Source organism: Lycorma delicatula, chromosome 1 (genome assembly GCF_047948215.1).
Source record: "Lycorma delicatula isolate Av1 chromosome 1, ASM4794821v1, whole genome shotgun sequence".
Lineage (NCBI taxonomy): Eukaryota > Metazoa > Arthropoda > Insecta > Hemiptera > Fulgoridae > Lycorma > Lycorma delicatula.
In genome coordinates, this window is record NC_134455.1 from 360,708,919 (window position 1) to 360,997,276 (window position 288,358).

The window sequence follows — 288,358 nt, forward strand, 5'->3', positions numbered from 1 at the left end:
AAATTCTTTCCTTAAAACAAATTTGCAAAACATTTTCACACAAAGAAACATAATTTTTTTATAAGTATAACAAGATCAATAAAACAACAGAAATTCATTAATTTGGTATAACAAATACTATATAATACACATGATCACTATTTATTATTTTACTTTTTAAATAAATTTCAACCTCTATAAATTAACTTATACCAGTAAAAAAGTTATACATATTGGCACAAATATATTAGGAATTTGTAATTTAAATTCATTACAAACAGAAAGTAGAAGATAAATATTTACTACAACTTTATATAAAACAAAAATGTAACAATGATTAAGTAAATATAATGAATTTAATAAGTAAAATGTAGTTTAAGCTACTAAAAAAGTAATATTTAAGGTATCATCACAATAACTAAAACTACAATTACATTTCAGTTCACAAAAGGATTCAAAATGGTTATGTAAACTGAATGGCTAATAAAAACAGTACTGGACCATTTTTATCTAAGGGAAGAATCAGGTTAGCTTTTGATACTGGCAAAGACATACTACAATAACAGAATGTTTTTAAATCTAATTTCAGACAGGTGAAGTCTTAATTTAGCCACTGAGTGTAACTCAACATAGTGACTATAAGTACAGTGAGTTAACATTTAGTAGTGATCTACAATACTGAATTGTTCTTGGTCTCCAGATCACAATATTATTCATATACTACGTGTGCAGCAAGACATTGATAACCAGATATTAATAACATTAATTAACTGTATAAACTTCAGAACAATCTCTTTTTTCTTGTGGTAGAAACAATTACCTATACCCTGATTTTAGATTATCTTTTTATTTCTTTTAATCATTTTATTTTTTACTTTTTATTGAATTTAATTAAAATTCTATAAATAACTACAGTATTAACCATATGTTGAAATTAAATTAATACCAAATTTAAAAGAAATAAAAAACATTACTTCATAAAAATTAACATTTACAATGTAAGACTGAAAATAATTGATTTAATATAAAATAATAGTCACCCTGAAATTTTAACACTATCCTTAAAAGGTTTTACAAACACCATAAATCAAAAGAAAACTACTCAAAAGAGATATAACTCATTTAATTAGCTTCTGATTATGATGATAAAATATTTTCCTGAATTGAATAAGACTACTGAGAAAGCTTCTTCACTGATCTATGTATATTTTATAGAAATATTCTTACAACTATGTCACTTTTTATTATAAAAAAATATAATATGGATATGAGGAAAAAATATAACACTTTTACTTCAACATAATGTAATACAAGAATTGTGATTAAAAATATGAAGCGATAGATTCCAGGTGTAGATTTTATTACATGCTATTTCCTTCTTCCTTTTCTCATATTTAAAAGGCAATTAATTATACAACTAATCGACTCAAGCTACTAAAGAGGAAGAATTATGTTAACAGTCATCATAAATTAAAAAAAAAACATCTATCTCATAGACAATACACAAGAGGTAAGTAAAAGAATTCAAAAAAAGCACATTCTTTTACGATTCACAAATGATAGGGTTAAGTAATAAATAATTAGGTTTAGGTAGGGTTTCTGAGGTTTTTAATAATTCAGCAGAGAATGTTAATGAGTCAGTTATAATTACTGCAAAATATTAGGACAATAGTTTTCATTTAGAATATGATTTTTTATATATATATATAATATATATATATATATATATATATTATATATATATATATAAGAGCTTTAAAAATCATCGGTTATCATTTATGCTAAATACTTTACTTTCCATGAAATATTTTAAAAGACCCCTGCTATAAATATTATGCACAACATTTATTCTGAAAACAGTGTAACCAGTCCTTATTTAATACAAAATACTTTTATCTAGAACCACTGTCTAAAAACGTTTTATTAAATACAGCCTGACATTAATATTACAATTAAATAAAATTATGCACATATTTAAAATAAAAACACAAAAGATGATTAATCTGTAATCACAAACTGAACAACATTTAAGCTTGCTGAATATTAACTGTCAAAACATTTGCAAATATGTTAATGTCAACATTAATGGGACTAGCTACAGCTGTTTTCTACTATTTTTTTTTTTTGCAGTCATCAGATAATCAATCACTTGACGTGTTTGATGTTGTTATTCATCGTTTCATTCTGTACCAATATTTTAATCCCAACATATTACTACAATCAACATCTTCAATTGTTTAATAATATACTACAGTCGTTGCCTTCCTGTACAATTGTTATCTTCTATATGTTCCTTTATTATCAAATTCACTAAACCTGTTTCTTTTAATACAAGACTTGACGATCTAGTTTGTCTCCCATTTGTTTAAAGATGTATTCATCTTAAATATTATTGATACACCTAAATTTTAATATCCTTTATTAAACCACATTTCAAAGGTCTTCTTTTACTTCTGTACATTAATCACGATCAAAAATTGCTAAGCTCCACAGAAATATTTTCAAGAATTTCTTTGCAATTACTAGATCTGCATTTGATGCTTAGATATTTCTTTTCTGCATGAAAGCTTTCCTTGCTTGAGAGTGAATCTTCTTTTGATGACTGCATTACTTTGTCCATTCTTTGCAATTCTACTACAAAAATAATCAAATTCTATAACCTCAGAATATTATGTTTCCTTATATCATTCTGCTTTCTGTAAAATTTCATTACATTTATTTATTTATTTTTTTCAGAACTTGTTAAATACTGAAACCTTTTTTGTTTAAGATAAAACAAAAAATAAGATTCTACTGTGTTAGTAATTACATATTTTTTAAACAAATCAAAGTTAAAAAAAGCTAATTAAGTATTTTGTTATTTTGTTTCTCTTTTTCATTAAAAAAATAAAAAAACATTTTTAATTAATATAAATGGAAATGATAAGAATTATTAAAGATCATTTTACTCACAGATACGGATTCACAACTGAAAAAATACAAAAAAAAAATTACAAAAATATATTTGATTACAAATAAAAATTATTTTTTAAAAAAGCTTTTAACTAATATTAATATTAAGATTAATAAAAAAAAGGAAAAATTAGAAAAACCCTCTAAAAAGTAAAAAATATCAAATCAAATTGAGAATTTTAAACAAAAAAATATAATATATTAACAAATATAAAAATATATGAACTATCGTATGAATCATTTTCATATGATAGTTCATGAGAAATGAAAATTTTCAACTAAATGCATGAATTTAGTGTAGCACGTGGGGGCGTGGGTCATATCAAATTCCAACACCGTAGTGTTGTATTGTCACCGAAGTTACATACGTGTACCAAATTTCATTGATTTTCATACAATAGATCAAAAGATATAGCAGTTGCAAGATTTGATTATTCCTAAAATGAGTTACATAAAAGCTTTTAAAAACTATTTGAAAATGTAGGTAAAAGTTTTGTATTTAAAGTGTTAATTAAATAAGCGATTTCCAATTTTTTACTGATTATATTATATTATTTACTTTTTAGAGATAATTTTATTTCTACGCCTTTAATCTGTTTTTTCAATGACGATGATGTTAAACCTAATCATGTGACTTAATTTGTTAAATTGATGCTATCATCCTGTCATTACTATTATCACTCCTGTTGAAACAGAGGAATTTTTATATGCTAACCTATATTTCATAGGTTATAAGGTCATAGATACTGTATTATCAAAGTGTCATATTAGTTAGTTGCCTTTATAAATATCTGTGATTTGGCATAGAATAAAGTGCTATAAAAAACAACAAAAGAGCTGAGAAAATTATTTGTCATTAGTACTATAATACCAAACTGATTTCAATATTAATATTCTGCTAGTGATAAAACTACAATATTTGAAAATTCATTCACCTATCGTACAAAATTAAATTTAAGTGATTTATGCAGAAAATAAAAGCAAAAGATTATGCTTTTCACAAATTTGCTAATTCATTATTGTGACTTTAACACCAAAATAGTGGTAAATGCATTTCTTAAACTACTATACAATAATTATCAGTAAATACAGTATACCATATGTTATTTGTTTAAAAACAGATAAGAAAAATTCAGAGCTTTAATATAATACTCACAGTTAACTCTTAACAGCTTATGGATTTTTAAACAAATTAATTTACACATATTGTTTAAATACTAATGATAAAAATTAACAATTAACAATAACATTCACTGGCAGTGACAAGTGTAACAGTTTTTATTCTCAAACAGCTTATAATAAAACAAAAATATTACTTTGAGAGAGTAGATATTTTTGGTACTATAATACATGATAAAATTTTTCTTGATAACAAATTTATGATTCACACTCTAAAAGTATTATGTTTATAATTAAAAATTTCTTTCTCTGTGCACATTTTAGTTTACCAATGAGTTTTACTTTTGAACAGTTTTTTTATATTTACTTCATAAGTTAACTCTGGTATAAACTGAAAAGTATGATCTAGGTAAAATGCTGATAACTAATAAAGTTATCAAAACACAATTTTTATTTTACTCTAATTGGCAAAGGAGATGCATATAATTTCTAATCTAAATTTAATTCTAAAAAACATAATTCATGAAATCAAAATCCACAAAACATGATGTGTCCAGCGTAAATCATTGTTAGTCAGTAGCAGTAATAATCTGCTTAGTGATCTTTAAATCAAATTTTTTTCATTTAAATTGGTGGCTATGATTAAAACAAAAAAAACCATTAATTTTAACCTACTACTTCATTAATAGTTTCCTAAAATGACATAATAATTAAACTATAACAGAAATATTATATGTTGTACATATACTATACTATATTATCTCAAATTGCCACCATTAAAAAAAAACAAAAAAACAAATAAATTAGATGAACAGTTATGATTGACACCAATACATAAAAACAAATGAATAATTATGAGTAATATCAGTACATATGAGGTTTGATAAAAAAATATACTACACAATTTTTAATTTCCCATGCTGCATACATCCAATTGTCACATTTTTTATTGTGTTGGTACACTTGTCCCTAACGTATGTTACGTTGGTTGGATGCTTAGTTTAATGTTAGCTGCCAAAATGGTTAAACATGTTTTGATATGGTCTGTGATTTTTAACGTGTGGAAAAAAGGAATTGCATTAAATTTTGCTTTAATTAAGGATTACACACCTGCACAGCATTGGAAATGTTGAATGTTGCTTTTGGCGATTTTTCTATGAATAAGACACTTCTTTATTAGTAGGCTGTGAAGACATTGAAGATTATTGAGCGCCCTGGACATCCCATCTCATCAACTGATGACAACATTGAAAAAGTGAAGAAAATGATTACGAACAATTGTCAAATCACTATCAAAGTGTCAATAAAAATTACTACCTGGAAGTTCTGCACCATTTGTATGAAGCAATCCAAAGAAAACCTGCATTTGTGGCAAAACAATTCATGGTAACTGCACTACAGTAACACATCTACCTGCTTGCATTTTACTATTTGTTCATGAATTTTTGGTCAAAAACAACACCGTTATGATGCCTCAGCCTCTGTATTGGCCAGAAATGGACACCCCTGTGACTTCTTCCTGTACCTCAAGTTGAAAAGTACCATAAAATATGATGTTTACCAACAATGAAGAGATGAACACAAAATTGCTGAAGAAGCTACACCATACTGGAGACTGCATTCCAGAGGTACTTCAAAGATTGGAAAAAGTGCTGGCACAAATGTATTATATATGAAAAGGAGTACTTTGATGGTGACAAAATTGATGAATAAATGAAGATTTTTTGAGAAAAACTAAACTGCATATTTTTTTATCAAACCTTGTAAAAATAAAATAATTTAAATTTCAAACCTTAATCACTTCAATATCTACCAATTTCATAGAGTAAAAGGTAACTAATAATATGTAATTCATGAATTAAATAAAAAAAATTAGATTTATTCAGATGAAAAATTGTTTTGATTTGAGTAATTTAGTAGAGATAGCTGGAATATCAGGTCTAAACATTCTTTTACCTATTATTTGTTAAAAATTACTATTTATATAATATAAAAAAATAAAAACTAATATTTAATTTAATTTACTTCAAATTGATCTGATGATACAATCTTTGTATTAAATGATACTAAGTTCTACCCCTATTAATATTATAATTTTTAACATATAAGTAATTTTATAACAATAAAAAGTATTTTAAAAACTAAGTAAATAAATAATTAGTACAACTTAAATAACAAACAACAACATCAGACATTTATAATTTTTACTGTATCTTAAATAATAATTTAATATAATATCACCAATTATTAATAAATAGAATGCTAAAATAGATTCATTTACTTAGTTATGTAAAATGACAAAGTCATGCGACATTATATCCACATTTTTGAGCTTATTCAGGATTGTGTGAATTTTTTTACTGATATTAATAAACAGATACAAATTTTATTAACCAACTCTGACTCGGTTTGAAATATTTTTTACTTCTGTAGGTCCTAAAACCAGCACTGAACACTAAATTATAAATAAGTAATAATAAAAAATTAATTTTTCAATTTAATACTTTGTTTTCTTTCACTGTTTAGTATTTTTTATTTAACTCATCAGAACATTTTATGTGAAATTAAATTAAAAATAAAATTAGATAATCAATAAATACAAAGGTATGGTTATCATTTCAGTCAGTAATAAAAAAAAGTTCATATTATAGTACAGATATTTATGAAAACTAATGTCATAACAAATAAGTAAAATTATTGACAATTAATCGCCTGTGTTCAGTAAAAGTTATCTGGTGTTAAACTGCTCTGTAGAATATAAGTTTTCTGATATTGATGAATAAAATTTTAAAAAAATTCACTGTAAATGAATCCTTAACAGTAAATAAGTTGAATACACTGAGTCATTTCATTCCTGGTAATTCTATGAGCAACCAAAATGATTATCACTACAGTGTTTTTTCACTGCTACAACCAAGTATGTTGTGGGTAGTACATATGCTAAAGTTAGTATTACCTAGTGCATGAATCACTGTTCGCAGAGCCTTAACTAACTATGCCTTCTATTACGCAACAACATTGCACTCCAAAGCAGATAGTTTAAAACACAAAAATTACATATTTAACATTTGTATATTTTATAAAATTAAAAGGATAAGTTTTGTAAGCAACAATATAATTATAGAAATTGCAATCTTGTTTCATTTTAATTTTTATATGTAGACAAATTTGCTAAACTTTTACACACTTTAATTTGTTATTATTTACAAATTAATAACATTTTCGGAATATTTTTTACGTTAAAAGTAACAGTAATATTAATGCTTATTACAATTAACATTAATGTAATTTATGAACATACAATAAACAAATATATAGCAATGCTTAGCACAAAGTACATTGAAAAATAAAAATGTTAACTATTTATACTTGTAAATAAACAGTCTAACAAATTGCAGCTTAGTTGCAGCATATAATTATTTATAAAAATTAATTTTTCCACTTAGTGATAAATTAAATCTCTTACTTATGAAAAAAAAAAAAATTAATGATCAGTAATAAAAATATAATTAATGATAAACTAGTAAATTTTGAATACAATTGGATTAGGGAAATAACACACATTTAATTTGAATTATTTGACATATTAAAATGTTGGCACAAAAAAACAATGTTCCATTATTTGCTGTAGATTGTAACAGCAGCAGAACAGATTATTTCATACCTCTGATTGAAGTAGTAAGTACACTCCCTTAATATTATATTTTTTATATTACATTATATTTCTACAAAACGTTCTCATTTAGCAGAGATCTCTGCAAAAGTACTAAATGTACAGGAAAAATTAATCTTTATCAATATTATTATATATATATACATATATCAATAAAATACCAATTGCAAGTGCTTAATGGTATCTTCAAATAACACATAAGACATTAAAAAAACAAACTATAAAATGACTGAAAACCAACTAACCAAGAAAAGATTTCCTAATACAAAATTTATATTTAATATTTCATATTAATTGTGTCATCTAACCAACATTTTTATTAACCCATAATGTCACTGAACAATCCTTAAAGCAGCATAAAGTAATGTAAACACAATATTGAAGCTACATTTATTATGACATTTTCTTGAATGTCTAATTCCTGGGATTTTGGTATGTTTAGAATATTAAAAATTCAAGTTATGTAAATGAATGGTTGTCAACAAGCAAGACCTAAACATTCTCGCACTTCCAAATGATACTAAAACATAAATAATGCAGAAAATTGTCACTGACATTTTATTGATAATGTTTGGATTGTAATCATCATTGCTACATTTTTGTGTAGGAATTTTCTTGTAGTGATACATGTTTCACTTATACAAAATTATACAAAACTGTGAATGAAACTTAACTTATGTCTCACACATATTTTACTTTATCTATTTTATAATTAAGGCTCTAGTAACAGTTAGTTGGTACATAATAATTATCAAATAAAAATATTTAATTAGTATTTCTTTTTCTCATTTTTGAAAAACTTGTGTGCAATTCTGAGAGTTAGATACATTTTTATTTTTAAATGTTTAATTCTCAATGCCTACCGATTCAAACAAGATTCATCGTAGCATGTACATTTTGGATTCTATAACTAGCTTAATTATGTACCACTTTAGTCAGGAATCTGCAAAGATTTTAGAAGGCATATATGTATGATGATTAAAGTGACATAATAATACTGTAATGCAATTAAATTTGTGTAGTTAATATAATAATGAAAGAACACAATTCTTTTTAATGAATTTTCAACTTAAATGAAAAAAAAAATTATACGAGAAGGTATTTGTATGTAGAATATGTGTGCTCAATTAAGAAACGATACATAAAATGCAAATTTTAGCAAACAATAATAAATTCATTTACAATTTTGTGAAACTTTATAAAAAACAAATATTTTAAGGAATTATAATATTTTTGTTATCTCAGAAAATGAAAATATACTTTAAATAAGGTCCCCATTTGTCAGTCTCTAATTTTGTACACTACTAACTTGCAATGTGGTATAATCCTCCCAAAAATCAGTGATAATGTCCATTGAGAATTTAAAAAAAAAATGTTATTCACATTAATTAAATTTAGTATTAACACTTGAAAATCTCAATGCAACTGGTTTTTTCTTAAAAAAAAAAATTATATTGTAGGATATACATCTCAATAATAAATCCAACCTCTAAACCAGCCTGTGAAATTTGGTAGGGCACTGGTTAGTACTCACAAGATTTCAGTTTTAGTTAACTTAATCTTTTGTAAAAATAAGGTTAACATACTGCTATCAATCACCAACTACTTCAAGTAATAAATACAGCAAAAGGAAGGTTGGAGGTTGAAAAGCAACAAGAAGAAATATTTTAAGTCATGGTCACAGGACTTAATAATTTGGATTAATAATCAAACTAAAATTTGTTATTAACTAGCATATGCTGATTACATTTTTCCATCATGAGTTTTTTTGTGACTGTGAGACCAATATCATAATCACAAAAAAAATAATCACAATTTTTAATTGTATGGAGAAGGTAAAATAAGCAATGTTCTTTAAATTAACTCTTTCTTGGTACATACATAATCAAACTATAAGAATAGCATAATTATTTTCATAATTTTAATTTTAAATAAATAAGATAATACTATTAATACTATAAATAGTTATATTATCTTTTTTTTAATTTTTTTTTTTTTTTTAATAATCATTCATGAATATAAAAATTCCACATCAAGTTTCTGCGAATACAATTTACTGAGGGAAAGAACATAACTTCTGTGAAAGGGATTATATTTGTTAACTTTTGTGATCTAACTGAGACCATACTAAACCAGTACAATTTACTATTAAATATACTTTTTATAAATCTCCTGATCTCTCTGTAGTCTCAACCCATTATTGCGATGCCACTTTTAAGGATGTGTTAGTTGAAAAGCTATTGAGTGTTTACAATTAGTAAAATTACCAATTTACTCATATTCAGTCTAGTGCTTGTATAAATACATGTGTGTAGTTATGCAAATAATATAATAACAGACTCTATATTTATACTACCTAACTGTACTTTAAGTAAAAGTTCTTGATTGCAATTTAACTTTGTTGTATATGTATACACAAAAATGGCTTTAAAAAATAATAAAATTTTTATTAATAATAACATAATAAAAACAATATTATCAATAAATATACAATTTAAAACTTGCTTGCTGTTGATGAATGTGAACAGAAAATTGAATTTATGTAAACTACATACAGTCTTCATAATTTCAGGGATTTTTTTTTGTGACTAAAATTTTAAACAGCTTTAAAGATAGTATTTACAAAATAAAATTAACAATGAAAATAACTGTTAAGCATAATGAATATCAAACACTTTATAAATACCACACTATAACAATTTTCAAATCTAAATTTATAAGTTTTTACTTCTCATATATACTCCACTTTTTTGTGAAAAAACTGTTTATCATTAAAATTATTATTTTATGGTTCTTTGTATTATTTTAACTGGTGAATTAGTAAAGTAATCAATTTATTCAAAACTGTAACAAATCTCACTATAAATGTAATGTATTTCACAAGTACTTTCTTCATTCCAGTTAGTATAGAAAATAAGACAATAATTTGTTTTCTAAAGAAAGGTAATACGATACATAAAACTGATAGTGTGTGAAATGCTGAGCCTGTTATACAACTACGTAATAGAATTTATAAACTGTCAGTATTTAAGATTTTTGGGTCACTTTCAGTAAATTAAAACAAAAATAACATTTTTTAGATTTACAGTGGATGTATGATTTTAAGTAATCAACCATATTTACAATAATACATTTTATTTTGCCGTATTTTGCCATAGTATATTTGTTTTATTTTTATATTATATTATATTTTGTCATTTTATTAGCATGTAGAGGAAGACATAGAAAATCATATTTTGAAAATATCAAATGTCTGTATGTCTAAAAAGTATGTATCTCCTAGGTAGGTAAAATATTATGTAATTTCAATTCAAAAGTACAACAAAATAACAATGTAAACAAAAAATACTGTTTAAAAAAGGACTACTGTAAAATAGGATATAATAGCTAATCACTAATTGACTGTTATTTTAAACAAAATGTAATAATAACAGAGTAATGAGTTTTAAGTGATAGGTCACAAATGAAGGTACTGATTTATTCTAGCATCTAGAAGCAAAATATTACAACTAAATTCAATACACATAAGAGGTTTCTTTTCAAACAAGAATGTATGCTTATATACTGGATACTGGATAATGCTTGATGAAAAAGTTTGGTCTACAAAGTTTAGTGGTAAAAGTATACTTATTAAAATTCATATCAAATATATAGTATCTATACTTTTACTTGGATTCAAACTAGTTTTCTGTTAAATTAAACAAACTGTTATTTATTCTGAACAACAAAAAAGGGAGTATTTATCATTAAAATAGTTGAATTTGAAGAGATATTGGCAGTCTCTAATGTCATTTTCAAAATTAGCTAGTTTTGAGTCTAGCAAGGGTTTGATATTGTATACCTCTTGCATATGTCACATGTGTGTGTAGAAAATCAAAATAAATTCTCTCAAAACAATTTTGTGTGGATTGAAAAATAACTTAATAACATTCAACACTTTATGAAAAATGTAGAAAACATCAAAATACTAAGCAGATATAGAAACAGCATTCAGAAAAAATTCTACTAGTAAGGATGAGAACAATTTGATCACAGATAGATAAAACAAATCTTGAAGTTTATTTACATACTTTGATGTTCGTCTTAACTGTTTAGTCTAAGTTTAAAAAACATTTTTAAATAAAAATACTGTATGGAAGGAAATACAAAATTTTGTATTATATAAAACTACTGTTTCAATACGTAAATGTATTTTATCAATCTTGGAAACACTTATTCTTACACAAAAAAAAAATACAGTTATGTTTTACAAATTAATTTAATTTTAAGTTTTCATAAAATATATGTGAAAATTCTGTTGAAAATATTTATTAAACAAAATAAACATATGATTAAGGAAAAACAAACTAAACATAAAAATATCAAGCTAAATAACTGGACATAGATAAAATATATCATATTAAAAACATAAATTTCACTGAATATAAAAAAATAAGTTTGAGCAATTAAACTCATCTGTTGCCAGTATAATAATATAAATTTCATGATGCTTCTTACTCTTATAGGAACTTAGGGTTAATTATACTAACACTATGACACTAACTCTCTTGACTGTACTGCTATAAAATCAAAACAAAAATGCAACAAAATAAATAAAATGAAAAATATAAATGCAGAATAAATAAATAAACAATAAATAAATGAAATGCTAAAATATATTTCTAGACTGGTAACAAATTAAACAAAATTATGCAACACATATGGAAATAAGATATAAAATGTAGAAAATCTATTAGTTTTATAGATCTGTTTCATTTAAATCAGCATCAAGTATTAATTAAATACGTATTAATTATAATTTATAAATTTAATTTTATAATGTTATAGTGCAGAACTTGCTTCAGGCACTACTTTTGATGCTGAACTAGAGTTTTCTTTGTCTTTATGACGCTCTTTTTTACTTTTCTTTCTTCTTTTAGATCCTTGGTTACCTTTTGGAGATCTTTCTAAAAGAAAAAGCGCTTCATGAAAATCATCTGAACTGAGGTTGCTTTCCTGTACATGGAGAACAGAACTTAGAGCACCATCAGTAGATGATTTTGGGAATCTAAACATTTCACGTTCTCTTTCTGGTTCACTAGCTGATTTTGATTTTGGATTATCTGAGTGAGCAGGCAAAGGTGATGAGCTATCTGTCGAGTCATCAGCTGCCGTGCAGCTAGCTGGTTCTTGTGAACGACGACGAACTAGTGACAGTCCAAGAGCTGAAAGGGAATTTGATAACCCTTGTAAATGAGCTACAGATGATGACAATGGAGATGGTAACAATGGTGATGGTGGAGGCTGAAGAGAGGCAGTGAGACTAGATGATCTTGATTGTCGACCAGTATTTGAAGGTGATTTTGGTTCAGGTGTACGACTAATAGATACACCAGATATGAAAAGTGTTGGAGACTTTGGAATGCCTGTCTCCGATTCATACTCATTTGAACTGTCAGTTTCTAGTTGAATTTTATTAGTTTCATTTGAAAGGGGAGATTTATTACAAATTCTTATGCGCAAATTTGAAGAACTAGTTTTACCACCTGATGCATGAAATGCCTTACGATGCAATTCCAATAGTGAGCTAGTGTTTTCTGCGGATATTGGCTTATTGTCCAAATTATTTATTTTCTTTGGAAGGCTAGTTAATTTATTTATTCCGGTTAAAGTATCTTTTAATTTAACTTCTGTTATAATTTTGGAACTTTCTCTCCTAGTGTTCATAAACCGATTATTAGTAGAGAGCTTGTCTTTATCAAAGTCTCTGTTCCTTCCATCGAGTTTTGTCTGTGGATGAATATCAATGCTACAGATCTGATCTGATGACCCGCTACTACTCATGGACATTAATGTTTTCTCATGTCGAGAAGTAGACAACATCTCATCTGAGAGTGACTGGTGTGTTCTCGTGATAGTAAGCCCAATTATGTCATTATCCCCGTCACCAAGGTCCAACGCTGATTTTTTACCAATATTAATGAGACCATGATGTACTCTAGGTAATGTTGCTAAGTGAATAATGTCTCTCAGTTTACCAGTGCCTGAACCTTCTCCTGATGACAACATTTCTTCTTCTGTTGTATTGCCAAGAATTCCACAAACCTGAAAAAAGGAAGTAAAATACATCTCTAAGAGATAAGAGAATCAATCAAATAACTTGATAACTGAATACTGCTTTTAAAATTAAAAAAAAAAATGCAAACAGTTCATAAATCCTGATTAATTCTTTATCCATGTGGATATTACTTTAGAACCATTCTATGAAGCATATACTTTACCATGACAAAGTTCCCAAAACTGTTTAAAATAATTAAAAATTTATTTTATAAATCTCATTTTGGATTAAGGTAACAATTATCATCAACTAGGGTAATCGTGTAAGAAAATAAAAATTCTTATTTTCCTTTATGATACATACTTTATCTATTAAAAAGAAGTTAAGGAATTCTAATAAAATACAATGTAGTTGGTCTATCCTTGTAAATTTTTTGTGCTAACAAGTTGGTAAGGCCTCAATAAAACAGTTTTATACAATACATTTGTAAAGTATAAAAAATTTTTATTACCTGTAATTAAGAAATTTAAAATAATTATCAAAAAAAGAAGGGGTTGGAGAGAAGGCTTTTGCACTTTCACAAAGCTAACTGTGTCCTTGATGCTGCAATTTCAGTTGTCTCAATGGCAATGCAGTCTTCTGAGTAGTCAGGGATTCACTCAAGGAGCTGCAATCATGGCCTTAACACTTTCATATTACAAGAATGAGAAGTCAAAATAAGAAATGAAAGGTTTGAATATAAGCTATCCTTTACTAATAAGGTGATTTGTGAAGACTACTTCTTCTCTTGTGTCTAGTGGTTGTACCAGTTATTTGAGTCTATGTGTGTCTAACCTGTAGTGTGGTATTGGATGCAATTAGTGCAATTTAATTTGTATACTACTAACTTGTATTTACCAGCATGTGTTTGTTAATTTGTCATATGATCTTAAATTTTGTTTATAGTTTTAAAAAACTATAAACAGTAACTTACTTTTCTGAAAAGTTTTCTATTTATATGTATATTGACTGATTACACATTTTGCTTTCTGTCATTAAAGATGATTTTGTTCTCTACTTTCTGATTAACATGTGTGAAATGTTAATCTAAAATTTGAATATAAATTGTTGCCAACTAGGTGGCAGACCATATATTAAGGCAATCACACATGAAGCTAATTTGCTAATTCAGGGTAAAAATGGTATAGCAAGACAAAGATTGGAAGAAATAACATAGATGAGATTTGGAATGCAAAAATTGATTAAGATTTAAAGGTTATCACAGAAATCTAATTAACTCAATCATTTGATTTTTCAGTTGACATGGGTATATACAAGAGGAAAATGTAAAGTAGAAAAAAGTTTGAGTTGTGTGGAGAGAGGGATTAGATTTATTATGAATATAAATGTCAGTTTCGGAGTGTTCTCTGTTTATTTTTAAAGTATGCTTGTTGTCTACTTTGCATTTGGTGATATTTTATATTCATGTTGTGTAGTAAATTTTAACTTGAGATTTAATTTATTTTTTATATGCGAGGATATATGAAAAGTTCTTATCGAACTTTAGTTTAGGAATAAAATCAACACAATATGGCACTAAATATTTTGTTTGAATTTTTTTTCATTTTTACCACAGTACCATCTATAGTAATATTGATAAAGCAACTACACAATAGTTTTAACGTATGTTCTAGGAGTATATTCTGTGTTTAGAATATACAGAGAATATTCTGCGTTTATATATACTTATATATATATATATATTACGTGAATTTAATTTTAAATTACTTTTTTTTCGATTTTGGTGTTAAAAAATTTACTAACCTCAAGGTCAGCATTAAGGGAGTCAGATGTAGTTGTATCTTCAAGACTGCTTTGTCCTCCATAGTAGGCAGTACTTCCACCAGAATGTTGTAACATCAGTGAATGTCTATTACTGGTAGATGATGCTGATGCTGGTATTGCTAATATACGGCGAGCAAGATCTTCTGGCCGATCATCATGTTGACTAGAATGGTCAGAATCAAGGTGATACCTGAAACCATAATCACCAAATTTTTCATACAACTAAATAAGATTATCAAAATAATGATGGATTAGGGTGAAATTTAATTACGTACATAATTAAACTTTTACTTTTAATATCACAACTAAAATAACTATTTTAATAAAATATTTTGAGTGTTAACCTATTGAAAAATCAGTGGGTAAAACAGAAAAGTGGAAAAATGAATTATATAAATAGCAGTTCTGCAATGCTGCATACCTACATAAAAATCTAAACAAAGGCTTAGCTTTTATGTGGATTTGAATAACTAAATTATTACTTTACAATGATTGCTTGCATTCATTTAAAAACAATGCTTTTACTCTGGGCAGCCTAAAACTAAACAAAACTACCTTAACTTACCTCTGGTGAGGGGGAAGTGCTACTTCAAAATAAGAATAAACGAAGATAAGAATTAAAGTTCATAAATATAATTAATATAAATCCAAAAAGGCCTTTTTTCATGAGGGTTTAGTAGGCTTGGCTTGATAAACACTTCAACCAACCATTAGACTTTTTATGCAGCCACTGGACAGAAAACAGAGTCCGTGAGTTGGTCAATAGGTAGCTCATCCCCTACCAAATAACAAGGATGCACTGATTCTATCATCAATTGTCCTAGCATCCTTACCACGGAAGATTTAGTACGACCAGACCTAAACTCAAAGAATCAATAATGAATAATAGGGAAGAAGGGATCAATAAAAAGTAATTGGTAAAAAAGTATGGTCTATCAACAAGCTAGCTTAATGCCTTCCCTACCTCTCTGAAAGGTCATTTGTATAATTAATCTGAAAATGATTACCCAAAGGAATTATATCTAATAATTTTGACATCTTTTACCAATTTCAGATATCTGTAATTATTAATATACCTGCAATACAAGCGAATTAAGAGTTAGTTATAGACTCCGGTTTTTAGAATCATGGTATTGGCAAAAAAAAAGAACTAACTATCAAACACACTCAAGTTACCGAGTTCAAACATCAGAGGAAAGAGTTGAATTTAGGCTCTTCAGTATTAATAACATATTTTCACCTTATAAACTAAAATATGGTAACAATATTTTGTTCAGAAACAGATTCTAAAATTTACAATATTTACTTGAAATTAGATTAACATGGAAAGAACATCCTATTAAATTTAGTTTTGTAAACTGGTGTCTGTTTTATATCCTGCATTGTAAAAAAAAATTATTTGCAAAATGTTTAATAAAAAATTATTGCACCCATTATAAACAAAACCAATTTGAAAATCTATCAGAGGTAGACCTTAAAAAAAGTGCTACATACAAAAAAAAGAACTACCCAATATTTCTAGGATTCATTTAATAATCTGCAATCTGAGCAGGGTAGGTAACTACTACCTACCCTGCTAAGAAAGAAGAGTGCAAAAATAAGTAAATTTACTTACAAACATTCTGATGTTAATGTAACAAATGAAAGCTGATCTTTTTAAAATGATCAGTTAATTAAAATAGACCTTTAATAATTCCTCACCTTGGTTCTTCTGATCTAGTAGATATTCTACCCTTTCTCATTACGAGATCCCCAGTAGAATGCGATCTCTTCAAAAGTCTGATATCAGCATCTGAATTGAATTCATCAGAATCATTATATAGCCCAGTCTCATGAATATCTCCTATTTCAAACCTCCCATCCTCAGCAACACATGGTGCTTTCCATCTGGTTCACAGAAAAAACAATTGGGCATTAATTCATTATACAGTAACCAATGATATTAAATAATTTTTCAAAACTCTCTGGTAGTAAAAGATTCTTTTTTTTTTTGTTCTTATCATTATAATTCAGACATGCTTTTGCATACATTGTGACAAGAAAGATAATGGATGAAATGATTTGTAAATGACTTGATAATGATATGGCATTTCTACTTAGTCATAAACAGGATGCCAAATAATAAAAACAAATGAATAAAACAAAATAAGAAAGAAAACTTGTTAAATTATTCAATCATCTGATTATCTATATAAAAATGAAAAGTATTAATATAAAAATAGTGTATTGTTTATTGATTCTAACCTTATTTAATGGATTATCTTAATAGATTTATCAGCATCTTTTATTGATTTTCTTACGTTATCAAGGTTAACTGTGAAATTTTATACACACACAAAAAACGAAAATATTGTAATACACCTGAACATTATGAAATAATACAAACACACTAACTATAAATAAAAATAATATACTAAATGAACAAGTACAATTTAAATCCCACACAATTTTTAACCATACACTAGATATATGTCTGCATTAGATAATGCCAGTGGAAGTAAAGCAGCACCAGTCATTGAGGATGGTTGCAAAGATAAATGAAAACATTTTGAAGTAAGTTTTCACAAATCTTTAATTTAAAATTCGGTTTGGTTTGTCATTGATAAAGTTTATATTTTTAAATTAACATACAGAGACATTAATGGAAAAACACGCTAACAAACTATTATTTAAAATTAATTTAATTAATCATTGTTAATATTCATGGACAAAATTCAGCAAATTTTCGATATTGTAAAAAAAAATAATACACTGCAACAGTTATTATAATAGACACTATATAATAGTTATTACATAGTGTCTTATGAAGAAATGCAAAGAGTCTTTCAGGACATGTTCTACAAGCAAAAATAAAGAAAAAAGTTCATATAAACATGAAGTCCAGAAATGCTTTTTTGAGTTATGGTTTGTGAAAAATTTTTTTACTCTGATTTCTGGTGAGGCCATAAGGAAATTCTCAGAACTTAAATTAAGACATAAATCTCTTACGGTTTTAAAATGAAAAAGTTTATAAATTAGGTTCCAAAATTATATCTTTAATAATTTTTGAAAAAATATTGTAAAACAAAAAAACTAGTCTTGTAAAACTGTTTTTTAGGTCTGACATTCAATAACTGTTAAATTGGGAGTAAAAAAATATAATGTGTAAAGAATTTAATTCTGAGGAAATTATGTAATAAATTTAATTGAACATAATTTCTAAAGAGAATTTTGCTACAGTATTTCCTTTCAGTACACTATTCCATTATTAGATATTTTATTTTACATTGAGCTATGATTTCGTTTTAGAATTCTACATTCCTGGAAAAACCAAAATGAATTAAGTTGTGTCCAGAAAGCTTAAGAAAAATTGTAGTCCATCAACATAACAACCTTTTCTTCACTTAAATCACTATAACTTTATAGTAAAATATTTTCTTTCAATTATGCTATGGAAAACATTTTAAAACAAAAAGTCATTTTCTGCTGCCTTTAAGATTGTGAAGTAATCAGGGATTTGAATACTTCAATTTTAAATTTCCTGTTTTATATTGACAAGCTGTTTTAGAAAGGTATTACTGTATACATAAAATTAAAACTTTTTTTTTGTTTATTATATTATAATAAAATAATAAAAATTTTTCAAAAGTCACATTTTCAAAAACATAACAGAATCCACAAAAGCTTTATAAAGTTAAAAATTAACTTACGCAGACAAAGTCTCCTTCTCACTGCAATTCCCTTTATAATTATCCCACAAATGACGGTGTTGATGATTGTGATGGTGGTGGTGATGATGGTGATGTTGATGGCCAGGTGATAAGAATGTTTGTGGAGATGGGTTTTTTTGATTCTCAAGATTTGATGTGTCTGTTCCACTAACTGCATCAAGATCTATATTATGACCTGCAAGACTTTTTAGAAAATAATCAACAGTCAAATCTGCACTAGTCTTATGATATTTTATCACGGAGTTTGATTCCTCATCTTCATCATCACCCTGATTGTTACATGATACGTCATCAGAATCAATAGTCACTAGTGATTGAGACTGAGGTAGAACATCAGATTCACAGTCAGTCGGTAATGGTTGTTGAGGACGTGTTGCTATTGATGATGCATGATCATCCTGTAGTGACATCTGAATGGCTAACTTTAACTGATCATCTTGTTGACCAGGGAGTTTACAGTCATTATCACCTGAAATTATTTAAAAACACACTCTATTATAAAATAAAGTACCAAAAAAGAAAATATACCAATGGGAGAATAATCTAATTTACTAAATAAACTAAACATAAAATATTTATAAATAAAATAAGAATTAATTTTAAAATCAGATAAAAATTAATATCAATATGATTATTTAAAATAAAATTAATCTTTCCTCAATTCAGAAGCCATTATTCAACCAGCGGGTAAACTTTAAAATGCATTGCTGAACCCAAAAAATATGTCATTATTTATTTCTAAAAAATATATCATTAATTAGGCAATTAAAAAAAAAGTTTATTTTTATATGTAGCAAGATTTTTTTTTTAAATTCATTTATCTGATTTATTTTAAAAAGTGAATGATAAAAAGACAGAAAACAGTAATGGTAAAAAAAAGAAAATAAAGAAGAAAATCAAAATCAAATATGTGCTTGAATGAAACAATTAACAAAAACCTAAAAATATATTAAAATACTAATAGCAATATGCCCTGAGGTAGATATTCCCCACGTCCGGAACACAACATCTACGTTCCACGTCCAGGGCGGCAACAGCTGTACTCAAGTACATTACATATAGCTGGCTAACGGGGTTCCGAGTGTTGTTTCTCGGATATGCTTTTTTCGGTCGATTTACATCTATAGGCCGAATTACAGGACTGGACTTTACGGCCACCTGCAGATACGACATTCTTAACGATTACGGAAATGGATTAATACCGCCTTTAGAGCTGGCGATGTGGCGGCCATGGTCAAAGTTATTTGCAGGTGTAACGGAGACCTTTCGTCGTCCACATGCCCCCCGCGATGGCAAGCATGTAGTTAAGGTGCCCATGTTCGGAGCATGGGAGCCCTGAAAGCTTCGGTGTGCAGGGGCCTGGAGTCAGTGCAGAGACTGCGCATCCGCTCTCTGCCACGACATATGCCGGTTCCACCGGAGTACCGGAACGGACCTCCAGGGTTGGTGGCCCTGGAGTGGGGGTGTACCCCGGCGGCTAGCCTTATTACAGAAGGGATTATTTGTTCATGGAAACTGAACAATTAAACGTGGCAGAGGGTCCACGCAAACACCCTCGTTTAGAACCGGCTGTTTCGCCTGAGGCGAAACGCCGAAAGAGTACGAAGATTAAGAGGATTGAGATTGAGGCTAGGAAAAGCTTGCAGAAAGCTTTTTTCAAGAGCAGCATCCCAAAACCTAAGTATTTGGTTATTACGAAGGAAGAAGGTAATTTCTCGAGGGTGAGTCCTTTCCTCATCGCTCGAGAAATAAACAAATGTGCTGGAGGTCCTGTTAAAGAAATAAGAAAAACTTTCACGGGACTTCATGTAGAGACTGTTAATGATATACAGTCTCAGAAGATTCTAGGACTGAAGAAAATTGGAGAATTAGCTGTACGTGTTGATCCTCACGGCACGCTCAACACCTCAAGGGCTGTTGTGGTCTGTCGGGATCTTCTTAACTGTACGGAGCAGGAAATTGTAGAAGAATTAGCGCCGCAAGGAGTATTGGAATGTCGGAGGTTGAACATGAGAAGGAATGGCGAAGTCCTTCCTTCTGCATCCCATGTTCTTACATTTAACCGGCCTACTTTACCGGAGAAGATAAGAGCGGGCATACATCGGTTGGATGTGCGGGCATTTGTCCCGCAACCAATGCGATGTTTTAAATGCCAACGCTTTGGACACACCGCTGTTAGGTGTGAGAGGCCGCAAATATGCGTGTGCGGTGATGCAGTTCATGAAGGAGAGCCGTGTAAGGAGCCTCCTACCTGTATAAACTGCAGAGGACAGCATTCCTGTAAATCCAGGAACTGTCCTGTTTACAAAGACGAAGTAGCTGTGCAGGAAGTAAAAACCCTGCAAAAAGTCAGCTACTTTGAAGCAAAAAAAGATCGTAAACGCCCGCAGACCTAGAGCAACAACAACATATGCTCAGGCTGCGGCTGCTGTTCCTGCTCCTGCTCCAGTTGCTGTTGATGAGAGTGTAATCATCAACAAACTCGCACCTACCTTGGCTGGCTTAATTGAGAGGATAATCGAAAACAAAATGAAGCCTCTCAGCACTAAAGAACCTGTTAAGCCAAGAATAATTGTACAGCCTCCTGAAGACACATCTGCAAAACAAAAAGTCGCTCCAACACAGAAGAAAACGGACACTAAACCTGATATCCAAGTCCGTCTTAGCGAGATTTTAGTTGAAGATGACAGCTACAGAGTCTGTTATGGAGGCTCCCAAGCCTCCTGTAACTGAAGTGGCCTCTAAGCCTCAGAGGCCACAAAAAATTTCACAGGGGGGACGAGTGTCCCCCCTTCCACTGGCGGTGACCTGTGCGCCCCCCGTATCGGGGAGCGGCCAGGTTGCCGCCTCTCATTCGGCGCCGATCCATGCCCGTCGTCGTCGGCGGCTTCGGTGGTCTCCGATTCGGAGACCGGAAGCTACACCGGCGACGATGTTCTCCGCGAACATGATGCCGTTCGCAATATGGAGAAGAAGAGAAAAAAAGGATGGCCGAAAGGAAAACCAAGGTCATAATTTAATTAAAAATTAGTGAGTCGATTGTACAATGGAACATCAATGGATGCTTTTCAAACATCCATGAGCTCCAACGCTTGGTACATGATGTAGACCCGATTTGTATATGTCTGCAAGAAACGCATTTCCGCCGAAATGAAAATTTTAAATTAAAATGTTTCGATATATTTCGGCGGGATCAACCGCCAAATGTAAGAGTTATAGGTGGAGTTGCTATATTAACATCGACTAGAGCTACCACCGAAGCGGTTGTTCTAAACACCAACCTACAAGCGGTCGCCGTTAGAATGAAGCGTCCGCTCCAGGTCACTGTCTGCTGAATATACTTGCCGTATTTTGATTGGAATAAGGATGACATAGCAAGACTAATTTCCGAGCTTCCCCCACCTGTTTTACTGGTGGGTGACTTTAACGCTCATAATTCTCTCTGGGGATCGGATCGAGTAGATCCCCGTGGAAGAGAACTGGAAGGGTTCTTGATGAATTCAGAACTTATTATTTTAAACGACGGATCGGGAACCTTTTTCAATGCCAGAGATGGATCGACGTCCTGTATAGATCTTGCACTTATAAGCGGATCGATAGCACCGAGGTACAGCTTCCATGTCATAGACGATCTGCATGGAAGCGATCATTTCCCGGTGCAAATTGTAACTGATGTTACAAGAAAAACATATCCCGTCTCTAAAAGATGGTTATTTGATAAGGCAGACTGGACGAGCTTCACAGCTAGAACGATATTCCCAGAAACAACTGGAGTTAGCGGAGACGATGTCGACGCCATAACAAATGCAATAATTCAGTCGGCATCGAGATATATTCCCAAAACATCTGGGAAACTTACAAAGAAACCCTTCCATGGTGGAACGATGAAATAAGTGAAGCTATAAAAAGAAAGAAAAGGGCGTATAACGCCTTTAAGAAGCGTCCTAGTATAGAAAATCTTGTTGCCTTAAAGAAATACAGGGCGTATGCAAAACGTCTTATGATAGCTGTGTACACTTTTGTAGGAAGAGAATTCCTCATCAAAGTCCTGCGTTGACAATTGATGATAATCCAATACAATATAAATACAGCGTAAGGTATTTAGGACTAGTGTTGAATAAATCCCTTACATGGGGATTACATATACAGGACTTGAGTGATAGATGCAAAAGAGCCCTAAACATTATAAAATGTTTATCGAACTTAAATTGGGGCTCAGAAAAAGAGACATTATTGAGATTGTATAAAGCATTGGTTCAATCTAAACTAGACTACGGATGTATCGTATATTCATCCGCTAGAAAGTCGCACTTAAGAAAGTTAGACGTAGTTCATAATAGCGGAATAAGATACGCAACAGGTGCTTTCCGTACAAGTCCGGCGGCTAGTCTGATGTCTGAAGCCGGAATAATGCCACTACATTATAGAAGAGAGATCCTCTTGTTAAGATATGCAGCAAATATATGGGATTTCCCTGTTCATATAAATAATAAATTGTTTACGAATCATCCCATGGCTGCATTATACGAACGTCGTGCTACCTATTCCAGACCAGCCGGAATTAGGTACCACGAATTAAGAAGAAAATATGAAATTGCTATACCAGAGACTCTAGCAATTTCTACTACAGAAATACCGCCATGGCTCTTGCCAGCGGTAAATACAAGTTTGGATCTCTCTCAAGGAGAAATAAAAAAAGAAACCAGCAGTGATCATCCAGCAGGAATTTTTGGCAACCGTCAGTAATTACGAAGAACATATCAGAATTTATACTGACGGTTCTAAAACCGAACATTGTGTTGGATGCTCGATATATGTAAATGAAGAAGCCCACTTTTGGAGATTGCCAGATGTGGCCAGTGTCTACACGGCAGAACTCACTGCAATTCAGCAAGCTCTTCGCTACACTGAACACTATTGCGAAGAGAGAGTGCTAATATGTTCCGATTCATTAAGTGCACTCGTCGCAATTCGGAACAAGAACATTAAGGATGTCCTAATTGCAAACATCCTGTCCATTTTATACGTACTAAAACAACGAGGACAGCGATGCGTATTTGTATGGACTCCGGGGCATGCTGGTATTACAGGTAATGAAATCGCAGACGAAGCTGCCAGAAAGGCAACAGTCTGCGATGATTTGGATGCATTTCCTGTAAGAGTGGCAGATGTTAAAAACCGTCTAACAAACATAGTAAAAAACAAGTGGAATGCTGAATGGAGGAGATTAAATACAAAATTAAACACAGTAAAATCTTCTCCTTATAAATGGAAAAGCGACTATAAGTTGACTCGCCGTGAACACGTAGCGGTGACCAGACTTAGAATCGGTCATACGCGATTAACAAATTTATATTTGTTAACCGGCGAAGTGAGACCAATGTGCGGTGTTTGTAATAAAACACTGACAATCAAGCATCTTATAGAAGAGTGTACCATATATGAGGACCTCAGAAAGAGGTTCCGTTTTAGAAATAATATTACTGCTGATCTGAATAATGGAAATGAAGAAAATATAGTTGCATTTTTACACGCCAGTGGACTTCTTAAAAGTCTATAAAAATGAAAGTTTAAAGCTGTGACAAAAGAAACTCTAAGCGGTAGTTTTTATATATATATATATATATATATATATATATATATATAAAGAAAAAATAGTATTGATAAGTTTAATTTTAATTTTAAATGTATGCATATATACCATATATACATAAGGGAGTTTGAAACGTGGCACGTATAGTGACAGGAGGTAGCCCTCTTACCTAGGCCATTTTGGCTCACCTGCATTCAAGAGCAGTGAGTCGGGGTGTGTCCGATGATGGCATGGGGGACCCTCAAGGGTGGATTGAGGGCGCGAGGCTGTGGGTGTGCGCTGTGCATGTCTATAGCCTGTTTATAAGAAGGATTCAACTGCCACGGCACCCTGGCGCGACTGATATACTGCTCAATGGCGGTTCTGGTCGCCCCGAGGGTGCTTAAACAAACTATAAATGAGACTCGTAGAAGAAAGAAAGAAAGATATGGTAGGATAAGTTTTAATTTTAATTTTAATTTAATGGTCTTTTGGGAACCTATCTCAAATTTTAATATTGGGGCCCTTTACACCCCATAAGTGTTTGTGATTGTCCTTGTCTTTATGTCTTAAATGTTTTGTGTAGTTTGTGCTTTTAAATAAAATGTAAGGGCCCTTTACACCCTTACATATGACAATCCAGATGGTGATAGTAGTTTCTTTTAAAGATTGTGACGAGGGCTAATGACCTTAGCAGTCGATGCCCATAAAAATTCAGAAAAAAAAAGCAATATATTAAAATATTAATACATAAAAAATCAAGTACAACAAATTAAGGTAAGTAAAATACCTAATTTCTATATAAGAAAATATTTATTTCAGGCCCACATAACTACAGCCTTATGCCCACTTACAGCAACCTACTTGTTTTTTTTTGTTATAAGAAATGAATTTTGTAGTGTGTGTAAAATATTAAGTTTGGCTGGGATTTGAAACTAGAATGTTCTGGAAGGAATCTACCGCTCCACTGTGGATGTCAGTGCAGTGGTAGTGTCACACAATACAAAGAAAACAGTTATATATTTTAAAATATAACAGAAAATATTCAAAAATTACAAAAAAAATAATAAAAATCTTACACTAAGTACACATTCCAATTATTAAATAATTATCTGCAGTAGATAGGGAGCAATTAATAAAGGTAAACAAAGATTAAAAATGAATAATATAATACTAAAATATAATACTTAATATAATAAATAATACTTATAATACTAAAGTATAAAAAAAGAAACGTATTAACAAAATTAAATACATAATTGAAAAAAAAAAGTTTTATAACGTGTTGAAAATTCTGTTTTGTTTCTTTTCTTTTTTATTATTCATTGTCAATGTTTCATTATAATTTATTTTTTTCAGTTTTATTTATATTTACAAAGTCCCTTGCACCTAATGATGATTATTATTAATATCTTTTGATTTTATAATAAACCGATATAACCTGCACTTTTAATATTAATCAATTTATATCATTGGATGTCCTTTATATTACACATACTGCTGATTTGGCAAAAGTAAAATAGTGGTGAAATAGGCAACAATCCCAGATTTCTGAAAATCTGTTTTATGAAAGTATCAAGCACTACTTTTGATTCTTGCTGAATGTTTTTTTAACAATATAAAAGGACCTTTTAGCTTGATCTTAATTTTTGGGAACAGAATAAAGATTGAGTGGGATAAATCCAAGTATAGAGATATTGTTGCTCAACTTCCATTTTGAGGCATACATGCATATATGTATGAGGTTTGGTAAAAAAATACGCACAATTTTTGTTTTTCTCAAAAAATCTTTATTTATTCATGAATATTGATTTTGTCACCTTCAAAGTACACTTTTTCAAATATAAGACATTTGTGCCAGCACTTTTTCCAATCTTCTAAGTACCTCTGAAACATTATTTCCAGTATGGTATTTAGCTCTTTCAGCAATCCTGTCTTGATCTCTTTAATGTTGGTAAAACGTCTTTCATTGTTCTTTTAAGCTTGGAGAATAAGAAAAGTCACAGGGGGTTGTGTCTAGTAAACACAGAGGCCGAGGCATCATAACTGTGTTGATTTGACCAAACCTTCACTACAAATTATTGTGGTGCAATTGCCATGAATTTTATCATCACAAATCCAGGTGTTTTCTTTGGACTGCTTTATGCAAATGGCATAGAACTTCCAGGTAGTACTTCTTATTGATTGTTAAGATCTCTGGTGCAATAAGTAATGATACACTAAGATGTTAAAACTGAAGAACTCAGTGACAGAACCTTCACATTCGATCCTGATCAAATGAGAAGAACTTGACAAGCTTTTCTTGGCTCTTCGTGAAGGTTCCTTTTGAACGATTGGACCGTAGTTTTGATGTCATACCCATATACCCATGTTTAAAAATATCACCAGTTATGACCTGTTTGAGCAGATCTGTATTGCCGTTCAATTTATTCAGCAATTCCTGAGCAATGTTTATTTGGCAATGCTTTTGCAAATTTTGCTGTCACACTTCTTCATGCCCAAAACATAAAAAAAAAAATTGCTTGGCATGAGCCAAAAGAAATGTCAACATCATCAGCAACGTCTCTGACAGTGAGTTGGCAATTGTTCATAATCATTTTCTTCACTTTTTTGATGTTGTCATCAGTTGTTGATGTGCTACAACATCCAGGGTGCTTAACTTCAACATCTTCATTGGAAACGTTTTTACCATTTGTAAATACTTGTTTTATTTATAAGAAGAATCACTAAAAGTACCATTCAATATCTTCAATGCGATGGTGCTGCACTTCATTCCACTCTTAAAGCAAGATTTAATGCAAATTTTTTCCCCACAAGTTAAAAATCACCAACCCTACCAAAACACATGTAACCTTTGATAGCCAACAATAAACTAAGTATCTAATATGACTACTAATGTAATTATACATTAGTACCAAGTGTACCAACATAAAAAAAATTGTGACAATTGGACTTATAATTTAGAATAATTTTATTTAGCATGGTCTGTTGGTATATATAATATAAAAATATATAACTTATAATTCTGCTTACCAACCAATGTAATACGCTCATCAGAATTCATAACATCCTTGGAATCATAGAATAGCAACATTTAACGCATTAATCTAGAGTGATAAAATACTTAAGACATAATAACACAAAATTAAATAATATTTTTTTTATATTGCTGTAAATAATGGGTACAACAAAAACCTAATAAATAAATTATATACTAGAATAAAACATAATATATATATACAGAAGATACAATAAAAGCTTACAAATAATTACAACAGAAATGGACATGTTAAAATTGAGTATAATAAAAATTACAAGAAATTCAATAAAGTCTTTAAATCATTTGAATTAAAATCAGCACATACAACGAACAACAAAATAATAAACTACATAAATGACAAAGATCCTTCTGAAACATTAAAAATAATAAAAAATTTGAAGCATTTAAAAAAAAAAATTTAGATAAACAGGGAGTATTATTATAGTTTGAAATGCGCTAAATGCAATTTAGAATACATTGATATGATTAATTTATCTTTTTTGATTAGAATTAAAGACACCAACTGTATAATAAAAGGAAACAAAGAACAATCTAATTTTGCCAGACATATCATGATTATGATCTAAATAATTTTATTAATATCCTTGAATACTCAAATGACTTTTATAAAATTAATATCTTAGAAAAATTCCACATCTACTTAAATAACAACAAACTGATAAATGAACAAACAAATTTTGAAAATGATTATTTAAACAAATTTAAAAAAAATAATTATTGATTCGTATGTTGGTCAAACTGCTTTTATAACAAACATAAAACAACTGAGACGCTTTATTAACTAGACATACAAATGTATGACTTACTTATAACATGATGATCGATTGTTATATTTATGAAAATTTTTTTATTTTTATTTTAACATACATCAAATTAATATGTGAAGTGAATAATTATATACATACAAGTTTATCAGATGTTCATGAAGATGGAAAAATAACTTCTGAAAATGCTAGAACATAATAATTAATTACACTAGTTGGTAAGCAAAATTATAATTTATATATCTTTAAATTGGACTTATACAGCCCAGGATATTAAAAAAATTCCATGTATTTTTTTTATCAAACCTTGTTTACTTGTACACTTTGTATAAAAATACTCATGTAATCAGTCTTAACAATTAATGTGTTTCATTTCTCTAAAATTTCTACAGCAGTAATTGATTTATTTTGATGCTATTTCACTGATTATTTGCTAAGTTTTTCCAGGAATCTTTCACCAAATTCATTCTTACAGTTTTCAATATTTTTCTAATCCCTGATTGGTTTACTGTAATTTTTCAGCAGTTCAATTTATAGCTTATGAATACTGCTCCAGATCTTACTGCCTTATGGAACACATCAACTGATATTCTACCAACGAATTGTGAATCCTTGCTTTTCAATACATTTGTCATGCATCAGGTTTGTAAAAATAAAATAAAATGAATCTTATTGCTCCAGAATACTTGCAAATCCAACCTTCTTTTCTCCACATCCTTAGTCAAAGGTAATAGACATCCAAACACTTCGTCAGGGTATAAAATTAAACTTAACTTAGTAGAATTCAAAACTAAAATTCAATGTATAAATCATTAAAAAAAAGTCAATGTGTAGAATAGAATTTAATTTAATTACCAAACAATTTTTAACTGATTTCTCATATAAACTTTATCACTAATAAATTTTCTTTTAATTTTCTACTCATTTTATTGGTCACTGCTTTATAAATTAATGGTCTTTAAATTTTTGTTTATTATATAACTAATGCTTGATAAAATATTACATCACTTATAAAAAAAATGGATACCTTGTTATTCAAATACTCATGTTATGCAAATAAGTGAACTTACCATTATGATCAGACATTGTGATTAGACTACTACCGGGCGACTGTTCAACAATACTACTTCTGAAAAGAAAATAAACATTAATATTATTGAAAACTCTAATAGACTAATAATTATTAATAATAAACACAGAAAAACAGCAAAATAATAAGAAAAACAAACTCATAACCTACACCTTAAATTATCTACTTTATTGATTCTAATATGATTAACCACATTTTATACTCTAACGCTGGACTAACTCACAAGCATTAATTATATGGCACATAAGAGATGTCCATTTTTCTTCACAGTTTGTTATGAATTATAATGAAAGAAAGAACATTATTAAAATTACAAGGCCTGTAAAGTAAATTTCAATACACCTTGTAAAAAAGTATTTTATTATGATTCTCAAAATACACATCTCAAACAGATTTTCTTGATAATCACTGTTTATATTGAGAAAACTGTATTTTGGTTACAAGTATTCCTGTCTCACAGAATTCAGCAGTCTATGAGTTGAACAACCTCTAAACATGTTTGGCGAGTGAATTTGGCATGGCATCTTGTTCTTTTAGAAGCTTTCCTTGAACAGTCGATTTAATGTAATTAGTTTGCAACTCATATTTGATTAAAAAACTGAAAAAAATGACTAGATAATTATCTACTAAATAATTCTTTGTCAAAAGTTTTTTATTAATTAGTGTAAAATAATGCTTTATTAGTGTGAATAAAACAAAAAGCATTTGTTTTTGGTGCTTTGATTTAATATTTTTTGAATTAATGTTTTTTACTTATGTTGTTTTGTTCAGTAAAATATGAAATGAAATTAACTGTAGTGTTATTGTATAATCTTGTATAATAAATTCTAATTTCTAAACATTTTTAATTTCTTATTACGTTATTTTTGAATCCTGTTAGTTTTGTAAATGTAGATCCTTGAATACAAAAAATGTTGCTAGATTTTATATAAACTCAATTTTTTATATTGAAAACTTTGGTAAATTTGCATAGGGTGTTCTTTTTTTAAATATAAATATAATTTTCAACAATTGGATAAAATGGAAGAAAAATTTGGCTTTAAAAAAGGTAATTGCTTGTTAAAGTAACCAGACTACAATCTCAATACCAGTGAAAATGGAACTACTTTAACGTTTAGTAAGATCTGTGGAAGCTTATTTCTGTACTTAGAAAGAGCTGTTTTTAAATTTATTATGATAAAATGAAGTACTAATTGAACCTTTCAGTGTTATTCCATGTACAGTACACAGTACAAAGCTTCAGTAGTTATCAAAATATTAGTTTATTGCAATTAATACTGCTGCATCAAAAATGAGAGAAGAAATATTTCTATATTTCTTAAAATATATTCTTTTTAAACAGCCTTTATAACACTATGAATCCATAGTATTTTATTTTATAAATAGATATTTATAGCCTGACATATTAAAGTTTTAGTCCTGTTTTTAAATGTTGTTAACTGTTTCTTTTACTAATGCTGTTTAAATTACTGTTTTTGCCTATTTTAAAAAATGTTATTTTTACGTTATTAAGTAAAGTATTTGTAATGGTAAGAATAAATATGTTACAACCTAAATAATTTGAATGAATGTTTGAGATTCATTCAAATGATTCATTCATATACAAATGAAATGGACATTCATTCATATACTTTGTACATGAATATAAAGTCAGACTATCACACATTGTGGAGGTGGTTGTTGTAGTAGTAGTAGCATAACAGGAAAAAGTAAATAAAAATAGTAGTGCATGCTATTTTTTTTTAAATTTCAAAACTTTTTAACTGTATTTCTTATAATAAATTTTTGGCTAGTCTTAGTAAAGCTACTGACAACATAGAACCTTAGTGAATTCTGGAATATGATGTAGAGCTAAGTAATTCCTCTTTTTTCAGGTTCTTCTAATTATTTTCAATTGAACAAAAAAATTTTTTTGACAGTTTTTAGCAGATTTAAAATTCGAATAGAAGCATATGAATGCATGATGAATGTATGAGAAAAATTTACATAGAAGGGGTTAAAAAACTTGTCTGCCTAGTCATGAGTAGAAAGGTAAAAAAATAATTCAGCCTAAGCTGTACTATGAAAAAATTATAATTATTTAATTAAATTACATTACTTGTTTTTTGTTGAATGTAAACAGATATAACTGAAACTAATTATACTGTGAAAGCAATTCATAAATAAATATATCAAATGATTAGAAAATCTTGCAAATTTTTATTTTTAATAGTCCCATTACACTGACTTAAAACTAGACTTTTTTTTTTACATAAAATGAGAAATGTATCTTTCTAAGAATAAAGTATAACAATTTCTAATTTTTCAAACTGTCAAAGAAAAGGAAGATAGCCTTACTTGCTACTTTCTTCTCGCTGTCGTTTTTTCATTTCATCTTCTATCATTTGCAGACGTGACATTTCAAGAGCTATCACTAAATCCATGTTATAATCTGCAGTTACATTTACCTGAACAGCTGAAAGGGGGGGAAAAAACATTAAAAAATAATTTAGATAAAACTGAAATAGATTATAAATAAATTTGTATATAGTATGAAAGAGTTAAAGCAAGCTTTAATTTCAAGTTTATACCTTCTGAAACACATAAAAGGAATAAAAGCTAACTTCTTTGTTTTACTCATAAAATGTATTTATATGTAATATAAATGTATTTATAAAGATAGTATTAAAATAACTGTTTAACTGAATTAAAATGGCTTTTCTCAACCCCCTCACAAGGAAATATATATATATATATATATATACAACATAAAATAAAATGTTATATAATTAATACCAATACTTGTAAAACTTGTAACATTTTGACTGATTTGTACTACATTTAAAAATAAATAAGAGCAGCAGTCCGATTTATTTCATTGTTGCAAGACCTGCAGAGTTTGTATAAGACCACGAGTAATTTCAAAACAAAAAAGCATATTTGGCTGTAAAATAGTTATTATGAATGAAGTTATGGATTGAAAATGCTTATGAATTTCTTCTTTGAATCGGCCAAAATCAGATTTAATTTCTGACAAAGATATTAGATTTTTTCACAATTTCATCTTCCTTGTAAAAATACATCTTAATATATTGTAATATTAATTTCATATATCAATATTGAGAATACAAGTATAAAATATTAAATTGCATTAAAAACATTGAAAAAATAAATGTATAAATAATCACTGCCCAACAATGAAAAAAAGCTTATTCTTATGTATTTCCATCTACTGTATTCAAGTCACCATAAAAATAACCGATTAGCTTGTGGTTTGGAGATACAATGTGACATGTCACTTTTCCCGATCTTCATTTTTAGTTTGGGGAAATTTTGTTTTTGGAGTAGTCACACCCGTTAAATGACAAAACACAACATTTTTCAGCTGTTTATAGATTATAAACATTATTACTGCTGTTGTGACTGTGAGTTTCATATTGTCTGTTATAATTAGCGCAGAATTTCTGGTTTTTGAGTGCTTTTGAAGTGAAAAATTTGTTAAATCAAAATGTGTAAAATCAGTGAATAATTTTTGTCACATTTGTGGTGGAAATAACATTTGTGTCAGAGAAATGCAATCTGACACCCCTTGTGAAAACTGCCTAAGAATTATTTTGGTATGAAAATAGGGGACCAGGATAAGTTATAGGCTCCACATATATGTTGCAATTCTTGTTCAGCTACTATGGGAACGGCTGAAAAATAAAACAATCTATGGCTTTTGCTGTGCCTATGGTTTGGTAAGAGACTATAAACCATACAGATAACTGCTATTTCTGCTTAACTCCACCTATAAAGGCAGAATTGCCAATGAAGAAAAGAGGAACAGTTCAATACCCTAATCTTCCATCTGCTATTCGATCTACTCCACAGATAGTTTCCAGTTCCTACTCCAACCCAAAATTATGAGCTTGAAGTAGAAAATGAAAATAGTGTGGAATAAGAACCCAACAAGCCTTTCACATCCCATGACTCTGATTTTGATGAAAAAGATGATAAACCTCACAGACCGAGTCAAGTGGAATTAAGTGGTCTCATTCAAGACCTTGATTTATTGAAGAAGGCCGAACTTTTAGGGTCAAGACTACAGCAATGGAATCTCCAATGTGATGTCAGGGTCTCACAGTACAGACATCATCATAGGGATCTACTTTCTTTTTTTGTGAAGAAAAACAATCTTTTTGTTTGCTGTGACATTAATGGCTTGATGAAATGTTTGAATTTGAATCATGATCCAACTGACTAGAGGCTATTCATAGACTCCTCCAAGCTTAGTTTGAAAGCTGTATTACTTCACAATGGCAACCATCTTTCTTCTATTCCTGTTGGCAGTTAACATCAACTTATGCAAACATGGCAATCCTCTAGGCTCAATCAAATATGCTGAACACAAGTGGCAAAGTTGTGGTGATCTAAAAAGTCATCACTGCACTATTAGGAATGCAACTGGGGTGTACTAAATACTGCTGCTTTTTATGTAAGTGGGACAGTAGGGACAGAAATCATATATTCAAGAAGACTGGCCTGCAAGAAATCTTAACTCTAGCAAGAAAAATGTCATTGCAGAGTCTCTCATGGACCCAAAAGATTTTCTTCTTCCACCCCTTCATATAAAACTGGGTTTGATGAAAAATTCTGTGAAAAGTATAAACTGAGAAGGACAGGCCTTTAAGTAATTAAGAGACAAATTTCCTACATTAAGTGATGCAAAAGTTAAAAAAGATATTTTTGTTAGGTCACGAATTTGACAACTTGTAAATGATCCTGCATTTGACCAAATTTTTGAGGGGAAACAAAAGGAAGTTTGGGAAGCTTTAAAGGGAGTCATTCATGCATTTTTAGGCAAAAAAAGAGTTGAAAACTACAGTCAATTGGTGACAATACTTCTGCAAAAATACCATCAACTTGGGTACAACATGTCCCTTAAAATCATTTTCTCCACTCACAGCTGAACTTTTTCCCTCCTAGTTGTGGAGTTGTCAGTGATGAACATGGAGAAAGATTCCATCAGGATATTTCTGTAATGGAACAAAAATATCAGAACCATTAGAATGAATCAATGCTTGTGGATTACTGCTGGTCTGTGTGTAGGGATGCTCTGGAACTCACAAGAGGAAAGCCAAAAGACAACGATCTCATGAAGCCATCAGATGATGCTCTTCAGATCCAACCAACTGCCAGGTATTCCTCCATCAATTAAGAACTCTTAGAATGTAACTGTCATTAAAAAAATGTCAAATGGACTCTCTGTGTTGTCGGTATATGTAATTAAAATTTATCGTTTCTCAATCTGCTAAAATAAAATACTTCCACCAGGTTGAATATTTCAGAAACTAGAGCTAATACAAATTTTTCTTTGTCATATTCATTTTTCTCAACCCAAAATTAGTAAGATTTGACTCATGAAGTGAAGGAAACATTCAAAAAACAATTTTTTTGCTGGGCAGTGAATAAATAAACAGGCTTCTTACTAGAATTCCTACAACACAAGGTTCGTATTTTTTGGTTTGCAAGTAAAATAAAAGCATGCCAATTTCCTTTCTATTACACTTGATAATTTTATAACGAGAAAAACTTGTTTTAATTTACTATTGTTTGTTCTTTATAAAAAAAGGTGCAAAAAATCCAATATAATTATAACAATTAAAGTTATACAAAGTTCACAGAACTAGTTGTAATATTAGTAATTATATAATATATAATTACATATTAGTAATTATATGAAATAGTTATTGTTACAACAATGTAACATTGATAATGTAAAAAGTCAATACTCATTGTAGCAGTTAAAAAATGGTTAAAAAGAAAAAGAGCAAAAACATGGTAATGATATGCAAAAAGAAAATATAAAAAATATAATTCTACTAGACAAAAGTTTAATATAGGCTTTAATAACTGATAAAATAAAAATATATTATTAATTATGTCTCAACCTGTACCAAAAATTACATTAATAATAAAATAGCTTTGCCAGGCAGATCATTTGAATTATGAAATTTTTAGTTTTAGGCCACCTTTGTCAAAAATATTTAATCCTGATTCCAACTTACATGTGTTTTAAAAAATATTGTAATTTAAATGATGCTTAAGAGGATGATGAGATGAAAGCACCATCCAAAATTATACATTCCAGGGTATTCAGAAAGTAGGCCTGACAGAGAGATAATGCAAGTATGACCAAATAACTATGATATTTGTAAAGTGTGATCCTTAGATGCAATGTTGCTAATGTTTCAGACACATTAGTTCAGTTGCTTGTTTGTGATGATCGAGTAAAGGAATTAAGTTTTAACATTTTCTGAAAAATGGATAAAATGGATAAAAAAGTGTTTTAAAAGGTTTATCCCAGATGGATATACAAAAAGAGTTAGATTCCAGTTTATACTGAGAGTTAAAAAGTTGGAAAGTCATTGGTTAAATGAATCCAATTGAAAGATATGTCCGTTGAAAAATAAAAATAAAATTTCTGAAAACTTGTTTTCTTTGTCAGGCTTAGAACTTTCCAGTAATCCTTATACAATTAATGTATTTGTTACTAAGAGGTTAAGTTATATTAAAATTTTTATGAACATTTTATTATATCATAATAATTCAAAATAGTTAAACTAATTTTAATCTATTGTCATAAATGACTACATGCAAGTAAACAGGATTTGAAATTGTTTTTTCTTATAAATAATACAAACTAAGTTAACACTTTTAGTAATAAAAGATATTTTTCCTCATATCTTAGGAAAATAGCAGCTTATAAATTAAAAAAAAAAGAAGAGAACAATCAACACTTAATGTAAGACGTTTATGTAATTGTATACTGTATAGTAATACAGTACATCACATCAAACAAAATTAAACTAAATTTAGTTCAGATATTAGATTAAATATAATCTTTGAAGAGAAAAAACATCAAGAAAAGAAAAACAATAACTAACAAAATAACAGATGTGCACAAATACATGTAATAAAAGGAATACAGTAGCATGTAAACATAACACGGATAGTCATACAAGCACAGTCAAACAATATGCACACACAGACAGCAAATTATAAAAAAAAAATTTTTTAAATCGTAATACAGAAATACAAAGAAGGAAACAGATAACACATATAAAATAAATTAAATTGTAGGCGGGAACTCAGCAGCTAATTGAAAATAATAAGAGTTACATAGTGCATTTTTTCAATTAAATTACTGTAGAATAATTACATCAAGTAAGTGTTCAATAGAGGTTACAAGAATGAAATACCACAATAATGGAAGTTCAAAAATAGTTCAATAAATACAAAAAATGTGTATGTTAAAATAAATTTTCTTTTTTAAACAAGAAAGAATTTATAAGACTACCAATATTCAATATGAGTAATGGTTAAATATGTGGCAGTATAACAAATACAGAGTTTAGAAAGGTAAAAATAGTACTAAATGTTATTTATTCTGCCGAATATATGTTTTTGCTCAATTGCCGCTAAGGACCTTTTATTAAAATTCAAAATGGAACTGGACTGAATGATGAATTTTGGAAGTAAAAAGAAACAGAAAAATTCAAGTGTTTTAAGAAAATAGGATCTAATTTTAATTTTTCTGGTAGACTGTAACTTCTCTGCATTTCATCTAAAGATTTTAGATTCAATTCCTGGTCGGGCATGGCATTTCTGTCCCGGTCGAACATGCTACAAGATTTATTAACATCCATCATAGTGAATACAGGTATAACTGGGAATCAATCTGTTGTTGCTATTAAATAAATAAGTAAATTATGAAATTGTGCACCCTAAGGTAGTGGTATTTAAAAAAAAATGGTTAATTTTTTTGTTAAAGTCAAAACTGACATAAGCAGAAGTGACATTTATTTGTTTCCTATTGTACATAAGTCTTTTGCCATTTTAAAGACTGATGTAAATAAGGAGTTATGATTTTCTATAAGATTTTTTTCAAAATGTTGGGTAAAGAATCTTTTGGTTGATGCATGTGTTTCAGTGGCATAAGTGATTTCAGGTTGGTCTTCAATCGCTATAACTATAAAAATTCATAAAAATTCAGCAGACTGCATGTAAGAATTGTCATCATGTGAGCAAACACATTCCAGAATTATTATAGTTACAATTTCTAAAATCTTGTCTCTTTACTAAAAAAAACAACTTGAATAGTTTGAATGCCCTTACAGAAAAATCTAAAAGTATGTAGAGTTGTTACATGACTTATTTAAATTAAAATAATTTTAAAAATACCCTCATTTTGAATTTATCCAAAATAATTTTTTTTAAATAATGTAAAAATTAGATTGTCCACAACTGGGAACCTACAAGGTTTGATTCACACTGCATGATTTCAAAAGTAAAACCATTAGTGGTTTATAAACAATCTGTGACAATAATAATGAGTTTTGGAATCCTAAGATGAATCCCTGCACATAATGAACTTGTAGTAGTAACTTAAAATTTATAATTCTGTTAATTGTGGATTTCAGTTTTTGCAATGTAGATGCCTTAGTTTGGTTTGTATTTTCTTTTTTAATCAGTAATCAAAGGAGAATTAAAATTTTTGTTTATATTTTTTCAATCAGCAATAGTTAAAACTGTAAATAAATGGAAACCACATAAATAAAAATTGTATAGAAAAAAAGAAAAATCATATTATAAGATAATACTGTACATTTTCAAGCTAGGTAAAACCAGGATCAATGCAGATGAATTAATTAAGTTCATTATATTTTTCTTCTAAATTTATAACAGTCATGCAAACCATACTGTATCTTTTCTTATAAATATCTCTGACATGGTGAGTTGTGATTCTGCAAAATTTACAGTTATTTACAAATAACTGTAAACAATATTCTACTGTAGTACATCTCCAATAGAGTTTATAAAAAGGACAGGGTGTTTCTTCAATCATTTATAGATGAGAAAATTTAAAATCATTAAAAATTATTTCTAAACAAATTAAATAAAAATATCTATCAGTAATGTTTAAATTACAAGCATCCATTTTCATAATAATATTTTAATATAAATATACTGTAGCTTTTATATAACTTACCTTTTTGTGTCATGGATTGTAATATATTTTATGCAAAATGTTTTTTCATGCAGAACTTTTCTCTTTGTAGTGTTTCTGAGGATCACATCAGCCACTATCATACATCACAAAAAGGTAGTTTTTATGATTAATTTCTAATTTTTGATTTACTCAAAGCAATGACTGAAATCAAATGTATTTATTTGCAAAAATAAACTGCTCAGAAATTTTGTTAACTGGTAATTATCTTTTAGGTTGGTAGAGGAATTTCAGTATTACAAATACAAGGAAAAAGGAATATTAGATACTCTTTATTTCTACATGTAAGTGCATGCCATAACACATGTACTTCTTTACTTTTCTTTTACACTAGATACGTTTTAAAATTTTGGCAAGCATACAACGCACACCTGCATGCATCTCCTCTATGCAATGCACAACACATTTTACTTTTAGATATTCTACTTTTATTTTAAACATTTCCATACATGTTGCACATATATTCATATACGAGACATATATGTTACTATGAAAGACGGATATCTGGCAAATGTTGATATTTTCTGGTGAAAGTTGACACCTACCAAATACATCAGTGAAAGACCAAACGCTGGACCTTCGCCAGTATATGTCGACAAACGCAGCACTAGAAATTAAAAAAAAAAAAACATTACCCAATACCAATCTCTAAAGTACATAGATTACAAGAAACCCTATTAAAAAAAAAGGAAGTTTAAATTTATGCCAAATATAACCTAGGCTCGCTAACCTCATCTAATTAATGTTAAATATACAAATTATAAATGTTATTCTCCAACATTTGAGGCGACTGACAAAATTCATCGCATTTATAAAAAAATTTAATCAAATTTTCAGTATTTTACAAATTGAAAGGGCCAATCAAGATATACAGAATATGTTAACTATATGGATGAGTGATGATATAAATAAATGGTCAGATGGTTTGCCATTTGTTCAATTTATATAAAAATATTTTTATTCAACTTTCACCATCAGTGCATGCTGAGTGTGGTGAATTTGATTTACCTCCTCCAATGTTGGAGAATAACATATAATTTGTATATTTAATGTTAATTAGATGAAGTTAGCGAGCAAAACGAGTGCAGGCTGTGTTTGGTTAAATTTAAATTTCTTTTTTTTTTTGACGAGGCTTTCTTGTAATCTATTTACCTTGGAGGTTGGTATTGGTTTTCAATTGATTTTTAAAAAAAATTTATAGTTGTTGTTTTGACCACAATCAGAGATTATCTGTGCTTGTTGGCATTTACCGGCAAAGGTCCAAATAAGCAAATATCTCAGTATTTTACTGACATATTTGGTATGTGACAACATTCACCAGAGAAAATTAACATTCTCTAATTTCGATCTTTCACAGTAACATATATATATATATTTAGGGTTTTTGTTTTTGTTTTATTTAATTATAAACCCAGAGCCCAGAGTAGTAATTCTCCTTCATCCAGAAACTTTACAAAAAATATTTATCAGTTGTTCCAATATGAAGAATTTCTCAGAACTCATCAAAATTTCCTTTTCACATGGTTTTGGGTTTTAAAGAAAATTCTCAATGGAGCCAACTGACTAGTGTTAATAAATAAGATCTTTTTATTATTATAATTTATAAAAAAAACTTACTTTGTTTTATCATACTGTCTTTTTTTATTGCTAAATAAATATTTTCCATTTTGTTTCAAATAAATAAAAAAATCTCTTATTTACATATAATAAAAATTATATAACGTAATTGGAAAAAAAACTATTATTGATGAAAAGATGACACTTCTGACCATGCATGTATAGGTAAATATTTTCACAACTCACAAAACAATATTTTATTATTTAATCCTTAATCCTTTATTGTGTTCTTTATTTCATAATTTTTACCCTTATCTGCCTGGATTTTGTTTTTACAAATTGACTATAAAATGTGTAAACTAAACTTTATAAATATTTATTTTTTTCAATTTATACTGCACACACAATTTAATTATATAACATAAAAGAAAAAGAATATTTACAGTACACATTAAATACAAAGATATCACATATTTGATTAATATTTACATTAACAAAATTTTATATAAGAAAATAATGAAAAACATAATTCTAATTTAAAAAGTAATAAAACGCATTTACACAAAATTATTGTTACAAATAAATAATACTGTGAAAAGTGGAAAGACATGTGTAGTACCAATAACAGATAAAGTATACAAAAAACCAGCTGATTTACAGAATGACAGACTAGAATGAACTAACAAAATATCCATTACCATTTACAATTTCTTAACTGTAAAGTAATAAATGCAAAGGAAACCCCTTTCTTTACAATCTTCTAGTTATGATTTTAATTAAGATTATTGCAGTAAGAAGGCAGCATACAATGACATGTCAAAGTATAAACTAAGTATAGCAAAACACACTTTAAATATGGAGTGTAATTGATGTAATGGCAAAATGCATTAAAGGGTCAAAAAGTAATTGCATTATCAAAAGTAATATATATTCTATTCTAACTAATAACAGACATTTGTACTTTCTGAAAAAATCTAATATTGTTATCAAAAAGCAGTAATTATATTCACTAAACAAACTATGGAAGATAAAAATTACACTGTAAATAAATTATAATAAAAATAAAAACTCTAATCTTGTGAACTAATAATTATAGAATTCGCTATTTGTTTACTAACTAGAATAAGCAAAAAAAGTGCAATATTTTAAGTAAATCATTATTAAAAAAATACAAAATCTATTGCTGAGGAAAGAAATTCTGATTTCTGATAATCCAAATTCACCGACCCTCAAAGTTTAGCAATTTTCTAAAAGGTTAATTTTCAGCTGACTATAGCCTATTAAAGATTATTAATCCTTTTATTGTATAAATATCAATTTATATGATACATTTATATGCCATTTATTTATGCTAACAATGCCATATAAAAAATATGATACTAAGCACAAAATCACATTTAAAAATTTATTTATTAGCTTTTACCTGCAAGGTTATGTAAAATTCCACATTTGAATTATTCATAAACTTATTATTCCTAACAGAAATCATTTTTGTTAAATTAATATACAAACCTTATAAGAGGACTTATAAACTCTTCTTCAGATTGGAAAATTTGTTATAATATTCTTCTATTTAAAAATTTATTTATTTAAAATAATACCAATGAATGGTTGGAAAAATATTAATAATTCCTTTGATTCTCTATTTAAGTTATAAAACCAAATATAGTAGATTAGATTCCTAATAAATTGAACCTAGCTTAACCAAAATGGCTGAAAGAATATTTTATAAATTTCTCCAGATTAAAAAAACAATTTTATACTATAAAATTTTACAAGATATTTACCAAATACACCTATTATTGCATACAAATATATTTATGGAATTGGAAATTATTTAATTCAAACAGAATGTTTATTTTTCTGTATTAATAATAGGACATTTTTTTTTTTTTGATCAAATATTCCACTGTATATGTCACTAATGTTAATGTTTCTGTGTAAGAGAATATCTTGGATGTTACAAGACTGTTAATAAAGAAGTACAGCAGTGAAGTTTGCTTCTGGAAACTGTGATTCACTTAAAATGAAGTAATGCATGTAAAAATCTGGAAAAAAGAAGCAGAATCTGACATAGACATGAGTAACAGACTTTGACAGAATGATAGTTGAGGAGGCATTAAATACTTTAGTAGTAAGAAATTTCCACAGATTCCTTTAACAACATGTACTTCACACTTTGGTGATGTTATGTACTTAAATTTCTGATATGTATAATTATCCTCATTTCAAGCTTTTATTATGGCTCGTTAAATAATAATAAATCAAAATTTTTTTTATTTTATCTTAAAACAAATTAATTGGAATAATTATTTAAATAGAATATGTAATACATCTAATTATCATTATTTTTAACTCTGTAATGTCTTAATAAAGTGTTTTTCTAGATAAAAATATGATCTCTTAATGAAACTTTTGCTTATAACTAAGTAAAACTGGGTTATAGAAAATTTCAATTATCTGAAATCATTCTCCCTCATTATTTTGGATAACTGGAAATTTACTCTACATAAAGAAATTATGTTAAAAACTGCATATGAGTGCTTGAATAAATAAATTTCCAGAGATTATAATAAAAATCTTAAATAAAACCTTTTTAAGCAATGGGAGTTTAACTACTATATGCATAATAAATAAATAAAATAAGTAATAAAAAATGAAACACTAAAAGCTAGATTATGGTGTAAAAAGAGTGAAAACAAAATTATGGTTATTATAAGGTAAAAAATAACTTTTCCCTTAGGGTAACAATTTTTTACTTCATAGATGTTAAGAAACTTCCATAATTAAACTCTTCATATATACAACAACTTATTACTTATAAGCACAAGCTACTAAATTCATTATATAAAAAACAAAAATTATATGCTAAATAACAAATTTCTTCAGAAAAGATATATAAAATAAGAATACAAAAGAAAAATACTCTACACAGATAAAAGAAGGCTGAACTGAAGATTTTCAGTTTCCAGTGTTGATGTAAAAGAATAAAAATATTAGTACATTAAATACACAATATGAATGATTCAATTCAAAACATGCATGCATCACATGTAGTACTATAAAGATGTTATTTGTACTGACGATCAAGTGATGAACAATGTTGACTATTGCAGTACTCATGTATGGCATGATTATGGTTACTGTGTGGATTGTTTGCCTGTAAACGAGAATAATCATCTCTGGCACAATCCCCCATAAGACTTACTGCCAGTGCTTGGTTTACCTCACTTTCCTAAAAATTATAAAACAAAACAAGCAACTAAAACTAAATTTTTTTCTTTAAAATACAGTTTTATCTTTTAAATAGTCAATATCAAGTCACATTTTAATAAGAAAAAACAAAAATTAGTAAAAACTCCATTTAAATTACACTGATAAACATAATTTTTGTTTCCTAAAATCTGATACATGATTTTAATCTGTTTTTTGATACTGAAAACAAATATGAACTCAGAATCTTTCTATAACCCACCATTTTTGAAAAATTTTTAAATTTTAATATGAGTTTTTTCATTTTTCAATGTATAGTTAGCATGTTAAGCTCATACACTGTATTATGTTAGCTCATTTTTTATTGTTTAACTTTGTTAACATAATTTGTAAGCTACAGGTAAACAATACTAGACAAGGAATTAAATCATATCACAGTCACATATTGTGACATCATATCTAATACTGAAGAGTGAGCTTTCATGGACAAGATTATTCATGTCTGTGCAGGTCAAAACATGTAGCTGAAAACACAGCTGTGTTGTTTGTATTAAGCACTGGATTTAAGAATGAATTAATTTTGTTCAGTTGCTGTCTTAAGTTTGTTAATAGTGCAGTGTCATAATGCCTCGAAATTGTGTAAATCATGTAGATGCCTTTTGTTATGTATGTGGTGAGTTTACCGTAAAATCAAATAGAAAAAACATTACACCTTTAATTAAACAAGCACATAATTTGTACTTTCAGTGTAAAACTGGTGATCAGGATAAGAAATGAGCTCCTATATATTATGCACTAATTGTTCAGTATATTTAAGAGGATGGCTGAAAGGTACATGGAAGGCTTTACCATTTGTTGTACCTATGGTTTGGCGTGAACCAAGGAATCATGTAACCAATTGTTACTTTTGTTTAACAAGTATGTCTGGAATTTCTAAAAAAATTTAACATACTGAAAAGTATCCTTCAGTGCAATCTGCAATCAGGCCTGTACCTCACAGTAAAATTATTCCAGTTCCTGAGCCACCTGTGAATGTATGTTTCGAAAGCAGGGATTAAGAATCAGGCAGTACTGAAGAAGACAACAATGATTTTGATTTTGAATTATCTTCCAATAAGCCACATCTTATATCACAAGGTGAATTAAATGAATTGGTTATTGCTTATTACTTAAATTTATCAAAAAATCAAGCTGAACTGTTAGGATCAAGACTGGAAGGTTGGAACTTACTTAAAAAAAAAAACATTTCAGGCTTTCGAAGCTGACAAAAAGAATTTGCTCAGAACTTTATTGATAAAATAATTTGTTTTATTGCACAAATATTGATGAGCTTACGTTGCACTTAGGACAAGTTCATTAACATGAGGACTGGCGCCTTTTCATAGATTTGTCTAAGTATAGTTTAAAAATGGTTCTACTACACAACGGTAACAAATATCCTTCAATACCAATCACTTATGGTATTAATTTAACAGAGACATACAATGTGATGAAAGACATTCTTGAAAAAAATAAATTATAAAAAATATAGCTGGAACATAAGTGGTGATTTGAAAGTTATAGCTATTTTGTTAGGCATGCAGTTAGGCTCTGTGTTTTCTTTGTGAATAGGAGAGCCGAACTAGGGACAAACATTATGCTACCAAAAACATCTGTGTTACTCCAAATGGGAAAAATCTTATTCACAAGCTCTTACTTGAACCGAAAAAAAATATTTTTACCACTTCTCCATATCAAGCTAGGACTAATGAAAAATTTTGTAAAAGCAATAAAGGATAGTCCCAGATTTTTGTACATCAGGCAGAAATTTCTGAATGTAAGTGCAGGAAAAATTAAAGAAGTAATATTCGTTAGCTCTCAAATAAGAGAGTTGGCCAAAGATGATGTATTTAACTCTATGTTAAATAATGTAAAAAGTGCAGCTTGGGCTTCATTTAAAGAAGTTTGCAAACATTTTCTCGGCAAACAAAAATCTGACAATTATCATGACATTTTTAATCAACTTTTTACTTCATACAGATCTATGGGATTGTAATATGTCTTTGAAAATACATTTCCTCCACTCATATCTGAATTTATTCCCGGACAACCTCAGAGACGTAAGTGACGAACACAGTGAATGTTTCCACCAAGACAAATTGGTTATGGAAAGCCGCTATAAAGGGAAATGCAATACTAACATGCTCGCCAATTACTGTTGGACATTAATTTGGGATGTGCCTGAGGCTATTTATAAAGGAAAAGTATTAGCGAAATCATTCTAACACAGGTATGGCCACGGAAAATTATAAATTTTAGATTTTAATTATATTTTTCCTTAATATTTTTTTGAAGCATAATTTATTTAAAATTAAGGGTGTTAGAACTGTATTTACAAATCTATAATATACGCAAAAAAGGAATTCAAAAAAGGAATGGTATCACACTTTGAGAAACATTAAAATTTTTTTTTGCCTATCAGTGTTAATATACTGTTTATTTAAAAACAAATGGATGAATATGTATCATACCTTAATCACTTCATAGCTATTCTTCCATTTAATCTTTCAGATGCTACTTTTTTAAACATTGAGAATTTTTGGGGCTCCAAGATCCATTACTTGAACATCATTAGAAAAGGAGCTCAACAATAAACAATCATCGTTGAAGTAAAATAGTCATTGAGAAGCTTTGTTTAACAATTTAACTTTGTTTAACAAGCTTTGTCTACAATTCAAAACAAATGCTGAGAAAGACTGTCAAAAGGACTGTTTTGTTGCACGACAATGCTTGTCCAGATATTGTGCCTACACAATTGAGACTGTTCAGAAAATCAAATTTAAGATATCAGTTCATCCTCCATATAGTCCTAATCTGGCTCCTCCAAACTATCACTTACTTGGTCCTTTCAAAAGAGATATTAAGATGCCATTGATTACTTTTGACTAAGTGATGTATGTATAGCTACTGTTCAACCAAAGAAGATATTTTTCTCTGAGGGGATAAACAAGCAATGATGGTAAAAATGAACTGAAGAGCAAGCGTGCTATGTAGAAAAGAATGTTAAAATGTTTATTTTTACTAAAATAAAGTTTATACCTGCTTTGTGATAATTGTTGATTCAGCACAAGAAATGCCTGTTTGCAGCAGTGCCAAAAGGGTAAAATAATAAAAATTAATATTTACATTTTAATTGTTTCTTCTTGAAAAAGTAGTTAACACATTTTTTGAGAATGCAGAATTAATTAGAATTCACAAACAAGTGCTGTCTACAGATTTCTAACAATTCATTCTTTTAATCTGAAATCTACAACCAGCAATTATTTACTAAATGTGGCGATAGATATATTATCTTTTTTATAATTTTAAATTAGACAGAAATACATATAGACAAACATTTTATTGAAAGATTTTAAATAACAGAAATTTAAAAAATAGAAATAAGCATCATTTGTAGCAATAAGTTAGGATACGTCAACAACTCCAAAACATTCAGAACTGTGATAAAACTGTTACTGCAAGTCAGAATGTTGGGATTTAGTTAAGGAAATAAATATTAATATAATGTTAACTCTTAAATCCTTATTTTAAATATCATATTCATTCACTTCTGAGCGTCTGTAAATGGTTGAAACTGTTCATTTCTACACATTTTTACTGATATGTAATTAAGAGCAACTGAAGTTGAAGACAAAAAAGCTCTGAAGAACACTGTTCCTGCTCACAGATTTACAGTTGTGCCAAACTACATGCGTGCATGGCCAGGCCGGCCGACTGATGGGTGGGCAGGGGAGAAGTGTCTCTCTTCCAAAAACATTGTGTTGACTGTCTGTCAGCATGACACTTTCACAGTGTTTCATTTGAATCGTATAAGCAATGACTCACCACAGTTAACACATTTATTATGTCTACTTCATTATTATTACGTATACATTTTTAAACTAATATTTATCTAAGGATTTGCTGATGCGATGACTAATGTCAACACACAGTAGCAACAATCAATTATTGTAGTTTGGTAAAAACCCTCCCCCAAATATTGCTTTATAAAACTACAAACAGACTGTATAAATTAAGTCTTCAACCGAGCACTGTGAAGTTGTATACGATCATAAGATTTTTATATAGTAATCTTCCTGTAATAAATGAAATAAAACGTTGTGATAGTGATTTTATGCTTACAAACAATCTTATGGTAGAAATTTAATATTTAGAAAGTTAGTGTTTGCACAAAAATTTAAAAATGGACAACGGCGTTCAATCGAAATTGAAAGGACGCATCACTCATAGTCAAGGCAGAGAAATTATTTCTAATGTTTACAAGTTTATGAAGGAAGAAGCAGATAACAAGGCTGTAACAATTACTTCACCAAAGCATGAGAAGAACTGCTGCAGCATATGATGTGTCTGAGCGTGTGGTGACAATTAATAGCAAACTGAAAAAAAATAACAGATAGTGATGATAACAAAACAAAAAATTTTTCAATTCCAGGCACACAACCAACTTGTAAAAGGCATATCACAAGATTGGATTACTTTAATAAAGGTATGGTAACACGAACAGTTTATAATTTTCATCTGCAAAAACACTGCCTTTCTACAGTGAAAATCCTATTACTAGAGCTATGAGAGAGTATTAACTTTCAAGGAAAGAAAAGCAATTTGAAATATATTCTGAAGGATCTTGGATCAAATGGAGAACCCAAAATAGGCAATGAAGCGTTTTAGAAATCAAGGACAGCCCATAATTTATCTTGATGAATCGTACATACTTAGCAGTCACCTTAAAAATCAATCGTGGTCAGACAATTCCAAGAATGGTGGCCGACGTCGTCCAATCTCTAAAGAGTACAGATTATAATTATTCATGTTGGTAATGAAAAAGATTTTGTCCCAAATTCCTTAACGTGGAAAGCGACAAATCAAACTGGGGACTATAATGATAATGTAAACAGGATAAGTTTACAAAATGGATAAAAGAAAAACTGCTGCCAAATTTGGAACCATGGAGTGTTTTAGTAATAGACAATGCTCCTTACCGTAATGTTAAAATTGATAAACTCCCAAAATCAATGAGCAGAAAACAAACCGATGCTATGTATATGGCTGAGGTGTACAAACTGGCAAAATTGCACAAACCTAGATTTTGTTGCAATATCCTTGATGAAGTTGTTCAAGAGAAGGGTCATGATATCTTAAGACTGCCACCATATCCTCCAGATCTCAACCCAATTGAATTCATATTGGCCGATGTTAAAAGCTACATCACTAGTAAAAATACATCTTGTAGTTTTTCTCAAGTTCAAATGCTACCTGAAGAGAAGCTTGCCAGTATGGGCCAAAAAGACTGGGTAAGAAAGTGTTACAATGTAAAAAATATTGAAGACTAGTACTTATCAAAGGAAAGCGAGATCGACAACCTCGTTGAATTGTTCGTCATTTCATTAGTGAGCAATTTTGACTCAGAGAGCAGTGATGAAGACTCAGATGACACGAGTGGGATTGAACCGCTTGAGTGAAAACGTGAAGGCACTTGAAAAAGTAACCGATGATGTTTGATTTGTCTAAAATTATGTTTGTTTCTTTCTTTTTTGATTTGTGTAAAATATGCCCTGATTAATACTTCTTTATTATGTCTTGAATGTTAATGTAGTGCTAATAAATACTTAAAGTGGTAAGTAATAGATAAAACCGTTAACTTTTTTTAACCATTCTTTGTAGGGTAAATACAGTAAACTATAGCTTTTTACTGTTATTATAATAAAATTTATGAAGTAGTTCATAATATTGTAATTAATTGGCAGAAAATATGCTTTTTAATATTACACTATCTAATTATTTTATAGTGCTATTACAATAATATTTTGTATTTTATTAAATAATTCACATTTTATGGGAAAAATTGGGATTAAAATAACATGTGTAGTTTATGGTATAGATATAACGTACCATACGAGGTGCTATCCAAAAGTTCAGGGAATTTGAATTTCGCGCAAAAACCATTGCTGCTACGACCTGCCGCCGCTAGATGTGGCTAACAGTACTCTTTGTAAATCAGTGTTCCAACAGCTGTGATGGTGAGAGGCTGCATTGTTGACTTTCGTGTGGTTGTGTAACATTGAGTTTTACTGCTTTGGCGAAGTTCTAAATGGCAGATTTTAAAGAGCAAAGAACCTGCATCAAATTTTGCTTCATGTTTAAAAAACTGGTGCAGAAACCCATCACATGCTTGTAGAAGCATTTGGTGACAAAGTTATGAGAAAAGTAAGACTTTTTTGTGGTACAATCGATTCAAAGATGGACGAACGACAGTCGAAGACGATGAGCGTTCAGGAAGACCATCAACAAGCGTAACACTGGAAAACACTGTGAAAGTGGGAGAGGCTATTGTTGCAGATCGTAGACAAACAATCTATGATGTTTGTGCAGTCGTACAAATGTCATATGGGTCCGTGCAACGCAACTTGTCGGACAATTTGAACATGAAACGCATTGTTGCAAAATTCGTACAGAGACTGTTGAACAGCAACCAGAAACAAAATCGCGTAGCTGTCTGTAGTGAATTGAAAAATTCAGCAAGAGATGACCCTAACTTCATCTCCAACATCATAACTGGTGATGAGACATGGTTGTACGGGTATGACCCTGAAACTAAGCAGCAGTCGTCGCAGTGGAAGTCGCAAAGTTCACCGCTGCCAAAAAAAGCATGTCAAGTTCGCATCAACGTGAAGTCCATGATGATTGTTTTTTTCGACATCAAGGGCATTATCCATAAGGAATTTGTTCCCCTCTTGGTCAAACTGTCAATGGGATATTCTTTGTGAAGTTTTGAAGCGGTTACATGAAAGCATTAGGCGCAAACATTCAGATCTTTGGGGTAACAACAGCTGGATTCTGCACCATGACAACGGACCCGCTCACACATCGCTAGCCGTTCGGAATTTCTTGGCTTCCAAAAAGACAGTAGTGATTTCCCACCCACCCTATTCGCCTGACCTTGCCACGTGTGAATTTTTTCTCTTCATGAAAATAAAATTTCAATTGTAAGGCCGTCGTTTTAACACAATTGAGGAGATTCAGGAAGAAACGCAGAACGTGCTTCGAACACTTTACACCTGCAGACTTCCAGGGATGCATGGAATCATGGAAAAATGCTGGGATCACTGTATCAATGCTCAAGGGGATTACTTTGAAGGAGACAGTGGAAATTATAAATTATGGTAAGCTATTTTATTTTTATGGTAAAATTCCCCGAACTTTTGGGTAGCACCTCATATTATAAAATCATACTTTGATTTTAATATTATAAATTCAAACTAAATACATTAATTAACGAATTCATAATTAATTCTAAATTGCATACTAATGGGGTGTTTTATCAAATAGTTTAATTTTGATGAATGTCAGTTTAGTAGTTCACATTAGCCGAACTACAGATATCAGCTGATAGAAGCAAACATGATGCTTTCAGTTAGGCTACTAATGACACAGCTGCACATGCAGATACTTGTAGTTTGGGTCAACAGTATAAAGATAAGTTGCAGATACTTGATAAACTACTTTCATGTACGACGGTAAGTCAATTATTATCCGCAATATAGTTATAAATTTTATTGCAATACAAATAGGAAACTTACGTGTACATCATTTTTCAACATATCCTCCTCGTATTTCAATGCATATGGTCCATCGTTACACAAGCTTCCTGATGCCCTCATAAAAGGTTTTCGGTTGAGCTGTGAGCCAGGAATGCACTGCTTCTTTCACTGTTTTGCCCGAGGTAAATTGATGGGCCCTTAATGCCTCTGAGTGGACCAAACAAGTGATAGTCAGAAGGAGCAAGATCAGGACTATACAGAGGATGAACCAGTACTTCAATGTTGAGTTTCTAGAGCGTTTCAGCAGTGTGGGCAGCAGTATGTGGACAGGCATTGTCGTGCAACAACACAACACCTTTTGACAGCAGTCCTCGGCGTTAGCTTTGAATTGCAGGCTTCAGTTTGGCAGTAAGCATCTCACTGTAACCCATACTGTTTATTGCCGTGCCCCTTTCCTCATGATGTTCCAGTACTGGGCCTTGTGAGTCCCAAAAAACCGTAAGCATCAGTTTTCCTACAGATGATTGGGTCTTGAACTTTTTTTTGCAGGGCGAATTTGGATGTTTCCATTCCATACTCGTCCTTTTACTCTCCGGCTCGTAATGATGGATTCATGTTTCGTCACCAGTGGTGATTCTGTTTAAGAAGATGTCCCGTTCGTTACCGTAGCGATCCAGATGTTTTTGGCAGATGTCCAAGCGCGTTTTTTATGCAACTGTGTGAGTTGTTTTGGGACCCATCTTGCACAGACTTTATGAAACCCAAGTCTGTTGTGAATGATTTCGTAGACAGAACCGTGACTAATTTGCAGACGATGTGCCACGTCATTGATAGTTACTTGTCTGTATAAGAAAACCATGTCACATGCACGCTCAATGTTTTCCTCATTTGTGGCGGTAAATGGTCGTCTGGCTCCTTCGTCGTGTGTAACACTTGTGTGATGACTGTTTTTGAATTTTTCAATCCATTCATAGGCATTCTGTTGCAGCAACACACTGTTCCTGTACTGTACCGAAAGTCTTCGATGAATTTTGGCCTCTGATACACCTTCCAACCACAAAAAACTGATCACTGAATGTTGCTCTTCTTTGGTGCAAACAGAAAGCAAAGCAGCCATGGTTAATGGCAGGGCAGCGATAATAAAACTAACCTAGCAATATCAAACCTGCATAGACATAACAACAATTAAACCATGCATGCATCATCTACAACATGACAGTACTACAAACATAAACAAAAATATAACTAAATTGCGAATAATAATTGACTTACTCTCGTATTTATTACTATTACTATTTATCAGACTAATCTGTCAGTGGTATAAGTAAAATTAAAATAAAACAATTAAAAAAATAATAAATTGAACGACAGTAACACTAACAATATCCCCAATAAACTTTCTGATATTAACTAGAGCAAGATAAATACATATATAAGTAACTAACAGATAAATTACCTCTTCATCAGAGTCAAAATCAGGAAAATCATAAATGGCACTAATGTTATTATGACGACCTTGATCATCTTTTACCCAACCATTATCTTGATTGAAGTCTTTTAGAGATGCAGCTATTGCGTGTGACATCTGAATAAAAAAAAAAAAAAAAAAAATTAACTTGAGTCAATATTCACATTAAATTTTATGAACAATCTTATCAGAAAACTGTTCCTTTTTTAGCTCCAAGCTTCTAGATATAATCAAGTAAAAAAGCAATTTTCATGTCTACAGACAGTTTAACAGAGTTATACTTTTCATTTTTCATGAAAATCAAGTTTTCCAAACATCAACTAAAACTTATTCAATTTTCTCTATACAAGTATCTTGAAAAAAGTTTTATCGCAATTTAATCTGCAAACATATTTCATTGCTAAAGTTTTTTTTTATAAACCATCTTTAATTAATATTTTATACAGATTATACATGCTAGATTTAAAAATGGAGCATTGCAGGATGTCTTCTATGTCATAAGTAGAACTGGTTATCAGGTTAAAAGGGTATTAGAATAAAAATCCTTACTTGCATTAAAGGTGACCAAGATAGCAAGCATGTCTTTTAAATATAAATTTAATTAATTAATATATATTATATTGTACACATTTATTAAAATATATAAATTATTATTATTATTTATATATTTTAATAAATGTGTACAATACGGTTATAAGTTATTACATAAGTTATTTATACATAAGTTATTTATACAGTACAATACAAAAAAACAATGAAAAATATACTTATATCATTAGTAAATGGTTAAAATTTTATCAAATACATAATTAATGTGGCATCAGAAAGTAAAACAAAAGTAAATATATTAAATATGAGATTAATTTATGAAATTATATTAAATAGATTTCAGTAAAAAATTATTATAAGCTTAAATTAATTAAAAAAAGTTTATGTATAGGTAACTTTAATCCTACCCTACTAAAGGGCATTCATTTGTATGTGTGTCCATGTGTGTCCATGTGTGTGTGTGTGTGTGTCTGTCACCCTTAGCTTAGCACATAGAACATTAATAGTCTGAGTGATGTCATTCTGTACAACAATAAGTAATAACGTACTCAGATAACAAGCACCAGAATGTATAGATCACTAGCAGAAAACCCCGATTAGTTAGTACATATCTCATGATGGTCAGGTGTATACTTGTTATATTATATATTTATTACTTGTACTTGTTATTATTTATACTTGTAATATATATTTATTTCTTTATTGATATATATGTGAAATATATCCACAAAATAATATATCTTTTTATTTATGTGAATGTTTTCCTTCATAAAATAATGAATTACAACCACAAAGTAATTACTCAAATTAACTATAATACAACTGGAAAACTGTTTCTTTTGATCATCCTTCATCATCCTTTTCTGATTTCATTTAATTTCCATTTTTATTACTGACTGAATATTCATTTTAATTTAAAAAAAGGAATGGCAAACAAACATTCTTTTTATTACTAATACTGATGTTTTAATTCATTGTATAAATTCATGTTTTCTATTAGTATTTAATATTGAGTTTTTATTAATTTTAAATATATTTTTATAGTTCCATTTAGAGCCCATTATAGAGTACTCTGATTGAATTGTGTGTAGTTTTTCTTTTAAGGGAATTCTTATTCTAATATTGCCAAATATCTTTTCTTTAAGAAGTAACAATGTTTTTTTTGTTACAAAACTTTTTTTTACTAAGTGTATGAAATCAAAAATACTAATTATTATTATCTCCGAAATTAACCAGAAGAAGCAGCAGCTTGAAAAATGACTAATAACCGAAAATCAATGATACAAATTGTCCACTCTGGGCAATAAGAACCGGTAAAGTGTATTTAGTTCTTGGAATGAAGAATGAATCAATTTTGGACACCTAATAATCCCATTCCGAGATGCCACCCACCCAGAGGGCATGCCATTAGGCACATCGGGAGAAGCTAGTACATGTGTAAATCTAAATTTACTGTGTTCTTGCATATTACAGATTACATATTATAATATAAAAATAAATAATAGAGATTATAAATTTTATAATAAAAATGATAATTTTATTAAAAAAAACAAAAAAACAAATACAATAATAATAATTATATATAAATTAATATATTGAAAGAACATATCCCTTCTTAAATCTATAATTAATCAAAATTTTCATCATTAAAGTTAACTTTAAGTTGTCTTATAACATAATTTTTTTATAATCATTACCTTATGCCAATTGAATTTATAGAATATTAACCGTAATTTAGATCTTATAGAATCAACGATCTTGTAAAATAAATATGTAAAATAATGAATGGGTTTTTAAGTTATATTCCCAGTGCTTGTCTACAATTTATTTTATTAGAAATATGACGCACGTTTTTAAAGTAAATTCAGTTTTGAATTTGCCACCAACATATGCGTGATGTAAATAGAAGGCACTTATGTATTCCAGTTATTTCAATCAAAAGTCAGCTATTAGCAACAAAAGTTGTCATTTTGTTGTTGTTTACATTAATCCATTTACAATGAGTTAATGAGCACACTTTAGTGTGAAGTACAAGGAGTAGAGTAATCTGTTTTGATCGCAAAAAAACAATTTTGTGGCTAAAATTCACAGACAAATGTGTGATACTTATGGGCTGAATTTTATGAATGATGCTAAAGTAAGATAGTGGGGGTTGATGCTTTTCATTTTGAAAAGGGCAAATGAACATTCATGATGAAAAATATAGTGGGGGTTGATGCTTTTCATTTTGAAAAGGGCAAATGAACATTCATGATGAAAAATATAGTGCGGGTTGATGCTTTTCATTTTGAAAAGGGCAAATGAACATTCATGATGAAAAATATAGCACCTGGCCATTGATGGTAACAGGTTATTTGATTGAAAAAGATGATGAAAAAATTTGAGAAAACTGTTGCTTCACCATGTCATGATTATATTTCAAGTTTCATGATCTTTGATTTATTAATGAAGTTTTGACTGAAAAATTGGACTATAAAAAATTGTGTGCCAGATTGATGGCAAAGATGTTAACTGAACACGCAGGAAAAATGTCTTGCCGAAGCACATGAATTTTTGCAGCATTATGAAAACAAATGTGATGAATAATTTGACACATTGTTACAGGAGATGAAACATGGATTTGAATGTAGAGACAAAGCAGTAGTCAATGCAACGGTGGCATTTATCATCTCCTAGACTGAAGTTCAAAGAAGGATATTTGGGGAAAAAACTGCTTATGGTTCTGTTTTTTGGAAGAAAAAGGGGTGTTTTGCTTGTCAAATTTAGTGATTGCAGAACTAATATTAATGCTGATACTTACTGCGAAACATTAAACAATCCTAGAAGAGCTATAAAAATAAAAACATGAGGTGCTAATTCCGTGCAATTTTGTTTTTGCATGACAATACCAGGCCATATGCAGCTACTCAGGCAGTGAGGCAACTGAAAAAATTTAACTTTTGTAAAAAGCCAATACTTGCACAATTTTTATTTTCAAAACCATACTTATGCATCAAACACTATTAATGAAACATTCTTTCTGATAGTGTCAATTGTCCTTTGATGTTAGCCATTACTTTGTTAATTCTTTCACAGGTGAAATTGTAAATTGACAATCAGATACTAGCCCATTATCAATTTTATTTTCATAAATTATATAAACATTCAACACAAGTTTCATAAGTGTTGAATGCTACTTTTTCAGTTACTCACACTTTGCTCATCTAAATAATTATATTCTTGATCTATTGTATCCATACTTCCCGTGAGATTATTCTAATTATTTCAGGTATTTTAGTTGCAGTCAATAATTCTATCCTTCAAATTTTTTTGTAACAACTTTGGTAATTTTTTTGAGAAGCCTTTTTTTGAACAGAAACTGCATACTTTTTCAACTGTATTTAGAAATGAATGATTTACTAAAAAAGAGCAAATTTAGATGAAGAACATCTTTTAAAAAAAGGAGTAAAACATAACTTGAAATGTGTTTTCTTTTTTTTTTAAAGGACAAAAGATTCAGTGGATAATTTGGATGAAAGGAACACTTTTGTAAAAGAAATGGTTATGCATTTTATTACAAACATAATAATAAAGAAGTATAGAAAAAAAACAACAAAAGTAAAAAGATGAAACTGAATTTATGAATTATATTTAAAAAACATAAATTACCCAAGGTTTATAAGCAGAGAAAGCAGGAAGGCTCACTCAGTGTCTCCCTGGTATTTTTCAGAAAGCTCAAATTAAATTAAAATAGAATTTTTAGCATTCATGTAAACTTCACAAGAAACTTATCAGATAAACATTGGTAACATTGAATGTCAATAAAAGATTGAAACAAACTGGAAACTGACATTTGCCTCTAACCTCATTATGAAAAAACCAACAGAAGAAATTAAGATGGGAATACAGGTCTAACTTACAGTTTCATCATTATGATTTATAGCCAACACACGGTAATTTCTTTTGCGTATTCTGCGAAGTGCAGGTGGTGTTTCAGGTGGAACTAATCCTTTAGAAACAGCACGAGCAAACTCATGCCTTTTGCGTCTAGCAAGTATAGTAGTTTGGACTATGACTGAGCGAGGTGTTCGTAAGTATGGACGTGCAACCATCTCTGATAACTTTTCTGTTATTTCTTCCAATTCATTCTGAAACAAAAAACACATACAACTCCTTACCTATATGTTTTCTCTCGAAGATAAGAAAAACTGTTGTTATTGGTATTTTAAGACTCTAATTAAGAAAATAAATAAATAAATAAAACTTACTTAAAAACTAAGCTAATAAATCAAACCCCCAAGGAATAAATACTACTTTTTGGTCTATATAAATAGTTATTATTAGCAAAAAATCAACAGTTTTTACCTCTTAAGTCTAAGTAAAAATACAGCTCAATTCACATAACTGATTTAAATAAAATAAAAAAATTGACAGTCTATGAATTAATAGATACAAAAACATAGACATTGAAGTAACATGAGAAACTTCAGTGTTGGGTACTAAGAAATTGGGGTGAAGAGACGAAAATGCTGAAGGTTCAGTGCAAAACGGAGGGATAAAATACAAAAATCAGATCAGAAATGATGTCTTCAACAATTTGATTATATGTTTGTCAGATAGATGAACCATTTTTCACATATATTAGACAGATCATGTCTGTCTCTGTAGTGATTAATAATGTGAAGAAAGTCCAGTTCAGCAGATAATGCCGTGTAGAAAAAATAACAGAGATAATTAAAGTAACCAGTACTGAAACAAAATCTGTTGATTGATAAAAAACTGTCCTCTAAGAAAACCAAGTGAGGTTTCACATTCCTAACATGTACAATACTCAACAAGCCTGAACTAAATTCATTCTTTTGAGTTATATTACCTTTGAAAAACAAATGATGAATGCCAACTCGGTAATTATGAGTTTATATTCACATTTTTATAAACAAATAAATAATTAAATGAACTAGTTAGCTATTGTAAAATTTACTAAAATAAAGACGACTTCTGTTATAAAAACAGTTTAAAATAATAACCAATGTCAATTATAAGATAATTAAGTGAAATTGTGTCTTTTATAGTTGTACTTTGGTTTAATTAAAAAAACAGAATATTATCCCATGCAGCACGTGATATTCCTATGGATGTTCCATTTATATCTGTACAACATCCTAGAAATGCTAGCAAGTGGTGGATTCTTGTATTATTTTATATAAAAGGAATAACAATAAAAAAAAATGCTAAATTAAAAACTAAAATGCCAATGTGTAATTAATTTTCTTGTTTGACATTTATGATCAACAATCTAAACAAGCTTATACTATCAGCAGTTTATTAAAATAGCATATAAATTACTGAAATACAGTTAGTTTTTTTTTTTTACTTCAAAATTGTGAATAATTCTCATGATACATACAAGTATTGCTAGAACTACAGTTACACATATTCAAAGTTATACTTGTGTCCAACTGATTGATGTCTCTTTAACAACTCTAAATTAAGTTATGATTATCAGAACCCAGATTATGCCCTATGGGTTGTATATAGCAGACCTTGTGGAATATAATCAGGACTTGAAATTTTTTGTCCTATGTTCCCATAATAAAATAGGACTTGCCAGGAGGGAACACTCCTTAATATTCCATTAAAACATCAATTACTGAGGCAATGATCTGGTGGTGTGCGAGACATTGATAGATATAACCAAAAAAGGTAATTACATATATAAATTAGAAATATATAAAAGTATATACACTGAAGGAAGTATATTATATTTTTACCTGCATAAATTCAAATATTGTTCGACTGTAACCATTATCCTCTAAGTAGTATCCATAAACATATGAACCACACAGAATTCTTCTAGCTTTTAATAATTCACGTACACCTTCCTCAATAAATTTTGTGCAGCCATTATCCACTGCAAAATCAAACAGAACCAAATAATTCTATATAAAAAAAATTAACTAACCAAAAAAAAATTTCTTTAATGTTTTTAACCATTATTTATTTATGTTTAATTTTGAATAGTTTTGCAAAATAAATTTTCTGGTAACATTCTTACTGCTATCTGACTAGTAAACTACACTATTATCACTGAATTACATTACAGTCAGTAATTATATAAGTAGTAAACCAGTTATTATAAAAACCAACTTATGACATCGTAAAGAAAAATTATAAACTGGATGTTCTGTAACTGGTAAAATAATTATCCAATAGTTTTTGACAATGGTGAGAAATATGGGAATCTATGAAATGTGGGAAATATTTAATACCAAATATTGGTCTTATCCTTCAATTTAATGGTTTTGCTATAATTAAGTAACTGTAAACTTACATTATAGTTACTATAATGTAGTTACATTGTATTACTTACATAGTTACTTAAGTTATTTCAGTAATTGTCCTTTCCCACATTACCAACTATAATGTTATTAAAGCTATAAGGAATTGTTATTGCCTCAACACAAAAATTGACAATTAAGAAAATTTTAATGATAAAAAATTTACAAAATTAATATTCACAAATAAATAAAATTTTACACTGATTAATTTACTTCTACCAACAATTTTATACAAATTTATTCAATAAAACAAGATGTAAAAAGTGAAAAAAGTTTAATAATTGCGTATATTGCTCATTCAATCCATTTAGGCAATATGTTATTCTCTAATAACTTATTCACAGACTCTTGCAGTACATTGTGTCTTAACTTGTAAATCAATTTTTTATGGAATTTATATTAAAATAATTTCAGTTAACTGCAATTCCATTTGCACTATAATATTATTAATATCAACTAAATTATTCATTTAAATTTCCACTAGATAATGAAGCTACATAATAAAATCCATGATGATGATAATAAATTTAAAAATTCTATTTGCTACCATAATAATTTAGTGTGTCTTTCCAAATTTAGAAAGAAAATAAAACATTTATAAGAATTAGATTTCAAAATGCCTGACACTTCTTTCAGAAAAAAAAAAAAATAATAATAATAATAATGGTATGTAACTTTTTAATAGAAAAAATTAATTGTACAAAAATCCTTATCTATTTAAATTTAGGGTTTGAATTATTCGTACAATGCTATTAAATTGTAAAACCCGTTCTAAGATTATGTTCCTAAAATAACAAAACATAATTCTGTAGAAAAAGCATAAAGCCATCCTGCAATCCTGTTAATTTCATCCTGCAATATCATCTGTAATAGACAATAACTTCTTAATTTTAAAGAAAGATTTAAAAAAGTGAAATGTCATTTTATTAATCTCAAAGATGTAATATATAGAAATGGAAAGTGCTAAAAATCACAAAACAATCCTACTAGAAAAATTCTGCATTTTTAGTATTCAAGCAGTTTTTGCAATAATCACTGAAGATTATTACACAAGCTTTTGTTTCCCTTAAGACATACAATCTTTATACAAGGAGGAACCAAAATGTTTCGAGACTAACTCTGTTGACAAGAAACTACTTTATTAACATGTACAAACTGACACCTTTAAAGTAGTCCCCTTGCACAGCAATACAGTGTTCTTGCCATATCTGGAATGTGTCCTGGAAGTCTACTTCTCAAAGCATACAAAGTACTTTCTGCGATTCCTGCTAGATTTCCATAATGATATCAAAACAGCACCCTTTAAGCTGGATTTTCAGCTGTGGGAAGAGTGTGAAATCAGCAGGAGCCAAATCTGGAGAGTAAGGTGTATGCGGAAGTGAGATCATGTTGGGTCTTGTAAGAAACTCACATGTGAAGAGAGAATGGTGACAGGGTGCATTGTCGTCATGGAGAATCCAGTTTTTTGTGCACACAGCTCTGTTTGCTTTCATCAAATGTCCTCTCTCAACTTCGTTAAAACCTGGCAGTAGAAACTGCTATAGATGGTCTGACCACTGGGAACAAATTCTTGATGCACAATGGCGTGAATGTCAAAAATGATGATGAGCATATACTTATTTAAACTGTGAATCTGTCTCGCCTTTTATGGTCATGTGTGCCACTCAAAACACCTCGCACGACTTATGGCAGCATTGCCATAAACTTGCTGCATCACGTGCAACATATCTATGATAGATTTGCTGAGTTTCACACAAAAATTCCCGTTCGCTATTTGTTCATTTGCTGTTCATGTTGGACTTGCAAAAGTGGTCACATGGTCACAATAGCAAGAGCTGCACAGCTACCAATGCATACAATGTCTTTTGGCATACAGACTTATGAAGGTTGGTGCTTCCTGACTACGCATGTGGCCTTGTGCTGCCATCTGTTGGCGTATTACAGAATTAGTCTTGAAACATTTTGATACTCCTCATATTACACATTCTACTTCCTAAAAAAACCAATGTAATAGATTGTTATGTCTTTTAAAAAATTTGCAATAGAAGTTTCATGAGTTTAAAGTTTAGAACTAATAATTTTTATATGTTGAAGAAAATTAACGATAAAATTTGTAAATATATATGAGAATATAACAAAGAAAAGAGGTATACAATATAATAATGAGAATATAATTAAAATCTTCAAATTTATAATTTATCTAAGTAATTAAGAGAAAATCTGGACCATTGAGTTAGCTAATAAAATTACAGAATATTTTTTAACATTTAAATACTTTCAAGAGAAAGACATATTATTCCATTCACAAAATACCTTCTCCTTTCTTTAATGAAGAAGCTAATATTTTCATTTTCTGATGAACACCATTAAGCAAAGGCTCTTCCAGTCTTCGGCTGTTTTCATGGTTTTTAAATCTAGTATAATAATGAAGGAATCTGTTGAGCTCTGTAGTCTGTTGATTTCTCAACAGTGCCTAAAACAGAATAACCATTTTACATGATATTTCATTGTATTATGACATAGGTTCTTGATTATTCAAAAGATTCTTTTAAGTCTCAAAGTGGCATTCAGCTATGATTATATTTTTCCTTATATTTTCTCAGCTCTAAAATCATGATCTGTTAAGCAATAATGAACTTTGGGAATAAGATAGAGCTGATCTGGAAAGAAAAATATTCAGGGAATTTGGAAATTTAATTCAAAGGTTAACATTAGATATAAGAAAAGGTAATCATTATCATCATCATCATCATCATAGTAAAGTTTTTACTTCTGCGATTTCCACAGGTTTGGTCTTTTGGTGTGAACATTATCATGAAGATGATAAAGAACTTCTTAATCATTTTTATCAACTGTTTGATTTTCTGGTGCATATCCGTGATAGATAAAAAATTAAAAAACCTTGACCATTTCTGAAATAGTTATATAATTATCATACGTATTTGGAAAACAGCATTGCTGTTGAATACTTGATTTAAATATCACATTATTTTAGCTTAATTGATAGTAAGCATTTCAAAAAAAAAAAATTGATGCACAAATATTTTGCAATATGTTCTGTTGTCATTATCAAGCACGAAATGGCAATATAACAGAATTCTTAATACAAATATAAAAAAAAGCTCAAAGGGAGGGCAGTTATTGAATTACCAACAAGGATTAAATAAAAAAAAGAAACCAATCAGGTGAAGGATGTTGCCTGCAGTATTTTGATAAGCTGCCTCTTCACTCTGGTCACTTCCTAAGAACAAAATTAGGTTAGGCACTTTTTGAACAAAGTTTTTTATAATCATAATTAAATAATGCATGAGTGAAATAATTTTATACAAACATACAATTTTAAAGGTTAAATGATTTTGTAAGTAATGATCATCAGTGCTACCTGTCAAGAAAATTCTCTGGAAAGTTGTAGGATATTTGAACAGTAATTGTAACGATGTGGTCTAAAAAAATATTTAAAAGTGTTCTACATGTGTTGAGTGGATAATGTAGACATTAGATAGAATTAAATAATGAATAGGATTGGATGGTAAGAGTAAAGACATAGAAACAGCAAGCCTGTCATCAGAAAATGCGATTTGCTTAGCACCTGCAAAAGGAAAAGTATAGGAGTTTATCAAAACACACAGTGACAGCCACTCATCACAGTAGGTCACTACCATTCTCCTCAATATCAGTGATGAAAATAAATGTTTGTGAAATAGAGCATCACATTTTTTAAATTACAGTTATTCTTTTTTTCCAACTTAAAATTAATATAAACTCTGACTTCTAAATTCAATCCCATAAATAACCTTTTTTTTTTCATTGTAACAGCATCATTTCAAGAAAGAAAATATTAAATTTTTACACTAGGGTTCATGAAATTAAACTATAGCCAGTTAAAATTGTTTTCTGTTCTTTCTTTAAGGTGACAATTTCCTGGAACCCACATCAGCACTTTCTCACACAGTAAAGTGTTTGACAAACCCAAAAAATCTTGTCATAATTAGAATGGTAAACAGAAAAATCATAATCAGAGTTTTGAAAGTAAAGTTTTGACAGTTTATGGGTGGTCTGAATTAAAATTAAATTAGTTTTCTTTATGATAAATAGACTGAAGCACCTTCATTAATAACTAATTAATGCCTAAGTTCTGCATTAAACCTTACTCATATGCTTTTCTGGGACTTTGCTGTATTTAGTTCTTTGATCTTAGCTGCATGATTAACATCATAATACTTGTTATCAATTTTATCATTTAGTGTAAATTATTGCAAAGCTCGATCTTTTACATGAACCAATATTAATTAGAGTATGTTCAACCACATCTTGATTTTCTGCTTTATTAATACTACATATTGAACACCAGAATCTTTTTTTTTCTTAGTTGAAAATGCTACATCATACTCTTCCATGCACTGACCGCATTAAAATTCTTTAATGAGGTTCATATTTTGCTTATTACTCTTCTATGAAAAAATTGTGTCAAGCACAAGCTACAAGCCATTAAGGAAAGTATTAATTATAACACCATCAATCACGTAACCAACTAACCATAGGTATTTTTATTGCTAAGAACTCAGTTCCTTTAAAAATTGAGTGACCCTCTAAAAATAAATTTTAATTATAAAATCAGTGAATCTAGTAATAAACAAACTATATTACTTCTTTATCAATGTATCAAACTTTTTTATATGAAACTGAAATTTTATCATTATGACATTAGTGTAAAACAGAATTATAGTAATAAAACAACATTTTACAACTATTTAATGGTTGTGTTTATTTGCAATGATAAATCAAATTTCTTTTATGACAATTTACCATGATCCAATTCAGCACTTCTTTTTGACAAATTATAAAACTGAAGACAATTCAAAACTTAGCATGGCTTTGATATGAACAACTCATTGAACTAGAATCACTGCACTTTCGTTGACTTTTTTTTAACCACAACAGAAATATGATAACTATATTTTTAAATTGAAAGATGAAGCCCAGTTATAGTAAATACATACGAGATCCGTAAATAAAGTAATGAGACTAGTTTTTTGGCAGCCAAAGTGGCAACACTGTAAAGTTACTAGTAAACATATGGTTATATGAACAGCTGATTTATATTAGGTATTAATATTTTTAGTCTATTGTTGCCATGTGAGACATAAACAAACTTTTCACGAAACAAGTTTTTGTTGTGTGTTACAAAAATGAGCGATGCTAATTATGAGCAACGTTGTGCAATAATGTTTTGTGTTAAACTTTGTGAGAATGCTACTGAAACTTTTTCAAAATTGAAAAGAGTGTATGGAGATGACATTCTGTCATGAGTGCAAGTTTTTAAGTGGTTTAAAGCATTTTCAGATGGCTGGGAATCAGTTGTGGATGATCCATGGTCTGGAAGACTGTTAACGTCAAAAGGTGACGACAATGTTGAGTGAATCAGAGACCTGATACAGTACGACTGGCGATTAATTATCAGAATGATTGCAGAACAATTGAATTTGAACCATACTACAGTCCTACAAATTTTAACAAATTGGACATGAAAAAAATTTGTGCAAAATCAGTCCCAAAAATCCCCACTGTTGAAGAGAAAAACAACAGGGTGGAAGTGTGCCCCGATCTTCTAGGGTGAATTGAAACTGATCCTGATTTTCTAAAAAATGCTATTACTGGTAATGAATCTTGGATATTTGAGTATGACCAAAAAACAGAACACCAGAGCAAGGAGTGGTATACTTCAAACTCACCACATCCCAAAAAAGCAAAAATGAGCAAATCAAAAATCAAAACCATGCTAATTTGTTTCTTCGGTAGTAATAGCATTGTCCATAAGTAGATTTTGCTTACAGGACAGATTGTAAATCAATATGTTTATTGAGAAATTCTTGAAAGACTGTGGAAAACAGCTGCATGCATGAGACCAGCCATCAAAGATGACTGGATGCTGCATCATGACAATGCACCTTGTCACACTGCACTCTCGATTAATGAGTTTTTGGCAAAGAAAAACATTCCTGTAGTTCCTCAACCAATCATTCACCTGAGCTGAGTTCCTGCAACTTTTACCTGTTCCCGACTTTAAAAAAACATCTCAAAGGACACAATTTTGGAACAGTAGAAAACATTAAAAAAATGTAACCGACCATCAGAAGGATATTCCAGTTTCTGAGTCCCAACACTGCTTTTCTCAACGCTAAAGTTCAGCTGATTCGATTCTAGACTCAGTACACAAGATGATATGTAGTGGAATATACAATGCATTAAGCAATTTAATCAATCATTTACATTAATTCTATTCAATATACTTCAAATACTCAAAATATTATATGCATTATTAATATTCAATGTGTTATTACTAAGCTGAAATCAAATTACAACAAACAAGACTACCAAATATATCTAATCAAAAATGTATTCTACAAATGAATAAATACTACATAAACTCAATATAGATTCGTCTACTTATTCAAACTTCAACTAATCAACAGATATTTTTCAACATTTTAGAGTAAAGAATTGAGGAGTTATGACAGATTTTCAAATAAATGCTTATTCCTGATCTTAAAATGTGAAATAGTTATCATGGTTTTATAGTTATAGTACCGGGGGCCAAGAGAACATTTAAAAGGAAATTAAGTGAATGTGAAAATTTTTCCATATAAATAGCAGAATATAAAAATCAATGACTTTTTCCTTCATGTACAGCCATCAAGATCCCACATAAAAAGAGTACTGTACATAGACGAATAAAAAAAAACAACTTTTAACAAAGTCTTTGAAAAAAAATGTTAATGTCTTTCTACAGATGAAGAATGGTATTAAACACACTCAGTAAACATATTCAATTAAACACATTGTTTTTTTACCTCGCTGATTAAAATGCCTTGTTTTTCATCTGCCTTATGAACAGCCTGAAATCGATTACATCGAAAGTATCCCCCAGTGGCAGAACTGTGCCGTTTCCAACTTTCTAGACATACCCAGCAGAAGTCAAATTTACACTGAAAATGATAAAATCACAAATTCATTTCATGGATATAAACAAAACAGAACTGAAGAACTAGAACATTAAAAAATATAGCCTAAAATTCAAATAAGAGAGCTACCTTGCTACTTCAGTGGAGAGATGTTTTAATTACTTGAAATTAGAAAAAAAAAAATCTGTATAAGCTGTAAGAAATTGCTATTCCATCTTCCTAAGAAGCATAAATATTATACAATGGATTATATTCAGCAATACAATAATTAATCATTTTTCATTAATATTATTATGCCAGTTCATAGTACAAGACTATTTATAGCACAAAATATAATAGTACAAAAATGCACCACGTAGTACGGTAGTTTTACCTTTACTCATTTTAGATCCTCTTTAAAAAATATATTTTTTGTTTTAAATTCGTAGCTTTTATATTAGTCTAGCAACTTATAACCACAATTTTTAAATATTTTTCAGTGTTAATTTAACAATAAATATAACTTAAAATTACAATTGTAGAGAACAAATATTAAATTTAAGTTGCTTATCAAGGATCTTCAAATTTTCTAATTTAGAAATAAATAAATATATATACATTAAGTACTTGACAATATCAAGCAAAAAAAAAGTACTGAGTGGTGAGTAAAGACACTATTTTCATGTTAATATTTTTGTAAATTAATAAAATTGATGCTATATTCACTAAAATGTATTCCCAATATTTGATTTAATAACTGAAACCAGTATTCTTCTAATTCAATGACTTTCAAACTATTTCTGTATTTATTTTTGAGATAGAATAGAATACAGAAAGGTATTTTTTGTAATAGAAGACTATTTTATAAAATCCATTAATACTTTAGGAGCATTTTCATACTTTAATAGTTCTGGAAAGTTGTCTTCTAAGTAAACACAAAAATTTGGAAAGTAATTCTCTTTAAAATGCTCATAGTACTATTCGTAGGTAAGTTGTTAGACATATTTACTGCTATAAGTCCTCAGTGCTATAAGTACATGCTCTACCAAGTCCTCATGTGCTATAAGTACATGTTCTACTGCTATAAGTCCTCTAGGTCCTATAGTTCTGTCTCAGAAGCAGTGAAATGCTTATTGCTACAAATCTTGTGTCATGTAATAAGTGATATATTCTCCTTTGAAACTCTTCATTAGTGGAATCAAGAAAGTTTTTGAGATTGAAATGTCTAATTTTGACTTGTCACACATTGATGTTATATAACAATTTTTAATCACTTCTTTGAGCTTACATTCAAGTTGAGAAAATGTGACATTACCTTAATGATTTATATTACATACATTTAGAAAAGTGAATGATATAACAATTTTACAAATCCAATATGTTTTTGTTAAATAATCAGTTGTATATCAACAAAATGAAGTACGTTTAATGAGAAATAATCACAGACATAATCATTTATGTTAGGGGGTCCTAAATAAGTATTTTTAAAGTGATTTTTCATGAGAAAATTGAAAGAAAGTGTAGGGTGGAGAAGTGTACAGAGACTTGGCTCTGTTAAGTTGATGGTGATTTGTCAGCTACATTTGCCCATCCAATTATTTTGCATGGCAGTTGATTAGATGAAAATTGTAATCATGGTGGTTAACATATCCACTGCTGATGGACACCACAGCAGCATTATAGAGGGGGAATTGCTCTGTTCATGTGACACCGCCTATTAATGGTAGGCCTATGTATATTGTAAAACATGAAAATTAATTATCATTTATTTACCTTCTAACTTGTAATTTTTAATGCAAATCAGAAAATTATTACTTAGAAAAGAAAAAATCTCAAGTAAATATATAAAAAAGTTTTTGTTTGGGAAATTAAATTATAATTTTAATAAATTATAACCTAAAAAGACTGCCTAACATTGCTCTGATAAATATTAAACCATACATTTTAAAAACCATTGAATAATATCCAAGAATGAATGGAAAATATATCAAGAAGCATTGTAATGAGCAGGTTGCATAACCGAGTCATTTATATGCCACTTTCTGATTTCACAAACATGGTATCATCACATATTTTTAAGATAATGAAAATCATAGACTTAGAAAAAACCTAGCTATAAATATAATGTTATACACAGATCTGAAAAGTTCCCAAACTAAATTTCTGTAGTCTATATAAGTAATGCCATCTCTTGGACAATCAAGGAACTATGTAGTACGATATCTGATGAGTGTGTGTACAAAATTTCATCATGTTTCATCACTCCAGTCTCGAGTTATATACGACCACGTATGTTGTGTTTATGTGACCTTGTGCGTGTTTGCAACATGGAACAGTGAAGCACAAAAAAATTTTGTATTCGACTTCAAAAATGTTTCCTTGAAACTTATTCTATAACAGCAAGCATTCGGTGATGAAGCCGCATCTCATACTATAATATAGACATGGTGGAAACTGTTTAAAGTCTGTAGGGAGTCTGATGATGATAAAGAAAGTAGGAGGTCATCAATAGCTGTTCACAACAAAAACATTACAAAAAAAATTACATTGCTTGAACAACATCTTACCCTTTAGGCCATAGCAGAAGAGCTAAACATTGGTAAAGAATCGGTACATACAAGTCAAACAGAAAAAATGAACCGTCGAAAATATGTGCTCTCATTTCATTCCACACTTCTTGATTGAAGAACAAAAACAGGTGCATCTTTCTTGTGCTCAAGACTTCATTGAAACTGCCAATAGCAATCTGAATTTTTTGCAACCAACTGTAACTGGGGATGAAAGCTGGTACTTCAAGTATGATCCGCAAATGAAGCATCAATCTGCTGCTTGGTTGAGTCCTGGAGCACAAAGACCGATGAAAGTCAGTCAGCAAAAATCAAAAGTGAAAATGATGATTGCGTTCTTCAACTCAAAGGGCCTAATTCATCATGAATTTGTCCCATCTGGTCACACTGTGAATTCTAAATTCTATTTGGAAGTAATGAAATGCCTGATGACGCTTCACATTCATCGAATCCGGCTAGAGAACTGGGATCCAGGCAGTTGGATTCTCTTGCACGACAATGCCCCGGCATATACGGCAACAGTTTTTAACATGTTATTATGCTGCAAATCAAATCACTGTCTTTTCCCACCTGACTTGGCTCCAGCAGACTATTTTCTGTTCCTGAAACTCAAGTTGAAGATGGATGGCTTTTTCGAAGACATTCTGGCTATCCAAAGGGCTTGCACTGAGCAGTTGAAGGTGATCCCACAAAGTGATTTCTCCAGAGCATTTGATGGGCTCTACCGATGAGTGTATAACTAGAGAAGAGTTCACGTAGAGGGTTGATGTGAGTAAATTCGTTTATCTTTAAATCTGTATTTTTATTTAATTTAGTTTGGGAACTTTTCACTTATAATATGCATATAAATACAATTTATTAAAAAAAAAAAAAAAAATCAGCAAAGCAGGTAAGTAGAGGAAAAAAATCAGCACTGAGTGTGTTAAGTTGCTATGAGAATATGTTGCAATAAGAAACATAATAACTGTTTAAAAAACTGATTACGTGTCATAATAACTTTATCCAAGTAATGCAATATACTTGTAATTATAATAAATCTCAGATAAAAATACACTTTTTTTTTAACAATTTCACTAATTTTGTATTCTAATTTATTCCATTTTCACCGTCGTATATCAATTTCTACTATTCAATTTTATCACAATTCACAACTTTTATATTAAATCTAACAGTAACTTACAACCATAATTTTTAAACATTTCTCACTTATGCTTTCTTCACTAATCTTTGGCATAATTTTTTCCTAGACTTTTGAAGTAATTTTTTATTTTCACTAGTGTTCATATTATGTTTTTAGAACTAAAAACTATAATAATATGTTGTTCTTATCATTGTTCCCAAATGTTTTCTTACACATGGAAGCAGCAAGAATAAGCTCTCAAACCAACTATTGTAAATGTGAAGTAAGGGATTTTCACACTATTATTAACTATTTTCAGAGTGCAGTTGGTAATTATACCTTGATAGACATAAAATACAATAAAAGTAAAGACATTTAATTCATTATTATTGATGAATAAAGTCATCTTGAATGACTTCATAAATAATCAAGTTCCTTTCCTCCACATGAAAAAAACAACAAGATGTAAACTGAAAAAAGATTTTTTTCAAACAGCTAACCTTTGAACACTTCATATGATTGCATCCTTCATTTTTTTGTATGGGGGATTTGCAGTTAGGACAAGGTTTGGAATTAGTCACCAGCCATAAGCAATTTGCAGCGTCTTCAGATTCTGAAGAAGATATTTGAAGTTCTTCTGGTTTAATTTCAGCTATCTTTGCCAGCCACTGCTGCCATTGGTCACAACCAGAGGGGGCATGAGCTTCACCTAAGCACTCCCTGGGAAAAAGAAAAATATAAATTAAAAACAAATCTCTATGTATAAACAGGCAAAGAAAGAAGCAATTGAGAGTATCTAGTTATGAAAATAGATTAAAATCATTAAGGATAAACATATTAGATATAATTAACTTTATAAGAATTAGTGAAAATTTGCAGCTACCTCAGTAAAAAAAAAGCCATTGAAATCAAATATTTGTGGCCCAATCACATCTGAAAATAAAAAATAAAATAAAGCTGGCAATGAATTGCATAGGTTTTCCTGCTAAGCTGTTCAAGCTACACAAAAACTTTTGTGAGGGCTTTTCTTTTTAATGATAAAAATATTCACTAAAATTGATTTTATGTAAATTAAATTTTTTTTTAAATTTGGAAACTCTTAACAGGGGAGGAGTATTAAAAGATTTTATGACTTTATTGTTTAACAAAATACATTTTGAGCATAAAAAATTTTAAGGCCAAGCATTCGGGTAAAATTAATTTTTATGAAAATAATTCCTACATGGTGATAATAAATTTAAAAAAATAATTTTTGAAAATTGTTTTAAAAATGCTAAGATTCTTCTAAATAAATGAAGTTATACATTTTTGCCTAATTTTTTTTTCAACAAATTCTGAACAGCAAGGGATATAAAAAAATAACAATAATTTTATTTTAAATGCAATAGGTAACTTGTGAAATAGATTTAAATTTAAAATACATTTTTAAAAATTAAAAAAAATATTTTTTTTTACCACTGGAGTGGAACGGAAAAATTTTTTTTTGGTGGTTTGAAGCCTATTGTTGTAGAAAATATATGCAAAAAAAAGCCCATAACTCTTTTTCTTATGAAAGATTATTTTTTTTTGTCTTCAGTCATTTGACTGGTTTGATGCAGCTCTCCAAGATTCCCTATCTAGTGCTAGTTGTTTCATTTCAGTATACCCCTACATCCTACATCCCTAACAATTTGTTTTACCAAACGTGGCCTGCCTACACAATTTTTTCCTTCTACCTGTCCTTCCAATATTAAAGCGACTATTCCAGGATGCCTTAGTATATGGCCTATAAGTCTGTCTCTTCTTTTAACTATATTTTTCCAAATGCTTCTTTCTTCATCTACTTGCTGCAATACCTCTTCATTTGTCACTTTATCCACCCATCTGATTTTTAACATTCTCCTATAGCACCACATTTCAAAAGCTTCTAATCTTTTCTTCTCAGATACTCCGATTATCCAAGCTTCACTTGCATATAAAGCGACACTCCAAACATAAATTTTCAAAAATTTTTTTCTGACATTTAAATTAATTTTTGATGTAAACAAATTATATTTCTGACTGAAGACTCGTTTCGCTTGTACTATTCGGCATTTTATATCGCTCCTGCTTCGTCCATCTTTAGTAATTCTACTTCCCAAATAACAAAATTCTTCTACTTCCATAATCTTTTCTCTTCCTATTTTCACATTCATTGGTCCATCTTTGTTATTTCTAATACATTTCATTACTTTTGTTTTCTTCTTGTTTATTTTCATGCGAAAGTTCTTGCATAGGACTTCATCTATGCCATTCATTGTTTCTTTTTACTGTTGGCTAGAATTACTATATCATCAGCAAATCGTAGCATCTTTATCTTTTCATCTTGTACTGTTACTCCGAATCTAAATTGTTCTTTAACATCATTAACTGCTAGTTCCATGTAAAAATTAAAAAGTAACGGGCATAGCGAACATCCTTGTCGGACTCCCTTTCTAATTAAGGCTTCTTTCTTATGTTCTTTAATTATTACTGTTGCTGTTTGGTTCCTGTACATGTTAGCAATTGTTCTTCTATCTCTGTATTTGAACCCTAATTTTTTTAAAATGCTGAACATTTTATTCCAGTCTACGTTATCGAATGCCTTTTCTAGGTCTATAAACGCCAAGTATGTTGGTTTGGTTTTCTTTAATCTTCCTTCTACAATTAATCGGAGGCCTAAAATTGCTTCCCTTGTCCCTATACTTTTCCTGAAACCAAATTGGTCTTCTCCTAACACTTCTTCCACTCTCTTCTCAATTCTTCTACATAGAATTTTAGTTAAGATTTTTGATGCATGACTAGTTAGACTAACTGTTCTGTATTCTTCACATTTATCTGCCCCTGCTTTCTTTGGTATCATGACTATAACACTTTTTTTGGAGTCTGATGGAACTTCCCCTTTTTCATAAATATTACACACAATCTTGTATAATCTATCAATCGCTTCCTCACCTGCACTGCACAGTAATTCTACAGGTATTCCGTCTATTCCAGGAGCCTTTCTGCCATTTACATCTTTTAATGCTCTCTTAAATTCACATCTCAGTATTGTTTCTCCCATTTCATCCTCCTCAACTTCCTCTTTTTCCTCTATAACACGATTTTCTAATTCATTTCCTCTGTATAACTCTTCAATATATTCCACCCATCTATCGACTTTACCTTTCGTATTATATATTGGTGAACCATCTTTGTTTAACACATTATTAGATTTTAATTTATGTACCCCAAAATTTTCCTTAACTTTCCTGTATGCTCCGTCTATTTTACCAATGTTCATTTCTCTTTCCACTTCTAAACACTTTTCTTTAATCCACTCTTCTTTCGCTAGTTTGCACTTCCTGTTTATAGCATTTCTTAATTGTCGATAGTTCCTTTTACTTTCTTCATCACTAGCATTCTTATATTTTCTACGTTCATCCATCAGCTGCAATATATTGTCTGAAACCCAAGGTTTTCTACGAGTTCTCTTTGTTACCCCTAAGTTTGCTTCTACTGATTTAATAATTTCATTTTTAACATTCTCCCATTCTTCTTCTACATTTTCTACCTTATCTTTTTTACTCAGACCTCTTGCGATGTCCTCCTCAAAAATCTTCTTTACCTCCTCTTCCTCAAGCTTCTCTAAATTCCACAGATTCATCCGACACCTTTTCTTCAGGTTTTTAAACCCCAGTCTACATTTCATTATCACCAAATTATGGTCACTATCAATGTCTGCTCCAGGGTAAGTTTCGCAGTCAATGATTTGATTCCTAATTCTTTGCTTAACCATGATATAATCTATCTGATACCTTGCAGTATCACCTGGCTTTTTCCACGTGTATACTCTTCTATTATGATTTTTAAATTGGGTGTTGGCAATTACTAAATTATACTTTGTGCAAAACTCTATCAGTCTCCCCTCTTTCATTCTTTTTGCCCAGCCCGTATTCACCTACTATATTTCCTTCCTTGCCTTTTCCAATGCTTGCATTCCAATCTCCAACTATTATTAAATTTTCATCTCCTTTTACGTGTTAAATTGCTTCATCAATCTCTTCGTATACACATTTTACCTCATCATCATCATGGGCGCTTGTAGGCATATAGACGTTAACAATCGTTGTCGGTTTAGATTTTGATTTTATGCTTATTACAATGATTCTATCGCTATGCGTTTTGAAATATTCTACTCTCTTCCCTATCTTCTTGTTCATTATGAAACCTACTCCTGCCTGCCCATTATTTGAAGCCGAGTTTATTATTCTAAAATCACCTGACCAAAAGTCGCCTTCCTCTTCCCACCGAACCTCACTAATTCCTACTACATCCACATTTATCCTATCCATTTCTCTTTTTAAATTTTCCAGCCTACCAACCTTTTTTAAACTTCTAACACTCCACGCTCCGACTCGTAGAATGTTATTTTTAAAATTTTCTGGTACCCTCTCCTTAGTAGTTCCCACCCGGAGATCCGAACAGGGGACTAGTTTACCTCCGGAATATTTTACCAAGGAAGGCGCCTCCATCATTGCTATATGAAAATGCAGAGAACCACATTTTCTTGGAAAAAAAGTGGCTGTAGTTTTCCATTGCTTTCAGCTGCGCAGTACTCAGAGGACTGAGTGATGTTGATATGGCTGTTTAAGTCGTCCTGACTCACGCCCCTAACAACTACTGAAAGAGCTGCTGCCCTCTTTCAGGAATCATTCCTTAGTCTGGCTCTCAACAGATACCTCTCCGATATGGTTGCACCTTCAGTCCAGCTACTCTGTATCACTGAGTACTCAAGCCCCCTCACCAACGGCAAGGTCTCATGATTCATAGAGGAGGTGATGCAAGATATAGATAAAAAATAAAAATATAAAAAAAGTTATTTTTTGGGAAGGAGTGAATATTAAAATGTTTTGGTAATCTGTGATATTAATAAAAAAAAACCTTCAAATTTGTAAAAAAATTTTTTAACTGAAATTGCCCTAGCAAAGATTTGAAATTTGCCCCACAACACTTTTTTCAAATTTTTGCAGAAATTTAATTCCTTTCTCCCCAAAGGTAGTACCTGTTTACCAAGTTTGAAGAAAATTGGTCTACGGAATCCAGAATTATAATTAAGCCCAAATACAAGTCAACATACATATGCACAAACATCCATCTGACAAAGATATGTTTTTTGGACTTGGGAGTATTGGAATAAATTATTTTTTGCAGATTATTTACAATTTATTTAAATCTATATTTAAAAAAAAAAAATTTAATATCTCATTAAGGCACAAAACTTAAAAAAAAAAAAATATCGATCTTCATACTTTCCCAATATATAGCTACTACAGCAGCATATATTGTTGTAAACAGGAAAGTAAAAATTTGAAGAGTAGACTATAAGACCATGACTGAATAAAATATTTATCAAATACCATGGACCAACATTATTTTTGTGCAACTCACTTATAGTTATTAGATTGTTTTGTTGTAATTTCTTCATGTAAGTAAATATAGAATTGCTAGATTCCTTTTTTAATTTCTTTGCTCTTATAAAACATTCTGTACTTGCAAATAAATAAGAAATTTGCACTATCATGTCAATTGTACTTGAAATATGAAGGGAATGTATGAATCGCTACTGATATTCAGGATTTCCCTCGTGTAGTCTTGTTTAATGTTTCAGAGTACTTTCAGAGTATAACCTATTAATACTAAACCACTTCATCAACACTAATTTATTTTAAGGAAGGTCTAAAGAAGTTTACAAAACACATTTGCATAAAATTTTATTTGTTAGTATTTTTATTGTTTTTCTGTAGTATACACAGAATCATTCTGTGATGCACACAAACATAAATGGACACAAACACCTGACTACCGCTGTACATCTTTTGCTATTATTTGGCTTCCTTGTATCATTCACTTATTCTTTTTGGCTGTTGATTTTAAGAAGCCTGGTTAATTATACATTTGTACCTACTAACATTAGTACAACTGTATAGTAAGTATTAAAGTAAATACATCAACTGCTTATGTTTTTCTCAAATTTACAATGCTCTCTCTATTTGAAATTACCACTGTATAATTCTGTTTTAAACTTTCCAGACTTTCATTAATTTTAACAATTTTCAATTTAAAAATTGAGATATTAAAATAATTATAACACAATACCAGCAGAAAAAATGTCCTTTTCCGCAATCAACAGCATGTGATGTATGAACATCAGATGGTCTAGTCTGTTCAGTTTCTGGTAACCTGACAGCTCTACCGCAGCCAGCCATTGGACACCATTTTATACTTCGATTGCTTTCAACAAATGCCTGAAATAAAAATACTGAAATTTTTAAATTCAAGCCAATAATTTAATATATAATCTTTATAAAATTTTACAAATTATAAAAAAAAAAAATGGTTTATAAATAATATATAATTTGTTTTAATAACTGTATCATTTACAATCTTATCATTTTAAGACAACTTCAATGTTGGAGGGAGGTTACAGGATACAAATTGAAAATGAGGGTGAAAAATTAATATTAATTCATATATTCATCTGTAAGCAACCCAAATAAAAGATTCTGATGATCACTACTCGCATTTGATGGATCATGTCATTACCACATGGTTAATTTCAAATTATAATATGCTAGAGTAAACAGTAATTTCATAAAACTATAAACAGCCAATAATTTATTTATTTAAAGTATTATAAAATTAACTACACTTAACTTAAAAAAAAAATAAAACAACCAAAAAACATAATATTTAAAACAATAAATGAAAAAAATAACAATGATTTTTACTTCCTTGTACGAAAATTCGAATTAAATACACAAATTAAAATAAAATTCGAATTAAATTTGTATGCAAATTTAAATCGCAAAAAATTTCGGTTTTCAGATTTCAACAGATATATCCATTTTGACTAGTCTCTGGGTGACGTCTGTATATACATATGTATCTCGCATAACTCAAAACAATTAGCCATGGAATGTTGAAATTTTGGATTTCAGACTGTTGTATAACATTTAGTTGTGCACCTCCCCTTTTGATTGCTATCAACTTGTCCAAAAATGCCCAAAATCCAAAAAAATTTGAATTTTGGACTCTTTCTTAACTGCAGTAATAAACCCTCATTGAGAGATTTTCAATGATATATCAAAGTGGTACTTATTTTCATTGGTTCCAGAGTTACAGAAAAATAAAATTTTAATTAATGAAATATTTGGATCTTACAAGGGGAAGGCACATCAATTCAAGTCAGACATTTCCTTTTTTTTAATTTAAATATACTGATTTATTAATAATAAATTTAAATACTTATTAGTTATTTAAAAAAATAGTTTTGTAAAACTATTATTACAATAAAAAGAAATATGAAAAAAGATCAGAAGTTATTAGTGAAATAAAATTTTATGTACTTTTTATTTAAAAATAAATGTGAAAATGTAATTTAATAGGAGTACAAGGAAGTCATTTGGTGTCCACATCAGATTTTTATATTTATAAATATTTTATGGAACTGAATTACAACTAAACAAAACCAAAAATTAACATGGAAGCATTTATGCCATTTTAAAAGATTATTTTATAGAAAACTGATTTTATGATAATAATGTTGAAGATGGCGAAAAATTAGTAAGAATTCTATAATTCTGCAGTTTCTGCATTTCTTACTGCAGATTTAGAGACAACAATTTTACCAGTGAGTAACTATTTCAAAAGTAAAAGACATTAAAGAAATTTAACAAAAAAATTTAAACATTTATTGATAATATTAAAAAAATCCAACTTGAAATTGGGACAAAAGCAGTCAATTATAATAAAAAGTGAAAAAGAGTATTAGTAGTAGGATACTGAAGTAGCAAAACAGCTGATTGAATCATTAAGGTCATAGGAATTACCTAATTCAACATAAAATATGTTACACAAACTTATAGAAAATCACAAATAAACTGGTTTTAAAAGCTAATTTTAAGATTAGTACTTTACTGTTGGTAATGAGGCAATTTAATTTCAGAGTAGGAAGGGATGTCATACATTGTTAAGGCAGTTAAATATCTGAGTTCTATTAAGCGATAAAGGAAATAGTTCAAAGTTAATAGTAAAGAAAAAATTGAACAATTAGTTATATTCAACTGTCATGGATTGAGAAAATTATAAACAGAACTGAAATGAGGTTGAATATAATAATGTGTGCATTGGAAGGATATAAAATTATTTAGAAAAATAAGACAAGGTTAATAGTTATTGAAATTGTATTAACTAGTCATGGCTGTATACTTCTTATTTAAACTACTAATGTAGGTAGTAAGCATGCATGTGCAAAAGTAAAATAATGGATGAGACAGAAAGGAAAGAACTAAAGATACAGTCTCCAAGCAGGAGATTGTAAATAATCGAAGTTGGATAATCGGCTGAGTTAATGTGGAGGAAAGGCTAGCAGATTATAGCTACAAAAATAGATTTGTACCATTTAGATCACTGTAAAAGTAGAGAATGGACAAAGATGAATTGAATAGATTCAGAGGAAGATTAATAAATAATTTGAAGTTAAAAAAGTAACAAAGAAGGAACAACAGATTAAAAAGACATACTTTGAAGAGAATCTTTGATAATAAGAGATATATTAAAATTTATGAATGAAAATTAAATATGAAAATATGCACTAAGATGAATGCACAAAAAACAGATGAATGCAAAGCGCAAAACAGCAAAAGAAAAAAAAAATTGGTTAATGTAAAATATAAATAAATAAAAATGAAAATAATCATGGAAAGTGAAAGGAATCATTTATAAACAGGAGAGAAATTTTTGGAAAATGCAAATGAAAGTCTTGAAAATATTAACGTTAGGGAAAAGAGAGAGATTGACTCATTAACTATTTTATTTTAACAATGAAATTAAATAAGAATAACCAACATATATCAGTTATTGGTTAGCAGTTATTATTTACATATATTAAAAAATAATAATTACATATATTTAATAAATCTATTAAGAGATATGAACACATACAAACAAAGGAAAGTAACAAAAATCTTGATAATAAAATTAAAATAATATTATTTATTTTTTCTAGGGAAAAAGGCAACCATACAGTACTGATTAGGCTAAATACCAATAATTATGAAACTAAACAAAATATTTTAAAAGAATAAACCATAATATATTACTATCAGCAACATGTGACTAAATAAGTTGAGAGCTGCTTATTACAAAAATAAAATCAACAAAAGGTTCTGTAAATAAAATACTTTTTAAAAGATCATTCATAAAATTCTATTTACACTATAATCAAATTAATTTTACTTATAATATATATATATATATATATATATATACAGATACACACACCCTTTTGAAGTGTTAAGGTTTTCTTTGGACCATGATGAACATTGGGATTGATGAGTTTCATCTTTCTTACTTCACAGATTTTCTTCATTTGCTCACTACTAACCTTCTTCTATTTGTCAGTTCACTTAAAACCCATCCTATACACCAGTTTTTTTCTTTAAATTACTTCCAATTATCTACCTTTTCCCTGAAAACATCCCTGTCAGCTATCTCTTCTTCCAGGATGTCCATTCTACCAGATCACTTCTGATTTCCTTAACCCAATTTGTTGTGTTTCTGAATTTCGTAAGATGATCAAAAATCAATTTCATCAGCCTGCTTGTGTCTTTCCTGTTTAGGTGCCTTTAAAATTTAGCTCTTTGTTTTCTTGCCATTATTGTAAAAGTTTTTGTTTTCTTATAGAGTTCTTCCTCGTTGCTCCATAGTTGTCACTCTCCTTCTTTGCTTTTTTCTGTGGTCCTAAAATTTTCCATAGTATTCTTCATTCCCGCTTTTATGTTCATGGATAAACAGTCCACGGCATATAATCCCCTTCTCGCTAGATGACAGAGTTTTATGTCTTATCTTTGCTTGTATAGATGATATACTTTTTTTGTTGTACTGGTCTTTGTTATTCTGTAGGCTTTTTCCATTTTCTTAATCTGTGCTTGTATTGTCGTTTATCCAGTCTCTTTGGTTGAATCCATTTTCCAAGATACCTGAAGCTGTTGACCCTACTGATCTACTATATTATAATGAATTTTTATTGCATTAAAAACAATATTGTGTTTGTAATGCATTATTATAACAAATGCTCAAGGCTAAAGTGGTAAGTGTGGCAGAAGTTAGAGTCAGAGATTAATGGAAGCTCGTGGTTCTATTCGGTAAAGAAAAGAAAAATTACACATCATATGCTGGGAAAGCAACATAACCCCATACTTCTGGACATAAAATTACAGTAAAAAACCTCATCTTGGATTAATTACATAATTTTACGTAATTAACTTATTTTTTTAAAAAACAAGTTTTTAACAATTTGAAAAATAAAATATATTTTTATAATCAATAGGCTAAAGTGAGATACACAAGTAAAAAACTTACTTTATTGTTCTTTTTTTAATGGTTACAGTTATTAATAATTTAAAAATATTTGTTACCTTTCTTCTTTACAATCAATCTTGTCAATAATAAAATAATGTACATATCTTTTTACTATACTGGGAAATTATATTGTTTGGAAAAGTTAGTTTTTTTAAATAAAAAAAAAAAAAAAAAAAGTTATAAATGTAATAAAACACTTACAACAAAAGCTTTCTGTACTTCTAACTGGATTGGATCAAGACAGTTATTTGTTTCGTTAAAAATGCAGCTAATAAGAAGCTCTGATATCAAAGCTCTCATACAAGTTCTTATTTTTTGTATTCTTTGCTTATTTAAAAATTACAGAAATGAAAATACTAAATTTAACTTCTTACATCTATAATCTAAATTACATCAACTACTTATTTCTAATTTTAATTACACACTGTAATGAAATATTATATTAATTTTTTATTAAAGTTTGCAAATATTATTTTAAAATATCCACATATTCTCCATATTTATTACTAGTACTTTCAATAGGAAGGAGGTAAAATACACTTATAGACAGTAAATGGTACATTTGATGTCCACAAGGAACAGATGTATTGACTTTTCCATATCACCATATAGAAACTGGATAAACATAAAAAGGCTTTATATACAAAATTTGCAGTAAAAGTGTACCTGAAGTTATTTAAATATTATTTAACCAAAAGATTCAAATTTAAAAACACAAAAAGCTAAAAAAGAGTGCATAAAGTAAAGAATGGTAATTGTAGTTACACTTTCCTTGCCTGTCATTAACAATAGGATGTGTAAGAACATTTGATAAAGGAAAACCATTAATTTACATGTACTGATATAATAATACAGCTGATGAGTACAAATCTCCAATAGAGTTTTGTACTCAAATCTCAAATTATTAACGGTAAAAACTTTTAGAATTAAATTTATCTTATGATTTTTTTGTTATAAACTTTATTATAAAAATATTGCTATACCTTTATATCAAACTGAAGATATCGCCTTGCTACTTCAGGACTAACTAATTTTTCAATTAATTCCGGAGGCACTAGTATATGGCAATGATGTGCTGGACATAATATATGATGCGCATCGCCTTCTTGTATCTTTACAGTAAGGTAATGTTCCCAACATGCTGAACAAAACTGATGACTACATGACATAGCAACAGGAAAATCCCAAGACGAGACATTCATAAGGCAAATATCACACTAAAAATAAAACATAATAAAATAATATTAACTAGATTCTTTAAACAGATGATGGTCATTTTTTCCCCTATAAACAAAGAATAATAAAATGTTTTTACAGTATAGTAAAAACAGCTTTTAATACCACTATTTTTACCATACAACAATGATTTTGTCAATAAATAATTGAAAAAATGAAGAGTTGTATTAAATAAAAAAATACTACTAATTTTAAAATTTATGTTATTTAAAACACAATGTTTCAAAAAAGTAAAATACAAACAAAATAAAATTACAGTAGCAGAAATGATCTATTCATAGATATTTGAAACTTTTCAATTTGATAGATAAAATTTAATACATTCCATATTCACCAGATTTGGTACCCTGCGATACAAATAATTAATTGCATTAGATTTCCTTTAATTACAAAAAAAATTTATTTTTGCAATTAAAAAGGGATATAAAGAGTATTCGTTTCACATGGATGATGAACTGAAAAATGCAGTGAGATTGTGGATTAGACTGTCAGCATTCTTCATTGATGGAATGACAAAACTAGTTCACCATTATGAGAACTTATGACAAATAAGTTTTTATAGCAAATAAAATGTATGAAGCACAGTTCAAAGATAAAAGCTGATGAGTTATAAATAGCGACTGGCATCAGTGATTAGTTTACACATGTTCAATAGCTAATAGCTTTAAGTGGTCATTTGGGCATTAACCATTACATAGCTGTCTGTCAGTTCATTGTTGTTTGCCTCTGTGAGACAGTGAGTTAAAACAAGTGCAGTAATAACATATCCTGCTAGTTGTGAAGTTGGATCAGTGATTAGATTTCTAAATGCAAGAGGACATAATGGGATTGAAATTCACCATCAACTATGTGAAACATATGGGCCTACCACAATGAGAAGTGAGGCAATGATGTTGTGAGTATAATGAAGGCCGTTCAAATGTTCATGATGAACAGAGAAGTGGCAGGCCTAGTGTCTTTGTGATGATCTTATTGAATGTGTGAATGCAAAAGTGTGAAAAAATCGTTACTTTTTGATTAGAAATCTTTCTCTAGAATTTTCAGAAGTTTCAAAGACAACATTATTGAGAATCGTAGTGAGAACTAACACTCAGGCTATTGCAAACTGTGTGCATGATGGGTGCCAAAAATTTTGACAAGCGCTCACAAAGATTACAGAATGACAACTGAATTGCTTTTAACTGGTTTAACCATGAGGGAGACAAATTTTTTCCCATATTGTTAATAGTGATGAAATATGGATTTCGTACGTCAATGCCAAGATGAAACAATCCATACAAGTTGTCATTCCGGTTCATCTAATCCGAAAAATTCAAATAAGCCCAGTATCAAAGGAAAATCATGGCAACTGTATTCTGGGACCAAAAGAGCGTGCTTTTAACTGATTTAATAATTTACAAACCAATTTGTACAAACCATTGATTTGTGCAAACCAATGGAGAGGCATCACTCAGGAGTTCTTTCAAACTGAAGAAAGTCAAGTACACTCTGAACACATGGAAATTGAGCATTATTTGAGAGTGAAGGATCACTTACTGTTGGTTTCATCCATAAATAGATTCCATAGGCTTCTGTGAAACACTTAACTGATTCTAATGTGCAAAACAAAACAAATGATAAGGCCTATTGTCATAAGCACTGATTTGTTTTATGCTAACACTTGACTGGACAAAATCTGGCTGATTAAGTACTCAAGTACTTTTATTGCAGACCTTATCTTGGCATCTCTTGTAAAAAATAATTCTTACAAGTGATGATAAGGTCAAAAAACGTAGTCACTCGATGACTGAAAAAACTAGCAGTATATTTCTTCTGTATTGATGGAGTAGAAAAACTAATAAGACAAGTGTTTAAATTTCTTCATAGTGTAACTATCAAGAAAAATAAAATATTTTAAAATGACTTTTAATTTAATAATAAAGATAACTTAACAGAATAAAGGCATTCCTTGTATGGCTGAATATCACATGCATTTTAGTGGCTTAACATGTTGCTATACCAAAGTATACAGTCTAATACTGGTACAAAGTATTCAGTTTAATGAAGAAGAAAGTGGAAAATTATGTCACTCCTTACTTCCTGTAATAACACTGAAACAGAATACTTGTTATGCTTAAGAATGGATGCTCCCCTTTCTAGAGTGACTGGTGGTTCATGTTGGGTTGCCAACTGGTAATGCATATAATATACACAAATCTACAATAATAATTATAATTTAACATCATAAAAACATATCATAAATTTATCATAACCACATTTTTTTTAATTTCTGGATGACTTATATATTAAATTATACCAAGTAGATTTCTTAAATGTAAAGTATAAAATGGTTAATAAAAGTGTGTTAATTGTAGTACAGAAACAAGAAGAAAAGTTACATTACAACGTTTTTGTACTGAAAACCTAGTTGTAGTTCTATATTCATTATAGAATAAGTTTCTAGTTTACTGATGAGCAGGTTTACAGTTAATTTTGTACTTATTAGAGCATGTCTGTAATAATTGATATTTTAAAAATTGTCATATGACAACTATATGAAAAAAATTGAAATATATAAATATATGTATAGCTTTCAACAGTATGTCCCAGTCAAAGTAAAATATTGTTTGTGTTCTGTAACACCTTTTTTTTGGTATTATGGTAGGATGAAAAAGAAAAAAGTTAAAAATTAAAGCTACTGTTGTAAATATGCATTTCTCAGTAATCAATACACAGAACATTGAATCACAAGGAAGAATTCTGAATTAAATGGGCATTTGTATAGTTGGTTAACAGCTATTATTAAATACAAACTTGATTTTTTTTTTATATATATATATATATTAATAATTCATCACTGTTTCATCAATGGGGCATAATATTTAGGATCAGACTTTGTAACTTTTCTCCAAAATAAGAACTTTAACAAAAGTCGGATGAGCCTCCACGAGGTATGCTTGGATATATCCAGAACAAATAAGAAAAATTTGTCCAGTGAACTGAATCTAAACAAATTTTACAGCTTCATTTATCATCAAATCACATCTCACTAGATTACATCTAGAGTTGTAACTTGGGACCAAGTCCAACCACAGGTGACCGCTTGACAGTCAACCATGAAAGGTCTTTTAAGAAATACTACACTGGCTGAACCAAGCAACACCAGAGTTCAGAGAAGGCAGCATTCAGTACAGTGGGCTGCCACTTAGAAGATAACATGTGAATGGAAGCATTGGAATGCTCCAATGCTACACATACGAACAAGAAAAATACAAAGTACAAAATCAAACTAAAGCAAATGGTAAACTAATAATAATAAATGGCTTAATGGATCAACACAAAATTCTCATCATGAATCTGCAGAAAATAATTAACACCAACCAGGACGCCATGGACTCTACAAACTCTTACCTTCTTCTCAGGAAGAGTGATGAAAAATGTCCCACAGTTTGGAACAGACTTTTTAGTCAGATAAATAAATTCATTATAATAAATTCCATTTAAGAATTCAAGTCACAATCCTCAAAAACCTCAAAACTCACTCTGAAAGCATCTAATAAAATCTGCACTATAATAAATGCCCATGTACCCACTAATAATAAAAATAACTCTTAAAAAGACTGTAAAGAAACAGAAAAGTTCTAGAATCTACTTGATCTGACTATAAATAACATCCCCAAAAACCATATTAAACAATTAATTGGAGCATTCAATGCTCAACTAAGCAGAGAAAAAAAATACTGTGACATCATCAGAAAATGGCCCATCCAAAAGAAAACAAACAAAACTGGAAAGAGACTCGTTGATCTCTTGAGCCCACAACCACAACCTAATCTCGAAACCCACATTTCAAGAGGAAACCTCAAAACATGGAAACATCCCAACTACACTAAAGGAGAATGGCAACCAGACTATGTCTTCATGGGTAAACACCATCACAAGGAGATCTACAACTTAAAAATCCTCCAAGGAGTTGAGCCTCTGAGACACAGTCTCAGAGCAGTATGTAATGATAATTAAAATTAAATCTACTTCCCAAAGAAAGTAACACCCTAAGACCTAAAACTAAAATAAAAATGGATCCTATCCAGCTAATCAACAATGAAAATTACCAAAAAGCAACCAAAAAAATAACAATCACAGATAAACTCAAAGATCTAGGCAACTACCTTAAACAAATTGCAGAATTAGCCCCAATAAAATCCTGTAATAAAACATCAATGGTGGAACAGTGAATGTGATAAAACAGTGGAAAAAAGACATCTAGCATGGCTATTTCACCAATCCCAAAAATCAGGAACAACCTTTCAAAATCTAGTAAAACAAAGAAAAGAAACCACTCTAACCCTAAGGAGAATAAAATGACAACACCATTAAAGACCTACTGAAGAATAGAAGAAGAATTCACTAAAACACGGTCGAAAGACTACAAAACCTTCAAAAATCAGCTCCAAAAATATGAATCCCCAAACCTACTAATAAAGAATGAAATTGGTAAACTGGCCCATAACAATAAAGACAATGTGGAAATCCTAGCTAAATACTTCAACATAAGTTGTGAAGAACCGACAGAATTCCTGAACTTCAACCCAACACCCCAATAACAACACCACCACCACAAAACATAAAACCTCCCACAGTAAAAGAAGTCTATCAAGCACTGGGTGAGATGAAGAATTAATTACAAAGCAGCAGGAGAAGATCAGACTTTTGTACATCTGGAAGCATGCAGAAAGATCAGCAAAAATTGCCCTTCATCAACAGCTTGTCTATATCTGGATCAAAAACTACCAGAACACTGGATGACAGCCCTAATCCATCCGCTAAACAAGAAAGGGGAAAAACAGACCTTAACAACTGCAGGGGAATCTCACTCCTAAACACAACATACAAAGTTCTTTCAAGAATCATCCTCAACAGGATTGGTCCACAACTCGAGTAAGAACTAGGAGAAAAATAGGGAGGTTTCAAACCCTGGAGGAGCTGCCCAGACCAGATCATGGGTATCAAGCTAATAATAAATTACAACAGGAAAAGAAGCAAGAGACATGGTGATAACATTTGTAGATTACAAGAAAGCTTATGACTGCATCCACAGAGAATCCCTACTGAAAACTTTAAGACACCTCAGACTACATATAAAATGAATAAATATGATACAACTGACCCTCACAAACACTAAGTCAAAGGTAAAATTCAAGGCGAGCTCTCGGAACCTTTTGAGATCAAAACAGGACTGTGCCAAGGCAATGAGCTCTCACAACTATTATTCAACTAGGCTCTAGAAATGCTAATCAGGGAATGGCTCAAAAAAAGCACCCCAACAGTAAAAAAGGCTGAAAAATCAAAACAAACTGTCTTGGTTTCACCATCGACTTGACACTATTAGCAAATGACACTGACAAAGCTAAATAACAGGTATTAAAACTTCAAAACAATGCAAATAAATTGGCCTCAAAATTTCATTTGATAAGACACAAATTATGCCGCAAAAACCAACACGATTAAATGAAGTAAACATAAATGATAAAAAAATCAAATGAGTAACACAATTTAAATACCTCTAAGAAATAATAACAAACAACCTAACTGAAAAAACCTCGATCCAAATAACGAACAAAGCTAAAGCTCAAAAATTAACCTGGTACACTTCAATAAAAAATACCAATCAAATGCAAAAATAAGACACAACAACACAGTTATAAAACCAGAAACCACTTAAGCAGCAGAAATACACTTCCACCTGAACGAACAAAGACAGATAGACTCCAGAAAACTGAAAGAACCTGCATCAATAAAAAATACCAGAACGATGGGCAGTGATAGATTGTGCACAACATAGTAGTATACAAAGAGTTAGAATCTATCACTGATACCATGCATAAGAGGCGAATAGGATTCTTTGGACATATGAGGATGCATGATTCAAGACTTCTGAAAAAGCTAGTATAATACAATCTCGACTCAAAAAACACAAAGACAGGATGCAGATGGATCACAGAAATAAGAGAGAATATGAAGGAAATAACCCTTACACCAGTAGACAGCACAGATAAGATAAAGTTAAACAAAAACACCCACACTCACAAGAAAAAACTCACAACACAAACATTTTCAACACTAGAAAGGGCACAAAGATCGAAACATATGAAAAAGTTATGAGAGGACTGCGAGGCTCTAACAGTTCCATCGAAGAGACTTATATAAAAGACATAAAAGATCATAATAATAATATAATTCATCTCATTCTCACACTTAACGAGATGGTGTCATTAAGCTACTTGTAAAAGTGTTTCATTTGTTTAAAGACTTTATAAGTGATTTTTATGAATCAACTTTGTAAAGTGCTTATGAAATCTAAAACAAACAAATAAAAGTCAATCATACCAAAATTTCATCCGAATTCTGATCTTCCCTATGCAGTTCATCCTTGTTATTGGAGTTCTGCATATTTAGTCTAGTAGGAGGTGCTAATTCAACCAGCATGTCATGATTTTGCTGATATGCTGATGTGGGTGGCTGAACTCCTGCTAACTGGCAACACTTAACCGGATCTTTTATCCATTTCTCTAATAAAGCTTCTCTTGACCATTCTGAAAATTAATGAAACGTTAACGAATAAATAAACTGTAATCTCAACTGCAATAAATAAATGCATAAAAATATTTCTCAAGAATTTTTCAACTTTCAGGTACTTTGAATAAGTTTCTTGCTGATGTTTATTTCTAAGATATTCATTTGAATTTAAAAAGAAATTTGTAGTTATTGATACAATTGAAAAACAAGAAGAACTTCCAAACCTAATGAAGGACAGGAAGCTGTAAGTTTTAGGAGAAAAGATGAAATGGAAGGGACCACAGAGAGAAAAACAAAGACCTTGATGAAGAGAGAATGACAAACTGAATCAAAGAGAGTTGCAGTGATGGTTAAGAAAACAGATTCTAATGAAAGCATAAAGTAACATCATATTCATATATATTCAATATTCCAACACCCTAACCTCATCAACAACTGAAAATTTGTTTACCTTCTCCTACTGCACATCATCATTTTTTATTTATTGGACTCTCTCAATATTTTTGGCCATCTCTTTCTTGTTGCTCTTTGCTGTCTACTGGTTCATCTCTCTCCTAGCTACCAGATCTATTATTCTTTATAGATCATTTGCCCGATGTCATTTTCCACAATTAATTTCAACCAAACTCATAAAGTACTCTCATCTCCTAATATCCTCAATATTCCTACCCATACCCTTTTCCCTTTGCACCCTCATTATAAAGCTGATACAATTCCTAGTTTTTTCTAACTAATCGCTCTCCATTCTGTCTATAATGTTTTCTTAAGAATCTTTTTTCCATCTTTGCTGAAGCCTCCATTACTAGGTATCAGTGTCCAAACTTATTACCCACATTTAAAAATTAAATAAGGTTGTGAAATTAGATATGAGCTAGTTCTTTATGCCTTCATATTTTTCACTTCTTCACAAATCCTTCCTGAATTCAATCCCTGACAGATTGACAATTCTTTATCTTTAAATTTCTTAACATAATATTTTATATATTTTTCTAATTTTTTTAATGCTTGTATAAGCTTATCTCTATTTTGCCTGTATCTCAGTTTTTAACATATTGATCTTAATTTAAAAAAATTCTTAGACAACTTCAGTAATATTTGTTGTATTCCTTATGTCAATAACAGCATGATCAATTTGGTTTTTTGAACTACCATCAAGTAAAAACAATGTTAGTTTTTGAACGTTTTTTCTTGGCAGCGTACTTTTCATTACAACTAAGTTTTTTGTTGCATGAAACTCTGACACTCATTATCATTGTTAAAAAAACAATTGTTAATAATCTAATTATAAGAGAATATAATAATTGTTATCCTCATGCGGAGTATCTTTCTTAATTATCTGTCTGAATTGTATCTCAATTCCTACCTTAGCTTTGAGGTAAACAAATATTACCTTTAAAACAGCTTAGCAACATCTTAGTACACCTCTACTTTACCATAAAAAGCATTTTTCACTTTGTCTTTTATTTATATATATGTATGTGGGTCAAAATGATTTTGGGAAAAAAATCACAATGAAATGTAATAATTAAAATACTAGAAAAAAATTAAATTGATTTAATTTACTTGTATTCTGTTTTGCTTGGTGTGTGTTTAACATAAAATATATAAAATTATTGATATAATGAAGAAATATATATATTGTGCAATGACCCTTGTTATACATATACTATTCGCTCATCCCCAAGCTTAAAGTTTACTTACTGCTCATTTGTGGTTCTTACCTAAAAGCCCATTTTGTTTACTTGAAAGCCCATTCTCTTCCTCTTCTCTGTTTTGCACCAACCAGATCTTGACTTTGTATTATTTCTTTACCCTTTCATCACAACTCAAATATTTCAATACATAAAATTTTTCCAACAAAAACCTCAGTAATTATTAAATCACTGGCCTTATTATATTTTATGTCCTAAAGATAACAGAATTTTGTTGCCTTCACTTTTAGTCAATCTTCATTTTTGTGTTTGTATCTGCTAGAATCTCTTCCCTGCCAGATTGTTTCTTTACTCATGCTAAAATTGTATAATATAGATCTGCCAACTCAATCCTCAAACAGCAGGAAGGGTTGCAGTTAGCCTTTAAAACTCAGACTACAAGTTAGCAGTACAGGCATAAGTAATATAGTAAGTTTAAATATGTATCTGATATTGCTATAATAATTTTCTGTAGTTTTAAAACAGGAAGATTAAATCTTCTTTAAATTTAAAGACTGTAGAAGTAGGCTAAACAAGAGTGAGATTCATAATGTAGTCATAACATTGTATGGAGGATACAAAATAATGATTGGAAATTTCAAAATGTAAGAAGGGAATAGCATACAAAATACAAACAAGCACTCTATGTTTAGAAAATGAAGTAGCAAAGAAATTAGAGAAGAATACTAGAGTGGAAGGTGAAAGACACAACACACGCTGTGAAACGCAGAGAAGAACTTATTGGATAAAATTGGTGAAATAGAAGAAGAATGGGAATTTTCAGGAAAATAACTGTGGAAGCAGCAGAAAATTTTGTGGCAGCATTACAGGCAGTAAGAGCAATGTACATAATATGGAGGATGGTAAACTAAAGTAGGAGGATTGAAAGATGATGTGAATGGAAAAAATAAATAAATAAATGTGAGATTTATATATGTTTTATTATAATAGTATATGCAGTAGACATGGAAAACAACATAAAGGGAATGGAGCAGACTTTAGATTGGAGAACTGAAATTCCTACAAGTCGTAAAATATTAAACAAGAAGAACACTGGGTAAGAAACTCAGAAATACATATTGCATAATTCTACAGGAGGAGACTGAGATACAACTGGGTCAGCATGAACGTGCTCAGTGAAATAGTGAAGAAAGTTTAAAAAGAATGTGGAAAAACTAGAAATAGATCAATAAACACCCAGAAAATATCCAAAGGAAAGATGGAAAGAAGTAGGAATTGCAAGGAGATATGAGGATGCATTTGGCAACAGATGAAAAGGAGAAATGATAGGGGGTTGGGAGAAGAAAAAGAGGATCTGTATGAAAACAGATGCATTGACAGCTGAAATGGGATCAGAATAAGTACGTAAAAAAAATGTAATTTAAAGTCAGAATAATTAAAATACAAATTTTTAATAAATAACAAAGTAATGATTTGTTTCTTTTTCCAGCAGCATTAAGCAAGGACCTAATATATCAGGTTAAGACTGTCTAATTATTCCTAATGGACATAAAAACCCTGATAGCTGCTTGGTTATTCTATTCTTTCTTTTTCCTGTTTAGCCTCCAGTAACTACCGTTTAGATAATACTTCAGAGGATGAATGAGGATGATTTGTATGAGTGTGAATGAAGTGTAGTCTTAGTTCTTAGTTTCTTAGTTCTTAGTACATTCTCAGTTCGACCATACCTGAGATGTGTGGTTAATTAAAACCCAACCACCAAAGAACACCGGTATCAACGATCTAGTATTCAAGTCCGTGTAAAAATAGCTGGCTTTACTAGGACTTGAATGCTGGAACTCTCGACTTCCAAATCAGCTGATTTGGGAAGATGCGTTCACCACTAGACCAACCCGGTGGGTTTGGTTGTTCTATTACTCAAAACAAACTTCACCTTACACAAAAAACAACTTCATCTTACAGGAAGCTGGAGTAATGTTATTTTACTTGAGAAGATAAATTAATAGAACAAATGACGACTTCCGATGAGAGCTGGATCCACAATAATGAGTAGCATTCTTAGGAATAAAGCATGGAGTGGAAGCATCTTAGTTCTCCTGTCAGAACAAATTAAAGGGATAATTGTTGATGAGTATAGACATAATGTCCAATTCTTAAAACGTTTTGGAACTTCAGCCTATAGTCAGTTCTACAGTGCAAAATAAATTAAATCCACTGTACTAACAACAGTGATCATTGGGGAAATGAGTAGTACAATATAACCATGTACTCTCATCAACATGAAACCATGGAGAAATTATTTTGAGTTTTTGTCATACCTGGCAAAAGTTTCCATCAGATTTTTTTTTGTTTCAGCATCTTGGAGAATTACATGGAATCACTAACAAATAGACTAAAATAAATTTCCAAAAGGAAAGCCAATGAAAATTATTGATATTTATGAATAATCTGTAAACAGTAAGAAAAAACTGTGATATAAATTTATACAAGAAAGTATGTAAATAATACAGAGGCAATATTATTTGGCTTAACAAAATAAACTATGTAGGCTATTTATAAATTAATCTCCGGTTGAACTTTATAAACAAACTGGTTTCCACAGCAACATAGTACCTGCATAGTAGAAATTAACAAGCTTAAATATTCTCACATATTCAGTCACCATTTCATTCAGTAGGCTCAGTACATGATGACAGATAGAGAGATGATTGTTATGGGTTGTCAGTTGCGAGGTATGAAGTATTTTGCAAGAAGAAGGAATATCTGCAGCCAAGATTCCACCATTGGCTGTGCATAGTTTACATAGATAATGTAATGAGTGATGGTTCTGTAAAGAATGGTGAAGAAAATTCAGGGAAGGGCAAACTAATGGGCATGAATAAGAAGGAAGATGGGGCAACATTCCATTTTGAGTGATGAACTGTTGAAAAAATTGAACATGCCACTTGTGATAAATATCACTGCAGAATTATTTAACTTACTAAAAACTTTTCTCAAATTTCAAGGGAGACTCTACAGAACTGTTACAGACAATGGGTTTTCATAAGTAATGTGCACATTGGGTCAATTTAAACAACTTCCAGATGCCCACAAAATGAGAACAGCATTGACTTATTCTGATAAAAATACCAGAATAAAAGTGAATTTGTTTACAGTATTGTTACTGGTGACGAGATATGGATTCGGTTCTTTAATATTGAGACAAATAAACATTCCAAACAGTGGATACAAACATGTACCATACGTGTCCAAAAATTTAAACAAACCATTCAAACAAAAAAAATTATGGCTACTATGTTTTGGGGTTATAAAGGAATCTTTCTGGCAAAATTTATGGAATTGCAGATGCTTGTGGTGAAAGGTTGACAAAACTTACTTAGGAAAGCAATACAGAATAAATGCCAAGGGATGCTAATCAAGGATGTCATTGTTTTATATGATAATGTATGAGCTCACACTTCTGCTAGCATGAAGGGTATACTAAACATATTTAAGCAGCAGATTTTTTACCATTCCCCTTACATTTCTGACTTGGCACAATTTGATTTTCATCTGTTCACAAAACTGAAGAATTGGTTGACCACTTGATATTTCAGTGATTTATTGATGGAATCACTGTTCTTTGAAGAGGGAGTAGACAAGTGATTAAATTTGGTGGGATTGTGTTGAGAAGTAATGTAAATAACTTTTGTATGTAGTAAATTTAAAAAAAATATTTTGTTTATTTTTAATAATTGATTGGATCTTAATTTATAAATAGCCCTTGTACTAGGTTAATTATTGGAAAATACTAACCATTATCACGCAAAAGAGCTTCTGCAGTGAACAATGGTATATTGAGCATATCAGAAGTTTCAACGAGTAGCTGATCCTTTGCTTCTTGTAGATCTTGTGTACGCAGTCCACTATAAACTTCCTCACCACCACCACCATATAATTCTATCTCATTAACTGTATCACTACTATCTGCCTATAAATTAAATACAAAAATATTATTTATTAACTAAAAGCTAAAATTACTTGCAGAGATGATATCTATCCCAAAGACAATTCATTAAATTAAAAACTGCACAAGCACATGCTTCATAGTCTCATAGTTGATGTACATGAAAAATGGGCAAAAAAATTAGATACTGTTTTTTAATAACAAATAAAAAGTGAATTGTTTTAACTTATATCAAAAGACTGTAGAAAATTAGATTAAAAAAGGTGAGCTATAAAATGACTTGCACATCAAATTTTTATATTCCACGCTGGTAAGGAAGTTGGTTTTGAAGTCAGATTTTACATTTCTATTGTACATTGTATAATTGAACAATTTTTTTTATCAAACTAAAAATCTACATTTATTTCTTTTATTAGAAAGTATAACTTTTACTGAGTAATTAATTGGACATGAGCAAGCAAAGACTTCCATTAATTCTTCAGCAGAATCATACAATTATCAGATAACTTCTATATAATTTTATAATTAATTTATTTAAAAATTTTTATATTTTTGAAAAATTATTCATTATTTAAAATAGGTAGAATGTAGTTCAAATTTGTTATTGAATAAGTTTTTTTATATAGAAGGTATGTATTAAGTGTAAATATGCTAAATTAAATAATTTTGTGTAATATGACTTATGTTTTTAATTTTTTTTTCTTTTTTGTGAACTTATTAGAGTGTAAAAGAAGATTTTTATTATGATAAAAGGGAAATTACTGAATTAAAACAAAAATTGAAAAAACTGAATTAAAAGTTGCTGTAACAATATAAATTATTTTACATACATATCTGTCACAAAAATAACCTAACCTAACCTAACCTTTACCTCTGGAATTGGCAGATCATATGAAAAGTACGTCCTGGGTAATAGTAACAGTACAAAGTTAATTAACTCTTTAGACCACTTTATTGTCTACCTTCCAAAAAATGATTGAATTTTTATAAATAAGCAAACAAGTTTTTTTTTTTTAATAAAATATACACAAAGAAAGAAAGTGTTGATTTTTTTTTCTATACAATATGAATTTAAATTATTTAATGTTATGCTGATAATTTTTAAACCATTTTTCCTAAGTAGGTTTTTGGTAACTCATTTACTGCTTTAGAAATTTTTTTAATGAATTTGAACTTTCATTAAGAATCCAGTTTTTCCATCTTTTAGTTCTATGTTTTAGCATTGTTTTACTGTTCAATACCTTTTTATTTTTTCAAAACATGTTTTATCTTTAGAAAGAAAAATAAAAAAATAAATAGTTCTCAAAAATGTTGACCTCCTTGCCTCTAAATGACTTCTAACCTCCTAACCTCTTTAAATAAGGAAAATTGAAATATTGTTGTATTCCAAAGTGCATATTCTACATTTGGAAAAAATGTGAGATTTAAACTTTATTTTCAACCTAGATTATACTTTAAGAACAAATAAAAGCCTCAATGATGAAAAACAGATCAGTAACCTCTTGCCTTTAATTTTTTTAATTAGGTTTAATTAAATGCAAATTATTTCTTATCTTCAAATTATGAAAATAAAATAATTTGATTTTTTAACCCTTCTTTTTCAAAATTTTTATTTTTAGAGCAAATAAAAAAATCAACCGTGTTGATAATGTTTGGGGCTCTCCTAACATTAAAAAATATATTCAGATATTTAATTACGAAAATCTAATACATTCTGTAATTAGCATAAAATCATCATTCACTAAAGGCTACGCCTTGTCGATTTAGCCACGTCACTCCTCTCTCTTCAAGTCATTATATGAACCAAGACCCATCCTCTTTTTTAACAATTATTGATGATGGTTGCTCTCAGTCTACCTCTAGGTTTTTTACCCTAAAACTTGTCCTCAAATATATTCGTCAAGAATTGGTCATGTTGTGTTACATGTCTTATCAATTTCGCTCTTCTTGTTCATATAACATTTAGTAAGGACCTCCTCTCACTCACTTCTGCTAATACTTGATCATTTCTTTTTCTATCCACCCGGTTTGTTCTTGTTGTTCTCCTCCAAATCCACATTTCCATTGATTCCAGTCTTCTTCTTTCTGCTTTCCCAAGCGTCCATGTTTCATACCCATAAATTAGAACAATCCAGATATAAGTTTTAGTGAACCGTTTCCTTACTTGCATACTTATATGATTATCAGTTAGTATATTCTTTTTATTCTGGAAAGCTTGTTTTGCCAACGTTATTCTTCTTTTTACTTCTGTGGCACATGTATTACTGCTAGTGACGGTAAATAACAAAAACTGTCAACCTTCTCTACAACAATACCATCTAATATAATATCAATCTTTGTACCTTCCTTTGTTTTTCCTAAAATCATAATCTTTGTCTTCTCCTTATTAATTTTCAGTTTAAGTTTTGTTAGGATTACATAGTGTTTCTAACATAATCTCCATTCCTCTTGCTGATTCCGCCAATAACACAATATCATCTGCAAAGCAGATATAATGTATAGATTTTCCATTAATTATGATTCCTTTTGTTTTTTCATTGATTTCTACAATAGCTTTTTCAATAAACAAATTAAACAGAAACTGTGACAGTGGACAACCTTGCCTGACTCCCCTTCTTATTTTGGCTTCTTTCTTTAAGCCATTTATTTCAATCTCAGTTTTCTGCATTTTATACAGATTCAGAATTAATATTCCCTCCAGTCAAGCTTTATTTCCCTCATTGTTTGAAACAGAAATTCAAAAACCAAAGGCTTTTTCTAAATCCACAAAAGTCAAAAAGGTCTTCTTATTAATCCCAATTCTTCTCTCTAATAACACTCTCAGTACTAGTATTGCCTTTCTAGTTCCCTTCCCAGATCTAACACGAACTGATCTTCTCCCAAATTTGCCTCAATTTTCCCTTTTATTCGGCTTTTAACAATGTTTAGCATTATCTTTGAAGTGTGGGATAGCAAAGAGATTGTTCTGTAATTAGTGCAATCCATTGCATTTTCTCTTTCTTGTAGAAATTATGTTTTGCTATTTATAAAATCTAGTGGCGGTATCGTTCCCTCTTCATAGCAACATTTGATAAGCCTATATAAACACTCCTTTGTTGACTCTCCTAATTCTTTTAATATTTCTGCCGGGATGTTATCTGTCCCTGTCGCTTTGCCATTATTCAGGTTATTGAAGGTGTTGACAAAGTCTTCCTTAGATACAGTTGGTCCCATCATGTTTCATCCACCCTATTTCAATCTTCCAGATATTTCCTACTGTTAACAATATTCTTTCCTTCACAGAGCTCCTCATACATTCTTTCCATTTGTCACCTACATAATCTAAATCAGAAGAAAAGATTCCATTTTTACTACTAACCACATTTGTTTTTGTTCTCAATTTAATCATCATTGCCTTAATACTCGAGTAAGCTTTGCCAGTTTTTCCTCTTTCTAGGTCTTTCTGAATCTCCTCATTTCTGTCTTGCATCCACCTTTCTTTTTCCAGTCTGTATTTTTGAATAATCATGTTCTTTATCCTTTTGTACCTCTCCAGGTGTTTTCCTCTTCAATGAGGACCCAGTATTTCTTTGGTCATCCAGGGTTTCCTTGGTTCTAACTTGTTTAGCCCTATTATTTCCTTAGCCGTTACTGTTATGGCTTCTTTCATTCCTTCCCATCCTTCATCCTTCTTCTCTGCAGATCAACTGATCTGTCATTATTTTCAGCTCCTTAACTATTTCCTCTTCCTTGAGTTTTCTTATGCACCATTTTTGCTGGCTAGCTCTTTTTGTATTTCCGAAATCTAATATCACACTTTGCTATCACAAGAATATGATTACTATCTATATCATATTCAGGGTATGAATGACTAGACTTTATTTGGTTTTTATACTTATCCATAACAAGAATATACATTATATATATATATATCTTATTATAATATATATTATCTGGTATCTCCTGCGATCTCTTGGCATTGTCAAAGTATGTCAAAGTATTTCAAAGTATGTGTTAGTGACATTCATTCCATACTGTTCACAGAAATCTAACAGTCTTTCACCTCTGGCATTCATCTTTCCTAATCCAAATTTGCCCATCCATTTTCATTTAGTCCTTTCACCGACTGATGCGTTGAAATCACTGACTATAAGTAGATTATCCTTGTCTTTAACGAACTTCATTAAATCATCTATCTGTTCATATATTTCCTCCACTTCTTTGTACTTAATGTTAGTTTTAGGTAAGTGGACTATGATAACACACAAATTAACAGATTGGGCTTTAACTGTAACCATGATTACTCTGTCACTATGGTGGGATGTGTTCAAAATGTTGTTCTTCCATTTTCCTCTTAAAACTACTGTAACTCCATTTCTTCCTGACCTGGCACTGCCACAGTGAATAACTCTGCAATCTTCAGATCGAAAATCTCTGTTTCCTGCCCATCTAGTTTCACAGATGCTTAAGATGTCCATTTCTGATTTTCTCATCACCATTTTAACTTCTCCTAACTTTCCAGCTTTTAAAAGTGCTCTTATATTCATATTCCTATGTCGGAAGGAACTTTTTAGAATGTTCCTATTCCAAAAATTTCCTTCTGATGTCTACTCTTTGCAATTTTATCAAAGACATCCCCCCCTGGAATCCAAATGGGGGAACTGAAGCTCTGGAAAATTTTGAATTGGACCCAGCCATATTACTACTTGGGAATCCTATACAGGATAATTAATGCAGTGGTTTTCCATTGCCTTCTGCATCCCCCTGCCATTGGCCATGTTATTTATTGGTTCCTCTGCCTTTAGGGATAATTTCTCATCTGGGACAAGGGGGTTGCCCCATCCTTACCCACTCATCCGCCCTTGACAGATCGTTGGCACTTAGTAATGGGGGGGACTCCTTAAACCAGGAGTTGTTTGATTGTCATAACCTCATTAGTATAAACAGGGTGCATTAAGTGTCTGCTTCTCATGAAGGATAAGCATAAAATAAGTCTGAAAAAAAAAACAATTTTTGCAGAAATTTTGTTGAAATGTAAATATACAAAATTACACTTTTGTGTACATATTTCCAACAATATTCATGTCTTTATGTTTAAATAAAAACCTGTAGTATTTCATATTGTACTATTTTCATTAATTATTTTTTTCATATCAAATAATAGTACCAGGTTTAATAAAATGTCATGAAAAGTTATCATAAACTATGAATGAAATATCTATGTTCAAACATGAAGTATTTACTGAAGGTCATTTCCCCAATGACAAAATTCAAAAGATCATTCCTATCATAATAAAAGTTACATTTTGTATCTCTTGGGTCTAATAATTTTTTCTGGAGACAATATTCATTGATGTTATGTGTGATGGAAGTACATGAACACAATCTCGGAGAAACTGGATACTTTGCTAGTCTTATATAAAATGACCTACTGGTTTTTCCTAATCTAATAGATGGTTAAAGATCTTCTATATCATATAAAAGAAAGGGTTAATATCAGCCATTATCAGAAAAAGTTAGACGATAGAGGAATATCAAGGAGGAGCAGTTACAATCTTCAATAGAAAACTGGAAAGAAGACATACTCATATCTCCAACACTTATTATACTTTTCAAACAAAAAATCAAGTAGATGGTTTTTGCATTCAACATGTTCAATAAGTTGCCAAGTGAAACTAATCTTCCCACTCCCTTTATCATAAACATCTGTATGGCTTTTATTAAATACATTATTCTACTATCTTTCGTCCCCAACATACATTACAGTGGCATAAACATTTCACAAAATATACAGTGAATTTCAGCAGTATAAGAACTTTTGGATAGAAAATTGAATCATAAATCATTGTTCTCAATACTTATAAACCAAATTAAACATTATGCATATGAAGATTCCAGATGAGGTTCTAATTAATAATCACATCAAGAAATTAGTGTTGCCAGCCTGAATAAGAGTCCTCTTATTCAGAATAATAGGCAAATGACAAAAATAATAGTTTATGAGTTGCAAATCCTTTTGATTTTTATATTTGGAATTTGTGAAATCTTATTTTTACCAAATAAACATTGTTACTTGCAGCTACTTTGATGACATATAAATAAATTATATATATATATAATGCATTGCTCTTCTTCTCAGTTGAGGAAAAAACTTGAAAATAAATAAAATACATTTAACTTACAAAAACCATTTTTGATTCTAATAATCTGGCAATATTATGGTGTTCAGCTCTCATTGCTAAATCACACGGTGTCATCTTATCATTGTTTTCAAGAAATAATGGTGATCCAGCAGCAAGGAGTAATTCAACACAGCGCTGAAGACCAGCTGCAGCAGCTGTATGCAAAGCACTATTACCATTCTGTAAACATAATGGAATAAATAAATAATTATAGATATAAATAATGTTAAAAATTTATTCTCATTTTACCAATTTTATTCTAAAGTACTCACCTAGATAATATAACGTGTCAAAAGTAGAGGTGGTCAATCATCAAAGAAAAAAAATTTAATAGGAAGAAATTTTATTACTGTTCTAATATTTGTATATACCTACATTATTATTCTTTACATAATCACAATTGTTTCCTACGTACTTTTCATATAAAGATGACTTATGTTTTTAGTTGACTTCTTTGAACTGTTGAGAACTAAGCCACTTCTTTGGGTCAAGGAAAACAGGGTCACTAAATGTTAAGGTCTGGACTTCTTCTGAACAGTACATATAGCAGTATTTGGGTGAATACAGTAAATGAGGACAAATCCTGAATTTAATGTCTCACAATACCAGCTCTGAATGGCAAGTCTTAATTTTTAAAGTGTTTCTCATAAATACATTATGAGATTATAGTTCCTGTTTCAATAAAATCAACCAGATGGTTTTTGCATTCAACTTGTTCAATAAGTTGCCAACTGAAGACTAATCTTCCCACTCTCTTTATCATAAACATCTGTATGGCTTTTATTAAATACATTATTCTACTACTTTCCTTTCCCAACAGCCTTTACTACAGGCATAAACATTTCACACAATATACAGTGAATTTCAGCAGCATAAGAACTTTTGCACACAAAACTGAATCATAAATCATCATTCTCAGTGCTTATAAACCAAATTAAACTTTAAAACATTATGTATATGAAGATTCCAAATGAGGTTCTACCACAAGAGGGAATTAATATTGCCAGCCTGTATAGGAGTGATTTTGTTTAGAATAATAGGTGGTGAAATAAGTAATCCATTTTGCTTATTAGAAAATGAAATAAGTTAATTTTATCAAGATTAAGAAGAATATTCCTAGTATAGAAGTATTCACTCAAAGTTAATATGAATGTAATTAAATGAAGTATTTCTACTTCTTCAATGATATCAGAATATCATACTCACATCACTGGTAAAAATAAACTAGTATTTTCACCAGATATTAACTCAGATAAGTCCTTTAGATAAAATGAAAAGAGTAAAGGTCACAGGGAAAGTATTGAGTGTCCCATGTTTAGTAGTTAGCAAATCTGATGTAATGCTAACCAAGCATTTATATAGTTTTTCGAACATGGCACTGTTTGGTATAATAATTATTATATATAATTTTAAAAAACACCTTCCCAAATTCCAGTTTAATTTCCTCTAGCGCTTTCGGTTATTCTGCCATCTTCAAGAGGAATCTAATAATTATGATTAAAATTATAAAACTGCTATAATTGAATTAACAATTGGTTGTCATTTTATTATTCGTCAAAATTTTTAAGTTAAGCAACTACGTATTGAAAAATTTCTCAATTGTTATGTTATAACAACTACTGTGATTCAATTATGGCAGTTTTATCATTTTAATCGTATATTCCTCTTGAAGATGGCAGAACAGTCGAAGTGCTCAAGGAAATTAAACTAAAATTTGGTAAGCTGTTTTTTAAAATTATGTATAATAAGCATTTATTGTTTTCCAGGTGATAGACTTTTTTTTTCTTTTTTTTTTTTGTTTAAAAATGCCATGTGTGTGAAAAAAAAAAAGGTGATAGACTTTTATGTATCGTTTCCTATTAGTAAAATAAGATCTGAACTAGTTGTAGAATACTATTTGAACATCAAAACTAGGAACTCAACAAAAACATCTTATGCAAGACAAATAGACAAAATATCAAATGCTTTGCTCAAATCCATAAAAGTTTTCCTCTTTATCTAATGAATTGATGAGTGATTCAAAGAGATCAATACCAGCAGTAATCACTGGCCTACATGATCATAAGTACATTGCTCTTCATATAATTATTTTTCATGAAAGGTTTAAGAACTGATTACACTGCACTGCTTAAACATTTCTTTATGTAAATGATAATGAAAAAGGTAGTCTATAATTTCCTACCTCAAACTGACTACCTTTTTTGTGAAGAGGTTTAACCTTTCAGATTGTTCTGACCAGGGCCAATATCAAAGAATGAACAATATCTATCTGGTAACACATTAAAATGTGAATTTCTCCAATTGTATTGATAACAGTTAGGTCTACTGAGTCTGCAGTAGTGTCATGTAGTGAGATGAATCATGTGCAGAATAATAATCGTCTAACTAAGACAAAGGACAAATTATTTAAAAATTAAATCAGATCTGGTAAAAAAAGTCCAAAGACCTTAAGAGATATTATAAGACCTCTGAGTTATTATCAATAACTTTATTCTGTAGGTATTAGAATTATGTTCTGCAGAGATGGCAGAATGTAATACAACATTCATAATTATACTTCAACATTACATAATTACTTTTTTTTTGTTTGCATAAAAATAAGTATAATACACAATTTACACATAAATAATTGAACAAACAGAAATGTTTAAGTTCCTTGAGCAAACAGAGGCACCATATACAATTCATTGTTCGATTGCAGAAAGGTGAACATTAATCTATTACTTCACACTATCCACCCCAATCTTTATTATGACTGTGAAAATAGTACAAGTCAAGAGTTGCTTTCTCTGGCAGTAATAATGGTATTCATTACACAGCCAGTCCTTGTGGTGAACAAGGTAAAGATTTTATTTGCAGAAAGAAGAATATCACTCAAATTTTGGTAGACTTAAAGCATACTTGTATGTGACAGTACAATTTGTTCAGTTAACGATACAACAGGAAATCACTTCATATCTCACTTTCCCTAGTAAGCCAGACATGGGTTATTTTTTGGATAAACTATTTTTGGCAAAGACTTATGTCATGTGGCTAATAACTTTTTTAATTATTCAGAACAGACTCTAAGGTCTACTGTTCTGCAATTGGGTTTTGTCTATCTAGGACTAATAATCAATTCTTAGGTAATTCTGAACTGAATTCAAACTGTGATGTGAATGTCATACCAATGTGACATAGTGTTAAAACTTAACTTGAAATTGCAAAGACAAAAGTAAAGTAGTTACATAAACAGAATGGGATGGCATGCTAAGGAGTTAAGCTAAAAACCAGTTCTGAAAGTAGAGATTATAAACCTTAAAAAAACAAAGGCATTTAAGACATAAAATTAAATTTCATTACTTTTTGAGATATTACTGATATTAATCATAATTTGTTTATACCTTGTCTAAATAAAGAACAAAATTTTTGAAACTTTTTTCTCTCAAAATTTTTCTATGATAAATGGCCATACTCACAGAGTCTTGAGCATTGAGATCAATACGCTCTCTCTCACCAGTGTTGAGTTGAACACCTCTCCACTGTAATAATAATGTAACACATGCTGCACGCCGTTCATGTGATGAAAATGTTTTATGTGATCCAAAATGACATGCAGCATGAAGCACAGTTTCATTGCAGCCATTTTTCTTATTTGGATTTCCTCCATGATCATTAAGAAATGTTCTGCATTAAAATAACAATTATAATTTAGAAGCGATATCAATTATTTTATCATTAAAACTTAATAAGTTGGTGAAAAATTTATTTGATAAAAGCGATTACTTGAATACCCTAACACAATGTTTATGTTTTGCTTATATAAAAGAAAAAACTTTCCCGTAAAAAAATTCTGTACATCTGCAGTCCAATGATTTTAAGTGTAAAATGTCCAACTAGTATTATTTAAATCTTAATCTTCTAATACAACACCTGAATGCAATTATTAATATAAATCTTTAAAATTATTATTAAAATAAACCTCTAACTGCTACTACTAACTCATTTTATTACTTTACAATGGGAAAATTACACACTGGCTAATCCCAAGCACTATAATTTCAATTGAATCTTCATGGTTACAAATTCCTGATTTAATATAAGATTGGATTACCAATTTAAATGACTTTAAATAAATCTGAATTTCATTGCTTTTTTAAAATAACATTTTTTTAAGTGAAAATAAAAATGAAATTTTTTTAAATTTTATATTACGCTTTTCTTTTATGTGTTAGCAACAGAGGCTGCAAAATACATTTATAAATAAAATCATGAAATACAATTTAACATTAAATTTTTTTAGCACCCTGCTTCCAAAATATAATAATACTTATTAATGTGGTACCTTTTATAACCTTACCAGGCAAAAATAAAAAATAAGGAACATCATTATAACCAATTAATATACAGTAACTGCCAGCATAATGCATATAAAATAGTTTAATATTATTTTATGATGCAGTAAATGATAGACTGATCATTTACTGCATAGACTTGTTTATCAACAAAAGCAAACTTGTTTCGTTATTTGCATATTTAAATACTCTAAAATTATTTTAGAGCAACTTATTAGCACTTTCCTCACAGTAGTTTCAGTTTTGCTGCAAATTATGTTTTGCTACATTCCATCTTAATTGTGCATAAATCTGCTTATATTTTTTATAGTTATTTATTTCTGGCCTGCAACTGTCAAGTGAAAATTATTTCACTATTCAATAAATTTTGATAAGACGGATTATGGCAGATTTACAGATTTATTTGTTGACATATGGATTTTCCCAAGATGCACTGTTATCACCACTTTGTAATAATTAAAAATTTGATTTACTACAAATTTTAGTTAGTAGTTACTTCTAAACTGTCTTGTGTTGTTTAAAGATGTTAAGTAAGTTTTTAAGATATTTTTATACAGCCTACAACATTATATTTTTTATTTCTTCTTCTAATAGTAAATTAAATATTTGTTAGATGTTTAGACATTTTAAATTTGATATATACTAATTTTATTTACTTTTGAATTCAGTATTTGATTATTACAGTATTTCATTATTATCATCATACAAATTTTTATTGTATTATATTATTTTTTGTCAAAAGGAAGTGCTATATCAAATTTGTATAATTGGTACAATACAAATGTTTATGTAATTTTATTACAAAGTAAACAAAACTTTAAAAACTTATTAGGATTGGTTAATAGTTTGTATTTAATTCTAATATCTTAAAAAGGGAAAGAATTTATATCAAAAAATAAGAATAAAAATATAATAAAGGCAAGAATGAAGAGAAAAAATCTGTTTAAAAGAAAAGCCTAAAAAACTTAAGAATTCATTGTTAGCAAATTTAATGTTTTTAGGGGCATTATATTAAATATTTATAGTATTAAAAAATAATATAATGTTAGGAACACGAGAACAACACAATAGTTCAAATTCATGTTATATTTAAAAAAATAAATTTTAAAATAAACTCACTCATCAAAAAATCTGCAAATGTAATGAATGAAAGCTTAAGTAGTTGTTATTTTAACAAGGAAAAATACTTTATTTGTAGCTTTTGTTAAAATAACCCATTTCAATATATAATACAATCAAAAACAGTGCAAACTCTCAAACCTTCAACTTTTTTTAAATTCATTAACACAACTTAAATCGAACACATCATCTGACTAAAAACTAGGGGTTTCTAGTTTAAATTAAAACAGCAGTTAGTAACAAGAATGCTAGTTAGTATTCTTGCATGTTAGTAACTTCATTGAAAAAATTACTGCTAATTAGCTTAGAAAAGTCATTCCAACAAAAATTTATCTCATTTTGTAAGCAAGTTATTTAATATTTCCCAATTTTAAAAATTGATCATATTTTATTCTGCTGTTTGATGATAATCATAAAATGGAATTTAACAACTCAATTTAATAAAAAAGATTAATTATTTTATTCTAATCACTAAATAAACTCTTACTTAACAAAAATTATATTCATTATGATTTAAAATTTTTATTTAATTTGTTGTCATGGAGTGATAGAGATAGCAGTTATGGTGGAGGACTCATACTGTTTCCATGAAAGCAGTATATTCCTAACTTCAGACATGTGTATGTACACAGCACATAGACAGGATTAATCCTATGATGATGAGTAAAATACATTGCCACTCAAGATTTTAGAACTATCTAAAACAGAAATTATTAAAAACTTAAACGCATGGCAAACATTATGATGAGGGCTTTTCCAAAATTAAATAAACAGAATATAGTAACACATTAACTGCACAATAACCAGAGATAATCCATAATCTCATATGCCCACTTTCCACCAACTCTATTTAAAGCAGTCTTTAGTGAAACATTTGCCGTTACTGCTATTACAAACTGTAAAGTACATGAAGCAAGTTATCTTTAACAAGATAAAGTACACAGAACTGTTATAATTCACTCTGATCATGTCATGTTTAAGGTAATAATGTTGTGAGTGAAGCAAAGTGGATTGGAATTGGATACTTGATGAAGGGACAAATAAATTTGGGGAAAATGGCAATATTCAATCATGGGAATAAAACTTTCTATAAACCTGAACAAATACTGCACATTTTTCACAATTCCTAAATTTTCAAATTAGTTTCTCTAAGTAAGACACATTGGAGTTAAGAAAGTGTGCAATGTGGATATCAAACAACTATCTGAAAAAAATTCAAAGAATGACCACAATATAGACACCTCTTGTACATCATTACAATAAAAAGGGGAACGAATAGTGATAAAACTGATTCAGAAAAAAACATGGGACAAGTATAAGAATCTGAGATCAAGGAACAGTCCAAACAGTAATGTAGACTCATTTACATAACAAACCAAACAAATTTAATTAGGCACTATTAAACTGAAAAAATGATGGCTGCATTTTTTAGACCACAAAGGAATTTTTCTTAACAATCCGTGGAACCAAGAACTACAATAATGGCAGAAGTTAAATGTGAAACACTGAAAAAGCTTAGAGATCAATCCAAAACAAAAGGCACAGATGCTTTTAAAAAGGTTACTGTTCTTCAGCATGACAATGCATGAGGCCCTTCAAGGTAGATCTAAGAAAGGATTTATATGAGCAATTCAAGTGAAAGAATTTTAACCATCCACAGACAGCTCAGACTTAGCACAAAGCAGCTACTACTGCTTTATCAAAATGAGGATCTGGCTGACTACCCACTCCTTTGAGATAAATGACACGCTCATGGATAGGGTTAACCCATTCAAACACAGATTTTTACAAAAAGTAGTGAGGAGTTTGAAACAGTATTTTTTTTTCTTTATGAGAATCACACAGCTACAAGTATAATTTTACTGGTTAAAAATTCCCATGCAATAAACTTATTACTGCAGATTGTTTTCTTATTTCAAGGCATTTTTCTAAAATAGAAATGCACAATTACTAGAGTAATCAGTTAACAATACATATATAAATTATGAAGAAGTTATTTTTTTTTTTAAGTCAACATATAGCATTAAATGCGCCCCCCCCCCCAAAAAAAAATGCTTTCATACATTCATGGAAATAAAATAAATTAAAAATGCAAAGGCTACTTATTTTCATTAATTTTTGTGTTATATTGTTTTATCACAAAACAATTTAATCAGATAAATGCTGTGAAATTTTTGTGCATTGCTACTGCAAAAAAAAAAAAAAATTCATAAAGTTGGAATCAACGTCAAAAGAAACATTTCTGAAAATATAACAAATTTTATTTCCAGACACAATGTAAAATATGCAACTATTACAGGGTGCAGTATTAAACAAAATGCATTTAATGGAACCTTCACTGTGTCTTTTGTTCACTGGGAAAAATTACAGAATGAGTCGTTATTAAGTGAATACCATGATGGCAGTTTTTCAATGAGTCTGCAAAAGGTGGTTTGCGGTATGGTACCTGATATGGACAGTAACTTGTGCCAAAGTAGAAATGTATAATAGTGTTTTTTTCTCTAATTAATCAGAAGTCAATTTTTCAGTAGCATTCAAGTTAAAAATTGTATTAAATTTATGATATAAAATTAGTAATAAAATAATTCAGTAAGTTCTAATACCTTAACAAGTGTTTCATTCCATGTTTGGCAGCATAATGTAAAGCTGTGTTATGCTGATGATGTTCTCCATAACTTATATTAGGATCTAAATTCTTTCTTAATTCTGGCGAACTTTGGTAAATCTAAAAAAAATAATAAAAACAGTATTATACCAATCAACATTTTTTTTAACACATTAAAACATACTTTAGGGGAAATTAATAAATAAAATATAAGATGACAGGACTACTTTATGGCAGGTTTATATTAAGATTTCCTCGTTAGATAATATCTAAAGTAGAATTAATATAAAAACTGAAGCTATCCTAAGCTATTAATCATTAAAAATACACAATCATCACTTAATGATGGTTTATTCATTTAGCAAACATACTGTAAAGTTATATTATGGACGTTTAGATTTAAGATTGAATTTTTGATATAAGATTAAGAATTTTTAGATATTAAGATTTAATAAATTCATAATATAAGCTAACAACCAAACTCTACGGCAAGTTAAGTTTTACAGATCTGAAATTTAAAAAAAGGTTTTACCTCATTACGTCTCTGACTCAATACAGTACTATTGTTTTCTAATAAAAAAAAAAAAAACATCTTTTCAGATCCTGATATCAAATATCATGTTTTACAATAACTATTAACGATAAATAAAAATAAAAAATATAAATGTGAAACAAGAATTTAATTTGCGAAATGAAATTCTTAATTAAATCACAAGTGAAAGCTTTTTTATAACTGCTCTTCTTTGTACATAACAGCATGCAAAAGTATATATAGCTTTTATAATTTTATTTCTTTTTTACTTTATTAACTAAAATAAATATAAAGACAGCTGTAAAATAAATGAAAAATAAAATTCAATAATTAATAAATGGATTCTACAAGAACATTAACTGAAAAATTATTTTTTGACTCTAATAAAAGGAGAATGCTCTAAATTTGCAGTTTAAGTAGATGAGTGTGAGAACAACCATACTATCAGTATAACGTCTCTTACAATTAAAATATTACTAGTTTTATTTATAGGGAAACAGAATTGTAGAGAATGACAAATTAGATAAAAACAATTCAGCTTCAGAAAAAGCATAGGTGCAATGTAGGTAATTCTGTCTCTCAGACTAATCTTGGAAGCCAAATTAAGAAATAGCTACGAATACCTTGTAGTCAATCGTAGATCTAGAAGCACTTGATAACATAAAATAGGGCAAAATGTGTAAAATTTTAAATAGAATTGGACAGAGATATAGGAAGAGGATATATATATATATATATATATATATATATATATATATATATATACAAGGAAAGAATTTATAAACCTTGTATGAGAATCAGTAAAAAATTAGAAGATGAAGAAAGGTAGGCTTTGACCAAGATGTGAAACAGGAATGTAGTCTGTCTCAACTACTTCTCAAAATTGTATTTAGAAGAACGATGGCAAATGTGAGAGTGGAATAACTATCCAACAAGAAAAAATTATATTTTATCAATTGTCAATGAGAGTGATGTTTTGTTATAGATTTAAAATATGTTACTGGTTGTTTTGAAGGGCATGGATTGATTTACTTCTTGTATAAAAATTCATTCTGAAAATAAATAAGAGAAAAATGAACCTAATGAACTAAAGAAAGAAGTATAATGACTTATTATATATTAAGGTAAGGATCACAGTATATCAGAAGTTGCAATATGTTACTTAGATTTATTACAAATGATGATGAAGGTATACATTAAAAGAAAATTGGTGCAAGCTTGGAGAGCTTTTGCGCATGAAATAAGTCTTCTTGCAATAAATATGGATCAAAGAATAAGAGAATCTTAAAGAAATATTTATATAGAGTATAAATATTGTATTATAGAATATTTATAAATTATGCTTGACGGTACTAACGGTAGGTCATTAGGAAAAGGAAAAAATACAAGCTTTTGAAACATGGTTTTTCAGGAAGTTGAAAATTAGGCACAAAATAGAAGATAGAAAATAGAAGACAAATTAAAATCTATACTAATGGCAGATAAGATAAATCTGTGGCAGAATTTTTTGAAGGGATCAGTTGGTTGGCCACATATAAGACAAAGGTTTCATTAATTTTTTAAAAGAGGGTTGTACATCTATACAAATTGTACAGGTAAACAAAACTATACAAAAGACAAAAAACTGAACATGCAAAATGGATACTTGAGAATACATTAAATATGTAGAGGTTAAAATATTAAAATAAAACAAATAATTGATTAGATAAAAAATAACAGTTTTAATTCATCATGTTTTTACATCTAGAATTAGATATACCAACTTAAAAAAACCTTTAATTTTATTTTGTTTAAAGTAATATGTACTGAAATTTCCATTAATGTTTTTCATATTTTTTTTTTATTTATCTTCATTTTTTGATATATGATTATTCCACGAACTGATAATTCTTATGTAACATTCCAATTCAACTCATCATTATTAATTTGAATTTTTTTGGCACTGCTCTGCTAAAGGTTTTAACATGATTTCCCTGAATGGGAGAGCCAGACAAATGTTAGAGAGATTAATTTTTTTGGAGTAATAAACTTTCCTGTTTCTAACATAATGTAATCTACACATATAATTATGAATAATGTGAATAAAATATTAATAAATATATATTAAGTAAATATTAAAATATAAATAAAATATTAATTTACTTAATAAAAACAACAATATTTCATCAACTGTTAATAACATTTAAACTTGTAGCAGTACATACAATTTTTTTTTTAATAACATAAAGGAAAGTGGAATCATATCAGAAAAGATGGGCAGCTGCTATTGTTGGTAAGTTTATGCATTGTCACATTGCATTCATTTTTCTCAAACTACTTAAAGTTGATGGACATGAAATATTCATATACACAGATATTGATAGATTTTGGAAAATTCAATCATTGGTTCAAAAGAAAAGTACTGTTGATACTTCATGCAGTTACACGGAGATTACAAAGGTATGTGCCATCATCATGTAAGAGGCTTTTGATGTGATTTAGTGATCACACCAAATGTAAATTTTGGGCAGTACTTCCAGTATATAGTAAAAGAAACCAATTTTGTTGTACAATTATTCACATCTATAGATATATTTACCTGGTTAAAAAGGAACAATGGTTATATTATGATTGTCTGGAAGTAACAGATTTGCTGTTGTGAGTCTACTGTTGTAGATACTAATTTTAAATTCCATTGAAAACCTAATTGGGTGAAGTTTCTGTACTCTCTGCCCTTTAGAAATATATTTAAAGTGTATATATTATGAAATTTAGGTGGTACAGGCTGAGAGGTCTATATAGAATCAACCTACATGGCTTAACAATGCAAGAAAAAAGATATTCAAACAAAAAAAGGCTGATATTGTGGCTAGTAGCTGGACATTCTGGTAGAAGAGATTGAATGGAGCCATTTGCTATGATAAAACATCTCTCACTCTTCTGTGTTATGTGCACATAAACAATCAGCATAACCAAAGTTGAAGTTGAAAACATATATCTACAGTGAGGAACAAATTAATCCAAACACAGTATTTTTAACAAAAAAATTTATTTTTTTATAAAAAATGTTTAGGTTTTTGAAGAACTCTTTTGCTGATATGTGACATGGTGTAAGTTCCTGTTGGAAAATGAGTTCTGGGTTTTTCAGCATAAGTGGGGGTATTTTTCTTTGGTTAATGTATTGGTCCAATTTCATCATCCTAACCACAGGCAAAGTGTTCCTGACCCTTCACATGTAAAACATTCCCAAAACATCTTTTTGGCTGGCTGTTTGGGAGCTTGTTGCAGGTGTGCTGGTGTCTTATCATCTGCTGACTTACGAATGTCTCTCATCCTTTGGAAAAAGAAATGAGTCTCATCTGAAAAAATAACTTTTATCTACATCTCAATAGTCCATTCTTTATGTTCCTTTGCTCACTGAAATCTTTTTGTCTTCATAACCTGTATCAGTAACTGCTTCTTTTTAAGTATCTGAGCAATCCTTCCCACAGCCAACAATCTTCTACAAAATGTGGGACTAATGAAGAAACATTAGTCCCACTGGCCCTCACGTCCCTATTAAGGTCAACAGCTGAATATTGTGGATTAATTTTGCTTTTTCTTATTAGTAAGCGATCCTATGTAGGCATGGTTTTCTTTTTCTGAACACATTTTCCTCTTCTCTTTAGAAAGACAGAACTTGTTTTTAAACCTTTTCACAATTTCATTTATAGTACCTAACCCCACACTACACTCAGTAGCAATCTGTTACTGATTCATTTGAGTGTGGTGGGACAGAGCAACAATTTTTGACCACTTTTGAGGGGTTACATCTATTGTATTAACAAGAAACGAATAACAAACTTGTAACAGAAACTCACAAGGCCACCAAAAATTAATTGACATGAATTATAAAAGCACAAAAACTACTAATAATGTCAGTTGGTGCGATTTAATAGATCACACCAAACATAAATTTTGGGGAGTATAATGAACTAACAACATAATGTTCATTTGCATATGAACTAAAAATATAACCTGAAACACCAAACAGCAAGCAGTCTAACACAGAATGAAAATTCCTTACAACAAAACAATAATTCCCTTTGTTCCGATTAATTTGTTTGCTATTGTATGATCACTCTTTCTACATGGTATCATTCAGGAAAAAACTTCACTAAAAGGTTAAGGTACATGACTGGAAATGCAAAGAAAAATAGAGAAATAAAAAGTTAGAATAAACATTCTGAGAAACTTAATTGAACATGGGAGACTGAGAACTTCTGGAAATAAGATGAGAAAGGGATCATGCATAAGAACAAGTCAATAAAGGTAATTTCTGAAGGTCTGTTTGACATTGGCTGGAAAATGGGAAAAACAAGGAGAGAAGCACTACTACTGGTAACAAAAACAATCTATTCAATAGTAATGTTTTAATCTTCTGTAACAGAAAACGCTAATAAATGAGGGAAAACAAGGAAGTTAAGCCTAGCCTAGAGTGTATAGTTGTTAAGCCTGGTGTATGTAGTTCAAAAAGAAAGCAGCTAGTGTTAGCTTCTAAAAATTGATTTCTATTAAACACTGTATTTTCTAGGGCTAGAAGTTAAAAAGCAAATTCCAACAAATAAACCAGCAGTAAAGAGAACTATATGGTACCAATAGAGGGTGTCCCACAAACTTCATTAGTGTATTCCTCTCATCAAAATGAAAAATATTTCACATAAACATAGGTCTGGAAATGCTTCATTAGCGAGTTACAGCTAGCAAAAGATTTTGCTGAAAAGAATTCAGCTCCCCTGATTAAATGACATCACACTAAAATTTTTAGGACGTTAAATTCAGGGGCAAAATTAATGGTTTCCTATGGTTTTTGAACTCAAAAATTGAATAAAATAGATTCCAGAACTGTATCTCCAGTACTTTTTATGATATCCAAAGTAAAACTGAAAAATTTGTTGGCTGAAAACAATTTTTTTAGGTCTGTAATACAATAACTTTGTTAAATGACTTTTAGAGAATTTAATTCTAAAAATATTGATGCAAATAAATCCAGTAAATATTAAATAAATGTTTTAAAATATCAATTTTACTGAAGAAGTAACAGAACAAAAAATAAATGAAATGACTTGCAAAAAAAATTATTGTATTTAATTTTGTTATATTTTTTCATACCTTAATTGTTTTCATTTTCATACCTTATAGATACTGTTTAAAATGATCTCCTTGATAGTTTATGCAAAATCTATTGTAACATATGTCAAAGTAAGCTTTCTAATAGCATCATGGTCATTCTTAAGATGTTCAAAAGTGTTAAAATTCGGTTCAGTAATTCTTCTTTGGAGTCAACTTTTTCTGCATAAACAAGTTTCTTTAAAAGATCTCAAAGAGATTTAAATCAGGGGACCTATGATGTCAATAAATTGTCCCACTTTAACCAATCCATCTGCCCAGAATACTAAGTTTAAATGCTATGTAACCTCTTGTGAATAATGAGGTGGAATAACATTTGCTGCCTTTTTTCAAGAGGTATATCTTTAAGCAGAACTGATTTTGTAAAAAAATCTTTGTACACAATACCAGAAAGGCAATTTTGAAAAATAAATGTTCCAATTAACTGATCCTCAATTATACCACACCATACAATTATCGAAAATCAAATTTGAAAGTTTGACACTAATTGCTTTCAGATTATCAGCAGACCACCTATGACTATTCTTCAGATTTTGTATTCAGTTTCTTGTAAACATAGATCCAGCGATGAATAAAAATGTAATGAGCAATTTTCAATTTTCTTGCATCCATTGACAAAAAACAAAATTAAATACAATATACAATAATTTGTTTTGCGCAAGTTATTTCATTTATTTTTTGTTCAGTTTCTTCTTCAGTAAAATTGTCTATTTTAAATGTTAATTTGATTTTTATTGGACTTATTTACACCACTATGTTTAGAATTTTTACTACAAATTTTGTCAATAAATTTTACACATTTATTAGTCATTTAACAAAGTTATTGTATTACATAACTAAAAAAAATGGTTTTCAGACAACAAATTTTTCAGTTTTACTTTGGAAATCATAAAAATAACTGGAGATGCAGTTCTGGAAACTATTTTATTCAATCTTTCAGGTTAAAAACCATAAGAAACCATTAATTTCACCATTCAATTAATGTCCTAAAAATCTCAGTATGACCTGATTTCATGAAGTCTGAAATTGTTTGCTAGCCTTAACTCGCTAATAAAGCGTTTCCAGACCTATGTTTATGTGAACTTTTTTCATTATTTTAATGAGAGGAATACACCTGTGAAGTATGTCTGTTTCCTCATGGGACATTCTGTATGTACCAACATAGAAATAAATTCAGCTGCAATACTGCAAATGTGATATAAACATTTTATCTGGTCGGAAGCATTTTAAAATTTGTGGTTAATGAGAGATGAATGCACAGCTTAACAACATTTTCTGGATATTTATTTTTTTTAATCATAGAATTCATTTAAATTATGAAGAATAAAACTGAATTTTTATTTAAAAATCAGGACAGCATTTAATACAGTTCTGCCATAAAATTGATGATGCTAAATGAGAATATATAAATATTCCATGCTATCTTACGTTCTGTTAACACATACGGATCGACTTACATTATGAGAATTTAGGCAAGATTTCAAACTGTAAATAAATATGCTATGATAATTCATTTATACATCAAAACTTAGCAATGATATGTGTACACAGAAGTTTTGAGCTTATGTGTGTGTGTGTGTGTGTGTGTGTGTGTGTGTGTGTGTGTGTGTGTGTGTGTGTACTACTACCTCACTGGGTTGGTCTATTGGTTAACTATTCACTGCAAATCAGTTGTTCAACAGCTGATTTTCAAAGACAAAGGTTCAAATCCTAGTCAAAGTTCCTTTTATATGAATTTGAATATTAGATAGTGGATACCAGTGTACTTTGGTAGTTGGAATTCAAATAACCATACCTCTCAGGAATGGCTAGCCTGATCTGAACAAGATTACACCTCACTTATACATCATACATATCATCCTCACATCATTGGGCCGTAGAGGGATTGCTTATTGTTTACTAGTTGAACAGATTGCAACATATAGATTAGAAAATAAAAAATACACATATACTAGCATCCCTGTTGCAGCTTTGTCTGTGCTATATAGTTGCTTTTGAATAATGATCGGGGAATGTTTAGCGAGTCAGGGCTTACTTCGTTTGCCCTTCCTGTCTAGCCAGGGAGCTCTGCCCCCTGGAACCCTCCTGTGTTCTTTGAAAACATGCTTATGAAATTATAATAATGATAGATAAGATAGATATAATAATGATAGTTAAGGACTGCTCTATTTATAAAAAAATATCAGTGTATTGTAATTTCTTCAGAGCAACAGTTTGGTCATTACAGAACCCAAAACTTTGAGTGATCTCAAGATTGTGGGTTTCAAAATAGTCAACTTCCATCTTAAAAATATTAGTTAAAGCTGGTTACCCATCCTTTGTAAGGGTAAAATTGTAGATGAAAAAAAAAATTGAAAAATATTATATATATACATACACACACAAGAATGTTTGAGTTTATATCACAAAAATTTTCACAAGCATGTAATCTGATGCACACTGTTGACATTCAACACATAAGAAGGGCATTTATTATATAAGAATGAAGAATAAAAGATGTTTTGGTCAAGTTCTTTCAAGAAAATTATATTTCCTGTTGTATCTTTCCTTTCCTTTTTGTATTTCCCACTAATAATGAAAGTGTCATTTCAGTTTTGTTTGGCTGGGTATACTTGTTGGAGTGAGAAAAATATTCTCTCTCTTTTGTCAAAATGTTAAACACTGAGAAGAGTTTCATATCATTTCTAAAGTTTCATAGCAAATGTAATAGTAACAAGTAAATTCACCAAATCCTTAGTAATTTTACAAAGAGTTGTTTTTCTTTTAATATGTGTACACTAACAAAAAGTTATAAAATGTTTATGGATCTTTGATATAAGTGATAAACAATAAGTAAGCAAGTAAGAACAATATTAAGACAAGGATGCTAAAAAATTTAATCTTCCATAGCACTTTTGGATCTGACATAAAATTTAATGAATAGAGATATGAGAGTAAATCTACCATCATAGTGTGCAATTTTCACATTGTGGCTAATTCACAAATAATGCATAGACCAAAGCACACAATATTAATGTAAATACAAAATCAATAAATAAAGTGTTATCTGGTGGTTCTACAAATACAAACAGATGTGTAATTATATGAAATAACTGCTTGGTAGATGTAAATTACTGTTTATTCTGACAAATTACCATATAATTATACAGAACATTATATACAGTGTTCTTGGTTAATAAATATAAAAAGAATGCTTTCAAAAAAGCACACACAGGAAAGGGAAGAAATAAAGTAATGTACAGAAAGCATAAATCACATGAAATGTTATAAAAAATATTTTTAATAAATCACATCAAAAAATGTAATTTCATTGTTACAATCCATACCTGCATAGCAGCAAATTCATCACCATGTTGTATATACTTCTTAAATTTTGAAGATGCACTGCCCATTCTGAGACAACACAAGGGCTTAATTAGACTGGTGGATGCTCTGCCGTCAAGACACAAGCCAGTCCACACGAGTCCATGCACCACTAATCATTGTCCTATCGTACCTCCTCATCATCTAAGAAACGATTCAAACAATTTTATTGATAATCGTAATAACAAAGATAAGGTTCATCGTACTATATGGGAAGATAAAAATATTGTTTAGAATTAACCATAATTACTATTATCATTATCAGTTCATAGATAAAACACTTGAAACGTGAAATCTTATCAATTGTTCTTATATTCAACTTGACACAAAAAATCATAAACAGGTTCGTTCAAACAGGCTCAAACAAAATTCATATAACAGGTAAATATAAAACTGTTTATATACTATTACAAACTAGGATACTGAAAATACTTATTCATTTTTGTTTTAACGACTTCAAATTTCGGCAAATTTACCACTTTTATAGGTATCGGCAAGCGTAACGAATGCATTTTAGGGTCACTACTGTTTCGATAAGCGCAATAGGTAAGCTAATACGTAAATATAACAGCATCTGTTAAAACTATAAACAGCCCAGAAACTGTGCATTTTGATTACTGTTGCCAAATCTAGATTTTTAAGTAATAATTAAATCGATTTCTTACATCGACATTTTGCGCATGTCAACATGACATACATTTACAAATGATAAGGCGATAAAATGGAGGGAGAAAGCCCGCAGAAAAAATTACCTTTGAATCAATATTTATGAAATCTATACTGCAAATGTTTTCCACGCTAAAGTGGGCAAAATGATAGCTCAGAAAAATTAATTAATATTGTCAATACAGTTTAATGGTAAAATTAGCAAGCATATTATCATTATTTCCCAAGTTCATCAAATAATTTAGCGAAATTTTCGAGGAACTATTATTGCACTCATTTTTTAAACTTTAAATGTATTTTCCAGAAAATTTCCTATTTATCGGCACTGAAAAATATGTTTAATGGTAAAATGTTGATTAGAAGACCTACTATGAAGAATTTTCGCTCTGCTTTATATTCTGACAGTACTGTTTCGACTAATGAGGAGCAAAACATGGCAGTATGTATTGCTGTTATCGGAAAAGAGGTTAGTTTTTATAATAACATTCATAATTCATTGATGTTTGTTTATTTAAAACTTAGTCTTACTTGAATTGTTTTTAAATACAGGACAGGGTTTAGGTTAAATGATTAATTTTTGTTTGAAACCTTTTACAAGTATTTGTGATGTTAATTGACAAACTTTTATCTGTTTTACAAACAAATTTGTTGATTAACTGTTTCGATTTCAGAATTCTCCAAAGTATGTAAGATGTTTGGATAAAGATCAAGAACTTCAGTTCCATTATAAAGTGCATACTTCTTTAGACATTGTTGAAGAAAAATTACCCTTCAAAACAGTTGGTTCTTCTGGAAAAGTATCAGGAGATGCAAGAGATTTATATCTTGGACTTTTGTATTCCACAGAAGAACATAAAATGTATCCTTTAAGTTTTTAATCATTTCAGGTTATTATTTCTTTTTGAATTGTTAAATTTTAATGTTTCTATACAAGTTATGAAGATTTCTCTTTTTCTAAAATTATTATATTGATAGATTGTAAACTCAGTGACAGTACCACATCTTGTCTTAGCTAGTCTCAGGCCACATTTTTGAAGTAATGGAACAGAATCAATCTCTTACTAATCAAAGTATGTTATATCATAAAAGAAAATGTTTGTCTTTGAAATATTATATTTTATGGACTATTTAATGTTAAAACATGCAATTTTCCAATATATTACGATTAGTAATTTTCTGAGTAATTTGTATGAGTTAATGTTTATGGTACTTGTCTATTATCTCAACCCCCCCCTCTTTTCTCATAAAATTATAATTTCCATCATTTGATATTATCATGGGAACATTGCTGATGAATTGTATGATGCTTTTGAATATTATTAAATATTTGTTGTGATGTTTAGCATAAAACATAAAATTGACTAAATTGACTTTAATATAGTATCGCAGGATATAACAAAAGGACAATAGGTTAATTGTGTATCATCTGAGTAATTTGAGGAATATCTACCCATAAATTGTATATTATATGCGGGTTTATTGGGGGTGTTTTTATTTACATGACTATTATCTTGATCCCTTGTACATTGTAGAATAAAATTGAATTTATTATTTGTACTATTAATTCTCGGTTTCAACATGTAAATGCATCATTTTCAGCAGTAAAGACATAAGAAGATAGAAGGGCCAGAATCATGAATATCCAGGAGGGTTGATATAATAGATGTATTATGGTATTTTATATATATTATATTATCCAAAGATGCTTTAGGTAATTAATATTTTAATTAAGATGTATTTATGTGTGTTAATATTAATTTTTTTCTCTCTCTCTCTCTCTCTCTCTCTCTCTCTCTCCCTCTAGATTGGAAAAGATATATTATTAAATTCTTTAACATCTAATAGATTTGGTTATGTTACTAATACAAAGGTGAAGTTTATAGTTGTTGTTGATGCTACAAATACGTCATTAAGGGACAATGAAGTCAGAACAGTAAGTACATATACTATTAAGATCTTTAAATATTAATATCTAAGTTTAACTATTTGTACAGGATCCACTAACTAATTTTATTGATTGACTCATAATGTAGTTAGTTTTAAAGTGTTTGTATCATATTGCAGAAGAATTGCTATCTGATATAATACAGTGTGCAGCGAGTCTGAGGATAAATATCTGATATGGACTGTTGGATTTTAATGAAATATAGATAAAACATTTAGCCTGTTGTGAGGTCTGCGTAGGTGAATTTGAAAAAAAAAACAAGGATTATTTTAAAATTGTGATTCCAAAATCCCACACTTGGTTGATTATTATCTCACAAAATTCATTACTAGATAATTTCAAATTTTGAAGTTTTATTTTAAGTAATTATGATCTGTAGTGTTTTAAGTAGATTACCAAATCTCAAGTTTTTAACTTTTATACTTTTCCACATTTTATTAAGATGCGATATCTCTAAATTGTATTGTGATGGCTTTGTTTTATGAGTGTTGTTATAAATGAAATATTTAAGTGGTGATGTAAAGAATGGATTATTTATTTTAAATTTATTTTGTTGGGGTGGCAAGTAAGGAATCTCAACATGCCATTACACTTCCTGACAACATGCTTTTATGTCTGAAAGGAATTTATTTACTTTACACCTAAGTAGGATTTGGCAGTGTTGCAATATCTTCCCTGAGTTTTAAGTATTATTAAGTAATTAACGTATGATTCCACTTTCTTTTAAACTGTGAACTATAAACACTTTACTAATTTTATATCTGTTAACTATAACATATATTTTGTATTAACTACAGTATGAAGCTATGATGATTTAAAATATTAACTAATTCAATGTAATTCTAACGTAATTAATGGAAGTGTATTACATGGTGTATGCTTTTACCACAACCAACGTATTACACTGCAGCTGGAATAGCTGTAGTGTTATCGTAATATTTTTAATTTCAGGAATGTATATCTTTGATATCAACATTAATAGTAACATATCACATATTAACATATTAATTTCTTTCCACTTTTAAATTTTACTTTTGTTGATTAGTTAACATTTGTTAATAATAAGCTTTTAATCTTTTGATTAGCTAACATTGCTGAAAGCTTATTATCAATCACCATCCACAATTAATTTTATTTAAAATTTTATAGTTCAGTAAAAAGGGAATTTGTTTATATACTGTGCATTAAAGCATTCTTGATTTCTTTTAATTTTAAAAATGTTTTCTAAATTATATTTCCTGTGTTTGTATGATTTAAAAATACAAAGTAAATTTCTTTCATATTGGAAATTTCATTTTTATGATGTATAATTTTATTTTAGTTTGCATGATTACTTTTCAATAAATAATTAAATAAAATTTTGAGACCACCTATTTATAAATATGGTAGAATCAGAATGATTTGTAGTAAATATTTTAAGATTGACTATTTAGTATTTATGGTCAATAAAGGAAATAATCGTGGTTTTAAAATAAATCATATTACTCGTGTACACTCTTTTGTTGAAAAAAGTGTAGCAAATGTTTTTCCTAAAAACAAAGAGATTTGATACCTGGGAATTTCCAATTGGAGTAATGTTATAAAATACGTCTATTTGAACAACTTTCTGGATGCAGACTATTTGTTTTTTTCTAATCGGTGGCAAAATTGCATGTCACCGTTATTAATTGCCTGTTTACTCTGCCTTCTTGTGAAAAAAATTTGCTGATTGTTCATCCTTTGTTTTTTGAGTTTGCAGTCTGCAGAAGACAGCATTTACTTAATTTTAGTTAAGTAAAGATTGAATGTGTGTTTAATTTGTAATTTTATCATGTTAGTAAAAATGAGTCATTTTTTGAACATTTGTGTTTGTCAGCAAAAAATTAAAAAGTTATTTATAAAGCTGAAAAAAATCTATAATAACACATTGAGTTGTAAATATGACATTCTGGAATCATCCACAAGAAACTGGAGAAAGAAAAAAGAAGCTTAATGGTAATAATAAAAATAGAAGAGCAATTCACAGTGAAATGTAGAAGTTTTTGTAAGTAGGAGTAAGAGAATAGAGATCCTTTTCAAATAGTACACCAGCAAAGATTTGATGTGTCAACAAAGATCTTAAAAGTTTATAAGTAGACAGCCTGTGTAGTGAAGGAACTTCAACATCCTTCAATACTTGTCTAGTAAAAGAAGATCTGAAATAAAGTTGAGGATGGCGACTTCATTTCATGAATGGACATGGCCTGTCCCTATGAATAAGTAAGTTAGTCAGCAGTTGCCATATGCCTATGGAGGAAAATGACTGACCTGCAAAGTAGAGAATTATTAAATTACAAGAAAATAACTTTTTAATTCAGGTAATAGTAAAGTCCAGTTTACTTTGACATACCAGCTTCAACAATTAATGGAGATACGATTATTTATATATGCATCCTTAATTATGAGAGTGATGCACAGTTATGGTGACAGTATTGGATATGGCAGAAAGTTTCTGCTATTTATTATATTAAAAAAAAATACCCTTCTGTAGGGTGACAAGTACCAGCTGGTGCAGTTGTTAGATGCCAAGTCACACAACGTGGTTGATTACCGCATTGTGTGAAACAATGATCTGCGGTTGATTAGCGCTCCGCAAAAACATTTTGGTATTCGATTGCCTCCCTTCATAGTCTTATGCTACCCTCTTGTGAAAAAAATTTCAAAAAATTACAGTTTATTAAAGAAATTTAACAGATTCTGACAAAAAAACCATTATGATTGGAAATTTTGTATGCCTGTAACAACAAAAAAATTGAAACAGTACAAAAGTTAAGATAATTTAATTGCAGAATTTTTTTTGCACATTTCTACTGCGTTTTTTATTAGCAAAATTTTTTTTTGCTTTGTGTTGAAACATAGTTTACTGATTTAAAAAATAATACTTTCAAGCAAATCGGTTGAAAATTGGGCAAATATGATGAAAAACCTGTGTCATAAATCACAGATTAGTAACATATGTTAGTATAAGTGAAAGTAGATTCAGAAAACTACGTTTTATAAAAATCCCCACCACTCAAAAGGCTATTCAGATTGACAAAAAACCATTTTTACTGTATACTGTTATTCATTACGAATCGATATGTGTTACATGTTTACCGATATCATTTGTCTGAAAAGATATTTATAGACCTCAAGTAAACGTGATGTATTTATGACCACAAATTCCTTTTTTTATGTTTCAATACATCGATATGTTGCTAGTAAGATAAGCTATTTTTGTAAATAATAAATTTGTAATCCTCATAGCTATAATGCAAAAGTCATACACACATATAAAGCTATGATTATTTAGGTATTCATTAGTATTTAATTTTTTAGTTATATTTTTCATTACATGTAATGAAGTACAGCAGTACTGAAAGGCACATAGATCAATCAATTTATTAAAATTTATGATCCCTGTAAGTTTTTTTAATTTCTTACCCCTTACGGCTACTGGCCTAGTTAGAACATTGGAGTTTTTTTTGAAAACATAGGTGTCTTATGATTTTGATAATATTTCATTTTCTTTACTACAGATCTTTTTTATTATTACCTGAAAACGTTTCTGATTAACTGTTTTGGTTGCAGTTATAATATTGTTTATATAAGTAATTGTTTCAGAATTATTTTTATCGCTAGCTTACTAGTTTTTATTTTGGATTTACTTTAATCATTATTTTGTGATAGTAAGAGTTTGATTGTTATATGTGCTTAGGATTAGGTTTACAATTTTGAGTTTAGATTAATAGACTTATAGTTGTACTGGTTATTTGTTGCAGTATCAGAGTTATAAGTTTATTTAATGTGAGAACTTCAAAGGTTTTACTTGTATGTATAGTTTGTCCATCTTTATGTATGTAGTTTGTCATTTACTGCATATTGATGTATACCCTGATGTCATGATATTTAAAATGTTTTCTGATGAAAATTATTTGGAAAATTTAGTATAAAAAAATGTATATACTGTTTTCCAGAGAGCTTTATTCTGTGATCAGTAGCACTCTCATTTTTCTACATTCCTTTATCTTTATTTATCTATTTTTATCAAAACACAGTTCTTTTGTTTGTACAGTTTTTTGCTTTTTCTTACTGGTAGAATGTTTTATTTTGTTTGCTATAATTCATATTTAATTTTTTTTTTTTGCAGCTCTCCAAGATTCCCTATCTAGTGCTAGTCGTTTCATTCCGGTATACACCATACATCCTACATCCCTAACAATTGTTTTATATATTCCAAACGTTGCCTGCCTGCATAATTTTTTCCTTCTACTTGTCCTAATATTAAAGCAACTATTCCAGGATGCCTTAATATGTGGCCTATAAGTCAGCCTTTTCTTTTAACTGTATTTTTACAAATGCTTCTTTCTTCATCAATTTGCCGCAACACCTCTTCATTTGTCACTTTATCCATCCAACTGATTAACATTCTCATAGAGCACTACATTTCAAAAGCTTCTAATCTTTTCTTCTCCGGTACTCCGATCATGCAAGTTTCACTTCCATATAAAGGTACAACACTCCAAACATATACTTTCAAAAATGTTTTCCTGATGTTTAAATTAATTTTTGATGTAAACAAATTATATTTCTGACTGAAGTCTCATTTCGCCTGTGCTATTTGGCATTTTATATCGCTCCTGCTTCTTTCGTCTTTAGTAATTTTACTTCCTAAATAACAAAATTCTTCTACCTCCATAATCTTTTCTCTTCCTATTTTTACTTTCAATGATCCATCTTCGTTATTTCTACTACATTTCATTACTTTCGTTTTGTTCTTGTTTATTTTCATACGGTAGTTCTTGAGTAGGACTTCATCCATATCATTCATTGTTTCTTCTAAATTATTTTTACTCTCAGCTGGAATTACTTTATCATCAGCAAATTGTAGCATCTTTATCTTTTCACCTTGTACTGTTACACTGGATCTAAATTTTTCTTTAACATAACTGCTAGTTCTCTGTAAAGATTAAAAAGTAAAGGGGATAGGGAACATCCTTGTCAGACTCCCTTTTTTATTATAGCTTCTTTCTTATGTTCATCAATTATTACTGTTGCTGTTTGGTTCCTGTAAAAATTAGCAGTTGTTCTGATATCTCTGTACTTGAACCCTAATATTTTTAAAAAGCTGAACACTTTCTTCCACTCTACGTTATCGAATGCCTTTTCTAGGTCTATAATGGTTTGTTTTTCTTTAATCTTCCTTCTACTATTAATCGGAGCCCTAAAATTGCTTCCCTTACCCCTATACTTTTTCTGAAACCAGATTGTTCTTCTCCTTACACTTCTTCCACTCTCCTCTCAATTCTTCTGTACAGAATTCTAGTTAAGATTTTTGATGCATGACTAATTATGCTAATTGTTCTGTATTCTTCACATTTATCTGCTCCTGCTTTCTTTGGTATCATGACTATAACACTCTTTTTGAAGTCTGACGGAACTTCCCCTTTTTCCTAAATATTACACACCAGTTTGTATAATCTATCTAACGCTTCCTCACCTGCACTGTGCAGTAATTCTGCAGGTATTCCATCTATTCCAGGAGCCTTTCTGCCATTCAAATCGTATAATGCTCTCTTAAATTCAGATCACAGTATTGTTTTTCCCTTTTCATCCTTTTTGACTTCCTTGTCTTCCTCTAAAACACCAGTTTCATTTCCTCTGTATAACTCTTCAATATATTACACCTACCTATAGACATTTTCTTTCATATTATATATCAGTGTACCATCTTTGTTTAACACATTATTAGATTTTAATTTATTTACCAAAAAATTCTCCTTAACTTCCTGTGCGCCGTCTATTTTACCAATGATCATTTCTCTTTCCACTTCTGAACACTTTTCTTTAATCCACTCTTCTTTCGCTAATTTGCCCTGTTTATAGTATTTCTTAATTGTTGATAGTTCCTTTTACCTTCTTCATCACTAGCGTTCTTATACTTTCTACATTCATCTATTAACTCCAGTATATCTTACATTTTACATTATCGTCTACATTTTCTATCTTATATTTTTTACTCAAGACCTCTTGCGATGTCCTCCTCAAAAATCTTCTTTACCTCCTCTTCCTCAAGCTTTTCTAAATTCCAGAGATCTGACACCTTTTCTTCAGGTTTTTAAACCTCAATCTACATTTCATTGTCACTAAATTATGTTCGCTATCAATGTATGCTCCAGGGTAAGCTTTGCAATAGACAAGTTGATTTATAAATCTTTGCTTAACCATGATATAATCTGATACTTTGTAGTATCACCTGACTTTTTCCATATGTATATTCTTTATGATCTTTAAACTGGGTGTTGGCAATTATTGGAATAGTTTAGCAAGAAAGGCGCCTCCATCTTTGTTACATGAAAATGCAGAGAGTTACATTTTCTTGGAAAAAAGCCGATGTAGTTTTCCATTGCTTTCAGCTGCGTACTACTTTTGAGTGATGTTGATATGGTCATTTAAGCCCTCCTGACCAATGCCTTTAATAGCTACTGAAAGAGCTGCTGCCCTGTTTCAGGAATCATTCCTTAGTCTGGTTCTTAACAGGATACCTCTCTGATATGGTTGCACCTTTGGTCCAGCTACTGTGTATCACTGAGCACTCAAGTCCCTTTCCCATCAGCAAGGTCTCATGATTCAGAGAGGGAGTATAGTTGATATAAAAATTTAAAAAAGTGTATGTAAAAAAAAGAAAAACTTGCTTAAAAATTAGAGAAAAATAATATTTAATTTTTAAAAATTTTAACTTCTTGAGGTATGGTGCCGGATTAAGAGTTCTTGATTAAACTTCTAAAAGTCAAAATTTAAAGAATAATAAATGAAAAAATTTTTTTTTATCATTTTTAGTGCTTTTTTAAAGTTTGTTTTTTAAGATTACTTTATTAGTTTTTTAGAGAAGAGTCTCTGCAAATTGTAAAAGTAATTATTTTAAAAGTCTTTTACTGGGTGATAAACTAGAAAGGTGGCAACAGAATTATTTAAAAAATTTGTTTTCAGTTCAGCAGAGATTTTACAGCTATATAGTTCCAGTTTATATTAGTAGCTTAAAAAAATTAAGCAAGTTGGGGTATTAATTTTAATTCACTTTACCCAACTTCAAAAATAATGAAAATTCAGAAGTAGTTTAATATTTATCTTTTTTTAATATATTTTCAGATGTTCAGGAAAGTTCATATTGCTTATATGGATGTAATTTGCAATCCATTCTACATTCCTGGTGATAAAATCACTTCCAAGTATGTATTATCTGATACTGATAGTATATTTACTGTTTGTAAAGGGTGAGGAACTTAAAACCAAACCAGTACAATAATTTTATTATTGAAATGAAAAAATGAAGATGTGAATTAAATTCTGAATTCACATTAGCAAAAGTTTACATATTTACCATATATTGATAAAAGATTTTCAAAGTGAGTGTCCGACACAAAGTTAGTGCATAACGATAGTGTGGGGATTTGATTTATAAATTCAATTCTTCAAATAACCCCAAAGAAAAAAAGTTTTTTGTTCTGTAAATGCTGCAGGAATGTATGCTAGTGAATTGTTTGATGTGTGACAAGCTCTGTCTTGTTGGATAAAAGTGTGCTATATTATTTAAAAATTGTATGGTACACTTCTGTACTGATGGTTGGTAAAAAAATATTTACCTCACTGTACGATTACTAGAAATAGCACACCTAAACTGACAGCAATAGATAAGAGTAGTAACATTCAATAGTGGTGTTATGTAATAGCAGTATTAACAGTAATACTCAAATAACTGCAGTTACTAGCTAGCCAGCTTGGTTTGGTTTAAATACTCACCTGTTTATTACTTGTATTCTTAAAAAGAAAATTGAAGTTTATTACTTCACAGAAAGATTAATTCGATTATTTTAAAGTATATTATTACCTTAAATAATTTAATCTTAACTATTTTTTCTGTTTTCATAAAAATAATACATTAAAAAAAAGTTGAATGTTACTGAAGTTTAGTCTGGAGTATTAGTATTTTTGCCTTTGAATTATTTATTTATTGAGTGTGCAATAAATTATGGAGAATGTGTTATGCACCTATAAAAAGCACTCAATATCTTAAATTGGTGAGTCTTTATGAGCAGACTGTGCCATCCAGGGTATGGCAGGTTTTCAGAAGCCATTCAATAAATTTAGATAAGATTGATAAAACACGTCCTTCATGTTAAATTTTCTATTTTAACAAACTTGCATGGTTTTATATTGTATTGTACTAAAAAGGAAGTGAATCATTGACTTTTGATTTTAGCAGGTTAGTCAAAATTTTATAAAATTTCTATAAAAAAATTGAACTTGTGCATCTTACTTGTATGTATAAATTACTAAGTTTTATTCAGATACAGAGAAAACATTTCAATGATCATTTAATGATATCATTTTTATAAGTATAATGAATACTGCCCGAGAAAGAAGAAAGTGAAATCTCTTCAGAGGATTAAAAAAATTATATATATTATAATATATGAAATTATATATGGTAATATGTATTTAGGAATAATGTAAGCATGTATTGTAATATACATTTACATAAACTACCAAAACACAGTGATAGATAAAACCTAAAAAGCTAATACCATTTAGTCAACTTGTATGTATATATGTAAGTATTAAATATTACTTAGTAGTAAGATTAAATAAATGAAATATCTCAACTTTGTTATATTCATTTTATTTTATTATTTACGTGGAGCATAATATTTTTAAAAGAATTATTGTCTATAATGCTATATTAACTCAACTGTCTGAATGCTTTATATATCTGTTGAAAGTATTTTTTTGTTTAAATTTAATCAATACTCATCATACTATTGAAACTGTGCAATTCATAATCAGAAATTTTTTTGGTTTTATTTACTGGTAGGTATCTGATAAATCTTTCTTTTTGAATCTGAGAAATGCCATTTACGCATGCCCCATAAATGGGGTAGTGTCGGAATCGCACACGTTCTGCTAGATGTTAAGATTGTTTGTATACCTGCACCCTAACGACTAAAACTCCTACCTCACCACTTCTCCCCACCGGAGCCAGGCCACAATGAAGCACTCAGCCCTGGGGGGTGCCTTCAGGCTCAGGGATTCGAGGGTCCTTGTGCATCATCACGTAGCCCATCCACACAAGCACGAACTAACTACTTGTACAACTGCACAGGAGGCTGTCCATCCCCCCTCTCACCAGTCCAATTCTTCACCAGCAGCTGGAATAATTAGGACTTTCTCAGGCTATTCTGTCCTTGCATCTGACTCCTTACTCCTAATAATATGGGTGACCATACAAGAGATGGAATCCCATTACTTCTCATTCTAAAGCATCTTCTCTATTATTTTCTTTGGTGTGAGAGGACTCAGATATTTGTAATTATGTTACAAGGGTTCCTTACATAAACAGTGGAACATCATCCAGGTCTCCACAATATGGACACGCGTTATCATCCACGAGTAATGTAGAGTAGTTTCGTGTATTGCCTTGATGTTTTTAATGACAAATTATTTTCATAATCTACTTCCAATTATAAGTGTAATTTCTAATTTTGGATTATTTTTCTTTTACAGGAAATTTGATGCAATAATGAAAGGGATTATGAGTGGGCAGTAAAAGTAATTATTTTAAGAAATCACTATATTTATTGTGATTATTTTATTATTTTAAAAAACATTATTTTATTTGTAAATATACTTAATATATGTTCTATTTTATACATACTTAATAAACATTTATTTGTTTACATACTCTTCATTTATTATATGTACATAAATGATTGTTAATATACTAATGGTGATTTTTGTTTGAGCATATTGGAACTGGTGCCAATTTTTTGTTATCTTTATGGCAAGATAGTTAAATTTTTTAAAGAAATTAAGCTGACTTAATAATATTAATAGTACTTTGTTTAATTTCTTTATTTATTTTTTTTATGTATAATATTTAGTCTATCATATTAAGAAATGTTAAAGCATATTCTGATGATTTAGATGAAAAATAATATTTACTTTTAAATTACCTTTTCTGATCTCAGATTGAACACATTTTAAGTGTGCTTTTTTTTACGCTAACTGATTGTGTTGTAAACTCTGATTATTTTCAGAGATATTTTACATGCCCAAGGAAAATTTCTAAGCCATAACAAAGCTAATAGTGTATGTAATTTAAATTTCCTTTATGTGAAACTGCTTAAGTTTAGGGAGGACTGTTTTTAAATGTAAAAAATAGGTTTGCAAACATAATTGTGTAATGTGTATTCATTGAAAAGTATATCTAACATACACATGTTACAGTTTATGCTGTCATAGATGCTTGTGAAGATTCACATGTCACTTGTCAATATATACTGCTGGTTATACATTAAAACTGTAGCATACCATGTATGTTATGCTAGTATCAGATTAACATTGTTTGAGAATCTGTGGTAATTTTTAATAAAAAGGGAATAATATTTTTGTAATGTTAGTTATAAAAATTAATGTTAGATATAAATCATTAAAACATTGGATTTACTCATTTTTTTGTTTATATAAAGTTTTGTACCAGACAGATTGATTGTATGCATTGTGTAAAAAGAAGTCATTCCTGTTCTTGTTGTTTACCATTCATTTAGATTATCTTTTATGGTGACTTATAATGTTCCCATTAATTTAAATATGTTGATCTGCTGTATGTACTCTTAGTACCTAGTTGTGTTGACTGAACGTGTAATTATTATTTTTAGTTATTTGTTTGTCTTATTTCAATGTTAAACAGAGTTCAGTTATTTTGATTGTTTTTTTACACTTAATGTTGTTCACTTTTGATTGTTAATTTATCTTTGTAGTATGTAAATTTTTATTTAAATAATAAGTAATGAATTTTTACTACTGTTTTTCTTTTGATAAATTTAAGATTAAAAACCAATAGCTACTATTTACACAGTTTTTGTTTTAGATTATTTATTGTTCATGTGCATTTTCCAATTCTATCGCTTTCTCATTGTCTTTTGGCTTCTTCATCTTCTTATCTGAAATTTAAAATAAAAGAAACTTTATTCATTTCACAAATTAATAAAGACCAGTTGCTAATAGCAAGTGATTGGAAACATTAAATTGGATCATATCCTCAATAGCCTCATCTTTATCTATTAGGTAGCTATTAATCATTAAGTTTCTGGTTTTCTTTTCTGTTACAGTAGTGATAACTCTCACAGTTGATACATTCTCTGATTCAGTTTAATAATTCATAAGTCATTGGCACCGATAGCATTATGAATTTTGTGTAAAGGGGGAGAAATGGTAAGATGTGATGTTATGAGCTCAATGAAGACTTTGCAATTATTCATAGAGAAGATAGAAGTGGGAAGCCTGGAGTTTAGATGGATGACATAATTTAGAATTTCCAAATATTTAAACAGAATTTCCAAGTAGACTTTCATAAAATTGGTAATATGGGTTCCAGAAATGTTGGCTGGTGAGCATGTGAAAGGTTGAAGGATGCTACTTTTTGAATAATTGAATCAAATGTTGGTATCTACAAGCAAATATTTGAATATTTATGAAAAACAGGGAGAGAATTTTTTTGGATATGGTGATCAGTAATGAAACATTTTTTCACATTAATGTTGTCTATACAACCATTCTTGCTGTGTATCATCTATGATAGAAGAATGTAAAAAAAAATTCAAGGGAACCTTATTAGCGTAGCTTCTGCTTTGTGGAAAAATTATTTTTTTGTCCTTGTGACAACTACGTCTTCAATAATTCAAGGAGTAGAAAACCGGTGGAAATAAATTTATGTATGCAACATGTTAAGGTTGTTTCACATATGTAAAAAGTGCTTAGAAAATAGTAGTGATTTTAAAAATAAGATTATTGAGTTTGTTGTAATTAATTTCTTTTAGTTTGCATATTTTGTTTAAGTGACCTACCAGGTTTTACTTTTGATATACATTCTTAAATTGTACAACTGTGATTATGTTTCACTATTCTGTGTGCATTCATTATACTAAAGTTAGTTAACTAGTTTTTAACACTGGAAAGTCAGAACGTACATAATTTGAATGCAGTAGTTGTTCGTTTAGTTGGATTTAACTTTTTATTTAACTTATGGGTGACAATGTATTAACACACATTTAGACTGCGGCAACTTTACTTACACAGCTAGTGTAAGTAAATAGAGCTAGTGTAAGTAAATAGAGCCATTAAGCAACTGATTATCTAAGTAGGATGTTGTACATCAGATTACTATAAGTTTGTCACTTCCTGCTCTTTATTGTGGTTATGTGAATGCTTCTTTAGTATATTACTTTCTGTTGATATTACCTTCCAGTAACAACAACCAACTCAAGGGATATTCATAATACTACTTTTTCATGTTCATAAAAAAATTCATCTCCTTAATCCCAGTTCCATTAGGAAGCAAATGCTGAATTGAGTCTTTACAACAGACTCTGAATAACAGATTATATTGTTGAATTATTTATGCTGTTGTCTTTTAACAATCTTTTTTAATTAAGCTGTAATTAATTAATACTTTATTATTAACTGAAGTTGGATATTTTGAATATTATAATATATTACTATTAATATTATATTATTATAATCTATTACTTTTGCAGAATTGTGCAAGTGATTATTATGCGTAGGATGAAGAAGTGGATACAAGATATTGATTAGTATTCTGCATTTTGGTGTATGATACAAGTACTTGACCAAGGCCACTTGCAGAATTGTTCATTGCTTAATTTTGGATACTTTACAACAGCTGAAAAGAAGCCTTTTATGTATAACTTATTTATTTCAGCAATTCTTGTTTTCACTTTCATGAATTATGCAATAAAAATTTATGAGATAAAACAGTTTATAAAGACGATTGTCAAATAACTGAAAAAATTCTGAAATTCTAAAGAATTTCTAAAGCACTTTTTATAAAACATTATGTAGAGAAACTGACTACAAAAGAAGTTATCAGCTTTAAGTTAAATTTTTAATTTAACTTAAATTTTTATTCAAGGCCAGGCATTTCTTAAAATAAGTACCACATATTTGTTTCCAGCCACATTTTAGAAGTCTAAATTCCACTGTGACACTTACACTTGGTTTTTCTTTAAATTATTTAAAGATTAATTATAAAATATTAATAAATTATTTAAAGTGTAATAATTCAAAAATTTCACTTGCCTCTAGTAAAATGTTGTTCTTGAAAACCTCATGAATTTTTAGTAGTGCTATTTTTACAACTATTGGTGTTTGTTTATGAATTTGTAAGTTTAAAACATGTGATTAGTAGTCTAGCTTTTTTTGTGGTATAAGTTAATAAATACTTATTTAAATGCTTATTTAAGTAATGGAATTTTAAATGTTTTGTCTTGCATCTTATTAAATTGCTCTTACCTATTAGTACATCATTTATAGTCAGCTGACGATTCATTAATACATCAATGACCACCAGTGTTTTCAGTTTTTTAACCCAGTGTTCTAATTTCTTTTATTCTTAAGTTCACAGATTTTGCTGTTTTTTGGTTGCCATTAAATTTATGTGACTCATATTTTAATGCATTGGTTTTATTTTATTTTCCCTTCTTTAATTTAGTAATAAATAGATCACAAATTCAACAGCACTTGAAGCAGTTATTTATTTTTTATATGGCTGAACAAAATCAGATGACCAACAAAATAGAACACAAAAGAATTGAACTAGAAATTTCTAATTTTAGAGTTAAGGAAATTTTTTCCATGACATTTAGTTGACAGAAAAGAAATCGCATTATTTGATTGAAGTTATAGGTTTAAAAAAGTAGAAATTATGTTGTAGTCTATGAAGTCCCCTGGGAAGCTAAAAATGTAGGCACACTTGATAAAAAATTAAGGAAGATATAGGACTGAATAGCTTGGGATGCCTTAAAATAGCTATTGTTGATTATACTTGGAGGACTATTATACAACTTTGCTGCATTACATAATGAGTGAGCCATCAAAGGATTAGTACATGTTTTGTCATGTGATGAGGTAGAATGTGCCTAGTACTTTGGATTAGCTTAAGAGAAAATGAAAACCACCAGGAACGTGTTCATATATTCAAATAAGCATTTCAGCCTTCAGATTTTAAGATTTGTGTATCATATGATAGTCCACCATGATCTCTTCCTTAATCTCACGGGTCAACATAAAATTTTGAACTGAAATGGGAGTAGGTGTTCTATATAGTATGTTATACGCTGTATTGTTTGTTCCATCATTCACGGAACAAACAATACAAATAACTTAGTATATTTGTTACATGTATGTTTAGTAAATTTGTATATTCACATCTGATTTATATTGTGATCATGATGTAGATTTCTTGATAAATAAGTCGAATGATGTCATTTCATGTCAGGCTGAACATGTATAGACATGTAGTGAGTCAAATAATGAGCAATTCAACATGATGAAATTTTCTTCAGTAGGAGTTCAGCTATTTGTATGAGTTGCTGTGAATCTTCAGTTGCAGTGATTCTATCATGTTATAAAGATTGTTTCATAAGTGATGCCATAAATTTAGTAAAAGATTTTTATGACTAAGATTTGTTAAGATGTGTGTGTATGTACACGCATGTGTATACATACTTGTATGTGTGCATTGTGTGTGTGTGCATGCATGTGTGTATACATGTGTGTGTTTTGTTGAGAAGTGAACGTGAAAGGTTGTGTTAAATGGTTATCCTGCATTAGTGTATGTTACTAGTGCTTGTGTGTTGGTGTTCTGCTTTGTTTCCAGCTACCTGTGTCTATGACCATGTGACGTCGGCAACATCCCGTTAGGAAGCCTACCTAGGCTGTCAGCCACATACCAAAGCTATTGTCAACGACTGGATAAGTTTTAAACCTTTGCTTAAAAACTTCCTAATTTTATTTATTTCTATAAGTTAATATATTAGTGAATACTGTTGAACTTTTACAAGTAATTTTATTCCTAATTCTTTAATTAATTTATAAATATTAATATCTATAAAATATAATAACTGTTATTATATTTTCTTTAAATTGATATTACTTAATTTAATTTAACTTCTTATAATAAGTTAATCTTAATTTAATTTAATTAATTAACTCATTTAAATTGGACTTTATCCGAACTCGGCCTCCTCCTCCTCGTTCACCCTCGCGGAATTTTCTGATGGAGAAGAGGATAACGGTGTGGGAACAAGAAAACGTGTAAAGCGTATGTCGGTATGATCAACCCCCTGAGGAGCCGAACACTAAGAGGGGCAGGTCTGAAACGGCATGGAGGTTAGCGATGGAAATGTCTCGCAATCTCCGGTCACTAGGCGGGAGAAAATCCCACCTATCATGTTGGACTGCCCCAACGAGTGGCCAACGCTGGCGAGAGCAATCTATGCCATTATAAGAGGGCGCCTGGGAGCCAAAAGTACCGGGCTCTCTGTAAGGCCGCAACTAAGCAGCGAAGGCGACTTTAGGGAAGTACAGATTTTTCTGCATTTCAAGGGAGTCGCCTTTCAGCTCCCAAAAGATAGGGAGCTCAAAGTGGTTATCCAGGGCATCCCTTATGGGGCCACTACGGAAGAGGTAAAAGAGAAGCTGACCTCGCTCGGTTACGAGGCAGTTTCAATTAAAAAGCTGACGACAAGGGACGGATGGGAGACCCCCACATGCTTCGTTTTAAGTTTTCCAGGTCATAAATGTATTCTATTGTAGAATTAAGCTGACCGCATTTGTGTCTCGAGGGGGTCCTCCACAGATGGCAAAAGTTCGGCCACTCGAACTATTGCCGCAAGGCACAGCTCCAAGGTCCCAGAAGCCCCACGCCTCACCAAAAAGGCGTTAACGACTCCTGGCCCCTCCAGCGGCAAAATAAATATAACCGCACTTCCGAAGGAGAGTTCCGATATGGATTTCTTGTCACAAGTGACAATTAAGGATGTCCTACCGGAAATTCTAGCAATATTGCCCCGCCTGCTCCAAGAAAAATCTCTGAAGGACTATATTCAGTCCTTCATAGAGTGTCTCATGAACCTACTATCTAGATATAGTTAGGAAAACTCTCAGACTGCTACAGTGGAACGCCAATTCAGTAGTAGGCAAGACGGCAGAACTTTGCGGTCTGGCCAAGGATCTACTAATAGACGTAATACTGTTGTCTGAGACCTGTCTGAACGCGAACAAACAACTTGCCATTCGGAATTACTTTACGTATAGGACGGAGAGGCCAGTACGACTCGGACGCCCTGCCAACTGCGGAACTTCAATTGTAGTTCACAGACGCCACATACACATACGGGTCGACCTCCACAATAACGTAATTGAGCAGACTTGTGTACATGTGGAGCATCTAGGCACGGTGTATCGCCTTAATAAACCAAACTCAGCGATACCCGGCGCAGAGCTAGATGCCGTACTAGAAAATTGGGATGGGCCCATGATACTCATGGGCGACCTCAACGCTAAGCACAAATCTTGGAATAGCAATCTGACGTGCAAATGGCAGCTTGCGATACGAAAGGGCACGAGCACGCCGGTTAGTCGTCATAGGCCCTGAGGTGCCCACCTTCGTTCATCGAACGAAACTTGATGTACTCGACATCGCAATCATGAAGGCGGTAACAACTCCGGTCATGATTGAAACGATAGAAGACCTCGGCTCGGACCACTCTTCTGTCTTATTGGAGTTGCGCTAAGCAGGGTGCGGCCGAGACCCCCCCCCCCCCCACGACTATATACTCCGAAGGTCAGTGAATTGGAAAAGGTTCTGTGAAACTGAGCTGCTGGCACAACATCGAAAGGATTCGTGGAATGAATACCTCGCCTCGGTCTCAGACGACCACTCCTCGGTGTTCAGGCTAAACAAAAAACTATGAGAAGGAAAGAAGCCCCGCCACTCGGTTGTGGGGCAACGAGGCCTTCTGGCATATTCGGAGGCGGACAGGGCGGAGGTTTTCGCCGACACCTTGGAGAACCAATTTACTCCAAAACCCCCCTCCCGCCCCAAACGACGACCACACAGCCTAGGTGGAGTCCTTCCTCGTATATTATTTAGCACAGGTGGAGGACGCCCCACTAGAAATAGACAAAGTCTCTGAGGCGGAGGTTTTCGCTGCAATCAAAGCTACAAGGCCCCGCGCATTCCAGAATGCGCGGGCACCGATCCCGTCATGTTTCACCCGCTCTTATAGCGACCATAATCACAATATTCACGTCAATTTTGTACGTTGGATATTTTCCGAATTGCTGGAAAACTGCAAAGGTGGTACGCCTACCCAAACCTGGGAAAACTCTGCTCTTTCCACAGAATTACAGGCCGATTTCCTTATTACCAGTATTGTCAAAGCTGTTTGAAAGGATTTTCCTGGAGAGACTTAGGCGACATTTGGGAAAAGGAGTACGGCCTGAGCAATTTGGGTTCAGGGAGGGCCACTTGACGACCCTCCAACTGGTTAAAATAATCGACAGTCTTGTCGGAGGCCTAAATAGAAAAGCGGTAACTGCAACCGTTTTTCTAGATGTGGCCAAAGCCTTTGACAAAGTTTGGCATAGCGGCTTGCTGTATAAATTCGCACATTCCCTGTTGCTATGTCAGATTGATACGGTCTTGACCGTATCAATCTGACATTATTAATTGTCTGACATTATTAATTGTCTGACATTATTATAAATCTGACATATTAATTGTCGGTCTAGACCGACAATTAATTTATTGTACGCATAGGGGGAACAAGCTCCTCCACCAGAGACGTAGCCGCTGGAGTCCCCTGAGGAGCAGTGCTTTCGCCGTTCTTGTATACACAGACAACACGGCATATTATTATGAATCCGGAAGTGTAGATTACGCGATCGAGAGACTCCAACGGCAATTGGATCTAGTAGAGCCGTGACTCGACCAAGTCACTGAAGCGGAAGTTTCCGCAGCCATTAAGGCCACAAGCCCCGACAAGGCCCCGGGTGTCGACGGGATCAGCGCCCGTGCATTCCGGAACATACCGGCCTCCGTGATTACAGCAATTTCGGTGATATTCACGTCCATTTTGTACGTTGGATATTTCCCGAATTGTTGGAAAACGGCCAAAGTCGTATGTTTACCCAAACCGGGGAAAAGTTTACTTTTCCCACGGAATTATAGGCCAATCTCCCTGTTACCGGTATTGTCTAAGTTGTTCGAGAGGATTTTTCTCGAAAAACTGAGGCGATACATGGAGGGAGAAGTGCGGCCCGAGCAATTTGGGTTCAGGGAGGGTCACTCAACCACCCTCCAACTGGTAAAAATAATAGACGACCTTGTCGGAGGCCTGAACAGGAAACGGGTGACTGCAGCCGTTTTTCTGGATGTGGCCAAGGCCTTTGACAAAGTTTGGCATAGCGGGATGCTTTATAAGCTAGCGCGATCGGCGATCCCCTACCGCTATGTCAGACTGATGCGGTCATATCTGCTAGACCGACATTTTGTCGTGCGCGTAGGGGAAACGATTTCCTCCACCAGAGAAATAGCCGCTGGGGTTCCCCAAGGAGCAGTACTTTCCCCGTTCTTGTACACTTTGTACGTGAACGATATGCCGCTGTCGGAAGGGGTCAAAACGGCCCTTTACGCAGACGACACGGCATATTTCTACGAATCCGCAAATGTGGATTACGCGGTCCGGAGGCTCCAAAGGCAGCTGGACTTAGTGGAACCGTGGCTCGACATGTGGAGAATCAGGGTCAACGGTGAAAAATCGGTGGCCGTGATGTTCACATGCAAGACACGAAAACCGACCAGAGAGCTGGAAATCTCAGGGGAGAAAATCCCTTTTGAGAAAACAGTTAAGTACCTGGGGGTGGTGTTGGACAGGCGGCTTACCTTCGGCGAACATGTAAATTATGCGACCCGGAGGGCTAAGGCCGCCAGAGCCTCACTATACCCAGTGCTGAACAGTGCCAGCCCATACCCACTGGCAACTAAGCTTCTCATTTTTCGGCTGTACGTACTGCCGATTCTAACATATGCTTACCCGGCATGGGGGGCAATGTTGAGCTCCTCGCTTCAAAAGAAGATCGAGGCCGTCCAAAACATCGCGTTGCGGACGATCTTTGGAGCTCCGTGGTTCGTCAGGAACGCCACTCTCCGATCTGATGCGAGATTTCAATCCGTGTCCGAGGTGGGGGTGGCGCAGGCGCGCAGACTGTTCGGGAGAGCGGCTGTGTCCGAACACAGTCATCTTCGGGACATCTGCAGAGAGGACCCAACTCCGACAGTTGTAAGGAAGCGGCCTCACGCCGTACTGGACGAACCACCGTGATGGTGCGGTGCGGTAGCCGAAAATCGACAAACCAGGCTTAGGGGCCTCCATATCGCATGAGCCATAAACGGAATAGTGCGTCAGACGCGTTTCCGGGGTCGCGAGTGAATAGTTTTTTTTCGCGAGTTATATAGTTTGAAGACTTCAAATACGGTAAGTCGCGCACAAAACAAAAACGCGGTCTAAAAAGGGAAAAAAAAAGGGGAAAAAAATTTTTTTTTTTTTTTATTCTCGCGTGTGTTTTGTTCTGTTTCTCTTGTTTCAGAAACGGGAGAAACGTGGATGTGGAACGACGCGTCGTGCCGTCTCATCCTGCCAGTCGAAAGGAAAGTAAAAATTAATTTTTTTTTTTTTTTTTTTTTTTTTTTTCTCTCGTGTGTGTGTTCTGCTTCTTTTGTTGCAGATGCCAACAGCCACCACAAAAACAAATGGTTTCTTCACTGCGGCCACGCGGTCCCCCCAACCCCTTCTCAGATACACGCGTGTCTGAAGGTTAATAATTACGTGGAGAGAATAATTACTGTTTACTTCTTTCCAGAAAATCGCCGCCCCAAAACCGCGATCGCGAATAGGTATCACCATCTGTAAGTTAAACTTACAGTAAGATAAAATAACCCAGCAATTGCGACTCCTCCGGAAAAGGGGACACATTGCTCCCTCCTTATAGCTAGTGCCCCGTTGTGGCGTATTCCTGCTAGCCTATTAAAGAGTTAGCACCGAAAGGACTTCAGTGGACGGTCTGAAGGGGAATTACGTCGGGAGGACAGGCTTTATAAGCCTAGCCTTCCGCGGTCGGCCCATGAAATGGGTTCGATAACGCTGGTTTAACAACGGATTGGAATGCAATTAAATCCGTCTTAAATTCACTAAAATAATAATACACAAAACTTGAAAAATTAGATCCGAGATTAAAAAAATAACCCTTTTAAAAACAAGCCCGATTAGAAAGATCCAGCAGCAAGGGACTCTGTCCAGGTTCTGCGATAAAGTAGGGAGTAATAGACTCCTGCCAACTTTGCATTCCATTCCATTCCAGCCGTGACTCGATATGTGGAGAATTAAGATCAATGGTGAAAAATCGGTGGCAATGATGTTCACATACAAGACACGTGCTCCAGCCAGGCAGCTGGAAATCTCAGGAGAGAAAATGAGGCCGTCAGGGCCTCACTATACCCAGTTCTGAACAATGCCAGCCCATATCCACTGGCGACCAATTGCTCAATTTTCGGCTATACGTCCTGCCAATTCTAACATATGCTTACCCGGCATGGGGAACTTTGTTGAACTCCACGCTTCAAAAGAAATTAGAAGCCGTCCAAAACATAGCGTTGCGGACGATATTTGGAGCACCGTGGTTCGTCAGAAACGTCACGATGCAGGACTGCGCATCGTAGGCTTCGCCAAGATGCGGGATTACACACCGTATCCGAGGTGGGGGTGGCGCAGGCATACAGACTGTTCGGGAGAGCGACCGTGTCCGAACACGGCCATCTCCGGGACATCTGCCGAGAGGACCCTACTCCACAGGGTATAAGAAAACTTCTTTATGCTGTATTAAACGAACCACCGTGAAGGGGGTACGAGAGTCAAAAAATGACAAACCAGGGTTAGGAGCCTCTATATATCCCCTAACCTATAAATGGAAACCGCGCGAAAATTCCGACCGCGAAAGTGACCGTTTTTGCAATTAAATTTTGTTAAAACTCTAAAAAGCTTGACAACACCCCACACCATCCACAATTTCATTTAGTCAGCATATGCGACTCCCTCCGGAGAACGGGGCGCATTTCCCCCTTCAAATAACTAGGGCTCTGTTAGGCGCTCTCCTGCTAGCCCATAGCTGCTGGTACCGAAAGGAGAATCACGACGGGATTACTAGGCTCAAAAGCTTATTCTCTCACGGTCAGAACCAGTAAATAAATTTCACGATGGTTCATACGGATAGGAACGCAAATTACCAAATCCGTTCATAAATAAAACTTAAAATGTATAACCACCACTAAATAACCGATGAAATCCGGCCTATAATAGAAAGATACAGCAGCAAGGGACATTGTCCAGGTTCTGTGATCTGTAGGGAGAAATATTTAAACTCCTGCCATTCTTGCGTTCCGTTCCGTGTGTATGTTTTGCACTGTGTTTTATTGCACTCCATGGTACAATCAGTCCATGATGAAACAATTTTATGAAATTAAAACTTAATTTTTATAATTAAGTATTATTGTAATATTTCAGTTTAGTTTCATTCATTAAAACATTTTGAATTTTAAAATGAATAAAAATCAGGCTTGTAAAAATTCCCCAAATATTTTTTGTTATATTTGCAAAGAATTCACCATGAAAAATCAGCAAAAACCAGTATCAAATCTTTTGAAAGCTGCTTACAAACATTATTTTGACTGTCCCTTAGGAGACCAAGATAAATTCTGGGCTCCACTTGTAGCATGCATCAAGTGCTACATTAAACTAACCTGATGGTTAAAAGGAAAAAAAGAGCATTTGCCTTTTGGTGTATCTATGATTTGGCGAGAGCCTACTAACCATTATGATGACTTCTATTTTTGTGTACAAATGGTACTGGTTTCTATTCAAACAACAAAAGTAGTATTGCATACCCAAATGTTCGTTCAGCTATGAGACTAGTACTTAATGGGGTTGATTTACAGATTCCGATCGCTCAAACTTCTTGGAAAGAAATTTCTGATTCCCCGGAAAGCTTAACTGATGAATCCTCAACTTAATAGATATTAATTACATTCCAGACGAATCAAATACTAAACCTCACCTCATCACAAGCAGAATAGAGCGATCTAATTCGTAACTTGTATTTGTTGAAACAACATGCAAAACTCATAGGTTCATGTTTTAAAAATGGAATTTATTGAACAAGGAATCTAAAATGTCAGTATATAGAAATTAAAACAAAAAAATTTACTGAAATACTTCAGAAGAGATGTTTTAATTTATTCCTTCTATGGTGTTTGGGGGCTAATGTCTGAACTTTGTCAGTCTGAACATTGAATATGTCATTCATGATTGGCGTTTATTTATAGACTTATCAAAAAGAAGCTTAAAGGCAGTTTTGTTGCATATTTCAAATAAGGTTTATTCTATACTGGTACCACATGCTGTAGGAATGAAAGTATGTCAAAATTTTAAAAGCTATTGAGTATGATGAACACTCATGACGAATCATTGCTGACCTGAAAGCGATAGGGCTTCTTCTAGGTTTTCAATGTGGCTTTACAAAATGTATGTGTTTCTTGTGTTTGTGGGATAGTCAGGCTACATATAAACAGTACACAGTTAAAGACTGACCAAAAAGAAATCAGTTTACCCCAGGAAAGGAAAATGTCAATATTCCCCTTGTTGAACCAGATTGTATTATTTTACCACCTTACACAGAAAACCACGCTTGATGAAGAATTTTGTAAAGCATTAGATAAAGATGGAGACTGCTTTAAATAAATAGCTGAGGTTTTTTCACAATTAATTGATGTCAAATTTATACATCAGGCCACAAATAAGAAAATTTTGAAGTATATTTTGACAGCAAACTCAATCTTAAAGAACTATCAGATTGTGGTTTTCTTGGAAACAAAATTCTGAAAACCATGATCATCTTATATGAACCCAAAAATTTAGGCTGTAGAATTTTATTGAAAATCATTTTTTACATTCTCATTTGGACTTTTTCCCTTTAAACGGGTGACATCAGTGACAAACAAGGAGAAATATTGCCACTAAGATATATTGCAGATGTAAGAACATTATCAAGGCAGATGGGATGAAGATATAATGAGTGACTACTCATCATACTTCATGACTACTGCTGGATGATAAAAAGAGAAGACTTCATTGAACACAAAAGGAAAATAAGAAAATAAATTAAGATAAATGTAAATGTCTGCAAAATAAAGGCAGGAATTTTAATTGTAATTATTATCCTTGTATTTTATTATTTAACATGTTTTTCAATATTTTAAAGGGTCAACTAAAAATCTGAGGTTGATGAAGAAAAACTGATGTCATTTTAAGATTCAGCATAAAAAATACATTTTAATTTGCCTACTTTTATCTCACTTCCAAATTATTATTTTTTTGTTGTCTTGTGTCTTTGTTATTTTGTAGCTAAAATAAAAAATATCTGAAATAAAAATTTTTAGTAATTTCATGCATTCTTTGTGTACAAAATTTTATCAGTTGGTTTTTATGATAATTTTGTACCGTGGCTTCTTTGTTAACCCTCAAGTATAAAGGGTTGTATTAGCTAAAACTTTATGATTTACACTACATCTTTATTTCTGCTCACCTTGACCTAGCAAAACTCTTTCCAATGCACAACCAGGTGCTTCAAAAAGCAGAAATAATAATAGTGCTGAAAATATTGATCCCATTACATCACCAAATGCTGTTGTTATCTGAAGAAAAAAGGTTTTTGCGATTTTTAATATTTTATGAGATCTATAATTGTCAAATTTTGTATAGTTAATCATAAATTAAATTTAAAAAAAGTAATGTGGAAGTGTGAGAGGTTTCTGAAACAAAAAGTGTGATGGACAGGATAGGAGGAAAAGGTTTTGTTTATTTGGATGCTAAAAAAGTGAGGAAAGAAAAAACATCATCAAAAATGTTGAGTTGGGAAGTAACAGGAAGCTAATTTTTTTGTAGCAATTTTTATTGAAAAGGATTTCACAGTGATTCAGTGTAAATTTATTGTACATAACCTTTTTATTTCATATTTATTTATTTATGGACCATTTTTTAAAATTAATTTTAAAAAATTTGATTAATATCTTGATTATTTGTAAATGATTTATACTTGTTAACATTAATATCTATTTTTCATGCCTAGAAACTACTTTGTTTGGATCAGAATACTGGTTCTAGAAAACCATTCCTGTACCAGTTTTTGGGAAAAAAAAATTGCCCTTCTAATAAAATATGTTTTAAATTAAAAATAATTGCCTGCGTTTTATTTTAACAAAAATTATAACCTAACTTTTAAAAAATCAGATTACATGAAAATTGTCCTAAAATGAGCACAAAGAGAACTTTATTAAAAAATTGTTAGTAGCTGTTTGTTAATATAAAGAAGTTGCTGTCAATTTGAGTGTATTTATCTACAATGATCTTTATAAATTTCCTTTGAAACTACAAAAATACAGTTTGGCAATATGTTGAAACAATATTTTTCTGTATTACTTTCACAATCCTCAGCAGAACAATTAAAATAGTCAATGACTTAAAATATAATAATATTTCAAAATTACCTAACCCAAATATTCAAGTACATAATTTTGTAAAATTAATAAGTATAAGGATTCATTTGGATGCAGGATTTTTCACATTATAAAAACTATAATGAAATAAATAAAGACCTGAAAGAGTGATATGCAATACATTATTTATTTTAACGTGCAGCTACAACACATAGATGTGGAACAAGGTCAGAAGTGAGGCTATGAGAAAAATGAGTGGAAGTCAGTACTGACGATGATTCTAGCCAAATGCTTAGATTAAATGGTGTGGACTCATTAGTTGTTGATGACTTTCATCATATTGTTGAACAATGTGCATTTGAGGAAAACTGGACAACAAATTAGAGAAGTATTATTTATGACCTGTATAGTTGAAATAATGGAAGTAAGTATAACTTGTATGTCATTCAACTTTACATCTCATTTATATATAATTAGATATTACTGAAAACATAAGAAATCAAACCTACATTTGATGATGATTACTAATTTGAACAAATTCATTTGAGTATAAGTTTATGCAAAGAGTACAAAGTACTTTGAATGGTTAAGTTTAACTATGAGTAGTTTTTGTATGAACGATAACATTAATAAAGCAAAATCGCTGTATGTTCACCTATGGCCCATGTATTATGTATGTCACTGGGTCAATCTGTTTTGTGTATGATAGTTTTTATTGTTTACTGTAAAGACTGTACAGCAAACAATACAGTGTGTTTTATTATTTTTTATTGTGAGCTATTTTTACTGTTTGTGTTTAGGCATTTTATTATGATGTATTTCTTGTTTGTAGTTATATTTACTTTAACTATTTTACACTGAAATTAATCAGTAAATTACAACCATTTGTATATGAAAGATATATTATAATGCTGAATCATCTATGTGATCTTCGGATAATGTGGTTGAGTATTAAGTAGTCTGTGTGTGGATCATAATCCTTAAAAGACGAGTGTTTATGTGGTTGAAATAATTTGAGGTGTTGTGAATAACAACTGTGTTTATTGTAATGTTGTTTGCTGGTATACTCATATGTAGCTGTTTCACAGAAAAAGAGCAAAAGCAAAAGATTTGATGTACAGGTAACTGATGGGCCCAGAATTAAATAAAAGAATTAGAAAAGATACTCATTGAGACAATTATATATTTCATTTTAAAGGAATCCTTAATTTTAAAGAAAATTTGAATTTACAGCACTGATGAATAATAATGTTTTTTAATAAATTATTTGTTAAATTTTAAATATTGTAATAAAAAAATTAAAAAAAACAATTGTAAATAATACTTCATTTTGAAAATGTACCAAAATTTATAGTTATAGTAAAATTTATAGTTTTATAAAATCATCTGAAAATATTCTTTTTATGTGGGTCACTGATCATTATTAAATTGGAAATTATAATAAAAATATTAATATAAGAAATTTAAAACGGTTTGTAATGATACAATAAATCAAACTGTATCACAAAATGATTTTTATTTTAGAAAACAATTATTCCAAAATGTTTTTAATCATGTTTGCAGCCATCTTACCAAGTTATTTAGCTTCAACTACTGTTACTGTTGATGGTTGTTTTTCTTAATTAGGCAAATACATATAAAAAATGCAGTTAAAAATTTCTGTTATATATTTTTATATTTTTTTCTTTGTATATTTATATATTTAATAATATTCAATTATGTTAAAACATTGTTTTTTTTAATGATGTGGCTGTTGTCATTGTTGGTGAATTTGTCTATAATTTAGTAAGTGAATGTTTATGTTGCTATGAGGAGCTTTTAGGTTTTTATTGAATTTTTGTTTGAAACTGCATCCTGTTCCTGATATATATATATATATTGATAAAAAATAAAAATTAATATTTACAAATGCTTTGAAATTAAATTTAAATGATGGCAATAAATATAATACAGTCAAGAACATTGCAATTTGTACTGAATTTAATATTGGTGAAATTGATAATACGGATAAGATTCAAATAAGAAATATAATAATTATATTTCATATTATAACTAATTATTAGTCATAAGAATTAATATCTAAATATAAATTGATATTTAACTATGATAACAAATAAATGTCCATTTAAGGTTATATCCCTATATACATCCCCCCAAAACTCACTGGAATACCAAAATTACATAAAATAAATAATCCTATAAGACCTTTAATGAATTTTAAAACAGCACCTGCATATTTCATAGCTAAAATAATAGATAGAATGTTTAGATTAAAAATGAATCTAACTGATAAACATAATGAAAAAAATGGTTATAAAGTCATAAAGAAATTAAATTCTATTGAAGTTAATTCTAACACAAAAATGTTAAGTTATATCGCTAACATATAATTAATATATGTAGACAAGACAAGAGAAATAATAAAAAATAGATTAAATAAAACCCCAGAATACACCAATGCATTATTTACTATTATATGAAATATTTGTTTTCAAGATTACTTTGAGTATTAGAATAATTGTTATTTACCAACAGAAGGTTTACCAATGGGATCACCTACATCTGCTATTATGTTTGAGATATTTATATAAGATTTTGAAAATAAAGTAATTCATGGTATAATAATTACACACCAAATACTATTATGGATATTTAACTATAAATAACGAACATTTGATAGTTTGAAATAAACTTAATTATAATAAGAATTAAAAATTTACTTAAATAGAAAATAACAGAGAAATACATTTTTTTAGATATTGAAATCAAAGTAAACATAAACAGATTTTTGTTATAATAGAAGCATCAGTTTACAGAAAACCCATAAAAAATACTATTGCAATACCGTTAATTCTAACCACCCTTGGTCACAAAAATTAATAATATAAAAATATAATATTTAAAGAAATTCACTGTACAAAAACATGAAAATAAACTTATAAAAGAAGTAAATGAAATAAAACCAATAGTTATATTTAGTGGCGAAATTATAGAAAAAATTTATAAAAAACAGAATAAAAAATACCAAGGTAATGTGATCAGATTATTAACATATAGAATAAAAATAAATATAAGTTTATAAGCATACCGTTTATTTATTAGCATATAAACCAAATAACCACATTATAAAATATTTAAAAAATAACAATAATAGAAATATACAAAAATTAAACACAATGAATGTAAATAATATTTATTTTGGTAAAACCAATAATTCATTTAAAAAAGATTTACAGAAGATTACACAGAAGATTAACAGGTATATCTAATATAGCTGACCCTTATGTTAGAATGCAAATATAGAATTACTTATTTGAAAAATAATTTAGAGAGTTTGGAGATTTTAAATAATGATAAAAATGGATATACTTGATATAAAATATATGGATATACTATAAATATAAAATGATCACCAAATCACATTCGAAGATTACTTAATTACAAAAAAAGTTGACAATAATGATATTAGAATAAAGTAAAATACTATGTTTTTAAAAATTAAATCATTCCAGTACTGGCAGTCTCTGTGGTGCGAGTGGTAACATCTCGGCCTTTCAAACAGAGGTTTTGGGTAAATTCCTAGCCAGACATGCCATTTTTACATGCTACAAAATTGCCATTCCATCTCATCATATGAAGCTATACCATGAAAACTAGTTATTTGGTGGTTTATATTTTGTATGATATTTAATTTATATTCGTATATATTCAAAAAAAAATTTTTTAATAAAAATTAAAAAAAGTAAAAATTAAAATTAAAAGTATTTATTTTTTTGAATTTGAAATAGTATTGTTTTGATGGCCGTGGAGAATGTAGCAAAGAAAAAAAGAAGAATAAATTTAAAGAAAAAGTTATAGATAAATATTATCTGTGATCAACTTTATAGATTCAACGATAAAAAGTATACGTAAAAGGAATGTCAGTTATTAACATAAAATTAGATTTAAAAAAATCTAATGTGGACACTACATGACTTCCTTGTATGTCTATTAAATTATATATACACATTTTAAAAAAAATGAAAAGTACATGAAATTTTATTTCAATATTTTGAAATATGATATTTTTTCATATATATATATATATATATATATATATATATATATATATATACAGGTGTCCCATATAAAACGCAACCCAACCTTGTACCGGTAGGTATTGAAATAATAAAAAGGCATGTGTAAATGTAAATGAATTTTTATTATTACCATCCATTACCTTACATTTAGAGTAAACGTTGGAAGTGGCCGCCATCTTCTTGAATACAAGCTTCAATTCTTTTTACAGCGTTTCTTGCAACTTTTTTCAAAGTTTGTGGCTGGATATTTAATACAGCTTGTTGAATATTGACTTTCAATTGTTCAAGTGTTCGTGGTTTGTTGCTGTAGGCTTTTTCTTCGAGGTAACCCCATAGAAAAAAATCCGCCGCAGTCAAATCTTGGTGGCCACAAGCCTCGACCGATAACACGATTACCAAAGAATTCCTCAACGAAATCAAAAGTTGAACCTGCGTAGTGCGATGTCGCACCGTCATGTTGTAGCCAGCAGTGTCTGTCGTACTCTTCCAAGAGTGCAATGAACTGAAATAAAATATACTGATATCGTTCTGCATTAATGGTGTACTCGAAAAAAATAGGACCGATTATTTTCTTCCGCGATATCGCACACGCCCAACTTCTGCGGGTGTAATTGTTTTTCGTGATAAACGTGGGGATTTTCAGCACTCCAAATTCTATTGTTTTGGCTGTTTACGTAGCCATCCAAATAAAACCATGCTTCATTTGTGAAAAATAACGAATCCATAACATTAATTCCCTCACGCAGAAATCGACGGAACCGTTGACAATATTGTAGCCGTTTTTCTTTGCCGGGCTCAAGAAGTCGATGAACCGTTTGAATGCGATAAGGTCGTAATTGTAATTGTTTGGTCGCCCGATGAACAGTTGATTTAGACAAATTAATTTCAGCAGACAAACGTCTGATCGATTTATTTGGCGAGGCGAGTAATCGGTCTTTGATTTCAGTGACTGTATCTGTATTCAACACTGACGCAGATCTATACTGTTCCTTGTTATTAACAGAACCAGTCTCTCCAAATTTTGCAACTAATCTTAATACTGATGTTTTGTTAGGAGCTTTATCTGGGTACTTATGGCGAAACAAATCTTGCACTGCAACCGCTGATTTCGTACTGAAGTACGACTCAACAATGAAAACACGTTCATCTAGCGAAAACACCATCTTGTCTCTAGCAATACACTGAACGTTATGATTGCATTGTTGTTACTATCGGTAGTGTTCTACTGCGTCGCCGCGATGTTCAGATGTTGGACATGTCCATTTCAGTAACGAGTAGGGGAGTAAGCTTGACTTTTGAAATTTCATGGATCAGTGATTGATGGGTTGCGTTTTATATGGGACACTCTGTATTTTTATTATTATTGAATATTATTTATTGTACAAATTTTATTACAATCAGAGGTTAATAATTATTAATTCAGTATATTTAAATTTAAAAAAAGTTAAAAAAAGATGATGGATTTGAACTGATGTACCTTCCCCTTGTAAGATCAAATATTTCTCTAATTAAAATTTTATTTAGCTGTAACTCTGGAATCAATGAAAATAAGTACGACTTATGAAATATGTTGATAAGCTCTCAATGAGGGCTTATTACTGCAGTTAAGAAAACTTAACTTCCTTTACTTTGTACAAAGAAGTAATAATAGAATACTTGAAAGAACAATAATAATCAGTTGAAAATGAAGAGCTGACCAGCTTCTGAATATACTTAAAATATATTTATTAAGAAGAATTTAAAATACTTTCCTTTCGTTTTTGCACTTCAAAGGTTTCTATTGAATTTCAGAGAATTATTAATGCACAAAATTTTCGACTACAATACATTCCATTTTTCCCTTCAAACGTTACATAATAAACTACGACACCGAACCGATTAGCATGCATGCGGTGTATTACAGTTTAAAACTATCACAATTAAAAATATTGATGTTATGAAAATTATTCATCTGCAAAATCTAGGAGTCATAAATCTCTCTCTTTTTTCCTGTTTAGCCTCCGGTAACTACCGTTTAGATAATTCTTCAGAGGATGAATGAGGATGATATGTATCAGTGTAAATGAAGTGTAGTCTTGTACATTCTCAGTTCGACCATTCCTGAGATGTGTGTTAATTGAAACCCAACCACCAAAGAACACCGGTATCCACGATCTAGTATTCAAATCCGTGTAAAAATAACTGGCTTTACTAGGAATTGAACGCTGTAACTCTCGACTTCCAAATCAGCTGATTTGGGAAGACGCGTTAACCACTAGACCAACCCGGTGGGTTCAGGAGTCATAAATCTGGATCAGCAGAAAATTTTTAAAAGAATGGTAATATATTCATGCACACATGTACTAAGCTGTAAAGTGGGGTTATGTTTGCAAAGATTTGAGAAAATTCACTCCCACCCCCAGACCATCCTACACCATGGAGATATTGACCCCAAAAGTTTACCGAAAATTGACCCAGAAACACACACGAGTCTCTCTAAAAAATTTAATCAAAATCTGTTTATCCTGTCAAAAGTTATTACGTTTCAAACACGTACATTAATATGTACGTACGTAGGAATTTTTTTTACTTTTTTGGGGCCCCTGGGTCATAAAACGTTGAGAAATGAAAAAAAAACCATGCCCCATTTTTTGACGATTATCATATTTTCCTTCTTGCAGCAAAGCTCTAAAGGTAAGTTGCCAAGAAAATAAAAATGCAGTGTACTAAAGAAAAGGGTAAAAACAAAATAACAGACCTAAAAAAAGAAGAAAAACAAAGGGTTTGATTTACTTAATTTTGATTTTAAACTACTATCAGTTTACTAATCCTTAATTTGGTTCTAAAACATTATTTTTGTTTTACTTCAAAAATTAAAAAAATAGTTATTTTGAGTTATTTTTACTTTTTAGAGTGATATTTTGAAGTTGGTTTCATGATTTTTTTAATATGTTTAATCTCGAACATAATACAAGGTTGTGATTGAAAACAGCACATAATGTAGACTGTGTATGGAGAATACTCAATTAGTTATAAGGATATATCTGAATTGCAATCCAAAAGAGAGAATTTTATACAAAAAGTATGATTAGATCTTGTATTAGGTGGAAAGGCTCCAAAAAGAAAAAAATTAAAAAATCATCTATAGCTTAAAAAACTACTCCATAATATGAAGAAAAATCTCAAATTTTCTACTGTTAATTGTGATAGTTTTAAACTGTAATACACCGCATGCATGCTAATCGGTTTGGTCTCGTAGTTTATTATGTAACGTTTGAACCGAAAAATGGAATGTATTGTAGTCGAACATTTTGTTTTAGTGTATTACAGTAAGGGGTTTTTACATCATCTTTATATAATAAAATTATGACCACAAGTCGAGTATGAAATTCAATAGAAACCTTTGAAGTGCAAAAACGAAAATATTTTTAATTCTTCTTAATAAATATATTTTAATGTAGGCTCAAAAGGTCTAATCTAATTTCCTTGAACTTCCCAATCCTTGCAAAGTTCCCAGTAACTTTGTTTTTCTTATTGAAATGTACCCTTACCGCTTAAAATATTTCTATTTATAAAGAAATTTACATAAATCTACAGCTTATACTGGTTTACAAAAAAGGTTTGACTGATAGGAATTTTATATATTTTATTAAAGTATGCCAACATTTATTGTATAAGTGATAAATTAAAAATTGTGATTTGTGATATCAAAGATCTTTTTAGGATAGGCTATGTTTTTTGTTATAATCTTTTTTTTGGTATTTATTTACTTGAATATGATGATATTGTTTTTTTTTTTTTTTTTTTTTTTTTGTTGAAACGAAAACTTCATAATTTTCATTAAAGTTTATAACATATTTGACCCAGTGGAAGGTATGGGCAAAGCCAACAGAAAATGAAACTGTTTTAGAAAAAAACCCAACCTGCATTCAATGAGAAATCTTCAAGAATATTTGGTAAGTTTTTTTTTGTCTTCAGTCATTTGACTGGTTTGTTGCAGGTCTCCAAGATTCCCTATCTAGTGCTAGTCGTATGAAAATGCAGAGCCACATTTTCTTGGAAAAAAAGCAGCTGTAGTTTTCCATTGCTTTCAGCTGCGCAGTACTCAGAGGACTGAGTGATGTTGATATGGCCGTTTAAATCATTCTGACTCACGCCCCTAACAACTACTGAAAGAGCTGCTTCCCTCTTTCAGGAATCATTCCTTAGTCTGGCTCTCAACAGATACCTCTCCGATATGGTTGCATCTTCGGTCCAGCTACTCTGTATCCCTGAGCACTGAGCACTCAAGCCCCCTCACCAACGGCAAGGTCTCATGATTCATAGAGGAGGATTTGGTAAGTAGAATCCCGTTATTGCAGGTATCCAAATTTGGTTAAAAGTACATATCTATTCCTTTTACTGGTTTTGAAGTGGAATACTGTAACTATACTAATGAACATTTTCAACAATGTTTTTGGAAAATATTTAATTATTTATTTTTTTGTTTTTACGACCTCATAGGATCACTTTTTATTTCAATTTCTGGGCCAGTCCATTTTGTAATCGGTTCTTCTTATTTCCGAATCGTGTGAGTTGTTTTATTCTTGCTTCTTTTCATTTTGCCCACATCTTTTTGGGGCGTTCTGATCTTTGACGCCTGTCCTCGTCTGAATACACCCTGTTGGATTTGTTTTTGATTTTAGGTTCAAATTTTATCATAAAAGTTGTAATTAGTTTGTCGTACTTTCCAGATTTTGTGATTAGATTTTCTTTGGAGATTCTCAACTCTTCCATATCTATTCGGACTTCCTTTATCCATTTCGATTTTGTTGTTCTTTCCGAGTATAAGTTAATTATTTGGTTTGCAAGTCTGGTGTTTTCTGCTCTAAGTAAGTGCCCCAAGAATGAAATTATTTTTTTCCTGAAGAAATTTGTTAGTGGGGTTATATACTTCTTCATTTGGGATTATCCTCCACTATCCTTCTACCCTCCTTGGTATTCCCCTAATTAATTTTCTAGTTGGTCTTTTATTCTGGTATAGATTATTCTAGATAATACTTTATACGTGCAATCTAATAAGGATATCCCTCTGTAATTATCCGGGTTTGTTTTTTCTCCTTTTTTGTGGATTGGGCATATTATTGCTATTTTCCATTTTTCTGCAATTTCTTCATTTTCCCATATTTTTTTTGGATCGCTCCTTGTAGACTTATTATCACACTTTCTCCCGCGTTTTTCCTTAATTTTGCATTTAGTTGGTCTTCACCGCCTGCTTTGTTGTTTTTTTAGTTGTTTAATTGCACTTTTTAATTCTTATTTTGTTGGTGCTTGTATATCTTATGTTGGGGTTTTTATTATTGTGTTTGTATGGATATCAAATAGGGTGGTCGGGTTTTCGTAATTCAGCAGCTTTTTGAATCTTTCGGCCATTATGTCTGTGTTTTTTTTATCATTATGTGCTATTACTCCGTCTTTGTTTTTTAACATTAGTGTTGATGGTGTATAAGTTTTGATCTCGTTTTAAAATGTTTTGTAATATTGTCTGGAGTTATTTTTCGCGAAGTCATCTTCTATTTGATTTAATTGTTCGTTGTGAAATTTTCTTTTAGCTGCTCTTAACGCTTTTTGTGTTTGTTTTTGTTGTATTAGTTTTTTGTGGTTTTCTTCTGTTTTATTATTTTGAAACTTTATCCACGCTCTATATCTAGTCTCCACTGCTAAGCCGCAGCAGTTGTTCCACCATTGGTGCTTCTTCCTTTTATTAGGTTGGGCTAGGTTTATAGATTGTGGATAGCGGTGTTCTTTGGTGGTTGGGTTTCAATTAACCACACATCTCGGGAATGGTAGAACTGAGAATGTTCAAGACTACACGTCATTTACACTCATACATATCATCCTCATTCATCCTCTGAAGTAATATCTGAACGGTAGTTACTGGAGGCTAAACAGGAGAAAGAAAAAAGGTTGGGCTAGTTCTGCCGTTATATTTTTTAGTTTTTCTGTTTGTTCTTCTATTTTAGTATTTATTTTAGTTTATTTATTTCAATATTTTAACATATATATTAACAAAAGAAAAGATCATGTTCTAATATAAAATAAACTGTAAATACTCAACAGAACACTACTGATATAATTTTATGAGCAAATGTAATATATTTATAAAAGTAGATGAATTATAAATTAAAGAATCAGCAAAAAAGTTAACTTTTTATAAGTTTGTATATTCTTTAAAATAGAAACTGTCAATTTAAAAAAAAGCTAATAAAAAATTTTAATTAAAAAAAATTTACCTATCTTAATTTATATTACATACATTAAAAAAAAAGAAAAAACTAAATTATTCTTTAGTTAGAAGTTAAGTGTTAAAGAAAGAGAAAAATATGTATATTTAGCAGTGAAAAATTATCTTACTTAACACAATTTTCTAATACAGTTTTCCCATTAAACAAATACAACCTACTTACACAATTAAGAATATTTTAATATTTATTTAATTATATAGTATAATTACGGACAGAATTAATCAACCAGAATTAAAGCAGTGAGACAGTTACAAATCATCCGACTTATTAAACTTTAGTGAAATTTAAGAGTAGACATTTGAATGCTGCCCACTCAACCTTGTGGGACTAATCTTAAGTTTTATTCTAGCAAATTTCTTTATGGTAAACCCAAATATTCCTACAATTCAAAGGATAGACTGCAATAATAGTGTTATAGGTGATCATGTTGATAGGTGCAATGATCATCTTGCACTGTTTTTGCAATGTCAACTGCCAGGAAAACTTTAAAAATTCTAATATGACAGCTGGCTGTCACTGAAATGCTTGAATACTGAATATAATGTCAGAACAGAACGAACACATAACTATAAATACAAGCTTAATTATCATAACAATCGTAAACATTCAGGGAATAAAACAATAATCAAAGAAACTAAAGAAATTTCTTGCTATAAAGGTCATGAAGATTCAGTGTGGTACTGCAAACTATTCATAACTGAAGCCATTTTCCAAGATAAAAAAAGAAAAACCAAAAACGCAGACAGCATATTCATTCAGTTTTCTGTTTGTATTAACAAAACACAAAAAAATTACTTAAAAGTTTTTACAATAGCCTGTCATCTATTAAAAAACCTGTGAAGCTATTTAAGGAAGTAAAATAATACTAATTGTTAAACCGAGAAAGCATCCAAATGTACCACATATTTGCAGACCTGTTAATAAGCTTATATTTAAACTTTTCACAAGTCCTCTCTTCCACAGGAATCCAGTTTTATTAATTATCAAATAGCATTGATGAAATTATATACAATGTTCAATTTAAAAGAGACCACAATCCTTTCGTTGATTGAATAAGGCATTATAAACGCAGACAGCATATTCATTCAGTTTTCTGTTTGTATTAACAAAACACAAAAAAATTACTTAAAAGTTTTTACAATAGCCTGTCATCTATTAAAAAACCTGTGAAGCTATTTAAGGAAGTAAAATAATACTAATTGTTAAACCGAGAAAGCATCCAAATGTACCACATATTTGCAGACCTGTTAATAAGCTTATATTTAAACTTTTCACAAGTCCTCTCTTCCACAGGAATCCAGTTTTATTAATTATCAAATAGCATTGATGAAATTATATACAATGTTCAATTTAAAAGAGACCACAATCCTTTCGTTGATTGAATAAGGCATTATAGAGAAACTAAACTGTAAAGAATGAAAGTATTCTGCACTGAGACATGAAAACTCTACAACTGACAGCAAAAGACGAGAGTAGTAACATCATACACATCCAGTAGTGGTGCTAGGCAATAGCAATGTTAAAGGTGATAATCAAATAACTGCAATTTGAGCCAGCTTGGTTTAGTTTTAAATACTCACCTGATATTACATGCATTCTTAAAAAAAAAAATTCAAAGTGAATTATTTCACAGAAGAATTAATTCAATTACTTGAAAAAATATTTTTAATTTAAATAATAATTTAACCTTACCTATTTTTTCTGTTTTCATAAAAATAAGGTACATTAAAAAAAAGTTGAATGTTACTGAAAGTTAGCCTATAAGTTGGAATTTTCTGCCTTTGAATTATTTATTTATTTGTCGATTGCAATAAATTATGGAGAATACATACACAAAAAGCACTGAACTAATATCTTAAATGATTCAACTTTAACACACAACTACATGAGCCAAATGAGCCACCCAAGGTATGGCAGGTTTTCAGAAGCAATTTAATAAATTTGGATAAGATTGATAAAACATGTCCCTCGTGTGAAGTTTTCTATTTTAAATATTGATAAATATTTTAATGATTTTAAATATTGTGTTAAAAAATAAAGTGAATCACTGACATTTGATTTTAACAGGTTAATCAAAATTGTTTTACATATTTATTATAAATTTTAACTTGCTATACATATAAGAAATTTGTCTGTATAAATTATGATTAAAAAGTTTTCATTCATATACAGAAAGATCATTTCAGTTATCATTTAATTTAATATTAATATATTTTTATTTGTATATGAATAGTACCCAAGAAAAAAGAAAGTAAAATCTCAGAAGATAAAATATATATATATATATATTAGCTCCCCATCGCAGCTTCACCCATGTTTATGGTTACTTGCGTTTACCATAGTGGTTAATTTTTCCATTTTATACTTTTTACTCAAGTAACCAGAGGCAGGTGCAGCCAGTCACATATACATTAATGATGCTAGTGGCTATGTTGATATACAGTGCTGTATACCTTTGCACCCCTTAAAAAATCTGAAAATGATTTTATATATTTCTCTGAAGAGTATCTACAAGGTCAAACCTGCTGAATATCTCGTTTACTATAGTCAGAGCTGGGAAAATTTACAATCATCGTTAAACATTTTTTTATCTTTCATCATCACCTTTCAAGGTCAAATTTCAAAAATCTAGAAATTCGTTTATTGACATGAAGATTACACTTAACAGAAATGAGATTGATTTCTTCATTTATTATTGAGAAATTAAAAAAAATAACAGGGTATAAAAAAAATTCCTAATCCATTTTAACCCTTGAAACATGGAATTTCAAAAATCAAGAAATCCGTTTTTAGATATTAATAATCAGTCAGTTCAAACTCAGCTCATACAGTAATAAACACTCACAGTTCAAAATCCATTGAAGTTGTACTTTAACCGGCATTTCCACTAATACATATATATTTTTTTTTTGAAATTTTTCTAGATGAAATATATCTAAAAAACCTTCTCAGTTACACAAAGAAACATGAGTAAAAATTTGGTTGCAATTTATAGGGTAGTTTTCTTGTTTATCCCAAGCAAACAAAAACCATCTTTCTCTTTATATAATAGTATAGCTAGATTACTTTATTTAATGCAAATTTAATTCTATTATTATGTAATATTATTCATTCCAATCATTCAGTTCAAACCCTGTACTGAAAAAAGTTTTATTAACTTTGTGCTTCAACCGGCAATATCTCCACTATTACATATATATATATATATATATATATATATATATATATATATATATAACATCTACCTATATATATATATATATATCGGTAGATTTCATAAGAAAGCTACCTATTGTAATGAGTACCATGATTCTACTTCTGAAAAATTTTGACATATCTTTGCGTTTCACATCCCCCAAACCCCAAAACCACCACCAGTTCAAAAATTTATGCATAAATTTATATATATATTCACTTTCTTGTGAACATGATAACTGCTGTAATTTTGCGCCAATCACTTTCAAATTGATACATAAAATATAATGACCCAAAATCTCTGTCAAGTTCGTTAATGGGCAAAATCTGACTGTGGGAGTGGAAATGATGGGGCTTTTTCAAAAAAACAAAATATCGCTATAACTTTCTTATTAAGTAAAATATTGAATTCATTTAAAGTTTCTACTATTATTTGGATAAGGGCCTAAAATTTACATAAGTAAAGTTTTTTGATATCACCAATCATTGGCCGAGGGGGTGGAAAAATGGGGTTTTGAAGACAAAAAAAAATCATACCTCCCTTAATAGGCACAGTATTGAATCAATTCAAAGTGATCATTAGTCCTCCAAACATTACCTAAAACTTTTATCTGTAACAATTTTTGATATGACCAACCCTTATGGCAAGGGATGACCAAAATGTTGCTGGAATTGTAAGCAGATTGGGCTTATCGTATGCTAAATATGTGAAACTTTTTTCATGTGCAACCATTGTTGTACTGAGAAAATTTGAAGTTTTTCTTAACTGTAAGGTGGAAATCTTTTTTTCCCCTACTTAGCACCAGTGAAATCGACCTACGCCTTCCGGTATGCTGAAAGGGATTTTTTTTGAAATTTTTTGAGGTGAAATATATACCTAAAAACCTTCTCAGTTATGCCAAGAAACATAGATAAAAATTTGGTTGTGATTGATCAGGTAGTTTTTTTTGTTTATCCCGAACAAACAAAAACCTTCTTCCTCTTTATATAATAGTTAGTGTGTGTGTGTGTATATATATATATCCTATGATAATTATTAATTATTATTTCTTACTTAATATATATATATATATATATATATATATATATATTTATTTAAATAAGAAATAGGTAATTCTAAAACACAGCTACTTGAAAAAAATATATTTGAAAAAGTATTTAAAAAATAGTTAAAAGATAATACACAGATGCTATACTGTGCCTGAATATGGCCAGTGGCTGATTTATTGGTGCAGCAGCCACTTTAAAAGGTTTAATTTTTATCTTCTTTTTTGTTTAAATGTCTTCTGATCTAAGGAATTGCAGTTTGTTTCTTAAATTTTCATAGTTTTTATAAAGATTAAACAAATGAATTATCTCTTCTTCATATGTCACATGCATATCATTTTCTTATTTTAGTGGATCATAATTCTTTAAAAGAATTATTTTCAGTGAAAATATAGTCTTAAGAAGTGTCTGAATATTTCACATATGTGTTGAAAAGTATTTTTTTGTTTAAATTTAATCAATATATCATCATATTACTTACACAGTGTGTAATTTATTATCAGCAATTTTTTTGGTGTTATTTTTATATTGTAGTACCTTACAATTCATGATTCACCTGATTGCTAATCTAATTTCATCATTCCTATATTGGCTTGCCCATTGATTACTGAAAATATGGTTTTTATTTATATTTTCAGTAAATCATATAGTTGTAATTGGGCTCTAGATAAAAATTTCAGAATCAAATCATTTAATTTATAGTTGGGTAAGATCTGCTTGTAGTTAGAATTTGACGAAATCCAATGCTACTTTTTTTAACCTTGTTACTGTTACATGATTTTTGTTCTGATTTCTCTGTTGTGTAATTTTGTGAATTAGTTTTTTTTTGTCATCCTAAAAAAAATGTTAATTTATTACATACATAGCACATTTTAATTATAAAACTTTAATTAGTAAAGCATTATTTTTATAATTTATGATTTACAATTTTTTAAAAGTATTAAATCATTAATTAATTAATAAATATTTAACTATATTTAAAATATCAGTTTGTATTTTACGATCATATTATATTCAATTTTTTATTAGTATTTTATTTTTTATATTCGTATCTGTATTTATTGGAAAAATATTTCTAACATTAAATTGTGGTGCTGAATTCTTTTATTTGTGATATTAAATTGATATTTATCCTTAAAAGATTTGCTTAGAATATTATTAAATTAAATACTTTATTAAAATTAAACTTTTCCTAGTTTTTTACTTGTTGATATTTTTAAGCTGGAAACCTTAGAATTCTACCTATTATTGAATGTATGTATTTTTATAATATATTTCAAAATACTGAATAAAATTGAATCCTTAATGGTATTTTTTCAAAATTTATCAGTGTTCAAATATTTAGCCATTTTGATACATTAAAAAGTAGTTAGAAAGTCAACATAAATGTAGTCTAATTATTTTAAAGCAACTTTTCATGTATTGCCTTAATGGTTTTAATGATAAATTATTTTCATAATCTACTTCAAATTATAAGTGTAATTTTTAATTTTGGATTATTTTTCTTTTACTGGAAATTTGATGTAAAAATGAAAGACATTAACTATAAGTGGGCAATAAAGACAAAACTTAATTTTTCTAAGAAATCAATGTATTGTGATTATCTTATGGTTTTTTCTTTAAAATATATTATTTTATCAGTAAATATATTTAATATTTGTTCTTTTTTATTCATAAGTAACAAAAAAATATAAAACATGTTTATGTACGCAAGTAAAACATATAAATTTAATTCTATTACTATGTAATATTATTCATTCCAATCATTCAGTTCAAACCCTGTTCACAGTTCATTAATTCAATTCATTACAGTTTGTGCTTCAATACAATACATTCATTATATTCAATACAATTGCTTGTTTACATATTCTAAGTTTTTATATGTACATAAATGATGGTTGATACACTAATGGTGATTTTTGTTTGATCGAGTTGGATCTGGTCCAGTACTTTGTTGTTGTTATTTTCTTTGTGACAAGATAGTTATTTTTTTTTATAAAAATAATCTGACTTTAATAATATTAGCAGTACGTGATGTATAATCTCTTTCTTTCTTTATTATTTTTTTTTAATGCATGTAGAAAATTTTCTGTATAATATTTGGTTGGTAATTTTCTGTATCTGTAAAAAAAATATTAAAATCATATTCTGATGATTTAGGTGAAAAATAATGTTTGCTCTTAATTACCAAATTGTATTCATGTTAATTGTCATGACTTTAATGTCAGGCAACCTAACATGAGTCACAAGTTGCTCTTAAAAATGATGTAGCTATTCTTAAATATAACATACACCCTATACTGGGTTATTAGGAAAAGTGACAAGTGAAGTTGTTTCCTTGCTTTCTTCTGTAAGCCAAATGTACAATTGCAAATCATGTTTAACCCAGAAGAGTGCTTGAAATCTTCATTTCTACATTTTTTTTCATCACACCATCTGACTATATAATGAACTATCACTATCCTCAAAGATAATTTACATGCACAAGGAAGTCCTAAGCTATAACAAAGCCTGAGGCTAATAGTGGAAAACAATTTAAATACCCTTTTAGTGAAACTCGCTTCAACTTTAGGGGAACTGTTAGTAGATATAAACAATAAGTGTTGGGAAACGTATGTTTTCCACTGAAAAGTATGTTAATATGTATATTTAATTACAGTATTATTCATGTACATAAGATTATAGTTAGGACAAGTTGGAATGGGTATTTCATAAAGTGGAATAGATATTTTTATAGATACTGTCAAAATTCACATATCTGCTGTGGATTTAATAAAAGGTAAATACTATTTCATAATGCTAGACATATACAGCGAACTGCTAATTAGAGAAACTGAAAAGCTGTTACTGAGAACAATGCATTTACTAATTTATTTTTTAGATACCGGTATTTACACCAAACAAATTGTTTGCATCATATAAAAAGAAAAATCATTTCTGTTCTTGTTGAACTCATTTAGACTAATCTCTTGTAAGATGTTCTGATAATGTTTCCGTTAATCTTAATCCACTGATCTACTGTGTTCGACATACCATATGTACTCTTAGTTGATAGCATAGTTGAAGTTGTATACTGAAGATCAGTGTATTTTCTTGGTTATTTGTTTGCATCAGTATTTTCACTCTTAACTTCACTGTGTTAAGTTTATTATGAAGGTTAACTTATTTCATTGTTTCACATTATTCCATTAGTTTGATTACTTTTTTTTACAGTATGAGTATAGCATTAATGAGACATGTAAATTCTAATTGAAATTAAGAAGTAATTAATGTTTACTGCTGTTTTTCTTTTAAAGACAAGATTAAGATTAAAAACTAATTAATAACTGTTAAAGTGCTTATTTATGTTTATTTTAATTTAAGGTTTAGCTCAAGACATAAAAAACATGTATTTGTTATTTATTATGATTATAATTGTTTGTGTGCACTGCCTAATTCCAGCTCATTCTCATTGTTCACTGGCTTCTTCCTTTTTTTATCTGAAATTAAAAATAAAAAAACTTTATTCCTTTTACAAGTTAGTAAAGACTACTTGCTAATAGCAACTGATTGGCAATGTTAAACTGGATCACATCCTACCCAGCCTCAACTTATCCATTAAGTAGCTACTGATCATTAAGTCTCTGGTTTTCTTTTCTGTGACAACAGGTAATGGGTGGCTGTGATGATAAAAACTTTCAGAGTTAATATGTTATTTGATTCAATTTAATAATTCATAAGTCATATCATTGTGAATTTTGTGTAAAAGAAAGAAAATGTAAGGTGTGACATTGCAAGTCCAATGCAGACTGTACTGTTATTCATGATGAAGAGAGAAGTGGGAAGCCTAGAGTCTAGATGAATGACCTAGTTTAAAAAGAATACAAAAATTCCATAAAACTGATGCTTTACAATTAGTGTTCTTACTACAGAATTTTCAGCTATTCACAGAGTTCATTGTATAGAAATCCTAATGAAAAAGTAAATTTACATAAATTTGGTAATATGGGTTTCATAAATGCTGGTTGATGTGTATGAAAGATTGAATAATGCTACTTTTTGAATAATTGAATCAAAGGTTCCCATCTACGTGCAATTATTTGAATCTCTATGAGAATCAGGGAGAGATTTTTTTTTCATATTGTGATCAGTAATGAAACATCAATTTCTCACATCAATGTTGTCTTTACAACCACTCATGCAGTGTTCATTTATATCAGAAAATATAAAAGAATTCAAGGGAACCATAGAACATAACTTCTGTTTTGTAGGGAGACAAAACTTGTGACATCTACATCTTCCTTCAATTTAAGAATTACCTTAGTTGTCAATAATTCAAGGAGTAGGAAACAGTGTTGGAAATCCCAGGCAACAGAATATATTTATAAAAGCAAGATCTAAAAAATTATTTCCCATATTCAAAAAATGTTTAGAAAATAGTGGTGACTTAAAAAAGTAAGATAGCTAAATATTGAGTGGGTTATAATTTTTTTTCTTCTAATTTGCATATTCTTTTTAATGACCTATCAGCCTTTACTTTTGATTTACACCTTATGTGTATTTCTTAGATTGTACAACTGTGACAACGCAAAGTTCTTGTTTCATGATTCTATGTGCATTCGTTACACAATACTGAGAAAGGTTTCATGATACTGAGTTCTCGTTTCATGATTCTATGTGCATTCACTACACAATACTGAGAAATGTAAATTTGTATACTTTTTATTGGAATAATTATTAAGTTAGTCAGCTGGTGTTCAACACTGGAAAGCCTGAACATGCATAACTTTTACTTGTTTAGTTGGACTTAACTTTTTATCTAATGTACGGGTGATACTGCAGTACAGGCGAGACTGTATGGGAGACACATTTAGTCTGGGGCTACACTTATGTATTTAGTGATGATGTAACTGATTGTGCTAAGTAGAATATTGTACATCAAATTTGTATACGTTTGTCACTTCTGCTCTTTATTGTGGTTATGTGATTGCTTTTGTAGTATATTAATTTTATTAATATTACTTTGTTTTTATATTACCTGCCCAGTAAAATAACTGATGCAAGACAGACTCATAATATGATTCTTTTCATGTTTATAAAAAATAACTGCTTAATCCCAGTCCCATTAAGATCCAAATGCTGAATTAAGCCTTTACATTCTGAATAACAGATTATCTTGTTGAATTATTCATACTATTGTCTTTTAACTATTCTTTTTAATTAATAATTATGTGTTCCATCAAAATTCAAGAACAGTAAGAAAAATTGAGTTACTTTCTAAAAAATCTCCATAAGCAGTGAATGAAGAATGAGGTGGATGAATGATTGTCACAAATAACACTAAGTTAATATAAATTTCAAAAATTATACAGAAAGCAAGTATAGAGAAAATAATAGTTAATTGTTTATGATTTTTAAGCTATATTACAGTTGTAAAAAACAAATGTATCTATATTTTATTATAAACTGAAGTTGAACATTTTGAACTTTACTTCTGCAGAATAATACATATGATTATTATATATAGGATGAACGAATTGGATACAAGGTGATAATTATCATTCTGCAATTTAGTCTTTGAAAAATAATGTATTTTTCAGGACTGTTGTCAGTTCTACATAGCTAATTGTTTAGGACAACAGAAAATTTAAATTTATGATAGGTTGTTACTCATATACAGTGCACCAACCTAATGAAGTATCAACAATGACACAAGTATCTGACAAAGGGCCAAATGAAAAATTGTTCACTGATTAATGTAAAGCCTCCAAGCTTTACAACAGCTGAAAAGTAGTCCTCTACGTAAAACAATTTTCAGTAATTCTTGCTTAAAAAATTGAGAACCATTTCACTTTCATGAATTATGTAATAAGATGTTTATGAGATGAAACAATTGACCATTGAAACGAATCCTATTAATTTATCATTTATGAAGATGACCGTCAAATAACTGAAAAGGTTTCCAAAATGTTTTTCTGAAGTACTTTTTATAAAACATCATGGAGAGGAACAAACTTCAAAAGAAGTTATCAGTATTAAGAAAAAAAATGAATGTAAATTTTTAATTTACCTTAATTTTTATTCAAGGCCAGGCATTTTTTAAAATAAGAACCACATATTTGTTTCTATCCAGATTAATTTAAATGCGAGTGTGGCACTTAGACTTGGTGTTTCTTTAAATAATTAAAAGTATGATAATAATAATTCAAAACTTTCATTTGCCTCTAGAAAAATGTTTTTCTTGAAAACCTCATTATTTTTTAATCGGCTACTTTTGTAACAACTACTGATTGGTGTATGTTTATGAATTTTTAACATCTGATTATTATTATTAGTCATCCTTTTTCTCTATACAAATTAATAAAATACTTTCTTAAGTACTTTACTTACTTTTTAAGCACCATGAATTCTTTGTTGACCCTCAAGTATAAAGGATCATATTATCTAAAACATTATGATTTACACATTTTTTATGTTTACTTACCTGGACCTAGCATAACTCTTTCCAGTGCACAACCAGGAGCTTCAAAAAGTAAAAATAATAATACTGCTGAGAATATTGATCCCATTATATCACCAAATGCTGTTGTTATCTGAAAGAAAAAAGTACTGGCAATTTATATAATATTCTATGACATTTATGATTATCAAATTTTGTATTTTTAATGATTTCATTTAATTCACATCCAAATTTCTTACAAATAAAATTATAATAAATTAAATAAAACAAAAAAAAAAATGTAAAAAAGTAATATGAAAGATATGTGGAGAAAAATGTTTGTTGGTCTAGATGTTAAGAAAATATGCAAGTAAAGAATAACATTAAAAATGTTGAGTTAGGAAATAAGTAGGAGGTTAACTCTATGTACCAATTTATATTCCAAAGAACTTTATAGTGATTCAATTTAAATTTATTGTAAATTACCCTTTTATTTTATATTTATTTTTATTAATTTATTGATTATTTTTCAAATTAATTAATAATTTTTGATTAACATCTTGAATATTTCTAATAATGATTTATAGTTTTTAACTTTTACATTTATTTTAACAGCTAGAAATAATAATTTTTGTCTTGGATTAAGTGTGCGCTGATGCCAGAACACCATTCTAATACTGCTTTTTGGGAAAAATAAAATTTGCCCTTCTCATACAAAATTTATTTAGACTTAAAACCTGGCATACGTTTTATTTAACATAAAAAATATAATATAACTTTTAAAAATCAGAAGTGCAAAAATGGTCCTAAAATAAACACAAATATGACTTTGTTGTAAAACCGTTTCTTAATGTAAATAATTCTTTCTAATTTGAGTACATTTATCTATAATAATCTTAAAAGAATTCTTTAGAAACTATAAAAATACAGTCTGGGAACATGATTAAACACTATTTTTCTGTACCAATTTTAAAATCCTCAGCAGAACATTAAATAGTGAATAATTAAAAATATTATAATAATTAAGAATAACCTAACTCAAATATTAAGTAGTACAATTTTATAAAATTATTATTAAATCAGAATTCATTTAGGGGCAGGATTTTTCACACTGTGAAGGTTGTAATGAAATAAATTAAGACCTCTAAAAGACTGATGTCTATGTTAATGTGCATCTACAAAACGTAGATATGAAACAGAATCAGAAATGAGGGTGTGAGAAATATCAATGAAAAGATGAGTCTATCCTCTGTAAAGACAAGGTTTATTTTTATGATGCAAAATATGAAGAGGTAAAGCAAGCAACAAGTGGGAAGACTACATTGAATCTAGTCAAATGCCTAGATTAAATGGTGTGGACTCAGAACACTGTGGCTATTTCTGATCTGTTCAGATGTAATAATGGAGAGTACATACAGTCAAATAACTTCTCATTTACATATAATTTGATATTACTGAAAACATAATAAATCAAATCTAAATTTGATTATGGTAACTAATTTGAACAAATTTCATTTGAGTATAAGTTTATGTACCATGTATTTTGAATAGATAAGTTTAGGCAAGACTATGAGTAGTTTTTGTATGAACTATAACATTAACACAGCAAAAAAGCTGTGTTCACCTATTACTCAGTGGAAAATGGTGAATAAGAATTTTATTCAGTCCTGGTTTGTGTTTTAGAAACTTTTATCATTATAATTTATTTTTATAAAACAAAGTAACTTATTTAGTTATTTTTATTGTGGATGCATACTTCATAATGTATTAAAATGAGGTCCTTTTTGTGTATATGTAAAATATTTACATGTGCAGATGTTAATGATAGTGTATTCATCTGTTTTAATGAGGTGATTGGAACATATTGATTTTATTGAGTTATAGAGTGCTTTTATCCATTTGTTTTATTTATTTCAAACTGTATTTTATTTGTCCAATCTACATAATTTTGCAGTCAGAGCAATGCATTATGATTGTCTCTGGGTCAATCTGTTTTGTGCACGATAGTTTTTTTTTTTTGCTGTAAAGATGATACAGCAAAAATACAGTATAAATACAGTAAGTTTTATTTATTTTTTTTGTGAACTATTTTTACTTTGTCTTTTTTTAAGTACTTTATTGTGCTACATTTCTTGTTTTTTTATTATTATATTTACTTTAATTATTTTACACTGAAATGAGTCAGTAAGTTACAATCATTCGTATATAAAAGATATATTACAATGCTGAATTTTCTATGTGATCTTCAGGTAATATGGTTGTGGTAAATAATCTGTGGATCATAATCCTAAATGGTTTGAGGTGTGAATAACTGTGTTTATCATTGATGGTTTCTGATACATTTTGAAATGCTGCCTTTGAACAATAAGGTAGTATGGTATCATTCATCATATCTGTACCAATGTGTTGTTTTTATCACCACATTGCTGTTTGCCTGTATAATAATATGTATCTGTTGCATAGTAAAAATTCAAAAATAAAAGATTCAAGGTATAGACAATTGATGGACCCAGAATTAAATAAAAGAATTTAGATGTGACACTCGTAGGTACAAGTATTCATTTCATTTTAAAGCAATCCTTAATTGTAAAGAAAATTTAAACTCCTAGCACTAAGGTATAATAATATCTTTTAATTAATTAAAATTTTGTAATAGAATAAACTTTAAATATTGTAATAAAATAAATTAACAAGACAATTGTAAATATTCCATTTTGGAAATTTACTGAATAGAATTTGTAATTTTGTAATAATATCCAAAAATATTCTTTTTATATGTTACTGCACATTATTAGATTGAAAACTAAAACAAAAATTTTAGTAACAGAAAATTAATTTGAAATTAATGTTGTGACTGCTCTATGGACAACATGGCAAAGAAAAAAAGAGAAGTAAACTTAAAGAAAAAACTACAGAATAAATATTGTCTACATTCAATTTCATGGATTCTACATTAGAAAATATACAAAGTTGGTTATTAGAGTAGAATCAGATAAAAAATAATAGAATAGCTGAAAGAACAGTAATAAACACTTGAAAATGAAGAGCTGATCAGATAGGTACTAAATATACTTAAAAAAAACTTTTATGTAATGAAAATTTATTCAGCTGCAAAATCTAGAACTCATGAATATGGATCAGCAGATAATTTATACCCATTTTACTTGGGATATGGTGTTGATAAGGTGCAAAGTAGCAGCATTTTGAAAATTTATTCGTGCACATTAGATTTTAATTAATTTTGTAAACCCAAAATGTATGATTATATTCTTATTCAAATATAACTTTATTCAATAGCTGAACATGTATAGAAGGTTTAAATAGTAATTTACACGATAATTAGTATTTTGTTTATTAAAAAAAGTATAAATTAGAAATAACCAAAATATTAATTCGCTCTTGAAAGTAATCTACTGCAATGTGAAAAAAATAATTTAATTGAATAAATTATTTTGTTTATAAGTTATCAGTCATATCAAAATGAGAAAAAAGTGAATGAGAGAGTGATGGAGGAGATGCTGAAATTCAATGTCCACCATAATCAATGACTCATCTACTTGAAAAATTTACAGTTCTGTGTGTTGTAGAAAAGATTTCTGTATGATGCATAAAGTAAGTTGTAGGAAGACTATCAGATTATAAGTTTTTGTTTTGGAATGTAATTTTGTTGAATAATAATTATTTTTAATTTGTTTATTGTTTCTTGTATTATTTTATACTTTACAGAAGTATATTTTTATAGCTTGTCCAAGACAAATTATTACAGAACTGATGAACAGCGTAACTGTATATCTTGCTGCCTAACAAGCATGGGTTTATAATACTACTCAATTAAAGACAGTATGTATATGGTACGACTATTGTTTATTCCAATCAGTGAACAAATCCACGTCTTGTATTTATTAGTTACTTATTTAATCCTGAGTTTATACATTATTAAATTAATAATTTATTTCTTTATTAGATACTAAATTAGATATGTTATGCAATATTATGCAGACTGATCGGCTGTTACTGATTAGTGTTTAGGCCTAAATGTATTTATTTATAGTTCTATAACTGTATAAAACATCCAAACCAAACATGTATAAGATTGATGTCTACTGTTTATGCTACGTTCTTCGCCCTTTGTTCTGGGAGGTATTCATGACGCATATGAAAAAATTGGCAAAAACATAAAATTTTTAATTTGAAGCTATGATTTTTACATAATCTTACATATCACCATCAAAGCTTGTTGTTAAATCAATTTTGAGATACTGTCCTAAAATTATTTTTTATCATTTAGTGTGTTTAATTTAAGAGTGGTGTTTTAAAAAGTTTTTTACATATTTTTTATTTTCTACTTTTTAGTCTTATACTAAGACTAAATTTTATACTTTGTAAGTTTTAAAAGTTTATACTTTACACCATGCTAGCGCACAGGTTCAAGCGATTATAAGAAATCTGAATTTTTGGCTCAGCTGTAGAAAAATACTCTCATTCAATTTAATCAATTGAAACGATAATATCACAAACACATGGATAATTTTTTCACTAAGAAAATATGCATAAAAATTAAGTTGCATAAGTTCAAGGGGCATTTTTTCACTTAGCATCTTAGGGGCATCTTAGCAACTTGAAAATGTTGCTAAAATGTGTTGTCATGAGAAGCAAACCTCTATGCAAAATTTCAGAGCTAATGGATAAGCAAAAGTGCTTTAAAATTAGACTGAAAGGTTCTGTACCATAAATCTCACATACATAGTCCAAGAACAAGTTAATATACTCTCTCTCTCTCTCTCTGTCTGTCTGTGTGTGTGCGCGCGTGCGTGTATACACACCATAAATATATTATCATATATATATATATATATATATATATATATATATATATTAACTCGATCAAGAGAGTCTTACCATATATATATATTAAGTCTTCTACAAGTAGCATATTATAGCCCTGCACTAGCTAGGCAACTATCGCCTAGATCAGATCTGTACCAATTCAGCTTGGACAAGCTATACTACACTATATTAAAATATAGTATATGTTATATTTTGTGGTGTTTGAATATACCTTTAAAAATGAGTAAGTTTTAAAGAAAATACTGGATACATTCACTATTATCATTTTCAGTTTGCAACACTGCACATACTAATCAATTCTGCATATACTTTGTCCTCAATACAGAACTATATTACTGTTACTAATGCAATTGTATTAATTATACTAATGCTGATCTCCATGTCAGAATAGTAGCATCTATGCCTTTCATTTGGGGCATTTCCCACAGACAGCTTCTAGCTTATATGGTGAAATAATCAAGAAAAAAATAAACTGGTTATAAAATATGCAAATATTTATATAACTTTATGATTCTTATAACTGATGACAATAAAACCAAATTAGACCTAAACATTCAATTTATTAATTGCTTATATACTAAGCTTCTTATACACTCTATATTTTTACAACTGTCAACTAGAACAATTATACTAAAATTCAACATGTCTCTTAGAGATGCTGATTGCTCCTGTAATAAAAACATTTTTTTAAAACCTGTTTTTAAAACTTTTTTTATATTATTTTTTGATTTTGTATTTCTTCTTTAGTGAAACATTCCTCTAAACTTATTAACAAATTTTAAGATGCTTGGCAATCTCACCCTTAACCATTTATTATTTTTCAAAGTTCTGTAGCATTTGTCATTATTAAAACATTTACTAATTTCACTTTTGAAAACATACTTTTATTACAAATTGTTTAATATTCTATATCTTTATATATTCTGTTATCATTATTATTTTTAAATTTTACTATTTTTTTTTTATTATATTTTATTTATTTATTCTATCTATTTTTTTAATTAATTTAATGTTGTAGACTTAAACAGATCACTCAAATAATATATTTTAAAATCTTACCCGTGTCATATCAGTAAAGTTTATTGGTGTTCTTTGTGCACCCATTTGTAGTTTTAAAATTAATATATGTGTCAAATATATACAATATGAGAGGCGACCTAATGGCTGAAATACAGAACCCCATGAAAGGAACTTGTTGAGGAAACCTGAAAAAAGTAAATTGTAGAATAGATTTTAATAAAAGTGTTTATGCTGGAAGAGATATTTGTTTATTAAAATTTTATAGAACTGCTTATTTGTAGATTTTTTGGAATATGATGCTCATTGGTTGTAATTGAAAATGTTATTAACAACTCTAACTTTAGAAAGTGCTTCATGCTCTATGAAGCAGCAAATAATGTTATTATTTTTATTTACAATAATACAATTTGAGACATGTATGCATTGTTTAAACTATAAAAGCTACATGAATTGAAAAAATAATAGATTTCAACAGAAGTTGGTATAACTGAAACAAACAGAGTATAATTAATTACTACATACATGTTATAAACAATAATTACAATAACTAAGTGTAGTTTAAATAAATAAAATAAACGCCAATACTCCTAGTACAGTTATTTACTAATAACAAATATGGGATAGGTAAATTATTTTTAATTAACAAAAAGAAGTTACTCTAAACAAGCAATGAAGTTGATTGAAGTAGTAATTAGGTAGCATTTGCTTATGTGTCACTAGTAATTATCTTGTGTTATGTTTATAACATAATTAAAAATATAGTGTTTATTTATTTGTTATAGCTAAAAGGAATCATAAAACCGAAAAATACAGTAACAGTATGATTAATTTACTGGTCAGCAAATACAGCTTTTTACATTGGGAATACTGTTTTATCGCGATGCTTGCAAAATAATGGGAATGTTTACAAAATGATTGATGCTAACTGTCTCACAGTCAACATATACTGATTATTAACCCACATATTATCAACTGTCAGAATTGTTCTAAGATATTCTCAATTATTGTGAAAACGTATATTGAAAACTTATTGTGAAAATTATTGTGAAACGTATATTTGTCATATTATATAAATAAATAATTCATTTTGTTTGTGTTTTGAAGAGATTAATACAAATTAGTTGCTTTAAAGAATGAAATCAGTAAAATTAATTATTTCTAATCAATGAAATATAATGATAATCAAGTCGCTATTATTATAATATATCATTATAGTTTTGTTTCCAGTTACTTAAAGATGAAATTCCATAGTTAAAAAGCTATTTCTAAAAGGTAATATGATTAATTCCTATCTTATTAGGTATGTATGTACAGGGATACAATTATATAATCAATTATTTTTGTAAGAATATTATATTACTGATGTATTTTTAGCCATATCAATTTCAGACATCTTCACTATGATTATATTATTTTTTCTTTCCAAATACCCAAATTTATAAAACAAAAGTATTGATTCTTTTTAAAATTATCGATATTCAAAGAGAATTCATTTATTAAGTAAAAAAAAAAAACAAAAAACACACACATGCACCCACTATAATTTCTAAATCAGCGATTCCAAGTTTTTGATTGCGTACCCGTAATTATAAGTTGTACCTTACATAATATATGTGTGTGTATAGTCAAAAATCAAATTATGTATTATTTATATTACTTCTTTGGTGTACCCCGAAGTATCACTTTATGTATCCCCTAGGGTACGTGTACCCCACTTTGGAGACCACTGCCTTAAATAATGGACCTGTGTGCTTTACATGTATAAAATATATGTAAATACTATATACTAGTTAATATTCTTGGCATTGCTCAGGGCCATATTTTCTTCACAGGTCCATCCATAACAATTTTACAAAAATTGTCATTAACTTTCCATAACAAACATAAATCTTCTTTGTATTCCTTACTGCTGAATGTAACCTTTTAAATTTAGCCTTTTTATTACTGTACAATATAATAGTTTGAATGAAAACATTCGGAGTTTGTAGAAAGAATATGTATTTTAAACTTTCAAACAATATACAGTACAATAACTAATGCAACTATACATATAATGTACAAATATACTATATACAAAAACTTATGCAACTATATAGTTATGTACAATTTAATTTAATTTTTAATTCATTCAATTAAAATTTTTTAAATTGAATTAATTAATCCTGCTGTAAGCATTGAGAATAGATGTATAGGAACATTTTAAAAAGTATGCTTAAAAGTGGTCAGGAAAAACATTTAAAATAGTCAAAATTATTCTAGAATATTTGCAAATGTTGAAATTATTAAAAATTCTGAAATATTCCAGAATTTTAATCTTTTTTAATGTTTTAAGCTTCTCACCCCTCACTCTTCCTGTAGCAGTTGCAGTAAGTACGTCTAACATCCACAGTATTTTTTCTCTGTTAGCAAGTAGTTATTAATTTCTTAAATATGGTACCGTTGATATGTTAAATGAATAAATTAAAAATTAATATAACCCACCTTACAGCATGTTGATGTGTACTCTAGATCTAGATGGCTTACTTGAAGTCATCATCAGGAGTTAAAATTAATACATTTAAAGTCAAAAGTTAAAAAAAAAATCATAGTTTAAATTTAAAAACAGTCATGACTGTTCCGGTCCTATTAGTATACTGACTGGTATAGTAAACTGGTCTGTATATACTACATATCTATATATCTATAATATATACTACATATCTGCGTACACTATCTACTAGTATACTTATACTAGTAGGACCGGGACAGTCAAGACTATTTTTAAATTTTAACTATGGTTTTTTAAACTTTTGACTTTAAATGTATTAATTTTAACTCTTGTACCTTCAAGTAAGCCGAAGTCAGCATAGTTGAAAGATCATGTTCTCAAAAAAAAAAATAAATAAATAAATAAAGTAACCTTTTAATCAATATATTCAGACACATACACTATATAATATTTTTTAAATTAATCTACTAAAATAATTAATAAAAAAATAAATAAAAATAATTTTATATAATCACAATTATGAAAAAAAATCGGTTCAAACTTTAATTAAATAATAAATTTAATATACTCGTAATTCACTTTCTTAATACTAATAAATATTGTTGGAACCAATTATAAAATTTACTATTTTTTAAAAATATAAACTGTTTGTGAGTAACATATATTTTGATAATAAAAGTTATTATATTCGATAATTAAAATTTTGAGATTCTTTTTATTCTAAAAGATTAAATAAGCATAATATTATAATTTATTATTCCATACCACCATGTCCAGTTGCACAAGCAAATATGAGCCAACATGATGCTAAAGCCCAGATATGTCTGTGTATAGATTTGTATAATGTGTCATAAATTGGATCATATTCATGCGTTTCCTTTTGGAAAGGTAATATGCCAAATGTTACACCAAAGAATGCAATACCAGATAACAGCCATCCCACAATTATTGTTTTCTGGAAAAATAACATAAATGGTTGATTCTTCATTACTATTAATATTAAAATTATCCAAAGTGTTTCATATACATATCTGTCATATTCTTTTATTCATATACTTACTCTACAATCATATCTCATATTTTCATGTAAATGTAATGTGATTATTATAAATGCCACAGAAAATATGATGCTAATTGCCATAGATAATACTTGCAAAAAGAAATTAATAAATTATTTATTTTCTTTTAATTTTAGATCCTAAAAATATTTGCAGGTCTAAAAATTTGGGAAGTAAAATTTTCACTTATCTTCTACATAAATTCACTTCCAATTTAAGATAATTATTGTTTTTTTTTTATTTTTTACTATTTTTAAACAACTTGTACTAGGTTAAAAATAGTTCTGCTATTGCGAGAGTAGTTGCTCCAAGCTGCAAACACTAAGCATAAACTTTAGTGCATATCACCCCAGCTTAAGCAATTACCAGAAAGCTCATTGATAGGAGCAGGCTTAATGGGTTTAAACTCAAGATCATTTTCATTATATTTGAAACTGAATTGGGAATATTTAGGTCTGAAAACCTTTCCCTAGATGACTTAGGAAGAGATTATAAACAGGATTCTGTCAGAGCTACTGGATCGACTGGAAGGATCTCCAGAGTTTCAAACTGAGGACTAACCCAGCGGAAAAGGTATTTTCCACTTTAAGAATGTTATTACTACTGACGGAGCTACCTTACCAAAATGCTGAATGAATTTATCTCTTATGATTTCATAGTTTTCATTTGCATTTGTATGCTCATGCACCCAAATACTAACAAGGTTTTCTTCAAGTGAATACTAGCTTGTGTCTGCCATTTTAACATAGCATTAAAAAAATCAAAATTTTCACTGAACGTATAAGAATATGAGCAACTTCTAACAAACCTGATGCTTTGCTGAATAAATGACACCAGCTAATCTAATAACTTTTGTAATCATCTAGTATAATTTACCAACCTGTATCTTATATCATGAAAAATGACTTTGAGGCCAATTAATACTAGTTGACTCGGTCTTTAGAACCACTAATCAAGTAGAAAATAAATTTCTTAACATACTGCAATCTCTCAGTTGTTCAGTGATCACATACAACCTTTTATGATTTATAAATTTTACAGAATATTTGTGATTATAAGAAGTATTATTTAAACATTTACATTATATAGTCAAAGCTCTGCATTACAAAACTCAAGGTTCCACTACTTATTTTCATAACTGAGAATTTCATTATGGAGAGCTTTGAACTAGCATATAGATGCTAGTTTTTGTAAAATGTGAAACCTCTGAATAACAAATGATTAATAACAAATCACAAAGAGGAATAAAGATGCTAATATTATTCATATAATAAAATAACAAAATTAAGTCAGGAGAACAAATGTATATATCTAAATAATTGACAATGTAATTTAGATACAAAATATACACATATCTTGGGTAACTACAATTAATGAAGGAATTTTTTGAGTGGATTTACTCAATGCTGTGGTTTTTTTTAAATAATAAAGGCTTTCCATAATTAAATATTTGGTGATTTATTAAGGTAGTGTGCTTTTTCTCATTAGTACTGAAGGATAAGAGGAGTTGACATTACAAAGTTGTGAAAAGATAATATGAGTCAGGTAAATCCCTAGTTTTAGCTGCTATTATATAAGGCGCCATCCTAACAGTAATAGTATTCCTTTTGAGAAATCATATTTAACTACATTTTATTGAAAAGTACTTGTTGAATTTTTATCATAGGCTTCACTATATACTGTAAATGGACATGAAAAACTGTTTTTACTTACTGTAGATATAGGTGTTGGATTATTTCTAAATTTATACAGATAAATTCCTAAACCAAAGCCTAATAGCCATGATGTTGCACGAGTATGTGTGTATACATAATTCTCCATAAATATTCTCTCGCGTTCAAGCCTTCTGTTTGAACATATTAGAACATAATTAGTTTGGTTATACATAATTAAGAACATAATTAGTTTGGCTCTAGTAAAAAATTTGTTTGGAGGTAACAATAGTATTTTAAAGTTCTAAAACGTTCCTGAAATGTAATATACTAGTTTGGGCAGTCATATACAAAACAAGCAACATATATGAGCAATATATTTAACTGTAATATTGGGCTGGAAATACATTCTTTGTTTCTTTCATGGTTCCTTACATTTCAATTTAGGAATTTAATGTACAAGTGAATATGTTTACTTAAAAGATAATCAGTGAGGTGTAATTTCATTTGCACACTTTGCTACATAAATTAATATTATATGAAATTTGTATATTGATTTAGAAAAAAAAAATGCATGCAATGCTATTAAGACTATTCAGTAACAATGTAACTAATATTGAGATTAATAAATGTAGTGTCAATAAGATCACAGTGGTAATGTGCATCCAGTTACAATTAACCAATTATTAACATATGAAGATGAACCTATGAAAATAGGTACATTTTCATGTACCTATGAAAATAACATTATTTACATAATTTCATTCTTACAGTCTCTTAAATGAAAATATACAGTTTAGACAAATTATTTTTATATATGTAGATAATTTTTTAATTATAACAATCAAAAACTTTTTTACAGCAAGATATTTTAAAACTCATTGTTTAATATTAAAAACATGTTTATTTTTTTACTGGCACCTAGTTTTGCATGTACATTTGTTACATGTATTGTATACTATCCATTAAATAAAATTATGGACTTAATTTTATACTCTTTACAACTAACTTAAAATTAAATCAGTAAAAAGAGTATTATTGTTACACTAATTTGTGTTTGATGAACAAATGTACTTTTATCTGGTTTTGAAAATGTTTAATGTTCTGTAGCATTATGTGTCTTTAAGGTAGTTTTATAAGAATAATATCAGAGGATGTATTGCAGCTAATGGATGAATGTAGAAAGTAGAAGAATGCTAGTGATGAAGTAAAGGGAACTATTGACAATTAAGACATACTGTAAATAGGAAGTGCAAATTAGCAAAAGAAGAGTGGATTAAAGAAAAGTGGAAAGAAAAATGATCATTGGTAAAATAAATGGAGCATATAGGAAAGATAAAAAGAATTTTGTGGTACATAAATTAAAATCTAATAATGTGTTAAATAAAGATGGTACACAGATTTATAATATGAAAGAAAAGGTTGATAGGTGGGTGGAATAAATTGAAGTGTTATACAGAGGAAATGAATTAGAAACTGGTATTAGAGAGGAAAAAGAGGAAGTTGGAGAGGATGAAAAGGGAGATATAGTATTGAGATTTAAATTGAATAGAACATTACAGGATTTGATGGGAGAAAGGCTCCTGGGATAGAAGGGATACCTGCAGAATTACTGTGCAGTGCAGGTGAGGAAGTGATAGATAAATTATACAAACTAGAGTGTAATATTTAAAAAGGGGAAATTCCGTCAGATTTCAAAAAAAGTGTTGCTGTCATGATACCAATGAAAGCAGGAACAGATAAATGTGAAGAATACAGAACAATTAGCTTAACTACTCGTGCATCAAAAGTCTTAACTAGAATTCTGTACAGAAGAATTAAGAGGAGGGTGGAAGAAGTGTTAGGAGAAAACCAATTTGGTTTCAGGAAAAGTATAGGGGCAAGGAAAGCAATTTTGCACACAGATTAATAGCAAAAGGAAGATTAAAGAAAAACAAACCAATATACATGGCATTTATAGACTTAGAAAAGGCATTTGATAATGAGACTGGAATAAAATATTCAACATTTAAAAAAATTTAGGGTTCAAGTATAGAGACAGAAGAACAATTACTACCATTTGTAGGAATCAAACTATGATAATAATAATCGAAGAGCAAAAGAAAGAAGCAGTAATAAAAAAGGGAGTCCAACAAGGGTGATCCCTATCCCTGTTACATTTAATGTTTACATAGAACTAACAGTTAATGATGTTAAAGAACAATTTAGATCCGGTGTAACAGTACAAGGTGAAAAGATAAAGGTGCTATGATTTGCTGATGACATAATAATTCTAGCTGAAAGTAAAAAAGATTTAGAAGAAACAATGAAAGGCATGGATGAAGTCCTATACATGAACTACCACATGAAAATAAACAAGAACAAAATGAAAGTAATGAGATGTAGTAGAAATAAAGTAGATGAACCACTCAGTATAAAAATAGGATGAGAAAATACTATGGAGGTAGAAGAATTTTGTTATTTGGGAAGTAGAATTACTAAAAATGGAATTACTAAAGATGGCGTTATAAAATGCCGAATAGCACAGGCAAAACGAGCTTTCAGTCACAAATATAATTTGTTTACATCAAAAATTTGTTTAAATGTCAGGAAAACATTTTTGAAAGTATATGTTTGGAGTGTAGCTTTATATGGAAGTGAAACTTGGATGATCGGAATATCTGAGAAGAAAAGATTAGAAGCTTTTAAAATGTGGTGCTACAGGAGAATGTTAAAAATCAGATGGGTGGATAAATTGACAAATGAGGAGGTGTTGCGGCAAATTGATGAAGAAAGAAGCATTTGAAAAAATGTAGCTAAAAGAAGAGACATACTTAGAGGCCACATCATAAGAAAAACTGGAATAATCACTTTAATATTGGAGGGACAGATAAATAGAAAAAAAATGTGCAGGCAGGCAACATTTGGAATATGTAAAACAAATTGTTAAGGATATAGGAGATACACTGAAATAAAACAATTGGTACTAGGTAGGGAATCTTGAAGAGCTGCATCAAACTAGTCAAATGACTGAAGAAAAAAAATAGGAATAATGTAATTGGAAGGAGGACATTTATTAATAATGGTTGATGGAGAAGGAGAGAGTTTAAAACATCTGATTCCATAAGAACTCCTAAAGGATATATAATATAAATTTTAGTTGAACTTTTCCATTCAGTAATTCATAATCTAAATGAATGCTCTCACAAAGATAATGTTTTTTAGTAAAGGAGATTCATTCCCTCAAACATAAAATTGGTTTTTGTAAAAATTAAAATTATTAAGTAAAGGAGAACTGGGCACAAACAAAAACAGATATATTTATGTGTAATAATGACGTGTTTAGTTGAGACTTGTTTAAATGGTGATGACTTGAAATATTATTCTTCTTACAAAAATTGCAGTTAATGGTCAGCCATGGAAAAAGGAAATGAAAAGTTTACATTTGATGTTGCATATTGTTCAACATTTCCATGTTTAATTATTTTTATTATTAACATGTAATTATGTCATTCTTTTTAATAAGTACGTATTTTCACAATTAATTGCAATTAATGACTGATTATAATGTATAATTCACATAGAAATTTTTTCCTTTACATTTAAACCTTCTTAATCGATATTTTTATATTTTGATATTATACTGCAGATATTGTTATTATCTATACACGTCATTGAAATTGTATTGATAACTCAGGTGGTGGTGCAATGAACTGCCAATAACTGAATAGAATGTTTTTATTATGAACAGAACATATTACAAACTCCCATAAGAAAGTCACGATGTATGCTACTCTAGTCTCAACTACATGTATCATTGATTACAGATGTATATGTTTGTGGCAAAAAGAGTAAATGATTTTAATGTATACTAGATTTACAATATTGCTTACCAACAGAGGGAAGTTATCTTATGAATATTTAGTCAACTGAAATATCTGCATCTATTTTTTATCTATACTTTAGTAGAAACATTGAATAGACTTTATGAGTATGTGTATATATATATATATATATATATATGCATGTGTGTGTGTGTGTGTGTGTGTGCGCGTGCACATGCACATTTACATAGATCTATTCAACACATTTAAAAGATTAATTTGATTTTATAAAAGAGTTTATCAATAATAACAGAATGCAGTTATGAGTTATGGGAAATAGGATGACAGAATGACTGGAATAATTCAGAAACTTGATGATGAAAGAGGTATATTGTACTGTACACAAACACATACACATGTGGAAGCATGTTTAGTCTACAATGCTTGTTGCTATTACTTTGTTTGTTTAATGATTGCTTGATACAAAACTTTAGGTTTGTGTTTCTAAAATTCTGTCTGTTTCTGATTATTTTTAAATCATGTTTGCCATTTCTTCCAATACTCAGCAGACAGTTCAGAAAAGCTTTGCTCAAATTTTACTCCATTTATCTTTGGCTTATACAATAGATTTTTCTATATGGTGTAATTTTTCATTTTAATTCAAATCAGTTCAATTGAGTTAAGTTTAGGGTGGTATGGTATCATTTTTAATATACTATAAGCTTACTTCCCTTAGTTTGTCAGAATACAAGCAGAGCTTCTTTAGTTTTGGTTATTCATAAAGTTCACGTTTAATAATATTGGCTGATCATATCTGTACTTTGTAACAATTCTACTACTTGTATTTGATTTTTGTTTTTGGAATTCATAACCTGATTAATTTTCTATATGGGTTGCTGTTGATTATCAAAACTGAACAAAGATGGAAAGTTTGGTATTAATTTTGTTTTAACCACTTTTCTTACTTCTAAGTATTCATGTAGAGCTCCTAGTTTCTGATTTGATTTAAATACTGAAAACTCAATGGGTACTTCTGTAGCTGCACTCTCAACAAATTCTATTAGCAGTATTGGTTGTCTGATATCTGATTTTTTTTGTTGTAGCTGTTGATAGTCTGTTCAAAGTTTTTGTTAGATCAGTCCAATCAAAAACTATCACTTGTGTTGAGTGAATATATATTTTCTGAGAAAATAATTGGTCTAACTTCTCTTCTGCAAATTTTCTTAGGTTTTAAATAATATTTTCTGTTTTTATAAGCATTAAGGATGTTTTCTATGTTAGCAATTTTTATGGCATGTATGAAAATTGCACATATTTTTTAAAATAAATGTTTGAAAATTTTAATGTTCTTTATTCCCTTACAAATTATTCCTGGCAATCTAAAAATTTAATTCTCACTCAGTCTATTTGATTTTGTTAAAAACAAAGTGTAGATGAATATATTACAAAGGTTAGCTATACCAGATTGGAGTTCGTGAGTGTAATATTTCTACACTTTTCCTCTGAAATTTTGTTGTAAATATTTATTACATTCTTTTAACTTTCTCTTTTTATCATGATCTGTGATTAGATCTTGGTTGAGGATTATGTAAACAAATTTAGCAGCATTTGTACAAGAAATTTCACTTGAAAGAAAGACATTAAAAATTTATTGAAAAACATTGTTGATAGTAAGTAATAGTGAAAAATACTGTTTGTTGGTAGTAGGATATTGGAGAATAGACATTTTTAATATTAACTAAATATTACATTTTAAATTCAAGGAAGTGTGTGGCTCTTTTGCACATAACCAGTTCAACCACTATTCACATATATATTTTCTTTAAGTAAGTTTTGATGTACTGCAAAACAAATCTTTTTTTCTGAATTATCTCAACTAAATTTGTATTTCCTTCTTAGATGAATAATATTGGTACATTGAATTAGGTTAATGGTATTATATTAAAAGGCAGTCGTTCTTGTTTTATCAAATCTTCAATACAAAGTGTAATATTTTCTTTATTTTCATTCACTGACAATGAATACATATACTGTTCATACTAATGTAAATTGAATGAAAAATTAGCCAATAAATTTTGATCGGGAAAAAAATTGTACAAGTTTAGTTTTTGATTCCTTAAATTTTTAGAAAATAAAAACTATTTTATTAAAATTAAGAAAAGGTTTTTGTGTACTTCTTAAAAAACTCCTTTTATCAATTGTTTTTTTCAGTATTCAAACAAATCTTATGTTTACTAGTGTCAGTAACCTATATTATGTTGCTTTGATTGTTAAGAATATTTTTAGATATTGGGTGACAATATTTATTTATTTTGTAATGTTCAAGTACGTTGTTTTAGGGCACTGGAAGAGACTATGAATGGCACAAACTATATGGGGGCAATAATTTTTTCAACATCTTAAAAACACTACAACAATCTAAAAAACTCTTGTGCAATTCTGTGAAAGAAGACAAACTTCCAGCAAGTTCCAATTTGCAGCATCATAACAAGCCACACTTCTAACTTGCCCTGCTCAAATTTTTTTGACCTAGCGTAACTGAAGAATGACTAGACCATATTTTCATCAAACTTCACTTGTATGAATTCAGCATATCTAAACTTCAATGAAACTGATCGAGTAGTTTTGGAAATTTTTGAGTAACAAAATTTTATACATAGGCCTAAAAAAATATATCATTAATGAAAATATCATTCTGAATGATATTTTCATACACCTCATACCTACCTCAAAACGTAAAAGAAATTCATTTCCATCTACCACTTCTGAAAGTAATACCATACTTTTACTTGGAAAAAATGGAAAAAACAACAGGCACTGGTATTATAAATACTATGTAAGTTATCTATAAATACCAACTGACAGTCACACAAAATAGTCTATGAAGGATGACTGGAGTCTTTCATAGTCATATGAATCAACGTCGGCTGTAGTGTGGTCGTGTAGTCACTCGTAGTCTCTTCCAGAGAACAAGCAGCCTAAGTCATTTATTGGTTTGTAATTTATAAGAAAAAAAATTGTAATAAAAAAATGAAATAAATTCATAAATTTCAGTTTAGTTAGTGTCTGTTTCAGACAACATTTGACATGGAAGGCAGGCCTTGCTGAATCACATATGATTATGGATAATATTGAAGTTGAACTTCAGTTATTCCATCTAACATCATCTTTTAACAAGTACTAACTATAATGACAATGATTTAGATGAAATTCTCCTTCCTTCATTTGAAAAGTGTTATTTATATTAAAATACAAAATAATATCTAATGAATTTCATTAGAAAGATATAATACTGGGAATGAAACAGAACATTTACAAGAGAACCAGTTAAAACCTTAGAATGTTAGAAATAAAATATTTTATAAAACTCAAATAAAAACCCACTTAAAAGTGTAATAGTACTAAAAAGTTACAAATAATTAACTTTTTATTTATTAACTAACTAAAGTAAAGTATTTACAACTAATAACTATTTTTGAAGTCAATGCCACCCAAACAAGTTAAACAAAAAAAAATACCTATAATTTATATAATACAAATCCCACTTCAAACAATGCAAAATTGGAAATAAAGTTTTACTGTTTGTTGTCTACACTATGAAATATCTATCTTGAGAAAATTGACAATGAAGGTTTGCATAGAAAGTAGATGTACCTGTTCGTAGAAGACGAATTGAACTCATCTGTTTTGCTGATGACAGTGTTACTAGCAGAGAGTGAAATGAAAAGAAATAGGAAGCTATATGCTTTGGATAAGATGTGTAAGAACGGTAAAAGCATTATCTTTAGAAATACAAATATATGGGCAAGAATATAAGTAGAGTACTAGGAGTACAAATTAATTCAAATATCTATGCTACAAGACTAGTAAAAACTCGTATTGCTGTAAGGAAATTAAAACAAGGATTTAATAGCAAAACATGTCTTTAGTATGAAGAAGGGCTCCTATGTGAGCATCTGGATAAAGATCTAAATAGAAAGTTGGCAAAATATTTTTAATGGAGTGAGGCACAATGTGAAACAGAAACATGAAGTGAGAAAAAAAGGTGGGCTAGGAGGTGTTGGAGAATACAGAAAGGTAATTTAAGAAATTAAAAAAAAATAGTTTAGGCATTGAGCAAGAAGAAAAAGTGTTAAGAGTAAGTATTGAAAAATGTTAAGTGTTAACTGTGTAAGGTATGGTGGTTGGAAGGAGAAGGAGATGATTAATGGATAATAAAGAAGACAATTATGGGTAGATAAAAAGGTTGGTGTAGAATTGACTGACTCAGAATATAAATAGGTACATTAAAAAAACAAAACAAAACAGATTATACTATTGTGTAGATTAGATTTACTATTGTAAAAAAAATATTAAGTACAGTAAGAGAGGATAATTAAAGTTGTAATAATTTATTTAGATTTTGTATTTGATAAGAATTAACTGCAACATACCCTAAGATGAAAAATCCAGCTGATACATGCTTATAATAGGGTTGAAGAATTGAAATTACAACAGAAATACCAATCAAACCACTGAGCAAATATTGCACTGTCCAAGGATGGTACATTAATGGATAAAGCAATATTGGTGACAACCAAAATAATTGCATATCAACTGAAGTATACCACGTCTGTACTGCACACTGAAATATATCAAACAGTTAAAGACATTTTAAATATTACATAATTAATGTTAATTTTTTCAATCTGATATAAGTATTGTACAGTAATCCTTTTATTGAATAAAAGCTATGATTAATACATTGTTTGGAAATAGAATTAGGAATGTTTTGTTGCTTTAAACAAATTATTTACATATTTATACATTATCAAACTTTTATGATTGTGACCTACAAAAAGGACTGAAAATATAAACAGCAGCGTTACTCTAAGATGATTGTTTTGGTAGTAATGATGATGTTCATTATAAACCAAATTTTGTGGTGAACAGAATGAAGGTGTTGCATACAATATTTGAAAAAAAAAAATTAGGATAAATGAATGAATTACAAAAAATTCAAGACCTGTTGGACTATTTTGAGTTATATAGTAAATCTTGTTCTTTAAGAGTGGGTATGAAAATCAAGTAAACTGTTTTTGAGATATTGGTTATTTAATGGAAAATTTTGTTACCTCAGCTAACACAATTTTTCATGGCAAGAGTATAAAATTATTTTTTTTATAAAGAACTATTTTTTTTAGTGAAAATATTACTAAAATATATACACCGACAAATTTAATGTCAGTTGGTAGAGTTAAAGCAGTCAAATTTAGCTTTTAATGACAAAATAATCCAAATTTAAATTTAATGAGGTTGAAAAAAATTATAGCTTAATTATGACAAAGTGTTTTCAACCACTTTTGTTCACCCGAAGTGACAGTAATGCTATATCCCTCACACAGACTTTCAGTTTTAGAACAATCAATCTTAGATGATGCACTCAATGCACTAATGCCACCTAAAAATTATGAAGAATTTAACAGTTGAAAAACCACTTGAATTGATATAAAAATGTACTCTGAATTACTCATAAAATAAATAAATAAATATATAAAACAAAAGTAATGAATAAGAAGAATAAAGAGTAAAATACTCATACAAAGGATTAAGAAATCAAAATAAAAAATACATTACACTATCGCATATATAATCAATGATTATGTAAAATAAATAACTCGCAGTAAAGCAGAATACAAGTTAGAACAAATTGAACACAATGAAAATTCACATAAATAAGTTTGGTGAGGAATAAATAAACTAAATTAGCCTGACTCCACATAGTACTACAATGTATGAAACTAAATATATCTTCTAATATACAATGAACAAATCAACAATACCGTAAGAGTAGACACTCCTAATTAACACAGATAACATTTGGCAAATCATAAATATACCTAAATAAATTAACAACAACCTAGGTATTACCTATGTATACAATCTATGTATACTTAAATGAATCACAAGCTAAACACATAAACAAAGATTTCAAAATTCACAAAAACACTTGACAGCAATCTATTAACCATTCAAATTTAATATACTTTTGACCACAATGTAATTAAGGGTCTTTTTAACTCTAAACAAGCCTGTAGTAAGGCTACTTGCAACAAGAGAAGCACAAATGTCTTTTGTGATGGCTACAAATGTAGTTACCTAAACAGACTTTACTTTTACATACCATGTTACCTGAATCATAATAATTATTAACGTAGATGAGGGATGCCCACCAATTTTTTACACATGGTTTCTTTATTGTGTCATAGTAGTAAAGACAAAGTGGACCATCACATAGCCTGTCAGATACTGTGGCATAAAATAATACAAGCCCAGCCACAGCTGGTGTCAATCTGAAATTATAATAAAAAATATATATAAGTAAAACTGGGAAATCTCTATTACCTATGCTATTTCTTTATAAATAATTGTTAATTTATTGATCAAGAAAGTACATAATTTATAATGTGTATTTCTTCCCAGCTAGTAAGATTTTTCACAGCACACAAACATTTTGCTTTAACCAGAAAGTACAATAACAATGTTAGCTACTGTATAATGGTTTTTTTTATTGCTCTATTATATCATTCATTAGATTAATAGATACACTTAAGATGTTAATGCATTTTAATGTATTGTGTAGTAACAAGTCGTAATAAGTTTTTTTTTTAACAACTAGCAAATAGTAACAAGTAACAAGTTTATTAAAAAAAAAAAAACAGCTTAAAAGCTTAAGTTTGTGCTTGAATTTCAAGTTCTAATAAAAGAAAATTTAGTTATAATAAGATTACCATTATGATGAAGTTCTAGATGTGCTAATTATGTTAGCAGTAAGTAGAAGCAATCAAGAAAAGATAGTAGTTTCTTTTAACTTACAACTTCATTACTTGATTGGCTTCATTAAGGGAAAAAAGAATAAAAAATACATGCTATCAGAGAGATGGCTGGAAAAATGGAAAATTTAAGAAACACACAAAAAGCAAGAATGAAAAGGCAAGAGGGTTTACACAAAATTGACTAATGAATTAATAAAAAAGAAACCAAAATGGAAACTGGCATGCAGATGAATGCTCAGGTACAAAAAATTTAGAAAGAAAAGGAAAGGACACTCCAAACAAATGTAAAAAAGATGAAAACAGAAACATGATATAAATGAAGTAAGAATGTTGGCATTAAAAAAATTGGTAATAGAAATGGCAAATATTATACAAGGAGGAAAATGCATATAAAAGATGGAAGAAATATGTGAAAGCATTTTACCAATCAAGTAGAAAGCCAAATGGTAATCCTAGAGAAGATTGTATTGAAATGGAAGAGGATGAAGCAGAAGGAACAACCTAAAAATTTGAAGTTATTCATACAATAAAAGATATGAATGGAAAATATACGTATAAATGAGTTGCCAACATAAATGATTACGTTTCTTGAGGAAGGAGTACAAGAGATGGTGAAACTCCTTAATATAATCTGCAAGAATGAAATCTGGACTTCAGACTTTCTTAAAAAAAGCATGATTCCAATCTCCAAATTGATGCAGTAAAGTGTAATGATTACAGGACAATCAATTTAATATCATAACCAAACGAACATTCTTTAAAAAAAAATTAAAAACAATTTTTTTTTCACAAAAATAAAGAAAATATTTACAGAATAATTAGAAAGTAATGGTTACAGAATTCAGAAAGAATTCACTTAAATTAATTAAGAATTAATTAAAGTGAAACTTATCACTTAAAAAATTCACTTAGCTTAATTCACAACATGAATTAAGGTAATTAGATCCAAGACATGCTATTGGGCTAATAAGGGCTCTTTGTAACACCTATTCAGAAAGGGGTGAATGTCTAATTATATTTTATGGATTTAGAAAAAGCATGAGATAAATCACAAAAAATTTTATAAAGCCAAAGATTATATTGGAAAAGTAGAACGTAATGTAAAGAATTGTACCTAGATCAGAAAACAGCTATGAAAATAAAGAATGTTCAGAGTGCTTTTATGTAAGAAAAGGAAAAATTCAAGATTACTGCCGACTACTAACCTTGTTTATTGTGTATGTTGAAGATAAAAAGTTATCTAGAAGAAAGAGTTTTCAAAAGTGCAGGAGGAAAGAGAATACTGAATTACTAAATTAGCTATATTATTTAACTTTTATTATTTGGATTTTAAATAGAATGTTGTTTTATGTCAGTGCTTTTACCAAATAAGACTGGATTTTTTTTCTTTTAATTCCTTGAACTACATTAGTCTGAATTTGTATATAAAGATCTAAAATAAAATTCCATCATATTGGAAATGTCTAAATTTATACTAAACCTTTTTTTGATTTGAGTTGCACAATTTCATTTAAAATTATTATTACTTTCACAGTTACCATTTTGAATTATAAAAATCCCATAATTTTGTTATTTGAGTTGACAAAGATTCAGATGAATTCAGAAAAGCAGTGATTACAATTCATTCTTAAATTTTATTTAAGATTATTATTTATTACAACACTTAATTCACTTGAAAATTTAGAGTAAAAAGCTATTAAAAATACTAAGACTATAACAGTATTAACCAAAATGATAATAACAATTTAATTTTTGTACTTTTATAGATTGTGGTCTAGCTTATTTTTACCTTATATATCGATGTAGGTAAAATTTCACTATATTGAAGCTCTTTTCTTTGGCAATTTTCTTCAAGAATGTGTATGATAATAACATTCCACTCATTACAAAAAATGTGTCAACACAAATAACACCATTCGCAATGAAAGCACGGCTCCAGTCTTGAATAATCTATGAAACATTACTAAATTTAGTTAACTTTTTAAAATTAAACTAGTAATTTAACTCTTTCAAACCCAAAATTTCTATTATGAGAAAAAAAAAATTTTTCTTTATTTTTAAATTCTGCTATTCTTTTCAAGAACTTTGTTGTGTAATATATAGTGTTTGCTCCAGTCGTTTGTGAAAATTTTATGTACATATCATCTCAAGAGGAAGAAACACTGCATGTACTTGACTACTGCTGCTTGTGCATGACTACTTGTTAATGTGGTAACTGGGATTATGATTGATTATAACTCAAAAATCCTTCAGTTTTTGTTATACATTTGTTTGAAAAACGAATAAACATTTTTAATAATATTATTATTGTTAATGATAAAATGAATAAAAAAGTAAGTGTTAAATACAGTTGAGAGATATCTTTATACTCACGACATATTATGTGCAGGTACATGTTTGCTTTAGATTATTTTGGCACACGCATTACACTTAGTAAATGAACAACACTTGCACCATGCAATTAGATAGTTCCTATTACTTTACAAATCTCAACTATATCCTTTAATTAAATTTACCATATTATAATAACACATGATATTGTAGTTGCTAATAATAAACTTATAAGTTTATCTCAAAAAATGTTATAAATTGCAGTAGTAATTAAAAAGCCCCTATACATGCTGCTGATTAAGACATTAAAATATTTTATATACATATTTTCACAATTTATGAATGAATTTAGATTATTTTGGTTTGTATTACTTTGAGTAGAATGCTAAGAAATAGTTCCTATCTTTCTTCAAGCACAAGTGTACACCAAATTTTTGAGATTTTATTCATGATTGTCCTTTGCATTTAGGGTATTTACATCTGTTAGAGAGTTCTGCAATATCATGTAATGGCATACGATCAACTGAATTAAACTGAATTTTTCTTGGAGGCCTGGTTTCTCATCTCCACTACTGAACAACAGTTTCACTGGGGGGATGCAGAAATACTAGGTTGAACTCTTTCACACAGTTTTAAAACTACACTAGCACCTAGACCATATGCTTTAAAATATGTTCTTCAATTTCAATCGTACTATCTTGGTAAATTAAAAATTCGTACACTTGATCACTTGACTAAACAACATAAAAATTTTAATATCCTAAGGGAGAGGGTTTCTTTCATAAGTTTGACTGATAATTTTCCAGTGAAAGGAACCATGGCTCTGACATTTAAATTTCTTCTATTGTCAACTGCAGGCAGTTATAAATTGTTCTAACTTTATACATTCTGTCATTGCAGTCATCCGGTCTTTCCCCGTTTACAAAGTGCAAATTGGATTACAAGTCAAAAAATCAGTTTTGTGACATTTTATCAAAAGATAAATTAAATTTTATGGATGAATCCAAATATAAACACACTCTAGGAAATTTTAGTCTCCATCATTAAATGTACACCAATTAAAATCTCAATCTCTTCAGGATTAGTATGTTTAAATCTCATTTTGTTGGGCTGAAGGGCATAAATATTTGTCATCTCTGATATTAATTTAAAAATAAATCAGGAATGTATTTTTTTAATCAGTCTACAGGGGATAATAACTCAACAACTTCATTATTAGGGATAGTAAAATTTTCAAACAGATTAGTGAAAGTTTTGTGAAGCTACTTTATATCTTTCTTTGCCATTAATAACTGTTGGCAAGAACATTTGGTACTAAAGGATTGTCTATATTTGTATTATGCTCATTATCATCTTCATTACTACCATCATTAGGCCTACCAGTATTAGCATTTATTTCTGTTTTTTCTTCATATCCTATTTCTTCAGTATCATCTCCAACAATCCTATTTGTTTCAGGTCTGTTGGGATAATCCAGTGTCATTTCGCTGTATACATTATTAAGATCATTTACAAGACAAGATCAATATCAGAGATATCACCATTCAATATTGGATCAAGTATATTTTCTAAATCCTTTTCAGACTGTTGTGTATCAGACTGAAAAGGAAACCAAAACAAAACAAAAAAGTTACTTTTGGTAATTTTGTGAAGAAAAAACAAAAATATGTTTAAAATATGTAAATAATAATAGCTAATGATCAAATTTTACTGTTTGTTTTCAGAAACGGAGACATAATTGTCTTTTTACATTAATGGTACACAAATATAATAAAAATACGAAATAAGTTTAATTCTTTTGTTTAACATCAAAATATGTAAAAAAACATCAATACCTATTATTTTTTTCAAAAATTTTCACATTACAAAATTTACAATGGTGGTACATATTTTGTCCCACCGTACCTGTTAAGATTCAGGTTTCAATTCCTCCTTTTTCATTTATAAAAATAAAAATTTTCCATTTTTTTCTCACTCTTTATAAATTTTCATTCTTTCTTTTACTCTTTATAAATTCTCTCTTTTTTTGTTAATTTTATTAAATGAATTTGTCTAATGCTCTATTGTTAGTCAGTCTTGTTCCATCCTTCAAAGATTCAACATGTGTTTATTAAGAATGTATAATTAATACAACAATGTTATATATATGAATTACTAGTTCAAAAATTATAATAAAAATAATTTATATTATAAATGAAATATAGTTTTATTTATTTGAATGAAATGGTGAATGATAAAATATTTATAATAATTAAACCTAGGCAATATGTCATTCATCGTTACCTCATAATCAAACTTAAGGTAGTCCTGTTAATAGGTTTTATTTTCACCTAGTCATGTAAATCCAGAGATAAGCCCCAGCAATCTTTGCTGCTTGGTACTGGTTTAATTCCCATTAGTAAATTAAGTCCAATAAATAATTTTATTTGATCAGGATTAATAGGTTTGTATGGTTTCCCTGCCTTTAGCTGGTTCTGCTAGGCGTAAAGATTTGTTTGAAGTACTATTAACTTTACAACTTCATTGGAAATAAGTAGCTGAAAGAAATCTACTGGTGACCCTTTTCTTTCTGTTACTAAAGTCGATACTAAGGTCCACTTTCTGAACAAATTTTCTAATGGCTGTTCTTCGTGTTCACATTTACTCCAATGAATTTCAAGAAGGCCTTCTGCATCTGAAATTATTCTGTAAGAAGGGATTCATTATCTGAATTGTTTTTATTACCTTCATTATTTAAAATTATTTCATTATGATCACGAAATTCATAAGGTGATCGAGGTCCTGATTGGTGGAACGATCAATGGTCAAGGGAAATATCCTGAAACGCAAGTAATCATATAGCATGGGTGAAGCCACGATGAGGGATGCTAATTTATTTATAATAATCTTTGAATTTTTTAATTTATTCTCTCTTTGAAATATCTGCAAGTAACTGAATTATTTAATTACTTAATGATCTAAAAGTAATTTAAATTGCTTCTAATGTCACTGAGTAGTATATTTGTTGTGGCAAAGAACAATCTAAGAAGAAAACATATAGGAATATATTATGATCAAAAAGTTTAATATTTTTTTATTATTTATGCAATAAAGTAATGAAGAATAGATAAATCTCGAATGACACCAAGACAGACTATCAGAAACAAGGAACTTTCAATCAGAAAATAAAATGATTTATTTATTTATTTATTTAAAATGATTTATACATTTTTCCAAGGAAAAATGTATGGAATGTAGCAAATCAACAGCAGAGAACCAAAAAGATAATGATGAGATTATTTAAATTCGTGATAGAGGATAATATGAAAATTTAATGGGTGATAAAATTTCAAATATAGTAATTGTAAGGCTGTTTATAGAAGAATGAATTATGGAACAGAATCTTGTAAAGTAGACTGGTCATTGGTGATAACGTAAGGCATTCAGGATTAGTTAATTTTGTTGCAGAAGTGTAAAATTATGAATAAAAACTTTAAAGAAGACAAAAATTAAGATATATAAAATAGGTATTTCAGAATAATAATTGCATTGAGGTAAAAATATTTGTGCAAAAGATAGAAGAAACCATAAGCGTATAAAAAAATAAAAATAAAAATAAAATAAAAAATTAGAGAAAGAAAAAAAAATTCTAATAATTCATTAACATATTGACCACTATGCTAATAAAATTTAATATTAAATGGAATTTAATAACAACTGAAGATGCTGGATCCCACGAAAATTGATTCTTGCAATAATTATGGTAATTTTAACTTATCTATTTACTGTTCTATGATAGTTTAAATTTCATTTAGAATTAAAAAACTGTATAAGTTACACTAGATTTATAAAATTATATGTAATTAGGAAATACGTAACTTCAAAATCTTTAAAGTTAAGTGAGAGTATGATATTTTAGTATAGTTTAAATCATTGTGTGTTACACTTAATATGGTAAAATATTATTTCCTCACTTTTCATTATGGTTGTTTTGGTGAATCATGCAAAAATATTTATACATTATTAACTAACACTGTTCCACTGGAAGAGGCCCATTGCAGGTACCATATGCAGCTCTGTGATTCTGTGAAGAAGAATTATCCAAACCATTATTAAGAAACGTAACCCGTACAAGACATCCATTGACTCATGACTCTTTACAACATTTAAGAGAAGGTGGCCATTGGTATGTAATGAAAAAGACGTAATTGCCCCATGAAGTTTATCTGAAAGAAAAATTGTGTATATTAATTTTTGTATCTAGATATATCAGTGAATTTCTTAAACCTAATCAAAAGAAGAGTATTTTGTGACTATTAGTTATTAATTAACTTAATGTAATCTCTATTTTTCATTTTTCTATTTTTTCATATTTTTCACCCAAAATGAAAAATAGAATTTTGCTCAGTAATATAATTTTGCTTATGTGTAGATTCTGAAATAATTCCCGTCAAAAGTGCAATCCAGTACTTTTTAATCATGTTGCTTTTTAAGCCTATCATAACTTCAAACAAACATCTGATTAAATATGTAATTTCTTCCATGCTCATATGCTTTCTTTCTATAAACCAACTACCATGTTTCTTCTAATGGGGACAGTTACATATAGATAATAACTAAATAAAACTGCTATCCCAACTGATATAATCAGTATGTAACTTAATAGAGTACACAGATATACTAGCTTTTCTAGGGCATCACCATCTTATTTGTAAATTTCTTCCCACAGACCAATAATTCTTTAAAATGTAACACCACAGTAATGTTTGAAGATCTCTTTAAAACCTTACTCTATTTTTACTGCTAATTCAGACATTGTAAAAATTGTAAACAAAATATGAATAAGCCATAATTTTCAGATTTGAGGAGAACATAGAACATTAAGTCAGCAATGGAAGATTGATTGAATTATTAGTGCTTTAATGTTAAACCTATAAAGGCAGACTTTATTTAGCTAAAGAAAAAGTTTACCAGAGAGAAAAATTTGATTATGAGAGGAAAAAAGGTATTTGAGCTTTTCTGAAATTAATGCCTGACATAATCTTTACTGAGAGTGAATTAGATAAGTACATACTCTTATATTCACAAAATTAAGCAAGTGTTTTGAAAGTTTTTAATTTTAACATGCAGATTCTGTATTGAAAAGAAAAATTGTTGTGTGATTGAAATACAAATATTTTTGGGTTATATTTTCAGATCCTTATTTATAGATTACAAATGTTTTTCAAAAAATGAGAATTGTTTTTGTTTTTAATGATTAATTTATCTCAACAAATCTACATGGATTATGCACAGGATATGATGATATTTTTAGTATGATAAATGTTGGTGTGATTGGGATTCAAATTCAGAACCTTTTAGAACCTAGAACCTCCTATTACATTACATAAAAAAATAAAGAAAATCAATGAAAATGATTTTATACCATCATCATCTTCTTCTTGGTTGGTGGATCAGTCTTGCAACAGGTTTCAACTGGTCAGTTTTTCCAATTTTCTCAATCCTGAACTTCTCTTTTAATTTTCCAATAACTTCTTTCCTTTCTTAGGTTCATTGTCATTCCTATCTTTCTTCTTCCCTTTTCTCATTTTCCTTCTATATTCCCTTCACGTTTCACAAGCTGTATACAGTCTCTTCTCAAAATGTGTCTTATCCATGATGCCTTCCTCTTCCTTATTTTTTCAAAATCTTCCATTTCTCTCCTATTCTTCTAAATACATCCTCATTTCTTACTTTGTCACTCCATCTTATTTTTTCTGCTTTCCATCATAGCATCATCTCAAAACTTTCCAAATAAAATATTTTTCAACTACTCAAATGTTTCTTTTCCCACCACAATTCTGGTTCTTCTGTACAGATTCCAACCCATCTTGCTGAACTGTCTACGTACCTAAAAACTTCACCTGTTCTATTACTTCTTCATTCAGTACTAATTTAACTTTACCTTCCACCTTCAATTCTAATAGCTTTAGTTTTTATTTACATTAATCTTCATTCCAAATTCTTCACCAATGCTTGGAGTTTTTTTCACCATTACTTGTAGCTCTTCCTCTGACTCAGCTAACATAGCTTGATCATCAGTATACTTGATTGATTTCATTCTTTTCCTCCTACTACAACATCCCTTGACTTTTCCAAGGCCTTTTCTACCAGTTTCTTTGCATTTAAAAGGGCTGGTGATATATAGCAACCTTGTCTTACTCCTCTGCCAATAACACTGATAGATAAAAAATAAATTTGTTAATGTTTCTCTAAGTGTAATACCATTTCTTGAATTGCTTTTTTACATTATAGATCTATAAATAAAATCTTTCTATCACCCTTAATTTTAAATAAATTACGATTTAAAAAAAATTAAGGGAAAATATAGTTAAAATACAGATTTTTAAAATGGTCATGCAAAATTTATAATTTTGCATGACTATACCTGTGTTAGGATGATTTTGCCGATGCTTTTCTTTTATAAATAGTCTCAGGCACATCCCGAATTAATGTTCAACAGTAATCGGCTAGCATCCTAGTATTCCATTTCCCTTTATAGCGGCTTTCCATCACCGAAATGTCTTGGTGGAAATGTTCACCGTGTTTGTCCCTTATGTCTCCAAGGTTGTCTGGGAAAATATCCAGATGTGAGTGGAGGAAATGTATTTTCAAAGACATATTACATCCTATAGCTCTGTATGAAGTAAGAAGTTGATTAACAATGTTGTGGTAATTGTCGGATTTTTGTTTGCCGAGAAAAGTTTTGTAAATGTCTTTAAATGAAGCCCAAGCTGCACTCTCAACATTATTTAACATCGAGTTAAATACATCAATTTTGACCAACTCTCTTATTTGAGGACCAACAAATATTCCTTCTTTAATTTTTACTTCACTTACATTCAGAAATTTCTGCATGATGTACAAAAATCTGGGACTATTCTTCTTCATTGTTTTTACAAAATTTTTCATTAGTCTTAGCTTGATACGGAGAGGGGGTAAAAATATTTTTGGGTTCAACTAGGGGATCATGAATAATATTTTTCCCATTTGGAGTTTAGTTATCTCGTTTCTTCTACTCTTTGATAACATAATGTTTATCTCTAGCTCGGCTGTCCCATTCACAAAGAAAACACATGTACTTAGTGTAGCCTAACTGCATGCCTAACAAAATAGCTATAACTTTCAAATCACCACATATATCCCAGCTATGTTTTCTATAATCTATTTTTTCAAGAAATTCTTTCATCACATCGTATGTCTCTTTCAAATTAATAACGTAAGTGATTGGTATCGAAGGATATTTGTTACTGTTATGTAGTAGAACCAGTTTTAAACTACACATGGACGAATCTATGAAAAAGTGCCAGTCCTTTTATGAACTTGTCCTAAATGCAACATAGGCTCATCAGTATTTGTGCAGTAAACCAAATTATTTTCATCAATATAGTACTGAGAAAGTTCTTTTTGTCGGCTTCGAAAGCCCAAAAATTTGGAATTTTTTTGAAGTAAATTCCAACCTTGCAGTCTTGATCGTAACAGTTCAGCTTTATTTTTTAATAAATTTAAATCCCTAACCAAGTCATTTAATTCACCTTGTGATATAAAATGTGGCTTATTGGAAGATAATTCAAAATCAAAATCATTGTTGTCTCCTTCAGTACTGCCCGATTCTGCATCGCTACTTTTGAAACATACATTCCCAGGAGGCTCAGGAACTGGAATAATTTTGCTGTGAAGTACAGGCCTGATTGCAGATTGCAATGAAGGATATTTTACAGTATGTTTAGACTTTTTAGAAATTCCAGACACACTTGTTAAACAAAAGTAACAATTGGTTACATGATCCTTTGGTTCACACCAAACCATAGGTACACCAAATGGCAAAGCCTTCCGTGTACCTCTCAACCATCCTCTTAAATATACAGAACAATTAGTGCATTTTATATGCATCTTATTCACGTCATTTCCTGATCACCAATTTTACACTGAAAGTACAAATGATATGCTTTTTTAAGTAAAGGTGTTTAAAAGTTTTTTCTATTTGATTTTATGGTAAACTCACCACATACATAACAAAAGGCATCCACATCATTTACACAATTTCGAGGTATTATGACACTGCACTGCTAACAAACTTAAGACAGCAATAAGACTGAACAAAATTAATTAATTCCTAAATCCAGTGCTTAATACAAACAACACAGCTGTGCTTTCAGCTACACGTTTTGACCTCCACAGACATGATTAATCTTGTCCATGAAGGCCCACTCTTCAATGTTAGATATGATGTCATAATATGTGACTACGATATGATTTAATTCTTTGTCTAGTATTGTTTATTTATATCTTACAAAATATGTTAATAAAGTTAAACAATAAAAAATGAGCTAACAAAATACAGTACCAGGAGCTTAAAATGCTAACTATATGTTAAAAAATGAAACAAACTTGTTTAATTAAAATTTAAAAACTTTTTCAAAAATGGTGGGTGATAGAAAGATTCTGAGTTCATATTCATTTTCAGCATAAAAAAAACAGGTTGAAATCATGTATTACATGTTAGGAAACAAAAATTATGTTTATCAGTGTAATTAGTAGTTCTGTTTCTTTGTTTTTCATGCAGACAACTACTTTCTGCCTTACATACAGAAGTTATTAATGTTCTACCTTTCCAATCCACACCAATACTCTTTAAAATTCCCATTAGCTTCTCCCAGTCTACTCTATCAAAAGCTTCCTCTCAAAAGTCTATAAAGTACATGTACATTTTCTTATTCATATCCATCATTCTTTCAGATAGCAGTCTCAGACACCCAATAGCATCCCGTGTTCCTCTTCCTTCTTGAACCCAAGTTTGTCATCTCCCACATTTTCCTCTAATTTCCTCTATACTGCCTAATAAACTTTTGTTACAGTCTTTGTTACGTGATATATAAAACTGACTGTTCTTTATACTCTGAACAATTTTTAGCATTGTCCTTTTTTGGTAGTGGGACTAGAACTGATTTAACTAATTCTTCAGAATATGTTCCTGTCTCATAAATTCTACAAAATTGATTTGTTACCCTTGAGATAATTTTATTCCCCCATAACTTTAGAGCTTCTGACGGTATTTTGTCCCATCTCGTGACTCTTTTTTTTAAATCTAGTGTTGCCTTTTCTACTTTCCAACTCAAAATTTACAGACTCTCATTTTCTTCATTACACATTTGTTCCTTCTCTATACTCAATATTTCCTTATTAGCCTGCACATCATACAATTCTTGCACATATTTTACCCATGCTAGTTTATTTTCTTCTAAATTAAAGTTCTTTTACCATTTTTGTCTAACAATAGTTGCCTACTTATTTCCCTTGTTTCTCTCCATGTTAAGTTCTCTTACTGTCCTGTACATGTTTTCCATTTTACCTTTCATTTCTAGATGTTCTACCTCTTCACACTGGTTTTCCATCCATTTCTACTTTTCCTTATCTTTCAGCCTTCTTAGTTTATTATTTAGTTTTTTATATTCTTTCTTTCTTCCTTCCTCTGAAACATTACATTTAAGTTTTCTTCTTTCCTCCATCATTCCTAACATATCTTCTGCAATCTATTCTTCCTTGTTTCTTATTTTCTTTACCATACCTACATTTTTTCTTCAATGTGTCAATTATTGTATTCTTAATATTAATCCAATCTTTTGACATAACTTTGTTTTGTATCACATTTTCTAATTTCTCCATCCCATGTACAAAGTCTTCTCAGGTATTGTTCTTCAACTTCCTTACATCTCACTAATTCTCAACCTGCTTTCTTTTAATGTGTTTCAGTCTTGTTTAACATCCACAATCAGCAGGTTATGATCTGTATCTGCATTTGCTCTGGGTATGTTTTTGCCACCTTAATACTATTTTTAAATCTTTGGTTGATTAAAATAAGACCAGTTTGGTATCTTGGCTTATCATTGGGGCTTTTCCATGAATACAATCGACGTAGATGGTTATTGACTAGGTGTTGACAATGCAGAGTTCAAGAGTGTTAGTCTAAAATCACCTACTACTTTTTTCTACTTCCCATTTCCAATCAAACTATTTCAGTCACCCATTATTATTTTAACTTTTTCCTTTCCATTTTCTTCATATACCTCTCACACCTGTTCATATATCACACCTTCCTCTTCCTCTTCTGCGTTTGATGTTGGCATGTATATCTGAAAGATCAAAGTGCCTACTGGATCACATGAAAACTTGATTGTTTTTGATCTATCATTGATGGGATTTTGATAACATTTTTATCTAGCTTTTTTTTTATATATTATACCCAAACCTTTTTCTTTATACTCTCCTCCCTTATAAATTATCTTATATTATCCTGTTTCAAATTCACCTTTTGCTTCATAACATATTTCACTGAACTCTAGGATACAAATATTACGTCTCTTCATTTCTTTTGTTACATTCCTTAACTTCCCACACCTGTTCATGGTTGTAACATTCCAGGTTCCTATCCTCATGTTATATATCTTTCTCCTTACTTCTTTCATACTGTTTGGCTGCCCTGTAAAAGTACCAACCCAGAGATCCAAATGTGGACACAATACTCTGGAATATTTCATTTCGAGGATCTACCATTCCTTCATATTTCTGTCTAGTGGGACTAGAAATAGCCAGAGGGGTATTTAATATGGTGGTTTCCTGTTGCTTCTGCATCCCTCTGTCATTGTTCAACTTATTGTTCTTCAGCCCTTTTTAATTGATTTTTCATCTCAAGGACAAGAGAGCATCCATAATTCCTTCCGCTCATCCACTCTCCAAAGAGGTTGTTGGCACTTAATGAAAGGGATCCCCTTATCCTGAGGGATACTCAGTCCCTGTATTCGTTAACTGCTTGTGCATACCATAAATAGCATATACAATAGTATATAAACAATTGTATATGCTATTCTAACACAGGCAGGTGAATATCAGGATTTTCTGTTCATTGAGTCCAAGACCCTACAGCATTTCCTAGATTCTCCAGTGTTTAGAGAGATTATTTCATATAAAAATACAAAATCAGAATCCTGGTGAAGAGGATCTAGACCTTAACAGAAAATGTGGCCTATCTGAACTCCATCAGATAAAGTCAACCTGCTTTTGAACAGGTGATAGTGAATTAGTTATTGGTATTTGTAATTTATATCCTGTTCAACTATTACACAACCATAAGTAGGTGATAATATACTCTAAAACATATTCACTTTTTTAGTTTAAATGTGTGTATGTGTGTTTTTTTTGTATGTATATATATATATATATACACATAAAAATAACTGTATACAAAACAGTATATACAAAAAGTACTGTGTGTGTGTGTATATATATATGTTTCTGAATAAAATTCAAATCTTTCTAACTTTTCTTTATTTTATTCAACTTATCTTACACGATTTTGGTCAGAATTAAATTCTAACATTTTAGTGTTTATTACCCATTTAACAAAGTTACTGTACGTCAAACATAAAAAACAGGGCTTTATACTCCAATTTATTGATTTTCACCCCAGATTTTTTCAAAAACAACTGCAAGTTTGACTTTGAAGCCTATTTTATTCAATTTTTCAGATCAACCAACATAAGAAATTATTAATTCTGCTACTTAATTAACATCCTAAAAATTTCAGTATGACCTGATTTCACCGGGGTAACTGAAATCTGAGCAAAATCTTTGACTAGTTGTAACTCGCAAACAAAGCATTTTTAGGACATATTTTTATATGAGCTTTTTCCTTTATTTTAAGAAGTAGAGTACATTATGAAAATCTGGGGAGAATTCTATGACACACCTTTATACATATATATATATATATATATATAGTACTTAAATTATGTTTTACCTGATGAAAATGGTTGAAAGTAAAGTTCATATACAGTTGCAATAATGCAGAGTCCCATAATGAGTGTAAATGTTGATCTGTAAATAAAAGAGGTATATGTTATTTTTAATAAGAATGTGCTAAACAGACAGTATTTTTGTTAAGAGTTAACTTTATTTCCCTCTCAACTGACTGAAGCTAATAAAACTATACTGTGTAGATGTCAAACTCCACTAATGTGAATTAAAAAAAAAAAAAAATAATAATTTTGGGGGAACTGGTGAAAAAGATTCTGTCACCAGGGAGTCGAATCGTGGACATGTGCAGGGCCAGGGAGGCAGCCTTTTTGCTGAGGGCGTTTGAGTTCAGCAGATGGCTGGATCAGGACATTCTGATGATGCATTGAGGACCCTCGAGGTATGTGAGGTGGGCGAGTGATTCAGGGGAGGGTATGCTTGGGGTGCATACCTGGACCCAGACTAGGTGATAGAGAAGGGAAGGGTAGCCCTCTTGGGAAGAGTCACCATGGCAACCGGGAGGGATGTCATAATGTCTTAATGATCTAAGAGGGACTCTGCTGGGAGATCAGCTTCAAGCTGCACTAATGGCTAAGGGGGGCTAGTCTTCAGTCATGTCACTTAGGACAGACCGAAGTAACGTCTTCTAGGCAGTTACTAGTTGCTCTCAAGTGGTTTAAAAAAAATTTATTTATCTCTTAAAAAACTATTAAAAAACAAATGTTGATTTTTTCATGCCATTTTTACTTAAAAATAGAAATACATATTTAAAAATTTGAAAATTAATAAACTTATAATGTGAAGTGTAGTACATTTATCATATAACTCCTTTTTTCTACTGAGAAGAATAAAATTTGAGATATTTAGCTCTTCAGAAGCCCATTTCTTATGCAGATGCCAGATTATGTAATATTCTATCATATTTATATTTCCATCATTCACATTTGTATAAATGAGCCATGTTCTCTACTTAGTGAGTAGATACAAAATTAGTTATATTCATTGCAGATGTCAAAATTGAATCCATAAATTCGTGAATAAGTAAATCCATAAAATAAAATTCCATTATCTACAGATTCCATAAATCCATAATCCATAAATAAGTAAAAAGAAAAAGAAGTATATTATTCAGATCAGTAAATAATACTTTATATAGATTATGTCATGAATGGGTTGATGTCCTTTTGATAGGTAACAGAAAGGAATTTTCCCACCATTTACCTGCAAAAATCAAGGGAAACTGTGAAAAATCTTTACCAGAAAAGTATAATATAATAAACAATTAATTATAATAAATTTATTATAGAATTGTTATATACTTTTCTGCTTGCTCTTTACTACAATAAAAAAAATCCATAAAATTGATATTTAAAATAACAGATACATGAAACAAGAATAAAGAAAATAATGAAGGTTCTAAATGAAAAAAAAATATATATATAACAAACATGTTACAATTACAATAACAATTTTCGTTAAGGTGATTTTATAATTAATTAAATATTTATTTGACTGTATAATAATCTAGAAATGAAGATAACTAAAGACAAAATGCCTTTGCAACTAATAATAAAAAAGTAAAATGGAATAATTTATAAAAACTTAATATAAAATATTTTTAACAAAGCAGGAGTTTATAAAATAGTAAAAAATTGTATGTAGAAATGACAAACAGAGATTAAAAAAAATATACTTTTAGGAATATTTAAAAGGATATAAATGTGAGTATAATTAACAGAAATGTAATTATGTTGATCAAATTAGAGATAATGAATATACATTTTCAAATATAGATAATGTGGAAATATTAGATATAAATATTAATAAATCTAAATTGCTTTCTAAAAAGAAAATACACATAATAAAGAATAGCAGCAAAAATTGTAATTAATGAAAACAACTAAAATTTGAACATTTTATGAATGGATGACTGGATTAGTGAAATTGTTCATCTAATTTCAATTATCCAAGTTTTATTTAACATTTATTCAAAATATGGTATGATAAAATTGTTTCATTACCTGCCAAAGATTGTAATAGATTTAAAAGAATTTCTTAAACCATTAAAAAGAAATATACTGATTACTTTACCAAAAAAAAATTTACTAGTGTTGCAAAACTCATTCTGTTATGTTGTATGTGAATGCTTGTTAGAGTATGAATGTGTTCTTGTATCTTTAACCTCTCCACTGCAGCAGTTACTCCTATTTTGGAGATCATTATATCTGTTCCTAGGCAGAGCTTGTCTTTTTTTTCTGGATGAAAAATTTCCGTATAATTTGAAAGTGAGTTTTATAATAATTTTTTTTCTTAAGATGGCCTCCATATCTCCCCTTATAGCCACCCAACCTCGTTGAAAAAAGCACTAACAGGGAAGCTGCATGACCTACTTTAATGTAAAGAAAGTGCATAGAACAGTAAAAGAAAGCCTTGATTGTATGAACTAATCCTATCAGGGGATGTATAAAGGAGGGGAACATAAAACATTAAATTGAATATAAATATATTAGGAAACTTCAATAATATAAACTATAAAGTACTTGGTAATGCAGCAAACCAAAACACAAAAATACTATAACAGTAACAACAGAAAATAACCAAATAAAAAATGTAACAAACAATAAAAAAACAAAATAATATAACACAATAGTATATTATTAATTATAATAACAATAATAATTATAACAATACAATATAATAATATATAATGATATAAATAACAATAAAAATAATAATAAAAAAAAATAATAATAACATAACGAGGCACTAATAAGAAATCCTACTCAAATAAACTCATATCACAGGATCTTACACGAAACACATTGACCACACAACAATACTCATTTAGCCTGCTAATACACCTAGCTAAATATGTCAACATACTATTATACTATTTAAATAGGCGGTGCCTTCTACAGCAAACAAAAAGGAACATGTATGGTTATGTTATTCAAATCACACTTAATAACCCCATTAACAACATCAACATCCCTACAGTTTTATAGGCAAAGAGAAGCTCTTGCACAATGTGCCTGACCTTGAATGAATGCATCTTCATAAAACAGTACTAATCCCTTGTAGCATTCAAAGGAGGAGATATTACAATGAAGATGCAGCATATAGAATAATTTTAGCATATAGAATGATTTTGCACTGCTTCTATACTATTACATGTATAGTCCCTAAATTAATTTCAGACGATAGCACAATATTAAAGAATAGGTACTCATATCCAACATATGTGTATTTGTTCCTTGCAGTTGACGATGCAATGTTTAATTTCTAAAATATGTCAACCAAGTAGCTCAATTCCATCACAAATAAACCATCTTGAGATTTTTCGGCTTCTGGTCAGTTTTCCTCTTCTAGAAAACTGATGATTTCATCTCTTAATTCATAAACACATTACAAAAATCTCCCATGTGATAACCATAGTGCCTCGCAATAAAATAGTAATGCTGAATGTTCTGAACCCATGTCTTTACAAAGTGCAGAAAAGATTCTTGATTTTTTTATATAATTTACTACGGTTAAAACCATTGTTAGCTCAATATTTAGATCAAGACTAATTTTTTTGGAAGCCAGAGCTTCTCTATGGATCATGCAATGTGTTCAGACACACTGAGGAGAATTTTGTTTTACATGTGCTTGTATACTGTGGAATCTTCTAGACATTGAACAAGCATCATTGGTGCGAATTCCAACGCAATTTTTCCACCCTATGTTTCCCTTGTTTATAAAAGCATTTCAGATAGCAAATAATGCGAGTGATGTTGCTTTGAGTTCTATTGGTTTGCAGAAAGATAGTTCTTCTACTGCTGACAAACCATCACAAAATCAAACATTGGCAATGAAATGAGCATCTTTATTGTTATCTATTGCCTCAACAAGCTGAATTGAGAACGATTTGTCACGCAACTTTCCGAAAGGCTGATGCTGTACATCTTTAACTGTATCACCAATTTGACAGGCAACAGTATCGTTTGACAGAGGTATGGGCTGCAATTGTTTGGCAAAATTATCTCCAAATACAGTTCCTACAATTTCAATTGCAGTCGGCAAAATACGCTGTTCATCAATAGTTTGAGGCTTTTCCCATCTGGCTATTTTATATGAAACTTTGTAAGAGGCAAGCAAAACTTTTTCATTCACAAATTTTTTTTTGAAATAATGTTTGCTTTTCATGATTTTAATTTTAATTGGAAGAATTCTCGGGGTTTTTTTTAATATACTCACTATGAAGCGTTTCCAAATGTCGTTTAAGTTTTGTCACTGCCAAAATTTTTGAGCAAATGACACACAGGAGGGGTTTTTCTTTTTCATTTACTTCAGTAATGGTAAACCCAAAAATCTAAGTATTCTTGAGAATATTTTCTTGATTTTATTTTCGGAACCACACTTCTCTGTGCACTTGTTCATGCTTCACTATCGTTTAATGCTCGCTTACGCCCATTTAAAAATTATTCCACGATTCTGTATAAATACTGCGATGACTGTTTAATACCGTGAATTGCAATTAACACGCAAATTTCAACACACATATTCATGATAGTTTCGATAGGATCGACTTGACTGAGACTGGCTGGAATTGAACGAGGTGCAGCATTTATACAAGTTTGAGCAGACGTTCCAGAATGTTCGAGACAAATTGGAACTTCTCGCGAAGCTCTGAGAAAGTCCGATGTAGTGTACGTAAGACAGAGAGCAATAGAGAGGCATCGATCGACTCTGGTTTTGCCAATGCAGCATATCAATGTTACCGAATACCAATAAATTTACTAATTTTTGGTAATTTGTAAGGTTTGTAATTAAGGTCGTAGTGTTGCTTTAGCGTCAAAATACATTATTATTGTAGGAGAAGGGGTGGGATGAAAATTGGGGCGAAAATACTGTAAGGCCGAGAAACGCTGATGTAACCTATAACGATCCATTGCCGGTTGAAGAAGATCAGGTCAAATGCTATGGATGCGAAAATTCTTTTCATCTTGTTTGTTTCTTGACTTTTAGAAAATACGTATAGATGTATGCCTAATACTAAAAAGTAGTATAGCGTTGTATAAGGTGTAGGCGCTCCCGCACATCCTGTTCGACATTGAGAAGTGGTGGGAGAACTCGTAATAAGGTTTGGTTATAACTAATCATTAATTAATCATGCATAACATTTGTCGGGAACAACATCGTCTTCTTTCCAACAGCGAGCTGTCGTACATAACACTTGTCGGGAGCGAGATCGTCTCCGCCCGCAAGTGAGTCGTGATTAGCATTTGTCGTAGTAACATGGCCCCACTCCTTCAGCAAGTGTATCATTATTTGTATTTTCTATGTTTTGTAATATAGTAAATCTTATTATAAATATCAAGTATCTTCATTCTCATACCAGTCCAAGGGATTGTTCCAGCCCTAGCATTATCTACACAGTCAACTATCTTCAAATCAACATAAATTTTCTACCTAAATGGCATCATCCAATCATTCATTTAACTTAACATTTATTTTAATTCTCCTGAGTTAACCCACATTTCAATGATCCTCCGAATTCATTATTTTCTTTAAATCCTTATCCTACACATCCCAACACCAGGTAATGAAATAAATTTAAACTTTGATTTTAAAACAGCCTGATTTAAACAGTTGATTTTAAAATCAACATTTTTGTTAAATAACAAAATTGATCTACAAATGAAATCAATAAGCGAACTTTAAAATCGATTAGGGAATTAGTTAAATTACAGGAGGAGTTCAGGCAGTTAATAATACTAAAAAATTGGATGATAATGAAACAAAAGTTAACAAGTTACTCGTGGAATGTGCTGATAAGGACATTAAAATTAATGATTTAGAAATTAAATTGAACAGACTAGATCACTATGGTAGGCGCTTTAATTTAGAAATTCACGGTATGGAAGAACAAAAGACTGCTGTTGAGTCTGAAAATTTAATGAATACATTAAAAGTGATGGTAAAGTAATGGGTATTAACTTTTTTGATTTCGATGTAACTGCTGCGCATAGACTTCAAACCAGAAAAAAAAATTCTGTTAAGGCTGTTAGTGCTCGGTTTCGTGATAAGGTAACTAGAGACTTGTGGTAACGAAATAGAAATAAAATAGAGAAAAATAGTGACAATGATAGTACTGGTGATAGTGTAATGTATTTAAATGAAAAATCCAACAGAATATAATAAGTTGTTTCTTTCAAGTGTTAAAAAAAACTAAAGAAAGACTTCAATTAAAAATATATCTGTGTTTGAGGCAGCAAAATTTATGTAAAAATGTCTAATTGATCGATCGTCTTGAAAATTGAAAGCAAGGATGATTTGAGTAAAATAGTAAGTTGGGAGGTCCCACGTTGAGCCAACCAGGGAACTTCTTTTGTTTTTTCCATCTTCTTGGTCTTCTCCAGGCAGTGGTCGATGACGAATAGAAAATTCACTCTCGTGCTTGCTCTTTCATTGGAGCCTGCAAGTGATGAGACCGCAGTGTCACTATGATGGGAGATCTGCGTGGATCCCATGCAGAGTGGTGGGAGTGACGGTATGAAAGCGCGTACGTATACCGTACTCCCACTGACATCTGAGCTGATAGCATTGTGTCCGTCGATATTACTCTAGGCTATATGTGGTAACAGCATAAATATTTGTTAAAAATGAGGTCTACCTGACTTCAAAAATAAGAGTGTTAATGCTAGATGTCTTTTTTATTTCCAATACATATTCATTAATTTATATTTTCATAGAATAATAAAACACAGAAAATAAAAATAAATGTTAATTAAAAGATAAAAATTAAATTTGTAATGAAATTAGTAACAGAGGTTGTAATATTGCAGTCAATAATTATGAAATAAGAAAAATACTGACATGGCAAACCAATCACTAATGCTAAGTGGTTTTCTATTTCTTCTAAAACAAGTCTGTTCCTCAGTTGTAAATGATAAATTCAGATTCATTGCTTTCACTCCAACATTAATAATATTTTGAATATTTTGAGCAGAACAAACTGAAGGAACACAGAGAGAGTAAGAAACTGGAATTTCTTTTAATGTTATATGATCTTGAAGAGGTGAAGATGTGTCATTCAGCTTTATAATACAATATTGTCCAACAAATTCATTTGATCTGTGAATTATTTCTACACATTCATCATAAGAACCCATTTCTTGAATATTTCCTGTCAAGAAGCCTGGTAGTGTACCAGATGATGCATCATACACTGTAAAATAATATGTACATGTATATAAATTATGTTATATGATAGTATGACAATTAAGCTTGTTATAAAGGCTTTTGAAACGAAAGATAAATACAGAATCACACAGTAAACATTATAATTAATTTATTTATTCATTCAATTGCAACAGTCCTCAATAAAAGTCTCTATGAAGACTGATAATGAATTTTGTAGCATACGAAGAGTTCTTGACCAGTATTCGAACCTGGAATTGTTTATTAGAAAAAATTGCATATATCTAAATTATTAATTTTTCTCATTGTTTTAAAAAAGTGTTATTGTTTGAAACTCATAATATTCATATTTTTGTAAATTAAAATAGAAAAATTAGAAATATTGTTATTTAAGGTAACACATAAGTTGATATTTATTCACATTAGCTAGCAGATAAGTCAGTCGATATGGTTCCTTTTATCTCAGCAAATAATAAGCATTAAAAATTATTAAAATATTCCGTTAATCAGGTTAGATATTCTGTACAATCTAAACTCGATATCTAAAATGTTCAAATTACTTGTAGATGCTTAAATTTTATCTATGTTTTACTCCTAACTCCCATTAGAAATACATTTTAAATGATTTACAATTAGGAATAAGCTTTTATCTGTATTATTCTTTATATATTACATTCTCAGTGAATATAGGTAGGATAGGTATATTAAAGAGCCGGCCTCCGTGACCCGAGTAGTAGTGTCTCGGCCTTTCAACTGGAGCTCCCGGGTTCGAATCCCGATCAGTCATGGCATTTTCACACACGCTACAAATCATTCATCTCATCCTCTGAAGTAATACCTAATGGTGGTCCGATTTTCTTCAAATTTGGGTCAAACATTTCTATAAATGGGGCATTGATCATATTATTTTTTTTTAAATTCATTAAGGAGGTGGGGATATTGTAAAAAAAAAACAATTTCGATTTTATTTAGAGACATTTTAGAAAAACTTTTTTAAAGCAGATTTATTACCTTCTACCATTATGTTATATGCCGCGCCTGTTTGAATGGATGCAGTTGATATACAGAGGAACCGAGTCAGACTAGACATCGAAGAGCCTTGTTAGGTGTTTGGCAGCATATCGGACGGGTTCTTATGACGCGGTATGCGTACTGGCCGGGACTCCTCCCATAGACCTTTTGGTTCTTGAGCGTGCCCGTAAGTATGAAGGCGCTGACAGTGCTGAAGGTAGAAATGAGACACACTAAGAGTGTGGCAAGACCGATGGAACTTGGGCGTCAAGGCTGGGTGGACAAGGAGATTAATTCCCGATTTAAGAATACGGTATAATAGAAGATTTGATGAGACGAGTTTTTACCTGACGCAAATGTTATCTGGTCACGGTAATTTTGAGGAGTATTTCTATGGAATTGGGAGGAGAGAGTCGCCTGACTGTGTGTATTGTGCTGAACGGGACTCGATTGAGCACACCCTCTTAAAGTGTGAGGAATGGATTGAACAACGCATTCGGGCTGGTATTGCAAATCTGGAGCCGGACAATGTAGTCCCGTGTATGCTTATGTCGCAGAGTAACTGGAGGAAAGTGGAGGAATACTCGATGGAGGTGCTTCGATGCAAAGATACGGAAGGTAGAAGAAGATGGTTTTAGTGTAGGGTTGGGTGGACAGCCGGCATACCGAGGTGTGCCGGTTCCGATGATCGATTGAGGACTCAAAGGGAGACTAGGTTAGGGGATACAAACGAAAAGACCCGATGCCGGTGGGGTAATCCAGTAATGAAGTACCCTCATTAGAATGGGCAATAAAGAATTAAAAGATCCAACCGGGGGGCGGACCTACCATGCCGGTCTTATTGCCGGTATTGCCTCCCTATTGGGGAGGCCCCTTAGAATAAAGGACACTCCCCTGGGCTGAGTTTTACTTAACTGTATGTCCGGCCCGGGGAGTAGGGGAAAAAATTTATTACCTACAATGCATATATAAATAATCTAAAAAAGATTTCAAAAATCTACCTTTTAAAATTAAAATAGTAGGTAATCTAAAAAGTAATGAGCTTTTGCATACGAGATAGTGTAAGCTTCACAAATCTCAGGGTATATGAAACATAATGGGTCATGCCAAACGTCATTTGACAGCTGGCAGTTGAAGCTGATAGATGTGCAAGAAGTGCTGGAATTTTTATACTCAGACATAAGATATTGTACCGTGAAGGTGAGTGAACATCCTGCAAACTACACTACATTTTATAGTTTTATTCTGATAAAGGTGCAAATGTTGTGTAGGCCCGTGAAGAAATTTTTGCTGTTTATGGGCAAGATCCATTATCAAAAGTCACAGTCAAAAATGCTTCAGTCGCTTTTGTTCTGGAAATTTTGATGTCCTAAAGGCTCCTCGCAGTGGGGGACCAATAACAGAAAAATTGAATGATATTCTGGCAAAAGTTGAGTAAGACCAACGTGTAAGCAGTCATGATGTCGCCAATGACCTAAATATCCATCACCAAACAGTGTTAAACCATTTGGAGAAAGCTGGCTACAAAAGAAGCTCGACGTTTGGGAGTTACATGACCTGTCTCAGAAAAGTTTTCTTGATCGTATTTCTGTCTTAAATCTCTACTGAAAATATAACTAGATTGAGCCACTTATGAAGCGTTTGATCATGAGTGATATAAAGTGGATAACCTACGACAAAAATGTGGGAAAGATATCGTGGTTAAAGCAAGGAGAAACTCCACAGTCTGTTAGAAAGCTCACACTGATGCCCAGGAAGGATATGCGTTGCGTTTGGTGGAATTGGAAGGGCATCGTGCATCACGAGCTGCTGCCATCAGGCAGAACCATAGACTCAGACCTGTACTGTCACCAGCTAGCGATGTTACATCTAACGGCCTGAGCTTGTCAACAGAAAGGGTGTCGAATACTACACTGATAACGCCAGACCACATACATTTTTAACGACTCATCAGAAATTGATAGAACTTGACTGTGAGATTTTAATGCATCCATTGTATAGCTTGAACTTGGCATTGTCAGACTACCATTTGTTTCGGTCTGTGCAGAACTCACTAAATGTTGTTACGTTAGTTTCAAACGAGGTCTGTGAAAACCAAGCGTTCTAAATTTTTGACCAGAAACGACAGAAATTCTACAATGTCAGGATTATGGTGTAGCCGGAAAAATGGTGCATATGTGGTCACATAATGTTATTTTACAATAACAATAATTCTAAATTTTGACCTCCAAAGGCTCAATACTTTTTAGACAACCTGGTATATATGTTTTTTGTACTTTTATTATATCACCCTTCGGTTTAAATATTTTTTCAAAATTTTCTTGAAAGTTTATACTTCACGTATAGATTATTAAGATATTAATAAATTTAAAAAAATTATTTCCTGTGCCTATAATGCAAAAAAGTGTTTTAAAGATTTTCTAATTTTTTTTTAGCCTTTATCGAAGGGGTTGTTAGATTTAGAGAAAACGTTACTTAAGTAAATTTGTTAAACTTAACCTCTGTATGAATATTTTTTAGAAAAATGTTTCTTAAAATTTACTCCCCACCTCTAAATGTTATATATATTTTGCTTTTTGTTTTCCGGCTATAACTCTTTTGGTATCTTTGGCGGTTTTTTATTACTTGTCTAACGTTCTTTTTAAATACATTGAACAAATATGAAATACATTTAATCTGTATATAGTCTGTAATAAAACTTTCAAAATCGGGAATTCTCACGAATTATAATTTTTATAATTGAAGGATTTTGGAATTTTATTATTAATCATGGCCCGTTGGTATTGATAAAAATTAATTATATAATAATTTCCACTCACCAACTATTTTTATTATTATTTCTGAGCGCTTTCGGATATTAATCCATCATCAGGATAAATCTTTCCTTCAAAAATTAATATATTAAATGAATTTTGAAAACAAAAATTGTAAATACAACAATCAAAAGGTAAAAATAATGTCGAGGTTTTCCCTCATGTCAATAAGAATCTCCAAATTAATTTTATTATTAATCATGGACTGTTGATACAGGTATATTCATAACATATAAATGTTCCTGATGATGGATTAATATCCGAAAGCGCTCGGACATAATAATAAAAATAGTTGGTAAGTGGAAATTATTATATAATTAACTTTAAATTACTTATTTTAATATGATCTTTATTACTTACTTTTTAAAGCCCATAACTCATGGGGTTTAATGACCGCTTGATAATAATTTTGCAGTGTTGTTAAACAATGGGTCATATTACCACTCAATTTATCTTTTGATAATTCAGATATGCTGTTCCATAGTACATCAACAATGAATTTACTTGTATGATTCTGCTGGTTTATTGAAGTCATAATTAAATAATTTTGGTAATTGGTGGTATTAATAGGATCTACTGTTTGCACTAATTCTGCATAATCAGCATTGCTTAAGTGCTGGAGTTGTAGAACTGTAATGTGAATAATTATTGATAACAACATTTCTACTACCTGGAACAAAAATAAAAAAACTGTTCAATAGTTGGCACTACTGTCATATATAAATATTGTAGCTTCAAACATATTCCATTACAAATTAAGCTCATATTTAAGCCATTTTTTCAAAAAAACATTTTTAGCGGTATCACATTCATTGTAATCTATTGTTAATTTAAAGACAAAATTTGTTATTATTAAAATATCAAGGTATTTTGAGTCTCAGCTATTCTTAATAAGTTGTTTTAGTATAAAATATTTACTCTTTATTTTGTTCACAAGGTATTTTAGATTATCACATTAACTAATGTAAGAAAAGTGTTCCATTTGGAAAGTAATACCCTAAAATAAATACTCTAAAATATAAAAAGATTGGAGAATTTATTAATCTTAAACAGCGAGTACGTTAGATAACAAATCTACAATACTTAATAAATTAACAATTAATATAATCCACCTTACCAGCACGTTGATAGGTATTCTAGATCGTTTGGCTTAATTGGAATATAATACTTAAGTTATATTTTTTAAATATATTTTTAATTTAAATTTCTTCAAATACATTAATACGTTCTGACAAAGTAGAGATATTTGCGAAAGAGCTAAATGTAGAGGAAAAAAATAAACTAGCAATGGCTGAAAAAACTAAATTTTATAATTAATTTCTATGTATGTACATGTATTGAACGAGTCAAGATTGTATGACAATACCTTTTTTTCTTTTTCCTGTTTAAGCCTTTGGAAATTACCATTCAGAGGATGAATGAGAATGATATGTATGAGTGTAAATGAAGTCTTGTATAGTCTCAGTTAAACCATTTCTGAGATAAGTGGTTAATTGAACTCAACCACCAAAGAACACCGGTATCCACGATCTAGTATTCAAATCCGTACAAAAGTAACTGCCTTTACTAGAACTTGGAAAGTTGGAACTCTCGACTTCCAAATCAGCTGATTTGGGACGACGCGTTCACCACTAGACCAACCCGGTGGGTTTATAATGTACGGCAGTACTATAGAAGCTGATCTGTCACAGTAAGTAAGTAGAAAATACGTATCTGGAAAAGCCTTGCTTTTGAGTTACCGTCAACATATATTTTGTTCTCACTTCTAATTCAAAAGTAGAATGAAGCCGTTTTCAAAATTATTGAGTAATGAATCTAGGAACAAATTTGGTAGATTTTATGTTTGTTGACGTGAAAAATTGAATAAAACAGGTCCAGAACTGTATCTCCAGTTGTTTCCGAGAAAATTATTATGAAGTCTAAAAATTGGAATCAAAATAAACGCCGGAAATTGATAAACAAATAAAGAATAGATTAATAACAAAATTTATAGAGAATTTGTTTAATTCCAAACAAATTGATTTAAATAAATATAGTTGAAAACAAACAAAGTTTTAGAAATTCGACTTTAAATTAAATCTAAAAACACTATTATGTGGTAGAAAAACACTAACATTTTAAACAGAACAAAAGTCTTCTTTATAATTGTAAAATAAATAATAATAATAATAAATTCTAGATTGGGGAAGAAAAGAGCTGCGTGGGAGATATCGGCACCGTCTAGAGCCGGAAGGAGTCGACAAAGCAGCTTCAAATAATCGGCTTGTACAAGGAAAGTTACATTTTGAGACGGAGGGGTTTATATGTTGCATATAGGATCAAGTAGTAGCAACAAGAAATTATAAGAGAGTTATTCTTAAAGAAAACATCAACACAACAAATGTAGGCTATGTATGCAACACAATGAAACAATAGACCATATAATCACTGGCTGTCCGATTCTAGCTCCGACGGAGTACACCAGGAGGCACAACAACGTGGCAAAAATTGTACATATAGAACTCTGCAATAGATACAAGTTAGAGTTTCAAAAAGGACCCTACTATACTTATGAGCCAGTCTCCTTTTTGGAGAACAACAACGCAAAAACTTTCTGGAACCAGGGAATTGTAACAGCAAAACCCATCAACTCTAATAATCCAGATGTAGTAGTAGTAGTTGATAAAATGGAAAAAGTAACTTACCTAATAGACGTAGCCATCCCATCAAGTAACAAAATCAACACTAAACGCAATGAGAAGCTGCAGAAATATACAGATCTTACTTTTGAAATTAAAGAAATGTGGAATCAAAAAGAAGTTTATATAATCTCAATAATTATATCTGCGGAGGGAATAATACCATCTAATTTACACAACAGTCTTGAAAAACTGAAGATCCAGTGGAAGACCCACGCGCTAATGCAAAGGAGCGTGATAATTGAAACCTGCCATGTTGTCCGGAAGGCACTTAGTCAACAATAGCAAGTCTAATCTCGTTGATGTAAATTACTCCGAGTTTAAGGAATGTCACCGGCAAAAGTAAAAGATGTGAAAGTGTGGGATAATAATAATAATAATAATAATAATAAAAATTAAAAAAAATAATAATAGAAAATTACTTCTAAAACAAATTAAATTATCTTTTAACTCTCAATAACAACTGTTCAACAATTAAGTTTTGTGTACCACAAGTGAATAATTTTGGGAGAAGTTTTATGTTGCTGTTTAAGTTAAAAATTTAAAAAATAGTTTTAATCTGCTATTATACGGTAATTGGAGAAAACAAGAATTTGTATACATTTGAAGATTTCATGGACATATTGCTAATGTATGGAAAAGTAAATAATATGTTGCGGTTCAAAAATCCCATAACAAATATCCAGATAGAAGAATAATAAATTGTAAACTGTGGAAAGACTTGTTAGAGAAAAAGGTTTATTGAAACCTGTTTATTGGTTTAAACGCTTCATTCCCTAGCATGTGAAGCGTTATACATCCTTCCTACAAAAATTTTGTAAATTATTTAGAGTACAGTTTTCTAATTTCAGTCATTACTTTTGTGTTGAAGAAGAAATTTCAGATAAAATGTTTTCCGCAATATCAAATTCACATTTCACCCTGTCAACTTATACACGAGTATTTTCGGATTTCCTTTCGATGTATCGCCTGAATTTTTGGTTTAAGTATCAGAAGAATAGAGTATTACTGTTATGTTTAAGGTAACAGAGACCTTGATTTTCTAACAGTAATGGGTAGATAACCTTGACGTTGACCTATATGATATAAATTGGGGGTTTTTAATAGGGATTCGGATTTAGGCACGAAAAATTTCCAGGTACTGAATGAAATGAGTGAATGAATAAACCTTTATTTTCCTTGTACAAAATATGACATAAAAATAAGAATTACAATATATAATTAGGAAACATAATTAATATCTGCATAAGATAGCATGCGCGCAGGCATGAGCCATATTATATAGTATTTCTAAAAAGGGAAAATAAAAATTAAAACTTATTATCTCAGAAAAGTGACGAAAGAAGAAAAAAAAGGGATTTTTTTTTCTTCTTTCGTCACTTTTCTAAGCACACCGGAAGGTAAATTTCACCGGTGCTAAGTAGGGGATAAAAAACGTTTCCACCTTGAAGTTAAAATAAACTTCAAATTTACTCAATACGACAATGATTGTATGTGAAAAAAGTTTCATATGTTTAGCATACGACAAGCTCCATCTTCATACAATTGCAGCAACATTTTGGTTATCCCTTGCCGTAAAGGTTAGTCATATCAAAAATTGTTTCAGGCAAAAGTTTTAGTTAATATTTAACGGACTAACGACCACCTTAAACCGATTCGATACTGTGCTTATTAAGGTAGGTATGGTTTTTTATCTTCGAAACCCCATTGGATATAACCAACCATTGGGTCAATGGTTGGTTATATCAAAAAAACTTTATTTAAAGAAGTTTTAAGGCCTTATCCAAAGAATAGTAGGAAGTTTAAACGAGTTTGATAGTTTTCTTAATAAGAAAGTTATAGCGATAATTTGTTTTTTTTCGGAAAAGCCACCCCGTTTCTCCCCCATGGTCCGATTTTCGCCGTTAAAGAATCCAACTGAGATTTTGGGTCGACGTATTTTTAGGGAACAATTTAAAAGAAGTGATTGTGCAAAATTACGGCAGTATCGTGTCCACAAGAAAGTGATATATATATATATAAATGTAAACTTTTGAGCTGACGGTGATTTTGGGGTATGGGTGATGTGAAACGCGAAGATATATCGAAATTTTCCGGAAGTCGAATCATGGTAATCATTACAGTTACAAAATACAGTACAACAAAAATTGAACATAAGAAATGAACACCCAGTTTGGTTTGTACCAGTGCTTTAAAATACAACATTCTATATTTAGTAAAATCAAAGAAATACAAGATTATGAAGTGATGTAAATAATATTTATATTGTACATTTTTATGCTTAGTATATTGTATAAAATGACTATTATTATATCTGTAATGTTAACACTATTTTGTAACAATATAAAATAATACAAATAATCTTAGTATTAATATTATGAATATAATTATAACTATAAATTTACCCTTAATAAGTTTGCCTTCCTTAGTTTAGATTAGCTCTATTATTGGATTTTACATAAAAAACCAAAAGGTTGTTAAGTTTGGATTAGAAGATTAACTAATTATGTATCATTTAGATGGCAAAAACGTGTTTAGAATAGTGATTAACACATTATTTATCATTATCCTTTCATCTACTTCTTTAAGGAGCTTTTGCTCATTCTGCTATACATATATTTAGGATTTATTAGTTTAGTTAAAATATACACGAAATGTCTTCTGCAAACAAACAGGTCATTTCGGGGTATTACAAAGGTGATACTAGATGGCCTCAGATTATATGATGAATTATCGGTATTAAAGAGCTTTATATTTTTGTTAATACGTAAATCAATACTTTTAACGTAGAGCTGTCTCATTGTTAACACGTTAAATTTCCGGAGTAGGTGAGCTATAGGGTAAAGTCTGAGCCTATTCAAGGCTGCTTTTATTAAGTGTTTTTGAAGCACATATGCTTTATTAAAGTGCATGTTTCTTGCCCCATCCCATGAACATATTCTACACAGCAATATTGACTAGGCATACCAAAGTATACAAGTTTAGAGATACTGTTATTTTTTAGTTTACTAATTTGGTGAAATTTAAGGATTAAGTGTTTAATTATTATGCACACTGTTATAATGTGCGCGTCCCGTTTAAGGTGAGGGTCTATGCAGACACAAATTATATTTTATCTCTTATATAAAAAAATGTCCTGACTGAATCGCTGACTCATAATCAACGTACAACCAAAACTATTGTAGGTAGAGACTTGAAATTTTCAGGGTATCTTCGTATCTTTAAGTAGGCGTGCACTAAAAAAGGATTTTCCGAAATTTTGATTTTAAGGGGTTAAATCGATAAAACCTAAATTTCGTGTTAACAGCGTTATCTGTTGGGCGTAAAAGCAAGATACGCTATACTAAATATTTTACGATTCCATTGCAATGTTTCCGATATGTGTGTCCGCTACAGACTAAAAAACTACTGGACCTATTTATGAGCGGGGAAGAAGGGAGAAAGGGAAAAATCGGAAAAGGGAAATAGGGAAAAATCTAAAAAGGTTAAAGGGAAGAAGGGGAAAATGAAAAAAAGAAAAAAAGGGAAAAGAGAAAAAAGGAAAGAGGAAGGGGGAAAGGGAAATGGGGAAGAGGAAGGGGATTAGATAAATTTAATTAAAATAAAAAATTAGAATTAAATAAAATAATATTAAATTAAATTTAAAATAAATAACTAAATTAAAATGGAATTAAACAATAAAATAAGTAAAGCAAATAATTGAAGATGTTAGATGCAAAAAAGTTGGTTGAGATTAAAAGCGTCGATAAAGCATGGAAATTAAGTAATTCATTACATCTGTCAGATAAGTAATATTATTGCATCGTGTGTGCGCACGCAGAGCGACAGAATGAGTGCGTGAGTGCTCCAGAAGAATGCCGTTAAATTTTACAGCTGTATTTCTCTGTTTAAAATAATGAAAAAAGTTCATTTATCCGGAAAAGGCTTTTTTTTTAAATTAGGAATAACAAAGAATTTTACCATGGTTTCTGCTTAGCGGCAAAATGAACCTATACCGAATTTTATCGAAAACCAACTGGAATCGAATACCGGGAAAGAAGGGAGAAAGGGGAAAATCGGAAAAGGGAAAAAGGAAAAATCGAAAAAGTTAAAAGGGAAGAAGAGGAAAATGGAAAAAAGAAAAAACGGGGAAAAAGAAATGGAAATTTAAAAGAGAGAAAAGAAAAGAGGAAAGAGGAATGGGGAAAGGGAAACAGGAGAAAACGGGAAGGCAGAGCGAAGCGAGCCATGACTCTCTGATCGTGACGGGAAGCGCAAGTACCCATAGAGAACGGGCGAAGCCGCGATGGGGATGCTAGATTTGGGATTGTAATAAATTTTTTTTTTTTATTGGACTTTTATATTAAACTATTTTAATTCATTCATAAAATGGATTGCTATAACAAATATTGTTCAATTTTCTTATCTTCCTTTTTTTGTTTTCCTTTATTTAAGTTTTGGGCAACAATTCAGTATATTGTCGTATATTCCTTCAGTATTTTTCATAAATATTTATATTTACCGTTTTATCAGGATTTAATGAAAATCTAAATATAATATTGTCGATTAAATATTTTTTATTTATAAAAAAATAAGTTTGCTATTAAAAAAGCATTGCGAGTGAAGTTATATCTACATTGTGATCGAAGTCGCGACAGGGTACACTAGTTTTGTATAAAATTATATAAATATTATAATTAATATTTTAAATTATGTTTTGCTGTATTACTTCTTTTATTTTGGACACTAACATGGAGTAAAAGTCGGCTTTTTGCAGTTTTTGAATGCACAGTTAAATTATTTAAGTGAAGAGGCTGCCTACCGTGATTTGTAGAAAAATTTATAAAAACGCTTTTTTCACATTTAAGATTAGTAGATGTTCGTCGAACCAAGCTTTGACACCCGTAAGACCTTCAGCTGGTCTTATAACTTCATCCCATTAGGAGCCCGTGAAAATCAAGCCAGTGTCATCAGCGAAACATATCACAGTTTTTTTTGTTTTAGTAAGTTACTCGTTTACACAACAAAATAAGATACGGGGATAAGATTGATCCCTCTGGTACGTCATATTCAATCAAGTGTTTTATGCTGGCATTTTTGTCGATCCTATTTGCAATCTATTTTTTAGGTAACTTGTAAATAATTTCAAACTACTTAATTTTTGTAGCAGCTTTGAATGAGGAACATGTCAAAGGCTTTTCCCAGATCTAAAAATACTACTATACTTTTTTTATTATCCTTAAAGTTATTAATACGGACCCGATAAGATGATTTATCGCATTCTGGATGTTTTTATTTGGTTGAAATCTATATTGATTTGCCTGTATTATATTGAATTTACTTAAATATTTCGTCACTCGTGATTTGTTACTTTTTTTCATAACTTTAGACAGACCGTTTAACAACCTTATAGGACGGTAATTTGTGGGAGTACAACGATCTTCCTACTTGAAGAGTGGGATAATATTAGCGATTTTAAATTTATTTGAAAAACATCCTACGACAGTGATTCCCAAACTGCGTGCCGCGGCGCCCCGGCTTCTTCACAGAGGCGCTACGAAATATTGTAAAAGCTTCATAATTAATTGAACCAAGCAATTTATAATTATTGATTTAAGTAAAAAAATAATGAGAATACACGAGTTTTATTTATTTTTATCTTTTACTTACGAGTAGTCATACTTTTACTTAGGGTAGGGGGCCATAGAAAAAGTTTAATTGAAAAAGGGCGCCGCGACTCGGAAAAGTTTGAGAACCGCTGCCCGACGATACAACATTTATTTATTAATTCTTTAGTACGCTTAGCTATATATAGAGAGATTTTTTTTTTAAGAGTATGTTTTTGAAACCATCAACACCAGGTGCTGAATTATTTTTTAGAAGAGTAATTAATTTAATTTATAATTGTTTTGTTTTGTTTTGACTTGCCACGTAAGAAATGGTTAACGTTAAACAGAATACGAACTCAGCATGGTAGGGGCGCCTATTTCCTGTATAAATGTGGTAAAATACCGACGCCCCTTTGTGAGTGTGGTGAAAATCAAACTGTTAAACACATCACAGAAGTTTGCCCTAGAACAGCTTATGAAGGGACTCCTGAAAATTTCCTGATGGAGACTAGAATCAATAGCTTATATTAATTTGTTTGTAATTTTTGACAGCAATTGGTGTTGTGTCTTGGTGCCATACGCTAAATAAATAAATATTTATGATTTCGTTTTCATTTGTGGCGAACAGAAAAAGGGAACCGTGAGTTTCCATATCCGCGCCAGGTTGATGATTGTAATGCATAACATGACATATTTGCATTTAATAACTTTTCCGCAAATTCCTTACCTACTTGAACAAAATGGTAATTTAAAATTTCAGGGTCTATTTCTGGAATAATTTTTTTCAATATTTAATAGTTCATTTATACAGTCCCACGTCTTTTTACGGTTTCCTTAAGCTTGTAAAATTTTACTTTTATAATAGTCGTGTGCTTTTTAAAAATAATTGCTGTGTTAATATTTCTGTACTTTTTATATTTCGATTTTAAATTGTATTGATAGGTTGTTTGAGTTTTTTTTATAATTTATCACGATTTCTTACAGACGTGACTAAGCCGATAGTTATCCAGTTTTTAATATCTGTATTTGTATATTATATTTTTTTACGAGTTTAATTTTTTATGTGATCGGTCAGTTTATTCAACAAAGAATTTAGCATATCATCAACATCTATTCATGACCCAACAATATTCTCTCACTTTTCTACTTTAAGATTTTCTACTAACACATAATTATCTAATTCTTGATTAAATGACTGCTCTTTAGTATTGTAATAACAAAAATACTGATTAATAATAACAAAGATTAAAACTGTTATACCATTACTACTATCACTATGTATTCTATTTTATAATTGAAAATAATTTCTATAAAGAATTAGCTAAAGTAGTGGCTCAGTTAAGGAGTACGTAATTTATTACTGAAATCACTGAAAATAGCTAGTCTAAACAATTATGACTAATGCTAATAATACAAAAGACATTATAATGTTCGTCCACAACGAAAATAGAGCTCTAAAGAATGCACTAGCGGCGATCTACTATCGCAACTGAAAACATTATCCAAGATTAATAATTCAAAACTGACAGCTATTATTTATTAATTACTACATGTTAACCATTTTTTTAAATTTGATTTTAATTTCTTCATTTAAAAAATTTATTTGTATTTACACAATTATTATAATACATGAAATACATTTTATGCGTATAATTACTTAAACATTAAAGCATTACTAAATAAAATTTAATGACATCGTTAGCTGAGATAAAATTATTTAAATATAAATAATGACTTTTGAAATCAGTAACTTTAACAAATTTAATCAGTTGCTAACCTCTGCAGAATCGGTAGGCCTAAATATTCACAGTTCACAAAACAAATTTCTGATAAAAGAACCTGCTCTGAAGTGAAACCTATGTAATGCAAAAAAACCGCATCGAAATCGGTCCAGTAGTTTTCAGGAAAGTGGTAACACACACGCACACAACCTCTTATCCTAAACGCATATATTGTCTCCATTCCGTCGTGGGTAGAAAAATATGTAGTATATAGACATAGTTACTTACTGGTTCAAATTAACCTTTGCATGCTAACTACTTTACTTTTTTCGAACTCGGGACCTCCGGATGGAAAGCCGGGACGCTGACACTAGCGTCAAGAAGGCCGGCTGCTTGCTACCTACTAAATCTGATTAAAATCAAGTAAAAAAATAGTTGATACATTAAAGAATGACCACTTTTGATTGGTAAGTGGATAAAAAGTGTAGGTTTTTGAGTGGTTGAACACCTGTATCATCAGTTTCATTACGAAACTGTAATTATGTGGTTCCAGCCACATAATTCAAATGTTATAATACAACCGTAGAAAAAAAAAATAATATGCGATTAAAAATATTATAAAATTCCTACCTTTGTAGGATAATCTATGTGTACATGAACGGTATTAAAACCTCACTAAATTGATATCACTTAAAAGATTGACTTAAATGTAAAAGGAATACAAAAGTAGAAGTAACTTGATTACTTATCTTGCTAATAAATATTTTTATCACGTACAATAGTTAACATGTCACAATATAACCTAATTATTTTTAATATTATGCCATTATTTTTATTAAAATAATAATTGCTAATTGTTGCTTACTAGTAAGGATTTTTACATTTATTCTTATCACATATCTTAATTAACGTGTCATAATATATCAGCCTAATTATTTTAAATAATATGCCATTTTAATTATTGCGTAATATAGCTTAACACTTAAGTACGGATATTTTCAATTATTTCTGTACCTCCAAATCTGTATATCTAGAATAAAAAATTCTATCATATCGTAGTTGTCTAGAGATTTATCAGAACTTATAAAACAGGAGATTAATTACTTACTTGTACGAAGTAAAGGAAGTATTGGGATAGCGAAAAATTTCGGTTTTCAGATATCAACGGAAATATCCGTTTTGACCATCCCTGAATCCATTTTGATTAGTTTCGGCGTGACGTCTGTACGTATGCATCTCGCATAACTCAAAAACAATTAGCCGTAGGAATGAAATTTTGGATTTAGAACTGTTGTAACATCTAGTTGACCACTTCCCTTTTTGATTGCAATTGACTTGACCAAAAATATCCAAAAAAGCCCAAAATCCAAAGAATCTGAATTTTTTATTTTTTCATAACTGTAGTAATAAGCCCTCATTGAAAGCTTCTCAATGCTATATCATAAGTGGTACTTATTTTAATTGGTTCCAGAGTTATAGCTAAATAAAATTTTAATTAATGAAATATTTTTATCTTATAAGAGGAAGGCACATCGGTTTGAATTCGACTTCATTTCCTTTTTTTTTTAACTTTTTTTTTAAATTTAAATATATTGCTTTATTAATAATTGTTAACCTGCGATTGTAAAAAAAAACTTTTATAATAAATAATAATTTAACAGTAACAATAAAAAAAAATGAACTAAGTCAGAAGTTATTAGTGAAATAAAATTTTATGTACTTTTAAAAAATGTTTATATCTAATTTAATAGGCATTATTACACATATGTGCATATGTAATAGTTTAGGCGAAACATTTGATTATTTAATATTTATTGAAAATTATAATTTAGAATCTTATTACTTTTGGATTTTCTAATTTAATTTCTGTTTTATTTTATTTAATTATTCTGGAATTTCTGTTTAATTTCATCTACATTAAAGTTAACTACAGAGTGAATGAAAAATAGACCATCACAAGAACAGTATATACACTGACGCATACATGCCAGATCTTTAATAAATTTGCTAAAAATTCTTATTTTTAGTTCATTACTCTTCTGATGTTGTCGGATAATATTCTCCCAAAGTCGTAATTTATCATCTTTTCGTTTATTTGTTTTTTGTTGCCAATCATTTAATCGCTCTTTGGCTCGATATAATTCTTCTGATCTTAATACAAATTAAGATCAGAGATCTAGACTTGTTTTCAAATTTTATCTCCCTTTATATTCACCATCCTCTCTTAATCTTTTATTCTTTCCTTAGTCGTAAATTTTTGTTCCTCTTTATATTTATAATCTTCTCTTAATGTTTTTATTTTACGAGGGTTTCTCATAATCTATTTACTTTAGAGATTGGTATCGGGTGATTTTTTTTTTTAATTTTAGTTGTCATTTCCACCCCCAACTGTGCTTATCTGTGTTTGTGGACATATACTGGAGAAGGTCCGAGTAAGTAAATATTTCGGTCTTTCACTGACGTATTTGGTATGCGTCTACATTCCCGGAGAATATTGATATTCTCTAATTTCGGTCTTTCACAGTAACATATGTATGTGTGTACTGTTAATAAAATTATTTAACAAACTGAGAAAAATTAAGATAATCAAATGCTTCTACCTCAAGACTATTCGGTATCAGATTACCACATCATCAAACCCTCATGGAGGAGGTAATTAAAAAAACTTTTTAAAAGTGGCCTATAGTCAGGCTTTTTGTTCAAAAGTCGCCTTCTTTTCTAATGGTACAATCAAACTGTAAAATAGGGACTAAATTTACGGTTACGTATGCTACTAAATGTATCTTTTTTGTTCTTTGGCTCTAGTCTTAAATCGACTATTTAATCTAATCAAAGAGATATAACAAACTAAATTCATGATATTATTTTTTGAACACCCAGAATATGAAGTAAATAAAATTTGAATTTGAGAGAAAAGGAATATTTAAAAATTTAATATACAAGAAATTTTTATTAGTATATTTTTTAAATTTGGAACCGATCGATTACTTTTAAATAATAGGTAATTCATATAGCGAAAATATCAAAAGATTTTATTCACTCTGCTATATGTAGGAAAAGGAAAACTGTGCATTTACTCGGTAAATCACTGACTTTAGATTAAATTATGTAACGCGGGCATCAGGTCGGGTCATTCGTTTAGAGGTTTTTAAGTTACTAACTTTACTCTTTCAATAGGAATTATAAAAAATAAGCTATTCTTTATTTTTTACTTTTATTCGAAAGCGATGTTAAAAATACTCGTTTTGTAATTTTTTGTTAGGTAATATATATTATTTTATCGAGTGTTAATTGTTTTTTCATTTATTTAGGATAACATATTTTATACAGATTGACCCACGAGGAAACCGAAATACTTGTACATCCCAGCTGTATACCCTTTCTCAAAATTATGTAAAAACGTTCACATAGGTCTGGAAACTGTTAGTTAGCTAGTTACAGTTAGTGGAAGATTTCACCCGGAATTCAGCTTTCCCGGTGAAATTAGGTCGTACTGATATTTTTAGTACGTTAATTGAGGGACAAAATTAATAATGATTTCCTATGGTTTTTGATCTGAAAAATTCAATAAAATATATTCCAGAACTTTATTACCAGTAGTTTTTATGATGTCAAAAGTAAAACTGAAAAATTCATTGTCTGAAACCTGTTTTTACGGAATTTCGATTTTGAGATTATAACGGAAATATCCAGTTTGACCATCCCTGAATCCATTTTGACTAGTTTCCGCGTGACGTCTGTACGTACGTACGTATCTCGCATAACTGAAAAACGATTAGCCGTAGAATGTTGAAATTTTGGATTAAGGACTGTTGTAACATCTAGTAGTGCACCTCACCTTTTGAATGCAATCAATTGGACCAAAAGTTTCTATAAAAGCCCAAAATCCAAAGAATCTGGATTTTGGACTTTATCTTTACTGAAGTAATAAGCTCTCATTCAGAGGTTTTCAACGATATATCATGAGTGGTACTTATTTTCATTAGTTTCCAGAGTTATAGTCAAATAAAATTTTAATTAATGGAATGTTTGGATCTTACAAGGGGAAGGCACATCGGTTTGAAACCGGCTTCATCTTCTCTTTTTTTTTAAATTTAAATATATCGATTTATTAATAATAAATTTAAATATTTATTAAAGATTATTAAAATAAATTTTACAAAAAAAAAAAGCTGAAGTTATTAGTGAACTAAAATTTTATGTACTTGTCAGTTAAAAAAAAAAAGTGTATGTAATTTAATAGGCGTAGAAGGAAGTCATGTGGTGTCATGAATTCATCAATTCTTTCTTTTACAGATCTTTAAAGAAAAGAGAGAAGGAAATTTTCAATCTGGCGGTTTATTTTAATCTTTATAATATATATATAAAATATTCAAGTTTTAAATACTACCAGATAGATTTTTTTTGATAGTAACGTCTGAAGTTCTTTTAAATTTTTATACGTAATTTAATTAAAAATTAGAAGTATCACAATCTGCATTTAATAATTATTATTATTTTTTTAATATATATTTGTATTATCTTTGGACTATTATATCTACCAAAGACTATTATATCTACTATTATATCTACAAAGGTAGTAATGTCAAAATGTTATAACATATAATGTTATGTTTAGATATCAAAATTTTGATATTTAAACTAACCTCATATATTTCAACACCGGAAATCGAACCAGGGATCTCTCTGCACGAAATGCTGAGATACTACCCACTCAATCACACAGGTCAGGCAAGAAATTTGGTTAGAAAATTTGTGATAACTCTTTTATGTAAAAGACAACTGTTTTAACTTTACGTTTCATGTATAAAGGTGAGAAAAGAAATAATAGTAAACATACTACTGCATAGTAAACAGACTTCGCTCATTAGTTTTCTATGTTCGGTTGGCCTTTTCCCCTACATTTCTTTTCTTTTTCCAATAGTCAGGTTCTGGTTTCTGCGTTTATTTCAATCGGGTTTTTTTTATAAAGTTACATTATTGTATTAATAATGTAAAATTATAAAGTATACAAATCATACAAAAAAGTATGTATTGATTAACAAAAAAATCTGACAACATAATTGTAATACTTCCTAGCATTGGTTATTTATTTTGGTATAGTGAAAAAATAATTATATGCGAAAAAAGTTATATAAGCTTTCTTTTTTGGGATGGGAGAAATTTATGTTGAAAGTTTATTGTAAAATTATCATTATATATTTTAATAATCCATAAAAAGTATCGAAAAATCGGGTGGGGCTGTGTCGAGGCGCACGGCCGTTGGTTTAACGTGAAACGTTACAGACCTTGGATGAAGTTCCTTCGAGCTATAGACCGACCAATGGGAGAGCCACCATCGTATTTTTTTTTTTTTTGTTGAACGAAACTGAAAGTCTCCAATAGAAAATTTTAGTTCCTTCATTTGGCCAACTGTATAGATAAATTGGCGTGTCTGTATGTCAGCGAGTCACTTTTAGTGTATTTGAATGAAATAAACACGAGACACTGACTGCGTACTAAATTTAATTTTAACATAAAACAGACACTAAGTGGTACATGATATTTATTTCAACTAATATTCGTAGACAATTTTGTTCAACATTGGTCTGTGATATGAGAGGTAAGAGACATAAGGCATATCAACATCAATGTTGGGTGAACGTACAAGATGTCGATGGTGATGTTGCCCAGTGTTGTTGGTTCTGTGGGCACGTAGTTGAGGCCGGTCAGTCTTCATGAAGTCAACGAGGGAGCTGTTGTGTTGTGGATCGTTACTGAAATCGCCACAGAGAACGATCGGAGCCTTCAAGTCTGTTCGAGAGCTTGGTAATAATTTCTACTTGCTACTTACAGGTACTAACTACATAAACGAAATGCCACTACATTTTTGCCGGGGAATTTAGTCTGAAGAACGGGAGTGTTGCGAGCTACCGCTTGCTTTAAATTTCTGTCGAACCAAATTCGTTTGTTGACAAACGCTGCAAGATAGACCAAACGGATTGTTTTCAAATACCGTTAGGAAGCGTTTTTCCGCTGCACGCCAATGACTGATGTTGATATCTATCAGCCCGGGGATGTCTTCGACAGATGTACGAGTGATATCTTCACTCGTTATGTCCACTAGTTTGGGTACAGCAGCGGTAGAATTGCTCGCGCCGTCGGGGTCGTTCACCGAGCGCGCCGTGCCAGATTTGCGACGCTCCCGAAACAGTCTCGCTCGCTCGGCATCGGACATTGGGGTAACTGTGCGTGGCCCATAACCTCCCCTTTCCAGTTTTTGGAATCAATTAATTTAAAAAAATTAAAAAGCGGAAGCATAAATTTTACTTTGATAATTAGCTTTAGATAATGGAAACAATAAAAATACCTCGCATATTACCAATAAGGTGCGTGCAAAAAAATTGGGTTTGGAAACTGATGAAGTAATTAAAAAACGTTTTTAAGGATGATGAATTGATCTTGACTGTGGCTAATTGCCAATGTTCTAAAGAACAGATGCACTATTTTGCTATCACCTCATGTAGATTTTGTTCTGCTAGATGATAATTTTTATACGTCTATGGCACTGCTCAGGAAGCGAATAAGTAATTTTGGCATTAAATGAAAAGAAATCTCCTAGTGTTGATTTATTGAGTTTCAGATATGCAGTTTGTGGGTGATGAGATAAGTACGAGGGTAAGTTAATTATTATCCGCAATGTAGTTACAAATTTTATTGCAATACAAATAGGAAACTTACATATACATCATTTTTCAACATAGTCCCCTTGTATTTCAACGCAATTGGTCCATCGTTGCACAAGCTTCCTGATGCCCTCATAAAAGAAGGTTTTCAGCTGAGCTGCGAGCCAGGAATGCATCGCTTCTTTCACTGTTTCATCCGAGGTAAATCGACGGCTCCTTAATGCCTCTTTGAGTGGACCAAACAAGTGGTAGTCAGAAGGGGCAAGATCAAGACTATACGGAGGATGAGCCAGTACTTCAAAGTGAGTTTCTGGAGCGTTTCAGCAGTGTGGGCAGCAGTGTGTGGACCGGCATTGTCGTGCAACAACGCAACACCTATCGACAGCAGTTCTTGGCGTTTGCTTCGAATTGCAGGCTTCAGCTTGCTAGTAAACATCTCACTGTAACGCGCACTGTTTATTGTCGTACCCCTTTCCTCATAATGTTCCAGTACTGGGCCTTGTGAATCCCAAAAAACCGTAAGCATCTTTTTACCTGCGGACGGTTGGGTCTTGAACTTTAATTTGGAGGTTTCCATTCCGTACCCTGCAGTTTACTCTCAGACTCGTAATGAAGGATCCGTGTTTCGTCACCAGTGATGATTCTGTCTAAGAAGATGTCCTGTTCGTTATCATAGCGATCCAGATGTTTTTGGGAGATGTCCAAGCGCGTTTGTTTATGCAATTGTAAGAGTTATTTTGGAACCAATCTTGCACATACTTTATGAAACCCAAGTCTGTTGTGAATTACTTCGTAAGCAGAACCATGACTAATTTGCAGACGATATGCCACTTCATAGATAGTTACTCGTCTGTCTAAGAAAACCATGTCACGTGCACGCATGTTTTCCTCATTTGTGGCTTTAAACTGTCGCACGGCTCCTTCGTCGTGCGTAACACTTGTGCGAACATTTTTGAATTTTTCAATCAATTCATAGACACTTCGTTGTGGCAACACACTGTTCCCGTACTGTACCGAAAATCTTCGATGAATTTCGGCCCCTGATGCACCTTCCGACCACAAAAAACGGATCACTGAACGTTGCTCTTCTTTGGTGTAAACGGACAACGGAGCAGCCATGGTTAACGCCAGGGCAACGATAATGGAATTAACCTAGCAGCATCAAACTTGCATAGACATAGCAATTAAACAAAGCATGCGTCATCAACGCAACACGACAGTACTACCAACATAAAAAAAAAAAAACTAAATTGCGGATAATAATTGACTTACCCTCGTATCTTGATTTGTAAATTTATTAATGCTTCAGTTAAAGAAGGTATTATTCATTATATTACAAAAACTGTTATAGTTCGCCTGATTTACAAATCAGGTTTTCACGGTGATGAGTCAAACAATAGGCCAATTTGTATTCTTTATTTTCTGGATAAAGGTTTTGAACGGTGTATACATAAAAGATTATATATATATATATATATATATATATATATATATATGCTGAAGAAAATGGATTTCTTGGAAGGAGTTAGTATTCAAGAAGGTCCTGGGAGTAAATAAACTCTTTTCATTTTTATCTAACTATATAAACGGGAGTTTGGATAAGGGAAACAACGTTTTAATTTTGTTTATAGATTTTTCTAAATCATTTAATGCCCTTTCTCATTCACTATTATTGAGAAAGCTTAATCAATCGGGATTGGTTGATTTGTGCTTACTTGGTTTCAGAGCTATTTATCTAACCACAATTTCTGTGTAAAAGTTGGTAAAAAACTAAGTCATAAAGTTCACGTTGATAGGTCCCTCAGGGGTCCATCTTAGTACCTTTGTTATAGTCAATTAGTGTAATTGGTAGCAATAAATTTTTAAAATTTTGTAGGTTGTACCAGTTCGCAGATGATGTTGCTCAAGTCATAGCAAATGCGTCCAATGAACATCCTCCTGTATTTCATCTGCAAAAAGATCTTGATTCACTGTTACATTGGGCTCATGATAAAGACTTTAATTATTAATGAAAAAGAGATAGTTGTAATCCACATTCGTTGCCCAAAATCAGTAATTAAAGAAAAATTATTTTTATAAACACATACTTGTATTTGCTTGCAAAATTCTTCACCTTCCTCAAATTAGAATTATTTCTGCTTGATTGCGTAGTAAATGATGTAAAATGTATTATTTACAGTCTCGTTTTCCTAATTATGTTTTAAAAATTGTATATTATAAATTATTTGGGTCAATCTTAAGATATGGTATTACTGCTTGGGACATGCTTAGGATTGGTATTTTAAATGTAAACTGTTCCACTCAAAGACAAGTAATGAAAACTATTCTAAAAGTCTATAACAATAGACATATTCAAACAAATATCCAAGATTTCCATATCAAAGAGTTAGCACATTTCTATCACCCAGAAGTCTGTTGTACTGAAATCTTTTCTCATGAAACTGTTCAAAAATAAAAGAATACAAACTATGAAACACATCTTATTTATATACTGGCCTCATAACAAGTATGGCTAATGTATGTTATCATATCTTATCCCAAAGATTTTCTTAGATTTGTCACCAGACACATTATTAAATTTCGTTTCTATGAAGTTGAAGGAAGAGATTCTTAATTTTAGTTTAACAAATTAATTATTTTAAAGTAAGATGAAAGAGATAATTGGAGAGCAGAATATTAATGTTTATGAGGATAAGGATATATTTCTGTTTTGTTTATGTTAATTAATCATTAATTAAGAGTTTTGTTTTTATGTTTTATTTTTCAATGGAATATTTTATTTCTTCGTTTTAACTCTGTATTTGTTATTTACACGAAAACCCCTGACAAAATGCTGTGTCAGTTTAGGGGATACTATAAAAATATAAATTAGATGAAATAAATGTTAAAAAAAAATCATTATTAATATTTTTAAGTGTTATGATGATTTTTAATGGTATTCAACAGAGATACTTTTAAAAGTTTCCTTTGAGAAGACTGGGTAGAGTTTTAAATTCTTGTAGTAAAGATATATCTATCACTAAAATCTGATACTCTAGGAGAAATTTAAAAGAAATTGGCATTTTTGTGCTTTAAATCTTACAGAAATGCAGGATTACATAAATTATGCAACAAATAAAAATAAAATGCAAACAAAATTTGCATAATCCACTACAAATTTTGCTGTATATCAATGTTATTGTTCATTTCTTTTTCTGAAAAATGAGGTCTACCTCCTAAGCACAAAAATAAGAGTTTTAATGTTAGATGTCTTTTTTATTTGCAATACGTATTCATCAATTCATATTCTTACAGAATATTAATAGAAAATAAAAATAAATGTGTATTAGAAGAAAAAAATTAAATGTGTAATGAAATTAGTAATAAGAATTGTAATATTGTATTCAATAATTATGAAAAAAGAAAAATACTGACATGGCAATTACTAATGCTAAATGGTTTTCTATATCTTGTGAAACAAATCCGTTCCTCAGTTCTAAATGATAAACTCGATTCACTGCTTTCACTTCAATATTAATGATATTTTGAGCAGAACAAACTGAAGGAACACAGAGAGAGTAAGTGAAACTCCTCTCTTCACAGAGAGGAACACAGTGAAATTTCTTTTAATGATATATGATGTTGAAGAGGTGAAGGTGTGTCATTCAGCTTCATAATACAATATTGTCCAACAAATTTGATCTGTGAACTACTTCTACACATTCATCATAAGAATCCATTTCTTGAATATTTTCTGTCAAGAAGCCTGGTGGTATGCCAAATGATGATGCATCATACACTACAAAAGAATATATACGTGTATAAATTATGTTGCATGATAACTTGACAATTAAGCTTATTATCAGGGCTTTTGAAAATAAAGATAAATACAGAATTACACAGTAGACATAGTAGTTAATTAATTTACTTTTATTCGTGCAGTTTGCAACAATCCTCAATAAAAGTCTCTATGAAGACTGATATAGAATTTTGCAGCATGTGAAAAATGCTCCAACCTCTATCTTTTTCTGTTTAGCCTACTGTATTAATATTGTATTATATTCGAGCGCTGATAATGTCACTTCATTTTGTGTCTAGGAGGTGCGAATGTAGTTCTATAGCTGCAATACGCACGTATTTTATTAAAAAGATGAGAATTGATAAAATCTTTGATGAAAAAATAACACCAAATCGTTCCTGGTAATTGAACATACAAGCAGCTGATCTAGCTGTCAGTTTGCTTATCACAATACCGAGTTGAATTTAATTAACAATGTAACACCAAATTTAATTAAATATGAAAAGAATGGGATTAATAATCATAATTCTTAACCGTAACTGGTTTGAAATTACTACGTATTCATAAATTTAAATTAATCTTTAGTTACATTAATTAGAATTTGTTATTAACTTACGAAGATTTATAAATAACTTTTAAGTATACATATTTTGCTTTTGATATTTTAATTAATTATAATTGTAATTCATTTGTTCAATGGATTATTAACTTATATTAATGACAGAATGCATTATTTACGGAATATATTTTTAATTTTTCAATAATACATCAAACAGTATATTTCTGTGACAATAGGTTATTAGCAATAAGTTCTGACGTTTCATTAATATCGATCGGTGTTAAAGACATTTATTTCTCAGAAACCGACATAATTAACAAAAGGAAAAACACTAAACAGCGTAAGAGAAACGTAGTTACCTAGTGGTGTAATTTCAAATTAATCTCTGCTTGCTAACCAAACTTTTTTTTTGAACCCGGGATCTCTTGACAAAAGGACGAGACGCTACCACTGGCACCACGAGGCCGATTGCTTGCTATCTACTAAACCGGATAAAAAGCAAGTAAAAAACAGCTGATACAATAAACAATACCAGCTTCTAAACTTAACAGTAAACATAAAGAGTGACTTAACTGTAAAAGGAATACAAAATTAGATAAAACTTTCAGATTTTGTTATCAAATATTTTTATCACATATTGCAATATGACACAATATAGTTGCCTAATTATTTTTAATATTATGCCATTATTTTTATTTAAATATTTGCAAATTGTTGCGTATAAGTATGGTTAATTTCATTTAATTTTATCACGTATCGTAATTAACATGTCAAAATATGAGCGTAATTATTTTTAATCTTACGCAATTATTTATATTAAAATAATGATTTCGTGTTGTAGTTTAAAATTTAGGTACAGATATTTATTTTCTCTTATTTTTGTTCCTACAAATATTTATATCTGGAATAAAGGATTCTGCCACACCATGGATTTGAAATAAGTTTTTTCTTTTGAAATTTATGACAACATACAAAACAAGAGATTTAGTTCAACACATTATTGTTAATCTGCTGAAGGGATATCATTCAGCAGCGGGTATCGCCGGGATAATCCCGGCGATACCCTATTATTATGACATGAATTATTAATGACATGAAGTACTAGAAAAACGAAAATCTAATTTTACAATAAAGTGTATTGGGTGGGATGCGAACGAGACTTAAAAAAAAACTTAACCAAATGAATTAAATACATACAAAACCTGATAAAACACGCAAACAGAAGTATGTAAAAAAATAAACACAAACGATAAGGGACTTACATGGCGAACACGATATTTTAGCGCCCCAAAGGCATGTGTTCTTCGGTGTTTAACATAAAACTATTACCTTGAAGTGCTGCGACAGAAGCCTCTGCCCACCCTATCTTGCTCCTCTCCCAGGAGCTTATCCGTCAGATCCCTAACGCTTCATTGAAACACGCCGACCTAATTTTCCCCGAAATCCGGCGCGTAAATCTGCTGAAGGGTTAACCATCCCGGCGCTACCCTATCAGATCCAGACTCGCTTAACACGTGTCCTTCTCTTTAATCGCACAGGTCCATCATACCTCGAGGGTAACATATGCCGCCATCAGGAAGCACTGATTCCTCACTGTTGCGTGTGGGCGGCCAGCACAAAATAGCCATAGCTTGTACCTCCTAACACAAAGACGGTGGCACGTTTAATCCCGAAGTCACCTATTAGTGCGTCATTAATCTGACACCGCGATGGGTAAAGAAGAAACCGTGAATGAGTGAGTGAGTGAGTGAGTGAGTGCATGGGTGCGTGAGTGCGTGAGTGCGTGAGGAGTGCGTGAGTGAGTGCGTGAGGAGTGCGTGAGTGAGTGCGTGAGTGAGTGAGCGCGTGAGTGAGTGAGTGCGTGAGTGAGTGAGTGCGTGAGTGAGTGAGTGCGTGAGTGAGTGAGTGAGTGCGTGAGTGAGTGAGTGCGTGAGTGAGTGAGTGCGTGAGTGAGTGAGTGAGTGAGTGAGTGCATGTGAGCATGAGTGCATAAGTGCGTGAGTGCGTGAGTGCATGAGTGCATGAGTGCGTGGGTGCGTGAGTGCGTGGGTGCGTGAGTGAGTGAGTGAGTGAGTGGGTGCGTGAGTGAGTGAGTGAGTGGGTGCGTGAGTGCATGAGTGCGTGAGTGCGTGAGTGTATGAGTGCGCGAGTGCATGAGTGCGTGCGTGCGTGAGTGAGTGAGTGATTGAGTGAGTGAGTGAGTGACTGAGTGAGTGAGTGAGTGAGTGCGTGAGTGCATGAGTGCATGAGTGCGTGAGTGCGTGAGTGCGTGAGTGAGTGAGTGAGTGAGTCTGATCCTACCTCATTTAAGAGATATTTAAATATTGTCAACTTTAAACCAACATTTTTAAAAACATTTTTACTTCTGGAGCCAGTATGAAACTGAGTGGTGTCACAAAATGTAGATCCCCTTGAACCTCCTCATAATCAATTCCTTGCCTCCCTTAACCAAACAAAAATATAAATATTGCAATTAGTCAAACTACATTCTTTAAAAATCTTCAGGTATAGTATAAAACTTAATGTTACTGAATATGTCACCTTCCTTAAATAAACAAAAATTGAAATTATGATGTATTCAGTTGTTACTTTTGTCAAAAAGTGCCCTACTTTAAAGTGCAATATAAAATATTTATCATGATAAAACATTTTAATAACATTCTTCTTAAACCTCTTGGACCCCAAGTACCTTCAATTAGGATAATTTCAGGGGCAATAGGATTTTGGGCAACTGAAGTTCTGGGGCATACAATCTTTTTGATCCTACTCAGTCTTTGTTTGATCCCTTGGTCCAAAACAGTTTTCTTTTTTTAAGAGAATAGTATTAATATTAAAAGAACATTAGAAATAGAATATCTTAAAAGGTATCCCATTTTAAATTACATTTTCTGCTTTCTTCATGGATTAGTCTCTTCCTGGATTACTTCCTTTTATCTATAAAGCATTTGCTTTATCTTTTTCTCTTTCTTTGCCTTTTATCAACCATTTTTATAGCTCCAATCACATTCCTTGAGCCTTTTCTTTTTATCAGTCCATATTGTTCTATCCATTTACAACATTTTTTCTTCTTAGTCCTCTGTTCAAAGCTCTCAGACGATTCTTTGCTGAAAGTGGAATTAAAGTGATTGTTCTATGATCTTGACAATTTACTGGATCATGTATTTTGGGGATCGGAATCATGGTTTTTATTAAAAAAATCATTTGGCTAATATCATACTGTTGTAGATTACATACACAATTTCACCACCACTTCTAATCCTTCATTAAGGTATTTAATAACTTCTATTAGCTATTCATGTGTCCTACAACGTTTCCATTCTTTGTATCTTATACTGTTTATATAACTTCTGGTTTTAGGTTTGTTGCTTCTACTTCATCCTAATCTTGTGTAGGGAGATCATGGCTTTCTGCTGAACTGATACAGTTCCCTATGTATTCCATTCTTCTTTTAATTATCTCTTCTTCTTTGTATAACTGTTAAGTAATTTTTTTAGTGTCTGATCTTTTTCATAACTAATCTCAAATTACTGTTTTTACTTTTTTTGCATTTGTTAGTGTCAACTTTTTCTATTTTGAACATTCTTCTCTGAACATTAAATTATAATCCATTTCTGTAACACTTTTTGCCTTTTTTCTTTTTAATTCACTGTTCAATTTTCTATAGAGCTTCTTACACACTTCATCACTCCTATTTTTGTATTTTCTTCTGTCTTCCACTTTCTCAATCATCTCTCTGACTGAGAAATCACTATTTTACTTATTATGGCTATTGTTCGAGTATATAGTAACTCGTAGTAGTGACATCCCTCAACTAAACTTTAACTGTCTTTCCTTAACAAATGCAATTCTTTGACTTTTGGTGTTGTTTTGCTACCTTTCAATCTTTATCCTAAATTTATTTGCACTGTTGCCATATGTATTTCTTTCCTTCATTAAATGAAAAAAAACCTCTCTCCTACGTTCCACTTTTCCAATTTTTGAAGGAAATCCTTTTCTCAAATAAATCTTACATTTATAAATGAATAACAGTCTTTCATTAAATTTATTTAAATAATAATAGATGATATACTTGTTTATTAACAAATTTTATAAAATCTTATTTTTTACTCAGAATGAATACAATGACAGTTGTGAAGTTGCTGGATGTATTCCATACTCTCCAACATTTGGAAAATCTGTTATTTAAATCTTGTTATTTATAAAAAAAGTATCTGTTGATAGTTCTACCACGAAAAGAATGAGAATGATTAATTGATCAGTGTTTTTTGCTAGCAGGTTAATAAAAATTTTAGAACTCATTTTATAATACAAGTAGATATATTTTTTTATGTTTGAATAAAATAAATAATTTGATATAATTGAAATAAAATTCTAACAAATACTGTATGAATAAAAAATAACTTCCATGGTTTCATACCATAATCCTGAAGTTATTAAGATAAATTTATATTTTTGTTTTGTAAAAATTAATTATTAAAAAAATCTGAAAAAGTTAAGAAGTGAATAAATATTTTTTCCAATAATAAAAAACTGAAATCAATAAAAAGTCCTGGGTGTTTTTCAACTTTTAAAATTGCTACTACTGCTACATTACATACTTTTTTTTTTTTCATTGATGTTTATTAACAAAACTTTAAAAGGTTACATATAATTATTTTCTGTTGTCTACAAAAAAATCTACAAAAAAAAGTGAAATGAGAAAACTGTTTTTTTTTTCAAAGGTTGAAATTTCAGAATGAATTCTTCTTAAATAAAAGTTATGTATTTTGGGCAATATTTATATACATCATATTATTCTTTATTTTAGTTTTTCTTATCATTTAAAAGTATTTTACAAGTGCAAAGAAAACATCTCAATGAATAATCTTTGTTACTGAAATTAAATTCTGATGTTTATTACAAGAGTAATATCAAATTTAATTCAATAAGAAAAAGACACATATTTAACATTTGCACAGAGTATGTCCACACATTGTGTATTGTGTTGTGTATGTATGCTTGCGCATGGTGAGTGTTTGTATTAGTAGATAAAAGGTGACTTAATTTTTTTCTTTGCTAGCCTTGAAGTTATCTAAACAAAGTTAAATTTTTGGTTTACTATGGCAAGTTCATTTTTTTAAAAATTAGATGTAGCAAAAATGTTTTTTAAAATTTTATTTGAATTTAATTAATTCAAATTTAATTTGTTATATATAATGATATATTTTATATCAAATGTTTTTAACATTCAAATAATTCTGAAAAAAGGTGAAATATTAAAGTCTTTTTATACTATAATGGTTGAATTAACAGTGGTGATTTATACTCATAAGTTATAATTTATTTAATACTCAAAATATCATGAGCTGTAAGTGACAGGTAAATTACCTACAGATATGTTAAACTGATTTTCAGTATAATTATTATACAGTGCAGGTAGTTTTTAACAATAATAATTATAATTTTTAATATAATAGTGTTAAAACCACAGATATATTAATTATTCTGTTCACATTTTTCGGATATTTAAGCATTATTCTATTAAATGTATTTGGGGAATAATCACAGAAAAACTTACATTTACTTAAACTTTTCTAGACCTTTGTTCCTTTGATATTTATTTGTATCGTATTTACATATACTTTAAAACTCTTTATTTATATTAATATTGCAGTTAGTTTTTGAATATGTGTATTTTATTTTTAAGTACCACCTGATATGATCAAGCATCACAACAAGACTAACAAATGATCGACCATTCTCATATTCTATTTGCTAGTTAAACATTTTTTTCTAATTATTTCTAATATGTTTGACCGTATTTGATGGTTATGAATTTACTTTAAATAATTAACCTCATGGTAAAATAAAAAGTTCAGTTATTTCAGAAAAAATATGTACATGCTCATTTGAACTAGTCAATTTGTTTTTGAGATTATTTGTTTTTGAGCATACAGTGTTAGTGTTATTGGTATAAGGAAATTAATGTAAGACCATGGTATCTCATTTTCATTTATATATATGATTACTTTAATATACAAAAAAAAAAGATGTGATGTTGAGTTTATTGGTTTATTCAAGATGGTTAAGTTATTCTTACATGAAATATATGTTAATTATTCTGTAAATTATAATTATTATTTTTTATGTATACTCTGAACTATAAATATGTTTGTATATGCCTGCACTTCATATACATTTGAATATGTACATATATATTTCATTTTAAGTCAATTAGATATCTTGGTATTATAAAAAAAATGTTATGAAATTAAGTTTCACTTGTTTATTGTGATAAGCTTCTAGTGATTAGATTTTAAGCAACAAAATTTGTTGACAAACAATACATAAATCTGGAAATTTTAAAATGCTAAAATAAAATGGTGTGTGTGTGTGTGCGTGCGTGCTGGTAGATATAAGGTGACTTAATTTTTCCCTTTGCTAGCCTTAAAGTTATCCAAACAAATAAATTAATATTAATAAATTCTTCTTTATTGTTAAAATTTGTATTTATTTATTGGCAAGATTGTAATAAAAATATGTTAAAATTATTATTGTACCTTTTGATTTTTTTCATTGAATTATTATGTATTTTTATTTATATATATATATATATATATATATATATATATATATATATATATACATGTATATTATACATTTATATATATATATATACACATACGGTGCTTTTTTTGATTAACAGTCTTTTTAAATTAAATTAACAGACTGTTTAAATTTCTTCTTCTTTACTTTTTCTATTGTGTGGCCATTTCAGGGGAGGTTAAACAATAAACCCAAATTGCTAAATAGAACATTTTATATGATTATATATTTGCCATTATTTAAGATATTATTATTACCTGCAGCAATTATAATATAAACATATGATCCGAACAAGTTTATAAATGTTAAGAATGTATATAAAAAAAGTATTATAACTGATACTCATAAAAATCAAAATTAATATAAATTAAATATCACAGGTTCCCTTTTATAAATTAGGAAATAAAAATTCACTAATGAAAAACGCTTCATATTAGAGACCCTTCCTAATTTCTACGTAATCCACCAGGATAAAACATAAAAAACAAAAAGTTTCCTGGGAATTGATTCTGGACCCCATATTTTTCCTCTAAGAACGCCTACTAAACTCATTTGAATTCTTGAAAAAACATTTAAATCTAAATTTTTTGTCTCAAAATGCCAGCTTCAGAAATTTTAAGATGTCTAAAATAATTATTTCCTTAGAGCATGCTAATATACACTAGAAAAGGAAGACAGCTTTATTAACCAGCATATTAAAACATTCAGATAGTGTCATAATAAGAAGAAGACTATAACAAAATGTTGCAACATATCTCTGCTGCTGTGATGAAAGAGATTGTACGGTCACCAGATTAGTTGAAAATTTGGCTCTTGCTATGACCTGCCTTTGAAGTTTTATCAGTGCTATTATTTCTCATCTACCATATGTTAAGTTCTTAAAACAAGAAACTTTAACAATAGAGGAAAGCTTGAATGTTATCAAAATGTTCTGATTGAATGTAGATGAGAACAAAATAATTCTTAACCGATACATTATATTAAACAATCTTAAATAGCTAAGAGGTCATTGTACATTTGATGCTTCTTTCATCTTCTAGCATTTCATTGCCCAGAACTCCAACATGGTGGGTATTCTCTGTATAGACACAACAAATAAGTGACTTATGGTACAATAAAACTTTTTTCTATTTATTTGCCAATAGCTTTGAAAATCTGTTATCACACAACAGTGAAAGTTTTTTTTTTACTTGTTATTAAAAAGGTGAAATGATTTGTTTTTAATTGTAAAAAACTGCTTATTTCAATTTTTTTTTTGTAATCCTTCAGAAGTTATTAATTTGTTAAAATGTTAGAAGAATGGAGCTTATACTTGAAGTCCTATTTCATCAGATAATATAATCTTGTGATTCAGGGTATTATTTAAATATTCAAAATTTTTGTTTTCATAAACAAATTTATTCAGGAACAAAGAGCAAGGAACAGTTAAACTCTGTTGTGTAAAGTAATGTGTATATAATCATTAGGAATCATATTATTTGATAAAAAGTTTAAAAAAAATGTTATTTTTCTTAAAATTATTTTTCTCGTATAAAAAATGAAATAATATTTGTTATAAAAATTTTAAATCTCTTTTAAAATATTAACAATAAACTTGCTTGAATGTAAATGAACGTTGTACATTTAACAGTACACTATGTCATTTTTGTTGAGAACTCTTTGGTGTTACAGTGCACAATGACAACCATTTTCAAGCATTCTGTTATACATGCTAAGCGTCACAACCACATTGGCAACCAACCTGACATGAATCAAGTTTTCTATAACAAATCTATAATGAAGTACTGGAATAAACACCACTGCTGAGTATTAGATCATTCTACATCACGTAAAGAAATTGGAAATAAATGTGAAGCCACCACAATGTAGATAGAACTCTTTGGTGTTACAGTGCACAATGACAACCATTTTCAAGCATTCTGTTATACATGCTAAGCGTCACAACCACATTGGCAACCAACCTGACATGAATCAAGTTTTCTATAACAAATCTATAATGAAGTACTGGAATAAACACCACTGCTGAGTATTAGATCATTCTACATCACGTAAAGAAATTGGAAATAAATGTGAAGCCACCACAATGTAGATGTTACCATATTATAAAAAAATACCCCACAGACAAAACCCACAAGATTTGCTAATACCACAGTACTTGCAACTGCTTATTTGGTTTTGTGAACTTTCCCAAGATTGGCAGAATAATATTTCTGCCAGTAAAATAAATATTTCTTCTTATGCACTGAAAACATTTTTGAACTCATTTACAATGTGTTCATGCAAATAAAAACACACTTGTTTTGTCTTTTGGCATGCAATAAAATTATTATTATTATTACTTACTAAAAATAATTAAATTAAAATTACTATTATTATAATATCTAGGATATGCTGCAACGGTGAACAACCAAACATGGACTTTTCTTCCGGAAACATCATGGAACAAATAGCTGCTGAGCATTTACAAAGATGTAAGGCAGTTGTTAAGAACATGATCATCAGATACAGGCAGACAAAAAAATGTGTCCATGGAGATAAAAAATGGGCTTGCTGACCTTTCTGCTCTACCAGAACACTTTGAAGTAAAAAGAAGAATTAAACTCACGAGTGCTGCTGTGGATACTTCCACGAGCACAGCAGAGCTGAATGAGGAAAGGATGATATGCTGGTCTAGTAGAAATAAATTATGTTAATAACAGTAAACATAATAAAATATATGTATATTTTCTGTTTATTATGTTTAATTTTGCTACAAATTCTAAAAATATAGATAACAAAAAAGTCGATATAAAACACAAAAATTATAAAACAAATACCTAAAAACACAAAAACCTAACCAAGAAACCAGAAATCCCAAACATCAAAACCAAACTCCTAAAAGAAAAGAAATAAAAAAAAAAACTGAACAAAATATGAAAAACCGAAACCTATAAACAACTAAAACCAAAAATCGGAAACCCTAAATAAAAATAACAAATTACTTATAAATCAATTTGACTAAATCAGATGGTCCCATGCCCGCTTATAAGTAGGACAATCATCAGACCTACAGTCATGAACTGCTGGCTTTCCAAATCGAAAACAATTGGTCCGTACGGGAGAACCTCCTTCCTTTTTAACTCTGCAGTGCTTCACTTGGTTCCTTGCCACAGAAAGATCAGAAGAACACATTTTCCCTACAACTCTTAGCCGCACGACCAAACCTAAGGAATCCAAAACAATTGATTAATGGTGAAGTAAACTTTGCATGAAATGTTGTGTATAAAAATACGGCCTTTCCCAATAACCTCCTTTCACATCTCCGTACCAAACTCCACATCATAGTGAACCACATTACTATCTCTTTTACCAGCCCTATACACAATTTAAAATTTTTCACAATACTCTTCGTAATCATAGTACCTTTAGATTCTGATCCCAGACTGCATTTAAAAAGCCTTCATCTTCCAAATCACGTGGCACATCGTAAACAATTAAACGTGGCCGCAGAGGGTTGGTAGTAACCATCTTAATGGGATAATATCTTAACTGGTCATTGTGCTTAATTCTACGTTCAGTATCACTATCGTCGGCCACAATTCTCATGCCTTTCAAGTTATCCTTGATATTACTTAACTCATCCACAGGAGTTGTTTGCCGTGATCTTCTTAACTGTACAGAAGAAGAAATTGTACAAGAAATTTCGAGTCAGGGTCGCAGACTTACTATGAGAAGAAATGTTAAGATTCTTCCTTCGGCCACGCATGTTTTGACATTCAATAGGCCGAAACTTCCTGAAAAGGTGCGAGCTGGCATCCATCGGCTTGATGTACGAGCATTCATTCCGCAGCCGATGAGATGTTTTAAGTGTCAACGATTCGGACACACAGCAACTAGATGTGAAGCGCAGGAAATATGTATATGTGGAGTGAAAACACATGATGGTGACCCATGTAAAGACCCTCCAATCTGCGTTAACTGTAAAGGGCACCACAACTGTCGTTCAAGGAACTGCCCTATATATAAATTAGAAACGGTCATTCAGGAAGTTAAACGCTTCAAAAGGTCATCCTGAGGTGAAGAAAATTGTTAATCAACGTACACCTCAACCATCGTCTTCTTATGCAGAAGCAGCGGCTGCCCCTTCCAAATCTAAAATTAACGTGGAGCAGTTGCTTAATACGATGGCACCGAGTCTTGCGACAATGATTGAAAGAATCATTGATTCAAAGATTATCAAAATCTTATCTCAAACAGGGAACCAAAACCAGATTTGTTTCTAGAAATATCGACTTGACGATCAGGCTTTTTAACTTGTTGCAATAATTATGGAAAATTACTGCAAAAAATAATCGGAAGAATAGAACTATCGTTCAAGAAAGACCGAGTGACAGCAACGATATTAAAATACGTATTCGCAACTAAGACAAAAAAATTTATCAGACAAAAAATTGCCTCCTTTTCTTCTGATTTTTTATTGTAGGGATTTTTAAGCCGTGATTGAAGATATGAGTGCGCTTGTCTCATCGTATTTCTAGCGTTACTATCAGAAAAACACGCACGGTTAGATTCCTTAAAAGAAATGAGGATCAACACACAAAAAGACCACACCAACGAAGCAGAAATCCTATAAAAATTAAATTCATTCACCTCAGCCTCAAAAGAGTTATAAACTAACGTTTTTAAACTAATTTATAACATATTTCTACTATAACTGAAAGGGATTAAATGATAATTTTATTAGTAGCGATAGGGTTAAAGCTGATGACAGTTACGGCCTTTCATTCAGACTTCACCAAACGAAGGGTTTTTTCATCTTCACCCACTATACACCTTTTCTTAATAATTTTCCTTTCTTTTCGTGCCTTAATATGAAATTTAACGACAGCCAGAACTTTGGCATTTATTTTCTGAGTCTTCGCCACCAAGTATAGACAAAATTATTCCGAAACAAACAATCAAATTATGTAGAAGATCGATCACTAGTTTGAGTAAGTATTGCTTAGATTATCCCTACCGATGTCCTAAACCGTTGAAGTATCATCACTCGTAAGCAAATTGGAATTAGTAAATATTTATCTTGAAAAAATTAAGAATTAAAACTCCTACCGCATGGGATTTTGAAGAAACGGAGTTTTTGCTTCTCGGCAACCTCTTTTCACACTTAAAGCAAGTGAAATTCTTTGTAGGAGTCATTTCGTCAATAAACACAATTCGTAAAGTAATATAAATTAAAAATTCACCCAAGAATTTAATCATCGACTGAGAATTATAATCAAGCAACGTATTTGTTAAAAAAATTGATATATTTAACCCTTGATAAGGTGAAGTAGAACAGAACTGACCGATTTATAACCTGGCAGAGAATAGAAAGCACTGGTTGACCTCACGTTATACCAGTAGCGGAAAAGCTGTTAAAAGACTCTGCAGATATAAAAAGATTGGTATTGAATATTTTCTAATGTTCTGCAGATCTTCTCCAATTTATTTCACTGCAGACATCTTTGAAGCTAAGTAATCTTTTTTGTAGTTCTTCAATATGATATTGGAATCTATTAATGGCTAATAACTTATAGCAATTTTACTTCAACTTAAATTTGGGGTCTATATTAAATTTTGGGTCTATATTACATATTATTGTTGGTTACTGAAGCAATATGTATCACAGGGTTATTTTCTTTCCTCATGTTTTTATAATGATTGATTTCTTCTAGAATTTTGCTTTTGCTTAGGTAAGATGACTTGATTTTTTTTTACTGTTAATATATTTACCACAGAAGCTTTCAAGTACTTGGGAATATGAAAGTTGATTTATCTTTCTTATATCAAGTGAGGTATTGTAACAAATTTCTGTTGATAAATTATAATTACTATAAGAATGTTATTATCGAATTAAATCCTTTTATTTAACAAAGTAATTTGGTTATTAAACTTTTTTTTATAAAACTGATAATTAACTTTGTTATAGGTTCGTGAAATCATAAAGGATTTGTTAAAAATGAACACGGCTTTTATTGATGATGAATTAAATAATGAGGTAAAAACCGATTTTCTCAGTCGTAGACATTTTGTATCCGTATGCACGCATAACTTTAGAAAATTATTATTGTTTTGCTAAATTTAGGTGTTGATGCCATCGATAAGAATTCATTCATTTAACAAATGTTCAATTAAAATTATTTGTGTAAAATGAATAGATATTTTAGTAAAAATAAAATGTTAAGAGAAATCCGAATCTTTTATGTTTAAATGTACGGGGAAAATTCACTTGAATATTTAGTTTGTCAGTTCAATGGATTACATATTTGGTATATTACCGAAAGATTCGAACAGGAAAAGTAAAGGAGAGGTCAATAATCATTGACTATTTGCTTCTCAGGACTGGAGTCTCAATAATGTAAAAGAAAGGGCTGAACTTTCAATTTTTAAATAAATACTGGAAGAGAAATATTATTTTGTAAATGAAAAAAATTGTTTAAAATATTAAATGCGATCAAGATGTAATAACTATAAATGCTATACACACAAAATCACATTTTACAATAAACCTAATGATTTTTTTTTATTTATAGATAAAATTCCTCTTGTGTATTACAAAATTAGCTTCAATAATCCAGTCAGACTCGTATGAATCTTATTTCATACTAAAAATGTATGTCCTAGATGACATTTTTATAGAAACAAAAATAACGTAGATCGATTAAAATAAACATCTCTTACAAAAGATATACGTGTATATTTTTTTTAATTTCAACATTTTATTCTTTATATGTGAATATTTGAATTTCTACCGCAACTCCGGCGTTAACTCAAGAGATGACATGTACTGTCCAGTTATTTCTTCTACAAAGTACAATTTTTTTACTGTGAAAACTTTAAAATTGTTTTTTTGGTAACAATAATACTTTTAAAGAAAATAGTTATTTACTAAATAAGAATTTAATTTTTACGTTTAGTCAGATTATTGACACAAAATCACTCGATTTTTATTCCATATTCGGGCAAAGTCTTTATATTGTGGAGTAAAAATACAACTATCATTATAAGGGAAATTCTCAACGATGAAGGGTTTTACTGTACAATATTACGTTAAACTAATTATGATTTAATTAAAGAAGTTTATAGAAATTAGGTTAAGAATATTCTCAGCTTATTTATATGCGATTATTAATTTTTATGGTTACATAATATATTCAGCTATAAAAGGATTTGCAAAATGTCAGAAATGTAAGTAAGTTTATAACACCAAAAATGTTTAACTTAATAATTAAACGTCTTTCATTTCATGAGAATTAACAACCGTAAACCAGCAATAGAAATTATTCGTATTAACGTATAGAAAATAATGTTTAGTATTAAACACCTATGTTCCGGGGCGAAACAATAAACTTCATTCTACATTCACCTGATTGGTCCATAACTATTTAAATCTCTAGTTATTTATAATACAGAAAAAAGAAATTACGTAAAAATACGATTGAGATTTTAACAACCAACGAAAAATTTGATAAAGCACTTGATTGGTGTTCTATCCAAGCAAACAAAGTTTGGAAGAGGTTTCCACTTAGTCGCATAACTACAATTTGGATATTTTTTTTTTGCTTATGAGACCTAGCAATCAAAGCCAAAACAAACTGCATATAATATAACAATTGTAAAAAAAAAAAAATGTATAAATAAACAAATTGATATTATTTCCTTTTTGCCTTATCTTCTAAGAAATAATTCCAAATATTTTTCTTCAAAATCATAAAGTTGTCTGGGTAGAGAAGGTTCATTAATATTTCAGTAACGGCTGATATTATATGATCGCCAACTGTCGCATTGAAACTAAAAATATGAAAAATACAACTTATGATCTATATCTGTGGTAATTCATCTTTTAGGTACGATTATAATAGTAATACATACGTGCAGTTATTTATTAGCTAGTAAAATACGTATTATATAGTCCCATTGCATACCGGTTTCAGTTTGCATGTTTGCAAACTCAATGATGTCTCATTAAGGAGTATATTTGTAGATGTGTTTATCACTTGTGGTTGGTCTAAGCCTCATAATATGTAACGTATAGTGGCTTAAATGATTAATTTAAGCTGCAATTTTCTATTACAAACAGAATATGCGTAGCCTGATTCTGTGAAACTGAATAACTAAGAGTATAGTCGAGTCGATGAACAATAAAGGTATCAAATCATCAAATGCATAATTACAAAATGAGTTCATCAGGAAAATTGTCTTTTTTATAGTTATTTAAATAGTGATCTCAGTTTTCAATAAGTTCTCTCCAAAAAGGGAGTCACTTTTTGAGAGCTCATTATTTCATTTGAAGATACTAATGTTGAATTCTTGAATAAAAATATTCTATAATAAATAATAAATTATATTACTGAATTCTGCTTAATGTGTTCTGATAAAAATAGGCATTTTGTATTGTAACTAAAACAATAATGTTGGCATTTGGAATGTTTGTATATTTTTTTTTTTAAATATGCGGTTATCTAACATTTTTCGTTGTTATAGATATATTTTTTGGTGAGTCAGCTGCATTCAACACCATTTAATGTTTGTGGGAGCTTCAGACTTGTTATTACGAATGCTATAATTATTAAGGTATAAGTATCGTTTTTTTTTTTTTTAATTCAAATTATAATTATAAAAAATTATCCTTTTTTTTCATATTTTTGTACAATATTACATATTGTAATATATACAGATTGTAATACTTTTGTACATGTTTAAATACTCTTTTCATTTTTTTCCTGTTTAGCCTCCGGTAACTACCGTTTAGATAATACTTCAGAGGATGAGTGAGGGTGATATGTATGAGTGTAAATGAAGTGTAGTCTTGTACATTCTCAGTTCGATCATTTCTGAGATGTATGGTTAATTGAAACCCAACCACCAAAGAACACCGGTATCCACGATCTAGTATTCAAATCCGTGTAAAAATATCTGGCTTTACTAGGACATGAACGCTGGAACTCTCGACTTTCCAAATCAGCTGATTTGGGAAGACGCGTTAACCACTAGACCAACCCGGTGGGTACAGGTTTAAATACTGGATCGTGGATACCGGTTTTCTTTGGTGTTTGGGTTTCAATTAACAACATATCTCAGGAATGGTCGACCTGAGACTGTTCAAGACTACATTTCACTCACATTCATTCATATCATCATCTGAAGTAATACCTTACGGTGGTTCCAGATGCTAAACAGAAATGAGAGTGCTGTTAAAGAAAAAGGGGGAGATGTTTCACACTTTCATGCCCAAAATGTAGATAAACAAAAGATTTTCAAAACTTTTGCATTAATCTCTGTAATTACTTATCGGTTCGTTTCTAAAATTCATCTACCTTTCCAGCTAAACGGTTCAATTCGCCACGAAATTCACGGAATTAATGATTTTTTTTTAAATTATAGAACAGTTTATCTGTTCTCAGGTATCTTTTAAATTTGTGAAGAAAACTAATTTATTTCACCACGATTCGTGAAAAAGAAAGTTCTCATTAGCAATATGCTTGTTCTATTCTTGGGCAAGATATGACTAAGGCCAAAAATAATAGAGTTAAGATAATTTTCCTGCTAGTGGCCTGGAGGAATACATGGCAGATCCTCACTTTATCGTTACAATCTTTTTCCCCAACCTCTGGTCATTTTTTCCTGATTTTTTCAACGGTTTTGTCTAAATGTCTACCGGATCAGTACTAATACACGTATGGGTACTTGTGCCATTGATAAGCGTGTGATTTAGTGAGGAAAACTTCCCTACCGTCTTGCAAGCAGACTGTTTTTATTATGGTAACTGTACAGTTCTACAAGTATCACGTGAAACTTTGTCTTACGGCTTCTTCCCTCTTGTGGAGAGTTATGAATAATTGTTTACGCATTTACTTATTCAATGAGTTGATAAAAAGATAATGAAATCAATACTAAATCCCGTGGAATTTTCTACAAATTTTTAGAAGTTTCTGTAAGATTATGTATCTTGTTTTCATCAGGCTGTTTCAAAAAAAAACAATAATTGAATTTATTATTCTTTTCAGAAGAAATTTAATTATTTATTAAAAAAAACCATCGAATTTCCCTTTAATATATTTTTCCTTTATCTAAAATGTATTTTGACATTTGCTTTTCATCCGTGAAGTCTCTTTAGATTACGTAAATTAATTTACTTCAATTTTTGTTTAGAAGATGAATACGCAAATCACTTCCTTATTTTTAACATTTTGCCATTATTTAAAATATAAAAATATGTATTTCGTTAAACAATATTAGATAACATGTAGAAAATGAATTTTGACGATAACGAATATAAAAGCTACGAGGAATAAAGAAACTCGGAATAAATAAGTTATGTTCTTTGCGCATTGTTCTGCAGTGATCAAATTTTTGAATTTAAGTCTTAAATCCATAAAAAGATACACTGGACGCATTAAACTAATGAATGAAATATAGAAGCATTTTTTCTCACCCACCATGTAGATGTGATTCGACCATTTATTATTCAATAAAACGATTCGATTAAACAAAGCAAAATCTCTGATAAAAAATTTCTAAACAAAACATTATATAATTAAAATTTACTGCTAGTGTATTTATCTGATCACTAATAAAAGTTTTTTTCTGCTTCACAGGTTATAAATGAGGTAATAGATTATGTAATACTAATTTTACAGTTGGATCGTGATGAAATGTAATATATTTTAATAAAAATTACACCAAATATAATTGAAATAATATGAATCTTTCAAGAAAGAGAAAAACTAAAAATGAAAAAATTATAAAATAGTTTGTTTTGGAATTTTTATTGTTCATATAGTGTGTTAAAGATATGAACTTAGGTAAGAAAAAAAGCCTTTGCTCAATGAATCTATGAATACTAGACGTCAAAAACTCTTGACTTATTGAAATTGAATAAAAAAATTACTTATTCTAATAACACTGCTTTTTTTTAAGAAAAATTCCTCCCAGTAAATGAAGAAACCCCATACATAAAACAGTCATCTGTTTTGGTCTGTTAACCTTCTAACTCCCCGTCTGTTAATGGTCAAATACACTTTTTTACAGTGAAAAGAGATTATGAATTTAAAAAAAAAATAATAAAAGCAAACCCTTCTGTAATCATAATATCTATGCGAAACAAAGTGATATATAATAAGTTAATAGAAATAGTGTAGATACGGTTCCATCTAAAGATCTTAGCACCAAGCAAATAAAAAAAAATTCCTTTCCGCAGGCCGGAAGGCGGAGGTAGATTTCAGAGGTGATAACTAGGGGATAAAACAGATTTCCGCCTTAAAGTTAAGAAAAACTTCAAATTTACTCAATACGACAATGGTTGCATGTATAAAAAAGTTTCATATGTTTAGCAATTTTCTTACAATTCCAGCAACATTTTGGTCATCTCTTGCCGTAAGGGTTGGTCATATCAAAAATTGTTTCAGACAAAATTTTTAGGTAATGCTCAGTGAACTACCGACCACTTTAAACCAAACGTCTGCGCTGCTGACTTCGTTGTTTGCCGAGATCAGAAGGTGTTGGGAGCCGTATAGTCATGGTCGTGGGAAATTTCAATGCAAAATCTAGAACTTGGAGTGGTTCGATAGACAACCCTAGGGGTATCGTATTGAACGATATGATGAGCGCGGCAGTTTGGGCTTGTCTACACGACGATAATATTCCTATGTCTGAGAGGACAAATTGTCGTTCGTGAATTGACTTGATTCATCAGTGCTGACCATGCGGGCTGGATCGGCTTTGAAGAGGTCTCAGATGAGATCTCATTTAGCGATCACAGTATCATCCTGTTCGAGGTTGACGCCATGTCCTCGAGGAGGGATAGTGATGACCGTGTGGTGATATCTACTGAAGGTTGTATAAGATTTAAGGATTTAATCGCGGCTAGACTGTACCAAAAAGACGAGCTGAGGCCGGACATCCTGCTGGAGGCGACCACAGTAATCGGTAAGAAGGCGGGGAAGACCAACCGGTTCTAATGGCAGTCAGCTGAAATAGCTGAATTGAGGAGAATTTGTTGAGCTAAATGGCGAGGGTTGTAGAGGTTAACCTGCGGGATCGACATAGGAAGAAACATGTGGCAACCACCACGGCGCCTGTCTCTAGCAAAACAGGATGTAGTCATAAAGATGGCGAAGGATATATAAGAGAAAGGAATCATTGAAGATTCGGACCGACATTGGTCCTTTCCTGTTGTTCTAGTCAAGAAGAAAAATGGTAAAATGCCTTTCTGTGTAGATTACAGAAGACTGAACGACGTTACAAAGAAGGACTGCATTATTCGACTACAAACTGACGAAAATCAAGACACCTTTCAAGGTTCAAAATGGTTCTTCATGCTAGATTTGAAGAGTGGATACTGGCAAATTACAATGCACACAGGAGACAAAAAGACTGCATTCTCTACAGGAGGAGGTCTGTGGCAATTCACAGTGATGCCTTTGGCTCTATGCAGTTCATCAGCAACATTAGAACGACTAATGGCGTCAGACATGCATGATTTAATTTATGAATCCTGCCGTTCTAAAGAAGAACGTTTATAAAAATTACGAAAATATCTCAACAAGCCGCGAGATGCAAATCTGAGGCTGAATCCGAAGAAGTGTAATCGCTTTCTTGAAGAATGCAATACTTGGGTCATTTCGTCTCAGCGAAAGGAGTGTCTACGCACCCAGAAAAATTAAAAGCTGTTCGTGATCGGTCGTCGCCAAAGAACAAACACGAAGTGAGACGTTTTCGCGGACTATACTCGTACTATCGTCTTTTTATAAAACATTTATCCCATACCGTTAAGCCATTGACAATACTGACAGAAAAAAAAAATTTAGATGGGGTGAGGTAAAAACGGAGACGTTTGAACTCTTGAAGAAAAAGTTATGTTCAGCTCCTATCGTCAGTTATCCCAGATTGGATGATAGATTCGTTGTTGATACAGACGCAAACAACGTTGGAATCTGCGGGGTACTCTCAAATTCAAGATAAAGAAGAACGAGTAATCGGATTTGCAGCAAAACTATATCAAAACCGGAAAGAAATTACTGTGTGATGGGTGGAGAATTACTTTACATGATAGCGTTTCTACTTACCGTAGTAAAAACGCTTGAGAACATATAACTATAAGGAAGGCACTTCATATTCCGAACTGATAATTCGGCAATAACGTGGTTGCTCAATTTTAAAAATCTCGAGGGACAAACAGAAAGTTATGTAGAACGCCTTCAAGAATACAACTTCAAGGCAGAACATCGGCAAGGGAGGAATCATTTAAACGCAGACGTTCTTTCCAGACAACATTGCAACGTCCACTGTAGTCATTGCTGCAAATTAGAAAAAAGAGCCGGATTGTCAGATCTATGTTGAATCACTTCTATAGCAGCAACGGGCTGGCAGAAAGAAAAAAATGAGAGAAACCCAATTAGCAGGTGCTGATATTGGCCCAATACCAACTAAAAAAGAGGCTGTAAAAAGACCAAAGATCGGTGTGCAAAAGTTATTGGGCACAATGGAATTCTCTTGAAGTGTGGGATGGCGTACTCTATTGTGAATGGCAGTCAACGGAAAAGAAACGGTCCGTTCTACAACTTACTCTCTCAAACAGTAAAGTGAAAGAGGTCTAGAAGAAATTCATGGTGGAACGTCGAAAGATCACTTAAGCATCAATAAAACGTTGAGCAAGGTACAACAACGCTACCACTGGCTTCATTTACGAGACGATGGTGAGAATTTGAGCAAGCTGTGTGACACGTGTGCGACTAATCCAGAATGCGGAGTCAAGAAAGAACCCAGAATGCAGAATCGACACCACACGCAACAGTACAACCTAGGAGCACTATTTGAGCGCGTCGACGCCGATGTTACTTATCATTTCCCGACCACCAACAGTGAAAATAAGTATTTACTAGTAACCTTGGATAACTTCACTAAATGGCTGGAAGTGTATGCTTTATCATCCAAGAAGTATTATCCGTAGCAGACGCTCTGGTGAATTAATTCGTCTGATAGTTTGTACTGAAAAACATAAACAGTGACCAAGGGTGGAATTTTGAATTTCATCTTTTGAATAGGTCTTCAAACATTTTTGTGAGCGAAAAACAAGAACGACGTCGCTACATCATAGTCAGATGTCATGGTAAATGGCTACATCAAAACTACAGAGGAGCACCTAAGGAAGACTCAGTTAATAACCTAACCATCTAAAATAATCAGCGTGATTGGGACAAGAAACCCTTTTATACCCCTGCCTAATGTCATAAAGCAGCTGTGCATGAAAACAGTGACATTACACCTGCCAAGATGATTTTCAGAAAACAGTAGACGTTACCATGTGATTTGCTGCTTTTTGGATTGGTGTCCCTTTAATAAAATATAAAACAAAATTATATGTTTTTATTGTAATAAATTGTATTTATAAGAAATTTTTACGTTTGTTAATCTCTCAATATCATTGTCGAACCCTGTAAATTAATATTGCAATGATACATAGGAATCATCAAGAAGGTATATATTAGTCATGTATATGTATATAAAAGGAATGTTTATATATATTAGTCACACTGTTTTTCATCTAAAACTGACATTGAATGAACATCGATGTAAAAAATATGTTAAAAGGAATTATGTAAAGTACCTGAACAATGCGTAAAGCAACATTTAATATAACATAAATAAATTTTCCATGACAATAATATCATATATAAAGAAAGAAAAGACATTAATTTTACAAAAAAAAGTTACGTTATATAAAAATAATAAAATTACTGAATAGTTAACAATGAAACAGCTTAATCTTAAAATACCACATTACCCTGATTTATACGTAAATAAAAAAAAAAAATGTTGATAATTATAATATCTTTTTATTATAAATAAATAACAGCAAAGATAGAAAAACAATTGCTAACATTTACAGGAATCGAACTGCAACAGTAACAATCGAAGAGTAATATGTAATATTAAAATTACATTTTAATATTTACATAGAACTAGCAGTTAATGATGTTAAACAACAATTCAGATCCGGAGTAACAGTACAAGGTGAAAAGATAAAGATGCTACGATTTGCTGATGATATAGTAATTCTAGCCGAGAGTAAAAAGGATTTAGAAGAAACAATGAACGGCATAGATGAAGTCCTACGCAAGAACTAACGCATGAAAATAAACAAGAAAAAAACAAAAGTAATGAAATGCAGTAGAAATAACAAAGATGGACCACTGACTATAAAAATAGGAAGAGAAAAGATTTTGGAGGTAGAAGAATTTTGTTATTTGGGAAGAAATATTACTAAATATGGAGGAAGCAGCAGCGATATAAAGCGAAACGAGCTTTCAAATCAAAAATATAATTTCCTTATATAAAAAATTAATTTAAACGTCGGGAAAACATTTTTGAAAGTATATTTTTGGAGCGTAGCTTTGTATGGAATAGAAAACTTTGATGATCGGAGAACCTGAAAAGAAGAAATTGGAAGGTTTTGAAATGCGGTGCCACAGAAAAGTGTTAAAAATGAGATGGTTGGATAAAGTGACAAATGAAGAAGTGTTGCGGCAAATTGATGAAGACAGAAGCATTTGGAAAAATATTTATTTTGAATAAATGTTTCAAAAAAGAGGCAGACATATAGGCCGCATACTAAGGCATCCTGAAATAGTTGCTTTGGTATTGGAGGGACAGATAGAAAGGAAAAATTGTGCAGACAGGTAACGTTTGGAATATGTAAAAATAATTGTTAGGATTGTAGGATGTAGGTGGTAAACCGAAATGAAACAGTTGGCACTAGATAGGGAATCTTGGAGAGCTGTATCAAACCAGTCAAATGATTGACGACAAGTACTCGTATTTTTCGATAAAATTATAATGAAATTTTAAGTTACAGCATGAAAAAATAAAACAAAAGGAAGAATTTCATAGAGACAAGAAACCGGCATCCACTTAACCTTCACATTAACCGGTGTATACTATTCAGTAAGCACTGCGTTTTTGTTACCGTATTCATGAGTTTATAATCCAGTAGTAGCTGCCGTATTCTGTCAAAAGTAAAAATAGTTGAGAATGGTGTATTACATCTACGATCCGGTTTCTCAAGCATTAGATATAATGGAACGATATGTTTTGCACATTTCACATTCGATATTTTCTGGTGAAGAAAATTAGCAGATATGAGCTCAGGTTAACAACTTAGAATCCGTTGAAATCACATGTTACCAACCGTAAACAAGTAGTTGAAATTTAATTTTTTTTTTTTGATAAGAAATAAGTGTAAAATTTAGTCCTCTCTTCAGGATGTATAACGCGGAGTGCATCAGATTGTGCCTTAGAAGACTTTTAGTGTTGGTTGATTTTTATTGTTTATTAAGACCTTCCAGAAAAGGAATGGAAAATACTGCGATAGAAGTACAAAAACATATTCCCTGCATGGATTCCCTGCATGGATTGCACCTTTATAACCATATTTAGATTTGAATTGGGTTTTTCCAGTAGACGTAATCAGGTTTATGCGGCTCTTCGCGTGAATAAAATTCGGGCTAATGATAAAGCTGTTATTTCTGTTGCTCACGAAGCGAAGTTTCTGGGTAGTTTATTACAAAACGACAAGTTCTCTTGAGATTACCAAATTTAATACCTTTATATCAAAATTAAGCCGTACTTTTGCCTAAATAAAAAGCTAAGATTACGTATGTTCATTATTAAATCACTGTTTATTATTATCATTATTATTGACATTTATTATTATTATTATTATTGTAACTATGATTATTATTTGTTTATTTTGACATTTACTATTATGATTCTTTGCTGTTCTTGTTGTTATTGAGTTGTCTTATTCTATTTATGTTCATAAACTAATAAATAGTCATTACATAAACATTTTAAATTGTCAATCTTTTAATATCCTGTTAGAGCCACGACACGCGATACTTGTGTAGACAATATTTTTACAAATTTACCGAAATATTCTTTCGGTAATCAATCCTTTTGTATAGATATAATTAAGAATTTGGATTAGCGTCATTAATTAATGAAAGCATGGGACGAAAAAATTATTTCTTTTATTCTTTCAAAAAGGTGAGACACAAATTGAGAAAAGTAATGACAATTTTAATTTCAGTGAAAGTTTAACAGTACTAAAATTGAGTTTCAGATTACTAAGGTAATTATTGTAAAGTTTATTTCTTCGTTGCAAAGAAATCTCGTGAAATATCTAAACATGATTTGTTTGAAAATTTATTTGTAATTTTTCAAAAATTTCGAACGAATTTACGCTAAAGTTATTCTTGTATTTTTCTATATTGCTAAGAGACTATAGTGATAATTTAATGTCTAATTAAAACGATAAATCCAAAACCGTGTGGGCAGATATCAAAAAGGAAACTGGATTTGAAAATAATAAGGTCGGTTAACTTAGCCAAAAATACCAAAATTTCTACTTCAGTTATCCTATCCCCTACTCAAATTCTAGAGGAATTTAATAATTTCTGTAAGTATGTTTTACGTACTTATTTTATTTATTTGTATTATCTCTTCAACTTACGACACATCTTTTCTTACAATACGTTTTAAAATACAAAATAATCCTTACTGCATATTTTTAATCTTGTGATGAATACGTTTACATCTTAAGTAATAACCGTTTAGTGTCGAGGAATTTTATAACTGATAACTGGTTAACGTTATTATCATTTTTTTTCAAAACTATAATGTCAAATTCTACTGATGGCGAACAATTCGTAATAAATTGTTGTAAGGCAAGATCAATAACCTTATATGTTGATATATGTAAAGTCGGTCTTGTGATTTACATTCTCTTTTTATGATCAATAACCTTATCAGCTATGCACGAGAAAAGCTTTGAAAATTATTTTTCATCACAAAAATATATATAAAAAAGAAATCGCGGATGCGATATAATGACATACGTGTACTACATTAAACAAAAAAGTATGTGGTAAAGAAGGAAATTACAATGCTGAATTAACGTCAGTAATGTTAGTTAATTTAATCGTGTAATACATAACATTTTTTTTCTTTGGAATCTTAAATAAAACCGCTAAAGGTTATTAGCAAATAAAAACTCTACTCTAGCAGTCGTGATTATATAACACGTATTTACACGAAAGGATTTCCGACAAAGTGAAATTTCTGGGTGTTGTATGAGGTAACGAGGGATGATCAAATTGATTCTGTTAGTAAAAAATCAAGCTGTAGTGGTTTACTCTGAAGCGAAATGCTAGGCTCGTCACGATTATTAAAGATATTTATTACGCCTACGTAATATATTCTCTTATAAAATATAATAATACCATTTGTGTTCCCTCAAAATGTCACAACGAAGTTGTAAGATGGATAATTTGTCTGTCACATTATTATCTCAGTCCCGTAAGTATAAATCGTGTACACCTAAATTTACGAAATTAAGTACGTTAACATAACCTGTGTTTATTTTTATGAATGTGCAAACTTCGCTAAAAAAAATGGCTGGTCACTCGTTCTTATAAAATAACAATATCTACCTTTATTAAATTAGACAATGGGTTCTGCATCATGATGACTCAACACTTTACTTAGGTTTACGAGAATGGGATTAATGCGATGCCGTTACCATTTTTAATATAAAAGCCAAAGCATTTGAAAAATTTTCTTACCGATTTATTTAAATACAATTTATAATTTAAATACAATTTGTACCTTCACATGGCGTTATTATGACAACAAACAGATGAATAAATAAAAGTATTTATTCAGCCTACATATAAGTGAAGCCATTCGTAGCACACATAGATTGAAGTATCTGTTGATTTGTATGAAGTAATTTTGTTCTGTAATGTTTCGATTTCAGTAAAACGTTGTTGTGTAGTAATCTTGTTTATTTTATTTCACAGCTGTTATGCGTATGATGATGATTTCCTGTAAAAGAAATTTGGATAGGAATTTGTTAAATTTGAGTAGGAAATGCAAATGTGGAGTTGTACGAAAATAAAATAAGCTTAGTTTTATATAAAATAAAAAAATCATTCTCATCATAAAGTAATTGTATATCATCTTTTTTTAACAAACAGTGAACAGTGAAGGTTTTCTAAACATGCTGCGCAATAATTTTCTTCCTCTTCTTGCAAAAGGATTTCAATTAAAAAACTAATGGTTCATCCAGGATGGGCCAGATCACCTGCTAATGTTGTTCAGCCTTTCTGAATTAGACTTTAAACGCAAATGTCATTTCAAACCGATTGCCTAATCGTTGCCTGTGGACAGAATTGGCCCCCGAACAGTCCTGATTTGAATCCGTGTGATCATTTTCTTTAAAAATTTGTAAAGGAAACGATTTTCCTTGATCAACCTCTTACGTTGATGGAATTACGAGTGGTGATCTTTGAGGTGTACAACGAGATAACCAAGGATATGTGTCGTCGAGTTATTAACAATATAGGAGTTATTGTTAAAGAAGTTGTTAGGCGTGATGGTGGTTATACTGAATGATAAGCAGAACATAATCTGCAGGTATATAGTAAGCCCGTTGTATTTCACTTTTCTGTATTTCGATTAAAAAAAAAATACTTTATAACAAAACCAAAGGTCGGATTATTTCGTGCACTACTCTGTACATAAATGTTAGCGTAGAAAAATATTGAAAAAAATATTTATTCAATTTTTTTTAGCGCTATATTTTTCAAGTATTGTGAATAGAATGCACAAAAGTAAAGTTAAGCTGTAATATAGAGAACTATTTTCGGGTATCATATACTCATATATTACGATTAAGGTACGATGAAGCGTGGTTTCTTCTGGCCGCAAACTTGCATTCAGAAACGTCTGTAGATGGCACGTGTGTGAAAGACAGCCACGAACTGTTCAACCGTCGCGATTCTTTTCATTTCATCAATTCAAAATAGCATTAATAACACCGACAGGATCACCTTTTCACCGATTAATAATTACTAGTTGCATTATTTACCAAACCCAATAACAACTCTTTATACTTTGTACAACCAACGCTGTTGACTTCGCTTGCCTCTACGTTCATCGCTCTACTTAGTCCGTTTACTGCTCTAATTATTTTATTGCGTTTTTAATTATTTTATAAGTAATAAAAAAATACAATAAAATAATTAATACTTACCTCCTTCTAATTCGTGCAAGTTACAAACGTAATTAATTAAATTTCATTGCGATTATCAAAACAGCTACTGCGTACTAAGCCAAGTATTATTTCTTCTACATCTTCTGTAGCCGGATTATGTAGATGTTAATTTTTTCTTAGAATCATCGTACGGGATAACTAAATAGAGTGAAGCATTCACTGTAATCCGTTACAATGTTTCATGAATTTTTTACCTCGATATAATAATGAATGTCTTAGCTAGAGTTTGTTTGTTATCTTTGGAGAGTTTCTAATTTTCTTACTTGGATCTTAAGCTAAAGGCCAACCTAGGAGCTTAAGCGTTTGTTCAGTAATGTTAAAATTTAACAAACGCTAAATATTTAAAACATTATGTTTGTTAAAAAGCAATATTTATAATTTTTTTTAACATAATTGCAGAACTTTCAGGTGATCTCCGGGTTATAACATACCGTATAATTTTATGGCTATACTTGGCTATACATTATAATAAAAAAGGAAATTATATTTGATTATTTTTATAAGTGGTCTAAAGTGGAATAAAAATTTGTTGCAATATTTATAAATAAGTATTTTTATTTAACGGGTAAAATACAAAATAATTGCAGTTTATGATTGTTAATTCTATTCTGATTATTACGGCGTAATACATTTTTATAATTTAATTGAAAGCAAAGATTACTACGTTCAAAAGCAGAAATTACATCCTATTTATATCTTCGTCATTTTAATTTTCTCCAGGAATAAAATAATTTTTTTTTGTTTTGTTAAAAGGCATATGATTATGCTAGGATAAGATAATCTTTGCTTTCCCGTTCATTTAAGATAAAAGTAAATTTTCTTTTTTAATGAATATGATTATAGCCGATTACTTTTATGTTTATTTTGTCTTATAAATTTTTTTTAAACTTTTCTACTTGCAGAAGTTACAAAATATATTATTTTATATTCTTTCCAACCTACCGTAAAACATTTGACATTTTGTTTCATAAGCATTTAAATGCGTTTTTAAAGAGTTTTCTTTGAAATTTTATCAGTAAGTATTTTGTTAGTAAACGTTTGATAAAGTACATTGAAGTTAGTACAATGTGTGAGTCAAAATATGACGTTGAACTGCACTAACAATAAAATCATATATGAGTGTGATCCAAAGCGACCTAGTTAAGTTTAAATATTGGTATAGCATAGATCTCTTTTTTTGTTTAGCCTCCGGAACCACCGTATGGTATTAATTCAGAGGTTGATATGTATGAATGTAAATGAAATGTCGTCTCGTACAGTCTCAGGTCAACCATTCCTGAGATGTGTGGTTAATGGAAACCCGACCACCAAAGAACATCGGTATCGGCGATCTAGAATTCATATCCGTATAAAAGTAACTGCCTTTACTAGGATTGAATGTTACAACTCTCGACTTCGAAATCAGCTGATTTGCGATGACGGGTTCACCACTAGAGCGATCCGTTGGGTTGGTATATGATAGATCTGTCATGTGTGTCAACAAAGAAGGCTCCTAGAGCGTCCAAAAGAAAGGTGACAGCATCGGCAGCTGTATCATCTTTATTGTATGCAGTGCTTGTATGGTGGACTTCATTACGAATCAAGAAAAACAAAAATAGACTTGTGAGAACGCATAGGAGGCTGTTGCTGGGACTGGTTTCCGCTTACAGAACAGTCTCCTATGAGGCACTTTGCGTTTTGGCAGCAGTACCTCCAATCGACTTAATGGCCCATTACAGGGTAGAGATATCGCAAGGACTGGAAACTCACGAGGCTAAGCATAGGCTGATAACTAGGTGGAAAGAAAGGTGGAGAGAGGTAGGACCTGCTAGCAGGACAACACAGCTAACCCCTGACCTTGAGAGTTGGATCAATATGAAACACGGGGAGGGGGACTTCTTTTTGTCGCAGTACTTTACGGGCCACGGTAATTTTAATTATTACCTTCACAGAGTTGGGAGAAGACAAACGCCGGCCTATATGTACTGCGGCATTGAGGACGATGCAGACCATACCTTCAAGGAATACATCAGATGGATACAAAATAGACGGGACACAAATTTATCAACGATGAGACCTGAGGAGATTACGAGTAACATGCTACATAGTGAGGACAATTGGAAAAGAATTGAAGGAAGTATCAGGAATATCTTAACAGTAAAAAACAGTAACGAGGAATATCTTAACGAAACTGGACTTCTGGGTGAATAGATTAGGGTAGGGTGGATAGCCCCAGTGGTGAGGGCCGGCATCCTTAGGTGTGTCAGTTCCAAGGATCCACTGGGGACTCCGAGGGAGAATAGGTCTATACAAGTGTAAAAGACCCATCGATGCGTCACGACTTTGCAAGGTATGGCGTAGCGATACAGAAGGGCAAATGAGACTCAAAAGACCTGACCGGTGGGGCGACCTGCCTTGCCGGACATACAGCCGGTAGGTGGGGAGGCCCCATTAGAGTATAACAGGCACTCCCCTGGGTGGCGTAATACCAACCAGTCGGACAGGACCAGGGGAGCAGAGTCAAAAAAAAAAAAACATTTTTTGTGACATGTTAGAACAGAAAAAACTAGGCGTGAGAAAAATTTCAATGCTGATTAAAACTATTAATGTTAATACCATTTACCGATTAGTATATTATAAATTTAGAATGTGAGAAACATTTTCTGTCACTGACCTGCCTTCTTGTTACCTACTTTCAAGTAAAGTTTTAAAAAGTAAAATTCATTCATTCAAAAAAAAAAAAACTGTATGCGACTTAATGAAATAACTAAAACAGTAAAATAATAAACAACAAAAATAAGTGTAAAAAGGAAATTACAATGCCGATTAAAAATAGTAGTGTTAATACTTTTTTCTTAAATTAAATACTATACAATACCACCTTATGGTATTTAAATAGAACGTGTTAAATTCTTACTTTGGCAGTCATCTCTGTATTCGTCTATACACAACATTTGTTCCTAAAGGAAAGAATTGGTCTTTTCAACCGCTAGCATTTTTTTTATGTCACCGTATTTTTGACTGATGTAAACTAATATCGAGATATGGGCTGACTAATAATAAAATAATTTATATCCATTAGGAAACTTAACAGCCGGATTAAATACATTTTAAGATTAATATTGTTAATATTGCTTAGCATTATCTTCTTCCTGTTTACAATTAATACAATTACCAATCATTAATTTTGTCTCTTTAAATTTCTTAAATTAAAAATTAACTGCTTCGTGTACCTATATTGTATTTCCATATTATATTTCCACCTTTAGGTGAGTCTTTTCAAACATTATAGTAAATTTATATATATATTAACAAAATCTGAAGGTATGAGTATTCGTTCCAAATTCATCTTAAAAAGAGTTTTTCGTTAATAAATTACTTGTTTTAAATTATTATCACGGTTTACCTAAAATATAATCTCAGACAACAGTATCAGCTAATAATGTGCAACAATTTGAACCAAAATTATCACCCCTGTTGAAAACATCTCTCAATTTGGTAATAGTAATAGTAGGGTAAATATCCTTTATAGGGTGAATATATTGATGTTAATATAGCATCAAAAATCTTAACTAGAATTCTATGCAGAAGAATTGAGAGGAGAGTGGAAGAAGTGTTAGGAGAATACCAATTTGGTTTCAGGAAATGTATAGGGACAAGGGAAGCAATTTTAGGCCTCAGATTAATGGTAGAAGGAAGATTAAAGAAGAACAAACCGACATATTTGGCGTTTATAGACCTAGAAAAGGCATTCGATAACGTAGACTGGAATAAAATGTTCAACATTTTAAAAAAATTAGGGTTCAAATACAGAGATAGAAGAACAATTGCTAACATGTACAGGAACCAAACAGCAACAGTAATAATTGAAGAACATAAGAAAGAAGCCGTAACAAGAAAGGGAGTCCGACAAGGATGTTCCCTATCTCCGTTACTTTTTAATCTTTACATGGAACTTGCAGTTAATGATGTTAAAGAACTATTTAGATTCGGAGTAACAGTACAAGGTGAAAAAATAAAGATGCTACGATTTCCTGATGACATAGTAATTCTAGCCGAGAATAAAAAGGATTTAGAAGAAACAATGAACGGCATAGATGAAGTCCTACGCAAGAACTACCGCATGAAAATAAACAAGAACAAAACCAAAATAATGAAATGTAGTAGAAATAACAAAGATGGACCACTGAATGTAAAAATAGGAGGAGAAAAGATTATGGAGGTAGAAGAATTTTGTTACTTGGGAGGTAGAATTACTAAAGATGGACGAAGCAGGGGCGATATAAAATGCCGAATACCACAAGTGAAACGAGCCTTCAGTAAGAAATATAATTTGTTTACATCAAAAATTAATTTAAATGTCAGGAAAAGATTTTTGAAAGTATATGTTTGGAGTGTCGCTTTATATGGAAGTGAAACTTGGACGATCGGAGTATCTGAGAAGAAAAGATTAGATGCTTTTGAAATGCGGTGCTATAGGAGAATGTTAAAAATCAGATGGGTGGATAAAGTGACAAATGAAGAGGTATTGCGACAAATAGATGAAAAAAGAAGCATTTGGAAAAATATAGTTAAAAGAAGAGACAGACTTATAGGCCACATACTAAGGCATCGTGGAATAGTCGCTTTAATATTGGAAGGTCAGGTAGAAGGAAAAAATTGTGTAGGCAGACCACGTTTGGAATATGTAAAACAAATTGTTAGGGATGTAAGGGTATACTGAAATGAAACGACTAGCGCTAGATAGGGAATCTTGGAGAGCTGCATCAAACCAGTCAAATGAATAAAGACAACAAAAAAAAAGGTGAATAATAAGTTACAAAACCTAATAAATTAATTCAGTTATAAAAACAGAAATTACCCATTAAAATCTGATGTTATTTCTCAGTTATAATTTTCAATTTATATTATTTATCAATCATTACACTGTTTCACTTATATTAAGAATAAAGTGCTCAAAAATGGTGTTTTACACAATCTCTTTACTGAATATTAATGTGTAATTATTTTTTGGTAAATATTGTGCGAGTCAAGGTTTATTTCTAATAAAGGATAAATTAATCATAATTGATACAGAAACCTTCTTTAAATTCTTAAAACTAAGTTTCCAGCCTCTTCAACTGCTGAAACTTTTATCGGTTTATGTCGGAAAATCTTTAGTATTTTATAAAAATTCATCCGAATTTATAGACGGAGACGTGTATAATTAATGAAGAGAATTGTGTGAATAATATCATGAAATTAATAGGTATGGTTTCATTTCTTCTTAATTAGAAAGACTTTTATATTAAATTGGGTTTGAAAGTTGGTATGAATCGGTTAGACATCCTTTCAATAGTCTAATGAGTTTCATATAGGTGAGGTGCTGTTGTTTTATTTGAAATTTAAAACGGTATAAAGTTTTTCATCGCTACTCCTGTTTCGCTCAAAATAATTTTTTTTTCTAATTATACCTATTGACATGACCGATACAACTGTGAATTTTTATCTCACATGGTGTTACAGGGCAACAGTGATTAAAATAAATAAAAGAATGTATTTATTCTTCACTCTGTATTTGTGATTATTATCTATTCTTTCAAGTTCCATGGATAGAAAAAAAAAAACTCCAGAAGTACTTTGAAAAATAGTAAACGCTACATCTTGACCGGAGTAGAATTAAGAAATAAAAATGAGAAAGGTTAAATTCCATGTTATTACAGAAAAGTATGACACTGTGCAATCATATTGATTATATGTGAGCATAAATAAATAAATAAATTTGACACTGGATAAAATAAAAATAATGAAGCCATCAATTATATATATTGTTTAAAAATGAGATCAACTGCATTTTAAAACTAGCAGTCAGCAAATTCAGCTTTATTGGATTAGTAAATTTATAAAAATGGTAAAAATATTTTGTTAAAATAAATAATTAATTTTCAATTTTAAGAAAATAAATTTGATATGTGGCTGTTGTATAACATGACGCTGTACATTAATATTAAAAAGTTATGCTTGGTTAGATACATAATATTGATGGAGTATTACACTACTCTTAATAAAAATAGGTCTTAATAATAATTCAACTCGTATGAGGTGAAGGTTACATCAGCAATTACTGATAGTTAATGTAACGGTAATTGTTGGAAGATAAGTAAATTACGAGGTGAAATGATAGGATCGACATATTGAGAAAATATTTGCGACTAATTTTCATAAATATTTTAAACGAAATAATGTGCTTGAATCAACAGCAGCTTTGTAAAATTTATTATAAATTTAAGTAGTAATCAATAACCGATGATAATAATATCGGGGTTAACAATATCATTTATATCAGTAGTGGTTTTTAGAAGAAACCTTAATTTCGTTCGTTTTATCGATAATTTAGTTTTAATAGAAAAGTAATTTTTTTCTTGGAACACATAAGAACTTTTAAAGAATTTATACAATTTAAACTATTTTTATTAATTAAAAAATAGCTATTTACAATTTTATTTGATCTTTTAGATAAAACATCTACAAGTATATTGAAGTAAAATAAATAACCCAAAATGTTATCTAAAATTATCTTATAATTTCGGTGAAAATAAAATACATTATGATATTTCTGCGTATTTTTTTTGTAAAAATGGTTGAAAATAAAATTAAATTCTAAATGTTTTATTGACTCCAGAACAGCATCTTTTTTTAATAATTATTGATATGCCATACGTGTATTTCAGATCTGCTCTACAAATATTTGCGATTATACTACAAAAAATAATTCCTGAAGAATTTCCTTTTTTGCCAACAACTTGCTTTATAAAACTGGACTAGTATTTCATTTGCTTTTCATAGCGAAGTCATGTGGTTTTATGTAAAACTCTGCACACTGCATTCGCTACCATTCGGAAAACGGTAATCTGGCTCTCAATCAGCAAAAATTCAGAAACAATTGAGAACGATTGGCTGTGATTGAAAGAAGATCATAAATGAAATCTCAGAGATTTAAATTAAAGGGGAAATTCAGTCGGTACAGAACAGTCAATGCCAACTGACAACGTTTGCAGGAAACGTTACTGGAAACTTTGCGCTGAGGATCCCCACTGCTGTTTTCGTGTTTCACGAAAACCATTCTGGTTTGCTAAAAGAACAACTTTGATTTTATTGAAGAGAATCATAACTCTAAATGAGTGCTGGATCTACGGTCATGTAGCTTAGGAGAAGATACAATCATGTCAAAGGAAAACGCCCATCTTCGTGGGTGAAAGGCATAGCATTCGCAACGCACCGTTTTATCGACCACTAGATCGCAATTCAACTTGAGAATATTTCTCAGACGACCATAGTTATTATAAAGTGATGTATTGTGTGTCACTTACGCACACACCCTTTTGCGTTTTACTACGAAGTAAGAAGTTAAAACCATAAGTGAGAAGATTTAAAGGCTTCATTTTGATCATAATTGTCTTGAAAAATTATTTATTTTTTCTTGTAAGATATAATTGATCTGAATATTTTACTAAATTTGTACTACAATTCATCTCGATCCAACTGGAAAATTAATATTAATTGATTTACGATCTCATTTACAACCTATAAAAAAAAAATCTTTTCAATTATCAAATATAAAAACAGTAATAGTAAATTCTAATTATAAAATGTTTGGTTAAGAAATGCTTAATTTTATTGTACGTGGTATAATTGTGGAAAAATAACGAAAATTATATTCAGTAAACTATTTTTGTACATTTCTTTTATTTTTAATACAAAATGTTTTAAAATGAATATCGGGTTTTTAAAGGTGTGTAATATTTCTTAATTTTCATGTACATTGGTTAGTTATACATGAAATGAAAGAGCAACTTGAAACTGTTTTAGCTGGATGCAAGCTCATAAACTGTAGCAAAAATCATAAATGCTTGTAATAAAGATGGCGACTCTCCCTTCCAACATAAAGCGTTCTGTGTTTTGCAGTTTGCAAAGTGTAAATGTGTATTTACCGTTCAACGGGCGTTCCGTTTGAAATACATTTGTGATTCCCCCCAGTGACCAACTTTGATTTTGTTGAAGAGAATCATAACTCTAAATGAGTGCTGGATCTATGATCATGTAGATTAGGAGAAGATGCAGTCATGTCAAAGGAAAACGCCCATCTTCGTGGGTGAAAGGCATAGCAATCGCAACGCACAGTTTTATCGACCACCAGATCGCAATTCAACTTGAAAATATTTCTCAGACGACCATAGTTGTTATAAAGTGATGTATTTGTATGACCCTTACGCGCACACGCTGTTTTTTGTTTTACTACGTAATAATTTAAAATAGTTTATACCATCTACAATCGTAGGTGGTATAAACAATTTCAGTCCACCGGCTGTATTTGTAAATGGAAAAGTACTGGACTACCGAGTGTGCCCTAATACAATGTTGAACGTGTAAGAGTCCTATTGTGCGTAGTCCTAGGAAATTCATTAGGAAGCCTAGCCTTAACTGAAAGGCTAACGAATTAGCTGTTCCAGTGACGTCTGTGTGAAGGGTTTCAATAAAACGCTTTTAAGTGCATCCATATCGTCTGCAGCTGTTAAAAGCTCTAAACCCTACAGATTATGTTTTGCATGTTAGCTTCGCAAAAGAGATGATGCACCGTGACGAAAACTTTCTTTATCGCGTCGTATCGATGACGAATCAACATTTCATGTTAATTGAAAAGTAAACTCACATAAAGTATCTGGGGATCAGAGAATCCTCACTAAATATTTCTGCGTGAACGAGATCCCGTTTTATGTGCCGTATCCTGACGAAAAGTATACCAACTTTTTTTTTCGCGGAAGCAAGCGTGTCTGGAATCAACTAACTTCATATGCTACACCTATGGCTCTTTCTTGAACTGCAGTACGAACCGCAGAATTTATTTGACAGTAAGATAGTGCTCCTTCTCATTGGCACAACGCTATACGGGATCGGTTGAATGAAATTCTCTCCAAACTCTGAATCGTTCGCCGGAGACCAGAAGGGCTTGTTTGACGTGGCCTTCACGTTTGCCCGATCTGACCCCGTGTGATTTTTTTTTTATTTGGAGGTTAATAAAGGATCAAGTATATACGTCATCGTTACCGGCTGACCTAACCGACTTCAGACAAAGGATTGAAGCCGGTTTAGCATCAATTACTACGGGCTTGCTGATTAAAGTATTGGATGAACTTCCTATCGGCTAGATGTGTGCCGTGAGACGAATGATGCTCAAATTGAACATTTATAAAGAAAACTGATTAAGTTTTTCTTTCATTTTATTTATAATTTATCAATGTACGTAAAACTTAGTGAATATTACATACCATTAATCCCCCGATATTCGTTATGAAACATATAATATATAAATTCCTCATGCCGTATTATTCAACGGTTCTAGTGCTTTGGTTTCATTTTTGTAAATATCTAATTTATAATTGTTAAGGGTCCTGTTTACAGTAATCTATTTTACATTTGTTTATTCAGGTAGGTAGAAAATGTACAAAAACCAAGCAATCGACTAGAGTATGAATTTGCTAAAAATTCTGAACAAACGTATCCTGTTGTCTATCGCTCGCTAATCGTAGGGGAAAAGTATGTAAGGTAAAAATATGTTTAATAGAAAATAGCAAATCGATTAAGTTCAAGTATTTGTTTTGAAGGTGTGGAAGATTTAAAGCTATCCTTTGTCCTGAAAACACTAAACTTTTAGTTAAATCCACTTATGAAGTGAGTATAATAAATGAAAGGAGTATAAAAAATAAAGTAAATATCCACAAACTTAGAAGCAGTAAAATCAGACATAGAAAAAACTACTGTGCTCTTAAAAGCATAGTAGCAGAAGTGGCAGAGCACTTAAGTGTTCTGTCACTTCACTGTAAGGAAAATCATCCTTTAAGTATATGAATCTAAACGCATATAATTGTAAGTGCATGTTACGTTTTTAGTGTGTAAAAATGAGATTCCGGTACCTTAATAATTATAGCGTTAGTAATAATAAGTCCGAACTTTCCACAAACATTAAATGCCGTTGAATGCAGCTGACTAATCAAGAAATAAATCTGTAACAAAAAAAATAAGAACTGCTAACAAATTGCATAAAAATCAAAATAAACTTTTAATGGTGGAAGCCACATTTGTCCAGTTAATATTTAGAGTGCACCATTTTAATCATAACCTGTAACCACAGCATGTAAAATATGGTTTCTCATTTCTCATCGAACATATCAAAATTTTATAGGGCTACTTCAACAGCTTTATCGTTTATTGAAATTCAACAAGCAGTAACTGCAAGAGCATTCCAGTAACCCTACCGTATGATTAATATTCATATTCTTAATATAGTCGAAATGATGATTTATTCATAAGAGGAACATATTTTTTATATTGTGTTCATATTCGTATGTTCTATTTAAGCATTTTCAACGAAACCCGTAGAAAATAAAACCCTTTCGTGGTCCATAACTTGTAAAAAGATCCTGAAATATAAATACGTAATTAATTATATATATATTAATTATGGATATATCGCTTCAAAGGTTGTAAAATTTGAAGCTTGCATTTAAAAATTTCGAAACTCACATTCTGTTGCTTTTTGAACGATATTACTTAAGCGTTTATAAAGGACAGAAATATTATAAATGGGTTATTCTAGACAATATTGCTTTATTAGAACTTATGATAATTATTAGTATTGGAAGATATTTCCTGAACACACAGTCATCCAAAACTTTTACTTCTTTCTAAACTCACGTTTTTTTCAAAATTTATATCGTTTTGGCCATGTACATTTTTCTATTGAGTGTGTACTATCCCAACACAGAAATCTAAAACGAGTAAATAAAACTTTTCAACTTACAGGTGCATCCACTCGCAAACATCCACTCAAGATAAAAATTTATTTTTACCTCATCCTTTAAGTCGTCATCAATTAGAACCGTGTTCATTTTTAGTAAATCCTTTATCATAGCACGAACCTGGAAAAGATAAATTATGACCATTATTAAACGTTTAAATGATTTTTAAAATAGCCATGTTCAACACAAAAATAACTATCGATATTAGGATAATTAAATTGTTACGATCCTAAATCAATTTTTTTTTTGCTATATAAATGCATGGTTTTAGTTCAAATATGAAATATTTGTGAACATTAATCTATTGTAAGGTTTCACACAAAACATTAATTAAACAAAATAAGATATCTGTTGAAGATAGCAGGTGTTCTCGCCTTCTGATATCAAGCTTTGAGATTTTATTTAAACTCAGTTACTTATTTATTTATTTTACAATTAAAATTTCGCCGTGTATGATAAAACCTCAACATGTATTTATACCAAGTCAGCTTACCAAAACATTTCTAATTCAGGAGAGAAGTATTGTTTGGCTAATGATAAAAACAATTGTGTAGCTATAACTGCCAGACATTTTATTGAACATAATTACGTTTTTAAAAAGATGGACGAAGCAGGAGTGATATAGAATGCCGAATAGCACAAGCGAAACGAGCCTTCAGTAAGAAATATAATTTGTTTACATCAAAAATTAATTTAAATGTTAGGAAAAGATTTTTGAAAGTATATGTTTGGAGTGTCGCTTTATATGGAAGTGAAACTTGGACAATCGGAGTATCTGAGAAGAAAAGATTAGAAGCTTTTGAAATGCGGTGCTATAGGAGAATGTTAAAAATCAGACGGGTGGATAAAGTGACAAATGAAGAGGTATTGCGGCAAATAGATGAAGAAAGAAGCATTTGGAAAAAATATAGTTAAAAGAAGAGACACTTATAGGCCACATACTAAGGCATCCTGGAATAGTAGCTTTAATATTGGAAGGACAGGTCGAAAGGAAAAATTGTGTAGGCAGGCCACGTTTGGAATATGTAAAACAAATTGTTAGGGATGTAGGATGTAGAGGGTATACTGAAATGAAACGACTAGCACTAGATAAGGAATCTTGGACAGCTGCATCAAACCAGTCAAATGACTGAAGACAAAAAAAAAAAAAAGAATATTTAATTTTTTTTTTAAATCTGACTTACCATGTTGTTTGATCTGGTGGATAAAACAGCTACAATCACGTACACTGAAATATAATATATAATCCATAATCCAGTTGGAACATGATCTTTTAATTTAAATGAAAAAATTATCATCGGTGTAATTGCATATCTGGTATAAAAATGATTAAACAAACGTTCCCATCTGAATGCATTTTTTACTTCAGAAAAATATTCATTTAAATCATAATGCAGCAATCTTACTTTTTCTATAAATTTTGATGGCGTATCATGTTCTAATGTGCCTCGTCTAATATTTTCCTTGAACGTAGTTAGTAAATGATGTAAAATTTTCATCCTTTTTTGTAGACATGATAAAAACACAACGTTCAGTACGAAACACATGTGCATTGGGAAAATCATTAAAAAATAAAACAAAATTGTTTGAAGCACATGAATGTTCAAATTTATGTATTGTAGGTAAGTAGATACTAATATAGCTGGGATGATGGTTACGAATAAACCAATATTAACGTATTTATCGCATTCGTTTTCAAAATATCTATTAAGATTGTAGGAGGGAAAGTCAGACTGCACACGTTTATCAAATCTTTCGATTTTGATAAAAATATTACTAATATTCTTAAACAACGGTATGAATGTCAGTTGTTGTAAAATTATAGTCCACGAATAAAAATACATTAGAAAATTTGCTAGTTTAGAAATTGACGTGTTACTGGCATATGTATTTATGCCGTGAAAATATAATGGAAAGCACAAGTAGGAATAACATATACCTAAAATTAAATACGAATACCAAAATTCATAACACTTCCAGTCGTATCTGAAGTACCCAAATTCTGCTGTTGTTATTTTTAATGGAAATAAACAAAACAATCGAAAAATATTTAATACTACTCGAACTGAATTATATAAAAACGAATGTGAGTTGGTCATCTTCTGTTATATCGATATTACAATTTATTGTGTTCTAGGATTAACGAAATAAAATTTATTACATCGAAAGGAATATTTTTCATATAACATATAGAAGCGTAAGTGCACCGATACTTTTCAATAAATAGAATAAATTATAAAATTACATATGCACTTTATGCAATATACTTCATGATAAAAGAGCAATCTTATAATTTATCTTTTAATAAAACAGTTTTGTTAATAGGTTTAAAAGTGTACTACTATGTAACTTAATAATTTAATGAATTTTTAATTTGTCTTGAACAGTTATAATACGTGAAAAGAGATTCATATATTATCTAAAAGTAATATACAAATGTTGAAAGGATAGAAAATGGATTCAGAAAATGGATAACAATAGTACGTTACCTTAGACGATTACTAGGAAAATATTTAAAAAAATATATAATACAACAATAATAACGATAAACTGGAATTTGGGATCGGAAAATTAATAGTTTGACTCATTTTTGTTTTGTTTGTATAAAAGATTTTGAAACATTTTCTCATCCCCCAAAATTAAATGTCTTTTCATGGAAGAGTTTATCTCATCGCATAAATTAAGAGCAGATATTCAAATAAACTCACGACTACTCTTTTCCTCATTTGCAGAACAATGATTTATTCAATTTACGAGCAGAACCAGCATTTTCATTGTTAAGGACTAGTTGAAATAAAGGAACTTTTCTTAAGCACTGCTTTTCCTCAAATTGCATCTTTATAGTTTTGAGAAGAACATCTTTTTCAAATACACTCTATTATAAAATATCTTTTATATAATGAAGAAAAAAATGTTTCTTCAATTTTTATGTTTTAAGAGTACTATGAATGGAATATATAATCGTTACGTTAAGCTTGGATGTAGCGAGCTATTTGCGGCTACTCCTGCATTATGCAGGAGTAAGTAATCTTAAGTAATCTTAAGTATGTTATCTTCTAGCATGAAAAATTGCGTTCCAGAACGCCTGTAAATGGCAACTGTCTGAACTTTTCAACCGACGCGATTATTTTTATTTCACCAATTCATATTAGTATTAACGATATCACTGTTCGACCGATAAAGAATTACGTAATTACCACGCTTTACGAAACCCAGTAAGAGACGTTAATACATTGTACAGTCAACGCTATTGGCTTTCCTTCTACTACATCACTCTACTTATTCTATTTACTACACTACTTATTTTTATCGTGTGCTTAATTATTTTCTAAATTTACAGTTATCTATGTCTACTTAGTGCAAATCGCAAACCTAATTAGTTAAATTTCATCGCGTTTATCAAAAGAGCTACTGCGTTTTAAGCCCAGTATTATTTGTTATTGATTTTCTACAGCTAAATTTTTCAGAATTTGGTCTTTCTTGGAACCGTCGAACGGGTCACTAAATAGAACAAAGGATTCGTTTTAACCCGTTACAATGTCACACGCACTGGAAAAAAGAATGGTATTTATTCTGTATTGAATATTATGACGTTTACATTTTTTTAGTTTATGTTCGAGCAAAGTTTCTTTCTAAGAGGGATGAAATTTATCAGAACTGACACGGTAACAGCTATAGATATTATCCTGTACCTTAGTTTCCAGAAGCTTCAGTGGCAAAAATTACGTTCTATTTATATTTTTGTAATTTTTATTTTTACCAAGTAAATTTTCAGTTCATTCAAAGGCGTACTATTTTACTGGGTTAAGATAATTTTTACTTGCCCGTTCATTTTAAATCTCATTAAGCAAGTACTGCTTATTATCTGTTATTAATGTTATGGCCGATTACTTTTATTTTTATATAGCTTAGTTCTTTTAACTTTTCCGCTTGTAGAAAATACATTATTTTATAAACTTTCTAACTTATCGTACAAAAATTGATTCTTTTTTCTTGTAAGATATAATTGATCTGAATATTTGATTAAATTTTTACTACAATTCATCTCGATCCAACTGGAAAATTAATATTAATTGATTTACGATCTCATTTACAACCTATAAAAAAAAAATCTTTTTAATTATCAAATATAAAAACAGTAATAGTAAATTCTAATTATAAAATGTTTGGTTAAGAAATGCTTAATTTTATTGTACGTGGTATAATTGTGGAAAAATAACGAAAAGTATAATCAGTAAACTATTTTTGTACATTTCTTTTATTTTTAATACAAAATGTTTTAAAATGAATATCGGGTTTTTAAAGGTGTGTAATTTTCTTAATTTTCATGTACATTGGTTAGTTATACATGAAATGAAAGAGCAACTTGAAACTGTTTTAGCTGGATGCAAGCTCATAAACTGTAGCAAAAATCATAAATCCTTGTAATAAAGAAGGCGACCCTCCCTTCCAACATAAAGCGTTCTGTGTTTTGCAGTTTGCATAGTGTAAATGTGTATTTACCGTTCAACAGGCGTTCCGTTTGAAATACATTTGCGATTCCCCCCAGTGACCAACTTTGACTTTGTTGAAGAGAATCATAACTCTAAATGAGTGCTGGATCTATGATCATGTAGCATAGGAGAAGATACCGTCATGTCAAAGGAAAACGCCCATCTTCGTGGGTGAAAGGCATAGCAATCGCAACGCACAGTTTTATCGACCACCAGATCGCAATTCAACTTGAAAATATTTCTCAGACGACCATAGTTGTTATAAAGTGATGTATTTGTGTGACCCTTACGCGCACATACTGTTTTTTGTTTTACTACGTAATAATTTAAAATAGTTTATACCATCTACAATCGTAGGTGGTATAAACAATTTCAGTCCACCGGTTGTATTTGTAAATGGAAAAGTACTGGACTACCGAGTGTGCCCTAATACAATGTTGAACGTGTAAGAGTCCTATTGTGCGTAGTCCTAGGAAATTCATTAGGAACCCTAGCCTTAACTGAAAGGCTAACGAATTAGCTGTTCCAGTGACGTCTGTGTGAAGGGTTTCAATAAAACGCTTTCAAGTGCATCCATATCGTCTGAATGAGGATGATATGTATGAGTGTAAATGAAGTGTAGTCTTGTACATTCTTAGTTCGACCATTCCTGAGATGTGTAGTTAATTGAAACCCAACCACCAAAGAACACCGGTATCCACGATCTAGTATTCAAGTCCGTGGAAAAATAACTTGCTTTACTAGGGCTTGAACGCTGTAACTCTCGACTTTCCAAATCAGCTGATTTGGGAAGACGCGTTAACCACTAGACCAACCCGATGGGTATAGCGTAACATGTACCTAAACGAAAGGATTGGTCTTTTTAACCGCTAGAATTTATTCTACCCCACCAAGAAGAAACCCAACGAACGAATTTAATACATTTCAGCAATAAAATTGTTAATATCCTTTAGCATTTTCTTCCTCATAATACTTAATCCAGTTACTCGTCCGATTAATTACATATCCTTTAAATTTCTGAATTTGAAGATATATTCCACGTACCTAACTGTATTATATTTTCACATTTGATTAATAATTTTCTAACATTATAATAGATTTATCTATACCACTATATAAAGAGGAAGAAGGTCATTTTGTTAAGGATAAACCAAAAAAAAAACCACCCGATGTATCGCTAATAAATTTTTACCCACTTTTTGGCATAACTGAACGATTTTTGGATATTTCTTTCATTTCGAAAAGAAAAATATATGTATATAGTAGAGGAGGTTTGCCGGTCGAAGCAAAAATATTAAATAATTGAATTAATGAACTGTGAACAGGGTTTGAACTGAATGATTCTAAACAATTAAATAAATAATATTACATAATAATAGAAATAAATTTTCATTAAATAAAGTAATCTATCTGTATTTTATCCCGAAAAATTTATATATGTTTTATTTATATATATTTGTATTACTGGAGATTTGCCGGTTGAAGTACAAACTTTAATGAATTAATGAATTTTGATGTCTATTACTGTGTGAGCTGGGTTTGAACTGATTGATAACGAATATCTAAAAACCAGTTTCTAGATTTTTTGAAATTGCAAGTTTCAAGGGTTAAATGGTTTTTGGAATTTTCTTTTTAACCCTGCTGTTTCTTTAATTTTCCGTAAAAAATGAAGAAAACTACCTGATTTTTAGTTACTGTATACCGATAAACGATTTTATAGATTTTTGAAATTCGACTTTGAAATGTGATGAAAAAGGTAAAAAAAAATTGAAGAATAATTAATTTTCCCGATCCCGACAACAGTTAGCGAGAAATTAACTGGGAATGGGCTTGCAAATAATCTTCAGTTATATATGTAAAAACCGTTCCGGTTTTTTAAATCCGATTTCTTTAAGGAGTGCGAAGGTATACTAGCTCACTTAATACAGCCAGTGCCACCGTTACTGTATATGTGACTGGCTACACCTGCCTCCCGTTACTTGACTAAAAAATATAAAATAAAAAAGCTGACCGCTACGGTAAACGCATGTAACAATGTAGCCCGAGCGAAGCTCCTACGGGTCGTTAGTTTATAAATATTTGAACTGCGAAAAAGTTTAAACTTTTAAATAATTAACTACATATATACCTCGAGATGTTTATTCCTTTTAAAATCATCTTATTAAGCCATTTCTGTTCCCCAAACGTTTAAATTATTATCACGGTTTCCCTAAAACATGAATATACTTCTCGAACGACCCCGGTTCTTGTGAAGCGGTGTCTTGAAGATTTATCAGAAATATTTCCACCGGTTGATCAAGGTTCATTGACAATTTCTAACGACAAATATTATTGTACGAGTTTGACAGCTTCCCAAATGAAACCGATAACCTTATGAAAATTTTCTTATTTCAAAATATATGTATTTTAATACATCAGGATAATAATAAGGTCACATCCAGTTTTGAAGTATAATAAGTATTCAAGTATTTTATTAAGTTAATTTTTTCTTTGCTTCATAACTCATGCGTTTTGATCAGGTGTACATATACAATTTTAATGGATATGCTGATTTAAAAGAAAGAGTTTGTATTACTGTCATCGTTGTTTACCTTTTGTTAATGTTTATTAGTAAAGGGTACACTTAAGTTGTAATGTGAACCGGCTTTTTCACAGATAATAAAATTTAATTTAAGCCGGTTATGTTCTCTGCCGCATTATCGCTTGTGAATCACTGGGAGTGAAAAAAAAGTTGCACGTGTTTATAGGTCTTTCTACTTACTAATCGTGGCTCTGGTGACTACCGGTTCTTTACAGTTTTCATTATATCAATCGAAAGCGTAACATTTTTTAATAATGAATAGATCAAAACTAATGCGACGAAGAACCTTTTGAAGATTTTGATATCAACATATACCGTATATTTAAATATTTCAAATAGAGGAACAATTGCAGGGAGAAATGTATCGACTTATAAGGGCTTATTTTGAAAAATAATAATAAATTTAATAATTTTATTAAGTTAAACTTTCGTTATTTCATTTCTAAAGCATTTTTATCAAATGTATATGTACACTATTGGTCGATGTACGCATATAAACGATGGCGTTTGTGTTATTATCACTGGTGTTGACCTTCGGTTCGTGTAAATGAAACACTTAAGTTGTATTATATACCATCTTCTTCAGCGATGATAAAATTTAATTTAAGCCAGATATGTTGTTCTCCGCATTACTACTTGTAAATGACCGACTGTGAAAAAAAATAGCTGATCCGGTCTCTACTTTTCTAGGGTTTTAGTAGAATAAATAAAGATAATTAATGTTGAAAGAATAATTATTTTACTAAATTACATTTTGGTCATGATTTGTTGATGAACTCCATTAATACTTTTATTTTTTGGAGATACTAATACTGATTATTTGTGTGTGCGGGTGTGCGCGCGCATTTTTTCATACAATATACGATAAAATAAAAATAGAAATGAAGTTAATAGTCTTTAATAATATAAATCATAAAATTTTTTAAGTCTTCATTTTGTTCTTAATTATCTTGAAAAATGTATTATTTTTTCTTTTAATTTATTTGGTATCAACGTTTTATGAAATATGTATTACAATCCATCGTTATCCAACTGGAAAATTAATATTAATTGATTTACAATCTCATTTAGAACCTAAAAAAGAAAGAAAAATTTTTATCAGTAAATATATTATAAAAGTAGTAGTAAATTCTAATTATATAATGTTTGGTTAAGAAATGCTAAATCCTTAATTTTATCGTAAAATATATACTTGTGAAAAAATAACGAAATAAATAATACATTACTTTTTTTTGTTTAGATCCCATAAATTTTTCAAGCAGTTTTATTCGTCGGCTCTACTGCTACTTTTATGATCTGTGGTTTCATTTTTGTAAATATCTAATTTATAATTGTTTAGGGTCCTGTATACAGTAATGTATTTGAAATCTGTTTATTCAGATAGGTAAGAAATGTTCAAAAATAAAGGGAGCGACTAGTACATAAATTTACTAAAAAAAGTCTAAACAAACGTAATTTATATCTTATAATAGTAGGTGAAAAAAATATTTTACATAAAAATATTTTTAATACAAAATAACAAATCAATTAATTTTAATTATTTGTTTTAAATACCTGAAAGATTTAGATCTTTTGTCTGGATAAGTCCTTAACACAAAAAGTATTTTTTTAAAAATATGATATAAAAATATTTTGATTAGAGCAGTAACACAAATTTTACTGCAATTGAGATAAAAAATACAATAACGTTATGGAGATTTAATTTTGATTTATGTAACTCTTTAAATAATGCATTTATTGCCGTTCAAAAAGCGCAATCATTTTATTATAAAATCAGTTTATAAAAAATTTATTCTCCATCAAGAAAGAAAACAAGATCAAGAAAAATAATAATATTTGCTACCGATTGTGGTACTGTATTAGAAGTCAGGAATTTTCATATAAGCACCCGAGAAGCAGAATGTTGATTTTTACAGCAGACTTATTGTCAACAGTTCCTTACATGTACAAGCAATGTTTATCCGACAACTTCGCAGATATAAAAGATGAAAATAAAGGAAAGAGTCCTCTGCATCGTTAGCATTCATCCACTATTCATTTAGCTAAAACCACTTCAGAATTGAGTATTAATAAATGAAATGCGTAATGGTAATAAACTGAGAATCCACAGCCTTAGAAGCAGTAAACTTACAGCACAGGAAAAACTATTATATTTCAAAGTGTTAGGCCACTTCACTGTTAGAAATATCATCCTGTCCTGAATAGCTTAGGAGTCAGCCATACCTGAATTTATTGTGAACGTGGCGTATTCTTAAGGAACAACTTCATTTTCACTTTATTAGATGTATTATGATATAGCAATGAGATTTTTTAAATTTTATTAACCGGTTAAAACACTCGATAATTTCCGAATTATGTGAAGAAAACATCCACCGATCCTAAATATTTGTAGTGAAATGTGAAATATTAATTGGTCCTACGCACTGAAATTTAATACTGCTTAATTTTAAACAAAACATCAGGATCAACTAAGGTTAAGTAAAAGTATTCTAGAGGTTTATTAGATAATATGTTCAAAAAATTTGACTCAAAACGAAGGTTATGTAATTATTAATATACGTTTATACGTTACGCTTTTAATTATGTAAAAATAATATTCCGATACCTTAATTATAGCATTAGTAATAACAAGTCCGAATTTTGTGCAAGTATTAAACGGTGTCTCATGCAGCTGACTTATCAAAAAATATATCTGCAACAATAAGAGCTGTTAAAAAATTGCAAAAAATAAAATAATATTATAATATTACATACTAATTTCTTCAGTTAAAATACAGAATGCCTTATTTGTATCGGATCAAGTCGGGCTTCATTTTGTAAAACTTGGTTTATCATTTCTTATCGAATATAATATATCCCGAATACATAAGGCTACTTGCCGAACGTTATCTCAGGTTGAAATTCAACAAGCGGAAACTGCAAGAGATAAATTTCAATAACCGTAGCGTGTGGATGTGAATATGAAAATGAATATTCATATTCATAGTAAAGTCGAACGTGAATTATTCATAAGCGGAACAATTTTTTTACATTTTATTTATATTTTTTCTGTAGATATGTGATTGAAATTCAACAACGTGTTCTGCACGTATACCCGAACACAATGCTCCTCTAATAAAAGATGTAACGAACTTAACAAAAATCACATAAACAGGTTATGTTTACAACAAGGATTACTGAAAATTTTACAGCGATCCGTGAAGTATCGGTGACTAGATAATTGTCTAGCGATGAAATGCTTTCAGGGCTTAATCTCTTTAACTTTGTAGCGAAGTTTAGTTTATATTCGACTGATTATTGCTACGAGATTTTCCATTTTATTGATTTCAAATTACCCATAAACACTGAGTGTGATATACAGTAGACGTTTGGGTAATTTGTATCGTTATAAGTACGTGTTTTGACCTGTAGACTTACTGCAATTTATGTACGGGATATTTTTCAAAATATTGACAGTATAAATTTCCATTTTATATATATAAAATATTTCTATTAATGAATCAATTTTCCAAGGATTATAAAAAAGTATTACCTAAGAAGATATTTATTAATTTACAATAATATTTTTTCATTCTATTATTTTATTGTACAATGTGAAAGTATATTTTTTATATCACAAAACGTTACAATACTTTTTATTATCTAAGAATTTCGTAGCTTAAATTATTTAAAAGTTAAAGTGGATTTTTGAATAATATTCTAGTCTAGAATGTAAAAAAATAATAATATTAAAAAATCATAAATAATAATAATCAAACAATTCCACAAGTTACTTTATAAAAATTAATCCGGATGCAACGACTCCTAATATTTTTTTTGAGAGTTTTCAGCGAATACGATCGAAAATAAAACCCTTCCCTGAGCATCCACTTAAAAAAAGCTCTTGAACTATCAATACGTATAATTTTGTATATATGACTTCAAAGCAAGTAAAAATTGAAGCTTTGTTTCATTGCTTTCTAAACAATATTTTATGAAGCGTCTGCACGGAGAAAATACTGTAAAAAAATGGTTACACTTGACGAGATTGTTACACTAGTACTCGTGCAAATCATAAGTATTGTAAGATATTCCGTGAACAAGCAGTAATCCTAATCTTGTTCTTTTTTTAAATTGCCATTGTTTTTTCTAAATGCTTGTCATTTTCTGCACGTACAAATTTTATGTTGCGTGACCTAGCCTACTACATTAACCTAAAAGTAGTAAATAGAACTTTCAATTTTTAATTCATATGGATGCACGTATCCATATACACAAACATCTACTTATGATAAAAAAATAAAATAAAAATGAAAATATTTTTACCTCATCCTTTAAGTGGTCGTCAATAAGAACCGTGTTCATTTTTAATAAATCTTTTATTATAGCACGAACCTGATAAAAGAAAATTATGAACATTATGAAACATTTTAATGCTTTATAAAATATCAGTGTTTAACACAAAAATAATTAAATATATATCTGCCGATATTATCTTAATTAAAATATAACAACCTGAACTCAGACTTTGTTTTTTTTTGCTTAAATTAATTTTTTTAGTTCAAATATCAACTATTCGTGACATTAACTCAATTATAAATGTTAACAGAACATTTATTAGACACAATAAAGTATTTATTGAGCATAACAGATGGCAGTGAACAGCAAGCTTTAGAAGCTGATTGACAGGCCTTCAGCCAACCGTTGAAGTTATCTCGGCCGGGTCAAGAGTTTCCTTCTGTATTTCAAACCGACGAAGGCCATCAATGACTCGGAGCCGTGCTTTACCACCAAGACAAGAAGGAGTAGCGAAGAGTCATCTCTTCCGCCAGAACGAAGCTCTTAGAGGCAGAGAAGAAATATCATTCCAGTGATCTTGAATGTCTCACCCTTGTGTGGGTAATCAACCGTACTTCACAGACCTAACTTTCATTTTCAGAACAGAAAATAAGGTTTTGATATGGCTAAGAGAGTGATTTGCAGGGTCTTATGAAGAACTTTCAGCAGTACATCGGGCAGTGCCGTACATGCGCCCGCTACAAACGAGGGCCAAACACTCTACCAGAAAATCAGAGAACTAGGAGATCTACAACTTGTTAGAAGCATATGGCGATTGACTTAATGGCTCCGTATCCACAAACGGAACGAAAGAATAAGTTCCTAGTGATACCGACTGACCTTGTTTTCCCGCTGGATAGAGGTAAGGCCTGCTCCTCTAGCTGATACAGACACAATCTTTAGCCATATGAGCTAAAGATTGTGTAAAACTATTCCTAGGTTTAGCTACAGGAAACGTTTTGCAGCTAAAGCTGTCCTACATTTCTGGTAACAGATAATGGGACTGCGCTCACAAGCTGCAAGCGTAAGAAGTTAGGGGAGCATCATACCAGGAGGTCTACTGTGAAAAGAGGTTCGTAGAAATCAGTAAACAACCGAAATTTATGATGGACGATAAAGTGTTCTTCAGACAACACGCAGGCCATGCAGGTGATGGTCGACATGCAGGATTCGAGGCTCCAAATGGCTGGTACATTGACATTCAACGTACAGGGCGAGTTTATGAAAGGCATTCGGCTAAACGTACACGTATCTAGGCTCCAACCTGGACACAACACCCTGACAACTGAACTATAGCGAGATTCATCCGATCTTGATCCATATGCGCCCGCATAGACGAGGGGCACTTTTTTCCACATATATGTTGGGCTTCATATCTGCGGGCTCGATGGTCGCCGTTCAGATGTCAGCGGTAGTACAGTATACCTACGCACATGTAGAGCATCACTCCCCCCACAAGATAGCTGACGCGCAATGTATCCCACCACAGCGGTACGGCTCCACAACGATCTGTATCTAAGTACGGTGTCAGTACTGCGAGAGCTAATTCGTCGGCGAACCTGGAGAAGAAGAAGAAAGAAGAAAATCCCTGGCCAGCCCAACCTGGGACCTCCCGTTAGATGTCAGCATCCACGCCGGAGAAGCAGGCCTGGCGGTCATGGGGGTTGTTGGGCACGAACGCTACCTTTCCGCCGAAGTTCGCCGGGTTTCAAGCGTCCTGGCCGGCAGGCCGATCATCAGACCCATCAGCAGGAGCGGTCTAGGAGGTTCCCCGGGAGAACCGCCTTGGCCGTATGGCGGAAGATGACCGAGGCCCACCCGAAACTTCGAGGCTGTGGGGCCATCACTGCCATTCCAGTGGGGATCGAACTTCCGCTGAGGTAAAGTTCGGTCCCATCCCAAAAGACGAGTAGTAACTTCCCGACTACAGCCGAGCCGACATCGCCGGATACCAGCTTCCGGACCCAACAAAACATTCCATTCCGTCACTAAACACATAAACAGATCTTTTCATGACCACCGTTCCATTTTCAGGGTTACTACGGTTCTAAAATGCCACTTTCCGTCGAAGAAAAATTCGACAACAGATAGCGATAAAAAATATTGTTTAGATATAAATACCAGACATTTTATCGAACATAATTTCGTTTTTATAAACGGCTAATTCTAATTTAAAAATTTGTTAACTTACCATTATATTTGATCTGGTGGATAAAACGGCTACAACCACATATATTGAAATATGATAAAAAGCAAATACTGCTACTCGAGCGTGAAATTTCATTTTTAATGAAAAAACCATCGATGGTATAATTGCATATCTAGTATAAAAATGATTAAACAAACGTTCCCATCTGAATGCGTTTTTTACTTCAGAAAAATATTCATTCAAATCATTATGCAGCGATCTTAATTTCCCTATAAATTGTGACGGTGTATCGTGCTCTAACGTGCCTCGTCTAATATTTACTGTGAACGTACTCACTAAATGATGCAAAATTTTTATCCTTTTTTGTAAAGCTGTTAAAAATACAACATTCAATATGAAACTCATGTGAGCTGGAAAAGTCAATAAAAAAAGAAACAAACCTCTTTCAAGCACGCTATAAATTTTAAAATTCATGTAGTCTAAGTAAGCGCATAGTAATGTAAATGGAAAGATGATTGTTAATAAAGCGAAATTAAAATATTTATCGTATTCGTTCTCAAAAAATCTATTTACATTGTAGGAAGGAAAGTACGATTGCACGTTTTTATCAAATTTTTTTGATTTTTATAAAAATATTATCAATATTCTTAAACAATGGTATAAGGGATAGCTGTTGTAAAATTATATTCAACGAATGGAGATGCAATAGAATACTTATTAATTTAGAATTCGGACTGTAATTGGTATGTTTATTTGTGCCGATGATATCTTGGAATGTTTCGAAATATCTTGGAAAGTACGAGAAGGAAAAAATTACACCTAAAATTAAATAGGAATAACAAAATTCGTAACACTTCCAGTCGTATTTGAAGAATCCGAATTCGGCTCTTGTTATTTTTAGCGGAAGGAAACCAAAAAATTTAAAAAACTTCAATACTATTTGAACTGAGTTATACAAAAACGAATATGAGTCGGTCATTTTCTACTGTCCGACATTACAATTTTTAATATTGTATAAAATAATTTGTATTTAAAATATTGTATAACATTTTTAATAATGTATAAAAGAGATTATGTTTTTAACATTGACGAAATAAAATGTATCTTTTGAAACAGCTATATTCCATATATTCTGCAATCACCAGCTTAAGTGTACGAATACTTGTCAAATAATAAAATACAGTATAAAATATAGAACTAATTATAATTTATAAAATATCCATTAAGGGAGAAGATCGATTTTACAATTTATGTTTTAAATTAAACCTTTTCGTTAATAATTTACAAATGTACTGTTATATAACTTAATGAAATGAATTGCAAATTTATATAAATAAAGTAAAAAGAACTACATACAAATGTTTGAAGATACTATACACATGTTGACAGAAAAATAAAGGATAATTTATTTCAAATTGTATAAAAGAAAATCATTTATTTACTGAAGGTTTGGTGCGAGAACTTTTTAACCCATTTTAAGACCACTTATAAAACTAATCAAATTTAGTTTCAATCTCTTTGTATATTGAGGTTATCTGCTAGTTCTGTAACTGTATAAAAGAATAAAAATACATGTAATGTTAGTAAAATCACATTATTCTAAATATCAAGAGTTTGGTAAATTTCATAATTACATTACTAGCATATTTCTAAACGGACACTTAAGACACTAGTTTGGTCTTTAGCGTTAGATGAAAGTAGAACAATAAAAAAAATTAGTCAGCGACTCAGCCAAGCAAAAAGTCTGGCTAAATATTAGTTGAAAGAATAAAATATTTTATTTAAATTACTTCCCCTTTCACAGAAAACAAACGTATGAAACAAGGTTGAAATCTACCGTAAAGTAAACAAATAAATAAATGAAACAAAGGTTCAAGAATATATTCAGATAACCACGTAAAAAATCATTTATTATAGATCAAGGCAAAACAAGACAAATTATAAATAAAATATAAATATATATATATATATATATATATATATATATATATATATATAAAACATTATTAAACACTAAAACAAGTTAATGTATTTAATTTTTAAATGTAAGTCTAAGCGATTCATGTTTATGGACCCGAGATAATGATTTGACAACCTATTTTTTTGTATTAAAACCTCGATCTGACTTTTGGAGGAAGTTCCAACATATGATATTATAATTTATACAAGAATATCACAGGCCTGATATTATGTATTAAAAACGAAACATACTTATCGTTTTTTTACGGAGCAAGTACTGTAATATTAAATCGAGGCAAACCTCAAATTGATTACAAAGGTAATCGATTTGATCTTCGCAGGAGAACTTGTCATCTTATAAAACACCCAGAAACTTCGCTTTTTGGGAACAGAAAAAACAGCTTTATCATTGAAAGGAATTTTCTACACGCAAATAGAGAGGTTACGTCTACCTGAGAAGCCGGATTCAAATTTAAATATGATTTTATCCGTATTCATATGTTCATAATCTATCCAGTGAATAAATTTTTGAGCTGTTATCCCAATATTTTCCATTCGTTTAAATAATATAATAATATCTTATCTTATTATTATATAATAATATAATAATATCTTCATATATAATACAGCCTTTTCGTCTTTGCAAACGGTTATAATCAATGGCTTAACATTTCTTGGTTACTTTTAGTAAGACTAGAAGTTTTTAAGAAGATTTAAACGCGATTAATCATAATTTTACAAATACTTTAGAAAATGTGTAAGTTAATGAAATTAGCCTACAATTTTGTAAATTGCCGAAACTTGCTGAAGTAGGGGAATAACCACAAAAATATTAAGGCAGCCGGGCAATACTCTTTCCTGAAATATTCTTTATCCCCATTTGCAACTCAGGTTATTATAGCCACTAATACTTCTTTTTATTCATTAGCAGGATTGTAGTCAATACTCGCTGAATATTTGATATTTATATTTAAAATACAATTTTTCCCTTCCTAGCTACAAAGAGGAAATACAAGTACTGATTCAACAAGAAAATCTGCTTCGATTCAAAAAATAAATCTACATTGTATTATTTAAATAGATTCGATTAATTCCAGAGGCTTTTAATGTTTTGCGGGGTGATTTTTTAAAACGATTTTATTGCTCTCTGGTCAAAAGCCAATATTATTTGTCCTGGTAATGTAATTAGACTCGATGTAAAGATTTAGGTTACAGACAATTTAGATTATTTATAGAAAATTGGACGGTAAATCTTACCAAAAATGGATTAACTGTCAACATGAATAAATCTGTCAACTCTCCGCAAAAGTTCAGGTGGAAACTTTTATAGATCGGCCTTGTAGAAACGTTTAACAAGTACCTGGAAAAAAGAGGGATTACGATGTTATAACTGTACCCGACTCTTTAACTTCCGAGCTACAGAAGGGAGGTAATTGCGTGTTCGGCATACCAGAGTTGTTAAAGGCTATGAATGCGGCTGTTTATAATTACTTAAAAATTACGAGGGGGTCAAATCACTGTAACGTAAAATGATATAAGAGCTTCGCGTCGTTGTGAAAAAGACCATTATTATTTCAAGAGATGACCAAGAAATAACAACCAATACCCCTACATTTCACAGTAGTAGCCGTGAAATACTCGATGCTGCAAACAAGGAGCACGAGTATAAAAAGCTGTACGAATCTGCGGTTGAACTTATAAATGAAAATTTCCCACAGTGGATGGGCAAATGTGGCGATTGACGGTTTCCTTTTTTGCTAGTTTTAAAGTGTCTCAATACGATCCTATCTATGTCGGTTGTAATACTGAGTTATAACGTACAGTAATAAAGCGCAAATTAACAAGCAACTAAATAAGGAAAAATTTTTTCAGCTGTCAATTCTCGCTTACCTTTATGACCCAACGGGTAATAGAAATTACAAAGACACTTGGCCGCAAAAGTACGAACATGTTCTGAACATGGAGGGCATGAAAATTCCGATCTCCGTTTACGATATAGATAAATTTGAGCAGCAGAACCCGGATTTCGCTATATTTGTGTATTTTTACGATGTAGTTGGCATATGCGATTACTAACCGGGTGGTAAAATAGCCATAAAAGATATATTTCAAGCTAGAGGTGTGTACAAAGGAGTTGTGGAGGTGTGTACAGGAGTGACAAAGTAACCGATGCCGTCGAATCCATTCCCTTCCCTTCTGCATCCACAGATTCTGTTCCAATAATCACCGCGTAAATGTAAAAGACGACCCCGCCAA

At 30.3% G+C, this 288,358-nt stretch overlaps 4 protein-coding genes across 5 annotated transcripts; 1 reads left to right on the top strand and 3 right to left on the bottom strand.

Annotated features, from left to right (window-relative positions):
• Nucleotides 1-12,143: 12,143 nt before the first annotated feature.
• LOC142317242 (uncharacterized) lies at nucleotides 12,144-117,847 on the bottom strand. Its single transcript, XM_075353637.1, has 21 exons — nucleotides 117,137-117,847; nucleotides 108,129-108,250; nucleotides 103,531-103,738; nucleotides 100,073-100,252; nucleotides 93,761-93,935; nucleotides 88,125-88,330; nucleotides 81,506-81,739; nucleotides 76,257-76,405; nucleotides 70,622-70,841; nucleotides 66,345-66,479; nucleotides 61,807-61,966; nucleotides 58,927-59,066; nucleotides 57,076-57,303; nucleotides 52,616-52,744; nucleotides 43,454-43,604; nucleotides 32,119-32,236; nucleotides 29,762-29,820; nucleotides 19,274-19,763; nucleotides 17,286-17,471; nucleotides 15,564-15,774; nucleotides 12,144-13,807 (listed from the first exon to the last, which is right to left on the bottom strand). The coding sequence occupies exons 1-21, from the start codon at nucleotides 117,200-117,202 to the stop codon at nucleotides 12,545-12,547; spliced, it is 4,830 nt and encodes a 1,609-aa protein (XP_075209752.1). The 5' UTR covers nucleotides 117,203-117,847; the 3' UTR covers nucleotides 12,144-12,544.
• Nucleotides 104,898-130,695, top strand: LOC142317241 (trafficking protein particle complex subunit 2-like protein). Of its 2 annotated transcripts, none has more exons than XM_075353636.1 (6): nucleotides 104,898-104,936; nucleotides 118,144-118,305; nucleotides 118,511-118,698; nucleotides 119,685-119,772; nucleotides 126,931-127,010; nucleotides 129,343-130,695. In XM_075353636.1, exons 2-6 carry the CDS (start codon nucleotides 118,174-118,176, stop codon nucleotides 129,383-129,385), a joined length of 531 nt encoding a protein of 176 aa, XP_075209751.1. In that variant the 5' UTR covers nucleotides 104,898-104,936; nucleotides 118,144-118,173; the 3' UTR covers nucleotides 129,386-130,695. The 2 variants fall into 2 exon arrangements, with proteins under 2 accessions (XP_075209751.1, XP_075209750.1); XM_075353635.1 differs by lacking the exon at nucleotides 104,898-104,936 and adding an exon at nucleotides 117,450-117,554.
• Nucleotides 130,696-130,713: 18 nt separating this feature from the next.
• LOC142317928 (O-acyltransferase like protein-like) lies at nucleotides 130,714-190,747 on the bottom strand. Its single transcript, XM_075354467.1, has 9 exons — nucleotides 190,580-190,747; nucleotides 188,723-188,883; nucleotides 186,282-186,450; nucleotides 184,552-184,742; nucleotides 176,377-176,509; nucleotides 174,371-174,560; nucleotides 171,157-171,302; nucleotides 165,295-165,403; nucleotides 130,714-130,781 (listed from the first exon to the last, which is right to left on the bottom strand). Exons 1-9 carry the CDS (start codon nucleotides 190,745-190,747, stop codon nucleotides 130,714-130,716), a joined length of 1,335 nt encoding a protein of 444 aa, XP_075210582.1.
• Nucleotides 190,748-190,773: 26 nt separating this feature from the next.
• LOC142317929 (nose resistant to fluoxetine protein 6-like) lies at nucleotides 190,774-212,616 on the bottom strand. Its single transcript, XM_075354468.1, has 5 exons — nucleotides 212,442-212,616; nucleotides 207,934-208,285; nucleotides 201,080-201,156; nucleotides 193,276-193,469; nucleotides 190,774-190,863 (listed from the first exon to the last, which is right to left on the bottom strand). Exons 1-5 carry the CDS (start codon nucleotides 212,614-212,616, stop codon nucleotides 190,774-190,776), a joined length of 888 nt encoding a protein of 295 aa, XP_075210583.1.
• Between the last annotated feature and the right edge of the window lie 75,742 nt (nucleotides 212,617-288,358).

Bases quoted from the DNA above. Each gene is read 5' to 3' on its own strand.
- LOC142317242 (XM_075353637.1), bottom strand. From the start codon at position 117,202: ATGGGCAGTGCATCTTCAAAATTTAAGAAGTATATACAACATGGTGAT. The intron at 88,331-93,760 runs GTTAGTATTTTC...ATTAATTTTCAG, and splicing joins AGCTCTTTTGCGTGATAATG to AATGGTCAAGAGAAGCTTTA. The intron at 32,237-43,453 runs GTCAGTACAAAT...CCCCCCTTTCAG, and splicing joins ACATTGTTCATCACTTGATC to CTGTTCAGGTAAATGTAACT.
- LOC142317241 (XM_075353636.1), top strand. From the start codon at position 118,174: ATGTTTAATGGTAAAATGTTGATTAGAAGACCTACTATGAAGAATTTT. The intron at 119,773-126,930 runs GTAAGTACATAT...ATATATTTTCAG, and splicing joins GGGACAATGAAGTCAGAACA to ATGTTCAGGAAAGTTCATAT. The intron at 127,011-129,342 runs GTATGTATTATC...TTTCTTTTACAG, and splicing joins GGTGATAAAATCACTTCCAA to GAAATTTGATGCAATAATGA.
- LOC142317928 (XM_075354467.1), bottom strand. From the start codon at position 190,747: ATGACACTGGATTATCCCAACAGACCTGAAACAAATAGGATTGTTGGA. The intron at 186,451-188,722 runs GTAAAAATAAGC...TTATAATTTCAG, and splicing joins TACCTACATCGATATATAAG to ATTGACACCAGCTGTGGCTG. The intron at 176,510-184,551 runs GTATGTTGCAGT...ATGTTCAAACAG, and splicing joins GCTGGATTTTTCATCTTAGG to AAGGCTTGAACGCGAGAGAA.
- LOC142317929 (XM_075354468.1), bottom strand. From the start codon at position 212,616: ATGACTTCAATAAACCAGCAGAATCATACAAGTAAATTCATTGTTGAT. The intron at 201,157-207,933 runs GTCAGTATTTTT...TTTTATTTACAG, and splicing joins ATTAGTGATTGGTTTGCCAT to ATCAACATTTACACTCATTA. The intron at 193,470-201,079 runs GTAAAACATAAT...TTTTTCTTTCAG, and splicing joins CTTTCAACCATTTTCATCAG to ATAAACTTCATGGGGCAATT.